Genomic DNA, 252,069 nt, shown 5'->3' with positions numbered 1-252,069 from the left:
CTGGAGACGCTGCTCGACCTACATTGGTACCAGAGCTAGAGCTTGATTCCGGACTCATTTATGGCACTTTTTTTGGCACAGGATTTGGTAATTTAAATGAATAAAACGAAGATTGAGGCCATGCATCTAGTACAGGATTTCTGTCCATTATATTTGGGGGTCATGGCCTGGTTGAGGTCACGATGACGGCGAGTTGCCAAGAGACCCTTACAATGGCAGCGGTCCCAGGGTTTTGATAACCCCTAGTCCCCTAACATACTCTATTTAATTCGCTCTGAGATTTTACATACAATTGGGCAAGAGAGTGATTTAAGACGGATATTTCCATCATTGGTGCTTAGGAGAAAGTTATAGCCTTGTCGCGACACCACCTACGTAATGGGACCTGAAAGTCACCTGTTCTCGCATTCAGTATGCTGTCATTCGGGACCATGACTTTGTTTCCCTAAATGCCTGAAATAATCCCGTATTATAATTTCTAGCTACAGGCCAGCCTTGCATTTGCAGTTACCAAGTCGACTACGTTGGTCACGGGGAATCACAGACTATGGACAATTTACCAGATACTCAATGGGCACAAGTTGCCCAAGGGCCCGGTGACGGTAGGCACTACCTCTTGTTATCTCTTCCTGTTTCTCGACATGATCTTTCCTCATCTCATGTCAATGAAAGGCAGTCACTAAACTGTCCCAGAGTTCGAATACAAAAAGGTCCCTGTCCCTATTCCCGGCCCAGATGAAGTCCTAGTTAATATAAAATTCTCCGGGGTTTGCCATACGTGCGTCTCTTTTACTCATATTGCATATTAAAGCACTGACAGAATAGCGACCTACATGTTCTGGCCGGAGACTGGCCTCTCAAAACCAAATGGCCCCTAATCGGAGGTCATGAAGGTGCGGGCGTCGTAGTCGAGCGTGGAGAACTCATCAGCGATGTCAAAATCGGAGACCATGTCGGTGTAAAATGGCTGAACGGTTCCTGTCTCTCTTGTTCCTTCTGCCAGGCTTCAGATGAGCCGTTGTGCCCAAAGGCGATTCTGTCAGGGTACACGGTTGATGGCACCTTTCAACAGTACTGTATTGCGAAGGCCGCACATGTCGCACATATCCCACCAGATGTTGACTTGGCGTCTGTGGCACCCATTCTCTGTGCTGGGATCACGGTTTATAAGGCACTGAAAGAATCGAATGCCCGTCCTGGACAGACCGTTGCCATTGTCGGAGCAGGAGGTGGGCTCGGAACGCTTGCAATTCAATATGCGAAAGCGATGGGCCTCGAGGTGCTGGCGATTGACGGTGGCTCCGAAAAGGGAGAACTATGCAAGAAACTCGGCGCAAAGTCTTATATCAATTTCAAGACCACAAAAGATATCGTAGCGGATGTCAAAGCAGAAACCGACGAGCGCGCAGGCCCCAACGCCGTGTTACTGATTGCGCCGTTCGAGAAGCCGTTCCAGCAAGCCAGCGAGTATATACGACCACGTGGGACGATTGTCGCGATAGGAATGCCCGCGGATGCGATCCTTCGGGCGCCTGTGTTTGAAACGGTCGTCAAGATGATCACGATTAAAGGGAGCTATGTTGGGAACAGGCGCGACACGGCGGAGGCGATCCAGTTCTTTGCGCGGGGGTTGATTAGTGCCCCGCTTGAGGTGATGGGACTCAGTCAGTTGCAGGAGATATTCGAGAGATTACGCGCGGGGAAGGTAGCGGGGAGGATAGTAGTTGACACGAGCAAGTAGAATATTGGGGGAGGATGAGCGGTTTGATCGACGAAGCGCGCGCGAGATGGCGGGAGCTAGAGTCGGGGGGCGTTGTTGTATGAGACAGGTATCATATTTTCTGTCAGTTCGTGGGGGTGAGGGGGGGGGGATTTGAACACAACGGAGGAAGTAGTGACAATAGTATCTCGAAGTTTGCGAATAGCTGATATAACTTATTGTCACTCTAAGTTTTCACAGCAACTATGAATAAACCAAGGCTTTTGAGCACTTGGTGCTGTAATTATCACGGTTGGTTGCTCAGAGATGAAATTAACATGTGAAGTCTTAGCAACTCTAAATGCAGTATCGGTTTCTATCGGACTTTGAGCAACATAGTAGAGTGCCCCTTTGATTCTTTAATCGCGCCATGTCTGTTGGATGTTGGCATCGACATGGAAATTCACTCATGAGGGGTTTGGCCGGCGGCCAACGGTTCCGAGCTAAGCGCTGCGCCTGCCCACCACCAACACCATAGCCGCCCAACATCTTCAAAACCAACATATGAAAGAAGGGAAAAACGATCATGAGATCTGTCAAGGTCGCAACCTTTTGCGACCCTTATCAGGGGATGGGGACCATTGTTGGCCGTGTGAGGCAGTTCTGAGGGATACATGGAATGGGAAACCCGTCCTATTGTCCCTTCACATCGACCCCGTGGGTTGACGCCCTCCAAGATGACGCGGCGATATTCTGATATTCAGTGTAAGTTGGCGCTTCAAAAGAGCGCTTGCCATGATGTTGGTCTGTCTTCGGTCTTTGCCAGACTTCGAAGGTGAGCGCCTACGATGGGCAGATTCAATCCACAGCCTCCGTCCGTTGGAGGTTTCATTTCAACCCTTATCTGTTGGAGGTGGTGTCATGCACACACATGTATATATATCACGACCTGCATCTGCATGATTAGGATCATTCTTCTGTAACACTCAACTGCATCTTCTATTGGCATCTCCCCAAGGCAACGCTGCAAGCCTCCGCATTCGGCCAACATCACCCCCACAAACCACTCACAAACCACTCACAAACCACCTACACACACCCATCATCGTCATGTCTCTGCCATACATTCTCTCTACCCCAACTACCCCACCACCACTCAATATGAAGGGCCACAAGTCCATTGAAGGCAAAGCCTTCCGCTTCAAGGCTCGCATCGACTGGCCCGCCGCCGCACGCAGCGAGCTCGGCTTCTGCGACTCCTTCTTCCTGCACCCCGTCTTCGTGGTGCGCAAACTAGGCCACGACCGCGCCGAAGTGGTCTCCCTGACCTCGACCCGGGACGATTCCGTCGACCCGCGAAACTACCTCCAGATCGCGACGCCGAACTGGATGAAGAAGCAGACTGGCCCCAAGCTCAACCTCGTCAATACCCCAGGATGCGTGACGCAGCTTCCAAAGACCAGCTGGGTGCGCTTGGACAAGTGTCGCGAGGTGCCGCTTGATATCTTGCAGCAGTGGATGAGGGATGATGGCGTGCAGTATATGCTGCGCAAGGAGTCGAGGGAGAAGTTGTATCGGTTCGTGAGACGCGCCGAGTCAGGGTGGATTGATGACAGGGAGGAGGAACAGTTCGGCTCGCCACAGTTCAGTTTGCTGGAGTTTGGTCCGTCCCCGTTCTCTTCGCCGCAATTCACGTTGCCGCGCACTCCACCACGCACCCCGTCGCCGTTCCCGATCTATGAGATGCCAGGAGACAGCTTTCCTGAGGTTGGAAACCGATTCCCAGGATGGGGCGGCCTGAATGTTGTGGAGGGCGACCCTTTCCTTGACCCTTGTCACTGCAAGCGACCGGGTGCACCGATGCCGATGCCGACGCCGAAGGAGAGGAAGAGCTTGGATGTCGACGAGTTAGTAAAGGCCTTGAGAGACCTGGAAGGAAGGGTGGATCAGCTGCACAACGCGCTGAGCCTCTTGCAGATCGTCTCTCAGTCTGGCAGTCGACAGAATCAGAGGACCGAAGCGTGGGATATCCTTTGAAGAAGGAGAGAGAGCCTTTGAAGGGGGAGAGAGCCTTTGGCGAGAGAGGAGCCTTTGAAGAAGGTGGGAGTCTGTGAAGAAGGAGCATTGTATCAACACTGGACCATATTTCTTTCTCTTATATCATTAGCGAAGGCCGAGGCAACATTTGATAGAGGACAGTCGTTTCTAGAATTGGCGCTCGGTAACAGGGATCTGGCGTTTTGATTACTTAGTTAGCTAGATCTTAGTTGAATATTATAGCCATATACTTGTACACATTCTGTGTTTATTCACCCACTGTGCACCACAATCACAATAACATCCTGATATCCTTTTATAACCTGTCTATTATAGGACAACCGAGTAAAAAATACACATTATTCGCCGGGCACTGGTGTCCCAACATTTGAGCCAGACTCGGTACCATTAACAATCCTCCTCTTCTTCTTCTTTTTCCTCGGCACGACCGCTGGTTTTGCGCCGTAGTTGCCGAGGGCGAGATGTGTTCCGCATGTAAGGCAAATCGCACCTTCCGGGGGCGAGCAGAATACTACATATGTTAGCGGTGCCAGATATGTATGAGGGGAAGGACGTACTGCTTAGGCAAATGCTGCATACAAACCCGACGTCAACCACATTCCTGTGGCAGAAACAAGCCGCTCTGAAGTCAACCACCTCTTGTGTTGGAGATATTAGATGTGTCCGCGCGCTCTGATCGGGGAGAAAACCGAGCATAAGAGATTGAAGGAGGCCTTGGGGGTTGCGTAGTTGCATGTAGGTTCCATTCGTGGCGTCGGAAGCCTGTTGCAGGAACACGGTATCTCCTGATAACTTGAGAATATCGATTGGGATCCGCAGTCGTTGGGCCGCGAATGTGGTGTTCATGATAGGGATGTATTGATGTGCTAAGTCTCCTGATACGGAGATGACGAGGATGCGGCACAGGAGCCCTCGGGGGGCATCATCTGTGGGGTTCTCACTTCCGTCGGGGTGGGACTTGCCGCTGGGAGAGACACCGGACTCGTTGTAGGTCACTGTGGCCTTGTTCGAGTATGAAAGTGCGAGGGTCAGCGCCCCAGCCATTTGGGTGGTGGTTGTGGAGGCGACGTCTTCTGTAGTCGTCGAGTCGATGAGCTCTCGTAAGGAAGTGAGAAGGTCGTACTCGATAAGAGAGAATGGGCGGTACTTGTTCGCGTCGTTTGGGGCCTTGGTCGTGCGATCATGCCCATCGGTCATCGCTGTATCTTCTCCAGCCCCGCGCGCACTGGGAGGGCGGGGATAGAGCCATGCCGCACGATGGCTGTGGCTTGCGACAACTGCCACCTGGTTGGAATTGTTGAAGGCTAGATGGGCATTTATGAATACCATAAGATTGGCGACGGCTTTGGAAAGAGGTAGGGTATCATGGAGGAGCGCCCAGGCATGGGGATTCGTGTCGAGGACGATTGTTAGAAGTGACGGGGACTCCTCTGGAGAAGGGTTAGCGCTGGCATCCACCCAGGAAAGAATATAGTACCCGTTATTGTGCGCTCATAGTGATCAGACCCATCAACGGCGTTCATGGTGACGTTATTGAAGCCTTGAGGCCTGTCCTGTGGGAGCACTCGTAGACTGATTCCAAGTCGACTTCAGGCTGTCCACGAGGGTTGCCGTGGCTCAGACCCGTTTCGTCGACCACTTTTTAGTTTCTTTCATATGGCATCCGGAGCCTGTAGGTGGATTATAGATCACAGAAACGTTATATCGTCAAAATGGGTTCCGTCGCCTGCGACAGCCATGCAATGTCTTGATTTACATGCGTCGAGCGCGACTTTTTGGACTCTTTAGAGAGGCGACCGCGAATTTCCATTTCCGGACCCCAGTCAGCCGTCGCCTTGATGACGCCCTGCCATGTGACTTGACTAAAACCCAGAGAGCTTGGCTTATCAGTCCACATAGAGCTACGATAAGAGCGGCAGAAAGTGCCCCGCCATATTCGCTCATCATCATAATCTATCTCTCTCTTTCCTTTGTATCCCTTCATATCAACTATGGACCTTATATAAAGCAGCAATCAGAATATGTCTGATGAAGCTAATCCCCCGCTGCGGCAACCCACCGTCAAAGCTGGGCCAAATGTCGACTTCAGCAGATCCGAGTCAGTTAGTGATGAGGTTCTGGTTGTGCTCGCCGGCCTCGTCGAGGGCGGGCAGGATGACGACGAGACATGCCTTACTCTCGATGCGTTAACACGTCTCTTGAGCAGAGACGATAAGAGTAATCCCCCGGTGGGAGAAGAGCTGGCGCCTCTCATCGATGCCGACTGTTTCGACACCCTTGCCGCCTATCTGGATATGAGACAAGGAGATTCCATACGGGGACACGCAACCATGACACTCTCAGCATATCTTAAAGCTTCTGGCGAGCAGGGTCTCCATTTCCTAACTCGATTTTTTAAGGACAAAGTGCAGAAGGGTACATATGATGACTTCATCATCGCATTCTCAGTTGCGGCTTGTACATTTCCAGTCATACCAGATGTGTCTGCTGAGCTCTTCCTCAGCCCAGGGTTTGTCTATGGCCTGGGTCCTTTAATGAAGAGAAAGTGGAAGAGCAAGAAAGTGGAACAGGCATGTCTTGATATGCTAAATGTCGCTTGCATGCATGGTGCTTGCCGCGAGGCAATCCAGAAGTACTGCACGGAATGGCTGGAGGAGATCGTGGTTGAGGCGCCCAAGGCTATAGACGACTTGCATAAGTCGGAAAGATATGCTGTCGTCGAGGATGGGCCTCTTCAGCAGCGCCTACATACACCTGCCGTCAGGAATTTGGCTGCTGTTATATTGGCCAAGCTACAGGTAAGCTACCTGCAATACTGTATCCAAACATGGCAAGTAGATAAGCTAACTAGGTCTCCAGGCCGTCCCGTCAGCTCCAGCTGATTCGAAAGAAAAAATACAGCCAGCAGTGACAAACGTCGACGAACTGACAGATATCTTCAATCAATACCTTTCCACCAGCGACGAGTCGCTCCACAAAGGGTCAATAGAAGGCCTTGCATACGCCTCTTTGCAGCCAGTGGTAAAGGAGAAGATTGCCAATGACCCAGCTTTCCTTAAGAGCATACTTCATGTTCTCGAGACCAACCCTCCAAAGTCTTCTACGACGTACGGAGGTCTTTCCATTCTCGTCAATCTCACCACTTACCTTCCTTCGCTCACAGAAGAGCAAAAACGCATAACTCAACTGAAAGCCTACGCCAATGCCTCCCGCCCATCTCATGAGGCAGACCCTCTAAATAGTGATGCTCACGTCGCCGCCAGGTGCACCGCCGTTTTCAAAGCAGAGGCTATACCCGTCCTTGTATCTCACTCTGTACAAGGCTCTCTGGCATCCCTAAAACTCATTGTCCAGATTCTCCTGTCCATATCCCGCTCTTCCGAATTGCGCGGGCGTATTGCACAGCAAGGCGGAGTGAAGCTGCTCCTGCACGCATACAATCAATTTCCTGAGACGGACCAAAACGCTAAGAGGACAACAGCCCATGCACTTGCGAGAATTCTCATATCCACGAATCCAATCCATATCTTTGGTGGCTCAAATCCGCATCCGCTGAACCAAGCGATCCGGCCACTCATATCTCTCCTATCTGATGACCCAACGGCAGAGATACGGGATTTACTACCTGCATTTGAAGCGCTCCTTGCGCTCACGAATCTCGCGTCTGTTGACAACGATGCGCGAGATCCCATTATCCGTGATGGTTGGTCTAGTATCGACGAGCTCCTCTTGTCGAACAACACTCTGGTTACACGAGCCTCAGTGGAATTGGTCTGCAATCTGATGGAGAGCCCCACTGGTGTCGCTAAGTTTGCGGACGGGAGCAAACAGGCTAGCAATAGACTACACATTCTACTTGCTCTGGCTGATTCGGAGGACCTCGCAACCCGGCGAGCTGCAGGCGGTGCGCTAGCAAGCTTGACGCAGTGGGATACCGCCGTTACTGCGATTCTTGGACGCGAGCGGGGTGTAGCTATATTGCTTAAGTTGTGCAAGGAGGATGAAGAAGATTTGAGGCACCGGGGAGTCGTGTGTGTGTCGAATATGCTGAATGCACCAGGGGATGGAGGCGAGAAGGCCACCACAAAAGTGAAAGAGGCGGATGGCATAGAGGCGCTCAAGGAGTGCGCGAGGAAGAGTCGGAGCCAAGAGGTTTTGGAAATAATAGTAGAAGCGTTGCAAAGGCTCCTGGGGGATAGTGGTACGAAGTCTCTTCAACTAGCGGCGGCTGCGTAACCTGGGTCCGGAGCCTGAAAATTTGATCAAGCGTAAAGGGGTGGTAGGCATGTTATCATAATAGGTAGTTATTGACATTGTTGATCTTGTTCATTTGTCTATATACGGAGTTATACATCAATGAGACATTTATGCATCGCTTGTTGGCTTCACGCCCTCAACTGCGCCGGTTGCAATGATCCCCTCTGCATCGGCCACGTCTGCGCCTAGCTTATCTTCCACTCCCTCCATTACATCCGTAGCAATGATTTCTGGTAAAGGCTCATCAATCCTCGATAACACGGCAACACCCTCTACGTGCCCAGTTTGGGGGAAGAAGTCGAACCCTCTGATGCTCTCAATCTTATACCTCCTGCCCAACCCTCCATGTCCATCCTTTCCATTAACGTACCCGTGTACCATCACACCCACATCACGAGCTTGCGTGTGGACATTACAGCTCACATAAACCACTCTCCTTGGTCCGAAGCTGAGTAGTTGCCTAAGGAAACTATCGTCGCAGCCCTTTCTCGGCGGGTCAATCACTACTACCGTTTCATCTGCTGGGTATGTAACGGACTTGAAGAGTTCAGGGGCGTCAGCGGCGAGGAAAGAGGCTTTGGACTCGGGGATGTTGTTGAGAGCTGCGTTCTTGGAGGCGAAATCGATGGAGGCGGAGGAAATGTCGATGCCGGTGCTAGATTCGAAGAGGGAGGAGAGGGTGATAGTGAAGAGGCCAGAGCCGGAATAGGCGTCGATTAGATACTTGACTGGCAGCTCGCTCGAGGAAACGGGAGGGATGATATTTTCGCGGATGTACTGGGTAAATGGTGGGAGGATAGAGTTGTTGTTCTGGAAGAAAGCGCCAGCTGGGTTGGTGAAAGTGAAGTCCTCAATGTATTCGGTTGAGGTGGCGTTGTTGTCTGTGATGCACGTTTTGAGATCTGTAGTCTCAGTGCCTTCGACTGGGACAGCGATTGTGTTCTCCGGGATTGGTGATGGGAGTTCCGAGTTTGGCACTCGCTGAGTGGACTCGCGGAGCAGAATCGTAGCACCACGTTTGTACTTGTCCAACTCCACGGCCACGCGGGCGCGCTCACTCTTCATGCCCTTACGAACGGCGTCGGTGCCGATGGGACAGTCCTCAATGTCTAGAGTTATGCGGCGATTCTTCTGCATGAAGCCAATTTCTGGAGTCTTCTCAAAGGCCTTCTTTATGCCTTGCCTGGCGTCGGCGCGACTCCTATATCCTGGCGGTCCGTCAAAATGGGGTGTGAGCTTCGTGCGGTAGTTGTATTGTAATGGACTGCCCATGGTATTCAGAACAGCGGGCACCAGCTCAGTTGGAATATGTGAGAAGTTCTTGTATGCCTTTTCGACGATGGACTTCTTGTGGTCAAGTTGAGTGGAATAGTCGAGCATCTGGAATTGGCAGCCCGAGCACTTGGAGAAATACTGGCAGCCAATTCGACTATCATCTCGGAGTGGTGATGGTTCGACGACACTGAGGAAATCGGCGAGAGAGTAGTGGTGTTTCTCAAAATGCTTGATGACTTTGACTCGCGCAATGTCGCCTGGTGCCGTGAATGGGACGACGTAAATCTGGTCTGAGCCAGGGGCTACAGCCAACCCATCGCCCGTAGATGATATCTCCAACACTTTGACATCGAGTTCTGTGAATGGTGCTGGTAGGGTGGTCTTCGATTCTGACTCGCCCTCTGCGATGCTGCTGACTTCGCCATTCTTGGGGTCTTCGAGTCGCTGCCTCGAAAAGAGATCCGTCACATCTGCTAATAACACCTCTTCTGTTGACCCTTCCTTCACTGGTTTTTGTTTTTGTGTCTTCTGCCTCTTATTTCCACGGCCGCCTTGGTTCCCGCGCCCACCTTGGTGGTCTCTCTTGCGATTCTCGGCGCCCGCCGGCGCAATCTTTCGTTCTGTCTCCATTGGCCGGTAATTAAACTGTCTTACCGTTCTCAATGGTACGAACAGATTTCTAGAAATTGCCCTAGAAAGTTTGAACATTGAGGTTCGAATACCGAATCAGAGTGCATCTATTTCAAAATAATTTCGAGGCCAATTCGGCACCGGATAAATATTGTTGCGGCAACTTAAATTTATCGCCAAAGGTACGGTTGCACCAACCTCATACTCAGGGAGGAAGCCGAGAAAAAAAGCCGCCTCATACCGCGGTGTTCAAGATGAGCGTCTCACGCCCAGCACGATGTGTGTTCTCCTCCGCATCATCAATTGCGAGGGCGCGCCCAATGGTCCAATGCCGAGATTTCTCAACAACCCAGTCTCTTCCGGCACGACGCCGTCCTCGGTTTGCCAGTGTCAAGGCCGAGGATATGGGATTGGTATCTCAGGCTCCCACAGGCCCGGTGCTGAAGAGCTACACCAAGAAAGATGAGAAGAACTTGTCGAAAAGATACACCCCCGATCAAATGCGTGTCATCGCCGCCGGCGAGGAGGCAATCGATATCGAAGACATCCGCAGCCAAGGTGTCATCCGCAACGACCCCTACGCATTCAAATATCTCGACGACTTCTCTGTGCTTCGCCCCACTCTAGACAAAATACCGAAGGCCGCGAGCACTGTTCCTAAAGACGCGCGCTGGTTAAATGAGACGGAGCGGTTCGACCAGGTCAACGAATGGCTAGGAAAGATGACGGAGGAAAAAGAATTACAGGGGCTGACCGAGCCTAACGCTGTGCCCATAACAAGGCTAGACCTACAGAAGTTCATCGACGAAACCCCATCGATGACAGGCGGCGGCAAGTTTGGGTCCGACGTCCTTGCGCCTGCCCTACCAAAGGTTCCAAGCATGGTAGGGATGTACCAAAACTCGACTTTTGTCGACAAGCGCGACCCCACCGGTACCTTCGACAGATTGAGGAGGCAGACTGGAATGAGCCTTGAGCAAGTCATGGATCTGGACGTCAAGAAGATCGTCTCTCATAGGGTTGTAAATATGACACGTTTAGGCCGAATTCAGAGCTTCTATACGTTGTCTATTGCTGGCAATGGGAATGGCATGCTTGGATTGGGAGAGGGGAAGGCTGCAGAAATGTCAGATTCATTGAATCAATCTCGCATGGCTGCTATCAAAAACATGAAGCCGGTTCCGCGCTACGAAGATAGGACGATATTTGGCGACGTAGAAGCGAAAGTTTCTGCTGTGAGGGTTCAGTTGATGTCGAGGCCACCTGGTAAGTCCCCCTATGACAACCTTTATGTCTCGCCTTTTCCAATGCGGTACTAATTTTGTTTCCAGGATTTGGACTCCGCTGCCAATACCTTATCTTCGAAATGTGTCGCGCTGCCGGTATCACCGACATAGCTGCGCGTGTCCCGTTCGCGAGGAACAAAATGAACACGGCCAAAGCCACATACGAAGCGTTGATGAACCAGAGGATCCCGGATGAGGTTGCTCGTGGGTTAGGCAAGAAGTTGGTCGATGTGCGCAAGGTTTACTATGGAGGAGACCAGCAACTTCCCAAAAGGCAGAGGACGGATGATGCTGAAGCGTAAAGAAAGGGACTTGGGGTCTGGGATAGTGTACTGATACGTTTAGAGGTGGTACTGTATAGCGAATTTGTAGTATATATAAGATAAGAAGCCACTGCTGCCCGGTCATTTATTTTGTGCCTTTATTCATTCTCACACCAGCAATCCTGGGTATCCTTAACGCCATAACTCCCATTCCCTCAGCCCACGCCTTCCCAGGAGCCAATCTCCAGAATTAGCCCTTAGTGATCCTGTCCAGCACCTTGATCGCCAGAGTAAATCTCCTGCTGTAGCACAATACTGTACACGCTCGCCTTCAGGAGTGTAAACACCAAGCTTGTTTTGCGTTCCAACTGTAGCAGTCCATCCAGAATTTCAGCGGTCGGTGCGCCTGCCAACCCGTCAAGGAGGGATGCGAGCTGCATATTATATTAGCACGAGTAGACAGATAATGGACGGTATAATACATGCCTTCTTCATATTGTCAGCCAGGCGCTCATACTCCTCCAAGACGTCCTGTTCGAGAGGGGAGAGGTCGTCTGGTCCCGGGGGACTTGTGAGGGAGAGAGACGCAGTCGCGTCATTGAGGTCGGTGGTCATCGTTTGTGAGAGGACTGGATTGTCTCTACTGAGCGGTTGGAGAGTTTCGCAGTGTGCACAGAGGTGAATCTAACTGTCGTTGCGCATATGTGGGGTCGTGGTCGCGTATGTTGACGTGTGGGGGATCTGACAACGCGAGGCTTCAGCCTCGTGAACTTCAGACCATGACGAGATATTCGACCACTTTGACTCTATCAACATTCCCATATTTCCTATTCTTTAATCATATACAAGGTAGCAAACTATATCCCAGCTGAATCACTCCTTTTCTACAGCACTATATCATAACTCATAGTTGCTGATTATATTACCAACCAATCGCTTTTAATTCATCTTGTCCCCGTCAGTTCGCATCAGACCACCACACTGCACGAGAGCTACAAATTACTGTATCAACGAACTCCACCACAGCTAGCTCAAAAGATCCTTATATTTTCCCATCATCTTCTCTCCCAACATTTAACCTAGGTGCGACTACTTCTGGCCGCCCATCCTGGGGACATGGCACCCATCGACCGCAAAGCTACTCTCGCTTTGGAGGAAGACATCATCAGGCTTGGAGAGGCAGCACACGACCCCGAGCTATCGAAAGAAGAAGCCGAAGCAGGGATCCAGGAATTTGATACTTTTCTCGAAAGGTTTGAAGATTGAACTCGCTCTGCCCCGGTACCAACAGCTAACCATTCATAGAACGGCTGCGTATGTTCTCCTCCCGGCTCTCGTCTCACTTGTCAAACCTGACAGGGTGAAGCCATGGCTTCATCCTCATATTTCTCGTGCGCTATCGTTTCTCCCACTCCGACCAAGAGGTGTCCGTAGCACAATCGAATTTGTACTCTCTGTGCATCCAACCACCGCTGCCACCGCTCAGGCGCAAGGACAGGAGGCAAGATCCAAAGGTCCTCAAATTTCACCAGAAGCACTCACCTCTGCTACGCAGTTGATATGCTCTCCGCCACAAGGCGTGACGCCATACTACTGGTTTGAGCACCTTGCTCCCCAACTGTTCTCATTGCTAGATGGTAATGGAGGGCTCGACATGGTTAAAGTGGCAGCCTACGTAATTGGATATGGTATTCTCGGGAGGCCTCAGTTTGGCGCACCCCCAGGTAAGTAGCAATTTGAATGCTTGGTAGAGGTAGACTCTAAATTTTAGTGCAGACGCTCCAGGATGGCAGCTCCTTGCGGAGCCCATTCTAAGAAGTATTGATCCCAGTCAGGGTCGGTCTCTCGCCAAGATCGACAGTGAAACAACAGTAGGACCGAGTATTCTTTCTTCTCCAGCTGAGCTGGCAGATGGGCTCCGAAGACTTGCTTCATTAATAAGCTCACATCCGAACCCGGGTCTGTCAAGACGACTTCTACGAAACATTGTGCTTCCACTGTGGTCTCTCGCGTCATGGTCAGCAAAGGACAACGAACTGGAAGAGTATCGTGCGCCGGCTGGATTTCTATTGCATATTATTCTCCAACTTTCAGTTGACGGAGCCCAGCTGATCCGCATAGCTGATAATTTGATGTCCACAAAAACCCACGGCGGGAGGCTAATGCGATGGAAATATACTAAGTCTCCACAAGGGGGTATTCGCATTGAGAAAGCTACTCCGGTGGAAGATGAACATATGGGAAGACTCCTCCATCTTAACACAGTTGTCGATTACAAGTCGATTGACTTCAAAGTTAATGCATTCTTGGATGTTGTCAAGTTGGCTTCTACGAGCGATGCATTCGGCATATCAAACCTTTTTATTGCAATATGTAGACGCTGGCTAGTTGAAGAGGATGGTCTCGCCGCATCAGAACTCGTAATGTCGACCCCTGGATCTCGCCCACCACGAAATTACGAGGAAAAGATAATAGATGCGAAACTGCTCCAAGGCCTCATTGAAACTGTGCCAGACAGGCTCGTTGAGGAATCCGGGCAAGTTCTGGAACTGAGCTGCAATATTCTCCTCCGAGCCAATCGGAAAGAAGACATGAAAAACGATGATACCGTCGCCATAGCGCTGAGCCTACTGAATATGGTGTTCACTTCTCCATCCTTCAAAGCGTCATCCATGAACCCAAGTTTCATCATTTCAATAAAAGAAGCGCTCGCCGACACGGCGAAAGCACAAAACGAGTCGTCGACAACAGCCCAGAATCTGTTAATGTTGTTAGATTTCAAATTGATAGAGCCAGACGCATTCGATGTTCCACCTCCAACGGTCTCCGAGCGGGTATTAGAGGACAGGCGTGCTTACAAGCTAGCTACTGGCTATATTACGTCCCCAGACTCGCCGGCGCCTGTACGAGCGGAAGGGGTAGATCTCTTGACAACATTGATAACGGGAAGGAGTCCTATTCTCGATGTCCCCGCGGCGATGATCCTGCTATCATCCCTTATCCAGGACGAAGAAGAATACATCTACCTCCGAGTCATCAAGTCTTTCATTCAGCTATCTATATCGCACCCAAAATCCGTTTTGAACGGCATCCTCGAGCGATACTTCGACGCCAACGAAGATCTGAGCCTTGACACACGCCTGAGGTTTGGTGAAGCCCTTTCGCAGGTTATCGAAAAGGCAGGCGAGACATTCACCGGAGACGTGGCCCGTCACGTATGTGAGGGCCTCCTCGCACTCGCAGGTCGTCGGGGCTATCGCCCTAAATCACAAGAAGCGAAGGCTAAGCGTCGTGCGGCCGAGCAGCGCAAAAACAAGGCTGCTGAAGATGCCTGGGGAGGCCCAGTGCCACAACTTGATGATATAGCCGAGGATCATGATCCTAACGTGGATGCGATTATGAACCAGATTGTTGAGGGCTGGGAGGGTACGCGTGACGAAGAAGATGTCCGTATTCGTGCCTCTGCGCTGTCTGTCTTTGCCTCGGCCATTGACTCGAATGTCGCTGGAATTGGTGCTGCTATTGTTGGTGGTGGTGTGGATCTCGCAATCAACATGCTACCCCTTGAGCCGGATCCTGAAAAGGCTATTCTGCGACGTTCGGCAATTACGGTCGTTAATGCGCTTGTTAACGCTATTAGCTCGGCGAGGGAGGCCGGCAAGGATATTGGTATTGGATTCGCAGGCCAGAGTCTGGCTGATGTGATGAGGATATTCCAGTATATATCCGGGACGGATAATGATGGGTTGGTGAGGCAACAAGCCAGAGAGACGCTGGAGCAGTTGAATGATTGGCAAATGAATGAGTTTTCTGGAGCCAATATTGACGGAAATACAGGCCTCAACTTGGGGCTGCGGTTGGGGACACTAGGGGGTTTGTCTTTAACCCCGCGAAGTGCGGCTCCTAGCCCAAGCCCAGGCCCTGGCCCAAGGATTGAGGAGATAGAGTAGTTTATGGTGGTGGGTGGTGGTATTGACGAAATTATGCAGCCTACGTATGATAGCTGGAGTTCCATGAAAGGAATTACTACAACGATTAGAGCATGTCTACTCACGTATGCCTAATAAATATTGTCGTTGAAGTCTATTGGTGGCTGTGATAAAGACCCATCGAGATAGGTTCTAACATGTGCCTGTCAACAGGGGATAGAGTCCGATCGACAACTAGATCGACAAGAGCTTGGACCGATGTCTCAAACGAAGAAACATCTTAAAACAACCCCCTCCGCCCCTACAACGGCGCCACCTTAATCAACACAGCCTTATCCTCCATAAAGCTCTCCACACCTCCAATATAACTCTCCCTCCCAATCCCACTCCCCTTCCACCCCCCAAACGGCATATCATTCCCCTTCGTCGGGCTCGAGCAGTTCACCCCCACTGTCCCCGCCTCCAACTGCTTGCTAACCCTCATCGCGCGATCGATGTCCTTAGTGAACACCGACGCATAGAGTCCGTACTCTGTATCGTTCGCCTTGGCGATCGCCTCCGCCTCGCCCTCGAAGGTGTTGATGTGCACCACCGGTCCAAAGATTTCTTCTTTCATGATCTGTGCGTCTTCGGGGGTGTCGGTGAAGATGGTGGGGGAGATGTAGAGGCCGGAGACGTTGGGGAGGTCTTCGGTGATTTTGGTGCCGGATTTTTCGGCGAGGGCGAGGTAGCGCTTGACTGTCTCGTGTTGGACTTTGTCGGCCTGGGGGCCTTGGGTTGTGCCTGCCTGGGTTGGGTCGCCGAGCTTGGCGCTCATGAATTTGGTTTTGAATCCTTCGATGAAGGTCTGGGCGATGGATTTGTGGACGTAGATTCTTGAGTTCGCAAAGCATCTATGGATTCTGTTAGTTACCATGGCAGTGGCCCATGGAGGGCTCTAAGAATAGGTAGACAACTCACGTCTGCCCACTGTTCCATCCAATACTCGGCACAGTCGCCTGAATCGCCTGCTCGATATCTGCATCCTCGAATACTAATGCCGGTGATTTTCCACCGAGCTCGAAAATGCAGTTTTTCAAGTTCGAATCCGCAGCAGCCTTTTGGATAGCGCGCCCTGTGCGCGTGCTACCTGTGAACGAGATGATGCGGATGTCCATGTGCGACGACATCACAGCTCCCGCTGCGCCATGTCCCGAGAGAATGTTGAACACTCCCGGCGGGAAGCCGGCTTTGGCCACAAGCTCAGCAGCTTTTGCGCACTATGTAAATTATTTAGCTAGTCCTGGCTTCTCAGGGGAGCAACTTACGGTCAAGGGTGCTTTCTCACTGCTCTTTAGAACCACGGTATTACCAGCTGCCAGTGCAGCAGCTCCTTTCTTTGAGAAAAATATCAGCGGTGCGTTCCATGGGATGATGATCCCGCAGACGCCGTAAGGCTGCTTCACGCCCATGTTGACGAAACCGGGGGTGTTAAGACTAGAGGTTCCCATGGGGTAGGCAGCTTCGGAGAAGTAACGAAAGTAGTCAGAAGCAGCGCCAGCATCGAAGAACGAGGTGACTGGACGACCCATCGACTTCGCCTCGAGCTGTGCAAGCTCAGCGGAGTGCTCGGCGAAGAGGACACCGAGACGGGCTAGATAGACGCTGCGCTCTTTGGGGGACAGGGCGGACCAAGCTGGGAAGGCAGCCTTGGCCGCGGCGACGGCGGCGTCTACATCTTTGGCGGTTGCTTCGGGAACTGTGGTCAATTAGTATGGGCCAAGATACGTAAATGGGTATGAGGAGTGCGGAAGCCGGGGCTTAGCTTATGATACACCGTACCTTTAGCTATGAATTCGCCAGTGGAAGGCGAGTGCAAATCAAAAGTTTGAGACTCATCAATGGCTTGAAACTGGAAGAGAGGATAAGACGGTTAGCTACGGATGGGATTGGGAGTTCGAACTGAAGGTTTAAATGGAATCTATGTCGCACCTTGCCGTTGATGAACAGCCTGGTTTCGATAGGGGAGGCAGACATGATAGTGTATGTATGGTTTATGGAAATATATATGAGATATTCGGGGAATATATATATCGAATATATGTCAACGATATTCGGTAAGACGGAAACCAACACATTTGGAGAAGTTGGCGTCAATTAATCTATATAGGAAGGAGAATGTTGTAGGATTGACACTAAGGTTACATATGCGGGGTCCGCCCTCTCGATTTCTACCCCACAGCGGTCCGGTCGGGTTCCGCCACGGACTTAAAGTTATCCGTCCCGTCGTACGTCATATTTATCAAAGTGCTATGTGATAACTCGATCTTAGAGAAACGTCAGTATCTTATGATTTTCCCATGACGTCTGCCATGGTACCAAATTGATATAAATAAATTATATAGATTATTTAGATAATACAATTTATACACACATCTCACATCAAGCCCAAAATGTCACAGGGAGCATCTCAAATGAATACTAATCAGCAGCTTCTCTATGAGGATGGCCTGACACGAACCCTTTCTGAGACTACCCAAGATCGGAAGAGAAAACAGGAAGGCGACAAATATATCCCATTAACATTGCAATCAACTATCTTGCTGGAGTTACTGATTTGCTCCTCACCTCGCTCAATGTACCCTTCCTCACTCTGAAGTTCTTGGTCAACACCATCAGATTAAACATCCTCTCTTTCACAACGCGATATTATCATCCCCAGGTAAAAACAGTCACCTGTAGTTCATACTAACAACAGCTAACTTTCAAAGATTTTGCTTTGAGGATCTGTACTGCAGATGACACTTCAACCCAGGCTATAAGCAGGCTTTCAAACTCCTTTTAAATTAAAATTCAAGAAAGAGCTTTACGCACTCGCCATCGCAGATCTCAGACTTCCATCGCCCAAATCATGCCATCAGCAACTCAGGCTCCCGCCACTCAAACTATGGCGTCAACATCTATCCTCAGTTTGCCCTTCGAAATTCTCTGCAGCATTACAAACCATCTCACCTACAGTTCCCATCTCGCCCTTTCACTCACCTGTCGCGAGCTGTACCACAGAGTCGATACCCCTCGTCAGCCATACACTCGACCACCACGTTCCAAGGCGAAAGTCAAAACATACACCATGTTCGATCTCCTTGAGATAGAGAACTGGCCAGAGTACGGCGTCTCATGGGACACCTATTTCGGTTTTCCGAACCCTAAACCAGCCGACCGGTTCGCATGCCGCATCTGCCTCCGACTCCGCCTAACTGCCATGTTCATCAACCCACAGAAGGGCTACAGATCCTGGTACAAGCATAGGGGTAGGGCATCCCTTGACCTCACAGTGCACAGAGAATGGCGGTTCTGTATACCGTGTGGGATCAAGTGTGGGTGGTATCACCACAGATCGACATTTAAGTCGATGGGGCGGCCAGAGGAACACCTGAATGTTTGCAGGGAGTGTGGTGATTACGAGGTGGTTCAGGTTGGATCAAAAGGGCTGTGGCTTTGTGCTGCGTGCTGCAGAGGATAGGCAGGAGACAATAGTATAGTAATGTGCGGTTAGTAAACGATTTAGACAGAAAGCGATGGAACAGGGCAGCACCGGGCATTTATTCACTCTCAGGATCTTTGTTAGACTTTTAGTGTTTGTTTATTAAATAAATTCCCGCCCTGCTATTGCATCTCTTTTCTAAGGAATCATCCTGAATTCTGATACAAGGTCGCTCTATCAAAGACACCACACTGCCTCACATTCATCAACCTCACATCTCACAAACCATGGCGACAACAGCGACCCTACCAAACTTGCCAGTCGAACTGCTCCATCAAATATCACAGCAGCTCAGTTACAGCTCACATATTGCCCTCTCATTCACTTGCCGAGAGCTCTATACCAAAGTCGATACCCGTCGCCGACCACCCTACTCCTCAGTTAACGGAAAGGCCTATAACATGGAAGACCTTCTCGAAATATAGAAGTGGCCAGAGTACACTCCCCAAACGCCCAACCTTACACTTGAGGAGCTTTGGAAAGTGAATTTCCTCGCTTGCAGCATTTGTTTGAGAATCCGCTGCTCCGTCAAGTTTTGCTGCCGACATAAATTCGATGATGCCTTTTCCATTTCCAGAGACTCGGAAGACTACGATGCGTACGTCATGAAACGGAGGCTGTATCAACGATGTGTACCATATGCCAGAGACTCGGAACACTACCATGCGTACATCATAAAATGGAGGCTGTTTCAACTGTGCGTACCATGTGCGATCGCTAACTAGTTGTATTTCTGCGACGAGAATCACGAAAATGGGGTTTTCCAATGCAGAAGCACTTTGTTGTTCAGCATTTCCTTGGGTGGAAGAACTGGGCTTGTGAGAAGTGCGTAGGCGAGTTGAAGGCTGCAGGGCGTCTCTTAATTCATATATGTTGCCTTGCATCGTTATTCATGCTCTGAACACATCAACCCGTCATCTCAGAAACCATGGCGACATCATCAACAACCTTGCTGAACTTGCCAACCGAAATCCTCCGCCAAATAACAAGCTATATCGACTATCCATCCCACCTCGCCCTCTCATTCACCTGTCGCGAGCTCCATGCCAGGGTGGAAGACCCCAATTCACGACCACGACGCACCATTTCCACCGGCAACGACAGACCCTACACCATACAAGACCTCCTCGCCATAGAGTTATGGCCCGAATTTGCACCGTCCCTCGGCGGCGACCGTGTCTCACGTCAGATGCCCAGCAAAAACGACTTCTTCGCCTGCCGTTACTGCTGCAAGATCCTCTCCGCCATCAACTTCACTAACAGGCATCTTAACCGCGCTTACTGGAAACGCGATAGGGATGAGGAGGAGACTAGGAGGAGAGATCGGAGCGCCTGGCGCATTTGTATCCCGTGTGGGGCTGCGGGGAGGATGCATCCTAGAGATAAGAGTTATCCTTTTGGTGGGATGTCGGGTGGATATGGGTTTACGTGCGTTGGGTGCGAAGGGTTTGTGCTGGAGCGGACGGGGTTTGAGGGTGAGAAGGTTAATTTTACTTGTGATACTTGTCGGGAAAGCAATAGTGAGAAAAAAGAGCCGTTTTCTACTTAGATATAGTGGATATTTAAATGATTTACTCACATGAAGCATCACCAGAGACTGCTGCTCGGAGTACAAGATCTCTCCTCAAATAGTAAATCCTTAGACACTCAAATAAATAATCCCGAATTCCCGTCTCTCTTAGATCATCTAGTGATGACAGAAAATATAGAGACAGAAAGCTAACAAGATTTTATAAGTCTTCTCGGGGTTTATAGAGACGACAGGGCGTTTATTCACTCCTATTCTCTTTACTCTCTTTTTAGCTTTTTAGCGTTTGTTTATCACATACCCTCATACTCCTGTTATCAAACGTCCTTTTTCATACTCTCAACAACATCACTAATCTCACAAACCATGGCAACTACAACGACCTTGCTCAGCTTGCCACTCGAATTGCTCGATCAAATAACAAACGACCTCAGCTATGGCTCTCACCTAGCCCTATCATTCACCTGTCGTGAGCTCTATGCCAGACTTGATCCCAATCAAACTGCCAAACCCCCAAAACTCAAAAGGGTATTCAAGATGGAAGACCTCCTCGAAATCGAACTTTGGCCTGAATTCGCATCCTCGCATCGCAAACCTCTCGAAAAGCGGCAGCCAGACAGAGATGACTTCTTCGCTTGCTGCTTCTGTGTGCGGATTCGCCCCGGCTGGGATTTTGAGACCGCAAAGATGAAAGGCAGATACGGGAAACGTGGTGAAGCCAACAAGGATGCGAGAATGGGGCGCTACTGTATACCTTGCGGAATCAAATGGGGAAAATATTCGCGGAGGGCACAATTTCATGTCGGGGGGTGGAAGGGGTGCTTCGCGTTTTTCTGCACTGCCTGTGGTGGGTTCCAGCGCGAGAAGTATAGATTCGAAACTTATGGGGTTACGGAAAAAAGATGTGAATACTGCCGCCAGGAATCTGACTACAAGATATACCTAGGAGCTGTATGATCCTCTTTAAATCTTCTCTTTCATTGCAGATATTACTCGCATAAAGCATTACTAATTCCTCATCCTAGCCCCTTCCCATGTCTCAGCCGACTTCGTAGATGGCTAGATCGCCTTCTCCAGATAGTGAGTAGCGCACCCAGAATCTAAATGCAACGCTACTAACATTATTTTGAGGCCTACAGCAAACACATTCTGCCTTCTTCGGAAAGTTGTCGACGGGAGATAAAGGGGCCGGGAAACTGCATGTCGTTTCATCACTCTTCTCAGTTTACAGAAGCTTCGGGGCATTTCTTTACTCTCAACTTCTTCATGACCATTCTCGGCGTTTTTAGAGACAATATGGCGATTCTTCACTCTTCGCTGCTTGTTCCCTCGTGCCAGCTTCAGTCTTTGTGCGTTAATGAAATAAATTCACCATGCTGTTTCCATCCTGAGTCCCATCATCAATGATCTATGCCTACCAGCTTCCCACCACACCAACAATGGCACCAATAGTCCTCCTGGACTTGCCCACAGAGCTCCTGCTCCAAATACCAAGCTACCTCCGCTATCCCGACCACCTCGCCCTCGTCGTGACTTGTCAAACGCTATATTCCATTCTCCCAAGACCCAAAACCCGCCCCTCCCAACCCAACGGAGCCATATACCGGCCATTCGACAAGACCCATCTCCAATACTCACCCAATATCCTAATGTACGACATGTACGACATGTTCGACCTCCTACGCATTGAGCGATGGCCATGCTACACACCCTCGCGTCACCACCAACTGCCCGGCCGGGGCGACTTCTTTGCCTGCAGCTACTGTCTCAAGATCCGGCCCGCGCTCTTCTTCGCAACCGATATGATGAAGTGGTGGCGTAGAAAGGTCATACACGTGTCGGAGTTCCCCCCGTATCAGGGTTCGACACCTATGGATATCGCATTGAAGGCGGGGCGTTTCTGTATTCCATGCGGGATTGGGGGAGGGAAGTACCGAGGGGGGAAGCAGATAAACTTTGGGGGCCGGGAGTGGGGGGTGGGATACGTGTGTACCGGGTGTCTAGTGTTTTTTAGTAAGACATGGGGAGAGGTGGAGAAGCCTGGGTGTTGGTGTAATGCCTGCTATGCCAATGGAGGGAGGAGAGATAGGGTTCCAGAGGATAAGTGGGGGATAGTTCAGGCCAGACCTTGTCGCAGATGACGCCTTGAGGACTCCTTGGTGCTTCTCATACGCAACCACGATTACAGAGATCAACAGTACGATGCACCGATCGCAGAAATCAACACTAGCATAGCAATAAACCACTCACTCAATGAAGAAAATATGGCAGCCAAAATCCTGAATTCGCTACCTACCTACTATTACCTCCCCCTCCCCCACCTCCCTTTCCCCTCCCTCATCCCATGTCAAACTTTTAAAGTCCCACGGTATTATATCATTTTCATTTTCATAACCCCTCCTCCCTTCTTTTTTTTTTGCTATAACGCCCTTCTGCGTAACTACTCCCTTACACGGCTCGAAACAGCGTCTCTCTCTCCATTGTTTGATCCTCTCCAACTTAGTGGAGTTAAGACGGATGGGAAAGCATTTATTTCGTTCCGAGACCCTCGCCAGCCTCGAGCTTAGCCTGGCCGTATTTCTTGAGGCGGATAGCGTTGATGTTGATGAATCCGGCTAGATGGCGTGTTAGTATGCGGTGTAATCGGGCCTTGGTGGGGGTGCGGGCCAAAGTGGAGTTGGGAATAGGGGTGCAGGGGACATACTGGTATCAACAGGGCTGAAGTCAACCAAGCTGTCCATGGAGGACTCCTCCTCCGAGTAGAGCTTCTCGGTCTCCGAGGAGCGGCCGAGGATGAAGACGTTACCGCGGTAGCAGCGCATCCTGACCTCACCGTTCTATTGTCCCATGTTAGCACATTCCTTATTTTTCTCCATCACAATGGAACAAGCGGGGTCGAGGAAGACATACGACGCTCTTCTGGGAGAAGACGAGGGAGTTCTGGACGAACTCGCGCTCGGGGGAGAAGTAGAGACCGTTGTAGAGGATCTCAGACCAGGCGTGGGTGACGAACTGGTCGCGGAGGGCGCGGACCTTGCCGTCCATGACGAGACCCTCAATATCGAGATGAGCGTCGCGGAGCTGGTGGGGGTTAGCTTTGGTACGTAGACGCTGGGGAGAGTCCCAGATTCCGAGGATGGGGTGGCAGGATGAGACGTACGATAGTCATAGCTGGGGAATCGTAGCAGCCGCGGGACTTGATGCCGACGTAACGGTTCTATCACAAAATCAGTTAGAAATCGTCACATAACAGGGGTAGACAAGCTACGAACCTCGACGATGTCGATACGGCCGATACCGTGGAGCTTGCCAATAGCGTTAAGAGCGATGAAAAGCTCAAGGCTGTCGGTGATCTCCTTGCCCTCAGTGGTGAGCTTGACGGGGATACCCTTCTCGAAGTGGATCTGGATATCTTGTGGGGTGGCAGGTGCCGTCATCGGGTCATCAGTGCTACAAAAGTTAGCAATTGTATTTTTTTCGCGGGGTATTGCCCCGTCGAGTTTTCGCAAGGGTGTACGCACCGAGTCCACATATCAGTTGGTGGTGGCTTGGATGGGTCCTCGAGCTGACCGCTCTCGTAGGAGCAGTGAGCAATGTTGTCGTCCATGCTGTATGGCTTGGCCTTGGTGGAGGTGACTGGGATGCCGGTGGAGGCGGCGTAGTCGAGGAGGTCGTTGCGGCCCTGGAAGCGCTCGAAGAACTCGGGCATGCGCCATGGGGCAATGATCTTGATCTTGGGGTCGATGGTGAGGAAGGCAAGCTCGAAGCGGACTTGGTCGTTGCCCTTTCCGGTGCAGCTGGGTGGTGGTTAGTTGGTAGTTCTGTGTAACGCATTTGCGGGGTAATTGGGGAAAGATTGATGGCTCAATGGATGGCAATCTAATAACTTATGAGAAGAAGCACATCCACCACACCATCGTACCCCTCTCAGTAACCAACTCATGGAATCACTAACCCGTGGCTAACAAATTGACCTAAAAACAAAAAGTCAGTAAAACACCTCTTTTCAAGATTACCCCTCACCCAAGAATGGAAATACTCACATCCTTCCTCAGCGGCAACCTTCATCTGAGCCCTGGCAATGACGGGCCTGGCCAAGCTGGTGCCGAGCAGGTACCTTCCCTCGTATATGGCGTTGCACTGGATGGCGGGGAAGCAGAGCTCCTCGACGAACTCGCGGCGCAGGTCGGTGATGACCATCTTCGTGGCGCCGATGGCGGCGGCCTTGGAGCGGACTTGGTCCCAGTCCTCCTCCTAGGTGGGGTGTTAGATTGCGTATCCATTGATAAGGTATATGCCTGCAATTGGGGGTGTTGCTGGTGAAAATGGAGGTGGTAGGGGATTGGAGATGTTGTACATACCTGGCCGACGTCGGCGAGGAAGCAGACGACCTCATAGTTCTGGTCGAGCAGCCATTTGAGAATGGTGGAGGTGTCGAGACCACCGGAGTAGGCGAGGCAGACCTTTCCCTTGGAAGCCATGATGTTGGTTATGTGTAAGGGGCGTTGTTGGAGTTTTGTGGTGGAATTGAGTATATAAACAAAAGGTGGTTTGAGGTATGAGTCGGAGGGGAAGGGTGAGAAGGGATCGGGTGGGATGGGATTGTGGGGGAGTCAGTCGAAATTTGTTGTGGGCAGCGATAAGATAAGGTCGGGTCGGCTTATCGAAAGGCGGTCAGGGGATGCAGGATGGGAAATGCAGGAGGGCGGTAAGCCGAACGCCCCCTCGTTGTACAAATATGCAAAGGGGATCAATAGTTTCAAAATTGGGAATAAATCTGAATAATGTGAATCATGGGAAGGGTAGAATCGGAGTTACAGAATAGGGGGGATTTTATGTGGTGAGACATTAATGGTGACACTGGAGAACGGTATAGGCATAGTATTCTTGAGTAACACTACAAGTAACTCTACACATGGTTGTGATCAAAGTGATAATACGGCATTTAAATATGATAAGATATATACATATACAGAGGGAATTGATTATACTTATACATTTATATTCATGGCTATGCGAGTCATGCCTCATTATGGAGGTTATACTCGAGCATGGCGGTCTAGATCTCTCACAGGATGGCTTACAGCTCACAAACATGCATCTGTCTTAAAGCAGTCTAGAAGCACGTGAGTTGAGAAAAGTATCAACACGTGAGCTTAAGTAGAGAAATCTATTACGTTCTATTACGTCGATATTGATATTGAAGAATGGAGAGAAACTCTGTGGTCACATGACGGAATTGCAGTTGCTGGCTTCGGCTGCTCACCTTATAGAAACTCAGTGCTCACCTGAGGGATACTACCTTTCATCCTCTTTATCCTCCTTATCCATGACCAGAAACAGTAAAATCCCACTCAGGTACCACGCTATCACCTGAAAAGATAACCAAAAACTAGCCAAAGTCACGAGAATCTACGGATCAGGGATAATCCGGGTTGAAGTTCCACGCTATCACCTGAGAATTACCTGACGCTAACACCTGATAGCCTTCTCTCCCGTTCCAATTGACCAGTCGCTGGCGCCGAAAGTCACGGGTTTGTCGTCGTACCTTCGAAATTGCAGGGCCGACGAGAGAGAGACAGCGACTCAGGGGAAGGTCAGTTTTGTCATGTGCGATGGGCGAATTGTCTGTTGCCGTCGCCCGTGGGGTGATGGTGTATATAAGGAGGGCATATCTGCCGCCTTGAAAAGGGGTTGTAGGAGAATAATACAGACACGGAGAGAAGATTGGGACGATTATAACGAATTTACCTGCTATTTTACAATATATACCCATATCCATACCCAACATGTCTGGCCCACGCCCATATGAAGTTGAGAGGGTGGCTGCCACCTCCGTCCCGGCTGAGAAGATCAATGAGACCCTCAAGGCGGGTAACATCGGTGTGTTTTGATTGTCTTACTACCCCGCGCTCTTACTTCATCGTTCCTTCCCCCCGTTCCCCAATCCCTCTTCGCCTTCGTTCCTTCCCGGTCTGTTACGATGGTTCGATGAGGGAAAGAGCGAATGGCAGGCACGACTAGTGTTTTCTAGTTCTTTCCTACCTTATAATCCTCAGGGCCAAAGGAAATAGCAGATGGCAGGCACGACTAGTGATTTCTGCTTCGTTCCTGCCTTATAGGCTGCAGACCAAAAGAAATATCAGGTGGCAGGCACGGCTGCCTGCTTTCTGCTTCGTTCCTGCCTTATAACCCGCAGCCCGAAGGCTTCCATGGCGGGGTGATTGGGCTGCGTGGGAGGAGGGGCTATAGTTAGCTGCTTGCTCTAGCTACGGCTGCCCATCCATGGCTAGAGACTCGTTTCTAGATATGAGAACTCCATGGCTACAGACTCACTTATGAGAACTCCCGACCATGTACACTCATTTCTGGCTTATGAGACTCGATCATGACAATGGAGACACTCAATCCCACCCCTCACTTTGCTACACACCCAACCCTCACACCTGCTCAAAACTAACATCCCAGACCTCATTTCCTCCACCCTCGGCGGCAAAATCCTCGCCTGCTCCGATGAATACTTCGCCCCCTCCACCAACCTCCTCAACCCCCAAACCCCCATCCACGAAGCCGGCAAAATGGTCTACACCGGCGCCTGGTTCGACGGCTGGGAAACGCGGCGCCACAACCCCTCCCCCTTCGACTGGGCCATCATCCGTCTCGGCGTCGCCTCCGGCACAATCACCGGCATCGAAATCGACACCGCCTTCTTCACCGGCAACAACGCGCCCGAGATCTCCGTCGAAGGCGTATTCTCCCCCTCCGACGAGGAAGTCGTTTCCTGGGCCGGCGGGCGGGGGGAGTGGGAGCCTATTCTCGGGATCGAGGAGTGCGGACCCTCTGCGCGGTTTGGGTGGGAGATCGCTGAGTCGACGGGGAAGGCGTATACGCATGTTCGGCTTAACATGTACCCCGATGGCGGCATCGCGCGATTCCGGCTGTTCGGGCAAGCGGTGCCGATTTTCCCGATGGATGCAAAGGAAGTGTTTGATCTCGCTGCGGCGCAGAATGGGGGCGTGGCGTTGTCGTGTAGTGATGAGCATTTTGGGGTGATTTCGAACCTTTTGTTGCCGGGACGGGGGATGGATATGGGTGATGGGTGGGAGACGAGGAGGACGAGGGGGGAGCATGTTGATTGGGCGATTGTTAAACTTGGTGCTAGGGGGACAATTGAGAGGGTTGTGGTTGATACGGCGCATTTTAGGGGGAACTTCCCGCAGAAGGTGAGGGTGGAGGGGCTGAATTGGGAGAGGGATGGGGAGCCGGGAAATGAAGAGGGGGGGTGGGTCGAGCTTGTTGCGGAGAGTAAGACAGGGCCGGATGCGCTGCATGAGTTTGTGGCGATGGAGCAGGGGAAGGTGTTTACACATGTTAAGCTGGTTATGATCCCTGATGGAGGTGTTAAGAGACTCCAGATCTGGGGTGCCAGAGCGGCGAGCTGAGAAGTTTATATCTGGGAGAGAAAGAAGGGGATAGAATAGGTTGAAAAAGAGATCCTATCTTGGACTTTGTAACTAGATTAAAAAAGACTCTCATATAGGGATATTTAAAACAAAAAATAAAATCTGACACCAATAAATTATGAGGCAGTTATCACAAAATATTTAATTTTGAAGTATTATAATTGAGCCCTGAAATAATAACCATAAATTTATAGTCCCCAAATTAAGTTCGAACTCTAGTGTTACAGTACATTCCTTCAAATAAACAATCAAACTTTATAAATCGAAAGTAGCAACACACATCCCCATATTAAGATTCAAGACCTGAGAGATCACCATCACAGCAAAGTCATCCAAAATACTACACAAGTTTTAATTCAGAGTAATCAATTCACTTCAACCCCCTTATGGAAAACCCCCCACAACACCATCGCTTCCCTAAAGTAAAATAAAAAGTGAAAAAGAAGTTTCATCATCAAACACCCAATCAATCCCGTCCCATTCCCCCCAGCCGAATTCCAAACACCCTTCCCCGTCGCCAAACCCAAGAACACTCAGATAGTGGCTTCCATTTTCGCTCTCGCTCAAAGACAACAGACAAACAAAAGCAAAACACAAGCAAAACAGACAATATCCCGACAACTAAGCAGGCTGCTCATACATCACCACTCCCCTCCCCTCGGCCCCCACCGCGGACTCGTCGTCGTCGTCATAATAGCTCCCCTCTTCTGACTCGCTATACTCGGTCCCCTCGTCAATGCTCCCACTAACATCCGTCCCCGTCATCGTGCTCACCGTTCCACCACTCTTCCTCCTCAACGTCCCACTATCACTAACCTCCCCATCATCCTCACGGGCACTCTCCTCATCACTCTCCTTCAGCGCCAAGTTCTCCTTATTCAAGTCCCCGTAGCCGTGACGGGGCATACTACCACCCCAGCTCGTCTTCCTCAGTGCCCCGCTGCCACTCGAGTTCTTGACGCTGTGGCTGCGCTTGACGCCGCCAGTGGGGACGTTATTTGTGATCTGGTTGAGGGAGAAATTGCGTCGCGAGGCGCCGGCGGGGTTGGAGATCGGGTGGCTGACGATAGCGCGCGGGGGAGCATTCATGGCCATGCCCACCGCGCTGTGCATCGTGCCTGCGGAGCGGTTCCGTGACGAGCTGGCGCCGCTCGTTGCCGAGCCGGTTGTGGATGCTGCGTGACTGGGGACACGCTTAAGGTTCATCAGGTCGCGGCCTTTGGTCTTGCCGATTAGGAAGGCACGGGAGTGGTCGATGACACCTTCGAGGATGCGGCGCTCGAGCCCTTCAGCGCGGGCTTCCATGTTGTGAAGTTCTTCACGGCGGATGCGGAGGGCTGTCTCGAGGCTTGAGACGTCGGCTGAAAGACGCATCTTTTGCTGGAAGAGACCGTCTTGCTCTGCCTTGAGCGAGGCTACAGAGTCTTTCAGCTGCTGCTCCTCAGCGCGTTGCCTGGCAACGTCTGCTTCGACACGTTCCTGTTCTGCCAGTCTCTTCTCGAGCGTAATTGCTGCCTCATCGGCCTCCTTGACCTTGTCCTCGTGATCGTTGGAGATGCGCTGCGTTTGGATAGACACAAATTCGGAAACCTCGGCGGCTGTTTGCATTACCTTACGATGGATCTCGTCAAGCATATCCAGTTGGGCAAACGACTTGCCCGCAGAGTGCATATGATCGACGAGCTTGTTCAACTTCTCTTGAACCTCTCCGTCATCATATTTGTTTGATGGCGTATTTTGCAGCAGCCCTTGAACAGAGGACAATGAGGCGACGTCACGCTCCTTGATCTTTTCTTGGATGGTATCGGTTGATGTCTTGGAGTGTTCGTAATGCTGACCGACAATTAATAGCACATCCTTTATGGAATCGAGGATCTTCGGGTTGTAATCGTTGACGTTGGAATGCACATCTTCAACTGCGCAAAGGGTTTTCATGACTTGATCACGAGTGAGCTGGTTCTCGGTCCTAACCTCAGTATGGGTCTCTTCGAGTTTCGAATAGGTATCCTCAACACGATTGAAGACTGTCTTTGAAGCCTCTTCCATCTTATCAACCGAGTCAGTCAAGGTGGAGCCGAGCGTGTTGATGAGCAACTTTAGCTCTTCCGCAATCGCCTTCGTATCCTGGAGTGCGGCATCAGACTCGACCCTCCTCTCTTCGCCCGATTTCTCTTTGGACTCTGCCGCTAGCTGGGCATCGTCATATTTTAGCATCAAGTCCTCGAATTTCTCGTCAATCTTTTCCCAGGTCTTTTCGAACTTCTCGTCGGATTCTAGCTTCGCGCCTACAACCCCAGCATTGGATTGTTCGAACTCAACTTTAATGGTTTCCAAGACCTCCTTGACATCTTCGGTGATGTTGGCATTGGAACTGATAACAGGCCCCAGACCTTCCAGGAGCTTGCTGATCGAGTCTACTCCTGCAGTGCCTTCTTCGACTTTCGACTTAACTGCGTCTCTGAATTCCTCGAGGAGTGTTTTGACTTCACTGACTCGCTCGCCGACACCGACGATTTCTGCCTGGCGTTCCTCGAAGGCGGTATTGTTTGCATCCTTCATGTCTTTGACTATGTCACCGAGGGTATTAACATCCTCCTTGCTAGCAAGTCCGGCAAGATCGTCGGTGATCATCTTGTCAATTTGATCTTTGACGCCGAGTACAATGATTCCAACGTTACCATCATTTTCTGAGACATCTTTGACATCCTGAAGCATGACCATAACGTCTTTTACCAGAGCCTCCACAATGCTAACATCCTCTCGCTTTGCCGTTTCTGGAATTTGAGCTAAGATATCGCTGATTGAGTCTCGAGTCTCTCTGATAATATCCTCGACGGCGTCAAGATGATCCTTCTTGACAAGGTGTTCCGGGTCCAAATCATCGATTTTTGCTTTGGTGTTCCGAAGGAGTGTCTCAATGGCCTCAAAATCCTCCTTGTGTACGCTCTCCTCGCTGACCTGGGAAGGCTGTCGGCCTGACATTTCCACAACAGATTCCTGCACATGACGTAAGGTCTCCTCCATATGAATAATATCCTCTCTGCACACCGAATCCGCTGGGGGTACCGTTGACTGGGGAGGCATATTTTCGAGTGACTCAACCTTAGCTCCCAACTGAGAGATTAACACTTCGAGGTTCTCAATGTCGTTCCGTTTGAGACCCTCGGTAGCAATTACCGCACCGCTAGTAATTGCGGCAATGTCCCTGTCGCCGTTGCTGCTATGGTTGTCGTGTAATCCACTGTCACGAAGACGGTCGATATCAAGCCTCAAGCCCTCCATGCCAGCCTTGAGGGTGTCCAGAATCTCGTAGTTCACTGTCATATCAACAGGCTTGCTACCAATCCTCTCAACTTCGACCCTCAAGCTATTGAGTCCGTCATGAAGAGCGTCTAGAATCTCCCCTGTTCCAGATAAGATGCTCTCACCACTATCCCTCGGCCTGTCCATATCTGCTCGGAGACCATCTAGACCATCTCTCAAGGTAGAAAGGATCTCGTCCCTATCAACACTCGATCCCGTTGGGACGACAGAGGTGGCTATTGCTTCACGGAAGCTGTTCAGTTCGTGCCTGACAGATTCCATTGAAACATCCGAGCCTTGAGCCATGGTGTGTGCTAACTCTTCACGGAAGCTGTTCAGTTCGTGCCTGACAGATTCCATTGAAACATCCGAGCCATGAGCCATGGTGTGCGCTAACTCTTCACGTAGCCCATCGAAGTTGTCCCTTATGCAATCAATAATTTCGTCCTTTCCGGTAACGTCAGCAGCACGGTCAACGTAGGTCTCGATGTCGATTCGGAGCTTCTCGAAACCATCCTTGGTCGCATCAAGAACTTGTTCGGTGTCCCGCCCATGAGCTGCCACATTCTGCTTAGCTTCGTCAGAAACAGCCCTAAATTCACTGTGCATAGCGTCAAGAACTTCTTGGAGACGTTCATGAATTTGCTCGCCGTAGGCATCGGAAGTTTGTGGTATATCCTCTAGACCCGCCTTGACGGCATCGAAAACATCATTCTTCGTCAGAGAATCTCCTCCAATATCGCGGCTAAGTTCGTTGCCTTGCATAGTTTGGATTGGAAAATCGAAGCGACTCAAACCCTCTGTAACAGCATCGAGCATGTCCTCTCTCATGGTATCGATATCTCTGGGTTCTGGTGGAGGGGCAGATGGGAATTCAAACTCCTCCAGGCATTCCCTCACTGCGTCAAGGATTTCATCCCGCGAGAGGCTTGCCTCTGTCTCAACTTGAGGTGGCGTAAAGTGTTTCAGGCCTTCGACAACAGCTACAAACACCTCTTCTCGTGTGGCGCCAACTTCGCGACCAGTGTCTTGAGGCATATACTCTTGGATGCCTTCCTTGAGGCATGTTAGCATCTCTTCACGCTCTAATCCGAAGTGCTGCAGCTCGATATCTGGCTTGTAGTTCTCCCATGCTTCTCGGACTGCATCTATGACATCTTCCTTTGCAACTCCGGCGGGCTGGGTGTCGGTGAGAGCACTTCTGACGGCGTGGTATACCTCTTGGCCATCAACATTGCTTCGAGATATGGCTGATGACGATGATTGCCGACGAGCTTCTCGCATTACGTGATCCAGATGCTGTTTGAGATCCAGAAGCCCCTCGTTTATAATCTGAGCTACCTGTTCGTTCGAGGCGGCTGCGTCTTGGGATGAAGCGCTGGGGTCGCTCCTTGCCTGTTCGAGTTTCCTCCCAATATCACGGCCCATTCCAAGAACTTCACCCCGAAGCTCACGCACGAGGGCCTTGACTTCAGCTGTAAGTCCGCCGCCTTGTGCCACACTATCTTTAATGCTTTTGATTAACTTCAACACGTCTTCATTGATGATGTCGGACGCGCGAGACTTCCCACTCTCCTTCAACCCACCGCCAAGAAGATTCTCCACACGACTAACCATAGGTCCTGAACGGAGTCCATCGTAATCTACTTCTGATTTTGGAGGCTGTTCGAAGCTGAAGTCACGAGGCCTGGAATTGTTGCCGCCACTTTTGTTGACAACCAGCGCACGGTGACCAGAACCTTCTTTGATTAAATCCAGAACCTCGTCCATCTTCTTCGCTGTCTCCATCCCGTCATGGGAGAGCAGGTTGGAGACTTCAGTTAAGCGGGACACGAGCAGGTCTTGGCCTTCTTTGGTCCCCATTTCTCTCAAAACCTTCTCCAGGAGGGCGATGGATGCAGAACCGTCGGGGTTGTAAGAGGTCGGGGCCGGGGTCCCCGTTAGTCCGCGATCGATTGATGCCGAAAATGAGGTTGGGCTTGGTATCCGTGGCAGCGAAATAGACTTCACGCTCCTTGATTGCGGGGTATGGGGTTTATCGTCGAGCATATAGTTCTCGCTTGAGCGTAGCATGTAGGGTGATTGATTTGTAGGCGTAGTCAGATTTGTAGAAAGGTCGCGAAGGCTTTTCCTGATATCTTCGTCTCGCGCATTTGTTGCCTCTTTCAGGCTCACCAAGTCTGTGGCGTTATCTTTGCTTCGGCGATTCAGCTGGGCCATCTCACGTTGAAGGCTCGTCGCAATGCTCGTGAGGCTGAGAATCTGGTTTGATATAGCGTCAAAACTTTGCGGGACGCGCACCATCGCAGTAGAGTTATTAGTGGTCGCCGGAGGTGGCGGGCTTGCACTCTCCCTACTTTCCCGACTTTCTCGGCTCTCTCTGTTGGACATAGATTGTAAGGCCAGCATCGTGGCAGACTGTGGGGAACTGCTGTCGCTCAGAATGCTCGATTGTGGTCGGCGTAGTGATGGCCGCACGTTGAAGTTTTCTCGTAGTGTAGGAGCCGCTGTAGGTGTAGCTGAGCGGCTGTTTTCTTTCTCTGGTGATCTCGCCATATCGTTGTTTTCTTCGTCGTCCTTCTTATCTGGTGATGGAGGACGTTGAGGCGTCCTCTCCGACGATCTCTCGGGTGACTTCGTCGGCGACAAGCCCCCACCATCTATGAAGTTGCTTAGGTCTCGTACATGGCCTGTCTGTAATGACTGCATGCGCTTGTGTGCAGCGCCCTTGATAAGAGATCTCTCTGGAGTTTCCATGCGCTTTACTGCACTATTCGCGGCGAGTGGACCTTCTCGGCCCCTCTCTGTGAGGGCTGCGTGTGCTGATTGTATAGCAGTCGACGTATTCGGCCGCGAGGTGACACTTGGTGATGAGGGGTTTAATGGAAGTGGAGGAGGTGCTCTGTCCGGATCAGAGCTATCCCACCTAGCAGTTATTGTCAGCGACGTTTGAGCATGTTGCGTAACATGGAGCACTCTTACATGGGGATCATGGCCTTGCCAAAATCGATGGAGCCGGAATTCTGGTGCCTCAATCGCCTCTCGTTCTCCCTCGAGCTGTCCATCTCATTGAGTGGCATCGTTACTATCGCAAGGCGAGAATTGTCACTTAGGATGTTGACATCCGGCTGTAGTATGCAATGGTTTATATTTGTGAGGTTCGAGTAATTTGAGACAGCTTGTATAGTGTGTTGTATGGTATATGGGGTAGCAAAGCAGGGTCAGTGGGGTACTCGGGGAGTATATTGCCAGCGATGCGACGAGAAGAGACGAGATAATCGATGTTGCCGCTTTGGGCATATACAATTGAACCCTCGCACCTCTGACGTGGTTGGCCCTTGCAAGTTTTGTTTACTATCAGTTCGTTACTCGGCAACCACTATACGCTAGTCCGTATCAGAGTAGCGCGTTTGATGCGGTAACGGACCAATCGGAAATTTTGGGTCGCCAAGACTTTCCGCCCTCCTCCGCCACTCCGCCCCTCCGCCCCTCCGCTCCTTCCGCACATCTATCTACCTCTAGGGTTTGCGAGCCCTTGCGGCTCTTTCCAAGCAAGCGAAACTTTCGAAATTGGGTAGTGTGCATTTCGACGAGGGACTCTACGAATCGACCCAACAACTCAACGCCAAACGAAAGCCGACATGAAGTGTAAGTAGCTATACTGGTCACAAAACGAATACTCCAGAACCTGTCGCTGATTATGGTTTTAAATAGTCCTCAAGGTTGGCCGTGTTGCCATCATCACCCGGGGCAGATTTGCCGGAAAGAAGGTGAGACGAAATTGCTCTTCCGCCCCTCCACTCCCAGATACGAAATCCAATACTGCGACGGCTTGATATAAATCGATTATGCGATGCGACTGAAAAATATTGAGCGCGAATTGGGCATTGGCAGAGCGTGGACATGGAGTGCGAACATGAGCAAATGGCTAATACAGGTCCAATAGGTTGTGATCATCCAACCCCAGGATTCCGGCAACAAGTCGCACCCATACCCTCACGCACTGGTCGCCGGTATTGAGCGCTACCCGTCTCAGATCACCCGCCGCATGTCCAAGGCCCGCCAGACCAAGCGCTCCAAGGTCAAGCCTTTCATCAAGGTCATCAACTACAACCACTTGATGCCAACACGCTACACGCTCGAGCTGGAGGGACTCAAGGGTGTTGTCACTGCCGATACCTTCAAGGAGGTTTCGCAGCGTGAGGAGGCAAAGAAGACTGTCAAGAAGGCACTGGAGGAGCGTTATACCTCGGGCAAGAACAGATGGTTCTTCACTCCTCTCAGTACGTACCAAGCGAGATGCATACCAATTACTGTATGCGACGAGATTGAAAAGGCAGCCACTAACATCAATTGCAGGATTTTGAACGGTTTATTGTCGGTTGGGGTTCGGCATGGGGTTCGCATAGCATTTCTGTCCGGAATACGGGCTAAGGATTGTTGCATTTAACAAATGAAAATGCTGATGAACCTTCCATTTCAGAACTGCGTGCAAACACTGTGTGAAGTGATCACATAATTTAGTAGATGCAGTTCTGTAAACCTTTTGTGTCCCTTTGAAACAGTTCTAAGTAAAACCACACCTTTTATTTGCCTTCACATCCCATCAAATTCCTTATAGTTGCTGTTCCCAGCGGAAAGACTCTGGCAAGTAAGCCACGAGCCCACGGTCGAAATCCAACCCGTCATTACATCCACACTGCTTTGTATTCATTGCTTGTTTTATTCTTAAGTAAGAAGAGCTTCTGGCATGTAGTTCTGCCAATGCAGTTGCTGTTCTTAGCAAGGGGTCTCTGGCATGTGGTTCTGATATACTGAGCCGCCTCATAAGCCAGCCCTTTTTTATCATATTCAAACCGCCTCGAAATTATTACAGTTACTACTCCACGCAGGAAGAAAGAGAGCCTCTTGTCCTGTGGTCTTGTTATTCTCAGTCGTTTGAAAATTATCTCTTCTGCTTGTCTTCACAGGCCTTTGAGGGGATTCCAATTCAATGCAGTTGCCATTATCACCAGCTAGAGTCTGTGGCACGTGGTCTGGCTGTTAAGCATGGTCACCCACAAACCAACTCTATTACTTACCTTCACTTAATGTTTTGAATTCACTTCAGTTGCTGTTTTGGTTCTGAGCGAGTTACTTCCTCGGATTTGTTCCAGTTGCTCCTTTCATCAAACACCTATCACACCCATCATACCACTCATCCGCTTTCATCTATTCAAGTCATACTCGGCCTTCCGTATTCTATCCATGCATTAAACCCCCTCGATCTTTGAACTGGATTAGATCTCCGTCAATATGGCTCCTAATTCGGGTGACGGGTCGCCATTCAATGGTCGTGAGGCCATCAAAGGGTTTCCGCACAATAGCGAAGGTATTCTCCACTACGCTGACGACTCGACTATTCAGCAACCTGCTTCGGTCACAAAGAGCAGCAGGAATATCTTCAAGAATCTCTTCAAGGGGTCGGGTAAGCCAGACAAAACTGGCAAATCAGTTAATGCCGACGTCAAGAAGCCAGGCTTCTGGACGTTTCCTGACCACCTCCCGCCACCGACGCCGGAGCAGATTTTTCAAATCATGCATGCCTCACCAGAGCACCTTGCTAAAGTAGCTGCTGAAAAAGAGAAACAAGATGCTAAGAAGGCGAAAGAACAGGCGGCTGCACTCAAACAGCAAGGGAAGGTATCAAATCCGGGCAACCGGGAAGACAACAACCACTCAACTGATTCGGTGATCATCTCACCGCCTACTAATATGAAATGGTCATTCGACGGAAAGTCCATTATAACTTACAAGGAGCCTGGCAATAATCACTTTAACCCCGAACAAACTGCCATCCCACATGGGGCCTACCAAAGAGAAATGGTGCCCGGAACGTGGAACGAATCTTCTGGGTCTATCAGCGGACCAGCAGTTTGGACGGATGTGCAAGAGGTTGGCGACTTTAGGTCGTCCTTCTCCGATGACTATCCACTCCAGCATGTTCACGAGCCTCGATCTGGACCACCGCAATCGCGTCCGATTGATATGCGGCTTCTTCGGACTGTATACGAGATTGCAGAGGCGGCATACCTACCAGACCTCAGAAACAAGCATGAATGGATCTCGTATTTAGAACAACTCCGCGCGGTAAGAGTTATTCTGGAATCCGTATATCCAACTATTAACTAATATGCTGGCAATGTAGGGTCTAATTAGTAACTCGAACCCTCCCAAGCCTCCCGTCATGGACGAGCAATTTTCATTTTGCCCAGCTATGGATCCTGTGAACGAGGAAGGAAGGATAGCTTCATTGTTCACCATCGAACGTGTTTGGAGCCCTCTTCAAGAAAGCAGGGCGAAAGATCTTGTGCAAGCCTCGAAGGAAGAATTCGCAGTCACGGGGGTATCTATCAGCCTAATCGACAACAGCAATGAGATTCTCAAGGCCGAATCTACCTATAATTGCCGAATGATAAAGCGATCGGTGAGCATTGCAGCTCATGCTCTCTTGACCGCCGAAGTCTTGGTAATCCTTGACACCACAAAGGTATTTCAGTTTATCCAATGATTCCTACCGAGACTGACTGTTTTAGGACTGGAGATTTGCCAAAAATCCGCTGGTTGTAAATGAGCCATACATCAGATTCTTTGCTGGAGCACCCATTCTTTCCAAGAACGGTGAAGCTGTTGGAGTCTTCGCCATCTTCGGGCGCGCGCCGAGAGATTCTTTCCCGGCGCTGCAGCGACACAACCTGGCCGAATATGCGGCCGTGTGTGCAGTCGAGCTCAATACAGTTCTGGAGAAATCGTTTTCTGAGCAAAGCCTCCACTCACGTCAATCGGAAGCTATTACTGAGGTATGGGATCCGACTTGCCTCGAGGGTGAACCACCAGCTAGACCTAGAAGTCTCTGGATGCACGAAGAGACCCATCGCTTGCTCTGTGGAGAGCCAAGAGAGGATGAAGAAGAGATTAAATACCCTGCTACTTTCGAAGAGCTTATGGCGGGATTTGCTACTGAATCAGAGGACGACGACACGGCACGTGACTCTGAAGAACAGCTCCTCGCGCCGTACATGAATGGAGCCCATGCCAATGTCACATATTATTCTGTTGATGTGAACTCGAGTACTCCAGCAAAGGAGATAGATGCTGTGAAATCGGATTATGCGCTTCTTGGAAGCGATAACGAGGGGCCAGACTCCCCCCTTGGAGGACGATCCGCTAGGGGTTCAGATTCTCCCCCTTCAGAGGGTTTCGTTTGGAGACCAGACTCTCCCACCTCGCGGGGTCTCACTCGGGAACTAAAGTCTCCTCTCCTGGCTGGTTATCCGGCGAGGCCATATTCTCCAATAATGAGGACCTGCACGCCGAGACCGTACTCTGGCTCTGATCTAACTTCTGCGGCAGGGGAACCCCACCCGAATACACCAGAGCGCGGATTTGATGAAACCCGCCCGAATACACCACAGCGCGAATTCGATGAGCAACGGGCTCCACCGCTCAGTGTGCAAGAGGTCCTTGACGGTGCATTTTCAGCTCTGCGAATCGAATATCCCGATGCACCTATCCGTAGGCAGAGAAAGAAGTCAATCCGCAGCATTTCGCAGCATGAGGCGGAAATCAAGAGGCTTCAGATCGAGAGTGATATTCGTGCAGCTCACATTCAAGCGACAAAGATTGATAGCTCCAGTTCAACCGTCGCTACTGGAAGCTTCAATACCTCCGGGGGATCATCGACCCAAGCAACAACTCCTCCTACTTCGTTCAACACTCGGATGTCTACTCTGGAGTTTGTGGATACCCACCGGCGCCCACAAGCTGATGCTGCTGCAAAGTCTGTTGCTCTTAACCTGAAATTCGACAGAGTATACGTCGCTGAGCTTTTTCCCACCAGCGATTTCATGACGCTAGGCGGAGTGGCTATTACTGGTATGGGTGTGAGGATACTAGCATCTCACAATTGTCCGCCTGATATGATCCTCGATACGGACTTTCATCTGCAGGTCGTCCGCAGCCCGCTCGGTGCCATGAGATGGCACGATAAGGATGCCCTTCCTGGAGCTACAGACAAAGGTCTTTTAATCCGTCTTCATTCCAAGGGTCCTTATGGTAGTCAATCAGGCGTCCACACTGGGGGCATTGTATATGGTGCAGTCCATCTGGCGCAGTCGCAGGGTGGGGATGATGCTGGGATCACCCACGAGGAGCAGGCTACAATCTTTGGCGGGGCCAGTGCAATGAGTGCAATCTTATTCGATAAAAACGATAAGAGAGGGCGCAAGGACAGCCCATGTGTCAATTGCAACACTCATTCCCATGCGGGCACTCATACTACGCCTGTTGCAGCGGCCAAGGCCGGAGGGGCTGGACCTGAGCGCTCCATTTTTTCTTCAGCAATTGAGGCTCCAAAGGCTAAAGACGCTGGACCTGAGCAGCCCGATCCTGTCTCGGCATTCGAAGCTGAATACGAACAGTCTAAATACGCTATAAGTAAGGAGAGTATGAAAGAGGCTTCCAAGGCTGTGGCGGAGATTATGAAATTCGATATAGAGGAGATCTTGTCCCCTCAATGGTAATATTCGATGTCGGCGTATATATACCTCCCAGAATCAATGGGGGTATTTCGTTTCGAGCGACTATACCGACTTATACCACCGGAATTCGCATTGTGTTCAACTGGACATACTTTCATTGGCAGTTTGTCAAGATGCAAACTTGCTGGGGGTTTTACTTGTTTGGCTACTTCGGTGTAATGGGCCGAGAATCATGCTGCTATGTTTGCTACCGGACAGCAGCAACTGGGTGCAAGTTTACTGCGCCGCCAATGACCCATTCATACATCGCCGGAAATTCACTTGTACAGATTACAACTTTGCTTTCACTTTCTCATTCTTCATCGGCGGAAATTCACTTGTACAGATCACAACTTTGCTTTCATTTTCTCAGTCTTTCTTTACTTTACATGGTTTATGATTCATGGCTCACGGTTCATGGTTCACGGTTTATGCTTCATGGTTTATGCTTCATGGTTTATGCTTCATGGTTTATGGCTTGTGGCCTACGGCTTATGGTTTATGGTTTGCGGTGCATGGTTCTTGATTCATCTTTTGTTCTTTCGTTCAAGGAAATGCCTTTATTATGATGTCGGGGAGGTGCTATAGGAGTTATATGCGGGGAGTTATCTGGAGAGTGTACTGGAGGGGTTCTATATGGATGGTTCTGGGAGTTCCTACACGACGGATAGACGTACAATGGGGTACTGGCGGTATATATTGCAGTGGGGGGTTATTTGATGGGTTACATTGCAGTGTCTCGTCTGAAGGTCAGGAGTCACTAGGTTCATTTGCTTTTGCATTATACCCGAGATTTGAGAAGATGGCGGAGAAGAGATATGGGACAGTTTGATCGGATGATTATGGAGATGGATGAATATTCGCGGAGGAGAGGAATGTACGATATGAAATTGACAATGGGAGGAATATGGGAGAATAGGAGAATGGGGTTCATAAAAGCATCTACGGACTAGCCACTCTTTTAGTGAATAGACACCAAATGACGCATTAAAAAAGACAGTTCTTGAGAAGGCTCGATATTTGGAGTGAAAATGAATAAATAAATTGTCACAATATGAGCTGAAACCAAACTGCTGGTAGCATCTCCATGAGGCCAACCACTGTCCCTTGGTTAAACCTCACAAGAACCTGGATGAAAGAACCCCCCCAGGTAGAATACACTACGAAGTAGAATCGGCTTTCGAATATCCACTCATCAAAAATACAACAGGGGCCCAGAAGAAGAATCCTGAAGAGTAGAACACTGTGAAATCAGAATCGAGTATCAAGTTCCAGATCTGCCAAGTACGCCAAAAAGACAACTTGACACAAGACCTCCGCCATTGTTCTTGATATATAGCTCCCGCTGGCAATTTTTGCAGAGGTTATATCGTACTGGCCAGCCAGCTTCATAAACTTGACCAGTGTAGATGGCACTATACGGACAAACAAAGTCAGAGACGGCAAGCACGATGGCCACACGCTTACCTGAAGCACACAAACGAAGAAAATCCAAGGAACATCCAAAACCAATCAATCATAGGATCACGCATAGGACTGCGGACAGCTTCACAAACTATTTCAATTTAAGGTAACAATATCAGATCACACACTCCAGTTTCTAAGGTAGATGTTTCTATTTTACAGCTAATGCATTACCCCCCCTCGTACGCGACAGCTCGCAACCGGCCGCCTCGCCGCCAACTAAAGAGATAGATACATAGCGCGGAAGTGAGGGGATCTAACAAACACAGGAAATCAAGGCGCAGGTGTTGGTCCTTTATGCGATGAAGGACTTGGTGAAGGAGACGATGGACTCCTTGAGGCGGGCCTCGAGGTCCTTGCTCAAGGCACCCTCCTTGTCGAGAGTGTCGAGCAGGCTCTGCTCGTTGGTCTTGAGGTGGGCGAGGAAATCGGCTTCCCAGACAAGGATCTTCTCGACGGGGACGGAGTCGAGGTGACCGTTGACACCGGCGTAGATGAGAGGAACCATCTCGTTGACGGCCATGGGGGAGTACTGCTTCTGCTTGAGGAGCTCGGTCAACTGGATGAGAAATTAGCTTCTGTACATTTTGATGGGGTGCTATGCGGGGATACTTACACGCTCACCACGGGCGAGGGTCTGCTTGGTGGCGGCATCCAAATCGGAACCGAATTGAGCGAAAGCGGCAACTTCACGGTATTGGGCCAAGAAGAGCTTGAGCGAACCGGCAACTTGCTTCATGGCCTTAAGCTGGGCAGCGGATCCGACACGGGAGACGGAAAGACCGACGTTAATGGCTGGGCGGATACCCTTGTAGAAGAGCTCGGCCTCCAAGAAAATCTGTCCATCAGTGATGGAAATGACGTTGGTAGGAATGTAAGCGGACACATCACCACCCTGGGTCTCAATGATGGGCAGAGCAGTGAGGGATCCACCACCGTGCTTGTCGGACATCTTGGCAGCACGCTCCAGAAGACGCGAGTGCAGGTAGAAAACGTCACCGGGGTAAGCCTCACGTCCGGGAGGACGACGGAGGAGGAGCGACATTTGACGGTAGGCAACAGCCTGCTTGGACAGATCGTCGAAGATGATAACGGCGTGCTTGCCGTTGTCACGGAACCACTCACCCATGGAGGTGGCAGTGAAAGGAGCGATGTACTGGAGAGGAGCGGCCTCAGAGGCAGTGGCGGCAACAACGATGGAGTACTTCATGGCGTCGTTCTCCTCAAGGGTCTTGACGAGCTGAGCGACGGTGGAGCGCTTCTGTCCAACGGCGACGTAGACACAGTAGAGCTTCTTGGACTCATCGGTGCCGTTGTTCCAACGCTTCTGGTTAAGCATGGTGTCGAGAGCGACAGCGGTCTTTCCGGTTTGACGATCACCAATGATCAACTCACGCTGACCACGTCCGATGGGAACCATGGCGTCGACGGACTTCATGCCGGTCTGGACGGGCTGGTTGACGGAGTGACGGGGAAGAATGCCGGGGGCCTTAACCTGGGCACGACGCTTCTCCTTGGTGTTGATTGGTCCCTTTCCATCAATTGGGTTTCCGAGGGCATCAACGACACGGCCGAGAAGCTCTGGTCCAACGGGAACATCGACCTGTGATGGATTAGATGGAGTTAAGGGTTCTGAAGTATGGGACTACTTACAATCTCTCCGGTACGCTTGACGGTCTCACCCTCCTTGACGAGACGATCGGAACCGAAAAGCACAACACCGACCTGGCCGGCCTCCAAGTTCATGCACATACCCTTGACACCGGAGGCGAACCTATTGTTGTTGTTAGCATCGAGTCGTCACACCATGAATCGTGAAAAACTTACTCAACCAGCTCCTCGGCCTGGACATTGCTCATGCCATGGACACGGGCGATACCATCACTATATTCCAACTATTGTCAGCCATCGATTCCCATTGATATCACGATATAGATGTCGGGCTTGACATCGAATCGTGATGTCGCATTGTTGTTGACATACCCGACGGAGAGGACACGTCCGGTCTCGGCAAGGCCAGCCTCTTCTTGGACACCACGGATCTTCTGCTCGAGGATGGAAGAAACCTCAGTCGGGGCAGCCTTAGCCTCAGCGTAAGTACGAGCCTGGATGGCGGAAGCGTTGAAGGCAGCAGGTGCAGCAATTCTTCCCTACGCGGTTGACATCAAAGTTAGCCGAAAGCCCGAAAAAATGCAGACGAAGCTGTTGGAGCTCCCAACAAAGCTGTCAACCATCATAATCTATCACTCAGCAAACTCAATTGAGTTCACCGAGTATATATCGATGCATTAAGATGACTTCGAGCTCCGTTGGACCCCGTTGGATATTTCGTGGTGGACTTACTGCAGCGACTCTGCCGGAAGCAGAGATTGCGCCCACCGTCCGGCTGGACTGTCGGAGAGCGTTCCTGAACATTGTGACCGTCGTCTATGCTACAAAGACACAAAAAAGAATCAATTGCTTCAGCAATTGAGGAGAGGAGATTGTGAAGGGAGGTGTTTTGGAGATTGGATCAATCGTAAGAAGGGAGTCTTGAAGAACACAGAAGATCGATGCGAGAGAGCCCGAGCCAGAGTCTTGGCATCTCGCTTGTGAGTGGTTGGCCTGAAATTCAGTGCACCCACTCCGAAAGAAACGAGGTATCCGTAGCGATGAGCCGTGGAAAAAAAATCATGTGCCGTCGACGGTATAAATTCTAAATATTGATAGATATATGGTATATTATTTATAGTGAATGGGAATTTATATTTTGATTTTTCCTGATTTTATTAACTGCTGTGGTCGACGGTAATGCCGCTCACGATGCAGAGATTAATTGCTGGTCTCAGCTTTGTTGGCCGCTCATTACATATTTCTCTCCTCGGATCGGACCACACCGGAAGGAGATAAAAAATAGGAGAACAGGCAAAATAATGCTGCACAAACAGCAGCAACAGCACTAATTGAGCGCTTTTATTATAGAAATCATTAATACTTTTCAAAGGCAGACAGGTTTATAATGGTTTTATTTTATCCATATTTAATCTACAGATTTCTATCGACCTCACACGCTCGGTAGCACATGACCGGCAATCAGTCTCCTTCCGGCCGGGTAAGCCGCCATCATCAATCACCCTTGACACTGAGATGCTAGAACTGCAACCTCCGCCCTTATGGCAGCTAAAACCCGTCTGCAGTACCATCTACTCTCTCTCCGTTGCATTTCATCGTTTTCAAGATGGCGCCTCCTTTGTCATAAATCACGTGACATACACAAGCTTGAGGGCTTTAGGCCATCATGTCTTACTTCAACGGTCCCTCGGCCATCTACTATCGAGGCAGGGTATTTTCTCATTTCTCCTTTACTCCATCACTGGTATCATCAACCCCATGGCCCCAAGGTCCAGCTTGACTGCTCTGCAGCCGCAGCTCTCAACCCGGCCGGACCCATGCTCTGCCTCGCCTTCGCTGCCGGGATAACTTCCTTCGCTTTGGAAGCACCAGCGGCACCATACTGCAGCCACTGGTCTTTCTCGACTATCGATACGGAAGGCAGTCGTAATTGGGATATAAGACTGGCACCGCTCCAAGCACCCATCGAGTCCACCGCACTAAGGGTTCCATAATTTGGCGGAGGCGCGAGCTTATCTCGTTCTCTCCTGATCTGACTCTCAATAGGGTCAGGTTGTTGGTTTTGAAAAGCTGCTGGCCTGTGATGCTCATCCGTTTCCGGATGTGCATGTCCATCGATTTTGATCGCAACGGGTGCCTGGTTCCTTTGTTGGGACCTAAGCTTCTGGTTTGCACGCAGTTGATCAAAGGCTTTCCCTTGAACCGGTTCCCAGCCCCTGGAGTCGATGAGAGACTGGACATCACCCAAGATGCGACTCTTAAGACCGGGAATATTAGACCCGCCACCAACAAGTATCAGTCGTGACATGCAAAATGACCGCACATCAACTGGGAGAAGTAGAAGACTTCGATAAACCAACAGATGTAATGGTAGTTCTTCGTCGTCTAGGTCGCAGGGATTGATATCCTTCACGAAGAATGCTTTCTCGCAAGGCTCGGCCAATTCATTAAATGGTATCTTCAACGTCATAGGCGGCTGTGTTGATGATACAGGTATTGATACAACGTCTTGTTGGTCATTAAATCGTAGACTCTCCATCGCAGCTGACAAGGCTTCCGATGTCTCGGTCTCAGGAGTGGGCTGCGATGGTTTGCACCAGGCCATGCGTGTGACGACCTCCTCGCATTCTTCAAAGCTGATCAACTTGCTGTCTCTCTCATCGTCTTCTTCGTCGTCGTCTTGAGACAGCCGAGATTTTATGGCACGCCCAAGGACCTTTCGCATTTTTAGGCCCAGTAACCTGCTTGCTCTAACAGTCCGGCGGCAAGAAATCTCTCGGTATTCGTACACTCCAGTGACAGTTGTCTCAGCCCAGCCAATATCTATAACAAGAGCCGATCGAAGCCCAGCGGCTACTGCCGATAGCACAGGCGCGGAAAGAAGCGAGATAGTCGGAGGCTGGAAGCTCGTGAAAAGGGTATCGAGTACCGTTGAGAGAAGGGGTAGAGGAAAGTCGGGCTGTAATACCAGGGATATGCGTCGAGACCCAGAGCCAGTTACTAGATATCTTGGAAATTGTCAGTTACTGTAACAAACAAACAAACGGAGGAATATATGGGAATGTACTTCGTAATAGCCTCTCGCATAGCCCGTTCGATCCTGTCGCCGACAAGCCCCAGGTCCACATGCCTCAGATCTGGCCTCCACAGCTCATGTTCCTCTCCCCAGGCCTTGCCCGACGCCCTTTGTCGCCAATCAGCTCCATAGCCAAGCTGCCATTGCCTGTAATCGCCAGCTCTCCTCTGCGTATCAGGTCCGAAACCAATGACTGCCCTGGGCAGTGCGTCTCCTGCTAGACCTGCTCGGAGATAACGACTGCCAAATTCGAGAATGATACAGTCTTCTTCCGCGCGCAAAGCTGACGGAGAGCTAAAGTTTGAGATCGAGACGGGGCGGACTGGAGTGCGGGGGCTGGCTAATGGAGCTCCTGGGGAGCGGATCTCAGAAACAGGCCGAATGTTGGCGACGCTGCGGTGGGCAGGCGTTGCCATTGCTTAGCATTGTCTGGGGCCCAAGATATAAATCAGATTTGTGCCATGTTTTTGCGTCGTTGGTGTAGTGTACGAGGCAACAGCTTGATTCTAATGATATTTCTGAGATATCAAAGTCGGGATATCTGCAAGGTACCTGCGTGGGGACCCGGTTGGAATATCCACACTATTGCGGCCTTGATTTGAAGGCTGTAATCTACGAAATTGCAGTAGTAGTCATGTTTAGGAAGGTACGACTGAGGGATGTCACTTGGCGTTTAGAAATATCTACAAGATTCTACTATTTCCTTTGGAGTTTATAGAAACTGTAAATAAAATAAAATGACCTTCATCACTCTGAGTCTATGTTTCAAGTACAGCATCCACGCTTCAGCCAGGTCCCCTGCGTCGCTGGGACGACTTTGAAGCTAGTCCTAAAATAAACAAAATAGAGGCTTAATCAACAACGCCCTTTCCGTCACAATGGATCGAGTAGGCAGCCCTCGTCGATAATACCCTGGGACTCCCGGAAATAGCTTTGCCTCCCAGTCTGGTATCATCATTTGCTACTTCGCATTGCTCATTTGAGGTTATCGCTCGTAGGAATTATATTCCGGCTGCTATTATTTTTTGCCCCACATTATTATTATAATATAAGAATGAAAACATGGGCATTCCCGGGTGCGTTAGGACCTATGACCTCTAACTAAAGACACAATTACTAACATAAATAATAATAGAATATACAATGAGATAGGCCCAGGTCAAAGGGTGTCTCTGACAAAGCTTGCGGTAGAGAAATTCGAGCAAACTGGGAGGCCGTTCAGAATAGCGATCGACATCTCCATATGGAATTTTGAAGTCCAAGGAGGCAAAGGTGAGTTTTAGTTTCTGTTCCTGCAGTTTTGGAATACAGTTCTTATGAATTAAGGTGGCCCCAATCCGGCGCTGCGAACTCTATTTTATAGGCTCGTAAGACTTGCCGGAACATCCGTTCAGGCAATATTTGTCTTTGATGGGCCCGACAGGCCTCTCCTGAAACGCAATAAAACGAGACGCAAAGGAGGTTCCGCATATCAGGCCGATGTGCGTAGAACTAAGCTTTTGCTGCAACTATTTGGCTTTGAGTCCCACGATGCTCCGGGAGAAGCAGAGGCCGAATGCGCGCTGTTGCAACAGCGGGGTTTGGTTGATGCCGTCCTCAGTGAGGACGTGGACACTCTGATGTTTGGGAGCGGCCTGACAATTAGAGACTGGTCGTGTGAGGGATCTGGAAAAACTCCCCCCACTCACGTGTCCTTATACGACGCCAAAGTCACCAAGGAGGGGAAATCTGGCCTAGACCGAGAAGGGATGATCTTGGTCGCCCTGATGAGTGGTGGCGACTACGATACCGCTGGTGTAGCTCGTTGCGGAGCAAAGATTGCGTGCGAAGCTGCAAGAGCAGGTTATGGAAAATCACTGTGTGACCTCGCTCCTGATGACAGTTCCGGGTTGTTGGCCTGGCGCGAAAATCTCGCACACGAGCTTCATACGAATGAGGCTGGATATTTCAGACAGAAGAACAAGGCTATCACTGTACCGGATGACTTTCCGAAGAAGGAAATTCTACAGTACTATATGCATCCTATAGTCTCTTCGGAAGCCGCCTTGTTGAATTTGAGGTCGCGGCTACAGTGGGATAGAGAAATCGATTCGAAAAGACTGAGAATATTTGTCGAGGAATGCTTCGAATGGACTGGCAAATTGAACGCAAAGAGGCTTATTCGCCTCCTTGCGCCGCCTATGCTAATCTACAAGCTACGAGAAAGACCAAAGAGTGTCGATTCAGGGCATGGAAACTTGGTTTTGATAGAAGCTCAAGAACGAGAGATTGTACAAGACATCACAGGCGAGAGACAGCACTTTTCAACAGATGGAATCCCTGAATTGCGCTTGACTTTTGAGCCGTTTGGTATAGTCGGGCTAGACGTTGATGCGGAGATTGATGATGAGAGCAACCTGGACCAACAGGACGAATATCTGGCTGTGGATGAAGAGAATTTGGAAGTCTATCAATCAGATAACGAACCGACTGGAAAGAGCAGATCCATGAGCCCTATGAAAAATAGACTGGCTGCTTATGACCCTACCAAACCCTGCAAGACGTGGGTTTCTCGGAGCATTGCGAGAGTTGGTGTTCCTCTCAAGGTAGAGGATTATGAAGAGTCATTAATGCTGAAGCAATCGCGGGCAAACGCGCCGAAACGGAAAGCTGCCCCGAAAGCAACCTCAACAAAACATGGCATGAAGCAAGGAGCATTAGATCGATATTTTGTTACAAGCAAACCGGTCGCCACCAGTGCAGCCTTGTCTTCGGAGTCTCCAAATAAGAAGTCTGACCATAAACCACAGCTGCCTCCAGTATACCTGGCTCCTTCTCTCGACAAGCCGCCATTGCAGCCAAAAGGGGCAAGCAAGGAACCTCTTCGGCCACGTCGCGAGTACCGCAAAGCTCCTTCTGGAGACCGCTACTGCCAAGTCTCGCCCAAGCCGAGCAACCCTTGGGCAGCCACACAGTCTCGCTCATCTCAACTAGTGAGCGCCAATGTGTCAAAGGCTGGAATAAGTCAGTCCCACAAAGAGGGGTCATCGCAAGCAAGTTCAAGCTCAGCTTCTCAAATGATATCATCTTATGATACTTCTTCATCCCGCAACTTGTTTCCAAAGAAGCATTCGAGAAATGGCTCACCGCCCCTTTATGTCTCGTCTATTTCCGACGCTGAAATACCTACCGGTTCTGTACAGTTACCTTCAGTTAAAAAACGGACAGCAGTGACTGGCGACCAAGGAAACAGTGTTGGGTCATCAAGAAATACCCAATCAGATGCGCCTACATCAAGCATGCAAATTAACCGCAAGCCTGATATAGCTCTGGATGACGAATATCAGCCCACTCTCTCAGACGAAGAGTATGGTGCCCTGCCACCTCTTGACTATCCACTTTCGCCACTCTACACGAACACCTACTCAACTGAAGATAGCAAAGGGACACAGAATGCCATCGACCTCATGTCATCTTCTCCTCCGCCACATTACACCACAGCAAAACAAGCCGAATCGCCGCTGGCCAAGGGCCGACCTTCTCCTCCTATGGACATCCTTCCATTTGCCGACAGCAAAATCCCCCAAAAGAGATTCCTTGCACCCCGAGAAAGTTTGCCTGGTGCTTGGAAGACATATACAGAGAAGGAAGTACAAGACATGGAGCGGAAGGGCAGAGGCAGGCAGAAGTGGAGGGTGAGCCAAGTTGAGGCCTTAGATTTGACGCAGGATTAGCTTGTTATTGAAGATGAAAGGAATAATGATGAAATGATTTGATGTTCAAAGGAATATATAACAACACGAAATCCATTGATGTCACACGTCGCATGTTATAATTGTCTTGAAAGCATGCTGAGTGTTGGCTTTAAAATCATTCTGAGAGATATTGTACCGTATGCGTCTACTTATCTGAGTGGTTTGGTTCCTATTGGCCTTGTATTGGCACAACCTCGCCCGGTATTATCTGTATTGATCTTGAAGATAGCCAAATACCCCAGTATTCCAGCTCCACATGATCGTGTCGAGTAGTGGTGCGACGCAACCAACTCTAAAAGCTTTCCATATCCCTCTCCGACGCGTGCACTCGCACGTGGTATTGGGTATAACTATGTCGTTCACGGCGGTGGCACACTGTTGTAGTAGTTTAGTACAAATATTCACGGGGAGGGAACTGAACCAGACTGACCCGAGGTAGTCCTCCTTGATGCTACCAATCGCGTACATGGACCCGACATCAGAACGCAGACCGATCAACTTGACTCGGACTTGCGCGCCCTTCTCGATCACTTGATCCTCATTGTCGGTCCACTGCCACGGCGTCGCGTTCGGGTCGAACTTGATGTCTTTGGAGATAAGCTGTGGTGGGGTGCGATTAGCATCTTGGGAACTTGGCCTGGGTCAAAGTCCTTACTTCTCTGGAGACGAAGAACTCGAGAGGTCCAGCCATGCAGTGGAAGCCAGCTGGGTTCACGGCCGTGACGATGGCATCAACCTGTGCATTGCAAATCAGCTCTACTGTGAGGTACAAAAGCACTGGCGTGCCTTACAGTCTCATTCTTGAATGGACGCCAGACGACCGCTCTGTATCGAACAGTGAACTCCGCGAGGCCGCTGCCAGGGATAATGCGACCTTCAGAAACGTTGAATGTGTCCATCACAGAGATAATGTAGTATTGTCCGGTACAGGTTCCCTCCACATCGCTGAGGAGCTTCGAAGTGACCAACTCGTGCATGTTCTTGCCAAAGTACGACGGGTGCAGGGTGACCTGACGCTCAAGGTTGTGTAGGAAAAACATGGTGCTGGTTTATATGTAGGTATCGACTGAAGCGCTTCGACCTGAGGGGATCTTGGACGAGTGGTGCAATGTCGTTTGAGAAGGCACCGATCTCAAAGATCTACGAAGCTGCCGTGCTAGACTTTCCACAGACACCCCTGAGGCAATTTAGCACATAGAGCACTAGTCGTGGCAATTTTGGCCTGGTATTTCCGTAGAATATGCGCTGGCTTGAGGTTGCGTGCCTCTTGGAATCCGATGGACGCGCAGTGAAGCGCTTCTCTTGTCCAGGCGCAAGCAAATTCCTTTTATAAACAACGGCCAAACACTCTGGCAGCTCTCTGATCTGGATCGCGGAGCGTGCACAAAGGTTGTCGATGTTTGAACAAGGCAATAAATGAGTGTTGCGGCTCTCGTCGAGGTCGTTGGTAGACGCCGATCGCAGTAAACGCGCCTCCAATCGGTCGCGGCGCATTTTTGTGAGGCTCAAACAGAGCATCGCACGTGACAAATGTACCACGTGATACGTTACGGAAACGGTGGGTCTATGCACGGTCCGAGGTCCGCGTTGTGAACGTGAACGTGAGCTGTATCTTACGTGCGGAGCGTCTCAGATATCATAAACCCCTCAACGTAACAAATATATTTCTCTGTCCGTCGTCGCTATTAATGGTTTTGCGCACTTCCGGCCGTGGCTGACCTTTGATATTCTACATACCTGATATTATTCCCTTTCTCCTCTCCGCCTAAAGATGGGTGGTACTCTTGACCTGGAGAAGCAGCTATGCTTCGTGAGTATCTCCTGCTGTGAGACCACAACCTTTGGCTGATGTGTTCTTGCTCCAGTATAGCTCTTATCACCAGAATCCAGTCAATGTGGGGATACATATGCTATGCATCCCAATGATCCTTTTCTCATTCATCCTCCTTGTACGTCAAATACGTTGAGTCCGAAGTTTCCGCGGCCCAAGCTCACATCTCCTACGTAGCTCACCAACTCCCCCACGATCATTCCCTTGCCAGAATGGGCCACGATCACGAACCTCGACCTTAATTTGGGCACCATAATGGCTCTCTATTACTCCATCTTCTACATCCTCCTCGAACCAGTGGCCGGTTCCATGATAACGCCTATCCTTCTTGCCGGAACCGCATACTCCAAGCACCTTACAACCGTGGCTGCGTACCCAGCAAACCAGATTGCCTTTGGCGTTTTCATCTTCTCCTGGATCGCTCAGTTTGTCGGCCATGGCGCATTTGAAGGTCGCGCTCCGGCCCTCTTTGAGAACCTCCATATGGCACTTGTCACAGCCCCATTTTTCGAATGGATCGAACTCCTTTTCAAGCTTGGATACAGGCCCGAGCTGGAGGCAAGAATGAGAAAGAGTGTCGCTGAAGAAACTGCGAAAGTCAAGGCGGCTAAGGCTGCTGGGAAGAACGGGAAGGCACAGTAGTGAAACACGGTTGTGAGACTCTGAATAGCGGTTAGCGGGAGGTCGATCTGGGCTGTACAAAGTTTCACGGGTGGAAAGAAAGGCTGCGGACAGTACTGTCGTCGCATGAATGAGGGTGACGGACGGAAGTGAAACAAGTGCTGGGAAGAAATTGAGAATACCATGCTGGAGGAGAGCGACTGAAACAGATTCGCTCGGGGATTTCCCTAATATGGCAAAGAGGAAGGCCAAGAATGACTGAAGGGTCGGACACGTTTCTTTGTATATTCTTTTCGTCAGTAATGATCCGATATGAATTACGATTTTACATTGACAACGGGGTCTCACATATCACTAATTGTTCCCAGAGACTATAAATTGTGCATGATAGCTTGATTGCTACCAAAGGCTAACCTAATATTATGTCAGAATACTTAAATATATTTCTAAGAATGGGTATGGAAAGAATCGGAAACGACAGAAACAATCGAGCATACTTGCTAGCACTGGCTGCGACAAGGGCGTCCCCTATATTTTGAGTTAGCGACAACAAAGTAACTGCGAAGGGGTTAACAAAGGGGGATTAGGCATATCTACCCTCTCTCTGGCTGCGATGGCGGCGTGGAGCGGTCAACGAACCCATGGATTGGCGGTCAACAGGTTGCTGCTGAGAAGTCCTCCTTCCCGCATTGATCCATGCACTCTCAACAGTCTCGATCTCCGTGCTCATCCGATTCAGCTCTCTGTCGGTCGGCCTCCCGCGATGATACGATGGGCCCTGTGGGTGGCTCTGCGGTACGTATATTCCGAGACCTACCTGCTGGTTGGATGACTGGGTTGGACGTTGTATTGAAGAGCGCCAAAGCTCTAGCTGCCGCTCGTCGTTGGGTGGCTGGGGAGGACGCTGCGGAGAAGAGCGCCTGGAGTCTGGCTGCCGCTCGCTGGATGACTGGGCGTAGCGTTGCGATGCAGAGCGACTAGGGGCAGGCGGTGGCCTGGATGTGGACGTCGGGTTCGTCGCCGCTCTGTGGGGCCTGAGAGGGGAAGGCGGCAACGGCTTGTTTATGTATTCAAAGGAACCATTGTCGTGCGGGTGTGACGTGTTTGGCCAGTGCCGGCGGCTATCAGAACGGCCCCGAGGGCGTTGCCTGCGATCTGCTGACGAGTATATCGGCGATTCCTCGAAGGCAGTAATGTCAGGGTCCTCAAATGGGACACCCGAAGAACCAAGGTACTGGCGAAGCGTGTCAGGGCGGAGGTTCTGAGGCTCGCGATATATGGCTGTGGCTCTGACGTTGGGCAGCCGAGGAGCCTCGCCGTGGAACTGGACGGCGTTGCTCCTCTCTAGGCCCTGCGGTCTTCGGTCAGCAGGCCGGCGCCTGGTATTACTCCTCTGAGGATTCGGGGGATAAATGGGATTATCAATGTCGAGGTCTGTCTGGTGTCGATAGACTGGGCGCGGCGGTCTTCGCTGGGCGCTGTCGCGGTCTTTCCTGAGTTGCTCATAAGTAATACCGCGACGAGAACACTTAGGACATACCTGGACCTTGTTGTAGCTTCGTGTCTGCTGTGGCCGCCTGCAGTTCCTGGGAGGCGAACAGAACATCTTCGAGAAGAAGCCTTTTCGCTCGAACCTCAGCTGTCTAGCTAGGAGATCGGAACACTTCTGTATCTCAGCATGCTCATGTTCACAATGAACATTGAAAATGATGACGGTGCGACACATCTTGACGGATGCGCCTCAGGGCCTGGGTGGTTGTATACCGCTGCCTGAGCGGCCTGGAGTTGGAGTATTGGAGAGCCTTGTATGAGAATCTATCCTATCATTTGCTCTTGGTAATGCTTCTCGAGTGGTCTGAAGAGGGAAAAAGAAGGTTGTGAAGAGACATTCGAGGCCATATTTATATAAAATCTTGTCGTGGCGAAGGCCGCGCCTAAAGTTGAGTGTTCGTGGATAGTTCTGCAGTTTAGAGACAAATATGAAACTAACAAATGAAGCTATTCAGACCGAAACGAGTGTTTCTTTGTGTTCGTTGATGTTGAACAATGCATTGTTGTCTTATCATAAAACATAATGAATGTTTTCCTTTAACCTTTCCTTTGACATGCATCGTGTGTTTATTCTGAAGTTTCAGGCACAATTTGGATGATAGGCTGCTTCCGCTACAGAATATTGTATGAACTGTATAACTTACTCTGTAACCTTCAATGCCCGTCTTCATGAGTCAGAGTTGCTACGAGCCGTTCCGTTCCTGTTTATCCCATGTTTGCTAGGTTATTCATTATACCAGGCTTAAAACCATGCCGTTGTACGACGACGAGCCTAAACAATTATCGCGCCTTCCAAAAGTCTAGAGCATGACTATGCGCCCTAAAGATTGGTACTGGAAGCATAAGCTAATAGAATGCATGTCTTCAGCTGCATTCATAGGTCAACTCTCTTGTTGATTATCTGCAAATTGTCACACGTGTGGATATAAAACCCCTTCCCACTGGGGATGGTAGCCGTAAAAATGAATTTCATTGAGAATGACAAGCTCTAGTCTAAAGAAAGTGTCCCATCTCGGCCACTCAGTCAAGCTAGCAGCATATGCAGGCAGACAAGCCTCCCAAACGCCAAATGCCCCTCTGATTGTCCTCTAGTGTAGGCTCAAACCAGACACAACCCATCCCGCCATAATCAGCAGTGCGCCCCAGTCCCAACCCAGTCCGTGTCCAAACTCCCCATCGTGGTATTATGCACCTCGGCAACCATCTTACCGGTAGAACTCTCCCCTCTTAACATTAACCCCGTACTCTCCAACCGCCATCCCCAAATCCTCCATCGTCAGCACAGTCCTCCCCTGCCCACCACCCTGTCCGCCACCTCCGTATCCCGGCCGCTGAACACCCAACGCGCCTCCACCGGCTCTCTGTGTCTTCCCCTCCGCCGCGCCCACAGGTGCTGCGCTGGCGCCTCCAGCAGCACCGACGAGGTTGCCCATCGGGTTATTGGCTGAGGAGCTGTTCGACGAGCGGATCCGCGAGTATTGGTATGCGTCGGCGGCGATGTCAGCGACGAACTTTTGGGTCGCGAGAGCGAGGAGGCGAGAGAGGCGGGGATCGGTTGTGGGTGGTGGGGGGAGCCCGGCGCGTGTGAGGTAGTAGTTTGTGACTGCGTCTGGGATCTGTCGGCGCCAGTTAGAATTTGCACAGATCATGACACTTCAGAAAGGGGAGTTAGGCATGGAAGGCGATATAGAAGGGTGCCGAGGAGGATGAAAGGCGATTCAAGATAGAAGTGAGACTGGGGATCCGCTGTGGCGAAAGACAAGGGAGGCATATGGAAAAGCAAAACATACAATGGGAGCATAATCATCCATCTTCCCCAGGAACTCCTTCAAGCTGGCATCCTTGCGGCTCGGTAACTTTGGCTCAGGAGCCGGCGCAATTGCCTCTGGGGCTTCTGATACTGGCTCGGCAGGGCGTGCCGCGCCAGTGGCTTGAGGTGAATCCGGCATAATTGAAGTGATGTATGAGATAGAGGTCTGATTTCTTTTGCTTCAGATAGAATTCACCTCAGAATGTCATTGATCATTGATGGAGTGATTGATCGTGACGAGAGTTGATTATGAGACCCGCGCGGTCGGTAGTTGACTGGTGACGCTAAAGGGTGCAACAGTGGCGCTAGAGGCGGTTATTTATTCCGCGCGCGCGTGAATGAAGTCTCGATAAGAGATAAGTCGGAACAATATAGAGCGAGCTGCGAATTGATGCCTCCAGTTGAAGCAAACAAAGTTGCACACTTTGACTTAGTTTTGAGCATTTGATCTATTGAAAGATTGTGATATAAGAATTATATCTATAGATAATAAAAAGTCCTTATTATATTTATTACTAGTATCTTCTAAAAGTATCGCTGGTAGTGTTTGTTGGCTTTTCCTTGCCTTTACGTGACTGATACGTAGACTTTTCCGCAGACGCACGAGCAGCATCTTGTACATATTACAGTAATTCTACAAATAACCCCCATCCAGTTACACACCGAGCGCCAGTTCCCATTCCCAACTATATTCACGGCGACGTCGCCTCCTGCTCTTGTTCCTTCGCCTGATCCAAGCTTATAAAAAATGCCAACGCACGCTCATATGTCCACATCGTCACCGCGCTCGCCGGCGCTGCTTTGACCAAACTAACCGTCAATCCCCTGTACAGCCCTCTCCACCCCTCTCTCCTCACAATCGCCTTCATGCTCCCCCCAACGCCTCTATACGCCAACCCACCAACGACATACTGCCGCCTCGTCGGACCCTGAACCTGCAGCCGCTTCCTGACCAGATCAAGCGGGAACACGGCAGTCTTGGCAAACACGCTGGCCGCTACACCAGCCACCGCATCGCCAGATCCAAACGGTAGTGTCAGCGTCGCGCTGTAGGGGCGCAGTGTCTCGTAGACGGAGAAGAAAAGGCCCATGTATGGCACGATTTGGATTATGCCTGCGGACAGGCCGCGGAAGAAGCCCGCGGGACCTTCGTTGGTAGCGATGGAACGGATGCCATACCAGAGGCTGGGGTAGACTTTCTGGGTGCCTTGGGCGGCAAACCGGGTGCGCAGTAGGTCGAGTGGGTATGTAACCGTAGTAGAGACAGCACCGGCGGTGGCACCGGCGACAAACGATTCCGTGGGCGGGGAGAGGGGATGCGTTGAGAAGAGGGACTGTAGGCCTAGTGTTGTGAGGCGATAGGTTGTGAATTGCACGGCGGAGTAGGTGATGTACAGGGCTTCGGCGGGGATGTTGCCTTTCCAGAGAGCAGTGAGGCCTTCCTCGCGAAAGATTCGGACGAGGGTCTGGAGGGTGCCTTTGTAGAGGGGCGGTTGCGTAGAGGGAGGATGGGGTTGGATGATCGTGCGACCGGGATGGGTTTGGAGTTGAAGGCGGATTTTAACGACATCGAGAGGGGCAATGACAAAGCTGAGGGAAATTAGCTTCTGTGATTTGTATCATAATCGGATCTGAAAGCCATTGAGGATGGTAGGAAGAAAGGGCTGCTTGTTGAGGATAAAGACTGGGCAACGTGCTTACCGTGCAATTAACCCGGCCGTGGCTCCAGCGAGGACGACTTGCGTCTTGGAGCCCTCATCCTTCAGGCGATGGTCTGCGCTTCTTGACATACATCTGGATAGTCCCGTACGGGGGACGTTGCCGAAAGACTGTTTGATTGTTGAAAGTTGGAGATTTAGGTATATTTATTTCCGTTGAATTTGGAGATTTGGCCGCTTAGATACGGGAGGCGTCATAGCGACAGGGGTGATGGCGGGAGAAGTTCGGGACTTCCCTCCCCTCCCCGCCATAATCGGTGACCCGCTACTCCAGAAGCAGCTGCACGAGATCGATGCTTGTGAGCCGAGGCTGCGATTCTTTCAAATGTTTACTTGCTTCACTTCTTCCAATTCCTGTATATATTTCTATATTTGAGAAGCGCTTCCTTATATCCTTATATAAGTTTCAACAGCACGTTTTACGTCCATTGATCGCTGCAATATACTACATATTCTCGGCTGCCGGTTACCCCTCCACCCACGGCTTTCCTCACCGCTGTGGGAAATATCGGCGACGATGTCGCTTTTAAGGAATACAGCACTGGCAAGCCCAATTCGAACCGCTGTTCGCAGGAGTTTTGCTAGGCCTGTAGTGCATATCCGCGCTCAGCAAGCATATGCGCCGGTGCAGTCCCGGAGAGCAGTATCCACAACGACACGTAAGTTTCTAACAATGCAGCCAGGCATAGGAGGAGAGCTTCTTTGCGCTATACTGCTGCGGATATCTGATGTATTGAACTTGTGCTGACAAAACCAGAGAAGCAAGCAATAGTTCTCACCGGCACAAAACCCGCGTCGACATACAAAGCCCAAGGAGCATCTCCCTTAGCAGCCCACCAGACAACAGATGGCTACCGACTCTGGCTCCGCGACGCCTGCTCCTGCCCCCTCTGCGTCGACCCATCAACACGGCAGAAAGTCTTCGAAACCCCCAAGATTCCCGCCAACATCTCCTACAAAAGCGTAACAGAGAGCAAAGACGGCAAATCCATCTCCGTGACCTGGAACAATGACATCCCCGGCTACGGACCCGAACACACTTCCACGTACGAAAAGAAGGAGCTGGAGCGATACGACAATAACCCCGTAGCGGTTGAGAGCCTGCAGGCGAATGAGGGGGATACATATAAGATCTGGAATCGCGACCAGGTCTCTGAAAAGATCCAATTCATCGATTACAACAAGTCCATGGAAGACGACAAGACCCTCTTCGAAGTCCTGAAGCAGCTGCGACTCTACGGTCTGGTGTTCATCAAGAACGTCCCCGGCGAGAACGGGCCCGCTGCGATGGGGAAACGAATCGGGAGACTAAGAGATACATTCTACGGCGAGACCTGGGACGTTAAGTCCGTCCCCCAAGCCAAGAACGTGGCATACACCCACCAATTCCTCGGTTTCCACATGGACCTCCTTTACATGGCCGACCCGCCCGGATTCCAGCTGTTGCACTGTATCAAGAACAGCTGCGAGGGCGGGGAATCAATGTTCACCGATGCCTTCTATGCTGTTAACCAGCTGCAATCGAGTCATCCCGCCGAAACAAGCGTATTAGCAGAGTTCCCCGTCAACTATCATTACAAGAACGCCGGGGAACACTACCGGCACTCCCACCCCACCATCGAGTACGACACCACTGCGCACTCCACTAGCCCTCCGCGCCCCCTAAAATACGTGAACTACTCCCCCCCCTTCCAAGGCCCCTTCAACCTCGCCAACGGGACCGCGGACACGACCTCCCTGGCTCAGTTGAGCAAGTACCATGGGATGGCGGGGAAGTTCCAGGAGATCACGGAGAGGGAGGAGAATATATATAAGTATAAGATGAAGGAGGGGGAGATGGTGATTTTTAATAATCGCAGGGTGCTGCATGCGAGGACGGCGTTTGATGTTAGTTCCGGGGAGAGGTGGCTGAAGGGGGGGTATATTGATACGGATGTTGTGTTGAGTAGGCATAGGGTTTTGAGGGAGGAGTTTGAGGGGTAGATGTTGGATGGGGTTTATAGATGAGACTGGGGCTATATAACTCGTATATAGATAGCCAATATATCCAAATATTGCATAGTTCATTGCCTCTCTGATATCGCCTCTTCAAGAGTTTCTAGACAGCACTAGTATCATAAGAGACACCCAAGGTGGAGGCATAAGAGTAGAATATAATCATCAATGACTCAATAGAATACGCAAAACGCTACGAGACACCATAAATCTTACAAGTACATCCCCCCCTCATCAGATATGTTTTCTCCAACATCCACCCACCCCCCTCAAAATCCCATCCAAGCTTTTTCACTTTTCCTCTTACCCACCCACTCACTCTCTCCTTCCCCTATATATTTTTTCTCATCCTCCCCTCTATTTCGCAAAATGCAAATCATACCCCAACCACTTCCTCGCCATAACCTCCTCCACACTCAACGGAAACCCATAAGTCAACGGCACGAAAAACCACCATCCCCCCACAACCGCAACCATAATCACGCCCGCCGCCGCCCAGCTCGCCAGCAGACTCTGTCCCCCCAATCTCTCTCTCGCAGGCAACGATCGCGCGCTCATAGGTGATCCGTGCTTAGTTCCCGACTCGGCGACGGTGAAGCCGGCCTCCTCGAGAGCGACGGGCTCGATGGTGAAGATGAATTCGAGGAGGGCGCCGGTGACAAGGCAGGAGGCGAGGTGCGCGGGGAGGTAGTGGTGTAGGAAGAGTTGGCGGCCCATCAGATAGAAGGGGAGGTAGTGGAGGGCCCAGGCGATGAAGAAGAAGCCTGTGGAGTTGTAGAGGCGGGAGCGGGTGCCTGTGGGGTGTTAGTTCGTGCAAAAAAGTGATGATGGGAGATGGTGAAGGGGAAGGGGACTTACGGATATCAAGTGCATCAGCACCACGACGAAGAGAAAGCTGATCCGCAGCAATAATCCCAACATACACCGCCAACAGCGACGAAGCAAGCCACCACCCAACCGGGTTCCCGAGGAAGTAAATCTGCGACCTCGTATCATTGTGCGTCCAGAAGCTAACACCACGCAGGAGGAACGGCCAATGGAACGGCTGGCTCGCATACGGATGGCTGCTCGTCAGGGCGTTATTATGGTGGAACATCGCGCGCTGGACTTCGAACCACTTCTTCAGGAACGGCATCGTCTTCACCTGTCTCGCCTCGCGCTGGAGTCTCGGACTATCGGCTGGGATGGACGGGATCTCGTCAACGAACCAGACGTTGGAGGATTGCGCGACGTTCTTGTTCCCGTTGATTTCCTGCTGCTTGTAGGCCCAGTCTGGGAGCGGCGTGGTGTGGGTCCACATGGCGACTTTGGAGGGGTTGTGGATGAGTTTGAATTGTGCGGCGAGGGACTTGAATTCCTGGTTCGGCTTGCCGTTCTCGATGCGGATCTCGAAGAGGGTGTCGTTGTGGCGGGAGCCGTGGGCGTCTTCGAGAGGGACGGTGGAGAATTCCTGGTTCGTGGGGTAGTAGGGGGATGCGACGTCGTGGGAGAGGAGGATGGTGTTGGTGACGACGTGGCGCAGCTTGACGAGCTCGTGGTTGCGGACGATGCGGTTGGGGGTGTCGGCGCCGTCGGCGGGGAGAATCTCCCAGTGGTTGTTGGTGTCGTTGAAGGGGTAGCCGGTTACTTGCTGGCCTTGGCTGGAGACACGTCCGTCGTCGTAGCGGAGGGGGTACTTGTCCGGGTGGCTGTGGAGGTAGGTCTTGGTCTCCTTGTGTCTGAGGACGATGTTGTCGAAGTAGTTGATCGTCACAGCATTGGTCGTCATGAGGTTATCACTCAGCGTCTCCTGGAACTGGGGCGTCATGAAGTCATCACCCGGACCCGACTTGGTGAGGATGGAGAAGTGAACCTGGAACCAGAAGAGGTAGAACAGGAAGGGGACGAAGATGAGACCGAATGCGCGGGCGGCGAAGTGCTTGCCGAAGTCGATCAGAGAGAGCGCGCCCTGGCGACGGTTGACATCGAGGAGATCCCACAGGTCAATGGCGACAGCAGCTCCGACGGTGAGGAAGGCGAAGGTACCGACATACTTGGTCGAGATAACGCAGCTGAGCGCAAAGCCAGTGAGAAGGAGCCACTTCCACCACTTCCTGCCAAACGGCTGGTGTCTCAGCTTATAGAATCGGATATAGCAGAGCAGACTGCACGCCATCGCAAAGACGAGCGTCGCATCCAGAAGAATCAATCTCGTCTGTCCAATATGCGCGTTATCGAACAGAACAAGGCCAGCGGCAACAATGCACGCAGGGAGGGTGTATCCCGATTCCCACATGATATCAAACACGACCGGAACGGTGAGAGCGCCGAGAAGAGCCGGCATGGCGCGGAACGCAACGTAGGGGACTTTGTTGGTGATATACGAGTCCCCAATGTTCTCGAAGTGGAAGTGTCCATCATACCCCACGAACCATCCCATCAGCGCAAACAGCAGCTTCCCAAACGGCGGGTGGACATCGAAGAAGTACGTGCGCTCGAGGTAATACGACGCGAACTATCCATTCCAGCACTCGTCAGCTTACTTCTCCCCCACTCCTCACATCATCATCATTCCCCAGATCTAGAGTTTACTCACCTTCCCAAAATGCACCTCATCAAACACCACCTCATTCGGATGGCTAATCCCCCAAAACCTCGTAGCAAAAGCCAACACCGTGATAATCACAAGCGCAAGCTTATAATCCCACTCCGACGCAGGCGCTGCCTTGCCTTTATTCGCCTTGACCAGCCCCTTGTCGGCGGGGACGGCGAGCGTGGCCCCGGAGGGGGATTTCTCTTTCTTCGAGGCCGCAGCGGGACCGCGGTGCCGGACTGAACCTGCCGGCGAGGGAGACGCCATGATGGGTTGGAGCTATGGAGATGTCTGTGATGGTAATGGGTCAGCGCGTGTACTTCGCAGCGGTGGATGAGTTTGTTCGTCGATCCAAGGAGAGAAAAGACAGCCTCTCACTCAGCCTCGCTCGAAAACGGGGGTTGAGTGAGTGAGTAAGGGGCCGCCACGGGGTTCGCGCTTACTTACTCAAAGATAAATAAAAGTTAAACCCCAATACAAGTTGAGGCTCGAATCGTAAAAGAAAAGAAAATAGATAAAGGAGTGTCGTTGTCGTCGCAGCTCGTGAGGACAGATTCGTTGAATTGCCCCTTCGCTGCTTGCAGGTGGGTGATTCGTTCCGTCTCGTCTCAATGCGAGCGAGGCCCTTTGGAAGCCAAAGAAGTGGTCGAGGTGTTCTTTCGCTTATCAGCTTGGGTGGAGCTTATGTGGCCGGGCCGGGGTAAACGCGCGAGCGGCGAGGGGGGGATGTAGGGGCTATCGTTTCTTGGCATGAGCACATGGCATGTGGGATATAAATATATCTGACGGGTGTTTAACTTTTTGTAATAATTCGATTGTTAAACAATTCGATGTTCGGAGTGCACAGCGTTGCACAAAATTATCGGAGAAATAGATGTTTGTTTTGGTTTTGGTTACTTTGTCTTGGTTACTGTCCTCTATATTTCTCGTACTAATGTAACCCTCCTTTCAAGCCTCATCGCCATGGCTTCTCCACCGAACCTATATACGCTCAATGCTCTAATACCGAAACAATAAACACCCTCTCAAGAACTCCCCAAAAAATTCTCTTTCTGTTGCTCTTTCTTCATTCACTTACTCATCTCACTCAATCACATCACATCACATCCCACCCCACCAACCAACTCTACGACGTCGTAACACTAGCAGCCCTCTTATCATGATCCTCCAAACTCTCCATCAGCCTCGCCCCCAACGCATCCTCAAAATCCAACTGCGACACCTCCTGTCCTCCCGCCTGCTGCTGTCCCTGTGCACCAATCTGCCCCTGCCCTCTCGGCGACTGATTCACCTCCCCCTGCTGTCCAAGCTGTCCATGCTGCTGGTGCTGTCCATCAAACTGCTGCTGCTGCTCATCCCCCCTCTGTTGTTGTTGTTGCTGCTGCTGTTGCAACCCATCCATCTGCTGCTGCAAATGATGTCCCCCATGCATCTCCCCCTGCCCTCCCATCCCCAGCCCCCCCTCCTGCATCCCCCCCGCCAGCGCCATAATCCCATTAAACCGCGCCTGCTCCTCATCACTCGCCAGCCTCGCGCGTTCCTCCGCCTCCTTCCTCGCCGCCTGGCTCGGTGCGCGGGTCTTCAGCTCGCCAGTCACGCATTGGAGGTAGTATGGTACTTCGATATTACTCTTCAAGAAAAACAGCTTGAGGTTCCGCGCTTTGTCTTTGAGTTGTACTTGGTTCCTGTCTTTGAGGATCTCGCTGACTTGCCCTTTGGCGCCGTATAAGGCGAGGATCTGCGACCAGTGCGGGCCCTTGACTTGGTCGAGGCCGGCCATTAAGGCGTTTTCCTCTTCGGTCGACCACGGGCGCCGTTGGCTGGGGAGGCCGGGACGGCGACTGTGCGGGGATGCTTTGGCGACGGCGGCTTGGCGGGCTTGTTCGTATAGGACTTGTGTCGGTGCCGTCTGTGTGTGGTACGGTACTGCACCCGCGGGGTATTCCTGGGCATAGCTTGTCATTTGCTGGGCGTGTTGCTGGTGTTGTTGTTGGAGGTGTTGTTGCTGGGGTTGGGTTTGTTGCTGACGGTCGTATTGCGAGTATCCTATGCTCTGGAGAGCGTGTTGGGTTGCGGCGCGGGTGGCTTGCTCGATGTCGAGGTCGCCGAGGTCGAGTTCGGGTTCGGGGTGTTGTTGGGGCGGTTGTTGGGGGTCGTGGGGGGGTTTGGGTGAGGTTTGCTGCTCGGCGGTGGGGTTGGGGTGCTGGTGTTGCTGGGTGTGGAGGGATGGAGGGGGGGCGGTTAAGGCGTGTCGCCTCATGTAGGGAGCTATTAATGGCTCATATGCCTTCTTGAGATGGTCGCTGAGGTTCTTGAGGAAATCCTCCCAGGCGTATTGTTCCGAGAGGATAGCTATAAAATTAGAAAGTGCTTCGTGCGGTGGTGAGGGTTGACTTACATATAGAATCCGGATCACCAGAATCATTCTGTAGATACTCCCTCCTCGCATTCGCCTCCTTAACAAATTCAATCTCACTCTGCGTAAGATCTGACCCCGGATGCCTCGCCCTCAGCGTATCCCCAAGACTAACAGGAAACAGATCATCCAAGACCTCATCCTTCGTCCTCTCCTGCTCCTCCTGCGACACCGCAGAGAGATACATCTGCGTCTTAAGATTCAAATACAACAGTCCCGGCTCCGTCTGCAACTCCGCCCCATCCGCCACAAACGTCTCAATAAAATGATCATTCAACTCATAGAACCCCACATCCTGCCCCCCCACCACCGACGACACAAACGTCGCCAGATTCGTCGTCCGTATCGTCCCGCGGTGCTCCGGCTCGCGGATATTCAGCTCATCAGCCGAGAGGAACGGTTTCTGCTGCGAGTAAATCTTCTTGGTCTGGTCAAACAGCGATTTCAGCGTCGCGTACGCCTGTCCCAGCTCCGACTCGGGCTGCGTCACGATCTTGATCGTCTCCGAGTACGGGCCCTGCGCCAGCGTGGAGAGGATCTGCGTAGACAAGCTCTCCAGGATAGGTAAACTCAAGATTCGCATATACAGATGCGGATCCGCTGAAAACCCATTACTGATCTCCGCCGCCGCCTCCCTGCTTCCCCCAAACTCCTGCCCTGCCTGGTACCCTTCCACTGACGGCAACGGTTCCTGCGGCGCAAAACTATGTTGCTGGTGCTGCTGCATCTGGTGTTGCTGTTGCGGCGGCGCGGGCCCAGCCTCTTCCGAAGCCGTAGCAGCGGCAGCAGCGATCATAGCCGCGAAATCCATGTCATCCCCACCCAGCGCCGGGGGAGAAACCTCAATGCGCTGGCGCTTTTCATCTGAGGCTGGGGCGTGGGGTGTTGAGGGGGAGAAGCGGCGTTTGAGGGGGGAGTGCTGGTGTGGGTCGTACGGGGGAGGGTCGGCGCTGTAGGGGGATTCGTATTTGATCTGGGGTTCTGCGAGGGAAGGGGTGGTTAGTTACTGGTGGTTAGAAGATGGGCAAGGCGAGGGGGGTGGTGGTTGAAGGGGGTGGACGGGGGAGTCGCGTGGAGGCATGGTGGTGATGGATGGGAATGCGCGGGTGAGAACTCACGTTCGATAGGCATGGTGGCGGTGATTGATTCCATATCGGTGGTGGCCGGCCCTATGCTGTCTCGTGAGGGGGATCGGTAGACGTAGACGTTGGTGTTGAGAGCGAGATCGAGAGCGAGCAAAAGCGGGTGAGAAGTTCTTTTGGTAAGGAACTGCCGACTCCTCTCTCCTCACTTACTTCTTTCCCGCCGGCGCGCAAAACGCCGGCCCGTCCATTAGCTCATAGCCCCAATCAGCGAGACCTGTCGCTTTTGCCCGTGCCCTCGCATTGGAGATACACCAACGAACAATCAGGGAAGGGGAAAAAATAATATTTATTTGGAGAAAATTAATTGGTAAGTTTGTACAGTTGGACGTAGAATGTTTTATAAAATATATATGGAGGCTCTGAAATTTACTTGGGTGTTTACGGTCTCTATAGATCTCTTTGCCCAGTACAGTGCGATTATAACAGTTAGGCAGGTAGAGAGACCGTTGGAACCACGTGATTAGACTGATACAAGGCACGTGATAAACTTAATTAAAATTCACGTGATAATTATGACATAAATACACGTGATCAACTCGATCGAAATTCACGTGATAAAAGTGTAAACATACACGTGACCATTAATTGACTCTTGATATCGGACTCCCTCCTCCTCCTCTCTATCAAGTGCAAGTGCGACTCGCACGTGGCTGATACTAGTAGAGTGGGTTACAAAGCAAGTTCATGATGTATTGGAGTCTTGGAGTCGGAGCCCCATCGAGCCAGACCCATTGATATTGGATCCATCTGACCCGCACCTGTTCATGCAAACGTATGTATAGTAATCAGCGGTCTGTTAGGAGTGTGCGGTGTATACGGTGTGTAATACTAGACATGCTATAGTTTGGAAGGAGTGTATGTATAGTATACTCATGAAACTCGTAGGAGTATATATAGAACTTATAGAACCTATAGACCTATAGACCTATAGAACGGATATAAACAGAACATACTGTAGTAGAGAACGCCTATATCAACCGTCTTGGCTGTGTTTTCCTACTCCTAGCTCGGCCCTTGAGCGGACATATAGTTTTCCCATTTATCCCCAACTTGCCGTATTATCGTAGGTGTAATGCTGCAGTATACTCGAGATAGAAGTACAATACAAAGCACTACAATAATACAATAATACAATCCAGTGCGACTCGCACTTGTCTGTCTCTCTCTCTCGCCCTGGCCGACTCGTACCGAATCGTACCGCATCGCTCCTTCCCTCCGTGGACCCTTGCCGCGTTGGTTACCGCGTTGGTTGCAGCGATGACACTCAGATCCCGAATCGTTCGTTGTATGTACATACCATACAGTGACATGCAGTACTATCGAACTCATCGACCTTACTAGCTACTAGCTACTAGCTACTAAGCTTAGCCCGTAACACTCCATATACACTCCCATATACAACCCCATATAGACCCCATCTACACTCCATACCACCCCTCAATATTCATACGTACGTATGAATATACTCCGCATGGGAATTGTCGCCGCTGTATCCTGCTTACTGCTGCAGCTCGATCCCGAACCAATGAATGCCATCCATAAATGCCGAGGACCAACGGGGTCTGGGGTAAGTAGTTAGTAGTCAACCTTGTAAACTGCAGTAACCAGTAACCAGTAACCAGTAACTTCTTGTCTGTTTCACGGATGCGGAAAGAGGGGTCGCAGAGCATTTCTAATTGTACACCCGACCATAGCCCGCATCCGATAATAGACGCCGACCGATGAAACTTGTACCTGTAGGAGAACCTGTAGGAGTGTCAATGGAGACAATTTATTATTATCGTACGTCTAGGTGTACGCTCGTCGCAAATAACCCGAATTTATATGGAGATTCTATACTAGGAATTAGACGGAATCAAATATTCTCGCTCTTAGAGAGTTTAGTCTCCATCGTCTCTATAGAGGGGTTCATACCCGGCGACATTTATACCGGTAGACCGAATGCCTCTACAGCACCTGTAGTCTACAGATGTCATCGGTACTTTGTCGACCACCGGACTAAGGGGAAGCTCCTGCTCAGATGGCTCATATGACCCCGCCTTTAACGTACAATGCGGTACAAACCAAACCTCTAACCACCTCTAACCTCCTCCAACACACATACCCACCTATCCACCTATATCGCCCCCCCCCCCTTCTCTACCTCAACCCCTCCCCCTCTTCTAACCCATTGAGTGAAACCGTACTTCTCCCGAACGAAATCTACTACTACTCTCCTCTTCCTCCTCTCTCATCTTTCTTCCTTTATTAAACAACTAAATACCCCCAAAACAAAACTTCTTTTCCATTTCATACCAAGCTATCCTACGAACTTCACGATATCAACGACGTAATGGCTACCATCGAGCTTGAGACCCCGTCCAACGGCAAGTACCAACAGCCAACTGGACTGTACGTTTACTCCCCCCCCTCCGTCCCTCCCGAAACACCACAAACAGTCAACTAACTAACCCCCTCTTCACAGCTTCATCAACAATGAGTTCATCGAGGGCGTAGACAAGAAGTCCTTCGAGGTCATCAACCCCGCCACCGAGAAGGTCATCTGCTCCGTCGCCGAGGCCACCGAGAAGGATGTCGACGTCGCCGTTGCCGCCGCCAGGGCAGCATTCAATGGCGAGTGGAGCAAGGTCACACCCGAGGCCCGTGGCAAGCTGCTCGTCAAGCTGTCCGAGCTGATGGAGGCGAACCTCGACCAGCTGGCTGCCATCGAGTCGCTCGACAACGGAAAGGCCATCTCCATGGCCAAGGGTGATGTCGCCGCTGCGGTCGGCTGCTTGAGGTACTACGGCGGCTGGTCCGACAAGATCGAGGGCAAGACCATCGACACCAACACAGATACCTTCACATACACACGCCAGGAGGCTGTAAGTAGTCCCGAGCAACTCTGTTCCCTCTCCTCCAACATACTAACACCAACCAGATCGGTGTCTGTGGACAAATCATCCCATGGAACTTCCCAATCCTCATGTGGTCGTGGAAGATCGGCCCAGCCATCGCCACCGGTAACACCGTCGTCCTCAAGACCGCCGAGCAGACCCCTCTCTCCGCCCTGTTCGCCGCCAAGCTGATCAAGGAGGCTGGCTTCCCTCCCGGAGTCATCAACATCATCTCCGGTTTCGGCAAGACCGCCGGCGCCGCCCTCTCCTCGCACATGGACGTCGACAAGGTCGCCTTCACCGGCTCCACCATCGTCGGCCGCATGATCCTCAAGGCCGCCGCGGACTCCAACCTCAAGAAGGTCACCCTCGAGCTTGGAGGCAAGTCCCCCAACATCGTCTTCGACGACGCCGACATCGACAACGCCATCTCTTGGGTCAACTTTGGCATCTTCTTCAATCACGGCCAGTGCTGCTGCGCCGGATCCCGCATCTACGTCCAGGAGGGCATCTACGACAAGTTCATCGCTCGCTTCAAGGAGCGCGCAGAGGCGAACAAGGTCGGTGACCCATTCCACCCGGAGACCTTCCAGGGACCCCAGGTCTCGCAGCTCCAGTTCGACCGTATCATGGGATACATTGATGAGGGCAAGAAGGCTGGCGCTACCGTCACCACTGGTGGTGGTCGCCACGGCGATGTCGGATACTTCATCCAGCCTACCATCTTCTCGGATGTCACTGAGGACATGAAGATTGTCCAGGAGGAGATCTTTGGCCCTGTCTGCACTATCTCCAAGTTCAAGACTGAGGAGGAGGCTATTGCCAAGAGCAACGGCTCCAACTACGGTCTTGCGTCTGCGGTGCACACTACCAACCTCAACACTGCGCTGCGCGTGGCGAACTCTATCCGTGCGGGTACCGTGTGGGTCAACTCGTACAACATGATTCACCACCAGGCGCCGTTTGGAGGGTACAAGGAGTCGGGTATGGGACGTGAGCTTGGTGAGGCGGCGTTGGCGAACTACACCCAGACGAAGACGGTGTCGATTCGTCTTGGGGATGCGCTTTTCGGTTAAGTGTGTTTGGGAATGGGAAAAAGGAAATGGGATGGGGGAATAAGGGTTTACGTGGGATTAAATGAGTACGATAGCTTACTGGTAGTAGCAAAATTGAATCAATGATTTCTATGAGATAGAGGGGTTATGTGGGTGACTGAGTGACTGAGTGACTGAGTGACTGTTGTTATGATAAGTGTAAAGTTCTCACTCCCGCGATCCTTCAGCAGTGAGCGTCTCAACCTTATTGTCGCGCTAGCGGGTGCTTACCCGCGTGTGGGCGGTGCAACGCTAACTGTAGTGCGTGAGATGGGTGTTGGGACTTCATCACACCACCACGAGCTTTTTGGGAACTGAACATTGGTGGGAGGGGAGGTGAGTTACTGATGCGGTAGGGTAGGGAGTACAGGTCCTCAGGTTTTGATGGTTTGTTATGGGCTCTGAGGGTCTGGAATGGTGATGGTGGGGGTTGGGAGGCTGGATACTGGGAGGGAGGAGAGGGATGATAGGGACTGACAGGGAGTTGGCTGATGACAGGAACCAAGACATGATATGGAGAATACAGGTCCTCGTATCTGGATATTCAGTCCTGAACTCTATCCCGCCGATCTCGCATTTCAAACACTCAAAGCCAGTCGCCTGATCCCAGGCACCAAGAGGGGATGGGACGAGAATAAGCATCTCTCACTACCACTAACTAACATCACCGGCGTGGGGATAGCTTCACGCCATTTACGGTTTTTACCAAGGTATGTGATGGTCTAACATGGCCTCTTTATGGGGAGGTGTGTTACGATTATTAAGGTCTGGTCTGTTATTTTCATTGCGTCTAGGTGTTCCCCGTTTATGGTCTTCTTGTTGGCTTTCTCTTTCCTCCTTTTCTCTCAGTCACTTCTCATTATCATTTCTATCACCACTACAGACACTCGTTCAAAAGCACATACACTCGCTCAACTGCCACCATCATGGCATCCTACATAACCCACCTCCTCTGCATCCTCCTCCTCCTCCTCTCTACCACCCTCTCCCAGCACTCACCGCCACAATCCCAATTCCCCCCCAACCGGCCCCTCACAGCCTGGACCTCCCTAATCCTCGCCCACCACGGCGAGCGGCGCCCCCTCCTCACCCACCCCACCAACCCCTCCCTCAACCCCCTCGGCGCCCTACAAGCCCACTCCTCCGGCTCCCTAATGCGGCGTCGCTACCTCACTGGTCCTTCGGCGCACAATACCTCTTTTGTCCCTTTACACGGGTTTCACAGAAATTACATCGATAACCAACGCGTCCATGTCCTTTCTGCGCCAGAACAACCAGTCGTCGCGAGCGCGTGGGCGTTTCTGCAGGGCTTGTATCCCCCCGTCGACGCGCCGGCCGCAGTGGGCGGGAGTCCCAAAGCGGGGGGTGGAGGGTGGCTGGCGCCGTTGGGGGGGTATCAGTATGGCCGCGTCGAGACGGCGGGGGGTGGGGATTGGAATCACATCTGGGTTGCTGGGTCTGATCGGTGCGGTTTACACGCCCTCAGCACCGCAGCCCAAATCAACAGCAGCGAGTACATCAACACCACCCAGACCAGCGAGGGGTTTTTCAAGTCCTTGGTCCCGGGGGTGTTTGCGGGGGTGGTACCGGAGATGATGGTTAGTTACCATAATGCGCCGCAACTGTATGAGTATGCCGCGTATGCGACGCTGCATAATTCCTCTGTTGCTGCGACGTTGCCTGCGGCTGCGCTGGCGAGGTTGAGGGCGCTGGCGGGGATGAGGGGGTGGGGTGTTCATGGGGTTAGGAGGGGTAGTGGGGGGGATAGCGAGGAGGATGGGGTTTTGAAACCTATTGCTGGGCGGACGTTTGCGGAGCGCGTTCTTTATCTTTTGAGTCGCGCGACGACGTCGGAGAGGCCGGGGGAGCTGAATTTGTTGTTTAGTTCGTCCGCCCCGTTCGTGGGGTTCTCAGCTATCTCCGGGCTCGCAGACCACGATGCGCGCTTCAAAGGCGTCGTGGAGCCGGGGAGTATGATGGTCTTCGAAGTCTTCTCCCACACTGACCCTGAGGCTGGGAGACCGGGGAAGGAAGATCTGTGGGTTAGGTTTTTGTACCGCAATGGCACGGCGGAGGGGGCGAGGTTGGTGGGGTACCCGCTTTTTGGGAGGGGGAGGGGGAAGGGGGATATGCAGTTTGAGGAGTTTGAGAAGGAGATGCGGGAGGTGGGGAAGGGGGTCGGGGAGTGGTGTGAGGTTTGTGGGGGGGGCCAAGTCTTCTGTCCTACGTTTTTGGAGGGGTTGGAGAGGGGGAGGAAGGAGGAGGGGAAGGGGAAGAATGGGAAGAATGGGGGTGGAGATGGGGGAGGGGGGAAGAAGAAGAAGAAGGGAACGACGGCTTTGGAGCTGGGGCTTGGGCTGGGGGCGGCGGGGTTTGTGGTTTTGTTAGGGGTTGCGGTGATGGTTTTTTGTTCGAGGAGGCAGAGGAGGCAGAGGAGGAGGGAGGTGAAGGATAAGGTGGACGGGTGGGAGATGGGGGATAGGGGGGCGAAGGAGGAGGTGGGGGAGAGGAGTGAGGCGGATTATGGGGATGGTGGGGTGAGGGATGGGGATGAGGATGAGGAGGGGGTTGAACCGATGAGGGAGCCTGTGAGGGTTGAGGATCGGGTATAAATGATTAGTTACTAGTTAATAAATAGGGAATATATAAATATATCAAAATAATATAAATAATAACAGTAATCCCATAATTCGAGACGACCTAGAGTTGTTCAGCCCCTAATCACAACCCCCTGTCCTGGCCTGGCCTCGCCGCCCCCTCCCGTTCTCCATTGCCGCTCCCCCCTCCCCGGCGCCTTTCGCCAAGCAAAACGCACGGACCATGTAGCACTTCCGCTCATCCATTCCGAACCCACCCCTGCGACCGCCCACCCACGAATCACCGCGCCGGCATTACGTCACCTGACAGGGTCCAACAAGGCTGAAGCGCAGCCTGGTTCTCGTTTATCGTTCGGGTGAAGGGAGGGAGAGTGGATGGAGTGATTTTGGGACGCTTGTGATCCGAGTAGAAGGGTGTTTCTTGTCCGACTAAACGATATCTCCTGATTTGTTCTTTTTGCTGAAGGGTTTGACAAGAAGACATTGGACGACAGGAAATCAAGGACGAGACTGAGACACGACGAGACAAGTAAAGGGGGAGAGAAAATCCTGGACGCAGCTACAAGGTGCTACCACGATCACAAGTCAACTGCAGCTCAAGCAATAAAAGACGATCCAACTTCCACGAAAACACACCACGAAACAACTACACCCACACTCTCGAATAAAAATCCTACCTCACCCAGCATCATCACAACTTTTCAACCTCCAACAACCCTCCGCGCCCAGCGCACCACCACACAACCACAACGATGCCATCAGCAATCCCCCTCCCCCTCTCCCCCCCCTCTCCCCCCACCCTCCTCCAACCCCTCCTCACCGCCCTCCCCACCGGCTCCCTCCCCCACGCCCCCTCCCCTCTCCTCCCGCACCTCTCCCCCATCCTCCGGCAACGCGTCAAGCTCCTCGCCTCGCCCACCACCCCCTGGCTCCCCCTCCTCACTTACGCCAGCGACGACACGGGGGAGAAGTTGATTGCGCTCGCGCATGGGGAGAAGTTCGAGCCGCACCCTGTGAGCGGGGAGGTGGAGGTCGATGTTGATTGGGAGGATGGGAGGGAGGTGGGGGTTAGGTATAGGAGGGTGGATGCGGAGACGATGTGGGCGAGGATTGAGATTGGGGGGGTCGGGTTGTGGGTTAGGTGTGTGTATTGTGTTGGGGATAGTGAGGGGCCGGTGGATGGGTGGAGGATTGGGGAGGTGGGGGTGCTGAAAAATGAGGGGGAGAGTGAGGGTGAGTGGTTTGAAAGCCTAGAGGCGGCAGAACAGGCGTTTAAGGCAGGGAAGACGAATGGGGATGCGGCGGTGGTGATTCCTACGGTTGCGGAGCCGGTACAGGATGATGGCGATGAAGATGATGATGCGGCGTATTGGGCTCAATATGACGCTACGCCCGCTGCGACACCAGGGCCGGATAACAGATCTCCTGCGCCTGCGAGCGTGCGCCAGGCACCCGTGAGTGGGAATACCCAAGTTGACGGTGGAGCCGAGGACGCATACTTCGCACAGTACGCTGATGTGCAGCCCGCGCTGGACGCACATGATCCCGACGAGGCGGGCGCAAATGGGGAAGTGGAATCGAGTCTTGGTGCACAGCATGAGCGGGAGTTTGTGAGTCCTGCGGTGCATAGCAACGGGAACGGGAATGGTATTACGGAAGTAGAACGGGCAGGGAGAGAGAGAGACGCGCAGCTTGAGCAGCCGCGGCCGCGCTCGGCGGAATCGAGTACGAGTGGACGGTCTGCGGCGGTGGAGGTGTTAGAGGATAAGGTGGAGAGAGAGGGGAGACATGATACTGCTGTGAGGCAGCATATCGGGGCTAGTGTGAAGAGTTTGTATCGTCTGGCACGGGCGGCGGGGATGGGGAGGGCGGAGTTTAGGGCGTTGGTTGAGACGGAGTTGGCGGTTGTGGGGGTGGAGGAGGACGATGATGAGGAGTATGGGGGTGAGTAGCTGAAGGGAGGGGGATGGGTGTGAGGGTCTCTCGATGGGAGGGCGGTGATTAGTTACTGTGGCTGGAGGGGGAGGGTAGAGGAACTGAGAAGGGGGAAGGGGGGGATGGGAGCTTCATTTAGCATTTTTCGTAGGTTGGCTTCGAGCGTTGCATCTGGTATATATCAGGAGGTAGCATTGGGTTGGACTTGTTTGAGAATATATATTACTGTACTGTACAAAAGTAGTTATCTTTCTCTGTGAAATCGTTCTTGTTTGTGAATATTGTCCTCGCGTCGCCTGGGATTCTGACGAGGTATCTCTTTGGCTGAGGATCGATACTAGCGATTCGAGCTGATAGAGTTTATCTCTCTCGTTCTAATTATGAGTAACTGGATTTTTGATTACAGTTCCGAGTGCCTATAAATCCTTATTTTAACCATAGTCTCTGTGAACGTATGTGCTGTGCACAGTTCTTCTCCATACTTTTAGGCAGGACGAGTAGTGAAATGTTACCAAGGTAGGTGCTACTAACGAATTATAAGATGGGCTGATGTCAGTAACTAGCTTCGTTAGTGAGGGACGGAGATGATTAGCCTTTCACTATATAAAGCCTATTTTAGTTAACCAGACGAAGCATTTAGCTCCTAGCCAGAGAGGTAAGTGCCAAAAAGGTACGATTAGGTGGAATTATCATCCTACTGTCTCATGTCCCATGTATGCTCCCATATATGCTTCGGTCTTCCACACACCATTTTTATTATCTGCCATCTAAAACTACAACTAAGAGTCACTGAAATTAAGAAGACAGACGACAGGCAAGATGGTTGAATTATACGCAGCTTTTACGGTACTGTCTATGGACAATGGCACTAGAGACGCAGTTATTATCACTTTAGCAGGAATTCTTTCGCACCTCGTCTGGTATGTGGTGAAGCACAGCTGGAAGGCGTGCTTTGGGAATTCAGAAACTCAGAATCCGAATTCTGATGTTAGGAACTCGAAGACCGATAATGGTGAGCGAGAGTCTGAAGCGACAGCGTCGAAGCTTAAGCATAGTGAGCCTTCAAAGGCAGTTCCGAACACTAGCCCCCGAGAGAAACTCCACAGCGCACTGCGTGAGTTTATTAACGGGCGCCCTGAACTGGAACGGTCAGAGCTGCGTATTGTGGGACAAGAGAACAAGCGGCAATTAGAGGAGCTTCTCAAGGAAAGAGATGATGCTCTTAAGCAACGAGATCAGTATTCGAAGAATTGCGATGATGCTTGCAAGGACCGAGATGATGCTCGCAAGCAACGGGATGAGGATTATAGGGACCGGGACAGTGCTCTTCAGCAACTAGATGGGGCACATAAAATACAAGATGACCTCCGCGAGTCGAAACTTGAAGCTGCCGAGAATTATAAGGCAATGAGCGATAATCTCTGGGATAAAACCGAAAGGAAGATTTACCAAAGTAAACAACGATACGACGAGCGACTTCGAAAAGCCATGGACCAGACTGCAGCTATAAAGGCAGCCTCGTTAGAAGGGAAGTGCGCGAATTGCAGTGGTATCCGCATAGGAGATAGATCTATAACAACAGGAGGTAGTTACTTAACAGCTGCTCTCTACAAGGTGATGAATACAGCCGAGATTGGCCAGGATGAGGAAGTATATGAGAATTTACAGCAGCTTAGGGATAAAGCGAGGCAAGAAATAGGCGTTGTGGTTGACAGATCTTATGGGCTGTATAGCTTGATGTTAACGTTAGACGGTAATGTCGAACGAAATAACACTCTAGGGGTTAAAGGCTTTCAAGGCCTCACAGAGTTCACAGATTATATAGGTGCAGCACTTGATCATTTAGTAGAAAGGTAGGAGGATGAGCGACGGGCAGGCGAATAAAGAGGGCTTTTCGTGTATGTAAGGATGAACAACTTGTTACTAGCTATTTATATTATTTTAATTGCATTTACTCTTATTACTCTAATTATGTACAGTAACTATTAAGGCTTTAGGGCCGCACGAGTACTACGTTCTAGAATTAGCTTCTTAGCCGGGACGCTGAGCGGAAGGAAACCGTGGACAGGATGGAGGTGACTGGCCTTCCACTATGTCGAAGCCCATTTTAGTAATTTGCGGACGAACCAGTAGCTCCATGGCTAGAGATGTCCATCGTACGAGTAGGTTAGATTCTCATTAGTGCCGTTTCCTATATATTCATCCCCTCTCCCACCACTTCCCTTGCCCTGCATCTAAAACTACACAACCAGCCACAGCCTTTACAAAAATACAAGACACAATAATTATCACCTTAGTAGCAGTTTTTGCTTAATTACTCTGTTATAAACATGGCAAAACGCAACTGGAGAGCGTACTTTAGACGCCAAGAGGAGACAGCAGCGCTTCTAGAGCAACCTTATACAGATGACGAGCAACTACCCAGATACTCAGAAATCCAGAATCAAGAGAATGCCTATGGGACTATGGACCAGTCTCCTAGTAACGTAGAGAAGTCGAAGGCCGATCAAAGGACCGAGGCCGAGACGTGGGAGGTTGACGAAAGGACTGAGGCCGAAAAGTGGGAGGTTGACATAATTGAGAAGTGGAACTCCGAGACCGAAGCTGAGAAGAAAGAAAGCCGACGATTGTACAGAGGTGCCAAAAATCGACTTAGCTCCGCATCAAACGAGTCTCTAGAGAAACTTATGAAGTCAGACCTTATAGAGCTTCTTGACATAGTACGAGAAGAGGCTTTGGAGCCCCCGAGGCCAAGTCTCGCGGAGGAACTCGACATAGTACGGGGTAAATCCTTTACTACCCCGTCTGTTAAGGCACAGAATATGCCCTTTGAGAAACTTTCCAAACTGGGCCTTATGGAGTTGCTTCGCGTAGCACGAGCCACTCCTTTCTATAGGATCCCTAAATCAGTGTTTGTGAAGGTTCCCAACTCGGATCTCGTGGACCTACTTCGCGAGGCACGAAAGGAGGACTTGAAGAAGTATAAGGTAGCCGATTCTAGGGATCAAGTCTCACGTCATGTGGAAAGAGAGAAGGCTAATAACGTGCACGAGGCTAAACTACAAGAGGACGATCAAGTTTGCAAGCCTGAAGATACGTTTCATAAGCTGCCTTCTCAGACTTCTAAGACAGAACTCGAGTTAAAGGGACTCAAGGAGATGCCTGGCAAGATAGAACTCGAGTCTGATGATTGGCTTGATAAAGTTGAAGGGCAGGTGGAAACAACGACGACAAACTTCGTTGAGGGGGGAGCCAAAACTAAGAAGGGAACGATGGACCAGCATACTAAAACCGAGAAGTCTGGAATATACGATACGAAGGAGAGCTTCCTTGATACACGCGCCTTAAAGGACAAGGTACGTCTTAATATAAATCTCGTGTACCAAGCGAGGTGCGAGACAGACGAGAACCTCGAGAAACTTAAAAAGTCGGACCTCGTAGAAATTGTTGATATAGCACGAGACGATGTTTTCAAGCCCTACGAGCCACCCAACCTTGAGAAGTTGCTCGATATAGCACGGAGAGAATCTTTCATGAGGCTTCCTGTACCACCCATCGAACTTTCACAATGCGTACCTCTTAGTATGCCTATTGAAGAGCTTTCCCAATTAGACCAAACAGAGCTGCTTCGCATAGCACGGATCATGCCTTATCAAAAGATCCCTAAGTCGGAGTTTATGAGGCTTTCGAACATAGATCTTGTGTGCCTATTTCGCGAGGCACAAAAAGAGCACGATAAAAGGTATAGCCAACCAGACGGAGAGCAACCAACCCGATCTAAAGAACAAAAGATGCCTCACGAGGAGCCTGATGAAGCCAAATTACAAAAGGATGACCAGCTTTACAAGATGGGAAAATGCGTAGGCTGCGGGAATATCACCCCAGAAAGTGATAGTGACACATGCAGTTCTACAGACTCAGACTCAACTACGAAACGTAACACCCAAGTCGACAACAAAAATGAGCCTCTCAGAAAGGCTAGGATCAATGCAAGACGAAAGACAGAAACTGCGATTGAAAAAACCCGTGAGCTACACCATTTGTTAGTCCGGTTGGAAACGGAAATGGAGCAGCGGAATAAGACTTTCGAGATTAAGGACTTCGACGGTGTTAAGGTGAAGGCGGTAGAGGTAGGCCGAGATCTTGACGATTCAATTTTGAGGATGGAAGAGATGCTCGCGTTATTGTAGGGCCGATTGTTACTTGCTTTGTGGTGGAGCGCATGTTGTTAGTATTGACTTTGCGAGACAATGGGTAAGGGCAACATCAGTGCAATGCGGGCTCAGTCCTGTATGTACCACGTTAGTTTATTATGGGTACTTTTATTTTGTGAGAGGTTATCGTTAGGTTATTCGTTATAATGCTAGGTTGCAATTGACAGTTTATAGCTATCAACAGAGTCACATATGCGGCATGGTTTGTGACAGGTGCATATACCATGTGAGTTCACTAGGTGTTCGTATATTTCACGAGAATATATCATTCAAACTCGTCATAATAATGACTAGATCGCATTCAGGGCTAGTAGCAGAGCAATATAATCACGCCCCCCAACACCCAAGCCAGCAGACAACCCACCCAGTCATACATCATAGCCAACCCCCTTTCAGGGTCAAACAAGCAAATGGGTATCGCTATTCTCCGGTCCAAAAAAAACGCCTCTCAAATCTCTCTCCTCACTTCCTGATAATCTTCAGCAACGGCGCAATGCGATTCCTCTTACTCAGTCCAACCCTATACGGCACCTTCCCACTCTGCAGAGGACTATGCGGAGTGCATGGCTTGCTCGGTGTCTGCATCTCCTTCGTTGGTTTCGGCGGTGGAGTTGACTGGGGCGGCGCAAGAATAGTGGGTTTCGTGGGACGGTTGCGACTTGGTGCATGGTCCGTGTCGGCATCACCAGAATCTTCATCTTCTTCCTCATCGCTCCCTGCTATTTCCGTCGATTTAGATTTAGATTTCTGTGCTTTTTTACCCGCAGGCTTTTGAGTGGCTTCAATTTCCTTCGATTTAGATTGGGCTTTCTGTGCTGTCTTGCCCACAGGCTTTTGAGTGGCTTCAATCTCATCGTCGTCCATGTCTGAATCTTCGATTATTGGCGCCGATTTCTCCACAGGAGTCTTTGAATGTCGTCCCCGGCGCTTATGGGACACAACCTTTTCAACCTCAATAACTTCATCGGGTGACTCTGCTGCAGACTTGGGCGTATCGGGGAGGGCATGTGCTGCTTTGCTCCTCTTTTCTGGTCTTTCAGCTTCCTCCGCCTGGGTCTGTGCTGATTCGTCCGAAGGGCCGATCTCATCAGCCGAAGGCTCATCCACGATCTCCTTCGTCTTAGTAATTTTCCTCCTCTTTCTCTTCATAGGCAGCCCCTTGGCAAACTCTTCATTTGCAATAATGTCTGCTTTGGCGCTCAAGGTCTTCGATCTCCTGGCACTGAGACGCGGTTGGTACATTTCCGTTACCTGGCCAAAATCCTGCGAGCTTTGAAGATCTGCATCGTTCGCTTTCTGCTTTGAGGGCGGATTGACGGAGGTCGTAATGTCAACAGTTTTAATTTCCTGGTCATTCAGAGACTCAATCGACACGGTATGAGCGGCACGAATGGGCGAAATTTGGTGTCGCGGCTGCGAAAGCGCGAGTTCATCGACAGAAACTTCCCTATCGGAATAGCCCATAGACTTGTGACGAGATAGTTTCTGCTGATTCGGCTTACTTGCCGAGGATGAAAGCCCAGTCTTTGACCTCTTGACCTTTCGACCCGAATTGACGACAGGAGATGATGAAAGTGGAAAGGTTACTCCTGTTGAGTCTATAGCGGAAGAAACGGCCGAACGGTCTGGACGAGGAGTATCGTTTGGAACGGTGCTGGATGCATCTGTGAGTTTTAATGCTCTGGCTGGTTCCATCATATCCGGCAATGAGTAGATGTGATTGTTATCGCTTGAGGCCGCACCATAGTGCATGTACTCCTTATTTTGGCTGCTTGTTAACATATTTGCCATAACCATCGTGGTAAGTCCTCTATCAAATGAAGGTAACTCGGAAGACTCATGTCCAGGATTATTGTCTGGGATGATAAAGACATCCTGTGAAGTATCCCGAGGGCTGTTTGGAACAGTTTCTGTTGGCGTTTTGTGTGCCATGAGATCTGAACCCACCTTGTCGAAATTTGTTGCTTTCACGATTGAGACTTGCTCGGTGGAGCCTTCACTGATGCCGACTTCATTTGAAACATATTGTGATAAGGACGTTGGCAAGGCGCTAAGCCGTGGAAGCTGTGGCTCCTCAACTACGGCGACGCTCGCATTGTAGAGAGACTCGTCGTTGGCAGGCTGGGCTCGTTTATTCCGCTTAGGTTTTGGTAGCATGGGAAATAGTTCTCCTTCAACCCCTTGCCTAGTTTTCCTCTTTTTGTTTTCGATGACCGTTTCGCTGTCATCCTTTGTTCTTCGTCGTGGCTCCACGTATGGCGACGAACTCGGCACTTGGTCGCCCATTGTCTTCGTCCTCCTCGACTTTCCATAAGTTATTAACCCACTACCCCCGGACTCTGTGCCCATATCATTTATTTCCGAGGGCCTAGCGGAGGGAATGCTCCCCAGGAGCTCCAACTCGTCTGTTCTTTCAGCCATTGTTTTCTCAAGCCGCGTATTCCTCAGAATTGCAGCTGAAGTACCCGGAGCACTGCTGCCTGGGAAGTCCCACTCATCTCTTTCTCTTTCTTCTCCGCCTCTGTTCTCATGTCGAAGCTCTTTGGATTGGTCGGGGCTTGTAACCTGTGTCGTCCCTTCCCATGCCTTCATACTTTTCGAGCGCTTTGCCTTCTTATTGGAGGTAGTCGGCTCCGAAATAGAGGTAAACGATGAGCCATGCATCGTATTGCTCCGTTTGAGTTTTTTGACGCTTTCTTGGGATATTGAAGAAGACATTCTCTGGTTTATGATCCGTTCGTCCAGCCCTGGCGGACGTGGGGAGAGTTGTGGTGCCGACTCGTTTGTAGATGTGATGTCAAGAGCACCGCAATAATCACTGCGGATTCGTTCAAAGAGTACAGAATCTGTATAGATTGTCAGCGGCACTGCGTACTGGTACCACGGGGTATTGGAGGCAAACCTGTCGAGCCTGTTCCTAGCCGTAGCGCTGGCTCCAAAACTGATGGTGGGGTGGCTTCTGTTATAGTGCCATTGGGGATGGCGACTGGGGCGACTGGCCTGTCTTTTTGAGGGGAACTCTCGGCACTTATTGACGAGCAATCATCGTCTGAGTCGGCAATGACCCGACGCGATTCCATCGTATTTCATTAGAATGTATGTTTATGTGCACAATGAGTTATGCGACAGACGCGTCAATGCAAGGGCGGTACGCGTGGTCACATGATGTGAATATTAATTTGTGGAAGGACGGACGCACGGACTTATAAATTATACACCTACTCCCAAAAGTTAGATAGATGACGGACAAAGTATACCTTTAGATTTATATCAGCAATTTAAACTCATAGAAAATATCACTTTGATTCCACTTGTGAGTACTGAGTGATTGGACGCCTTTACTTCAACTATAGTTGCTATAGACACTACTCCTATGTATAGGCCCTCTTCAGGCCTTCGGCCTTGGAAGTTTCTCACAATTCTCGATATCACATCCTCTCACTGAATGAAAATTATTTTCAGTTCAGACTGCGGACAGGGCTTTATAGAGAGTAATTTCGGATTCCTGGGCTGTATGCGATGTACTGGTGGGCTGCTTCCTTCCCTTTCCCAACAATACTGTCCTTGGGAAGCTGTAATCTCATGGATACATCTTGCCCCTCTCCAACGTCATCTTATTGGGACTCCTGTAGATCCACTTGGCCGGCAACAGTTTGCTCCTCCCTTATTCGGCTGCACCGAGCCATCCTCCTCTTATCTTTTACTGACCCTGATTGCACAGCTCTCCCAACTCGGAGAACTGTAGGAACAGAAGTCCGATGTGGAGATATTTGAGAGCTGTTTTGCCCAAGGCAGTCGTCGAAATCTGTCTGCGTCGAAGCATCCTCTTGGTTATTATTCGATCGCCTTGGAGGAACCTCTGCTGAAACTGCAACACTAGGCGTTGGCAGACAGCCTGTGATTGCTGTTGAACCAAGTCTGACGCCCCAAGCAAGTGTCGATCTCGCTGGCCGAGATGCAGGATCCGTATCAAGTCCAGGAATGACTCCGGCACCCGAGACAGGATTTAACCAGTCATTATCGTTTTGTCTGTCCGTGGTATTCGCTTCCGTGGTTTCATCCGCTGGAAGATACAGACAGCAAATGACGCGGACAATATCTCTCACGCTGATTCTCATGTTTGAACTGGGTCAGTACGTTGAAGATGGAAGACTTTGGTCGAGTGCACTCAATGAGCTCAATGCCGAATAGCAAGCGAGTTGTTTCAGGCACTTCATTTTTCCGTCACCTCTTGCCTCCGACTCGGGGATGCCTGGCCATCAGTCTCCAAGCACGATACATTGATTGATACGCTTGCACTTGCAAACCTGAGTTAACAGGCGCTGTTCTGCCATGATAATCGCCAGTCCCCAGGCAGGATGCATTGCTGGACAGACGCTTCAATAACAACCAGTCTGCAGACAAGCAAACATTGTTGCTGTGTCTGCTGCTCTGGACTTCGTTTAACAGCGCTATCGTTTGAATATCGTTGGTGGAATCACATCTCGACAATGCTCCTTTGTCCGTCCAAACAAAGTAAACTGCGCCGCTAATCGCCAATCCCAATGACATAAAGGATAGTGTCTCTCACTGACACATCGGATCAATGGACCTATATGTTCTCTTTCAATGCGTCACAAAGCACTCAATGAGTGGCATTGGATCATTGGATCCATTGGAGTCACGAAGCGCTGCATATTCATTGTGCTAAATTGATAACAAGGTCCTGAAACAATGAATTCAAAACAGGTGGCGAGATGATGAGAGGTGAAAGAACGCGTTTGTAGATATAAGGTCGACCTTTCTCCCGAAAAAACAACCCCACAGGCATCAAGCCAGCCCTCACAGATATTAACAGAAAAGGGCAGAGAGAGAAGTGAAGAACTCCTTACTATTGTGTTTTGCTAACAGTTCCACAGACTTACCCAGATACCTCTGCGAGGAGAAGAACAGATCGGAGTGAGATATGACGTTGGCTTTAGCACTCGCCTGTGAGTTTCCACCCACTGTGACCCATATGCTGACGGAATACAGGGAGTACTACAAAGTGCACTTGCATCCAAATACAGACCCGGAGGGAACAGTCACCCATCTCTGAGTTGCCACCAAAAGCAAATTGGGATCTAAAATTACTCTATCCGGTCAGTGCCCCCCCCTCGCTTGAAAGCTAACACATGGCAGACATTGGCAATAATAAACCCTGCGGGACGCTAGGGGATCGGTGGATCTCTGTCGCCCCTCAAGCAGGGTCCAGCTAACTTCCCAATTGACGGATGCAAGGGCCATGTAAGTCTGTAATCCCCATCTGCAAACAGAACGTTGACGCAGCAATAGGTTTTTACTTACGGATTCTCACATGATTACATCCTGCCTGGACTTGCGGTTTTCCAGGCGGGTCATGAAGAGAAAGGGAAGCCTGCGCATTCTGCCAATTGGAGAATGATGAAGGGCAAAGGGGGCTGTTGCCGAGAGGCTTGGTTCTTGTGTGGTTTGGAGTTTGGTGCTCAGAGGCTATTTCTTTATTGACGGCAACTCTTGTTCTGGGCTTGGGCATGAGCGGCCTTTCTTTTTCTTGGGGAGGACAGTGCCCAGGTGCCCAAGGTGCCCAGAGCTATTTTCTTTAGTAAAGGCAGGAATGGTCTGGGGCTCGGACATGAGCAGCCTTTCTTTTCTCATTGACGAGATAGGTTGGTTCTCTTTCATCAGAAACCGGATACAAATAGAAATATACTCAATCTTCACAGGGAATAAAGGACAATCCGCATTTCAACTGTCTGTCTTTGAAAGAATCTCCCACTCGTGATTCGCTTGTTTTGACGCGTCGTTCCGTGCTAGAATATACCCCGGAAAATCTAAAACATTAGCACATGGCCCCTGGTGCCTGTAACACGTGTACTAACGCGAATTTTGGCTCGTTGCTAGGCGTTGCTAGGCGTTTTGACAATCCGTTGCTAGGCCACTTCGAGACGTGATAAGGGTTGCCAATTTTGGAATCGCAAAAAGAGACGAAACGATCCAGGCCAAGCTAGACTCTCCCCTTGAAACACTTTCTTCGAATTAGCCCCCTGTACATTGTAAACAATAAATACTGTTTGATCTCCTCCTTCTTTGCCCTCACTGCGGTGGATAAATATTATAGTTGATATATTAACCGCGGTTATAGCCACTAAGGAAGTCGCGTCCCAAAAGAATAACACGTCTCCCCCCCCATCCCACAAACAACCCACCACTGTTTCTCCCATTCCGTCAAAGAAGAAAGCGATCACCACTCTGTCTCTGCTCGACGCGACTCTTCCAATTACATCGCGTAACCAACGGGATACTCTTTCTCTTCTGAGGTCCTTTCCACACCGCGGACAAGATGGCGCTTCAAGCTGCCTACCAGCAGTACTTGGCGACGCCAAACTCCAGCTTTCTGGCTGAGAATGCCTCGCTCCACTACATTACGACGCTCACGACCTTCCATGGCCCAGCCGAGATCATCAAGCATTTGAACACTCAATCGAAAAAGATCAAGAAGAAGTCTGAGAAGATCATCGACGTTGTTGATGGATCAAGCTCTCTGGCTGTTGAGACCGAGTTGACGCTTGAATTCCTCACGGGAGGAGGAGGATACCTTCCCGGGATTGACGACAACTTCCTCGCCGATCGCGAGGTCACATTTCTAGTTGTATGTTGCTCAATTGGTTCCACTTGGGGTTGTATGTGCGCTAATGACTTGGCTGTTTAGATTCACATTGTCTCCTTCGATGCGAACGGCAAAATCACCCAAATCCGACTGAACTGGGACCAGGGCTCGCTCCTGAAGTTGATCGATGTGATTGGAAAGACTGGACGAAACTGGCCTATACGCGATGGAAAGGACCAGGTCAAGCTTATCCAATCCAGCGTCGTTGCAGCCGCGAAGCCTGCTGCGCCATCAGCTGCTCCATATCAGAAAGAGGGCGAAGTCCTCCGCAGGTCCCGCGAAAACTCAACGAACGTTACTCGCGACCCGCATTCTTCATTATCCCTATTCGCGCCCCGTGAGGCGGACGAGGAGCCAGAGCTATTGCCAACAGTGATTGCCCCACGCGCATCAGCGAAGCCCCCGCCACGCGACTACCATGATCTATTTGTTGGTCAAGACTCAGAGAATTCGAGTGCGCCAGCGAATGAGAATCGCTCAGAGTCTCCATTCAAGCACTCGGCTGTAGGCGCCATTGCGCCCAAAGCCGGGGCCGGAAAGAACTACATGCCATCAAGAATCTTCGACAATGGTGATGACGAGGAGGAGGATAACTCAGCTGCATCGAGGAATAGCCGCCCGGAATCCCACAGGCACTCTGCTATCGGCGCCATTGCCCCTAAGATTGGAGCGGGAAAGAACTACCACCCTTCGAGAATCTTTGAGACCGATGAGAATACTCCTATCAAGCAATCGACCGGACACAAGTCTACCATCAGCCTTACCAAACCGAACCCCACGAAATATAATCACTTTGACATTGGTTCGGGAATTGCATCTGGCGATACCACAACCGCAGCAAAACCAAATGAGACCCAACAGGCCAAGAGCAGGCACGGATCATCATGGGGTTTTGATGACTTCAATACACCTGCAAAGTCCGTGCCAACAAAGGGGCTCGCAATCCGGGCGCAAGATGCCGTGCAGTGGGGCAACGAAGACGATGAGGTTCCAGACTCCCCAATCCGCAAGCCAAAGCAGGATCAGCCACGCAAAGATGCGGAGACCCACTTCGAGTTCCAGGATGACGGAATCCCAGAGGGTCAGCCTAGACTGATCGGTCGTCCTCGTGGGGCAGGCTCCAACAACGGCCTAGGCCTGTATAAGAACAACTTGTTCACTGAGGATGGCGCATCGCCGGAAGTCACCAACCAGCGCGGAGTCGGAAACTTGGCCAACGTGAAGGATCGCAGCAAGGACTTCGACCCGCACTTCACCATGACTGACGAAAACACACCAATAAAGCCACAGGCCCAACGTCCTCTCGGTAACATTGCGAACGTTAAGGACCGCCACAAGGACTTCGATCCTCATTTCGCGATGACCGATGACTCTCCTGTCCCCAAGGTCTCTGCGGCTAACCAGAAGGAGAACATCCCCATCTCCAAGCCTAGCACGCTGAACGAGGAGATCACGCCTTTGGGCTCGCGCGGTGGTCAACAGAAGCAAAAGGGCATTGTCATCGGCGGTGACGGAATGGGCGGCAAGAAGGGCGCAGGCCGCAGCTGGGGTTTCGGTGATGACTCGGATGGCGAGCAGGAGGGAGGCATTAACGGCGCCGGCACCGCATTCAGCAAGGGCGTTGCGCCGAAGAAGGCCGGCTCGGCAGCACAGACTGGAGGCGGCGACTTCTGGGACTTTTAAGCAGCTGGGTGGTGATGCGGGTGTTTAGCGGTATATCAGGGGGCTGTAGGAAGGAGCACGAGACGGAGATTATGATATTTTATGAGCCTACGGCTGCTTTGTTTTTTCTTTTGTGGCTATGATATGGTTGGGTGGGTTGGCACGGTGTTCCCGATGCCACTGCGTTTAGTACGGTGGAGACGAAGTGAAGGGGGTTATGGGAATGCTGTGTATGAGACTCGCTTCAGATTGTTCTCTTCGTGTGTGTGCTCGTTGTTCGATTCGTTGTTTGGCCTCTCGGGGCATTGATGGGAACATTGTCTGAGGACGTTTGGCAAGGGGAGCCGATCTGTGTGTCGATAGAGTAGTAAAAAATTGAGATTATTGAGAATGAATCTTTTGAGAGTTTACGCCGCCCAAAAGATTGAAGAGTGACTATTCGCAATAGCACGTGCACAGCAACTATAAGAACATCAATCCTCTCAATCACTCAGACTATATTGTCCAAGTTGGTTACTCGGAATAATTTATATCGACTCGGGTTTGGCATGGCTTTTGGGCATCATCAGTATTGTACTACCATAAGCTGAGCCGCTGCTGATAGGCAGACAATGTGACCGCACGCACGGTGGCGCTATTGTGTTTTAATGGTATCACAGATGTGCAAAGAGTTCTCGGGTGCTTGGTTGTAGATTCTATTCTGTGTATTCTTTTCTCTTCTTACAAGCTCCTAGTGTACCATATCGTACAAAACGCTATCATACAGCGACCACCCAAACGCCATCAAAATTCCCATGTATACACCATCTATTTATTCTTACTCTGCTTATACGTAAACCGCTTCCTCGTCCTATAGCCACAGTTAGTCGAGATCTTCAGTTCACTCGGTCCTATCTCAGCGTCTTCGTCCAGCTGCTCATATCCAGCCCAACCATCTGCATGCGCCACTGCCATTCCACTGAAGTAAGAGAAAACTTACGTGCTGAATTCGCCCAGCTTATGTCCCACCATATCCTCCGTGATCGTGACATCGTGGTACACCTTTCCATTATGCACCTGGAACTTCAGCCCCACGAAGTTCGGCAGGATCGTCGCCGAGCGCTGCTGCGTCCTGATGGGGACGACCTTCTCTCCCTGTCCATAGCGCACGATTGGAAGCCTGGATTGTTAGTCTTGGTCTGCGTTGGAGATGCGTGGGATCGGTCGCTGTGAGAGGCTTACGGGACGATGTGTGGTCCTGCGAGCGAGCGAGTTAGTGAGGGTTCAATTGGGGTGGATGTATGGAATGACGAAGGGCATACCTTTCCAGACTGACCGCGCCAGTAGAACTCGTGTCGGGAGCATGGTTGCGAGTGGTGATTGACTCGTGAGTTGGATGTCGTCGTCGCAAAGGAGCTGTCTCGCGATAAATTTCGGAAGGGGTGGAAAGGTTGACAGGGATTATCTGCGCTAGTGTTCGGAGGTCGCGTTTCCCCAGATTTAGACGCTCCAGGCAGAGAGAGAGCCTGAGAATTTATATAGCTTTTATACATTTCGTCTCCGAATTCCTCCAACAAATAGTATTGAGAACTGTGCTGGTGTGGAATTTAAAGAGTTTTTTTGCCCATGGAGATTTGAAGCAAAATTTGCGCAGACGTGGGCATTGAGTGCCTGCGACTAGGCAGGCGGCAGGATGTCTGAACTTGGAGGTAATACTCCTCCTTTGCTCCGTAGATTCCAGTGAACAAACCTAACATCATGGCAGACGCCGATACTATACGAATCCTAGTTGCAACAGACAGCCATGTTGGCTACGAGGAAAGAGATCCGATCCGCAAGGACGACAGCTGGAAGAGCTTCCATGAAGTTCTGACCCTTGCGAAGACACAAGATGTTGGCACCACCTTCGGTCACAGAGAGTCATAAGCTGATAAGTGCAGGTCGACATGGTTCTCCTGGCGGGCGATCTTTTCCACGATAACAAGCCCTCCAGAAAGGCTATGTACCAAGTCATGCGCTCTCTTCGGATGACCTGCCTGGGCGATAAACCATGTGAGCTCGAGATGCTGAGCGATGCAAACGAAGTCTTTGATGGGGCATTTAACCACGTCAACTACGAAGATCCCGATATCAATGTCGCCATACCAGTCTTTTCTATACATGGAAACCACGATGATCCGTCCGGAGATGGACACTTTTGCTCGCTCGATCTTCTGCAAGTCTCAGGGCTTCTGAACTACTTTGGGAGGACGCCGGAGTCGGATAATATTGCTATAAAACCGGTTCTACTGCAAAAAGGACAAACAAAACTGGCATTATATGGCATGAGCAATGTCAGAGATGAGCGGCTGTTCAGAACTTTCAGGGACGGGAAAGTGACGTTCTTTAAGCCTGGAGTGCAACAGGATGATTGGTTTAACATCATGGCCGTCCACCAAAACCACCATGCTCACAGCGAGACGGGATATCTGCCGGAAAACTTCTTGCCCGAATTTATGGACCTGGTCGTTTGGGGACATGAGCACGAGTGCCTCATTGATCCAAAGTATAACCCTGAAACCTCATTCCATGTCATGCAGCCCGGTTCGTCAGTTGCTACGTCCCTGGTTCCAGGAGAAGCTGTACCAAAACATGTGGCAATCTTGAACGTAACTGGCCGAGAATTTACCGTCGAAAAGCACCGTATCAAAACAGTACGGCCGTTCATTACGAAAGAGATCGTTCTCGCTGATGACAGGCGTTTCAAAGGCCTGGACAAGAAGAAGGAAAATAAGCAGGAGCTCACGCGGCGACTGATGGAGGTTGTCGAAGACCTAATTGAAGAGGCAAAACGTGACTGGCTGGAAATCCAAGACGCGGACAGCGACGAGCCAATCGAGGTTCCCCTTCCTCTCGTGCGCCTCAAAGTCGAATACACGGCCCCCGAGGGCGGACGTTACGATTGCGAAAACCCACAGCGCTTTTCCAACCGTTTTGTTGGCAAGGTTGCCAACGTAAATGATGTTATCCAGTTCTGGCGGCGCAAGAGCAGAGGTGGCGCGAACAGCAAGAAGGATGGCGCGGCCGACATGCCTGAGGAGTCCGTCATAGCCAATCTGTCCATCGATAATGTCAAGGTCAGCAAGCTCGTTCGAGAGTTTCTCAACGCGCAGAGCCTCAAGATCCTTCCTCAGGCGCCTTTCGGCGATGCCGTCAGCCAGTTCGTGGACAAGGACGATAAGCATGCCATGCAAGTCTTTGTGGATCAGTCTCTCGAGGGGCAGGTGCAGACACTGCTCTCCCTCGAAGACGACGAAGAAGACCTTGACTCCGCTATGGCACGCTACGCTGCCCAGATTGACAAGCAGTTCCACGAAGGGACGCTTGCGCGTCGCGGCCGCTCATCCAGGAAACTCAAGCCGAGGCCGGTCAACTGGGATTCGGATATGGACGGCGAGTGGGAGGACCAGCCTGGCGCCTGGGAGAAGGATGATGAGGACGATACCCCTGCGCCTGCCCCAGCTGCAGCGGCGAGGCGGAGAGGAAGGGTCGCGAGCCCAATTGTGGAGGATGACGATGATCCATTTAATACCCCAGCCCCTGCGCCTGCTCCCGCAAAGCGAGCCCCAGCTAAGCGCGCCGCGCCTGCTGCTCGTAAACCTGCAGCGCCAAAGAAGACGCCTGCGCCGAAGAAGGCACCTGCGAAGTCGAAGGTCAACACAGGGATGTTCGTTGACGATGATGACGATGAAGATATAGTAATGCTCGACGAGGCGCCAGTTCCGAAAAGTCAACCAAAGAGGGCTGCTTCGACGAGAGCTAAACCCTCGACGCAGTCACAGCTGAATTTCAGCCAAATGGGAAGCCAGGTTGGTGGGAGGGGAAAGGGGAAGGCAAAGGCAGAGTTGAGTGATGATGAGATTAGCGATGATGATGATGCTTTCGAGCCGGTTGCTAGCACGCGGTCGTCAAGGCGGAGATAGAGACGACTTAACGAATTTATGGGGGGCGTTTTTTAGTGGGATCAGGGAAGCTGATAGGAAATCTGGCTACGTAGGCGTCGATAGGGCTCATTAGATCACATACCAATCAATACCCGAATTTTATTCGATGTCCTATATTTTTATGGCACTACTGAGTTACTCTGCTCTCTAGGTCTCATTATAACACCTAAAGACCGAACATTCATTGTCAGGGCCTAATCCGACGACTTCCTGCGATAGAACCTATCGGGCGCGGAGTCACTAATTGTTACCCCTAAGGCTTGTCTTCAAAGGAACCGGTTTTCCGTCCACATCACGAGGTTCAAAATCCAGCGCCATGTATCCAAACTCCGCAACGTCCTGACCGCACTTCTCAGTGACCCAGTGCGCAAACATATCCATCCCAGCAACTGCCCCGCCTGCCGTCCAGAATTTCCCGTCCACAACCCACTGCTTCGATGACCAGTTAACGTCCGGCTTCAGCTCCTTGGCCTTTGCCAGATACTGATGATTCATTGTCGCCGTTCGGCCATCGAGAATACCAACCGTGGCGGCAACCATTCCACCAGTGCATGTTGTGAACAGGCCCTGGAGTCCATCTACTCGTTCTCGAATGAAGTTTGCAAAGACGTCCGGTACGTTAAGGAAGAATTCGGGATGCGGTCCGCCAATGAGGAGGTAATCGAGCTTGGGACATGTCGCGCAGGTGGTGGTTGGCTTAATTGTACAATTTGCCGTTCCAGCTAGCCCATCCATAGTGTCCCCGATATAATGGAATTCAATATCAAGGCCACGGTCGGCGAATTCCAGTGTCTCCCCAATGGCCTCTCCGCTTCCCTTGAGGTAGGGGATTGAGGAAGATGAGAGAATATCGACTGGTCCAATGACGTCTAGAATCTGGAAAGGAATCAAAAGAATCCCGAATTGGATGGGCGCCATTTTGGATAAATCGGAATCGAAAGTGTTAATCGTAAGAATGGGGTTTCTTCGTCAACGAAGTGATTATAGAGTAGGATATGGCATGATAAATTGTGAGTTCTTATAGGAATGTGAGCGCGGGTCCCACGGAAGGTCTCTGATACTGCAAGTGATAAATCGCGGAACCCAGATCGCGGATCGCGGAGGAATCTCACTGCCAAATCGCGGGGTCGCGGGTTGTGGGTCGAGCGCCACAGCCGGCGCGGAAGAAACTCAACTTCTCTAGCTTATTGATAGGCTATAATACGAAAATTATAGCCCTGGGTGATCGAGAGCCTTCATTTTAGTCATAGTTACTATAATCGCTGGCGGTCATCACCGTCCCTGCTCCGACCTTCGGCACGTGGAGGTTTAATAGAAAGCATGTACACCAATGCCAACAAGATATCAAGTAGTCGTGATCCCCAAAACCATATATATATATTTAGGTTCTAACGGATACACTGAGATTATTAAGTTATGTGGCCCAGTGTAGTTATCTTTAGGCCCAATCTATGCCCGCCGTGGTGCGTCGGGCCTTAGCAGCGTCATAGAGATTCTGAATATCCGTCTTCCACTGCTTGACGTCTGTCCTAAGGATTCTACGATCATATGTCAAGAGCCCATTAACCTCGCCTTCAACATCAGTAGTCTGCGTCCATACTCCACCGTTGCATGAAAACATCTTGGTCTGATCCAGAAGCTCGCTGAGAAGGAGATGGCTACGGTAATTCCAAGCCTCAAGCGACTCGTTGATCTCGTAGGTTTGGTTGATGGCATTGATCGCATTTTGGTCATTCCAGAGACTAGAGAGGAGAGTACCGTTAGAAGCTGCAGGAATTACCTGATGGGTAAACTTACTGGTCGATTGTAGTGTTCAGTCCAACTCCTCCAAATTCTCCCTGGAAACCGATCCGGGTGGGGTCAAATGGGGTGGATGCAATGGAATAGAAAGGAGTGCCGCACTGGGGATTGGCGTAGTGGTGGTTGTCCTGATCGATCCCGTTAGTAACAAACAAATCCAATACGTTGCTATTCTACTCACGCTGAAGTCTCCAGCCCCATGGTCGTGCCATCCACTGGTGGCGTCAATCAGTCGTGTTGGGTCGAGCGACCTGACAAGATCGGTGAGGCCATATTCAGGATACCCATCGATCAACTGGCCCCAGCCTTCGTTATAAATAACCTAAGAATATCTCAGTAATGGTCGGGGAGAAGGATTGACTGGTGTTGTACTCACCCATGTTACAATACTTGGGTAGCTCTTGTGGTGATTGATCAAAATCTCAAGCTGACGAGTGAACTCTTCTTGCTGCTCTGCATTTGGTTGCCTCGTGCCGAGAGATGGCATGTCTTGAATGAGCATAATGCCCATTTGGTCACAGGCTTGATAGAACAAGTCAGATTCGACTTTGATCTTTCAGGGCGAATACAGTTAGCTTCTTGGCTCGTTATTTGGATAGTAATTGCTTACATGTTTTCGGAGCATGTTGAAACCGAGACTCTTCAGGGTTTCCAGATCAAATACCATCGCCTCTCTGTTTGGAGGGGTGTATAATCCATCGGGCCAATAACCTTGGTCTAAGGTTCCAAACATGAAAATAGATTCTCCGTTCAGAATGGGTCGAACGACTCCGTTAACTTCACCTTTGGCAATAGTCCTGAATCCAGTATAGCTAGTAATTTTATCCTTGCCCATTTTGACGGCGACGTTGTAAAGAGTCGGGGAGTCAGGGGACCACAGCTTGGGCGAGGAGACGGTAAACTGGAATGGAGAATCTGAGAAACCTTTGTAAGAGGCTACCTGTTTATTTGTCTTACTGTCAGAGACAGTAACTGTAACGGCCGTCCTCTTTCCACTGGAGCTGTGAACTGTGGCATTAACTATTTTAATATTGATGTTAGCTCATATAGCAGATATATTCACTGGCTATCTCACCTTGGCCGTGCATATTAGCATCAAGATCAAGCTGAGTAATGTAGTTTGCCGCGGCGGCAGGCTCAATCCAGACGCTTTGCCAGATTCCACTGCAGGGAGTGTAGAAGATGTGACTGGGACGGAGGGTCTGTTTTCCAATTGGAATCACAACACCGTCACTATCCGTCGGGTCGTGCACAAAAATGAGCCTATTGACATTTCAGATGCGTCAGCCACCAAATATTTTGTATAGAAATAGGTAATTACGTACAGCTCGTTCTCTCCATCTTGTGATACGAATTTCGTCACGTCCACGGTGAAGCGAGCGTAACCTCCGCGGTTGAAACCAGCTTTTTGGCCATTGACGAATACAGTTGCCTCATAGTCCACTGCGCCAAAGTTGAGTAGGAGCTGCTGTCCAGACCAATACGATGGAACTTTGAAAGAGGTAGAGAACCACGAAAATATCGTGTTAGTGCCTAGGATTCCAGAAAGGCCACTCTCGAGGCAAGAAGGGATTAAGACCTCTTGAGCCAACTCCTGACCAAAGGGAGGGGTATTGAGGGCATCTAAGCTGCCGGCATCTTGGTATTTCCAGATTCCATTCAGGTTTTGCCATTCAGCGCGCTGAAGCTGAGGCCGGGGATATTCGGGCCATGGGTTTGTGCCAACCTTGTAGGTCCAGTCCGTTGTCAACGGTGGTTCCTTCACAGCATACGAAACGGCTCGGTTGACATTGGGCTTCTGGTAATCCCCTACGAGACTGCGTGCTAGGACAGCATCTGCCAACAGCGGCAAAAGAAGGCTGGCTTTGAAATGCATCTTGCCCGTAGCAAGTATAAGAAAACGATAGCAACTTCAAAACAAAGGGCTGTGAATCTTGTCGGAGCGACGGAGGCGATAAGAAGTGAGAAAGAAAAAAAAATACTTAGGCGTCCAGGACCAACCTTTTAAGAAGGGTAGCTCTCACTTGAATCCGCAGGGAATGTCTCTGTCATCCTGCTCACAGCAAGCAGCCAAGGCTAGCCATCTCACTGACATGGCGAGTGACACCAGCTCACCAGGATGATAATGCAGATCACAAAATGAGAGAGGCAGGTCAGAGTGCTCGGAAGTATGGCGAGTTCCCGGACACACGCGGTGGCCCTCGTCCTTCGATTATATGTCTTAGGAAGACGCGGACTAAGACAGGGCTCCCCACTCTGCAGGCTCATCCAGAGACACTTTAACCCACCAACCCACGGCCAAAGCTTTGCATCGAAATACATGCAAAGTTGGTTTCTAGCTCGGTAGTGCCAGCTGACAAGGTGGAACCGGAGAGTCTAACGTTATACTGAATCTGCAGTCAAAGGGTAGATTCTCGGGGACCAAATTTCTACAATTTGGCCTCCGAGGAACTGCGTTTTGACCCCGCACCCTCTCTCATATTGCAGCTTCAATGCAGCTCCAACGGTTATGGCGCAACGTTGTACGACTATCCATGAACGAATCGCGGGGTCGCCAGCAGCGGTCATCCTCGAAGGATTCGGGATCAGCAACTATTCCCAGTGGCATCTGGGGTTGCCCCTCATTCCCCAGGTCTCCGGCTATGTCATTTCTGCAAGAGTTGTAAAAGAAGGAAGATCGCCGTGGCAGTTTGTATGCCTGTGCGGAGGTATATTCACAAATGCAGGTATTCCTTCCGGGTCGTCTACTGATAGTAGGAGCTATATGTTATTTAGACTCGTTGTGTTCGGCCCTATCATTAGATGCCAAGCCATATATCCGGCCTAGATTACCCCGAGCCTAATTAAGCCAGGACCAGGTCCTCAGCGCCTGATTTTTTAGAGCAGGCGCTGACGGCGAGAAATTAAGCGACAATTTCGAATGCCGCGTCGACCTCGGAGAGAGCCCAGAAGAGCCTCTCACATGGTCGTTTTACCTACAAAATGCAATAATTGATGAATTGTTCAATGCACAACCTTATTTCTTGGCTGGCACCATGGATAACTGCCCAAGTAAGCCCAGGAAGACCGAACGTGCGTGCAAGCCTTGTCGTGACCTGAAAGTTAGGTGCCTGCCTTCTTCAGACGGCGGGAATATCTGCCAGAAATGCCAGAGGTCAGGTGCATGCTGTGTATTTGAGGAGCTAAAGCAGCGGAAGAAGCGGAAGGCACCTGATGACCCCACTACTGTCGAAGCCTTGGAGGCAAAGCTATCAGAATTGGCTAGGCAGCTAGAGGCGAGCAACGCCCAGCTCCAGTCACTTCAGGGTTCGACTTGTGAGAATCTCAGTCCGGATAATCCGAGTTTAAGCAGCTATACTGCGCCAATCGCATCAAGTTCCTCGAGCACCCAGGTAGCGGACAGTGGTTCTGTTGATCAGGACGAGCACGTTATTGAGCAGCTCTTCGGGTGTGGTATTCTTACCACATGCACCGCCGGTGCGTACTTATTAAAGTACCGAGAAATGTGCCAATACTCCCCATTTGTTGTGGTACCAGAAGGGGCCACAATTGAGTCACTGAGGCAAGACCATCCGTTTCTCTTACACGCGGTGCTTGCTGCAGCATCCCGTGAGAACCCAGATTTGCAGAGTACGCTTGAGAGAAGCCTCCGGGAACGGCTGCTGAGAACAGTCATGATTGAAGGAGACAAAAGTATTGATCTGCTACAAGCCATTCTTATCTATCTCACCTGGGAACACTTTTTCCACTTCCCGAAGAAACGACTCTTCAATCAGCTTCTTCATGTTGCTATTAGCATCTGCATCGATATGGGACTTGATCTCGGGCCTTGTGAGGCCAGTGCTAGAAAGGCTGGCCTGCAGTTAGATCATCATTCCTCAGCTGGCGGGGCACCAGATGATATATTCTTTAGCAGAGCAGCCAGAAGAGCGTATATCGGGTGCTACTACCTCTCCTCGGCCTCGGCGTGGGTATGGCGAAAACCAAACAATATTCACTATACCGAATACATGATGCAATGCGCCCAATCTCTATCAAAAGACCCAGAATACGAGACAGATGCTCTTATACTGCCGCTTCTTCAAACCCAGCTTCTCGGCGACGAATTTCATGATCTACTCTTACCCACCAATATTGATTACTCATGCTCATCCAGCTCAGAACAAGTCCAAACACATCTGAAAACGTTCCGAGCAAAGCTAGACGAATTACTGCCCAACGAACCTTCAGATTGCTTGCCGACAACCCTTGCATCTTGTCTTGCGACCTTGCATGCCTATGAAATGGACATGCTAAGTAAAGGTATGGTAAACAAGGAGAGTCTAGGTGGCTTGAATGCGGCCCCCACGTCCAGTCAACTCGACGTGATAATGGCCTGCCTCGACTCCGCGCGATGCTACGTAGAGACATTCCTTTCATTCTCCCTCTCCGAGTATCCAAAGCTTGCCGTGCCTCAATGGTGGGGTTTGATAGGCAGTGTCTATATTCTCTACGTTTTATCAATAGGCACCCCGCAGCTCCCTCTCTGGGACGTGTGCGTTGCAAGAGATAAAGTCAAACTAGAAATCTACCTCGACCTGCTTTGCTACCGTATGCAAAGCATTACTGGTTCGACTGCAGAAGCTCCCGCTGGACGGGATCTGTTTTCGCTGATGGGGCCTATATTCGCGAATGTCAAGACGTCTTATGAACGGCTTAAGAAACTGCCTCAGAGTGCCAGCTCGGTTGATGGGGAACCTGTCCATGGGACGGCGTTTGAGAGCGAAGCTAAGCCTTGTAATAAACGGATAAAACCCGGTCGGTGTCCAGTATTTCCGTTCTGGTCAAGGACGCAAAGCGTCGCCAGCCCCCCTATCGAAGCACCAAACGATCTTTTCGCAGCGTTTGAATCGACAGATCCCAATACGGATTGCTTTCAGGATTGTTCATGGCTCGAAGACATGACCAGCGTGGACGCGAACCTGGGCTGTAACTCAAGTAACTGGAATTTCGACGGGTCATGATAGGACTTCTGCGTACGAGGTAGTTAACGTAGCTCCTCAGGCAGCGGAGTCAGAGCAAATATCAAGAAAACCAGTAAAAATCTGAACAAAAACTGTAAATGCTAAAAAACGCGTCGAGCTATCTACATTCAAACTCTCCCAGGCTCAGCACCTAGCCCTCAATATAAACATAACCCTCAATATAAACATAACCGTCTCCATCTACTTCAACTCCACCCCCGCCTTAACAGCCGCAACAATAGCATCACAGCTCGTCTTCGCATCCCCAAACAACATGCGATTATTCGGCTTATAAAACATCGGATTCGGCACATCCGCATACCCACTCCCCATCCCCCTCTTCATCACAATCGTATTCCGACTCTTCCACGCATGCAGCACCGGCATCCCCGCAATCGGACTATCCTTCTCCAGCGCGATCGGATTCACCGTGTCGTTCGCCCCAATCACGATAGTCAGATCCGTGTCGTTGAAATCGTCGTTGATCTCGTCCATCTCCAGCACCACGTCGTAGGGCACGCTCGCCTCGGCGAGAAGGACGTTGCATTGTCCCGGCATGCGGCCCGCGACGGGGTGGATAGCAAAGCGGACCTTAGCGCCGCGGGCGCGCAGCAGGGCCGTGAACTCCGCGATCGCGTATTGCGCTTTGGCGACCGCCATGCCGTAGCCTACGACGATGATGACGCTTTCGGCTTCGAGGAGCTTCGTGGCGACTTCGTCGACGGAGGTGGTGGTTAGCTCGCCCTCGAGTTTGTAGTCTGTGCGTGCGGGCGCGGAGGAGATGCCGCCGAAGAGGACATTGGTGAGGGAGCGGTTCATGGCTTTGCACATGATGTAGGAGAGGATGCTGCCGGAGACGCCGATGAGGGAGCCGACGCTGGTGAGGAGGGGGTTGCCGAGCATGAAACCTTCGGCTACGAGGGCGAAGCCGGAGTAGGCGTTGAGGACCGTGATGACGACGGGCATGTCGGCGCCGCCGATGGCGGCGGTGGTTGTGTATCCTTTGGCGAAAGAGAGGATGGCGCTGCCGGTGAGGCACATAGCGGCAACGGCTGGAGCGCCGGGGGCCATTGTGACGAAGGCACCCATTGTTGCGGCGTTCAGGGCGAGCATGCCGCCGTTGATGAGGTGTCTGCCGGGGAGGATTGTGGGCTTGGAAGACATGCGACCTGCGAGCTTGAGGAAAGCCACGATAGACCCGGTGAAGGTCACTCCACCGATCAGGACACCGAGGTACCCAGTCACCATGTGAAGCATCGAAATGTGATCACCACCCACACTAGCCATAACGGAGCCGATGGAGGTGAGGACAGCGGCAAGACCTACGACAGAGTGGAGTGCGGCTACTGTCTGGGGGAGCTCCGTCGCGGTGATGCGTCGTCCGATTACTCCTCCGATTCCGGAACCTAGACCAGCGACGGCGAGAACTTGGATTAGCTGTGGGGTGGTGAAACCGCAGGCTGCGAGAGAGGCGAGGATTCCGGACCCTACACCGAGTATACCAAGGAGGTTACCCGTGCGAGCAGTTGCTTGCGACGCAAGTCCAGAGAGGGATCCAATACAGAGCATAGAACTAACCAGGTACCCAGCCTGGACGAGCCCAGCCATACCAGTCGAAGCAGCAGCGATATAACCACCACCAAAGAGTATACCCGGGATGGCGTAAAGCCACGGGTATTCCTGGGGATCAGTCTTGCGACGGAACATATCGAGCATGCGCTTCGTAATGACGAAGCCACCGGTAACATTGACAAACGCAAGGAGCACAGAAGCCGCGCCGAGGAATTGCGGGATCGTTTCGGGTAGGTAGTTGCCGCCCATGATGAAGAAGCCACCGACACCGACCATTCCAGAGATGGCGTTGGTGACGCTCATGAGCGGGGAGTGCAGGGCGGGCGCGACGCCCCAGACGACGCGGTAGCCGATCAGACCAGCGAGAGAGAAGGTGAAGAGGTTACCCATGAAGAGGGGCCCCGTTAGCTTTCCAAGAGCGAGGACGGCGCCCATGCCGCCGGTGACAGTCATGACTTCCCGGGAAGCTTTCTGCCATGGGGTCACAGCCAGGACTTCTTCCTTGACCTCGGCTGCCTTTGGTGCGGGTGCGGGAGGCGGTGCGAGGGGAGGCAGAGCGGGGAGGAATTCGCCGTTGTAGGTGACGATGGAGCGTCGGACCACTTCGTCGTTTAAGTCGATACCGAAGTGCTTCTCCTTGGGTGACATAGATAAGAGAAATTTAGTGATGTTGTTGGAGTACAATGTGGACGACTGTGTCGGGAGACGTGATGGGAAGTCCGTATAACCTTTCATACGTTAGTGTCTATGCAGTGAATCAATATATGAGAGCGTACCAATCACAGTCACGCCTTTGTGAGTAACCAGTTCGCCTGGTACAGTGATTTCGCAGTTACCACCAGCCTCAGCAGCCAAATCAACAACGACAGAGCCAGGCTTCATTGCCGATACCATCTACAAATTGTCAGCTGTAAGCCACAAAAATCACAATGCAGGAATAACAAACCTCTTCAGTAATCAGGGTAGGAGCCAGTTTGCCAGGAATCAGTGCAGTCGTGATGACAATGTCAACCTCCTTGCACTGTTCGAGGAAGAGCTTCATCTCTGCCGCGATAAACTCCTTCGACATGACTTTGGCATAACCGCCACCTCCAGAGCCGTCTTCTTCCATATCGACCTCGATAAACTCTGCTCCGAGCGACTGGACCTGCTCGCGTGCAGCACTTCGTGTATCGAAACCACGGACGATAGCGCCCATGCGGCGAGCCTATATATGTCAGAATTGTCCCCTTATCGAACTGCAGCTAACTGCTTACCGTAACAATAGCACTGAGTCCAGCAACACCAGCTCCAATAACCAACACCTTACAAGGCGGGATCTTCCCCGCCGCAGTCGTCTGCCCAGTCATAAATCGGCCAAAGTGATTCGAAGCCTCCAAAACAGCCTTATATCCGGCGATATTCGCCATGGAGCTCAACGCATCGAATGTCTGCGCCCTCGAGATTCGTGGAATCATATCCATGGCAAACGAGGTCAACCCCTTCTTGGCCATCATATCCACGACCGGCCTATTGCGGTCCAAACTCGGCTGCAGCATCGATATAATAACCGAACCCGGCTTGAAACCGTCCACGAAGTTGTTCACATGGCTAGTAAACTGCGGTTCTTCATTCGCCCACGTCGGGTTCCCGGCCGTCAAGCGAGGGGGGCGCACTTTAAGCACGATATCGCTCTCGGTCCAGACGTTGCGGGAGTTGGCGATAGTGGCGCCAGCGGCCTCGTAATCGTGGATGGGGAACTGGGCCGCGAAGCCGGCGCCGTGCTCGACCATGACGCGCTTGAATCCCTTCTTGAGGAGGAGGGCGGCGTTGGCGGGGGTCATGGCGACGCGGCGCTCGCCGGGGAAGACTTCGGTGGGGACACCGATGGTGAGCTCGGAGTAGGGGATTGATTTGACGGGGGCTTCGGCTTCGGGCTCGGCCTCAGAGGGTTTCTTCTCTTCATAGAGGCGTGTTGTGGAGTGGTAGAGGCGGAGTTTGGAGCGGTTGAGGGTTGTTACTGTGGGCTGGGAGAGCCATGCTGTGTGGTTGGCCAAGGCCCCACAGAGCCTTGTGGATTGGGTTATCATGGTTAAAACAGAGGATGTGAGCTTCTATATTCAAGCTGTAAGAGAAAATTTGGTCGTAGTCCTTGGTGGAAGGCGGATAGTCTATGGGCGGGGTGCCTGTGTATTCTTGGTCATGTAGAAAACGACTTATTGGGCTGAGTGGAGATTTGAGAGTTTCTGAGCGTATCTACTACTGCTGAAAGTTAGAACAAGCCCAGTCGCAATTTCTCCATATGCTTACCTTCTTATCTGAGCTGTGTTAGAGTGGAGAGTCGTGTATCCGGCGGCGTGGCCAACAGGGTATCAAGCTCTCTCTCAGCAGCTCACTCGCATGGCAGTCTAGCTAAACCGGCGTCTCAGAGCAACAATCCCGCGGCAGCACTCAGGTATATCAAACTCTCCTCTTCGCAATCGGAGCTATCATCTCAGATTTCGCAGCTCAGTCTCGTCGTTATCCTCGTTGTCGTCGTCGCCAACACGTCGCTCGTGTGGGGGAGAAGGAGCAAATAGCCTCGCGGGCCGATAGCTACCGTATTTAACCAGGTGGGCGCGTAAAGTCCGTTATGCACAGCTGCACGAGAGGATCAATGTCTTGCCTCTTGCTGCTTATGGAAATGTCTCTTATGTCTCTTATGTATGTACAGTTACAGAACAGAAAGTGTTTGATACCGGGAAAAAGAAAGCAGGTACTTAGTGTCGCGTGTGGTGGTTGGTAGCCGGTGAGGTACCGCTCCGAGTACCGCGCCGAGTACCCCGCATAGTCCCGAGGTGAGGGACCCTGAAATGCTGGAAACTGGCTGCGCGACGGAGACACCTGGGCCGAGGCTGTGTGGGATGTTGATTGGACGGAGGAGGGACAGAAGGATCCGCTATACGACAACAAAGAGCAACCAAGGCGGCCTGGTGTTGGTCCGTTCACTTGGATGTAGTGTGGGGATGCGGGGAGAAGCTGGGAGCCTGTAAGACTGTAACATCACATACCAACATCAGGACCTGTACAGTAACATTACGAAGAAACATCAGAGCATGAGAACCGTAACATAACATAGCAACATCAGGACACTCGGTCAGCTAACTAACTCATGGTATCAAATTCTCGGCATAGCTACTACACTACATAAACTCGGGGTCCGTATACGAGACTACAAGTCTTGAGGCCTGATGATCTTCTGTCCCTTGAACATCAACCAACCCATGAACCCCCCACCGCATGGCTTCTCAACCTTCGTGCTGGTGCTGCTCTTGCCTCCGCTCTTACTTCCCTTACTGCTCTTAACACTCTCACCCTTATACTCCTGAATCAACACATCCGGCTTCACAACCGACGACTCCACCAACTTCTCCCCCTCCGCCCCCAGCGCCACAACCTGCACACTCCTAATCCCCGTCCTTTCAACCGTCAACACAGTCTCAAAGCTCTCCCTCTTCGCCGTCCCCAGCAACTCACGCTTGCCATTCGCATAAATCTCGTAAAAGCGCCAGTGCTTCGTCTCCGTGTCGCCGTTCCAAGAAACATAGATGCTGGTCTCTCCCTCGTCGTCATCGTTGAGCGCTACAACTGCTGGTGCCTCGTGCGGGATGCCGGTCCAGTTGTATCGGAAGCCGCGGTAGTTCTCGACGCCCTCGCCTAGGCTGCCGGAGTCCATGTAGAAGTGGAAGATTGGCTCGCCATTTGGTTTGTACTCTGTGATGGCACCCTCAGAGCCCCAGTTCACCAACACGTTACCGTTGGGCAGGACCTGCGTCGAGCCTTGCGATTTGGACAGCAGGTCATCAGGTGGGTAGAAACCCTGCACCAGCGTAGCGGTCCAGTTCTCGGTATCGACCTCGATGATCTTCCCCGCCGACGTAGCGTTGAAATGCACCTCTCCACCACGTCCATTCTCAGTCCCATGAGCCGAGTTATCATAAATAGAAATAACCTCCTTCTTCCCATCCTCCGATCGACTCAAATACCTCGCATGATGCTGGAACGCGAACTCCACGCCCTCCCCAAGCTCAAAGTCAGTCGACTTCCCGCTAAGCTGCCAGAGGATCTCGCTAGTTCGGCCATCAATCTTGTAGGCTGCGTTGGCGTCGCGGGCCGAGATGAGGTAGTTCCCTTGGTCGTCCTTGTCGACGCTGTTGATGTGGAAGTAGTCCCAGGCGTCGGAGGAGTTGTAGCCGCTGCCGGCTTGGCCGGGGTTGAGGGGGAGGAAGGCTTCGGAGGGGGAGACGTGCTCGAGACTGCTCCATTCGAAGAGGACTTCGCCGGATTCAATGTCGAGTTCTGGGGTTGTTAGTTTAAGTTCTTGATACATGTGACTGGAGTGGGGTCTTACCTTGGAATCTTGCGTCGACGATCCACTGTTGCTCTGGGGATCCGCCGTATGGTGAAAGATCATACGGAACAGGGTGGTAGATCTGGATCAGAGCGGTCTTCTCGTTGATGATGATGAACTCGTGCTTATCAGTCAACCTGTGGTTACCCGCGCGTAGCTCGCGGATGGTGTTGTAATTCTGGTCCAAGAAAGTAGTGTGACCATGTCCATGTCCGTACGCCGCATTATGACTTCCCTCGAAACTGAACAGGACATCCTTTCCCTTGTACCGTCCGGCTTGGAAGTTGGTGGCCCAGATGGAGAAATATGTAAAGCCAGACCAGACGAGGTCGCCGGTGTCTGTGAAGATGTAAGGGGCGGCTTGGAGCGGTCCGTGGCGCGTGCCTTCTGGGAAACCGGCGAATGGTGCAATGAAGATGTAGCCGCTCTCAACATCTGCGGTGGCGGGGATGGTGATGTTGAGCTTTGGCGGGGCAAGATCTGGACGGGATTTGAATTGCCAGTCTGCAGCGACGAGTGGAACGGCTGCTAAGCCTAGAGCAAGCTTCATGAGGCTTCCGAGCCCTGTCTTCGTGGGACTCATGCTGTAGGTTCTTGATCAGCTGCTGAACTTTTGGGGGCGGGGTAAAGCTTATAGATACTAACATTGATATTGAGAAGGATTTATGGGGGGAATGGGAGCTTCGATTTTTTTAAATCAATGACAAGAACAGTCACGAAAGTACGCTCACCTTGAAGATATTTGAGAGCATCAGCGAATAGCTAAATACCTTCATTTGCCAACATACTACCCCTCCAAAAAAAACCCCACTAACCCACATCTCTGAAGCTCATCGATCACCACATCGCTGACTTGTCAAAATGAGCTGCTTTGACGTGATAGCTTCAAGGACTTCGCCTCCGCAAACCGGGACGCGGGGTTCATCGCCGGGTCCTGCATGATTGGCCTCACCAAACGGACTTGGACTCCGTGCCTCACAACACATGCATATCCAATATAATTCAAAAAAGTCAACATGCCAATTATACCATCTTAAGCATTCTGACGCAATTCATGGGGGTGGAGTTCGACTCCGTTAGCACGATCTGTGATCAAGACGATATCGGCGCTTGTGGACTTCGTGTCCGCTTCTCTCCACTTTCGCCTCGTGCGTCTGTCCGCGACACGATCAGAGCACGAGGGCTAATGCATGCAACACGTTTTACACGCTGGCATGGCAGGATTAATTACCGGGGTGGTTGATTGACGTAGGTTTGTTTCTTATCTTTCTCGGATTTTTGTAAAATCTATTTTTCTACTTGTCGCGTTTAATACTCGTTGTGTTGGCGACTCTCCCCTCGGCGTTCTCCAAACAACTTTTTCGGATCTATATTTCGTTTCTTTGGCTTCTATTCAAATAATCAGGACGGGGATATGTTGAGAGGCTGGACCGCAGGAACAAATGGACCGCCGTCATGATACCTACGAAACTTTAAATGGGGAGCAAGAACCGCTGCTCAGCAATGTTGCAATCGCCAGCCCTACAAAGTCAACCTGGAAACCCCCAGCAGGGTTCATCTGGATCGAAATCGGTATTACTTAACACAGACCTTCAGATGCCACTCGCCAGAGGCTAACTATTTACAGCAATATTTTCAAACGTCTTCCTCTCCGGCTTCGATGGAACGATCACGGCATCAACCTACGCAGTAATCGGCTCGGAATTCAACGCCGCCAACACGATCTCATGGCTCACCACCTCCTACCTAGTCACCTCTACTGCCTTCCAACCCCTCTACGGGCGATTCAGCGATATCCTAGGACGCCGAGTATGTTTCTTCACCGCCACACTGACCTTTCTCGTTGGCTGCCTCGGCTGCGCCCTCGCGCCTGACCTCGTGTCTTTGAATCTGATGCGCGCCTTGACCGGGCTCGGCGGCGGCGGGCTCATGACAATGGCTACGATCATTAACTCGGATATGATCCCATTTCGGGAGCGAGGAATGTACCAGGCTTGCCAGAACGTGCTACACGGCTTCGGGTCTATATGCGGTGCCAGTCTTGGGGGGGTCATCGCAGATACTATCGGATGGAGGTGGTGTTTTATGTGTCAAGTGCCTGTCTCAGCTTTTGCGTGTGTGGTTGGGTATTTCGTCGTCAAGGACCTTCACTCGAGTACATTTGTGGAGAATGATCAGGAGGGGCTGGTTAAGCCGAAGACTTCGACATGGAAACAGATCGATTTGAGCGGTGCTTTCTTGCTGGTCTTGGGGCTGTCGGCGCAGCTTGCGGCATTGAGTATGGGTGGTAATAATTATCCATGGTCAGATATTAGAGTCATTGCTTCTCTAGCTATCAGTGTGGTGCTTCTTGCAGCCTTTGTCGTTGTCGAGTCGCGCACGGAAGCAATTCCGGTAATGCCAATGAGTATGCTCCGGGGAACACTTGCCATCTCGAATCAGATCAGCAATGTGTGCGTTGGGATGGCCGCGTATGCTGTAAGTAACAAGTCTCGCTCGGAAACCTCATCACTGACGCCTTCTTAGTTTCTTTTCATACTACCGCTATTTTTCCAAGTTGTACTCCTCGACACCCCCTCCGAAGCTGGGATGCGCCTCGTTATCCCATCCCTAGGCACCCCAGTTGGAGGTGTAGTTGCTGGCTACATCATGTCGCGTTATGGACGACTGAGTGAATTAGTGAGAACTGGCTGCTTCTTCATGATACTTGGGAATGCTTTAGTTGCATCTTTCGAATTCCATGATTCGAAGTGGAAGTATCTGGTATATCTATTCCCAGCCAATTTTGGCCAAGGGATTGCATATCCCAGCATATTATTCACGTTTCTAGCTGCATTTGAGCACAAAGATCAAGCTGTAGCGACATCAATGGTGTATCTCTTCCGCTCCGTGGGCACAGTCTGGGGAGTTGCCGCCTCGTCGACTCTGATTCAGAATATTCTGTCGACACGGCTGCCAATAGCGCTAGAAGGGATACCCAACAAAGACAAGGTATGTGTCTGGAACTGAAGGCGAAGCTCTAAATGTCCCAATGGCTGACAACTGTATCCTAGATACTGGACGAGATCCGACACAGCGTCACAGTGATCAAAGATCTGCCTCCTGACGTCCAAGCAATCGCCAGACAAGTGTATTATGAAGCACTGAAATACACTTTTATTGCGACCACTGTGGTGACGGTGATTGCTCTTATCTCGGCATTCTTCGCACGGGGAAGGAGTCTCAATCGTTCTTGATAAGATCTTATAGGGGGATGCTTGTTTGGACTATGATTCGCAATAGAGGCTGTTCTATGAGTACATATTATGGGAGCATACGACCGCTATGAATGAAAATATTTTAGAATTTAAATAATTTTCTAAAATATATCGCATTGGAATAAAAGAGGGGCCTAGTTATAAAAGAGTCCGAGTGAATAGTCCCTTGATATTACTACAGTAATTACAAGAATTGTAATGGAAAAATACTTTTAATTACTAGAGGATATAATTATTCTATCAATTACTCAAAAATAGAGTGTGAGAGAGAAATACTATTAGCTCAAAGTTATTATACCTGGACTCTGGCCGAGTGATGTTGGGGTTAACATGTGAACTCGTGGGGTTTTCATGGCCGGACGCCGGCACACGAAGCACTGAGCCCTACATGATGATCTCAAAAACGTGCTCAACAAACACTGTGGAGAAACCTCTAGGGTTCACTTACTGACAAGGTTTCCGCCAAGTCCAATTAACTCGATAACTCGGGGTTTAACATGGGGGGAGTTTTAAACTTTCCACGCTAATGGACTTCAACTCCGCGCCTAAGATAGGAGTCCAAGTCCGCCAACGCGGGACCAAGCACTTGGATGATCCACACTGGCGTGATAGCCAAATTTTCCAACAACTCTTACATTGATAACCCGATTTATCGAAACACGAGACAGTGAAGGTCGCAGCGGATTGCGAATATGGGAGGGTTGATTGCGACTTGATGTCCCATTGATGCTGGCGTCAGTGGTGAGTGCGCGTTCAGCGCTGTGAAGATAAGCATGGCGCTTCAAGGGGCGTTGGGGTTGACGGGGGGTTGGATACGACGGCGTGTATAAACATTTGAAGTCCATGTATTTGATATAATAATATTGTTGAGATTACGATCCTCTGGTCATTAAGTGATAGAAGCCAAACCAACGCGGCAATTAAACATGGCAGTGAATAGTTACCCAGACGAGAAATCTACTAAGCCAACTCATACTGAGGTTGATAACTCGAACCCGAGCTCGATATCTGCTTCCATTACCGACGACGAGATTGACAGCGGCGCTAAGGAGCATAAGAATGCAAACTACGGCTCGACAGAGCAGCACATCTTCTCGGATTCTGGAAACTTAGGCTATTGGACCGGTGTCTATGAGGCTGCAAAGTATGAAGGGCGTCATAGATTCGATGCCTTGCTTCAATGGGACTCGACTGAGGAGAAGAGGCTAGTCCGCAAAGTATGTTCTCCTTATATTGTTGAAAACATGTTATTGATATTTTGTAGCTTGATCTTCGAATCATGCTCTGGGTCTGGATAGTGTTTTCAAGTCTTGATCTAAATAGAAGAAACATCAATCGTGCTCTTTCTGATAATCTGGTTTGTCCCCACAATTGAGCTATCTGGTTAAGCTTTCTCTAACAGCTCTATGCAGCTCGGTGATCTTGGCATGAACACTAATGACTTCAACAATGGCCAAACAATCTACTTCTTCACTTTCCTAGCCGCAGAGCTACCCGGAGGGTTACTATCAAAGAAAATCGGTCCGGATATAATGACTCCATTTGCTGTCATTACCTGGGGAACCATCAGTGCCTGCCAGTGCCTCATCAAGAACCGAACAGGGTATTATATCACACGCGCCGTCCTCGGCTTCTCACAAGGCGGCTTCATTCCCGAGATGATTCTATACCTATCCTATTTCTACAAATCCAATGAGCTCCCTGTTCGCATCTCATTCTTCTACACAGCTATCCCGTTGACACAGATTATCGGATCGTTATTGGCCGGCGGATTTCTGGCCATGAGAGGTATTGCGGGGTTGGCAGGCTGGCGCTGGCTCTTCCTTATCGAAGGTCTTATGAGTATTGTTGTGGGGCTTATAACATTCATTGTTATGCCTGCCAGTATTACGGAGACGAGCAATATATTACGCGGAAAGGCGTCCTTTCTGAACGGGAAGAATGGCTGGTTCACTCCCCGTGAGGAAGGCATTCTGGTGAATCGAATTCTGCGAGACGATCCAACAAAGGGGGATATGAACAACAGGCAGCATGTCGACCTCAAGGGTCTGTGGAAGGCGCTGAAGGATGTTGACCTTTGGCCTATTTATACTGTTAGTATTGCCTGTTGCTGACTGTTGTAGTGTGATATGGTGTGCTAACAGTTCCTAGCTCGGCGTTCTTGCATTCTTGCCTTACCAGCCCACTGCGAGCTATCTATCTCTAACTTTGAAGAATCTGGGATACTCAGTTTTCGAAGCCAACGTCCTTGCGATTCCTGGATTTATTCTCTTCTTTATCAATGTAAGTATCTCGCGTCAATGTTCCAGGAGAGATTTCTGACCCCTTCATTCAGGTCTTGGTGGTTGTTTGGGTCAGTGAGAAATTTAATGAGAGGATGTTGATCAGTGCTTGGAGTAACATCTGGATGTTCCCATTCTTCGTCGGTCTTGTTACTATTCCGGTGTCTGCAAGCCCTTGGGTACGATACGCTCTGTTGACAGGAGTCAATGGAATACCATATAGTAAGTCCCTCAGAACAACATTAACATTAGTGTCACCTCTGACTTTAATAGCCCATGCAATCTTAGTTGGCATGATTTCTCGAAATGCAAACAGCGTCGCAACTCGAGCCGTCTCGACTGCACTTTACAACATGAGCTACCAATTCGGCTCCATCGCTGCCGCAAACATTTACCGCGACAATGATAAACCATACTGTGCGTACCCGGCTTTTCCTTCTATGGTTATTACATAGTGCTAATTCCTGCCCAGATTACACCGGAAACAAGGTGCTCCTTGGCCTCTGTTCCGCCAACATTGCAATCTTTGTTCTTGCGAAGTTATACTACGTCAAACGTAACCAGGCGAAAGAGAGGAGCTGGAATAAGTTGAGTGACTCGGAAAAGTCGACGTATATGGAGACTACAACGGATACTGGTTCTCGACGACTCAATGTCCGATTTGTTCATTAGATATCTCGTTTGGAACTTTGGGAACCAAGAATATATTCTCAGGCGTAGTGTTATTATTATTCAGCCGGTGTTACTTGGATTATACGTTAGATTTTAGCGATAATTTTTATCACAGTTTCTGGGCCTCAAATATGGCAGTTTGAGCAACTCGCCTTGATATGATAAAATCATTTCCTGGTATCATCAAAGGAATAATGTGAGATTATTGGTGATAACCTGGCCAAAAATCAACGCTGTATAGTTGCGATGAAAAATGCTTGCAATTAATAAAAATGCCATGATAGAAACAGTCCAACACGAACCAGTATCCTTACCATACTTGGAAGTATTTGAACTGTTTATTGACTGATTATTTTCAAAATTCTGGTTGGCTGGCTGTGCTTTATGTAGCTTACTAAGTTGATTGATGGCTCCTTGTTATCTGTCTGTTATCAGTGAGGGGTGTGCACTGATATAGATTGCGTGCTGGGCAATTGATATGGCGATTGGATCAGCTTTGCCAAGCCTGTTTTGGGGCAGCCACCGCCGTGGATACTTTACTTCTCCTTCATACTTTCCTTTGGCCATTTTTCGTTGTACATGCAAGGCGTTATATCTGAAGTATAACAGATAACAATGAATAAACAACAGGTTGACCAAAGGCGGCGAGTCTCGTAAGTTTACAAATTATCTCTGGTAGTAGTCGAAGTATCTATCACTCACTGACTCTGGAATTCCAGGTGCAAGCGGTGTCAAGATCGTAAAGTGAGTCTCACCATCCACAAACTTCCCTACATGCGCCCATACCTCTACCTATGTGATATTTTTCTAAGATTTTGCAGATAAAATGCTCAAGAACTTCTCCATGTCAACGCTGTACCGCGGCAGGAGTGCGGTGTGAGTTTCGAGGCGATGGAATGAAGCGTGCCCCAATCTCGCGCGAGTATGTGAATGCTTTGGAGGATAGAGTTGGCGCATTAGAGAGTCTCTTGCATGAGATAAACCCAGCTGGGAACTCCGATCATGGTGCCACCAATGATTCCGTCAATTTCGGATTTGAATCTCCAAACCCAGTGTATCAGGATGCAGGCTCTGTTGCTTCGCCAAGTTCTGACGGCAGTCACTGGGGTGGGGTAGTTGCTCCCAGTCAAGACAGTAAGGCAAACACCCATTCTCGACCGGTTGATTCGGAACTATCTAACGATTTAACTTGCAGGACAAACAAACTACCCTGGACCCAGTAGCCTTCGAAACTCGAAAGTTCTGAAATCAGCTGCCGAACATCCGTCCATACATTTCTCTACACCGTATAAACCAGCCCATGTCGATGTCCAAACTGAAGTTGGTGGTCATGTTATCGCCGAGTGTGTGGCGCTTTTCTTCCGATGGCACTACCCGCAGTGTATGTTTGTTGATCGCGACAAGTTCTTGCTGGGCTTCTTGAACCATTCGTATACCAGCAAGAATTCCTCTAGAAGTCTAGAATTCAGTATCTGTGCACTTGGGGCTTTGCTATCTCCGGAAAAGACGATTAGAGACCTTGCTGGATGCTTCTACGATGCCGCTGTCCGAAGCCTCGAGTCAGGAGGATTACTAGAACCTCAAGAGTCTTCTATTCAGACTCTCACCCTATGCTCCTTCTACCAAATCGGCCAAGGCAACTTCACGCAGGCGTGGATGCTCTCTGGTATGACAGCCCAGGTTCTGATTTAACAACTTGCAAAGCTGACGAGTTCAAGGTATCGCATTTAGGATGTGTGAAGAACTAAACGATAGTAGTCACGGAAACCCGAGTACCCCGCGAGATATTGACTCTCGACGGCGTACGTTTGCAAACTGTTATAAATCCGATAAGTTGCCCCTGTTTGCGCATTTTGCAGTCGTGCAAGACTAACCATCCACCAGAATGATAAGTCAAGTGTTAGGCAGGTTGCCTGTAATTGCCAAGCAGGCCCAATCGACGGGGTGTAAAGAGGTTGAAAGGTAAAATTTCTTGGTTTCGAGAAATAATGATAACCCACTAACTCAATATACAGAACACACTCTATATGGTACCATTGGCTGGAACAAAACGGCTTGTCGGACCTAGAAGAACCCGAAACACTCACAGATCCAACTTCGCCAGCAGAAAAACAAATGGAGCTGTTTAAAATAATACATGACATTCTACTTCCGAGAGATTTCTCATCTAAAGGATCGGCCCAGCAACCAACGACTCGTCGCTGGACAGAAGTGGCTATCAGCGAGTTGAACACTAGACTTTGGGGTTGGCACAGCACTCTTCCTGGGGAACTCCGTTGGAATCGCTGGGGTTCATGCTCTGACGCCGTAATTCCAAGTATTGCTGCTCTACAGTAAGTTTATCGCTTTATATCGCTGTATAGGCCAAGACTAACGCAAATAATAGCATGGTCTATCACATCTCCCAAATTTCTCTGAATCTTCCTTTTCTCCTTAATCCCCAACCGCTGTGGGAACAGTCACAACCAAACCAACCAAAGCTAGTCTCAGATGCCGTTGATATCTGTGGGGCATCGGTTGATATAGTTCTCTCTATATTGCGACGTTTCCGGTCACAGTACACCCTCACCAAAGTCCCCCTCAACTTGGTTCACGGTGGTATCACTGCAGCCGACGCGATTCTCGCCATGATGGACTTTTGTGACGGGGAGAGACGAGGATCGCTAGTAAAAGATCTGTACGTCTTGGATGATGCACTCCTGGAGATGTCATATTCGTGGAATATTGCAACCACAGCGAGGACCGGCCTTAAAAATCTACTTGTTGAGAAGACATCAAGCCAAACGGTAACCGGAGGCCTCTCTGTACCGCTGAAGCAGTCGACATTTGATCTCGAAGCTTTTGCATATCAACCTTTCACTCCATTATCACTCGATAGTGAGGACGGAATACAGCTCTCGGGGTTAGCTTTTCCGGATATGTTCTCGGCTGCCGTCAGCGATACTTCCAGCTCTGACATGTGGGATTTGAATTACCCGGAAAGAGGCTACTCATTTGACGATTTAACTTCCCTGCGATATTGATTTATGCTCGTATATGGAACTGGGCGGGCCAAAATGCTTTTTATGTAGAGGTAGATGCGACAGTAAGTTCAATAAAATCTGACTTAGGCTAAATACTTGCCTCGGGTTCATGAAGTAACTAGCGACCATTTGCCGCATGCCATTGTGAACCCACAAAAGCTTAAATTACTACTATGGCGATTGCCTTTCTAACTAATCAATGGAAGCCCTGTGAATGGGCGGAAAGATGGAGGATCTAGGCTTGTGATAATTTACCGTGAAGACGGGCAATTTGGAGTGTGAATATGAGACCGCGTTCCAGCTTATTACCCAGCAATTCCACGCCTTATTTACTAATCTAAACCCTGCAATTGCAATAGAAGAGTGTGGTCGGATATTATAACTCCGCAAGATTTAAGCGGCCAACTACATATGCCCCTGGGCTTAAACCTTGGATATAGCAAATGATGCTTGCTTGTTGTTGGGGAACCAGTGCGGGGTTTGGCGCGGTGACGGCGGACCGACGTTAGCTCCGGTGGGGTGTGTTCTTGCCGCTGGATGGAACGTTGACACCCGCATGATCATTTGTTTTTATATTGCAACCACGAATAATGATACTTGTTTTGTCTTGCATGCTGTTTAGACCATTTTGATCCGAAGGAAGCGGATAGTGCAGACTAGATACGTTGATGTGATGTGCTACTCGGCCCTTTTTTCGTAGCTACACTGCACTGCATTCAGGGATTTGTGAAGGAAGCGTAAGCTTTAGCTTCAATGCCCCGCATTTGTGCTGATCATTCCGCATTGAGATTTCACCGAATGTGGTTCGGAGTGCACCCCGAACCTCTGCTAAATTGCTCGTTCAAGGGTTCCCAAGATGCAGTGTAATCCCTGGGAGTCCGGTTCCTGGAGTCTAGCTGGAATATCTCCTACCGAGCTTGAGTTATATTCCTTGTTTCCCCTCTTCAGTTTGTTTTTCTTTCCAACTCCGCGTCCTGCTGTTTTCGAATCTTCTCAATTTGCATTGAAGATGCTGTCTAAAAATCTACTCTTTCTTGCCTCTCTGCTGGCTCCAGCTGCTGCAACAGGGCTTGGGCCAGACTCGGATGGAAAATACACGATTTCCTCAAAGGGTCTCCGAGCTCAATTTGTAGCCTACGGAGCTAGTATCTCGAACTTATTCGTCAAAGATGCAGATGGCCGTGAGCGTGATGTTGTCCTAGGCTTCGACAATGCCACTTACTACGCGGAAGACCCCATACATGCGCATTGGGGTTCCGTGCCTGGCCGATATGCCAATCGTATCAAGAACTCTACTTTTGATATCGACGGTGTTACCTACAACATCCTGCCAAATGAACACCCTACCCCTGAGCACCCAGATGGAGTTAATACTCTTCACGGAGGACCAAACGGCTGGGATCACCGTGTATTCAATGTTACTGCACAGACGAGCAACTCTATTACCTTCACCATCACTGATGAGGATGGAAACCAAGGCTTTCCTGGAGAAGTTATCAGCTATATTACTTACACGCTAAATGATCTGACTTGGGATATCACCATGGTTGCCCACGCCACCACGAAGAAGACCCCGATCATGCTGAGTAGCCACACTTACTGGAACCTTGACGGTTTCCAGAACCCCGGGACAGGAACAATCCTGAACCATTCGCTGTGGCTGCCACACTCTGGCCAGCGAGTTGGTGTTGATTCTATCCTGATTCCAGACGGAACGATACTCCCAAACCAACCGGGGTCAGTGAACGATTTCTGGTCCGCACCAAAGCAGCTCGGTGCCAATCTCACGGCCCCTGATCTCGTTGGTAACTGTGGCGAAGGCTGCACCGGATATGGTGAGTAGGTGCCTTATAGTCGCTGACACGTTAATAACCCTTGATAGATACCTGCTACCTCGTGAACCGAGAACAGGATGGTCCATACGACTGGCACTCTAAGCCAGTGGCCGTGCTCAGCAGCCCATGGAGCGGCATCCAAATTGACATTTTCAGCGAGCAGGAGGCATTCCAGATCTACACCTGCAACAACTACGATAGTATGAGGCCCCTGAACAGTGACTGTTTACGAAACTCAAGCTAATATAATCTATCTAGGCACTCTACCCGTAAAGTCGACTCAGGGTACCGATGTCAGACGCACTGTACCAGCGTACGGATGCATCGTCATGGAGGTCGAGGACTGGGTTGATGCCATCAACCAGCCGGAGTGGCAGCGAAGCAAGAAGCAGATTTACGGGCCTTCGGATGATCCATATGTTCTGCGCGCGCAATACGTCTTCTCGGCGAATAAGAAGCAGCAGCACCATTAGTTATGCGAGTAGAGGTTAATATTCGAGAGATAAATTTTAACTTTCACAAGATTAAAGTGAGCCGCCCCGAGCTGGCATAATCACTAATTTACCAAATATAAATTCATCACAAACATCATGCGTCATTGTTGAAGTAGTAGCGGTGAGATGGCGACGACCTTTTGGCAACTAGCTGATAAGAAAGCTCTGTTACTGAGTTATTAAGATCCCCTATTTTATTTACAGTTGCTATGAACAATTAAAGCTATAACAAGGTTTATAAGACGCTATAAGCCTCTAGGTTGCTGTCATGCGTGGCTTCTCGTTCATACTTTTAGGCGGCAGGAGTGCTTATGAGAAACTAACTTATTAATTGTCGGTTTGGGCGATCGTACTTCTTCATTTCAATCATAGTTCCAGTAACCATTATTTTTGTGCACAGTCACCCTCCTGACTGTTAGGTGGCACGAGTACTGTTCGTTAGAATCTTACTGCGAATCACCATGCATGCGCTGCAGATCCGACGCTTGCCGCATTTGCTGACAGCATCCATGACACATCGCAAACACGAACAAATATAATTACATCCAACAACCATCCCTTGATTCCCGGTCACAGATCTCTAGCCAATTCGATGAAATCCGTGTGTATCATCGGTGCTGGACCTGGCGGGCTCGTCGCAGCCAAGACATTCCTCCAAAATGGGTTCAGAGTCACAGTTTACGAGAAAGATGACAAGGTCGGAGGAATATGGGCCTTTCCCAAGCAGTCAGAGTCTGATGGATATCTAAGCCCTCGCACACCAACAAACCTCAGCAAGTTCACGGTTGGCTTCTCAGACTTGTCATGGCAATCTTTGGGGACTGGGGACCACGTGCCGATGTTCCCCGCTGCTGCGCAAGTCGGACAATACCTCGAGCTCTATAGGGATAGATACGTGCCGAGTAGCACGTTTAAATTCAGACACCGCGTTATCAGCGCCGATCGCGTAGAACAGGATGGTGGTCATCAGTGGAAGGTTGTGGCAGAAACCAAGGTCGGCGGTCCAGAGCCAGGAGATTCGGCTGGAGCAAACACGAAGCAGGAGACGGCATACTTCGACTACGTGATCAACGCTGCTGGATTTTTCTCTAAGCCTAGCATCCCAAGCCGTTTGATCCCGCCATCGAAAACGGTGAAAGAGGTGCATACGTCCCAGTTTCGAGAACTAGATGACCTCTTCACCGATCAAAGCTTTCATACCGGCAAGCACATCTTGGTTTACGGCGGGGGGAACTCAGCCGGCGAGGTTGCTAGCAATATAGCTTTCCAGCTCTCCTCGTCGCAGTACAGCCCAAATCCATCTACCCACAGAAATAGGTTCGAAGGCATGAAAGTATACCACGTAACACCACGACCCCTCTACGCCATCCCTCCCTACATCCCCGGCGGCATCCTCAACACTTTCAAGCCACTCGATCTCAGTTTCTACGACCTAAAGTGGCGTCAACCAGGCCCAATAGTATCCAGCTCCGGGCCTCTAGACCCAGAAGCCACAGCAACGCGGTATTATGCCGTCTACGGCATGGTTGGAGAGCAGAAGGATCTCGGTGCGGAGGCGCTGGTTACCAAAGAGAAGACGACCCCATATGCGACGCTGAGCGAGAGCTACGCTGAGTTCGTGCGCTCTGGTCTTATTATCCCCGTCGCTGGGCGAGTTAGTGGGTATAAAGAGCAGGATGCAAGCACAGTGTCTGCAATTGTAGCTACCAACGACGGAGCTGAAGCACTCATTCCCAAAATCGGCGCCTCCGTCATCGCCAACGGCTACACTCCCACAGCAGCCCTCTCTTTCCTCAGCCCAGAAATCAAGGAAGCCCTTGAGTACGACGAAACCTCCGCCCGCCTCCCCATCCTCCTACAGAACTATCAGACGCTCAACCCCGCCGTTCCCGATCTGGGTTTCATAGGTTTCTACGAAGGCCCGTACTGGGGCGTAATGGAGATGCAAGCGCGTCTCCTCGCCGCCCGATGGTCCGAGAGAGTAGAAATCCCAATCCACCCCGATGAATCGCTCGAACGGCTCCGCTCACTACGCCAGGCGATGAGGGATCGTAGACCTGACATCCCACAATACTGGTTCAGCGATTACATCGGCTATCTCTCCGAAATCTCCTCCTCGCTCGGACTCACACGCAACGACTCCCCCTTTCCCGACGCAGGGACAGGGCCTATAAGTCCAGCACGCTACCTAGCCAGCACAGACGCCCACGAAGAAGCCATAGCGACGATGCAAGACCTAAAGACAACCATCGACGCCTGCGTGAATGGCAAATTCAGAGCCCGTGCCGCATTCCGCGCTTTACAGGGGCTGTGGGACATCGAGCGCAGGGTGCATAGTAGTCTTACGCCTCCTACGCTATCCGGCTCCTTCGAAGGGACTGCGACTTTCCACCCTCGCGCGCCGACGATGGAGGGCGTGGATCTGGAGTACCTGTATATCGAGGACGGCGACTTGACCTCCGCCGCCGACGGCCAAGTGTCACCAGAGTCGCGGCGCTCGGTGTATCGCTACGTCGAGAAGACGGATAGGATAAGTGTGTGGGCTGTCAATCCTAGTGACGGGGTGGCGCTGTTTCGCGCCCATGAGATCGAGTTCTCTCCAGTAGGGTGTGAAGAGGAACCTTGCACGGCGCGGGCGACGGGGTTGCGTGTTGAGGACGATTATAGGACGGGGTATTGGTTTGAGTTTGGTGCGGTGGGGCTGAGGGAGGTGGATGTTGCGCACGAGGTGCGGGGGGCGGAGGAGTTTTACGAAGTGACGACGTTTACGAGGCCTAGGGAAGGTATATAGATAGATGCTCTAGATTGATTGATTGATTGATTCTAGCGATTTGAAGTAATAGATTCGATCGTATTACTCGGTAATCGGTATAACAGAAGCCCAGGTGGCAGGTCATATTGTTGTGTTCCATTCACTAACTACAGACAATACAGCATTCCGTAAAGTGTCTATGTGGGACTGTACTGTCTGTGGACTTCTATAAACTAATCCAGAACACTTTAATCACTTATTTACAGATGTAAAACAAAGGTAATTGCTCGTAGGCGCAATATGTAGTATTCTTCTCTGATACACAAAAATATAGAACCATGGCGCTCCCCATCCTCCCCCCCCCCCTCACCCACCTCCCATTACCCATCCCACCCCTTTTCTCGACCTCCTCCCCCCCCATCCTTTCTGGAAGTCCACCTAAGAACCACCGCGAAATTGTCGACGTAAGTCCTTATCACGCCCTCGAGGCTGTAGCGGAAGCGGGTCGTGACGCGGAAGGAAGAGGAGGCATCACGGCAACGGGCAATGATTACCTCTAATCTATAGCCTAGACTGAAGTTAGGGTGCACGATGGGAGACACACGCGCGTTGCAGGGCGGGATACTCGTCTTTGCCAAGGGAGGATTGTCCTAGCGCCGCAGGATGATCCAACCTTCATAATACTCACCACCATAGCGAAGAAGCCGTGGTAATGGCTTCTTCAGCCAACAATGACAAGACCTTACGTCTTGGGCAGCACGAGTCTCATCGACAGCTTGCACATCACACCCCTCCCCACACAATCACTCACATCCAAAAGGCACAGGCACAAGCACAGTTAACGATCAAGAAACGAAGATTCTTCATTCATCCTATCTCCCCCCACTCTCTCCACCCCCAAAAAAACTAAGAAACCATAAATGTAACAAAAAAAAAAAAACTAAAGATCCCCCACCCCCTGCTCCGAAGCCAGATAGATATATTTCGCATCGCGCATCGACCAACAGAGCGTGAAATAGATAAAAGACGATCCACAATTTCGCAGATGAAAAAACAAAAGGTGTATACATAAACGCGTACATCCATACAACCCCCCCCACTCCCATCCCCGGGTCATTAGAAGAAACAGAAAAAGGGGGGGTATCAGAAGGAAGTCAGAAGATCGACATGAAAGGGAGGGAAGAGGGAAGTCAGAAGGAAAGAAAGAAGAAGACTAGAAGCAATTCAAGCTCCCCTTCTTCTTCTTACTCGCCACCTTCCCCATCCTCTCCTCCAACTGCTTCGTCACCCGTTCCGCCTCGCCCCTCTTCCTCCTCTCCGCCTCCCCTCTCTGAATACTCCACCTCGCCTCCCCCCCGCCCGCATCGCTCTTCACCCTCTCCAACTCCCTAACCTTCGCCTCAGCAACCTGCTCCTCCAACTTCCGACTCTGCTCCTCCAGTCTCCTCTTCGCCTCCTCCCCCCCGCGTTTCGCAGCCTCAGCCTCCATAGCGCGCCTCCTCCACGCCTCCGCCTCAGCCTTAACCTTATTACTCTGCCTCTCCAGATCCGTGAGCGCCTCCTCCAGCGTAGCCGTAAGCTGCTTCTCAGCGCTAAGATGCTTCTCAATACTCCTAATCTTCGCCTCCTGATCCTCCTGCATCTGCGCCAGCGCGAGCGTCGCGTCCTTCGGGCTCAGCGGCGCTGACAGAGACAGGGAGTTCGGCGGGATCGAAATATGCGGGATCGGCGGCAAGGGCCCAGCGGGAGGCGGCGACGGGATGAGCGATTGCACGCTCGACGTCTTGCGGATGGTCGAGCTGCTGCTGTTGGATGTGCGCGCCCCGGCCGTGTTGTCAGAGAGGGCGATCTCATCCAGCTTCGCCTGTGAGACGGCATCAGCGCCCGTCCAGCTTCCGGCGCCCTGCGCGCGAGAGCTGCGGGGACTACTCACCTGGAGTGCTGTGTACTCCTCCCTGACGGCGTTGAGCTCCTGCTCGACGCGCGCTCTGGCGGCATTCGCCTCGTCGAGCTGGGAATTGCGCTCGCTTTGGAGGGTGCTGAGGCGGTTGTGGGCGGCTTGGTGCTGGTCGAAGTTCGCGGCGAGTTGGTCCTCGAGTTCTTCTACCAGGCGGGAGTTTTTCTTGTTCTTGGTCTCGAGGGCCGACATCTCGGCGCGGAGGACTTCGAGTTGCTCCTTGACGGTTGTGTGAGCGGCGGTGGGGACGGCGGCGAAGGCGGTGGTGGTGGAGAGGAGGGTGGCGAGCTCGGACTTGACGGTCTCGAGCTCCTTCATTACCTTGTCGTTTATGGATGACAAGTCGAGGACGTGGCTTTCCATCTCTGCTGCGCGGGTCTTCTCGCCGGCTAACGCAGCATGGGCGGTCGCCAACTCGGCGATGCGGTCTTCCAGCGCGTCGACGCTAGCTTCAACCCCAAGAGCAGCAGCGACCTTCTCAGCAGCGCTGATGAGCCCCTCACGGGCATCCATGAGCTCCTTATTCATAGCCTCAAGACTCACCTGATGCTCCGCCGCCAGATTCGACAGCACAACCTCCTGCTCCGCCTTCCCGCTCTCCCTAACCTCCTCCACCTCCCTCGCATGGCTAGCGTGCAGTTCAGCCAACCCATCCTGGTGAGCCTTCACCACACCCTCATGCGCGGAAATCTGCTCCGAAAGCCTTGACACGAGGGACTTGTGCTCCTCTGCCTCGGCGGCAGTGAGATCACGCGCCTTCGCCGTATCAGCGAGCTGCGACTTTGTCAGCGCGTGCGCCTCTTCCAGCTGGGCGATCTGAGATGCGCTCGCTTGGACAGCAGAGCGGTGCTCGTCGATCTCCTTCTGCAGGCTCGACACGCGCTCTTCGTGCTGTGCTTGTTGGGCCTCGAATTCCTCGACGGGGATACCGCGTTCAACTTCCTTCTCTGGCTCGGGCTCGCGGGTTGAGACGACGACGGCTGCTCCGGCTGCTGCAACGGCTGTAGCTGCTGCGGCGGCCGCGGCGGCGGTGGCAATCTCGTTGTCGCGCTGGACGGCCTTGATTTGGTTCTCGAGCTTGGTGATGGTGTCTTGTAGCTGCCTCTCGCTTCCTTGCATCGACTGGAGGGCCTCCTGGTGTCTGCCCTCCCAGTTCTTCAGCTCGTCTTCTAGCTCTGCAATCCTGCTCTCGCGCTCAGCGTTGGCTCCATCTTGCTCCGCCTTAGCACTCTCCTGCTCCTCCGTCGGCACCGAGCGCTCAGTCGACTCAGCCTCGACATCCTTCGCCGCAACACTCGCAGCAGCAGCAGAAACAGCAGCAGCAGGCGCAGGCTTAACACCCGCCTCCTTAATCGCCCTCCTCAATCCCTCCACCTCCTCACCCAACTCCGCCTCCCTCTTAGCATGCACCTCCTGCTGCACCCTCAACTCATTCTCACTCCTCATTATCTGTTCCTGCATGCGACTAAGCGCCGACATATCAATCGGGGCCTGACTAATACTACTCCTCTCCCTCGTCAACCCCGAGATAATCGACATCTTACTCTCCATCTCCTTCTTCACTCCCAACATATCCGCCTCGAGCTCCTGCACCCGCTCCGAGCGCGTATGCAGCTCATGCATCGCAGCGTTGAGGTTAAGTTCGAAATTCTGCATCACATCCGGCTGCGCCTCGAAGTGCTCGGAGGCGATGTTGCGGAGGGACGCGAAGGAGCGGTGCGCGCGGTCGATGATCATCATGCCCTGGCTCGACTTGCGGCGGATGACGGGGCTGACGGTTTTGGGTGACTTGGGGACCATGTCCATCTTCGCCTTGTGCACCTCCGTCTTGAGTTCCTCGACCACATCCAGCGTCTCTGCATGCTGTTCCTCAAGCTGCGCGTATTTCTCCGCCAGCTCGAGCTGTGCGGCTTCCCGCTCAGCGGCGAGGGCGCGAAGACTCTCGACTTCAGCAGCAATAGCTTCATCTTGTACACTGACGCTCCTCAGCTGCTGCTGCTGCTCCTCCTCAACCGCACGCTCCTCCTCAGCGTGGGGAACAGGAACAACCGCACCCTCCCCGCCCTCAGACGCATGCGCAATCAACGAGGGCGACTCCCCAACCAAGAACAACTCCGACGAGAGCGATCTCGACTGCGCCTCTCCCGCGGAATCTCCAACGGCTAAAAAAGAAGTCGGGCGCGTCTGCGCCGGCGTCGCGGCAGATAACATGCTATCCCTCTTCGCGTTCCCGTATGGCTGGCGACCCTCCTCGACGACGTCTTGGAGCTCGGCGAGCGCGCGGAGCGCTTCTTCGTATTTAGCTGCTAGGTTCTCGTATTCGCTCACTGTGGACTCGTGAGTCATGCGGAGGTCGAGAAGCTCGGCTGTCACGACGTCGATGGTGGGTTTGCGGCTTAAAGTGGGGGTGCGCGCGCGTGTGTCGGAGGGGGTGGATGCCTCGTCCGCGTCGAGGGGCTCGCCGTTGTCGACGGGGCCGTCGGTTTCAGAGTGCGTGCTGCCATCTGGGCTGAGTGCTGGGACGTCATTGGGGGTGCGGCGTCCCTCCTCCTCCTCCTCCTCTTCATCGTCGAGAGAGCGGGGTTCAGAGCCTTCAATCTCGTCGCGCTCGTGGATGACCTCGGATTGGCCGTGTCTGCTAGCGTAGCTCATGTTGCGGGAATGCGGGATCTTGCCGTTGGTGGTGGCGGGGGCGGGTGTCTCGGCGGTGGCCTCACCTTGACGCACGCTATCGAGTTCGTACAGGAGTTTGTCGAGTTTGCCTAAGCTGCGTTGGCGCTCGACGACGTGCTCGAGACGCTCGATCTCGCGGCGCATGACCTCGGCATCGGAGTCGGACTCAGCGAGACGCTCTTCGAGAGTAGAGATGTAATCCTCGCAGCTGGCCTCATTCTCCCTAACCCTCGCGATCTCCTTCCTCAGCTCAGCCACGATGGCCGAGTTCTTCTCCTCTCCGCTCGTGTGGCCATCAAGCTTAATCTCGAGATCATGGAGGTAATTCTCCGTGCTCGCCTCGCGGTCCATAAGCTTTTGTAGGCGGGCTTGGAGCTGCGAGTTCACCGTCTCGATGTACGCGCACTTAGTCTCGCGCTCGAGAAGAGTAGTCTCCGTATTCGACAGCGACGCGCGCGTGCTAGACAGCGATTGCTCAAGGCTACGGATCGTCTCCTCGTACTCCAGCACAACCTGCTCAACAGCCTCCGCAAACGCATTCGAGCGCTGCAGCCTCTCCGTCGCGCGATCGCCAAGGTTCTCCTCCTTCGTCGCATTCTCCGCTATCTCCGTATCGCGCGCCTTGGTCATCTCAGAGATGAGCTTGGCGTGGCGCGAGCTAAGCGCATTGTAGCTCTCCTGGCTATCCAAGAGCTGGTTCTGGAGATCAATCTCCGCGTCATTACGGCGATCAGAGCGTGCGCTTGTAGTTCCTCCATGTGATGCAGGGTTGTCGTTACGGTCTGAGCTGCGGATTTGCTCGCGCAGGAAGGCGACCTCAGCCTTGAGGCGGTCGATGAGGGCTTGCTTGTCTGTCTCGTCTGAGACCTGCTGGATGCGGGGTTTGCTCTGGATAGCGCGGGCGCGCTGGGCGTACTGGACTGTGTTGAGGGTCTCGCTGAGATGGAACTCGGCTGGCGTAACGCAGGCAACCATGTAGGTGATTGCGTTGCCTCCCAGCGAGTCCTGGAGCATGCGCGTGAGCTTCGAATCACGATATGAGACGTGCGATCCTGCTTGGCGGGAGGAGAGTTGCGAGATGACTTTGCCTAAACTGGCGAGTCCGGCGTTGATGGAGATTCCCTCCTTAGCTCGCTCGCCCTGCGCACCAGTATTCTTGAGACGTTCGCTACCAGCCAGATCGACGAAGTGGAACTTGCTATCAATTGTAACCCAGCTCTCCGATCCAGTCATAGCCTCAAGCGGGACCGAGAATCGCTTCTCAGACTTCGGCGTCGGGCCACCAGTGCTACTCTTGCGCTGCACGAGATTCAAACTGAAAACCGCATGCGAGCGAGACGACTTAGCGTTTATGGCCGTAGAATCCGTCTGCCTAATCATGGACCCGAAATTCAACGCATTAAGCAGATCCTCCACCGAATTAACATCCACGGCATGCAGTCCCGTCAGCAAAATATGCCCCTTCGTATCCTCGCGAATCGAGACCTGTCCCCGCTCCGCCATGGGCACATGCTCCGGCACCAGCAGATCGCGCAGCTGCTCATTATAAATCTCGACATACGTCGCCTTCAGCGTCCAGTTCTTCTCGGCGGGCTTCCCGGCATACGCGCCGGGTTGCGCGGAATACCTCTTCGGCGCGCGCAGGGCGGACATGGAGTCGCGGTTGCTCGCTGGTTTCGGGCCTTCGAGTTTCTCAAACAGCGCAGCGGCAGCGCGTGGGATCACACCTAGGGTACGTGTCAGCATGTAAGGCCAGCGGGGTCGACTTGCGCCATGAAAATAGGGTGTGAGAGAATAGCACCTGTCGACTCACCCATGACATCCATGTCGCCCTGGTCGTCGGGGCCGGATGTTCCCATGGTGTATGATTTCCCAGCTCCTGACTGGCCGTAGGCGAGCATGGAGACGTTGTAGCCCTGGACGAAGGCGTTGACGCTCTCGGTGAGGTATTCCCAGACGCCTTCTTGGTTGACGTCCTCGCCGAAGACGCGGTCGAAGACGAAGAGCTTGCGGCCTTGGGGGGAGTCGATTGTAACGCTTGTTGGGGAGGTGACTTGCACCATTGATCGCTGGAATCGTTGCGGCACAAGTTCGTATCCTGGGTCCTCTGGTCGGAGCGGCGGCCTGACGCGGATAGCTGGAATCTGTTAGCATACGTAGACTCCCAATTCCCGTTCCAAACAATAATAATAATCCCACACGACAGTCCCACTGCAATTATAAAATCCCCTGGGATGTAGGCGACTCACCAACTCTCACACTCGTCTTCCCATCCTCATCCGACGCTCTACTCCCTCCTGCCCCTTGTCCCCCAAGCTTCCCCGTCATGCTCAACCGGCTCGTACTCCTCGTCGACGGGCGCACCAACACGCTCATCGGCCGTTGCGCAGGCACATCCGGCGACCCCGGCGGAGAGGTAGCCATCGCGGCGAACAAAACGCGCGGTGGTGTATGTGGTATTATTTTTGGTAATCTGGTTGCTCGTCTCCGAGAGGTCGTGGTCGTTAGGTCGACGGCATAGGGTGCGCGGATTCGCTTGGGTATGGTATGAGGGTTTTGATGTCGTGAGAGAAATTCGGGGTTCGGGGGTATTATTATCTGGGGTGGTGGTGTCGGAAGAAGGGGGTGGTTGTCGTCGACGCGTTCGCTAAATTAAAATAAAAGGGACGTGTGTACTGCGCGTGTGTTTATCTGTTCTGTTTTCCCCTGAGGTTTCTATAATGGATCTTTTGTTTCGTTTGCAGTCGTGGCGATATGGAATCGATGTGTTTGTTTTTGCTTGTATGATTGCAAGACTTTTGTGTGTGTGTGTGTGTGTGTGTAAAGTGAAAATGTTCTGGATATGGGTGTTTGGGGATAGGTAAAATTGGCTCTCAGACAATGTCAGTCACGAAAAAGAAGGGGAGGGCAGGATAAGAAAGATGGGTGTGACACGGGCGGGAAGGGGTGTGAAGGGTGTGGATGTGGAGTGCAGTGGGAAGGGGGATGGCAGGGGTGGAAGGGGTGACAGGGGGGTGGGTGTAGGGGGGCAGGGGGTTGGATGTGTGGTGGGAGTGGGAGTGGGCGAAGGAGGGATGGATATGGATTGGATATGAATGGAGCTAAGATTATTATTCAGATTGTGTTATTTATTGCCCTGTGCTTGTGATTGTGCCTGTGCCTGTCCTGGGAATTAATTAGTATAGTAGCTAGGAATTAGTAGTAGTGCTAGCCAGTAGTATAGTAGTAGTAGGAGTATAGTAGCTGGTAGTAGTATAGTAGTAGCTAGTAGTGTAGTAGTAGAAAATGGGAGGAAGTAAGAAAATGGGAGGAAGCAACCCTGTAGGTTAGAGTGGGAGAAGTACCAGTACATGCATAAGTGTGCATTAAGGGAATTGACTGTAGATGGAGACAGACAAAACCTCTAATTCCCTACTAATTGCCTACAACTCCCTACAAATCTAACTCTACTCTCTCTAGTAAACACACCCCTCTGACAACCGAGATGTACCTCTACCTGTCCCTCTATACCGTCCCAACTGTGACATACACCCAGCCGATGCGATATGTATGCTGTCCATCTGTCTCCATATCACAAAAAACCAACCCGGGTACACACATGTACCCCTAATCACTCCTCCCCCCATCCATCCACACAAATCACTCTAAAGATACATACGTACCCAGCCTCTACTCCCCACTAGACCACCGTTTAGTAGCAACCAAGCAACCAAGCAACCAAGAAACCAAGCAAAAAGCACAACAGACACCCTGCTGTCCCTCCCTATCCCTCTCTGTCGTCCCAGCACCAGGTGTGCTTTGCGCGGAGCATGTCATCATCCGGCGGGTATCCACATGTATTCTTAGTCAGGATTCGCTCCTTTCGCCTACCAGAGTTTTGCTAAATGTACATACCGTCTACCTAGATGGTATAACAGACACTGTTGTCCCCCTTCTGCTCTGTCCCAGCAGGAAGCAGTAAGCACCACCAGGTGGGCTTTTTTGTTTATGCTACAGGAGCAGACGGACGGGTAGACGCATGTATTCGTAATCACTAGTTGAGCGTATTTAGCTATTGATTTTCTCTAAAGATACCGTGGTCTACATACGCCCTTTACCTACCTACCACCAACAACTAAACTAAATACTACATATAACAAACTCGTAACATCACCAACCCGCCCTTTAATGACAGAAGTTACACCCCCGTTACAGCCGCCCATCCATTCCATCCATTCCAGCACGCACGCACCGTCATAGTATCACCAATCCAGTCCAGTCCACGTAACCTATCCCCCATATCACATAACCCCCATCATACCGCATAACCCCCCTCCCCCCCATCCCTCCTCCGCGGACTCCAACCCCCCATACCCGCCAATCCATCACTTCTCACCTTCTTCTCTTCTCTCTCCTCCCGCAAAAAAAAGCAACACTAAAATAGTGCATCCACACGGGAGGAGTTATGCATCTCCCCCCCTGGCGCTAACGAGTCCATAGCGCGGCGGGCGTATGCAACAACTACTTATCCGCGGTCCCGATCTGGTTGTCTGGCTGGGTGGGTGTGGGTGGTGGGTGGCTTCTTGCATGCATTCGTGGGTTGGGAGGACGGTTGGTTGGTGGTACGTGGTGGTCGTCTGGTGTAAGCGATGCGGGAACGGGATCCGTGGGGAAGGAAGGAAGGGTCTCTGTGCGTTGTTGGTAATGGTAGCAAGCAGCATCAGTGGTGTTGGTATGGTAATACAGTGTTAGTAGGCGTCAGTAGCATCAACACCGGCAGCTACGGAAGCACAACAGCGCCGCGCCAGAAGTACAACCCCATTCTACGCCTCTCAGGGATACAGCAGTAGCACCAGCACCAGCAGCGAGCGGACCCCCCCAATCCACCGCATCCACCACCACCACCGCCGCCGCCGCGGATGGGATCGACCACCTATCCCGCCATCACCCCCAATCCAGCCCATCGTGCCGCCCTTTCGTAGTCTAACACCATATCGAGCGACGCACGTATGCCTAGAGAGGTTATAGGGGCGGGATACACGCTTCTTCTTGGTCTACGCCGAGGCTTCGTCTCTCCTTGAAGGTCTTGGTCCTCTTCCCGAAGCGGACGGGGCGGGTGGTAGTGTATGTAGGTGGGTGGAAGTGTGTATGTATGGATGTATGGAAGTAGGTATGTATGGAAGTGAGGCGTACTTTGGCGAGTAAGGGCGGTCTGAGACATGGCTAAGATCAGATGAGGTTGGTGAGACAGGTGTCATGACATTGTGGCGAGGGAGGTGAGGGGGTGTGAGATAGGTCGTTTTTTTGGTACTGTGCGTAAGATGGAGGGGTGAGTTGGGTGAGTGCGCGAGTTCGGTGAGTGCGCGAGTTGGGTGAGTGGGTGAGGGGAGGAGGGAAAGGGAGAGTGGGAGAAGGCGAGGAGAGGGAGAGGAGGGAGAGGAGGGAGAGGAGGGAGAGGAAGGGGGAGAATAAGAAAATAGGGGGGTGGCAAGTGAGTGGGCGATACGCTGAGCTGACGAAAGATATCTTTCACCACCACATCATCCTCACAGCTGGGTAGGGAATTCTAGCCGCCGCCACCAGATGTCGGAAATCGACACCTCATCCCATCCATCCCCCCTCGCATCGCCATTCCAGGCTTTCTTACCAATCCCTTACCACACACACACACGACCAACTAAAAACATGTCTAATCTGTCTAATTTCCCAATCCAGCACCCCCCCCAAAGGGGCTCCTCACGTGACCCCCCATCTTCCCGATCCCAAATGTTTCGAAACACCGAATCGGGAGATTAGATTGTTGGGAGGAAGGAAGAAACGAAGGGAAAGTGGGGTCACATGCTGGGCTGGGCGTTTTCCACGTGGGTTGCCTTGCCCGCCCGCCGTTGAGCTAGTAGGGGACTAATCTTAGTGGGTTATAGCTATATCGGAGGGGAGGGAGGAGTTTTTTTTACGAGGGATGAGGGACGGAAGAGGAAGAGGAAAGTGTAGGTTGTAATCTCCGCTGTGGGCTATGGAAGGTTAGAAGTCGCGGAAGTTGTTCGAGATGGGAAGGGGCGGGAGGTGGCAGTTGGTAGATGGGTGGGGTGTGTGGGTTTGTAAAGGTTGTTGGGTTTGTTTGATGGACATACTGCACGCACGGCGTTGTCGTTTTCTTACAGAGTTATACAGATGGCATAGTTGTCATCTTCTTAGAGAATTATACAGACGACATACTTATACACACATCGCACACGCAATCCAGTTATACAATCCAATGCAGCAGTGAGATGAAGGAAGGCGGGCGCTTCACAAAGCCACGCCGTTGGATATCACTCATCACACATCCCAATCCATAACCCATCCCCCCAACCCTTCCCCATCCGTACCCCCAGCACCAAACCAAGTGAGCCCAGGAAGTAAGCCCATCCATCCATCCACCCGCCGCCGTTGTCCCCGCTAAATAAAAAGCGCCGATATGGACAGGCATCGCGATGAGCGGTGGTCCACAGACACAACTCTAGACACCCATCTATCAACCCAGGCACCCAGACACCCAGCCAGACACACGGCAGCAGTCAACTTACCCAGCCGCCCAACTTTGGGTGATGACCAGACAGACAGCCAGGCACACAGTAGCCCACCCACCCGCTCGCGCCCGGCTCTCGGACATCAGTCCGGGGTTGAGGCCTGGAGATGCATGTGATATGGGGATCTCTTATACCCCCCGTCCCTCCTCTCGGTCACATATATGGTGTGTGTTCGTCCGAGAGTCTGGATGGGAGGTAGGGGGATGGGATGGGATGGGGAGGGATGGGGTGCAGAGAGGTAGGGACAGGGTAGGAAGGGCTGCTGGTTTTTTGGAGGGGGTTCCGATGTTTGTCCGGGGGAACTGGGTACTGGGGAGAAACGGCTGGCTGACTTGATGACCGACCGCGAGCTGGGGATGGGGATGGGGACGTTGAAGCTTTGGTGGAATGGTGGTGAGTGGTGAGTGGTGTGGCCGGTGGTGGGTGTCGGAGACGGAGACGGAGTGGGTATCCCCGGCAACCCCTCCTCTCCTCTATCTCTTACCACTACTACTATCACTACTATCACTCTCAAGCCCTCCCTCCTGCTCTTCGTACTAACAAACAACAAGCACCACCGCCGCCACCACCACATCCCCATGTATCCGTCCGTTTATTACCCCATACTATCACAAGCCAAATGCGCCATATAGCTGGTATCACAGTCGCTAGGCACGCCAGCACCGAAAAGTATACCCGAGTCTGGGGGGGTAGCCGGCGAACGGACCTACAGTACAGTACCCCCACTATGCAGGTTGACGAGGGGTCTGAGGTTAGTGATGTGATGGGTAGAGCGTAAGGCTCGCTGGGTGAAAATTTTGCTGGGTTATTTGTTTGCGAGGAGGAATTGGGTTTTGTTTCTTGGATCAGAATCTGCCTTATTCCCTCAATCGTGTTCCTATACACTCACTCCAGGAAGGGCCTCTGGTCACCAACCCCCACCACACCCTCTCCCTCCCACCCAGTCCTCCATCCTCGGCCGTTTCCCCATTCCCCCTCTCATCTCCCCTCTCTGCCTCACTACACCCCCTCACTCACCTTCTTCCCGTCCTCTCTATCCCTAATCTCCCTCATCTCCCTCATCTCCTTCCTAAATCCCATCAGTCCCATCCCATCCACCAGTACCCCAGATCTGCACAACCCCTCCTCATCTCCCACTTCCCCATAACCTCCCACACCACACAACACCCCCCAAGGATCAAGACCCAAGGTCCAAACGGCCCGCCCCCCGCTCTCTCGCGCACGCACCCCGCGTTTTCCCCCGCGTTAAGGCCCGTTATCTATCATCTCACCTACCCACACACGCTTCATCGCATCGTATCGCGCGGTAGTGGGTGGGCGTCCACGTGGTGTGGTGTGTAGCGAGGGGGAGATCGGGGCTATGGGTTGGCTAGGGGCGGAGGGGGGGCTGGGCGATGGAGTGGTGTGATGGGGAGGAGGGGTGGGAGGTGTCAATGCCGAGGGGGAGATCTTGTGCTGACGACTGGAATGGTGTGGAGGGGTTGGATGGCGGGAGTGTTTATGGTTGAGGTGAAGGAGTTCATTTAGGGGTTCAATTGATAAATGAGCTGCTTAGAGATCGGGTTAAAGAGATATATTCTAAGAGTATAAGTATTATAAGAGCTTAAATCTCTAGTATTAATTCCCAATGATACACAATCACTTTCACTAGCCATTCGTATACGATATATCGTAGAGCAGGGCAACGAGGATTATCATTAGAAATAGCACACCATAACACCATAACACCACCTCAATCCCATCCAATACCCCCTAATACCCGCACAAATCCGTCCTTCATTTCACCGGCATATCCCATCCTATACCCCCTCTACCGCCCTCCATCCCCATCCAATACCCACCCCCTCCTCCCTCCTTCCTCCTTCTATCTACCAGCAGCGCACGCTCCCCGCCACCTCACCGCCCCTCCGCGCATCACTACGAACGCTACTAACACTACTAAGCTGAATCGACATCCATCTCCGTCCCGACCCGCCGCGATGCGGTGAGGACTACAATGCATGAATGACAGATGCACTGATGACGTGCACTGGTGCGCCTTGCCACGCGACAGGCGAAAAAGGAGGAGAGGCGTGATCAATTGCCTATCATTCGAGCTTGGGCCTCCTGTTCTTGGGGGCTGGGAAACTGGATTGGGCTAGGGGTGATAGAGAGGAGAGGAGGGTAGCAGGGGGGAGAAGAAAGATCGGATGAAAAAAGCGGGTGGAACAGGGCTGGGCTGGGCTGCGATTTCTTAGCTGATGTGCTAGGGAAGGGTGGCGATGCTAGTAGCTCTGGTGTTGGCGAGGAAAGATATGGAGGGGTGAGAGTGGGTGTGGTCGCGTGGGGAGGGGCAGGGAAGGGGATTAGTGGCGGGGAAGGGGGGAGGGGAGGCTCGTGGCGAGGTGTGTAGGTGATGGGTGGTGATGGGGGAGGAGCGGGTATGCGGTTTTGGATTGAGTGCGAAGTGGGACGGGAGGGGGGGACTTGGGTCCTTGGGTTTCTGGGGAGGTTGGGACTCTGAGGGTGATTGTGACGGGGAGGCCACGAGGGGTGTCATGGGGGCCGAAGAAGGGGGTTGCAGAGGAAAGGCACCCCGAGGAGTGACGTGGCGACGGCGATGTTGATGGTGATGCAGATCAACATAGGTCTAGGCATAGGTCTGAGTGCCGAGAATGGATGAGGTTGGGAAGTAGATGGATAGTTGTTCTTCGGTACTGGGTCGGTAGTTGAGGTGAAGAGTTGTCGAGAGGAGGGGGGCGTTTTTATTGCTCGTCATCTGATGTCTTTCTATATGCCTATCAGCTTTATAGTCCAAGTCTAGTGGTAGTAGTAGGAAAAGGGGCTCTTTCTTGCCACTCGTCTGGTATGGGCAACGCCCCTTTGTGATTCTCTGTCAACAGCCCCTGAATGTTGATTACTAAGGTCGAGTTGAGCTTTTGCTGACTTTCGTGGTAGTCGATGGCCCCTTTATGTTCATAAATATGATAACTACTCAGAATTGTACTATATCCGATGACAATGACAAAGTCTAATTCAAATATGGTAGAGTCCTACATTGTTAAAGCCTTGATAGTGTGGGCTATATTACGGTGGCTTCGTCATTTTATTACGTATAATTTATTGAGTCTTGAGTAACTGAACGCATTTACTTGAACTACAGTTGCTGCAAAGCGTGATTGTTGTAGCCTCGAGTGATTAACCATACCTACTTGAACTACAGTTGCTGTAAACGGCGCTTGTAACCTCAGGTAATTTAGAAAACCTATCTGAATTACAGCTACTATAGACAGTGCTGTTATTCACATTCCCTCTCTAGACTTTTAGAGAGGACGAGTCCAATTAATAGAATAGCATAGGCATCATACTCGACCACTGATTGAGTCATACGATCAGGTTGCCAATCGCACCAGTTGGGCTAACCTCCCATCCAAAATTATCATCATAATCTGAGTATTCTATGCCATCGAAAGCGATTGCCATAATTCCTATTCGTAGTGACAAAAAAGCGAGGTTACGAGGTTGTGAGACGACTTCTGACGATTCACCCTTTCTTAGTCCCCCCTAGTCTAGTCAATCTCCGCCATTTTCACTTGGTGGCTCAGCCTCCTTCTCTTACACTCTCCATTACATAGGCTTCGCAGCCATTAAGTATCGTGCCATCTAGGATATATACAAAGCCACTCCCCTACTCAACTCTTCTAGATACTATATGACTTATGTCCCCACCCAACAACCCCCAACGCATCTCCGAACCCGCCCCCGTTGGACCAACCCACACATCAAAAACGAGATGATTAATCCCAGGTCCAAATCCCTTCACCATCGCCACACTCCTAACCTCAACATTTATCCCCCCCTTTTCTTCTCCTCCTTCTTTCCCTTCCTCTTCCTCTCTTTCCGCCTCCCCCCTTCCACCACCGCCAACAACCCCCTCAACAACCTCCACAATCTCTTCTCCCCTCACCATCTCCTTTCGACCCGTTTCTTTAACATTCTCATGCACATGCATCCAACCCCCCTGACCCCCTCCCAAAAACATTCCTCCAACCTCCCACCCCAGCCTCGACGACGGCAATAAGCCTAGATTAACATGTCTCACCCTCCACCTCCCCTCCACCCCTCCCGCCATCCCCTCTTTTCCCAGCTCCTGCAACCCCTCCTGAAACCTCGTCCACGCAAACTGATTATCCTCTGCAAAAACAACCACACCCCTCTTCTCCACCGTCTCCCTAACCGCCTCCCAATCCACTGCCCCTTTCACCACAAGCACTTCAAACCCATTACCCACCGCACCGCGCCGTAGTCCTTCAATCGAAAACGGATTAATCTCCCACGCCAACACCGCGTACCCCCGCGAGAGGTAAGACAGTGTGAAATACCCGATCCCGGCGTATAAATCCACCGCTATTTGCACATCATCTTCCCCATCTCGCCCATCACTGCCACCAGAGGCATTGCCACCACCAGCACTAATAGCCTTCGACCACCACGACGCATCGCCGAAGCGGAGGACCCTCGCCTTCTCGGTCACATTCCCACGACTAAACATCGTCCAGCGCGGGGCCCAGGACTGGAAAATCCCGTTCTGTCTCGTCCGCACCCAGAACGCGTTTTCAAAATCTTCTTCCCCAATCGGCTCTCCCTCCCCAGCCCCTGCCGTTAACCCAGGACCAAGCGCCCATCTCTCGGCGGAAATGGCGGGGCCGAAGTCGCCGAAGAGAGTGTGTAGGTGCGAGGGGGCGCGGATGATATTCTCATCTTCGTCAGAACCGGGGATGGGGTGGTTGATAGCTAGATGCGTCACTTTCTCTCCCCCAAGTCGCATGATGGCGGCCAAGACGCCGGTCCATAGCTCATCTACCACTGCAGGAGGAGCTTTATCCAGCACGGCCTTCCAGGCGTCTGAGGATAGGCTGCCGGTGGGTAGGAGGGCCAATGGGGTGTAGACGGTGTATCGTTTAGGGAGGTTAGAGAGGAGAGACTCTTGAGTTTGTGAGTCAACTAGTGAGCTGACAGCGGGGTGAGAGAGAAAAGTGAGAAAGGGTTCGGAGAGGTGGTGTGAAGCTTTTGATACTGTTCCCGGTTCTCCTAGCGCGTTGCTCGCAGGCGAAACAGCCAGTAGCACAACAGAAATCCTTTCCATGAGGCCTGGTTCTGGGGGTGGTGAGGGAAGAACCGCGCGCGCCTCAGCTGGGGATGAAGATAGGGGGAGTAAGATGGTAGTCGGTATGCGTAGGTGTGGCGCGGAAACGGAAGAGGAGGGTGTTGAAGGGGTGTGAAAGATTTTCTCGAAGCGGTGGAAGTGGGAGGTGGATTCGAGCCATGATTTCACGTCCTTTGCGGATTGAGAAGGACAGTCTAGGTATAACCTCGCAATCTCCTCTCCCATGCCTGTTTCATCCGTGCCCGCTTCATCGAGCTGCTGTTTTATTTCTTCTACTCCTTGCGGCGGCGCATTGGTTGTTTCCATCGCCCACCTGGCTGTCCGTCCCGTGACGTTGAAGAAAGTCACGTACGGCAGTACAATCTCTATAGTACAGCTAGCGAGAGGTATTTTGTGGTATAAGGGCGGCGTTATGCTTGCGTATCGTGTGATGGCGGGGTATATAGTGGGGTATTGATACTGATGCCAAAAAAATATATAAGCGCGACCCTGGCGCGATTGGTGGTGCGGATACTCCCGTCCGTCACCGCGCCAAGCAATGGCATCCTTCCGCGGGGCTCATCGCAAGACGCCAGCCTTGGGCTGAAATGGGAGAACATACTCCCCACCGGACGAGGCCGTTCACGACAGAGGTTCCCAGTTACTGAAGTTGCTTTGCTGCCCTGTTACTTTGATAGCCGTTAGAGAAACCCTGAATTCGAACACCCAATATGGATCCACTCAGTATCACCGCAAGCATTATTGCTGTCGTACAGCTCACCAGCGTTATTATCGGATGTCTAAACGATTTGAAAGACACATCTAAGGATCGTGCGCAATGTGCAATTGAAATATCAAACGTCTCTAATCTACTCGTGACGCTAATGTACCGCCTCGATGAAGTGTCATCTAATGACGGCTGGTATGGGGAGGTGCAAGCTCTTGCTGCTGCCAACGGACCTATTGATCAGTATAGGTCTGCCCTTGAGCAACTGAAGTCAAAATTTACGTCGTCCGCTTCTAGTAGAACAAATATTGGCGGTGTGCTCAGCTGGAAATTTAGCAAAGAAGAGGTTGCCAACATACTAATGAGAATTGAACGGCTTAAATCGCTCACCCAAATCGCACTGGAGATGGATCATTTGTAAGGATATTTGCCCTAGATAGAAACTGAATGACTGACTAGAACAGCAAATTATCTCAAGCATTGAAGATCGATACCACTGTTATCACAAATACAGTCAGGTCACTACAGGAGAGTCAGGTCAGCGAACAATATCGCGTTATTACGGACTGGCTATCATCAACCGATTTCCCGGCTCAACAATCCGACTTTATTGGCAGAAGACAGGAAGGGACAGGCCAATGGTTCGTTGTATCTCCTGAGTTCACCAACTGGCTTCAAGGAACGAAGGAGGACCTATTCTGCCCTGGCATTCCTGGAGCTGGGAAGACAATGATCGCAGCGATCGCCGTTGATCATATATGGAAAGCCTTTCAAGGTGACAACGTCGGTGTTGCCTACGTATACTGCAATTACAAAAGACGAGAAACGCAGACCACTACAGATCTACTGGCTGCTATTCTCAAACAGTTGGTGCAGGAGCGTCCATTATATGGAAAACCAGTTACAGCTCTTCATATGCTTCATACTGGCCGGAGGACACGTCCATCGCTTGATGAGATCTGCACTGCACTCGACTCTGTTCTTAGCAATTACTCTAAAGCGTATATCGTTATCGATGCTTTAGATGAGTGCTCGGACAGCGACGGTACTCGCAGCGAACTTCTTGCTATACTCCGCGGACTACAGGCCAAGACCGACACAAGGTTAATGGTAACATCTCGTTTTGTCTCTAGGATTGAGCAATTATTTGAAGGATCCCCAATGTTGGAGATTCGAGCTAGTGAGGCAGATGTGAAGCGATTCGTTGCCGGCCAGTTGCATCGATTGCCAATGTGCGTCCAGCGCGATCCTGAATTACAGGCAGAAACACAAGACGGGATCGTTCTAGCAGTAGATGGCATGTGAGTATTTCGACCTATTCCAAATACGGTAGCTTACTATAATAAGGTTTCTTCTTGCTCGCCTCCACGTAGATTCTCTACGGGGTAAAACGACGAAAAAGGCAGTTAGAGCAACTCTCAAAAAGCTGCCTAGAGGCTCGACAGCACTGAACGAAGCATACGATGAAGCGATTGAGAGGATCGAAAGTCAACTACCTGAGGAATCTGAGCTAGCAAAAACCGTGCTTTCTTGGATTACCTACGCAATGAGACAACTTACAACCAAGGAGCTTGCTCATGCCCTTGCTGTCGAGGCAGGCGAGTCAGAACTCGACGAAGACAATATTCCAGATATTGAAGACGTAATCTCCGTTTGTGCAGGCCTAGTTACAGTTGACGAGGAAAGCGACGTCATTCGATTAGTCCATTACACTACTCAGGAGTACTTTGAGCGGGTGCGAGAAGTTTGGAATCCTAAAGCCCAGGAAGAAATCGCATCAACATGTTTAACCTACCTATCCTTCCAGACTTTCAGCACTGGCCGTTGCACTAACGACGAAGACTTTGCGAGCAGGATTAGGCAGAACCCCTTCGTAGACTACGCCGCTCGATACTGGGGAACCCACGCCCTTACCGTCCAGCAAACAATTAAAGAGCAAGCCCTACCATTTCTCTCCAACATGAATCAACTTGCATGCTCAGTCCAGTTTATGTTTCTTCCAAAGAATAGGTATAAGGACTATAGTCAAGACATGGCAATATATCTCACAGGTGTACACGTTGCTGCAGTCTTTGGAATGACATACTTGTTAAAAGAGCTAGTGCATGGCGATGGAGATAAAAAATGCGGGTGTGTAGATGCACCAGACTCGCGTCGTCGGACGCCGCTATGGCGGGCAGCAGAGAGTGGACAGGATGCAGTCGTGGCGCTACTCGTTAAGAGGGGCGACGTCGTGACCGACTCAAGGGATGTTCTGGGCCAGACACCGTTATCAGCGGCAGCAGGGGCAGGGCAAGCAGCAATTGTGGAGCTGCTTGCCGGACGAGATGATGTTGTAGCTGACTCAAGGGACATTAACGGTTGGACGCCGCTGACGTGGGCAGCGGAACGTGGGCACGAGGCGGCCGTGAAGGTGCTTATCGAGCGGGACGACGTTGTGGCTGACATATGTGGCAACGGCAATATGACGCCGCTATTGTGGGCAGCAGACCGAGGGCATGAGGCAGTTGTGAAACTGCTCGTTGAAAGGCATGACGTCGTAGCTGACTCTAAAGACAGAGACGGCCGGACACCGCTAATAATGGCAGTGCGAGGCAATCACGAGGCGGTTGTGAAGGTACTACTCGAGCGGGACGACGTTGCAGCTAACATGAAGGATAACTTTGGCCAGACGCCGCTATCTTGGGCAGCGGCGTACGGGTACGAGACAATCATAGAGCTGCTCTTAAAGAAGGGTGACGTTGTAGTTGACTCGAAGGATGATGAAGGTCGGACGCCGCTATTAAGGGCGGCGTGGAGAGGGCGTGAGGCAACTGTAAAGCTACTCCTTATGAGACACGATATTGTAGCGGACTCAAAGGATGATGAAGGTCGGACGCCGCTGTCAATGGCAGCAAGTAGTGGGCACGAGGCAGTTGTGAAGCTGCTCCTCGAGCGGGACGATGTCGCAGTTAACTCAAAGGACAGCTACGGTGAGACGCCGCTATTAAAGGCAGCGGCGATGGGGCACGAGGCAGTCGTACAGCTACTTATAGATCAGGACAATATTGTAGCCGACCTAAAGGACCTTAGGGGCCAGACGCCACTATCATGGGCAGCAGAAAATGGGCACGAGGCAGTTGTAAAGCTGCTCGTTGAACGGGACGACGTTGACCCCAACTCGAGGGATAATAACGGCTACACGCCACTATGGTTAGCAGCTAGGAATGTTGTGCCATCAGTTGCGAACAACCACGAAGCAGTTGTAAAGCTGCTCCTTACGAGGAAAGACATTGACCCTAACTCAAAGGATAACGACGGCCGAACGCCACTATCAATAGCAGTAGAAAAAGGACACAGGGAGGTTGTACAGTTGTTCCTTGAGAGGAACGACGTTGACCCCAACTCGGAGGATGAAGACGGCCATGCGCCATTATGGTGGGCGGGAACAGCGGTGGCAGTGAGGGGAACGTGGGAAAAGAAAGAGAGAGATAGGCTCGACGCAGTCGTGGAGCTACTCCTTAAAAGGGACGATGTTATAGTCGATTCGAAAAACAACGAGGGTCGAACGCTATTATCAATAGCAGCAGAGCAAGGGTTCGAGGCAGGAGTAAAGCTGCTCCTTGAGAGGGACAACGTCGACCCAAACTCGGAGGATAACGACGGCCACACGCCGTTATGGTGGGCAGGGAAGGAGAACGACGATGACAAATTGTTGCGAACGGCGGAGGAGAATCGCGAAACTGTCGCAAATCGCGAAGCAATCGTAAAGCTGCTCAGCGACCGAATAGCGGATGATAGGAAGAAGGCACGAACGGAGGATCACATCGAGATTACTTCCTAGACAAGGACAAATCACCAATATATAGTCCAGCCAAGCTAGCTCTAGGAGCAATAAATATGACTGAAACTACGTATGGCAGTCAACCGCTACTAACAAACAGAGATAGCCCTAATATCTTTATAAACTTCCTCCTTCATGAAGGCTTCTTTTTACACTCCTCATCCCCCCCCCCCCNNAGGTAGATCACTGCATCCCCCCCCTCCCCCCCCCCCCATCCCCCGCCCCAGCCCCCCCTTCCCCCCTTCCCCCCTCCACACCTCCCCCCCCCCCGCCCCCCCCCCGCCCCCGCCCCCACCCCCCCCCCCCCGCCCACTTTTTCTAATATCAAGTCAGCGAGAATGGACCCCCTCGTTAACCTGTCTCTCTCTGTCACCACCCCCCCCCCCACCCCTAATCTCCAAAATAAAATAAACCAGCCGAATCTCACCCCGCTTTGTTTTGTCGCGTGTAGCAGCCCATTTTGAGCAGGTTATCAGACCAGATTTCCCCGTCAGGAGGTCGGTGTGTGTACCAGTAGCTAGGGGAGAACATGGGATGAGAGTATCTAGGGATGTATGATAATGATTATAGATGTTATAGGGAAAAGATATCAAACAACATTGCTGAGGAATAAAATGAGGTGTTACATTAAGACTACTCCCTAGACAAGTCAAATTACCAATCCCTAACGTTTGCCTCCTACCACCTATTAAAACCACCACGATACTAAATCTCACAACAAGTCACTCACTCCCAAGAAACGAAAGAAGAACAAACCTCAAAACCTCGACAAAAAAAATCATACCCTCTAAACCCAAAACTTAAAAGATTATTCTACGCCCCACTCCCTACCGCCTATCAAAACTCCCATCACAATACTCTTAATGGCAAAACAACAGTCACTCTGCAGCAGTCACCACCACCAAGACGCGGGCAATATTAGTGATCTTTCGTCCGGGGAGAACGCAATGCTGGCGGTTATGGTTACCGATTGCTTATTGTTGGTATGGGGGCTTATTGTTGGTATGGGGGGTAGTGATGGCGGGGTTGTTTAGAGCGAAGTAGAGGAGGGATCATGAGAGGAAAAGAGGAGTAGAATAAAACGTAAGAAAGCAATCATCATTAGTTCAAACATCTGCCATGACCCTAGGATGCAACACCGTACTGCAATAGAGGGGTACAGTACTACTTCTGGCCGAGGCGGCTGTATTGATACAGCGAGCATTTGATGGACCCAGCATCTTGTCTTTTGAAAGTGAGTTGCCGCTCTGCAGCACAATTTATGTTCGAAAAACCTGGCTAATCTTAGGATCGACATAACATGTGCACTTGTTAACAGTTAATGAACAGTGGAATGGCGAATTGAGTCTGTAGAGGAGAAGACTATACTAAGGGGAATCCCAGAGTTGTTAAAAATCGAATCTGCTGGAAGCTTATCACAAAGCTTGGCTAAAGTCCTTATCTATAATGTCAACTATACTGCCTCAGCGCAGTCCCAACCTTTGCTTTCGATTATAGTAGGAGCCCACTTGACTGCAAAGTCGAAGCAACACTGTTCTAACAGACATTGGGTCGTTCCTAGAATAAGATGCTGTACGTTGTATAGAATGGACGCAGGACGCAGTAAAGGCACTTTTGATTCCACTTGTACAGGAGTTTTGAGCATTATTAAGTTAAGTAGCGTCTGCTTAGGCACTGTAGGCAATTAGTACAGGTAGATAATTTCAGCAGTAATAACATACACTCTTCTACACCCGTATCTCTGTTATACCCATTTATTCTGCCTCCTAATACTAGCTCTTCTAGAGCCTCTGCTTTAGAACGTGCTGCCTTATTTTCGAATGTAGCCTACTGCACACTTTAGGATAGAGTAGTTTAAAAGAGCTCTAGGAACGCAATCTTTTCTTAAATATCTGATTCGAAAGTACAAATTTCTAGGAGTCCCTTAAGTATATCTACGGTCTTGCAAGATCCAAAATCCTTAATGAGTGCTTTAAACAAACTTAAATGTTTTTTTACTAGCTTCTAGATCTTCTTAGCCTACTGAAGATTGGCATTATCGCCTGAAAACAAGCTGTAATATGCAAGAAAGACACAATGCTTTTTAGCAGTAGAGTGCGATATTATCACAGTTTCGATTACAGCTAAGAACATACATAGTAGTTCTCTTTACTAAAGTATTACTTATATACCTTAAGTATATAAGTAATACTATACAAAATAGCCTCTGCAGATTCGAAGAACAGGTTTTATCCAACTATTAAACTATTGATTTTGTATTAAAGTTAGGTGAAACATTAGTTAAAAAAGTGTAAAGAGTATACAGCTATGCATGTTTAATAGACAGCGAATCTCATTTGCGAAGATGATCTTCGACAATATCGAGGTATGACAGTTTACTATGTATGATGATTTCTAATAACTGTACATGGTCGTCGTTACTGAGAAGATTTGCTATTACATGCAGGTGTCATTTCAGCTCAAAGTCTCCCCATCGATGTTCCGGGAAATGTAATACAAGACCAATAGTAGAGTGAAAGCACTTGTGTAAAGCATGCATACTGATTCACAATCAAGAGCCAAATACTACCCCGACTAAACAGAATTCCTTCACCGGTCGAGTTACCCGTCAGACAAATGCCGCAATAGTGAGACCAAGCAGAAGAAGATATGTCTGTGAACCACAAATACCATTCGTATACGTAATACTCAAAGACGTGATACAAGTCAGTAGGTTGAATTCTACCCCACTAAAGGAGAATCCATTCACCGGCTGAGCTGCTGCTCGAACAAATATCGCAATAGTGAGGCCTAACAGCCGGATTTCTCGGCCCTAAACGTAATTGCATCTATATGCAAGCATGCCAATGAATTGCTCAATGTTGGATACTCTTCAAAAGGTTGCCTTACTCCACAATGGAATAGACCTCGTAATCTTTATTAATATATTTTGACTTAGCAATAACCGCAGCAATGAGCACTCTGAAATCGTAGAAGCTCTAAAGATGACGCTGCATAAGAACATCACGTGCCACGGATTGCTTCTTGTGGCAGAAGGAACCACTCTACATTACTCTCACTTCTAAAGCCATAATGTAAGTTTGGAATATAGGGTCTCAGTTAGCGGGAAACACTACATGCTAGCACGAGCAGCTGTTACAGCTACTGCTGCTGCTATAATAATGGTAAAACGACGGCTGCTGCTACTACTTCTGCGTCTCCTCCTGCTTTCCTAGTAGAGCCGGAACATTATCCAAGTCCTGAGAGATATTACCACTTAATTCCGTATTCCCAAGCTCCTCTGATAAGCTGGCAGCAGATTTAGCAAGTTTCTCGGCTTCCTCAGAATCGCTATCCCTCATCACGGAGAGTAGGCTAACGTGCATAGTCGTAAGGGGATGCTGAGGACCAAGGAGCTGAGTGAAGTCTTCTACAAGTTCCTGCACTAGCGGCACCACATCTCGGAAACGACCGCTCGCCTTGTAGATTTCAATGAGTGCCATGATAGGTTGAATGGTGGACAGGTCAGGTCGTTTGCGGAAGCGGACACTTAGCTCAAGCCCTTCGGTCTTCATTCGTAGACCCAACAAAACGCAACTGAGGGATGCCACGCGTGGTTTGAAAACTTCCCAGTTATCGGATATCTGACTTGGTTGTGATTTTAAGATCCTCGTGCAGGCATCTGGAACGTTTTTCGGGTCTATAATAACGCCAAAGGAGCTGGCGAGGGTAACTAGAGCATCAAGTACGGGTCTCATGTTGAGGTCCGAGAGCTGTGTGAGCGCCTGCAGCGTTTCCCACAGCATATCCTGCTGTTCTGTGATCCTTCCCGCAAGGCCGAGAGCCGTGGCTAGGTTCGCCGTTAGATTGTAGGTTGTTAGATCCCGCGTTGGTAGAAGTTTGTCTCGAACGGAAAGGCTTGCTCTGTACAACTTTATTGCTTCGTCGTATCTTTCTTGTTGTAGAAGTGTTCCAGCTAGCTCAGCCTCAAGGTTGGCCATCAACAGAGTTGGTTCTGATGAGAATCCCGCGCCACAACGCTGTGCATCACGGAGGACGTCCTCCGCGTCTGAAAATTGCATTTTCTTGCACAGAATGCCCGCCAGAATCTTCGCTGATCTCATCCTCTCCGGATGACCTTCTGGAAGTACGTTCCCTTCCATATCGATTAGGTTCCTGATCTCGACTTCTGCTTCCTTAAAGTCTTCTCGTAATACTAGGATACTTGCTAGGCCCCTCCGGCTTTCGAAGGTAAACGTGTTTCCTGGACCGAGACCCGCTGTCTGCTTTGCCACAACGTCACGGCTAACTGCTTCTGCCTCTTCCAGCTGACCAGCTGTTGCGAGGCTTTGCGCAACTGCGTTCATACTAATCCAGAGGTCTCTATTCTCAGTGCCTGGCTTCACCCTCCTCTCTTTCAGCACGTATTCGTCGATAGAATAAGCTTCGGCATACTTTCCCTGGCGATGAAGCGACCGGGCTAAATTCGCATGAACTAGCACAGAGAGACTGTGCAATCCGTCATCCTGGGCATCTGGAAGTGTATTCGAAAGAGTTCGTAGGATTTCGCGCTCAATGGCCTCAGCTTCGGCTGGTTTGCCTTGCTCCGAGAGGGTCTGTGCCACATTGCTATAGTGCATAAGTGTGTCTTTATGTTCGGGACCACAGAACTTTGCCATGATTTCGTAGGCACGACGATGCTGGCACAGGGCGTCTTCGAAAAGGCCCTGTGTGTCCAAATAATTTCCTACATAATTGAGGAGCCTCGTTGTATGGAACACCGCTTTTGTCTTCATGTCGATATCACTCTCTTCAATTTTCGTAGTCAAAATATTTGACAGTAAAAGTGCGTGGGTATGAGGAAGATATTGGGAACATTCGAGCCAATTGGTGGGGGTGAAAAAAGCATCCTTAGGAAAGGCTTCATATAGGATTTCAATTCCTTTGCAGATCCATTTCGTTGTTTCCGAACGGTCATCCAGCCATGCACGTAAAGAGAGCTGCACGAGATGATGCATCTCGAACGTCTTATTTCCCTTTTCGGCTTTAATGAGGCAAAAAGCCAGGAGTCGTGACAGTGCTTCCCTGGTCTTTGCAGAATTGTCGTCGAGGCTGAGAAGGGACTTTGGAATGCCTTGGCGATCCAGAACACCTATGAGAGAAAGTATATCAGCGGCTAATGGATCTTCTCTTTTGATCTGTTCAAACGAGATTTGCCATGTCGTGACAACTGAACTTGGTAGCTCGGTGTCTCGTCGCGCGTCGCTTCTATCCGTCTTCAGAAGATATAGCTGGGTACTCTTCGTCTCAAGAAAAAGTGCTTCATATTCTGCAATTGTCATGGGCGTCGACTCATCGAATGCCGAGTGCTCGAGGTACGCGCATGCTTGGGTGATTGCTAGTGGTATGTGCCCCAACATTTCAATGAATGTAGTTAGGTTGGCCCCGTCCATTTGTTCTGCAGAAAGCCTTTTCTTGACTAGACTTTGTGCTGTTTCCTCGTCCATAGGCTCTATCATTGTGATGTTTCTGCTTCGATTAAAAACCATCTCCATTGCCGTCAATCTATCCCGTGAAGTCACAAGAATACAGCCATGTCGACTCTGAGGCAAATACGCCGACAAGGCTTCGGATGGCTCCATTCCCTCCCGTTCTTGAGGACTGCACTCGGTCTTCGGAAAATAAAGGTGTTCATTGTCGGCATTGTCAAGAATCATTACCCATTTACCATTCTTTTCGTTCCTAAGCCACTGGACAACAAGTTCGACTACGTTGACTTGTGGGTTGTCGCGCCCTGGCAATTCCAAGCTATTGGCGATCTCTCGATAGGACTGTTTGAATCGTCTGGAGTTCGCTCCATGTACCCAGAAGATCCATGTCGACGGCTGGAGCCTGTTGAGTTGAACTGCGTACTCGATTGCAATGCTGGACTTTCTATGCGATATGGTAAGCATGACATGTGTTGATAATAAGGAATAGTGAAGCGTACCCAACGCCCCCTAGGCCGTACAAAGCATGGCGGCTATGAATATTTGACAGAGACACCTTCTGATGTAGCTCCCGAAGCACAGGTTCGCGGCCAACGAATTCGGGATCAGGTGAAAAGGGAATCTGGAGACGTGGAAGGCGGTCCTGTGAGGCTGATAGCCCCCAAACCATTAGATATTGTTACAACCACGACATCGACGTGTCATGTACTCACATACCATCACGTGAAGTAGCTAGAAGTTCAATAGCATTCCTAACCTTCCGGTACTCGAGGCTATCTCCACCCGTGAATTTGCAGACAAGATGGTGGTCTGCGTCCATAATACTAAAGACGATTTCTCGGTCTCCGAGATTCAACCTGGCGGAAGGTTGAGGCACAATCTACTTTCATCAGCTGGGCCCATCGAACGGCATCCTTAACTTGCCATGATTTGAGTCCTCATGTACGGTATCCGCGTGGTATTCGATTCGACGATAGTCACAATCTTCAGGCGTTGTGCAAGGAACCCAAACGACCTCGCAATTTCGGTAAGAGGTTCCGAATCACGCCGTAAAAGCTCCAGATTGACTGTATTGATACTTGTCACGGAATTTGCTATGTTAGCTATAGTCAGAGCTAGTTTGGCGGCATCTGCTCCGTCATGAGGTGTTCCCATGAACATAACACCTCGTGTTGATTCAACGATATTTTTGTACCGCTGTTCCTCACTAGCCATTACTAGAGCCTGATATGCATCAACTAGAAGGTCTCACACCTATAGGAAGACTCATACCTTCTTTACAACAATCCCACCCATGCTATGGCCAACGAAGACAATCGCGCGGCTGCGATTCTGTGAAGGGATCAGTATGTGCAAATTGGTTTGCTTGCGCAGGGTCGTTTACTTGGTCAGTCTTCCGGGTATTTAAAATTGAAAACAAAAGGTTTTCTGCATTGTCGAGGATGCGCAAGGTGCCTTTATTCTTATACACTTCAGCATCATATCCATACGTCATAATGCGACTATTCGTCATTGTCAAAGGAAGGAGATCGCGAAGCCACATATTCTTTGTTTTTGGATGCGTCCAAGTGTCGAAAGGCCTCCCTCCAAGTCCATGAATTGCAATGATGCTATAAACCGTCTAGGTTAGCAATGTGCAATATCTTGCCTGAGAGGAAACTAAGACGAGTTGTGATAGAGAACAGCTTGAAAGAAAATCAAATAGACATACTCAACTTCCTCATAGCATATATCAGTATCTGGGCTAAGGTGACTTGGCAGAGGTTGTTCGTTTGCTTTTGTAGAATCATACAATATGTGCAAGCCAAATCCATTCTTGTCTGCAGCAGATCCGGAATCAACAGATCCAGAGGCAACGCATTCAGAAGCAACAGGTCTGGAGGCTTTATAGTGTTTTGAAGATTCTCTTGACTTTGTCGTAAAGCGGGGCTTTATCCAACCGAAAGGCATCTTGACCAAGATAAGGGCTCTAAGATTGGTGAGACACGCAGGATCTCAAGATTGTATGTTTATGTGACGTTGAAGAGCTACTTAGTTGAATTTCTCTAAGTAAAGGATATAGTACCGAGAATGGCGACAACAACTAAAGAATAGCGTCGGACAAGATGTTGGTGATCACAAAGGTGCTCGGTGCGGCTGAAATGTGGTGGCTGAAATGGTGCGGCTGAAATGGTCACGCGGTTTGTGTTATAAATCAGACTTGGTGAGATGTTAAGGCTATATAGAGTGATGCTACGCTCGACTAGAGAAACAGACGCCGAAGAGCAGCAAGAACATCTAGAATAACCAGAAAAGCTAGAATAGTTGAAAGGGCAATTCGTTCGACTTGCTCGACGAATCTAACAGTAATAACTTAATTACAGTTCAAACTACAAGCACCTAGGGCCGCCCTCTAAAGTGCATCTAGCCCTTTAAACCTAATTTACCACCCTATACAAAGTAGGCCAACTCTATAAAGGCTACAACATCTTAGACAGTACTAACGCTAGTATATATTAACTAGTAGACATAAGTTAAAAGCCTCCTTATATATATTAAGTCTGCTTATCTCTACTACTATAAGCAGCCTTAAGTCTATCAGCCTTGGTAAGGATGATTCGTATAAGTAATTGAAGCCTCTTTTGATCCCTATCTGACAAACAATCTATAAAGGTCAGATGCGAATAATGTGCCAGACCTTGTTAGGCGGTTCCAGGTCAGCAACCTCCAGGAAGTAGGATGCGGTTACCTGGTCGACAGCAGGGAGGCTGTTGCCAATCTCGTCGACTCTCTGCTTGATCTTCCGGCAAGCCCTCTGTCTATCTATATCGATATTAAAGGGGTAAATCTATACAGATTTGGCTCTATCTCAATTCTGCAAATTCTCGTCCTACTGCCTAACAAGACTTATCTAGTCAACTTCCACGTACTCAAAGGTAATGCCTTTACTATAGCAGGGGAGGCAGGACAGACACTAAAGGATGTTTTAGAATCCGTGACTATCCCCAAGGTCTTCTTTAATGTACAGAATGATTCAGATGCGCTGTTCAGCCACTTCGGCATCAAATTGCGTTGTTCAGGATATTCAGCTCATGGAACTTGCAACTCAGATGTACAACAGAAAATATGTTAAAGGGCTATCGAAGTACATTGAGAACGACCTAACTATAACGGCATCTGAGAAGCGTACCGCTAACAGCACCGAAACCATTGCTGTACTGTAAGAAGTTTGGTACTGTAGAAGTTACGCCACCGAGTCCCACTCACCCTGCTCACCCCCTAGCTCACCCTGCTCACCTTGCTCACCCCTCGCCTCACCCTTCAGGCGGCAAGGGGCCGCGATTCCACGCTATGCCTATTGGCACGATTGAGACTATTATCCAGAGGATACGCAAGCTTGTGTATGGCAGAGCGGACGGGATGCCCAATTCTCTTGAATCTATGGTCGTATGTGGGAGATGAAGGGGGTATGTATGCTTTTGAGGTGCGGTGGGTGGGTGAGATAAGGGGGGTGGGGGGGATGGATGGGTTTACTTTCTACACACCCTTGCCACATCACAGGCCCGCCTAGCTTCTGACACACCGAAAGGCAGCGATTTACTTCTACTTTGAGGGGTTGTTGTCTTTTTGATATATATATATATGTGTGTGTGGGTGGAAATCTCTCTTCATGCACAGCAGAGCATAGCACACACAGCAGACAGGAGACATATGGTTCACTTAAGAAAGTCTAACAAAAAGGCATCAGCAAGCGGTAGAAGCAGGCAAATGTCACGTAAGATGGTAAAGACCGTAGGGTAAGTTGGTAAAAACTAATAAACATTGCCTAAGAATTTCGAAATGGGGATATAAAGAAGCACTACAACTAAAAAACTAGCCAGCTAAAATAAGATGTGAGATATCAAAACAAACACAACAATACAGTATCGAAAAAACGACAACAGCAACAGGAACAAGGAGATCAGAAATACAGCAGACATGCCACCACCACCCCCTTCTCTCTCGGCGCTAAAAGAACTGAAATAAACAGCTCGCACGACACAACCCGTAGGCATCTCTCGAGCAGAAGAAAAACAAAGAAATACAAAAGTTGCGTAGACGCCGCGGACGCCCATTTTCTCCCCCTCTCCCTCTCCCTCTCCCCTCAACACTCAGAAACTCAGACAAGGAAAACAGTACACTCTCAAAGGATCGACACCCCCATCACATACAGAGGCAGAAAGATCTACATCTTCTTCAACTCCTCCATAGCATCCCTCCACCTCCTCGCCCTCACCTCATGCGTCCCCAGACTCAACGGCCTCAACCCGCCCTTCTTCTCGATGTGATTCTTACTCGAGTTCGGCACGGGCGGCGGACTCGACGCCGTCTCCGTACCACTACTACTCTCCCCCTCCTTAACACTCACCACGCTCTCGCGTCTAGAAGAGCGGCGCGAGGAAACACTAACCCCGCTCTCTCGCCGAGACGGCGCGGAGGAGGAAATGCTCAAGTTGCTCTGCCGGCGTTCACGGCGCTCTCTCGCAGACTCGCGCATTTCCCTCACCGACTCCCGACGAAACGTAGCAAGCGTCGGACTATCCCCCCACACCTCCCTCTCACCCCCCTCTCTAACCCCAATCTCCCTCACAACAACACCCGCACCACCAACCACCTCCGCCACCCTAGCATGTTCAAACCGCCCCCCACCACTAACACCCACCTCACCCCCTCCACCAGCCCTACCAAAAATAGGGCTATCAGGCCGTCCCCCCCCGCTCCCCGGCCTCTGCGGTTTAAACCCAACGAGTCAATGTCCACCCAGCGCACTGATCCTCGCTCCACTCGGGCGGTGGAGTAAGGACTCGTGCAGACGCCCCTTGGTGGGCATCTCCTCCACCTGCTGCGGTGTGGAGGTGGAACTCTCCTCCCCCTCGTCGGAGTCCTCCACGATCTTGGTGGGGAGGTCGGAGTACTGCGCTGATCCGCGCTCAGGGGTGGTAGTCACCGAAGCAATGGACATCGCTGTGCTGGAACGATTGTGGATAAGATCCGGTGTAGGCGGGATACTCGACGCGCGCCCCGGGTGCAGCAGGGACGACTCATCCACCTCGCTCCCCGCCTCGCCATCCTCACTCTGCCCACTCACACTGGCCACACTGGCCACTGACGCCGTAGAATGCCTACTCTGCGCGGCTAGCCTACGCTGCTGTCTCGCGATCGCCTCCGCCTCCGCATCGGCGTCATGAGCAAGCTGCAGCCCCTCGACGGCCGCGGCGCACTGCTCGCTGATGTTGCGGATGATATGCGCGATGGCGTCGGTCTTGTCGCGGAGATGGCGGTCCGCCACATCGATGATGGACATGTTGCTCAGGCGCTTGGAGTTGCGCGCGCTGGCGGAGGGGGAGTTGTAGAGGCGGGTCTCCATTTCGGGGCTGACGTCGGCGCCGCGGGAGAGGGCGCGCGAGGAGGCGCGGGAGTCGGGTTCGGCGGGGGCGGAGGATTCGCCGGCAGCGGCGTCACGGGGAGCAGCGCCCTCTTCGGCGATGTCCTCGAGGTCCTCGTCGTCGTAGCCGTTCTCGATGTACTCGGCTAGCTCGTCCTTGCCGAGAGTGCGGACGATATGCTCCATGTGGTGAGTTTGGCCGCTGATGAGCGAGCGGAGGTGAAGAACCACACGCTGTGCCTCGTCACGTTGGCGGAGGATAGTGGTGTTAGTGTGCTGCAGCTGAGACAGTTCCTTCTTGTTACGCTTGCGCTCGCGCTCGAGCTCCTCGGCGATCTCCTGCTGCAAGACCAGCGCCTCGAGAGCGTCGTCACGCTGCTTCTCCGTGCCGGAGAGGCGGACGGTGATGCGCGCGCTGTCGTCCTTGTGCTGCTCGATGAGGGAGGTGAGGCGGCGAGCTTCGCGCTTGTGAGATTCGATCTTGGCTTTGAGGTCTGTGGTCTCCTTGGTGAGCTGTTCGGCGAAGGCCTGGAACTTGAGGAACTGCTGTTTCCAGCTCTCGAGCTCCTCGACGAGGAAGTTGTTGCGCTTGGTGACCTTGCCGAGCTCGGTGTCCATTCTGCCCTTGAGGTTGATGAAATCTTGCCATGCCTCCAGCGCGTCGCGGGAGTACTGGTTGCGCTCCCTGACGATCTCGTTGAGGTGGCGCATCGACACCTTGGTCATGAGGGGCTTCTTGACGGCGCCGCCGAAGACGGCCTTGATGCCGGTGTTCCTGCCCATCTTCTCGCAGACGTGGTCCATGACCGCCATGATGGAATCCTGGTTCCACCACTCGGGGTCCTGGATCGACTCGACCTCACCGCGCATGACGATGATCTGGCCAGCTGGGACGAGCTTGCCGCCTCCGTATGCGGATCTGAGGTGCTGGGGAACACCAGACGGGGTGATATCGCCGTTAAGAGCCTGAGTCATGCGGTTAACCATCTTGGTGCGCTGGCCGGCATTGAGGGCGGTAGGTGGGCTGGAAGTAAGGACAAAGTTGCGGTCCAAGTCGACAACAAGCGCGTCGGTGGGCGCAGTGAAGAGAGTCCTGCACTCAGCGGTGATACCGAGGATATATGGGCCCGGCTCCTGGACGAGCTCAGTGGCATGTCTAGCATGCACAACCGGGACGTAGAGACCGCTCCACTCGTAGACGCGAACGCAGTAGCGGATCGTCTCAGCAGCCACAGTCAGCATAGCAGCGTAGTGACTAACGAAGATGATGCGGCGGGTTGGCGACAAGGCGGCCTCTATGACACCCACAATGTTTGGGATGGAGAGACAGGAGAAGAGGGGCCACATGGCGAAGTTCTGGAAGCCGGTGGGGGAGGAGGGGAACTGGTAGCAGAGCGCGTAATCCTTCATGTCGATGCGGACGAGGTCGTTGAGGCGCGGGGCGGGGAAGCTGAGGATGCGCGAGACCTCCTCGGCGTGGAAGAGGTTGGTGGCCTTGTTCCAGTGGATCCACATGCCGCGCAGGTAGTCGCCGAGCAGGTCGTAGAGGGGGTATCTCGAGAGGAAGGAGAGACAGTATGGGATCCAGTATGTCTCGTCGGCGGAGTCGTAAAAGTCGGATTCCGTCCTCTTGCGGAGGTCTCTGATGGTCTCGGCGCGCTTCTCGTCAGCCCTCGACCAGACGCGGAGGGCAATACCGTAGAGGGTGTGGGAGGAGTCCTGCTGGAGGACGAAAGAGTGGTGCACGCAATGCGGCTGGCTTCTACCAGTGCAAATCTCGACATCATGAGGGAAGCAAGCCTGTAATCACAACATTAGCATTCCATCTCCAATTCCCACCCAACGATACAAAAACATACCCTCATAGCCGAATGCAACGCCCTAGCATTCTCATTATCCTGCTCCAACCTTGGACTACTCCCCAGAATCTCCGGCAGCCAAAACTGCCCCACAGCCCCCTTCATATGTCCAATCTTGCCCTGCGCCGGCGCGGGCGCCTTCACCCACTGTGCCGGCTCGCGCCCAACACCACACACCATGTAGGCATGCGTGAGCGTCTTGGGAGCGCGCTGCTGCGGCTTCACGTTCAGGGTCGAGGGGATGGGCTGGGTGATGCGCGAGTGCAGCGAGGAGGTCCGGCTGGGGATCACGAGGGATTGGTCGTTTTGGTCGCGGGTGCCGGGGCGGCCGTCGCGGTCGCCGGTGCGCGGGCGCACGAAGGAGGTGTGTGTGCTGAGGGAGGGAGCCATTGTGAGGGTTTGCGTGTGGATTTGGGAGGTGCTGGTGAGGGTGAGAGACGCTGGGTCGGATCTCTGGTTCGCGAGCTTGGTCGGAACGGTGGTGGGGGATTGATTGAAGTCGATGGCTGTAGATAGCTTCAAAGCTGAAATTGTTGATGAGGGCGACGAACAGGATCAACTGCGCTGGATGGAAGGCGAAAGAAGTCTACTCTTTTTAAACTCGTCGAAGAAGGTGCCGGCGAGTAGGCAAAGACAATCGGGGGTAGCAAACGCAGTTCACTCTTTCTCGTACACAACACACTACTACACACACCAAGTCGGCGGATTGAATTCCTGCTCTCACTGGGTGAGTGAGTGAGGATTCGTTTGCTTCTCTCTCTTGCGGCGGTGAGGAGGGAGGGATGGGGGAGAGGAGGAGAGGAGATGAGGCTTTCTGTAACGGGTTTCTTCTTGCTTTGCCCAGGTACGGGCGTGTGCACAGGAGAGAGGGAGGGAGGGACCGGGGGGGGGGGGGGGTGGAGATGGATGTGGATGTGGGTTGGAGAGATTATTAGAGTGCATGTACCTGAATGTACCGGGGTATGTGGCTCGTATGGGAAAGGTACGGTGGGTGGGAGGGGGTGGGATAGGTGTGGGAGATGGATTGGGGGGGTGTGATTGGCTGTGGGGGGTTGGGTGGGTTAGAGGGAGGGAAGCTTGGAGCTGGTGGCTGTTGGTGGGTTGGGTGTACAAGAGAGGAGGGAGGATAGCTTGTCACACAGGAGTGAATGGATAGAGATTTAGCTAGGGAGTTAGGTATGTTAATAGGTGGCTGTATAAGAGAGGAGAGAGGGAGAGAGTTAGATAGGAGCAGCTAGATGGATGGATGTATGTATTTACTTAGAGGGTTAGGTATGTTAGTAGGTGGGTGTACAAGAGAGGAGGGAGCAAGATAGTAAAATAGCTCGTCACACACAACAATGAGCCATCTAGAGACAGCTAGAGTAGAGAGACACATGTATCCTACCTACTCCCCTAAGTACCCCTCCGTACCTCCCTCTAGCCTAGTCAACCATTGCGTGAAGCGGACATGGGTGGATTACGCGTGGTAGGCGTGGATATGCGGTGGCTGGGAGCAGTGGGTACGTGGAGATACTTGGATAGTTAGAGAAAGTACTATATGTTTAGGAGAGGATGGATTGGATTGTAGGGGAGTAGAGGATTGTAGGGGAGTAGAGGGCTGTAGGGGAGTAGAGGATTGTAGGGGAGGTGGTCTAGTGGTTGACTGACAACCCCGTGTTGTGTGGTGGTACAGCTAATACTTGTCCTGTTAGTACGGCTGTAAGGTACACGACAGGTTTAGCAGAGCAGCAGTGGGCTAGAAATGTGTACCTGTAGTGCTACTACACGGACATTTTGTACTGTATGCTGTATGCCCCCTTTGCTTGTTTGTTGTTGCTGCTGTGGTGCCATTGTTATGAGGAGTTATTTATTGTATACGCATTCTATTTACTCTACTCAACTATTCTACTATCTATCTACTATGTTCCATACTATCCCACAATAAACAATCCCGCCGTCCCTCTCCCGCAGCATCTCAGACATCATCGCCATCACCGACTCCCGTTTGCCACTCCGTTTGTCTCTCCCAGTGCCTCCACCCAAAAAATTGCTTTTCCCCCAGCACTGCTCCCCTACAACCACCCCCTACAAACCCATCAACCGTCTCCCAACTAAAAGAAACGGGCGTCGCAGCACACCCACCCCACCACACCAAACACCCTCCCATCCATCCGCTCCCCCCGCGCCCCATCCCCAATCCCGCCTAGCCCCGCTGCAACCCACCCCACCTGCTGCCCGTTCCTGAGCCGGCCGTGGTGGGATCCCTGTTACATCCCTGTTGCATCCCCTAAGATTGCAGTGGGGCTAGGCTGGATTAGGTATAGGATGAGGGGGGAGGAAGTAAACGGGGACTTGGGAACGACTTTCCACTACAGTACGACGCTGGTTTATAATACGGGTAAAAAGAGGAGGAGGAGGAGGAGGGCGGGTCACGTGTTTTTGTAATGCTTTTTGCGAGGATGGGTATATGCCGCTGTAGAGCATAAACCAGTGCACAGTGCACAGTTCGCATAGCAGCACAATTCAATCCCCGTGTTCCTCTCCTTATCGTCTCAGCTCCCCCCAGCTCCCCTCAAAAATCCTTCGCCCATCCCTCATCCTTCCCCTCGGGCTCCTACCGAGCACCACCACGACCAGTCGGTCTCTTCCCATCACACCCATCGCACCCATCACACCCTATCCCCATCCCCATCACACCCCATCACCCGTCCCCCATCCCCTATCACACCACTCATCACACCCCATCTCACCACACTCACTCACATCCCCCTACCCTCTCAATCACCGTTCCTATCACCATCATCGCACTGTTCCCTCCACACGTGCACCCCCATCCCCATCCATCCACTCACTCCCAGCGCAACTCACCACGTTTGATCGTCCACCCAGCAGCACGCACTACCCTGCCGATCCGTCTACTCGTGTACTCACCACAAAAATGGCGAAATCTCAGGGTCTACGGGGACCGAGGAAACCGAGATTACTGTCTATCACGGCACTTACCACCGCCGACGCTCGCTACGCTGGGAGGGGGAGGTGATTGACATACAGCGCCACTCGCGCACGGTCGACGCGGTGGGTGGGGGAGGGTGAAACGGATGAACAGTTATGGATGGGGCGAGACTACAGGACGTACCGGTTGGTATCGCGGTATCGTGGTATTCTGGGTATCGCAGTAAAGTATCGTAGCAGCGTGGTATTGTGCAGTGTGCTAATGTAATGCGATATAGAAACGACTGCAGGTGTTGTTGATGCTGGTGGTGCTGAAGAACTGCATATGCTATGCTATGCCGGTATACGCACTCACTCGCTCACTCAGTTGTAGGAAATAAACTTGGATATGCAGGTGATGGATGTCGGGGTCCTGACTCTGACGGACGGGAGAGAGGGTGATAACTGACGACCACCACCACCGCCATCACCTTCAGTATCTCCCCGGATACTACAGCGGGGAGGAAGTGCAGATACCCCAAGGGTCCCGTCAGACCAGCCAAAGACAGCGGATATCAGACAAGACATCTCGGAGCATCAGTCAGTCATTATGACAGAACCTTCCCCCTCACCACGCCATGGGAGATATCCAAAACAGCACACACATTCCCATATCATAACTCACTGTATTATACATGACCACCGCCACGAATTCAGTTCCCCAGCCCATCTGTTGGTGTCCTAGACACTGTGCAAGACACCAACAAGGCCCGTCTGTCTCGTCTCTACCACGTCCCTGGGATCGACGACCGGCTTGACGAGTCGGGTGGGAGATGCGAGGTGAGCTGAGGATTCTTCATCAACCAGCCCGGCAGTCGTAGCCTAGGGCCTAAGGTAGGCCGCTAACTTCCAGTCTCCAGTAATTGGTAAGTGCTTGCATCCACCCCAAATCCGCCTCATCCTCCAGCTCCCTCCACCTCCAGCTGCGTACTAGCAAAGAAAACACCCCTTCGCCGCGCCGATCCCCAATCCATCATTTTCCAGCCATGATTTCCCACTCTTCCTCCCACTTCCTCCCCCGTACGCCCCGTAGCCCATAAACCAACCTCCCCCCGATTGGCCAATCGCCTCCACCCGAGACAACGACCAACGAACGGACGGGGCAGCCCGTCCGCCGTCGTCGCAGTATCCGAGACGCGTGTGGGCGCGCTTTGTGTGCTGGTTCTCGTTCGGGGGTGGATCCACCAGCGTGGACGGCGGCCGGGAGTTGATGGATGGCCGCCAGACAGGAAAAGTTGAGGGAAGGTACGTACCGAAGGGTGGTTGTTTGCGGTGTTTGAGAGGTTGTGTCACGTGATGAGTGGATTAGGGCGATAAGAAATTAGACTGGAAGGTTGTTTTCTTATCGGGGACTTTTTTTGGAGAGGCGCAGGATTAGAGATCCACGACGACGTAGATACAACGAGACGAGTGCTTTGTTCAAGAGGGATATTTTGTGAATTGGAGGCGCAAGAGGAAGAGCACGTTATTTGGGGTTTATATTCTACATTCCGAGAAAGAAGGTTTCTTGAAGAAAGTTCTGCGAATACCATCATCATCGTTTTGGCAGTTGCGACGACACAACAACACAGCTAGACAGACGACGACGGCAAAAGATACCCATTGAGCGATCTGTACAGCTCAAGACCCTCTCATCGAACAGCGACAGTCTTCATCTCACGCGAGGCAGAGAACGAATATAATTGAGGAAAGAGCCATTGAGCTAGAGCTACACGCGCGATCCTACAAAGCTACGAGTCGAAGCACCGACAGACACGACGATACAGTTTATACACACAACCAGCACACACAATACCCCCACACAAACACCACCTAAACAATACCCAGACGTACGCCCACCACCTCACAACCCCCAAACACACGCACGCCCACACAACGGCACGCTCATACACAATGGACGACCCCCCCCTCCACACCCTCTGCCAAACCTGCCACCTCCTCCCCCCCCTCTACACCTGCCCCCGCTGCTCCCTCCGCTCCTGCAGCCTAACCTGCGTGCAAACCCACAAGCGCCGCGCAGACTGTTCCGGTCTCCGGGATCCAACAGTTTACAAGCCTATGCGCGACCTCGCTACGCCGGCCGGGATAGACCATGATTTCAACTTCTTGAGTAAAATTGAGAGGGGTGTGGAGAGGAGTGATAAGGTGGCTGTTGAGGGGGGGTTGGTTGGTAGTGGGGATGTTAGGGGGGGTCCGGGGTTTGGGAGGGAGGAGAGGAGAGGGGGGGGGAGGGGGGGAAGGGGAGGAGGAGGAGGAGGGGGGAGGGGGGGATATGGGGGGGAGGGAGGGGAGGCGGAGAGGAAGGTTGGGAGGGAGATAAGCCAGAAGGGGGTTAGGTGGGAGAGGTTGCCGATGGGGATGGGGAGGAGGAAGGCGAATGGGACGAGTTGGAGTAAGAAACGGGGATGTCTGGTGTGGCAGGTTGAGTGGGTGGCTCCCGCCGACGCCTCCAGCACGTCTAACACTTCTACCGTACCCACTGCAACCACACCGACTGTACCGGGGATGCTAGGCCCCCTAAGCAAAATCCTCGCCACCACCCCGCTCGACGAGGCATACACCGCTTTCCTGGAGGAAACACGTCGCGCAGCCTTGACGCCGGAGGAGAAGGCGGGGGAGAAGAAGAGGAGGGCTGTTGAAGTTGCTGAGAGAGGGTTAAGACGTCACCTTCGGCTTCGCCTGGTGTTGAGGCGGCTCCACGGGCGGAGGCAGGAACGGGTACGGATGAGGCGTCGACGGTGGAGGGAGAGGTGCAGGCGGATATTACCACCGCCGATGCTGGAGTGGAATCTCAAAATCCCACACCTGCACCCGCACCCACACAACCACAAACCCAACCCCAAAGCCCCTACACATTCTACCTCCACCGACCCCTAACCCTCTCCTCCGGCCCCACGGTCCTCATACCCCTCCGTAGCGACGAAGGGTTAGACACACAATTAGGGGGGAGAGTGATATTGGAGTTCCCGAGGGTCTATGTTTTTCCTGCTGGTGCCTCTTTACCTGGGTGTTTCGAGATCGAAGGAGGGAACGGGGTGGAGGATAGGGAGGGGGAGGAGGGAGGGGAGGAGGAGGAGGGAGAGGAGGTGGTGGTGAGTGATACTAGTTCTAGTGGGAGTAGTTCTGAGGATGAGGAGAGTGAGGAGGAGGAGAGTGGGAGCGAGGGTGAGGATGAGGAGAGTGGAGATGGGGGAGAAGGATTTGGTCCAGAAGTGGGAGAGGGAGCGGGGAGTGGTGAGGCGGTGGTGGGTGAAGGGGTAGTGGGTGAGGATGGTATTGAGTCTAGTTGAGGTTGTATAAGGTTGTATAAGGCTGTTGTATGAAGTTCTATGGGAGGATAGTGTGTAAATATTGTACTATTTGTACTTAATAATGATCCTCAAACACACCTCCCAATCCCCCAAAAAAATCCAATCCCAAACACACAACCATACAAAAAAAATATAAACCCCCCCAAACCGCCGATCTAATCCTCAAGCCTCCTATCTGGGACAATGCTCCATAACAGATGGAAGAACAAGGGTGCGGACAGAGCTGTGTCTCTTCCGTGTCAGAGCGCCAGAGCGCCAGAGCACTTCAGTTGACCTTTTCCACGCCGAGGTTATGGGATGGGCGGCGAGGCGGGAGGGGTGTGGTGGTGACGCGGGTGGGTGGTGGTGGGATTGGATGGTGACAAGAGTTTTTAGCGGTGAGAATTAGGATGGAATTGTAGATTGACACTGTGCGGGCGGATACGTCGTCCACCGAGAATTCGGGCGTCGTGGAAATGGGCTTCATCCTCCTCACTTTTCTTGAGGCTTTCTTTATGGCAGCCGTCAGGGTATCTGTTCTCTCAATGCCTGCCGCTTCGGTATCAGTTGCATTACTGCCACTCTGTTGAAGTTTCTTCGATTTCGTATATATAACACCCCTCCTTACGTAGCAAGAGCGACAACCCAACCATGAGCTTCCTATCAATCAAGAGACGTGCTACCCGAGCGATAAATCATTAGTTCCGCAGGATTGAGAGGTGTGGAGGGTGAGGAGAGAATCCTCTCTGGGTTCGCGGATTACTCCCTATTCTACGTGAGTCAAGCAAAACAGGCATTTGGGACAAATCTCGTGATTATGGAGGCGAAGAAGACGGGATGCCGTGAGTTGGGCGTGAGGTGGTGGGTTTGCGGTGACGGGGGTGTAGCGGTGGTGGGGGGGTGAGGAGGTGAGATGGTGGGTGGTGACAGGATCATATCGACAAGTGTTTCGCATACAACACCACACACCTCTCAATATCAATGCTGGTGGTCGAAAGAAGCGCACTCGTATCTCTCAAGGCGATCCCGCTGTGGGTGGTCTGTTAGGGTTTTTTTGTCATATCTTGATAGGGGAAAGAAGCCAGGATGTATGTGGTTTAAATAGATATATATTTTTTAATTTATCAAATCGAATATAGTTGAGAACAATGAATGGGTGTTGGCATTTTTTCCCCCTCAAGAATAATAAATCCACCTAAATCACACCCCGAGCGACAAGAGAAGACAAGATAACACAGGGATGACAAAGATACACCTTCCAAACACACTCGCAGGAGGTCTTGTAGATATCGGATTCTCAGGTGACAGCGCAGCAAGGATCATTTGGCATTTCAACCACAGCCGTCTCTAGTGCTAACTTTATGACTCTAAATTCCAACCTACGCTATTGCAGCTGTGACATATAAAGTACATACTGTACTTGGAAACATCCGAGCGAACATCAGAGCACACGACCGACACCTTTGATATGGCTTAAATACACATCAGAAATGGAGTCCGTGATATCCGCAAGAAAACGCCGAACAGCAACTGGTTTGATGGCACGTTTTATACAGACACGCATTCGCACCCTACGCCACGGGATCCTACGTCCTCTATACCACGACGCCATGCCTAACGTCTGTGCCTCATATCTTACGGTTGGGTGCAGTGACAGGATTATACCAGTGGGTGCGAGAAGTGGTGACAGGAACGTAGAGTAGCGGTTGCATACCCGTAACAACAGCATTCTCAGGTAGCGGTAAAATAAAAGGAGGTGTTCTCCTCCGACGATGATGGACTCGCTGGATCGAGCTCATCGAGGCGGGTGGTGTGGCTTCTCTTGCTGGAAGCTTGAAATATTGTTTTTTCTTGGTTGGTTTAAGTGAAGTTAATGTTGAGGGGGTGGATATATATAGACTCCGAGGTTTGTAAAGGGGGTGAGGGAGGGATGATCGGTTGTGGGATTTGTAGTTAGTACTGGGACTTTTCGCTGCGTTTCTCTAGATCTCGTATAATTCCGACTTTGTCACCATATCTAAAGTTCTCTCTTCTCGATTTCCCCCCTTTTTCTCCATGTTCTCGTCATACTCCCGCATTCCTGTCTCCCTTCCCACCAGCTCTACCGCCACCGATTCCCATACCCATATATAACCTAAAAAAAGATGCCCCTGTTATGTCGAAGGTCCAACATTACCAAACTACAGATGAATGTGCTCTCTCAAGTGCTTCTAAATGAAGTTCACACTACGAGAGAACCATCGTTGATTCTGCAGGCTCTCGAGCCACTTTTCCGTCTGAATCATCCACGTCCAATGTATGCCCAGAAGATGTCGCCAATTGACCAACACACTCAGACACGCGATATTCCTGATCAGCGGTTGCTTATTTAGTTTTTGATTTCGGGTATACACCTTTTCTCCGCCCTGTTTATTCTACTTTATCTCCGCCTCGTTATAGTTTCTCTTCTCCCTTCCCCTCTTTCCCCCATCTCTTATTTTTGTCTTCACCCCCTTCTCTTCCCATCTCGCCTACCCATTGTCCCCTGATTCCTACAACATATAGCGGTGGAGAAGGACTACCCTGGTAACGGCGCGATGGAGCTGCTGTTAGAGGCACTACGGACCCAGCGGCATGTGGTGGTGCTGTATAAGGCGAAGCTGTTCAAAGGGCTAAAGGGTCGGTATGAGCCTAGAGAGTAACTATGAGAAATGCATTCGAGCCACTCTTATGGAAGATGATTGAGTGCACAAAGGTTGATAACGAGAGAATCGATGCATTTGATGTTCGTATCTCAATTCCAAGTTTAATGAAGGGAAAGAGTTAGAGAATAAGACCTGTGTCGCAGACTTCTGCGTATCTAAGGCAGTCCAGACAATCGTGATTGTGGGTAGTAGCCGGCCATTACCCTGAAATGTCTTGTGAGGGTAGGCACGCTACGGGGCTGGCTCGGTGCGGGGCTGGCTCGCGGTGACAAGATCCCACTGGTGGGTATGGGGTGGTGAGAGACCAGTGCACAGTGACAAGATTACAGTGACGGTATGCCATCATTACCCGTAACAAGTGGAAGGGCTGTAGGACCGAGATATGTCCCTTATACGTGATGCAAGTTAAACACCATGCCTCCAGAATCGCCGCCACTCCCAAAGGGTTGGCCACCAAATACAGGATTTACCTGGGTCTCTTGTGACTGCATCCCATACCGAGGAGGCTTCGTAGGTCATATAAATAAACGTATGAGTCACGTACGTATATCATCACCACCCCCCATGGCTACAGACGTCAAGAAATGAGCGTAGGTATATAAAATAATAGATTTTATCTTTCCCGCAACACTCGCAAAAAAGGAAATAGATATAAGGCTCCCCCCGCACTCTCTCGCAACAAATCTAACCACTCGCCGTGCAAACCTGATCCTCAACAATCACCGGATCGCTCGTCGCGCTCCCCCAATTCGCCGCATCCAGCGCCTTCCCGGCCGCCGTCTCGATATCCGACTGGATGAAGTCACGCTTCTCGACGAACTTCCACCAGTCCTGGCCACGGAAAGCGTTCTCAGTAGACTGAGAGATGGCATCGTTCCACCCCGTGTTGCGGTCGTGGTAGTGCGCATGCTTCGACCACGAGACGTACGCCTTGGGGTGGTCCAGGCCACGCAGGCCGTTGGGCTCGGGACCCTTGCCAGCCTCGGCGTCTGCAGTGCTGTGAGGTGTTAGTGGGATTGGCTGATAGGGGGAGGGGGAGAGTTTACGTCAAGGTGTTCTGGATGTCGTTCCAGTTGTGGGAGCTGTATCCGCTGTGGGCGGAGTACAGAGCACGGGTGGGCATCCAGGTAGAGCTGGCATCACGGGTGTGGATGACGATAACGCGCTCCCAGTCATGCTCGTGTCCAGTGTCGACGAATAGGACCTTTGCGCCGTCCTTCTGGTAGTACAGATTGTACACGACGCGAACCTCGGTGTCACTGCATTTCTTCGTGGTGAAGTAAACCGGGAAGCGTGGACCCTGGTTGCCAATCGGCACGCCCGGGTTGCGGCTGTTGCACCCAACGTTCGGGTACTGGCATTGCGGCGCTGGGATGGTCTGGTGCGCGAGGTCGTAGATGTCGGGCGTGTCGGGCGAGCCGCGGAAGGCCCAGGTGGGGTACGTGGGGACCTGCTTTTGGGATTGGGAGAAGAAGAAGACACTGTGGGGCGTGAGATGCGGTAGGAGGGGCAGAGGAGGAACCCTTACGGTGCGTAAGCGTAGGCCAGGTCAGTGCCTCCCGAGCTGAGATAGGCATTCATCTGCGCGTCGGTGAAGGTGGTGACGGCTTGGGCCCCGGTAAGGAGGGCGGCAACGCCGAGGCATCTCGCGGTAAACGAGTTGGCGACCATCTTGGCTCTGGTATTTTTCAGAGTCTTCCAGCTTATCTTGACAATTCGGTTTCCCTGCCGCTGGGTTCCTTCGTCAGATATATACTGCCCAGTCGTCTCCACGTGTAACGTTAACAGGCCCGAGGGACGCTGTCAACGTTCCCTTATAGTATATAATAGCCCGCCATTATCAATACCACGTGGATAGGTAACAGGGCCGAAAGGACAGTCGCGAGGCTATATTAGCTCTAAGATCCTCTCACGACATCGCAGGGCAGTCTCACAACGGCTCAAGATGGCAGGAGGGGAAGTCACATGTGAAGCGTATTGTGCTATCTCGTAGCACCGTGCACACCCTAATCCATGAAAGATGCGTCGGCGACATCCATTCCTGGGGCATGATCACCGATGTTTAACCCCACGTGGTGGGGATGGCGACGTCCGGAGGCATTCTCGGACCGTATTTGACAGGCACGAATGGGCAAGATAACGAGAGGATTCGAGATGTGGCGATCGTTCTTTGCAGCGCGGAATCGTGGGATCTGTTGGATCTCCATAATCTTAAACTTTCTTTCGTAGAAGCCGTAAGGAATGTCTTTTCACTTCGGATGAAAGGGGGTCTTCAACTGCCGATGCCGCTGTCAATGTCTCGTTTATCTCCCCCCCCAATACCCACATCCGGGCCGTGTCAAGCCTTGGTACTGACAGCCAACATATTTTAAGACATCGCCCACATCCGTCGAAATGCACGACAACTCTGTTGCTCAAGCTTAAGTCTGTGGTTACAACGGCTGAGAGGGCGTGAGTACCATATTAAAAGTCAGAGTGGCCCAGTGAACCACATTAAGGTCCATGGGTCCTGTGTGGACCAAGACTATTTTGAAGCTTCGAAATATATATTAAAAGCATCGAAACATCCAATCCGATGAAACGCTGTGCGTAAGCAAAATCGATGACGGGAAGATAAACCCTGGTTGCAATTTTTACCGTCAAATTTGTTTCCCCTCGCGCTTTCAAAGCCTAGATATCCATCTGTTAGGAGAGAACAACATTAGTTTCCGCTCCAAACTCGGGGAAATGCCTGGTTACCATGCAGATAGTCACGACAGATGCAAAATCTCCCGAAATCTAGATCTAAAATACTGGGAGGTACAGTATAATAGCACGGCGTCGCTGATGTGGTGCTCAGTGGCTTGACGCCCCCCGTGCCACCATCACATGTAGAATGCATGCGTTCCTCGCTTCACACAGCTTAGAACCATGCGACTATAGGGTTGTGACCAATTCTATAGTTTGACAAGGTATTGTTAAAATGAGCAAAGATGAGGATGGGATATAGACGGTAGAGCTGATGGTTTTCTATCATGCAGAGTTAGTAACAGAGTGTTGTTGTAATCAGGGTACTGTACTCGTATGTATGACCTGTGCTATGTATCACATAAGACCCTTATCGTGTAAGCTGCAGATAAATACACGAGTTGAAGCGCGCGATTACTGGCAAATAGCAAGCCATAAATGGTGTAAGCCTTTCAAGGAGGACAAATAGCACACGGGGTTGGGTGCTGGGCTTCGTGTGGGTTGTAATAGCGAGGGGATGTAATTGCAAAGAACCAGAATGATGGCACCACCCATCCATCACATATCACGCCTAAAATTGTCGGGTCCTAGTCCGTCCCTGGGACTTGATCAAAACAACAGAAAAATGTTGCGTGCCGTTCCTTCCGTGAGACCATATTATTATACTGGATTTGTTTACACGTACAGCTGCGATCTGCGGGTTATATTTAGGGTCAATATGTGTCTAGGAAGGAGCAGTGGTCGTTCCCAATTAACATGGTCGCTTCGCCAGCTACGTCAGCAAAAATACACCGTCTCACAGAGTACAACTGTGCCTGGATACAATATGGAAAATAAACTGTTGGTCTCTATCTTGTTCGGACCATTTCCGCTGTCGACGCACGCACTCTATAGTACCCTATGCACAATGATATCTCGGCGCTGCCAAAAGCGCGGGGAACCAAGCGGATAACTGCACTTCTCACACAAGAGTTGCCACCCGAGCCTTGGAAGCGTGGCATTCTTTACAATTGACTCCACCCCGAGGAAGACGGAAAGAAATATTAAGATTGCAGTCTTGGAGCCTCTTAAGTCCATAAAGATTGTCCATATCAACTACCACGGAGTCGAGAATCCGTGGCCCCGCCCCCGCTTTTGGCAATGACGGAGGAAATCTTCGGCTGTGGGAGACAGTGGCGTATGGGGTAAGCATGGCCCGACCACAACCAAATCCAGGCACCGGATCTCGTATTTCGCTTCTAGAAACCGCCCAGCTGTTGGATTTCTACTTCAAGTTGGAAAATGGCTGGTTAGGATCGAATACCTTACTTAATACCAAGCCGCCAGCAGTGTTGATGTGATGTGGGCGTCGGAATAATATCTGGACCACTAATTTCGCTCCAATCAGACGCCCGGTGGGGAACGACGGAGGGTGAACAAAGCTTCGTAGCCTCAACCACGGCAGTCATATTTACGCCGGCCTAGGCAAAATCTTACTTACCCCAAGGCGGAGATTGGCATAAACTGTGGAGTACTCTAGGAGGTTCACCGTGGCGTCTGCTTAGACTACCTCAATACAGTGCAGTGCCCAGACGACATACTTGGTAAGTGGTAGTTTCTCGATTGATATTACGACGGCTTGTGACTCCCAGCAAGGCGCGTTTCCAGTTGAGTACTTTCTACTGCGTTCTTTCACTCGCGTCTCTCTCCAATTTGTTTATCACTGGCGGTATGCACGCGTTTGCATCAAGCCATCTGCTTTTGTCATCCCCGGCGTGCTCCTGGCTTCCGTGTGGTCCTTCCCCGCATGCCAATAACGAGCCGCAGGGGTAAGGTTAGACATGGCGATCTTATCTCGCTTTTACCCCAACTCCCCAACTTCTCGCGGCATGGCAATATAGGCGGCATATCCACCGATAGGTGGACATTCTCATCATTCCATCTCCGATATGGCTTGGCTGGGAAGAACCGAATTACTGCTCTCTTCATTACCCATCTTGGCAGGTCCTTATAGCCTCGCCATGCGTCACTTTTTGCTATTTCAGCCTCGCAGTCCACTGAGCCAGCTTTCCTCCTCATCGGCATCATGTTTTTCAAACTTCCCGCCCTAGGCCTTGTTGCCTCTCTCCTTGCCATCACCGAGGCAGCCCATATGGATGCGAGCTATCTCGGCCCTCGCACCGTAGACGAATACCGCCGCTTCTACCCGTACACCCACCCGGGCCCAGATAAGCGCAAGAAGGTCTACATCCCAGAGTCCCACAGCGACACTGATGACAGGTCTTGCGAGTTCCTCCAGGGACTGAAGGAAGCCAACCACGGTGGAACTCTTGTTCTCCCCGCGGGCAAGAAGTTCGTCATTGGCAGGAAGCTCGATTTGACCTTCTTGGATGACGTCCAGGTGCAGCTTGATGGAGAGATCAAGTTCACAGACGACATTGAGTACTGGCAAAACAACTACTTTGCTCATCCATTCCAGAAGAGTATCTCTTTCTGGCAATGGGGAGGCAAGGACATCAGAATCTTCGGCACCGGAACTCTCAATGGTAACGGACAGAAGTGGTACGATGGATTTGCTGGACTCGAAGTCCTTGTAAGTTATTGCAGAAAGTCTTAATTCCTGAATGATAACTAATAAAAAGCAGGACCCCGATAACACCTACCTCAGACCCATCCTCTTCTATGCACAGAACGCCACCAACCTCTTCATTGAGGGTATCAAATTCACCGGCTCTCCTATCTGGACTAACTTCGTCGTGACCTCCAAGAATGTTGTTTACGACAACGTCATCATTGAGAACTTGTCCACCAACGAGAACCTGCCCAAGAACACCGACGGCTGGGATTCCTACAATGTGGACGGCCTGACCGTTCGCAATGCCTGGGTTAACATTGGTGACGACTGCTTCTCCCCCAAGCCCAACACCTCCAACATCTTCGTCTCCAACATCTACTGCAACGGCACCCACGGTATCTCTATGGGCAGCATTGGCCAGTATGAAGGCGTCAAGGATTACATAGAGAACGCTTACATCGAGAACGTGATCATGTTGAACGCTGAGGTTTGTCACCAGCCCAAAATCCACCAAGTGCAAATAACTGACAATCTTCTAGAACGGTGCCCGCCTTAAGGCATGGGCTGGCCCAACCGCCGGCTATGGATACATCAAGAATGTCACCTTCAAGAACTTCTACGTTGACAACACCGACTGGCCCATCGTTCTCGATGCTTGCTACTTCAACGTCAAGCCGGAGATCTGCTCCCAGTACCCATCCAGGGTCGACATCCACGACATCGTCTTCAAGAACTTCACCGGCATGTCGAGCGGCAAGAATGGACGCCAGGTCGCCAAGCTTACTTGTAGCCCTAACGCTGTCTGTGACAACATCAACCTGAGCGAGATCGACCTTCACAGCCCGAAGGGCGAGGCTGAGATCATTTGCGATGGTATCTCCGACGTCGGAGTTCCCTGCGTGCCCTTGACTGAGGCCAGGAAGAGAGGCCTCGTGTTGTAATTGCAGAAGACTGGTCATTAATCATGGCATGAAAGATGTATATTGCGCAAGTAAAGAAAACGGACTACAAGTTTCGCAGTCTATAATAATATAGTAACAACAGAATTTTGCCCTTCCGTACTCTGATCCCTATCATGCAGGCAAAGTCATAACAAAACTTGTGACTGAAAATGCATGCAGTTGGCGACTCATCTGGCCTAGAACCAGTTCCGTTCCTTTCCAGCTTGCCGTGTGATCTAGAGGTGCTAGCTGCGAAAGACAAAAAACAAAAACAAAATAAATTAACAAGCAGATGCATCTAAATTATCAGTTTCAAACGATGCCGTCAACACCGATCCACTTCCATGTGATTTTACTGATCGATGATCCACTAGGGGGTATATTGAGGCGAACCCCTTTGACGCCCCGTTTTCTATTCTTATTGGCCCATTTTTCTTCGTCGGCCGCAACCTCAGCCACTTCCAGCATCTCCTCTTCTTCCTTATCCCTCGCCATCTCAATGGCCTCATTGGCTAGCTGTTCCTCCCACTCCTTGTCATCTTGAACAATTTTATCCCTGCGATTTTGTTCCCACTGCTTCTCCATCTCGAGCAGCTCCGCCTGGCGATCCTCTTTGTCCCTCTGGCGCTGAGCCTTGCGCTCTGCTCTCTCTCTCGCCCCATCCTCCTTCAACTCCATAAGCCGGTCCTGTCTCCACTCCTCAAACTGAATCTTCATATCCTTCTTGCGCTGCGCCTTTCGAGCATCCCAAGCAGCCTTGCGATGTTTCCCACGCAGCATCTCTTTGCGTTCCTTCTGCTTCTCATCTAGCTTGTCTTGCTTCTTCCTCTCCTTCTGCTCCTTCTCCCATTGCTTCAACCTCTCTTTCTGAAGCTGCTTCTCTAACTTCCTCTCCATCTTTCCCTCCTCCTTTTGGATTTTGCGCTCCTTGTCAACAGCTTCCCATCTAGTCTTCTCAATATCCGCCTTAGCCCTCTCCCTCTCCTTCCTCAACCTCCCATTCCTCCGTTTCTCCTCCTTCTGCTCCTCCGTCTCTAGGTATTTGCACCCTTCCCAGACCATGAAGCTGTCGAAGCCTCCTTCACGGGCGGGGTTCCAAAAGCCATCCTCGATATCAGTACACGCCCAGTTCTTGCCCTTCCGAATCGACGCCTCTTTCCCGACGCCCCTGCAGTCAGTCGTCTCATACAAGCGCGCATATGGGCGGTCAGGCCTCTCGCCGATGATGATAGGACCTGCAAGACTGAGCTCGATGCTCTGTCCGCGGACGCCCCCGGGGAGGTTCATGCAGCGCGCAGAGCAGTATTCGATCGTCAGAAGCCCCGGTGGTGTATCGGTGTCGTTTCCTGGAACGTAGAGCTGCTGGGCACCGAGGCGACGGGGACAGTTTGGTTCGGTATATATGACGGCGATCTGGCCGGGGCCGTTGATGCGGTAGTGAATATAGCCGGAGGAAGCAGGGAGGTCGTCGCCTGTGGTAATATTACCGGATTCAGAGTTGCCTACGTCTTCGGCTGCTGGGTAGGGTTGCGCGATGGCGTCGTGGGCGGCTTTGGTCGCTGAGGCAAGTGCGAGGGCGAGGAGAGGCACGCTACGGCAGAGAGTTGAGACTCGCATTTTTGCTGGTGTTTATGAGACCTTTGATATGAGAAAATCGGTTTCCGTTTGACAGCCAAACGATATAATACGAAAAATGTGCGGTAATAAGAAGAACATAGGAAGAAGAAAATAAAGGTGAGAAATATGATAGTATCTACTCTTAATAAGTGCCATCTTGACATAAGGCCGGCGCCTGTGGGCGTGGAGGCTAACATCGACTAAATGTGATAAGTGAGGTTTCGGCGACGAACTAGAGTTTAGCCCCTGACTAAAGGCTCACTACTTTCGATATATGCTTCACGCGCTCGGCTCATTGCGGGGATATGACTCAAAGAATTGCAATAAAATAGAATCGGAAGATAATAAGAGTGGTACGAATGGTGAACCTACTATAATAGTCGTGTATTAGTCTCGCTAGATTTTCTCATTCATGAAGCTCGACAGAATTGAAAGGTGAGCGCTGTGGACCTTGGTATTAATGATTTATTAACACACCTTTGCCAATTTCTGGTTCTGACAAGCCAAATCGTATCAGTACCGTTACTCTAAGTCGTATCCATATCATCCGCCCCAGCCTCTGCCCTCTCGATCCTTTCTATTTTCTCTAATATCCCGTCTTTCCAGATCTGATATTCTTCTCTCTTCCTGGTGCTCAGGTAATCCACGCGTTCCTGCATCATAGTTCCTAGCCCCATAATCGAATCCTCTTCTCCATTATCGTCTCCATCGGCGTCCTCGTCTTCCGCATCATCCATCGGCTCATCACGTGCTTCTGGTCCTTCGATGCCAGAGCCGCTCTCGATATTCTCAAACCAGTCCAATCCCACCCACCCCTTCGAGCTTAACTGCATAAGCCAAGCATCCACATCCTTCCCCACAATATCTGTCCACCCCTCCCATCCTTTCTCGCCCGGTTCTTCCTTCTCAACCTTCCCCACCACCTCTTCATCTGCCCTCAAAGCCTTCAACGTAGCAAGAATACCTCGCCGTAGAGCCACATACTCCTTCCCATTAACCTCTTTCCCAGTCAACCTAGTATGCACCAAGACATATACCGCCGCCACCAGTGCCGGAACCTTCTCCTTCTCCTTCGCTTCCCCTTTTTCTGGCTTCGGCGTCGGCAGCGTCAACACACTCCCCACACCCGCAAGCACATGCGCAATCGCGCCCCTCGCTTCCATCTTCGCGCACAACCCCCTCACCACAGGCCGTATCCACGCCGCTATCTCGCGACCACGCCCTCCATGTGACAGCTCCGACTTGCGACTCTTGTTCTGCGGGCGAAACGCGGCTAGCGAGCGCTCTTTTGAGGGCGTTGGGCGGCTGGGCAGCGGGAGGCCTGCCGGGGTCGTCGAGGTGGGGTTGGACTTCCGTCGCGTGGGTGTTTTGGTATTGGAGGGTGGTAGTTGCGCATCTTCGAGGCGCTGGACTTTCTTGGGTGTTCGCTGGGGGCGCGCCACGAGGGCGGAGGAGAGGTAGGTGTAGAGCTTTGTGTAGACGCGTGGGGGGACGGGAGGGCGTGGCTCGATTAGAGGAAGGTTGAGAGTGGATTTGAGGCGCTCGCAGGCAATGTGAGCGCAGACGTAGGCGCGGCCTATTTCTTCATCTTGCTTGAGGTTGCTGGCTACACTTCGGGATTGCGCGACGAGGGAGGAGGCAAGGTTGATAAGGTCTGAGGGGAGGTCGGTTGTGAGGCGGGGGAGGAGAGATGTGAGGGATTGTTCGATGGAGCGGTTCATTTCAGATTGGTATTTGTGATCTAGTGGGCGAAGGATAGAGTATTATGGGTAATAATTAACTAAATATCAAAGGAATTGCTGTGGAAATGGTGAGGCTGGTGGTGATACCAAACCGCGATCCACGTCGATCCCGCAAGGCTAGCCTAGTCTACATTAGGGGTTCAACGGCGGGCCGAGACCGATCCAGGAACAACCTGAAAGGACAGCGCGATTCTAGAATAAGCCGTATTTTGTTATTGATATGAAGATGCTCTGTTGAGGTGTACATAAGACCCGTTGATCAACAAAGAATAACGAATATACGAACTAGAGTCAATCAATTGCATCAGTTGCTTCATCGCACTGCTTTCAAAGGACACCGTTTCGTCATAACGACACTTCTCAGATTCGCCTCAGGGTTTCTAGGCCATGGCTCCAGGACGCTTTCTCCTCTCCCTGTTGGGGCCTTTACTTCTTCTCTCACAAAGTGCCTACGCACATGGCGCGCACGATGAGCAGCAGGCCGATTGGGCGACGCAGCATTTGGCTGGTAAGTTCCCTTGCGCCCGGACTCCCCCCACTACAGCCTCCCGCCCCCAGCACCCATTCTACAGCCCATACTTACACCTCTTCCAGATGAGCATCATATCTCCAACTTCGACGGCGGCGCCTTCTTCCAACTACACGATTTCGACGACAACGGGTACTGGGACTTCGACGAGATATACACGACGTATGGGCTCAAGCACGAGAGCACCAACCACATCGAGAAAGACCGCAAGGACGGCGTGATCCGCCAGGTGTTAAGCCTTCTGGACCGAAACCAGGACGGGCAAGTGACGAAAGAGGAGTGGATGGCGTTTGTCGCAGGTGGGGGGAAGCTTCCCGATTTTGGGATGGGGCCGGGACACCATGGGGATGATGAGTACGAGTATGAGATACATCATTGGGAGAAGTAAGTTTATACCATTTTTGGGAGCGACGCAGCTAGATGGTGGGAAAAGAGACTGACGAGTACAGATATCATGACGAGAATACTAGGGAAGAAGACCTGACGCATCCGGAGGATATTGCGCATTTCAAGAAGCATGACGAGATGGATGCAGAGGCTGATCGGATAGCGAAGTTGGATAGCCAATCCATTGTGCTGGAGAATATACCACAGAAATTCAGGATAGCTAACTGATGCTGGCCTGGGAGATGGAAGGAACTGTATAATTTATGCGACGTACTTGTAATTATGATGTCTAATGTCCAAAGAGAATCCTACATGTTTCAATGACAATGAAGTGAGAACAAATGGACAGCAACCGATTATTCTACAATTTGGTAGCCATCCAATGAATGGCTAATCTACATTTAAATTTCACGTTAGAGAGAGTTATAACCTGGATTGGCCATCTTGGATTAAAAAACGTAAAAAACTATATTCCTTTATGATCATATATGCATACATTTCATATCCGTTTCCAGCATGAACCTTATTGGGTTCTCTTCTCGATATGTCTGAAAAGTCTGGAACACTAACGCCATTTATACTCATACAGGGTATTTCTCAACCACATGCCATATGCCAAGCCCAAACGCCAGTATGCAGGGACAAACTCCAAAAACTAAGGGTTTGATCGTCGACCAGAACGCTCCTGGTGACGTAAATAACAGTTGTAGTTTAGAGGAAGTATTCGCCAGCGCCGCGGCGACCTGCAGGGACAGCTCGTTGGTCCTCAGGGACGGCCGAGAAGATGGAAAACTTGGGATCGAGGTCCTCTCCCACATTCATGATGGAGGCGACATTACCGCAGCGGTAGCAGTAATTTGGAGCAGACCAGACGGTAACAACAGACTTCTGCGGGAAATGGTACTGCACGCCGTTAGAATTTCGTTCACGTTCCTGTTAAAGACTGTCTTATCATACCTTATAGCCCTCGTTTACAAGCTGATGGGCACGGGCAATGAGCTTAAGTCCATTGACCTGGTTGAACTCGGTTGCGACCTTGTCTCCAAATAGCCATCCAGCTCCACGGGGAGAAATGGCCCAGGTTTCCACATCTTCTGGATCACTCCATACTAGGTCACAGAACGCACCCTCGTGAGGGATTTCCTGGGCACGGGCGACGACGCGGATTTGATCGAGAGTGCGGATTTCTGGACTTAGACCTCCGTGAACACACAGAACGGCTCCGTCGACGATAGCCGCAAGGATAAGGAAGTCAAAAACTTGACAGCAAGCCTTCCAGACGGACGCATTGCCATACTTTTGTTGGCACTCCTCATAGAAACCGTAGACTTGTGTAATTTGACGAGACTCGTGGTTGCCGCGGACAAGGGTAATGCGGTCGGGGTATCTGTGATAATCAGCATTGCGTCAGTTCAGGGCTCCCGCGAAGTACTTACTTGGCTTTCAAGCACATAAGGAGAGTAAGGGTCTCCAAAGAGAAATAACCACGGTCAACAAAGTCGCCAAGGAACACAAAGTTCTGCTTTCCTGTGCCGGTAACTTCGTTGGTGTTGGCCGAATGAGCAGCTGAACTTGCTCCAGAACGAGTGCTTCCGGCGGTACGGGGTCGACCCCTTGGCTGCTCCTCAACATCATCCTCTGCACCACTTCCAACGCTGCTCCCAATACCGCTGTCACTGCCAATTTTATCGCCGCCGATAGTGGTCGGAGGTTCAATATCGTCAGAGGTGATAATAGTTGTGGGGGCTTGTACATTTGTCTCCCCTGGCATACCACCAGCGACTCGGAAGAGCTCGAGAAGGTCGTAAAACTGTCCGTGGATATCGCCACAGATTGTGACAGGCGTACGAACGGGTTGGATGTTAGATTCTGCGTGAAATTGTCAGCGACCAAATAGCCATATATCTGAATCAAACATACCCTCCATAAGGCACTCCTTCACCATCTCACAGAGCTGCTTCATGGCACCCTCTGGGAGGTATCGACATAGCTTGGCTTGCTCCAGCCACTCATCCAGTCCAGCACGGGGGCCAAGTTTGGCCGGGCCTGGCTTTGGAACTCCAGGCGCCATGTTGAGAGTAATTGTAAGTGTGTCAGGGATTTGCTGAGCGTGAACTCGTGGAGTGATATCAACAAGCTCACAGAGGTGCTGTTGATGTGGATCTGCACGCGCGCAATCCGAGAGCGCTACTCGCGCTTCGTCGCTTACAATTCCTTGGTCGATGTACCACAATCACCACCCCACCACAGCGAAACGGAGTGGAGTTACTGATTGTGGTGCTGCACAGACCACCGGCGATAACACACGCCTTTGGACGAAATCCGAATCCGCAACACTGAACAATCACAATAAGTGTACGCACTCAAACAACTTCGAGATGGCTTCTTCTCGGGCTCAGACAAACGGCGTACTGCCCATACCAGCTTCACAGACAGCACCAAAAATGTCGAAAGCCTCACAGAACAGGGCAGGCCCGTCGTTGAAAGTAGTTGTGAGACGACTTGCGCCTGCCCTCACCGAGGCAGAGTTCATAAAGATAATTGGCGATGAGTGGAAGGTTGGAGCAGGGAGAGTGGATTGGTTCTCTTACAAGCCTGGGAAGGTTTCAACAGAGTATGCGCCCTACTATTGAGGCTGATATGTAATGAAATCCCCATACTAACGACCACAGCCCTTCCAAAGCATCTCGTCCGTCCCGCGCCTACCTGCATCTCGTCAACGAGCCATACCTGACTCAACTGTCGAACCATGTTCGCCAGCTCACCTTCGAAGACGCGGCAAAAACTTTCACGAACCCATGCCTCCTTGGCCCCGCCTCCCTCGAATATACACCCTACGCCCGCATCCCAAGTGGAAAACGCCGCACCGATGCACGTCAAGGCACGATTGACCTCGATCCAGAATTCATGGACTTTCTCGAGAGCCTGGCCAACCCAACATCCACCAAGGAAGAGGATACCGAGCCATCTACGAAGGGAGAGAAAGTAACCACAACCCCCCTGGTACAATACCTCAAAGATAAGAAGGCGAATAAGAGCAAAGAAGCAGCCGCCGCCAAAGCCGCAAAGCAGAGCCGTCTGGAATCCCAGGCTGCCTCTGCGTCCGGCAAATCAAAATCAAAAGAAGGTGCTGCCGATGAACCTCACAAGAAGACCCCCAAAGATGGGAAGAGAGAGAGACTCGTTGAGAAGGCCGCCCGAGAGGCAGTCAGGGTCCTCAACAGGGAAGCATCAAAGACTACAGGGGTGCAAGCTCAACCAGCCAACGCAGCACCAACCGAGGCGCTAAAGAACCCCCGCGCAGCGACTCGCGAAAGAGGAAGCATCGCCGCAGCAGCACGCATATTACAGCGTGACCTCGGTCTAAGCCCAGTGAACGCACATCGCCGCGCCAAGGTCGAAGCCGGGGCAGCCGCAAAGAGCGAAGCAGCAGCCGCATCCGCGCCACAAGGACCAAAGGCCGGACCATCAAATGCCGGCGGAGGCGGCAAGGGTAAAGGACGCGCGGAGAATAACAAGGCGAAGGAGGCACCTCCAGCGATCACACTCTTGAAGAAGCCAGTCGAGCCCGTAGCCGCAGCACCAGCACCTTCAGCTTCACCAAAACCGACAGCTGGTACATCGGCACCCGCATCAACATCTCGCCAACCCGCCTCAGCATCACAAGCTAAACCCCCCAGCGCCCCCTCAGGCCGCAAACCAGCGCCCTCCCCCGTCCCGACCGCAGGCGCCACCCGCGCCTTCGTCAAGCACGCCAACCCCTCGCAAGGGGTCACAGAGCCGCTCCTCCGCGAAGCCATGACCGTTTTCGGGGCAGTGACGAACGTCGAGATCGATAAGCGGAAGGGGTTTGCGTATGTGGATTTTGCGGATACGGAGGGGTTGCGGAAGGCGGTCGCGGCGAACCCGACCAAGATTGCGCAGGGGACGGTGGTGGTGCTCGAGAGGAAGGATACGAAACCTGCGAGGGAGGCGCCGGCGGCGGGGGCGAGGGGTGGGTTTGGTGGTGGTGGTGGTGGAGGTGGGAGGGGTGGAGGTGCGGGTGGCGGGAGGAGTGTGAGGAGAGGACGGGGAGGGAGGGGGGGTGGTGGTGGTGGTGGAGGAGGAGGGGGTGGGGGTGGGTCAGCGGCGGAGGGTTCGGCGGCGGCGAGTGCCTCTGCTGCTCCTGCGGCTCCTACGGGACCTGCGGCGGCGAAGTGATATACAGGGCATTCAGGGCTGGATGCGTTGGGTTGAGGTGACAGGACTTCGGGACTCATCGTAGCTACTGATATCTCTCCAAGGCTTGTTTAATAATGATAGAACTATAATAGCCCTTCCTCATTGAAGCACAGTATAACCAGAATAGAACAGCTATCGGCAGTTTAAGTTCTTCAGAGCCATGGGACCCAATCAACCAGCTACACTTTCCACCCAGGGTGGCTCCGATATAAACCTCTAATACTCTTACTGATTTCCAGCTTCCGATTATATCCCTATATAAGCGTCTACTACCACCCCAACCAGTTCCCAACTCCATCCACCAAACTTTTTCTACTCCGTAGACACGGTCCTGGACCAACGTATAGTGAGGGCCTGAAGAGGCGGGGGGGTGGGGTGTTGGGTTGGGGGTTAGCTCGCATTACAAGGAGTTCGGTCACTGTCGGTTTACATTCTCACGACTGTGGACTTCTCGTCACCGCATCGTTCTTGCTGTCGCTTGTTCCTGCTACCGCTCGCTGCTGCTGCCGTTCAACCAATGAATAGTAGTATCGCAACTTATCGGCATCAATTTTCCGTCTCCGAGGGTGGAAATATTGGACCAATATAGTCCATGCCTACAAAGAAAGGGGATCATCCCAAAGATGGGATTGATGCCTGTGGATAATGGGCACCACCACCAGCGCCGAGGAAGCTTATAATGGCTGTAATAAGCGGATCTGTGGTCCATGACACGTTATCGTAGTAAGACCCTTGTTTGACATCGTAAGTCTGTTTTATATAGTAGAAAATGCACTCGTTAGCAGATGCAAACACCATTCACCAGAAGAAACCCCAGCCAGGAAGGAGTCTATCAACATAGGTTGAGCCAACAACCGCACCCCTGACAGATACACATCATAAACCATCGCATACAGAGTCAAATCATATCTATTCATTCTTCATCTGACAACCCTCAACCTAGCTAACTCCCTCTCCGATCGTTCTCATCATAACGCATCCACATTCACATCTCTCATCCCACCTCTCATCCCCTCCCCTTCCCTTTCTCTCTCAACTTTTCACCCCCCAACTTCCCCCTCACCCGCCTATCTACTCAGACAAGCCACCCCCCACCCCCCACCCACCAAGCACCACCAAAAAACCACGCGCAAGAAAACCGCACAGCGCAAACAAACCCCCCCAATCCTCAACGAAAAAAACCACCAAAGCCACGCCCCCTCAAAAAAACAAATACAAAAAAAACGCCATAATGCAACAAGACACAAAAAAAAAAGAAATCACCAAACCAAGCCCGGGCCTTTGCGCGCCAAAATACAAATTGTAAGGGAGTGAGAAGGAGTGAGAGGGAGAGAAATGACCGACGCGATGTCTAATTCCATTGAGAGACGCCGGTCCGGGTGATAAAATCGAATGATGCCAAATGACGCGAGAAAGGAGTGAATGTAGGGGGTGCTGGTGCCCTGGGTGGTGGTGGTGAGGGGGCAGGCATTGGAAATGTGCTCCTGTGTCATCCGGAAGGGCTCCCAGGGCGTGCGGCAACCCCCAGAAGGTCGGTGGATAATCGTAGTAGTAGTAGCAGGGTCCAAGGGCCCTACAACTGCAATCTAGTCGAAGCAGACAAAAGATGCGAGTTTCTAGTCCCTCCCATCATATCTCCCGTTATTCAAATCTACATGCTGCCCAACCTCCTCATCATGATGCAGCGTAACGCTATTAAACTCCTCAAACGGATCCACGACATCCTTGCCCGGCGTCGACAGTCCGGAATCAAGGGGCACGCCCTTCGGCAGCCCATTCGCGCCCAGCGCATCCTGATTGCGTCCTGTGATATCGACGCTCTCGGATTCCTTGACGTTGCGGAAGTTGACGGTGTCGATCGCGCGCCCTTGGTGCGGGATCATGGGGGGCTTCATGTGACGGATAAGAGCCCATTGCGTGGTGCGGAAGAAGGGGTGGGTTTTGACGTCTGAGGCGCCGGCGCGGGCGCCGAGACGGCGGTTCTCGTCTTTGATGAGGAGCTTGCGGATGAGGGATTTGCAGAGGCTGGGGTGGGGGGTTAGTTGGATTGTTGTAGAAGGTAGGAAGGGGTGGATTAGGGACTTACTTGGAAATTTGGGGGTTTCCGGACCCTTCAGGGAAGGGGACGTCGTCGCGCAGGATGTTGGCGAAGGTTGCGTTGCGGTTCTTGCCCTTGAAGGGCGTGGTGCCGTATAACATCTCGTAAACGAGGATGCCGAGGGTCCACCAGTCGACGGCGCTGGTGTGGCCGCATCCCTTGATGACTTCGGGGGCTATGTACTCTTCGGTGCCGACAAAGGAGTTAGTTCGGAAATTCGCGATGCAGGATTTCGTGTCGATGGTCGGTAGGGAGTTCGTGTTGGTTCCGTTACGGCCAATAATCATAGTCGGTTTTCCTCCTGGGTCCGACTGTTTTGATAGATCGAAATCTGACAACATAATGTGGCCTGACTGATGCAGCAAGATGTCTGTAATTGGTTAATATAGCTCTCGCGTTTAACTGTAGATGAAATGCTTACTTTCTGGCTTCAGATCTCTGTAGATGAAGCCCATCAGATGTAGGTACTCCAACGCAGCTGTAACTTCTGCAGCATAAAACCTGGCATCATCTTCTGGTATACACTTTCCAGGGCGGGTCTGTAATGCTCTAAAGAACTCTCCACCACTGCAATATTCCATGCACAAGTATAAGTGATCCTCGGACTGGAAAGAATGGTATAGCGTGACGATAAACGGATGGTTGCTCGTTGCAAGAATCTCTTGCTCGGCAAGAGCTCTCTTGATCTTATTCCTCTTGATCATTTCCTTCTTGCTCAAGACTGCCAGGTGTTAGAAGTGTATCAGATCGATCATATAGAGGCACATACCCTTCATCGCATAGAGTCTCGAGCTCTTCTTCTCCCTCACCAGGTAAACCTTCCCCACATCTCCTTTCCCAATCAATTTGATTTTATCGAAACTGCTCGGTGAAACCTCCACATCCCGCACCTTGATCGAGTTGGAACTATACGTCCTCCTGAAAGCAGCCGGAGCCCTTGGTGGCTGCAACTCCCCCAGCTCATCGGCACCCGGTACGGCAAGATTGACAGCCGATTTACCCTCAATTCCCAGTCCGTGAATCGGCTCCTTGCCCAACTCCGCTGTATTCGGCCTCTCTGCACTCCCCTTGCCTTTTGAGAACAGTCCCTGCGCATTCGGCGCACTGGCAACCCTCCTCAATTTCCTCGCCAACTCCTCTTTCCCCGCAGCTGTGGCCTGATCGTTCGCTCCCGATGCAGCACTTATGTGTAACGCAGGCGTGCCAGTCGGACTACTCGGTACGGATCCCTCATTGTGATGTCTGAAGTTTGGCATGCCCTGGTGTTGAAAGTAAGGGTTCGCATGGGCTGTGGGGCTGACGCCATCGTCCAGCGGGTGGCCCTCGCTCGCAACGGTCGCTGATCGATTGCGTCCGCTGAAGAACTTGGACTGGCGGAAACTCTTGCCTTCCTGCTTCGGGGCATCTTTGACGCCTTCGGTCTTGTCAGACCCCAGCGAATTGATGCGAAAGAAGTTCTTGAGTTTAGTCGGAAAGTGGCTGTTGCCGTTGACGTTCTTGTCGGCCGTCTTGTCGCTCTTGCTTGAGGACATGGGGAGGCCAGAGAAGGTCCGCTTCTCGTTCGGTGGAGACCCCGGTGTCGACGTGTTGAAGTGTAGGAGGGCGGTCATCACCAAAGAGTATCTGCAGCTGAGTTGAATGCTGCGTTACTCTATGGTGGTGGTGAGGTTGGAGAGGGGATTTTCGGTGGGTTGGTCGTCGTTCGTTATGTTTCAATGGGGAGGATGGTTGGTTGATAATCAGGCCCCGGCTTCTTGGTCCCGGCGCTGGGGAAGGCGGGTGGGGCGGATATGTATTCCAAGGTGGCGCAGAGGAGATGGATTGGGGGGGAGAAATACGGAGGACAGCGCTGACATTTCCCAGCCAGTTAACTGTGTCGCTATTTTGAGATTATGGTACAATATGTATCATTACGAGTCCAGTGGCAATGGGTAATACAGGTACGATAGGTCGGAGTTTGGAGTTTGGAGTTTTGGTGATAAATTTGTACGGAGTATGGGGTCTCTGCAGAGATACATACATAGACATACGTACAATACGTACGAATAGGGTGAATTCGATAGTGTGGAGTAGGAAGAATCTAGGAATCTACGTACCAGCCACGCCATCCTACGGCTCTATAACGGTATATCTCTACAAACACTACAAACACTCTACAAACAATAAATGGAACCTGTTCAATACGATATTTGGGTATGCTGAGTAATCGCGGCTGACCGTCAACTAACATCCAACGATATTCAGCCAGTATCTGCTAAATGAATCAGGTAGTTTCCATCACCGAATAAGCACAACTTAGATGACTCTCTACTCGCTGATCTCTATGAGTAGTTGTGATGAGAACGCAAAAAGAACAGTAACTAAGCGTCTATGTCATATGAATAGTCCCTAAACCCATAAACCCAGCCAAAATGTCAACGAGGGTCCTCCATTGGCTAGACCACCTCCTCGTGTCTCAACCGCACGCATCAAGTGATAGATAGTGGCAGAACAAAGCACAACCTTAAAAACAAATCCCTAACGACGCTTTAAAACCGAACCTCCGATGAAAACACCCTCAAAAACTAAAGTATCACTGTCCATCCGTCCGTCTCACAAAACCCAATCCAGCAGGTCCTTTCGGTCCCTCATCAACGACGCAGCAGCACTAGTCGACGCCCCAATCGCCCCATCCAAGCTCCCCGTCGCGAACTCAGTCTCAATGTTCTGACCAAAGGCATCGCTGTTATTATGCACTACCAGTAACCCGTCTTCCAGTTCCTCTCCAGGTTCATACCGGCCCTTTGGACCCCTAAACAGCTTCGCCTTCGGTAACACAATAACGTGGCGCTGAGTCCGTAGTGCCTCTTTCAGCAGCTCAATCGCACCGTTATCAGAGTAGTCGTTGAACGCAAAGCACTTCATATTGACAAACTTCTCATACTTGCTCGTAGATGCCAGATGCTTGAGAGCGGCGAACTGGAGTCTATTAACGATCTTTGCCCCTCCGAGGGCCTGGACGAAGATAGATGGCGGGTCAGAGGTGTAAATATAGCCTTGAGGGCAGGCGACTTCTAGGGCGGATAACTCATTTCGGAGCTGGTGCACAGCCGTATTGTAGAGAAACTCCAGCGAAACGACAGTCTTCTTCGGAGACCCAACCACTGCAAACACATTGTGGAAATCCACTGGCGACGAATACCCATCTCGAATATGGCGCTCGAGGAACTCAATCGTTGCCGCATCGCTGAGAGCCTTATCCTTAACCACCTTATAAGGGGGTAGCTTCTTCGAAGTCACCAGGTTAGCCACCAAGTGGCTCTTAAGCCCATCCTCGTACTTCTCCAACCCCCTCCTCTCCCACTTATCCTGATCTCCCAAAATCCTCCAGTCAGGCCCCAACTCCCGCCCTACGACCTCCCCAACCTCCACCCGACAGGCCTCCATCATCACACTATTAAACTCAAAATCCATCTGCACCGCCGCACTAACCACCACCCTCCTCGCCGACTGTCTTCCATCCACCAACGGGAACTCCTCCACATAGTGACCGCCCAGGTAGCGATAATCCCCATGCATCAACGCCACCACAAGCGGCGTGACGAAAGTGTGCAGCACCCCCTCCATATTGGTGATTACGCCCTTCCGGCCGGGGGCGAACTTGATAGCGAGTGCGCTATCGTTCTTGCGACGCATGAGGTGGGCGATTAGAGAGTGCGGAACGAAGGGTGAGGCGCTGATGATGGGCGCGGGGCTGGTGAGAGGCGTGTTGAGATAGTACGCTCGGGGGTCGCTGCCGAGGAGGGGGAGGACGCGGGTGAGGTGGAGGGGGTAGGAAGAGCCTGTGAAGCGCAGGAAGGCGAGGGGGGGCTGTTTGAGATTTGAGGGCGTGAGGGATGGGGGTGGGTGTTTGGAACTCATGTTGGCTTTGGGAGTGACTGGGTTGGATGGGACGAGTGTGAGCGACTGGGCTGGATGTGATGAATGTGAGTAACTGGGTTAGGTGTGATGGTTATAAGTGACTGGGCTAGATGCAATGATTGTGAGTGACTAATGATCGTGAGTGACTGCGTCAGAAACCTTCATCAGCCTCACTCATGAGGGATGTCAGAGTAGGAGCCTAGCCCCGCTGTAAGACCGCATGGGAATGCTGCACATAAGTAACGGCCACAGGATTCAACAAAGGGTATGCCACAAACTAGTTATTGAATGCTTCATTTGTCCTGTATGTTATTTAGAAATCGAAAATAATCAAACGACTTACCGTATTCAATAGATGGGCGAGAGTTGCTGATATCCGAACATCGCGTTCTGAGCAATTACAATCCTACTATATTACCCCGCACAAACACCATGTCAACGACAACACGAACACCACAAGCTTGCAACATCCAAACGAGCTCTGGATTGGCAGAAAGCTTGTCCGAAGAACATCCGATGACCTCCGTGCAATTAAACGCTCGGAATAAATGACAAAAAAAAATATAAAAAATACGACACCTGAGTGATTCGAACACTCGCTCCCGAAGGAAATGCCTGACTTCCACGTGATGTAGATAGCAGGGCATCGCGTTAACCACTCCGCCAAAGTGCCTATTTTGATTATTGGAGAACTAGACCGGTATATATACATATAACAAGATCCATACATGTCATACTTGCGGGCTTAACCTCATATTCTGAAGGACGAGACGAACAGTGAGACACTATTAACATTACCTTTTACATTCGAAAACTCAGTATATTTTTTGGTTTAATACTTGCTATGTCTGCTCCCTTCCAGTTCTACATCGTTATCCAATCGCTATCGCCAATAGGGACATAACAGCCAGGGCGTTGTGGGAGTTAAAATGTGAATATCGAGCATGACCCATGTCTTCGACAGTTACCAAACCAGCCATAGGAAGCCTTAGAGTCGAGAAAAGCCATCTTGCTTTGGCACACCCAGTTGAGCCCTCCCGTGGTTTGTACATACGAGACCCAAGGCTTCATTTTCATCTACTATAAATATAAACACTCTGCTGAAAAAAGACTGGAATGTCAACAATCATAAATAACTGACGCGACCGCCTAGTTTCTGTGGCACAAAGTGATAAAGATCGCTAGCTTGCATGGTCTCTCCCAACGGCAGATAACTAAGTAGCAAAACCACTGGGCTGGGTTGCTCGGCGACAATATCAGTTGTTGACAGGACCAGTCGACGACAGGATCACTCAACAGTAACAACACTGAACGGCGATGACAGCGGCATTCGGCCGTCCTAGAAGCTTTGCCAGAGGCTCCTTGTTCATTTTTGTATGCAGAATCAAATGCAACAGGCCGATGAGGAGGGATTGTTTGGTCTTCCCAAACCCTACTTTGTCGGCTGGAATGCATCCATGAAGTTTGAGGTCCTTAAGTAGAACATCTAAGCCCGTTTCACAGCATATCTAAGGTTGTCAGAATATCCCAGCATTTTTTCCCATACTCAAAGAGCAATGTCTAGTCTATCATATCCTATACAAATCTACATGTTGACTGCACAGCAACAGTAAAGGCATCACGCCTGCCAGCGACAACCTATGAAGATACCACACCATACCAAACCATCCCCATAACTCCTCCTAAGATAATAGCCACTGGAGGCGACACATTAAACCACCTACCCCCCACAAAAGACGTCGCCGTCACAACCACCCACCACGGATCCAACCCCAGCGACGACCCCGACGTAAACTTCTCGCTCAAAAACCCCTGCTCCCACAACCTATAAACCGCCGTATAGACGAGTCCCACCGCCACGGCATTCACGCCCCTCAGCCCCGACGTGAACCATCGATAGCCACGGAGCACCTTCCATAATCCCATGGTGCCCGTATGCAACACGATTCCCGGGGTAAATATCGCCACGTACCCGAGGACGGCGCCCGCAGCGGGGTTCATATGCGCCGCCACGGCGAGCGCACCGAGATAGACGGCGAAGTTGAAGTTTGGCCCCGGGAAGGCCTGGCAGATGGCAAGGCCAAGGAGGAAGTCGCGGGGGGAAACCCAGCCCTCGGCGACAACGTATTCGCGTAGGAGAGGAATGACGACGGGTCCGCCGCCGAAGATGATGGTGCCGGCGAGGTAGAGGTTGGAGAAGAGGCTGAAACCGATGGGAGGAGAAGTGAGGGTGCCGCGGAGGACCATGATGGCGATGAAAGTGGTGAAGAAGAGGGCGGTGATGAGTGCACCGAGTTTCCAGGAGAAGACGCGAAATTCTAGGTTTGCGGGGACGGTGCGCGCGGTATCGTCTTCTGTGGGTTGGTCTTGTATGTTCTCTGGAGAGGATTCCGCCAGTGACGTTCTTCCTGGCGCTCTGCGCAATGTCGAGGAGTCCTTGATTGAATCATGGCGGGACTGCGAAATGTCCTGTAGCTCCACCTGGTCGCTAACTTGCTGTTCCTCGTTGTCAACATTTGACTGATCCCGTGGTCCAAAGACACCTGCTTTGACAGCCTTGACAGCTGTGTGTCCCCATCTATAATCCCAGAAAATAGTCGCGCATCCCCCCAGAATCATCAAGACGGGGAAGTACCAGAGCGCATTATATAGCATTCCCGCGCTGCCGCCCAGGAATACCAATATCCTCGTTAACTTGTCAGTGATGGCTTTCTGGGAGAGCTGCACAGCTGCGAGAGCGATAATCCCAACAGTGGCAGCGTTCAAACCGGAGAGGAGGGCGTATACTGGCGCTGGCAGTGTATCATTAATCTTGCTCACACCTATTGCGAGACCGTATGCAGCAATGGCACCGGGAAGACTGGAGCTTGTCAGCCTTGCTCTTTGGCAACCGCATTCAATATGTATCCATACCTCCAGACGAAGAATGAGAGAATGCCGGCTATAAACCCACCATGTATGAGATTTATGGCATAGATCATCTTCGTGCTCCCCGGTCCTGGCAGAGCCTGACACAACGAAAACATCTCCTTATACTATGAGAGCGTTAGGTCAGCTGATAAATAGGGGCGTTTGCGACGAGACTCCTCACCATCTGATCATCGATCCATTGATACTTGTCCACGAATAAATCCCGAAACTACACTCGCATCAGCTCGGCTCATATGAATTACAGATTGACAGTAGAATTCTCACGATTTGAAAATGAACTGCCGGTCCTCCAAAACACGTGAACCCCAGGTACCAGTTCCGGTAAAGCATCTCTCGCACCGGGCCTGCCATCTTGGATGGGTCAACACCGAGATGCTGACCGGCCTTCCGCAGCGTCAGCAATATGGAGGACGACATATTGAGACAATCGCTGTAGGCAAAGAATTTTGCCTAACAAAGCGTTGAGAGACTGAGTTTTACCAGTCACATAGCCAGTCGTTATCGTTCCGTTCCTTCGTCTTGGCTTGGCTCCTGGTGGAGATTAGCCACAGCACCCCACCCCACGTGCCTCTATCACGACATCTGTGAGGCGGTTGCGGTAACGGAAACTAACAATCAATTTTTTATGATGTTTATGAAGCTTCTAGATATGCTTATCGAAATAACATATAGCTAGCTTTAGTTCTCAACCTGATTATATACTTTTCTGGCCTTGCCTTGTAAATTTCGGTGGGGGTTAGAGTAGCAAGGTATCAACTACCAAAGGGCCGTTCAACCCTTCGAAGACATCATATCACACTAACAACACAACAGTTCACAAAAAAACGCCTCAAATTAGCAACTAATCACACTACGCTACTATACTCCCCCATTCCTACCAAAATAAATCCCATCATCCACCAGCAAAGAAAAGCCCCAACTGTAAACACCCCCCAGAAGAAGTCTTCTTTGCCGTGAGGCAGTCCCCTGTAACGATATATAAATTCCCCCATTTCCCTTCGCCTCCTATCCAATCCCAATGACTCTGACTCTGCCTTGCCTCGTCCTTGAACTTGTGCGTGCTTTTGTCCATCGATTTCACTCCTGTCGCTCAAAAAAAAAAAGGTACAATCACCAACCCACCCGCTCTATAAACTCTCCATCTCCAAGAAGGTATATGTCATAAATGTCGTTCGTCACCCCTGTGCTCAAAGGCTGGGGTGAGTGAAGAAAAAAGGTATCAAAAATAACCCGTCGCTCGCTGAGAAGAAGTATGTACGAATGATCCGATCGATCGAGCTATGCGGCGCGGATAAAATTGAGGGACTGGTTGGCGGACCGACGGAGATTCGGTCGATGCGTGGCGGCTCATTTGTGCCTTGCACCTAAATCATTCCCCCCTCCATCATACTCGACGCCACCTCCCTCGGGTGCCTCTCCACCCGCCTCTCCCCCTGTATCCCACCATCGCTCATCTTCCTCTCTCCACCCGGCGTGCCCAAACCCATCATCCTCTCTCCTCCCTGCGCACCCAAACTCATCTTTCTCCCCTGTCCACCTCCCGGCCCCTCCCACGCCTGGGGCGCCAAGCTCTCATACGGACTCACCTCCATCGGTGGACTCATTGTCCTCCCATTCTTTTCATTCTGCCCATTCCTGCCACGGGACGCGCTGCGCATGCGCTCGGTGGCACTGCGGATGCGGCCACTGAGGGAGTTATCATTTCCCGATCTACCGCGGTTGTGGCCCCGCGCAGGTCCATCGAGGGACTGAGCTACGGAGTGGCGCATCATGGACACCGGTGGGCCCCCTGGCTGGGGCACTTGCTGCATCGCTGCCGCCGGTGCTGGAGGAGCAGGAGGTGGCGGTGGTGGAGGCGGGTGCTGGTGGGAGTGAGGGATATGCTTCGGCGAGTGCTTCGGAGAGTGCTTCGGCGAGTGCTCTGGTGAGGCATCCTCATCGTCCATCACGATCTCAATAACTCCGCTCCCCGAACTCGTTAGGCTTACCCCCGAAACGAGGGAATTCGTGTCCGCCGCTGCGCCGTAGCGGTAAAGTGGCGCTGGCGGTGGAGGAGGGGGTTGCGCAAGATGCATCAACTCCCTGAGGATCGGTGGCGCGGGAGGTGGTGGAGGCGGAGGGGGGATCATGTTGTTAGACCCCGGGCCAGAGTGCAATGCGGCGTCGATCCCGCCCATACCGTAAGTGCCGTACCCGAGAGTCCCTGGGGTGGCGTCGGTGCTAGGGTTTACCTTGCGGGCTGCCGGGGCATTGGAAGCGCGATAGTCTTGTAAGGGGTTGTTGAGGCGGCGTGCGGAGGGGGGTAGGGCGGCGTGGAAAGCCGGGTGAGTAGGGAGTGCGGAGGGGAGAGCGCGCGGGGAGATTGGTTCCTCGGGGATGGGGGCGGACATGCTGCGCGGGGGGATGTGGCGGGGGCCAGCTTGGTAGGTAGTTTTTGGGAGAGGGGCAAATGTAGTTTGTGGGAGTGGCGCATAGTCCTCAACCGGAGCGTAGGCCATGGCGTTGAGACTGCCCATTGAGAGTTGTGGGATGGGCGAGTAGCTCTCTGGAATCTGTGGGACGTCCGGAACGTCCTTGCCTTCTGGGTCGAATTTCGGGTGCTGCATCGCCTTTGGCGTGGCTGGTAGCCCAATCGCGACGGATGTCGGCGACTGGTGCACAGTAGACTGCGAGCGGTTGTGGCCATACATGTACGGAGACCCACGGGGTGACCCGCGCTGCATCTCGGGATCGACTGTTTGACTGCGCGGTGGCAGGTCACGGGGTGACGGGTACGTCGAGCTGCGCAGGAACTCGGAGCGCGAGTTTGGTCGCGGCAAAGGCGGGGATAGCTGCTCTGGGTGAAGGATGGGTGGTGCGGAGGGCCGGCGAGCTAGGGAGCGGCGTCGCTCTTCAAGTTCTCGCGCTGCGGCCTCCTTCTTGAGCTGGCGCTCCGTCTTAATTTGCGACAAGTCACCGACCTTCAAATCCGACGAGGCGCGTGCGTGCGATACGCTGCGGAGTCTACGACGCTGTTGGTCCTCCGGCTTCGTGCTGCTACGCCCATTCGTATGGCGGCTCGTCGATCTATCCCTACGTTCCCTTCTTGGCGATGGTTGACGACTCGACGCCCGCTCACGTTGGCGCGAAGCACTACGCTGGCGAGAGCGTTGGCGCTCTCTATTCGAGAACGCTGACCTGGTATCATCCATATCGTCTTCATCGCGGCGGTATTTCGCAGCCTCCGACGACATCGGCAGCGGCGACGATGGAGACCTCATCAGAGACCCATCGCGGGCCTTGCTCCTTCCCCGACCATCCCGCCCATTCAGGCTGGCGTCGGGGCTCGCGCGGCGGCTTGCCTGTCTGTTTGCAAGTCTGCTTCCCGGGCGACTGTCAGTGAACTTGAGGGGTTCGGGAGACATTCTACGGATGCGGCTTGAGGATTTTGATCCTGGGCGTGCGGTGGCTTGGCTCCCATCGCGGCCTTTCTGCCTGCTGGACGTTACGGAGTACGAGTCTGGCTCATCACCGAAACCGATAGCGCCTAGATCGCGCAAATCCTCAGGTGACATGGGAACTGGCGAGGTCGGCGAGCGCTTGGCGGGCTTGATGTAACGCACTCCACTCCTTCCGCGCTCGAGCGAAGCATCGCGCCCCTTGCCCGTGGCACTGCTGCTACGACCGCGAGACTTCTTGTCACGGCTCGCCTGGCGCTCCTGCTTGGCCTTCTGCTTGGCGTAGTGAGTGGCGGAATCTAAGCTGCTGATATAAGGGTCCAAACTGCGTCCTGTCATAGGGCTCGCATCCCCAGCCCTGCCATGGCTCTTATAGCTGCGTGCCGATGCTCCCGCCGAGCTCACCGACCCTGTAACCGACCTCGCTGAGGGCGTCGCGCGTCTACTTGGCCCCGACAACTCAGGCGTCGTCATATAATCCCCTGTGATAATCGACTCCATCGGTGGCCACTGAATCTGCAATCCATCGGGTTTGCGTCCCCTCGACCCGTTCCGCGCGCGGCTCTCTTTCTTGATCTCCGTGAAGTTGTCCGGGGAGGGCGATGGCAGCGGATTCGCGGTGCGTACCATGCGCTGCATCATGGGGCTCGCGGTGGCAGCGCGCGAGGTAGGCTGGTACGTCGTGGCACTGAGCTGGATGGTCTCGGGTTGGGAAGACTTGCGTGCGTGCGCGTAGGCGATGGCGTCGTTGGCGGTTTGGTCGCGGGGTGTGGGCATGGTGACCGTTGGCATCTTGATGATGGGCGTTACGTCGGTAGGCATCTCACCGATGGAGGGCAATCGGTTTCTCTGGTATCCACCGGGTGTAGCTGTTCGTGCTGACGCCGGGGTGTTCAGGGTGCTCTGCTGTCTAGGACGGAGAAATGCAGTTGATGCGTCGCCGCTGGGCGATAGTGCTGACTCTGCGATCGGAGTCCCAACATTACCCATTGGCGTCCTCTCGTCCTCCCCGCCAAAGAACTTGGACTTGGTTGAACCTTTCTCCCCGAATGTTGTTACGAGCTTCAGCGCCGCAGTCTTGGCCATATTGCGCTGCGGGCCGCGCGGAACTACACCTGGTGGTGATAGTGGTGGGCTCAGCATCTCAGGAATACTCGAGTTGAGCGGTGAGAATGTGAGGGATTGCGCGTTGGGCGACCCATACGACGACTCAGCCGGCGACTCTTCCGTACACGAGAAACACCTGATGGCGAGCTGCTGCTGGCTATGCTGGACGGCCCACTCTCCCCATTTACGGAGTAACTGAGTCTGGCGACCCCAATCAGCCGGGTACACCATGCACGTAAGAATGAGCGCCTCCATATAGCACTTGTGCGAGACGTAGATCTCGATGGCATCGTTCTGGTCGCCCATTCCAATCATGATCGTTGCTGCCGTGTGCACATCACCCTTTTCTAGTAGCCGCTGAACGTATGCTCGCGCTACCTTCTGCTGCGACGTTTGCCCACCAATCCCACTGAGCGCAAGCAACATCCAATCACTGGCAGTCATAGACTCCGAGCTCGTGGCCATGATATCCGTATCAATGTCGCCCAGCCACTTTGTCAGCAGCAGCCGATTCGGGGAGCCCATCGGATGGCGACTCAGCTCATCGCGAACGAGATCATCCGCCTCACCATTCCACCCAAAGATCGTATTGAGCATCTGGCGGCGCAGCTCGTGGTGAGACATTCCCTTGTTCTGGGGCACCTGTGGGTGTGCGTAGGGGATGTCGCTGAGACGGCTCTTGGTGAACTTGAAAAGGTCGACGACGATCTTGTCTTCGGGGCTACGGAGGACCTCCTGGCGTAGGCGAGAGGCGCGAGGGCGAGACCGGCCGGACATCTGCGAGGAGCTCACGCTGCTGACAGAGTAGCTGTCGCGGCTGGAGAGGATGGAGGGCTCGCGGGAGTGGAGGGAGGACCCTGGCGACATGAGGGTGTGGTCGCTATAGCCCTTGGATAAGACGGAGCCGCCGTGTCGACGGGCTGGTCGAGACCCTGCCGAGGACCGTGACGTCGACGATGCGGCGCTCGACGCGGGGCTCAGGGTTCCACTCCGGTCAGGGCCGTACTGCTGTCGCTCCTCCAGCTTGTCCATCTCCCTCGCTATCCTTGCCAGCGGAGACATGTGATCCTCGTCGCTCTCTGAGACATCAACATTGATTGGAATCTCCGACAGGGAGCTTGAGCTCGCCACTATGCCCTTCTGCTGCTCCTCGATGGAGACAGGCGGAGAGGGGGGTAAGAGATTTGCCGGGTGCTGGACATTGGCTACTAGCACAGGGGGCGACTTGAGATCGAACTGCTGCGCCGTGTTACTCCGTCCAAGGGTGAAAAGGGTAGCCCCTGGTCCGTAGATAGCGATACCTTTCACATGTTCCAGAGTAGGTACAGTCTCATATGTGACATTCTTCGTCCGAACATCCCATGATGATGTCTCTCTATTGTTTCATAAGTCAGCAAACTTGTTTTTTAGCGCGCGCATACAGGTGCGTGATTAAAAAAAAAGGGTTTCTTACCCCTCGGAATACTGGATAATGCGACCGTTTTTCGACCAGGCGAGCCAGTTCGGACCCGGTATAGAATTCTCACTCCTCCTGAGAACTCGTACGACCTTGGCCGCGTCATTACTCGAAGGCGACTTCGCGATGCTCCAGACGCGCAGGTCACCATCGTGGGTCTGAGTTGCCAGCATGTCCGATTTTTGCCGCGAGGAGGATGCGTGCCACGCAAGGGTGACAATTGGAGACGGTGCTCTTGAGGTAGTTAAGTTATGTAGTATGGTAAATCGCGGTTGTAGTGAAGCAATCAATAAGCTTCCATTTTGATAACTGTGAAAAAGTTAGCCATTGCCCTCCGAACCGATCCGGGTTACAAACCCAATGGCATATGTCCGACAATCCGCCGATGGTGCAAGCGCAGTAATTGGAACCTGGTCTATCGTCCTCGCCGAGATATGTTCTGACGTCGACGGTTCGAATAGTATCACATTTCCTTGCGCATTTCCTGCCCTAGAATTAGCACAATCTTCCCAAAGACAAAAGACAGATAAAACCCACCAAACGCCACATTCCCATTCCTCATCCACGCAGCCACAGATAGCGAATTGTACGACGCAAATCTCGCCACCTCATCGCCCGTCATCAAATCCCACACAATGGCCGTCTGCCCAGCATCATAGCTCAGAACCAGCCTCCCTGCTCCCCTCTCAGACACATTATCCACGGCCAATATCAGAACCTCCTCTTTATGCCTCGAGAAGCGGCGCTCAATAGTCAGCGTATCGTGGTGAGCGCAAACCACCGTGTTCCCTTGCGCATACAGGAACATGGAGGCGGTGGCGTCGCTGGGCTCAAAATCGCGCGCCAGCTTGGAGTCCGGCATGCTGAAGTCGGCCATGGAGGCCGCGCGACCGCCTTTGGAGGAGCGCCCCGATCCGAGCGACAGCGCGCGGTTGCGCGCGAGCTGCCCGCCGGAGGACATGGCGACGGTGGAAGCGTGCGGGCGGGTCTGCGACGGCGGGTTAGCCGGTGCGGGGTGGTGAGGGCCGACACTGGGAGGTTTGCAGAGGTCGCTGTCGCTGGGGATGGCGAGGGAGCGGCGAGGAGGAGGAGGGAACTCACGGTGGTGCCCGGTCTTCTGGCCGCCTCGCTTGTTGTGCGACTTGTCCTGCAGTGACAGGGCTTTGGATGTGGTCGCCCGCCTCTGTCAGTCGTCACATGGAGTTATTGCCAGGCGTCGAACTCATGCGCTGGCTGCAGATAGAGGTAGTTGGTAAATTAAAGCGTTGCAGAGAGTCGTCTGCGTTGTAAAGGTGGTGTTTGGAGGGTGGTGAGAAGTTGTTGCTTCTGTGCTGGTGAGTCTTGCGAGAATCGCAGAACGTTGAAGAGCCCGAGGATGAGAAAGCCGTCGCCGCAGTAGCCACTAAGAGCCAACGGCGGACCACGACCAGTGTGCGGCCGGGATGGGCCTTCCACTTCGGTGGCTGGTTAGATTGCAGTCGCCCAAAGCAGGGCGCTTCTCGCGAGTCGGAGCAAAGCGTAGATCTCGTATGGTACGGTACTGGCTGGAGCACTGTACGTTATGCCTTGCTGGGGGATATTGGGACGCCGGTCGCTGACGACGGAGCGAGTGGCTCGTCGCAACGGGTGCTCTCGACATCGCGGTCTGAGCAGAGCGGCTACAGCAGTGTGCTCTGTGTTGTTAGTGGCAAGCTCTTCGATGCGATTGACAGGCATACAGGGAGCACGCACCCGTAGCGGGCTGCTACTCGTCGATAGAGATGAGCCGGACCGCATCCGCATAGGTGACAAGGGTGGGGGGAGCATGGGGGCGATGTGTGGGCGTGTACCTCCAAGTACCTAACCCCCTCCCCTCAATATTTCTCCCAGTATGGCCAGCTATGCCCTGGACTGTGCATATTATGGCATATTGAGGCGTCAATACTTGTGTGATGATGGAGCCAGACCAGGGCAAGAAGAAGAATCTGCTCAGGCCCTCAATCCGCAATCTTTTGGAGTTGCACGAGAGGAATAAGGGGGGCGTTGTGTTCCTGGACGTGAGTGACGCTCCGCACAGCACCTCAGACACTGTGTACGGCCAGTCCCTGTGGACGATGACCAGTGTATTCCTGCCACCCCACGGACTATTCCTCACATAGATTACCACCTGTGCTTGTACGACCCAGTGAAGAGTCGAGTAAGCATTATACTCGACCACAGTATAGAGTGCACAGATACCTACAGTAGCCACAGTTGGTATTGTCCCCGTCTCACGCACGGTAAATAGAGCCGGAGCTTGCCACTTGAGGCAACGCAGGCAATATGACCTCGCAGCGTGATGCTCTAAATAAAGATCAGAGGGCATATGGCGATCACCACTGGCTGTGGTGGCCAGCATCGGTAATTCGACATTCTCATGGGGGCTTCGCACTGTTGGGACGGCCTCCTGTGGTGGCTTTGGCTGGTTCAGAAAGTTTGGTAGGTTTGGTCTGGTCTAGGTGGTCTGGCTGGTCTGAGTACACTTGGACTACTTCGTTGGGTAGCCAGTGAGGGTGAATATCAGGGTTCAGACGAAGCAAGGTGAGGCTGGGTGTGAATTGGCCTATAGGCACCCTGATTGGGTATAAGATGAAAGGTGACGTTCATCTCGACTCTACAACCAGCCATTCCCAGCCATATCAAGCCATAACGTCTTTAGCGCATCTCTATGCACAGGTCCTTCAGCGTCTTCATTCGCCAACAACCTCTTAACCAGGCGTTTCTTGGTTGTCTTGGCGCACACACGACAGGCTCACACCCCAGCAACGCCTGCAGGGGACGGAGAGCGCAGCGGGGGTGCAGCGGGGGGCGGGAACTGCAGCTCCCGCCCCGCTCTGAGGTTCCCATCGCTAAAGCACCTCTGTAGAGAAATAGCACACTTGTCAGCCAATAAGATAATTCCTTTTTAGCATTTTTGCATTTTCCGTTGTGATTTAAGCAGAGGACCCTATAGGGATGGGCAGCGATAGCAAGGGGGGGCTGGTAAGGCGCCAACAGCTGTGCGCTGGTTGGTGATGGGTGCGGGGAGTGGGGTACGGGAGGGGACGAGGGAGGGGATGCGACGGGGATGGAGGGAGATGTACTTCGATGTACGCCGGTGCATGGCGTGGAACTGGTGTACTTTCTCCATCTCATCCCTTCCCTTCACATCCCATCACACTCGACCGAGTCCTCTCATCACATACCGTCACACTTTGTCGTCACGCAGCACAATGAGGCGCATCACATCGCCGTCACCGCCAACTCAGGCGATGCTACTCGAGTATTGATGAGGAACTGATGTGGAGACAACTGTCACAGACTGAGACGGTGACGGTGACGGGGTGATTTGAGGCGGTGACCGAGGCGCTATCATCGTAGAGAGCTCGTTATCATTTGTCGCTCGCCCTTGCCACGAGGAAACAACGACGTTTCTCCTCCTCCCTCCTTCCATATCGCTTCCTTGCTTATTCCATTCCTCGCGTGGAGTGCGGTTCCTTGCCGTGCCGTCCTCCTCGGAGGCCGCGGGGGTGTTTGGGGGTTTCTCAAGGGCGCTCTGCACTTCCACTGTGATAGCGGACTGTGCTCGAAGATCAACGCAGGGTGAGCCCCGGCGAAGGATCGCAGTCCCGGTCGGTAACTCATTGTGCTGGTGCGGTGCTTTGTTGTCAATGACACCACACCCTCCCAATTTTCCCGCTTTCACGTCCACTTGGAAATGCTGTGAATGTGGTGTGCTCCGACGGTCTGTCATCTATCCTCGTACTTTCCTCGTACAGCACATCCAAGGCACAAGTAGAGTTGCCGCTTATATTAGTTGTACTCAACTGCCCTGAGCACAAAGTAGGGTCTGCCTCTTCCCATCTCCGATATGCCGTGCTCGGCCATTGTCTCCCTGGCCCCATCTATACATCCCGCGGCCCACCACATCGCTGCTGTACCGCTCCCGCTCCTGTACCGGATCACGTACATTTACCTACCCATGCCGCCCGAGCGTCCGAGAAGAAAATGCCCGTGCATAATAGGCGGTATAACACTCAGTCCCCGGAAGCAAGGTATGGCCTGGAAGCAAACACCGTCGCTTGTTTGGGGGTTAACAGCCGGCGGCTATAAATAAATAAAATGATAGTTTGCAAGCAGGGGAACTGGAAGATGCAGTGATCATATGAGAGAGAAATCTTTGACAAAACAGCAAGATGAAGAACTTTCCCCGGCTCCCAGTCATGAGAGAGGGACTTTTCACAAGACGGCTAGGTGAAGACCTCCCCCCCCCCCCGGCTGTCACAGCCATTGCGCATCAAAATCAGCAAGATGAGAGACAAAACATCCCGTGACTCCCTTCCAGGAGTACCCCCATTCCTCCACCCATCCTCCAATTTTTCCCACCCCCCATCCATTTCATCCCTCCTCCAACCGCCCTCCCAACCGCGCGCCCACATCCATGTTAGCCCGACCACCCATCACCCATCAATCACCCGCTGCTCACGGCGCCAATCTCCTGCCGATGCGTATCACTCCTTCGCTCCAACGGCATGCACCGCGCCGCTCAACATAAGGATCTGCAACATTGTGGGCTAATAGTATGGTTTGCGCGTCATTCCCCGCGTTGAGTGATGGATGCCCCGTCGATGATGCGAGGTGATATGTGAGACGGACGGGTGGGATGACATAGTGTTCGAAGCGATAGGCCACTGACGATGAGATGCGACACGAGCCGCCCGCGCACCCGCGCGATCGCAGATAGTGCACGGGCGGGCTGGCGCGTGGGGTGTGTGTATCTGTCGATCTAGGGGATTAGATCTTAGGGGGGTTGAGATCGGGCTCCGGGAACTGGATCCCGGGGTCGTATCGGGCGGCTGGAGGAACGGCGAGATCGGGGGGCGATAAGATGGCGCGAGGTGTACCGCGGGATCGTGGATAATGATAAGATGTGGTATCGGGGTTATTTTTGGATCGCTCTTGCTCGAGGTGTTGGGGGTTGGTTTGGATAGGATGTTGGGCTCGGTGTTGTGCCTCGATTGGGACGTCGCGGCAAGAAGGTGCGGTTGGGTTGATGCATCGTCTTACCATGGTACTCTCACAGCCCATGCCGAATCCCCTTTCTCCTCCGTCGACTACCGAACACTGCCTTGGCTGAGAATTGATATCAACGATTTACGCTAGTAGAATTTATCTCTTGGGCTCTATTTATGGGTAACAATCATGTTAGTTGCAGCTCTTAGTGACTGAGCACCTTCATTTCAATCATTGCCCCTGCAAACACAGGCGGCTGTTGTGACAGTATTTCTTCGGTCTTTTGGGCAGCACAAGTACCACAGCACCCTTCACACTTCCTTTTATTCCCTGTACTTCACCCCCTACACTCCCTGTCCTTTCTCCTTTTTCAATCCCTACCCTTTCCCCTTTTTCTCCCATCCCGCATTCTTCATCCCATTCCCCTATCTATCCCTCCCTCCTCTCCTCCTTTGATGGACGCCTTTAGCCTTCGCTACTCCCACAGAACTCCATCTCCCCTCCGGCTCCCGTTCCACCAACACCATTCTACACCCATCATGCATGCTTCGGCCCCTTGCGTCGCAGCGGCAGCCGCTCCCTTGCCGCTTTGTTGGATGGGGAGACAAACACATAGCGCAGGCGCCACCCACGCACAAATTCGCAATACTTACCATATGTGCTGCACATTCCCTGATCGGTGCTGGGTTGTGAGGACACCCTCAGCTTGCTGGCGGGTTGGGTGCATTCCTATTGAATACCACCTGTCATAGAGCCGGTTTGCTGTACTATAAGTAGGATTGTGGCGGCTAGTGACCGTGTCCTAGGGATGGTGATGTGTAATACAGGTGCAGACGCACAGCTTTGGGGTTGGTTTTAGTGTAGGTGAGTGGGAGTACTCGACTCCCAGATCCTGCGCTCCCTAGCTGGCTGGAGATAGGATATCGGTCAACACCCGCATGCTCGGAGGCGGAGGCAGAGATGCAGTTGGAGACATGGCCTCGGAGTAAATCCCAAATCCCAGCTGTAAACTCGCATTCTCATATTCTGCTCTTCGGTCCGGAAATATATCATCTAGCTACTAGTGTCTGCATGATCGGGCCCAAGATATACTCACACTCATGCACATAGCCTCTTGCTAAATCCTAAGTCTATACTTGTACCCGCCAGCTTGCCCTAGATCAGACACCGAATTTCGGATACCGAATATTCAACACTCACACATCAGCCGAGTATGAAGCAGTCAAACCTACCCCTTTTTCCTTTCAGCTTCCCTTGGATCGAGCAGCGAGTTCCGGATGCCGAAAATCCAAAACTCACATATCAGCCTGGTATGAAGACATGCAATCCCAACTACCCCTTTCAGATCGGTGGATTTAAGTAGTTGGGTGGGTGACTACCAGCGAATACCCAGTGTTGTGTGTTTTTTTATTTTGCCATTTTGCCATTTTTGCTTTTGACTGCTGCAAGTTACAGCGTTTCCGTCCTGAGAATAAAACACGTGCGACAGACATATATGCCTTGCATCGCTGATTAACTTCATCTCGTCTCTAAGGGTGCGAAGACGAGCAGATTACCAGTCTTTATAGTTAGAACAAAATATGCCGTTTGTAGAAAGCTCTTAGCACATATTTGAATGAGAAACAGTATGGAATGAGAGTCTGCTTAAACGTACAGGGTGTAACGTCCCTTCCGTTGTAGCGAGAATCCTGAGTGGCCATGGGACACAGCTGATGTAGAATATAACAGATATCGATGCGTGCACAGGTTTTGATATGCTTAACGCCAAAGTACGGATTGGCTAATGAGGGTGCCAAGTCCGTTGCTTTCCGCCCTGATTGCAAGAGATGGGTCTAGCTAGCCGCTATTCAAATAACTACAAACAATGAGCATTACTTCGTTGTGATCTAAATTGCCAATAATGTCTACAGATTTAGAATAGCCTTGCTGCATACAGCTCACACCCCCTCTCAAAGTCATGCCACGCCTTTAATTGACTCGGCTAGACAGGTATCAACCTCTTCCACACTTGGCGTGAAAGATCTACGCCTCAAAAAGATTGGTCTAACTTGGTGGTTGGGGCCAGAGGCCAATTCTGCATATCCTAGAGGCAGGTGGTCTCGTCTGGAAGAAGATTTTGTTGTCAATCGTTGCCATACGTTGCGAAATTTTCTCCGCTTTCCATCAACTCTCGTCCTTTCTTCCTTGAACTGATCTTTGTTGGCCCATATGACGATGCACATTGCTGCTCTAGAATCAGTCAGCGGGATTTTAACTATGCAGGGCTCTTCTTACCTTTCGTTCTTCTAGGCTATATTCCGCAGTTTTGTTTGTTTTGTTCAGTTTTGACGGTACTTTTCGTTTGTGATGTCTCTGGAAGAATAATGTATTTGATTCATCCGTTGACATATTTTTAGATCTGTTCTGTTCGATCCTTGAAGATATTACATCTAGCACAAAATGCTATTTCAATTCTGCTAGAAGAAGTCTTAGATCTCTGTAACCTTGAAGTAAGTCAATTAATAGTTTAATCGAACGCACAAATGACGTTTTGTAGGTAATTTTAATATATTCTCTAGTCTCTCAACATCACGTTGAATAAACTAAAGTACCTTCCTCTCTTCTTGTACCTAATGAACAATCTCACTAGCATCTATACGCACGACAATCCTTTCGCTCATACCTCGCTCCAAGTTTAGCAACACGAAAGGCCGCACACTAGGATAATAGTACTTAAGAAAGAGTAACTAAGCAGCTGCAAGATATTATTGACCGTCAATTCTTAACTAATGGCAATAAAAATAAAATCCTCTAACGACATAGACGACAGTACTGACTATATGTACGCCTATACATCCACGAGGTTATTGTAATTAGTACATGGCTTTATACCTCAGATGTTTGTCTGCGCTATGATGAACGAGTCTATGACCTTACTCAACTATAATGCCATCTTACGCCCTCCTTCTACACTTAACTCTACTCTAGCTATGTAATTAGCTTCGCATTTCCTATTAAGAGACTTAAAAAGAGCACACGGAACTACGAGCACTCCTAGAATCTAGATCTGCTATGATGCAAGCTTATATATTGCACTAATAGCCGTCTGTAGTTAGCTAGGAAATTAGTTATATCCTATTAACTTTAGTAGTAAGTCTACCTAGCTCTCCTATTTAGATGCATTTGTTTTAAAGGGGTAATATATCATATAGATAATAATAGCTTAAGGTTTGTTCTTCTTAATAAGCCTAGAAACATACGATTTAACTTTAGATTTAAACATCCTTATAAAATAGTTAAGATATTACACTATGCTACCCTCTAATTAAAGGATTAGGCTTGTGTTAGTTGTGGCATTGTGAACTATTGATGGTTTGACGCGTTTTGGTGTTTTAGTAGGCGACACGCCCCTGAACTACGTTATGCATAACGATTCATTAGTTTCTAAGGCAAATGTAAAAGGAAGATATTAAGAGGTGATTTAATAAATGTTCAAATTAGAAATTTGCATTTGCATTAGGCTACACTTTGACGTGAGCCTTTGAACTCATGACAGAGAAGAAAGTTGTCCTTGTCTATTGTAAGTCAAATGTTTTTATATTCTTGTACAAAGTCAACTGTCGCATTACGTTATGCTGTCTCAATATACCGTTTTAGTTCCCTAGATGATAATGTCAGTGTCACCATCACAATATGTCGTGAAAGAAACATTTAACTTACCAGTCCGTTATCGCTTCTCTCCAGAGCCTCAGTTCATGCTCGCTCGATGCTGCGTAAAATTCCACGAATGTATCACCAAAAATCTCTCTTGCCACGCTCCCCGGAGCCTTGAATCGCCTTGTCGCTTCGTCAAGCGTGTTAGGTAACAGAGCCGCCTCCTCATTGCTCCTCGCCGATGCGGGAGGCACCGAAATGTCCAGCTTCTTCTCTACACCGCGCATTCCCGCCTTAAGCAAGGCAGACAGGGCATAGTGCGGGTGCAGGTCGGCGCCGGGGATTCGAATCTCCATGCGCGTAGCCGCTGCCTTGCACACGGGGGGCGCAATGAGACGCACAGATACAAGGCGGTCCTCGAGGCCCCAGTTCAACCTAACTGGGACCCAACAGTTCTCGACGAAGCGTTTGTACGAGTTTATGTTGGGTGCGAGGAGGGGCATGATATCTGGGAGAGCATCGAGGATACCAGCCAGGAAGTGACGTCCCATATCGGAGAAGCTGGCGATATCTCTCCAGCGCGCCGAGTCATCACGCGTCTCCCTGGCAAATAGGTTTTTACCGTCTGCATCGGTAAGCGACATGTGGATATGCCCCGAGCTTCCGGGCCATCCATATAAGGGCTTAGCCATGAAGCAGGGCGTGATGTTGTGGTCCATGGCAATTGATTTGGTTGTAAGCCTTTTTCAATTAGCCAGGTTCTCTCTGAGCTGGAAGACGGCCACTTACTTAAACAAACTGACACGATCAGCCATTTCTGAGACTTCCTTCACAGCTAAAGCCTATGGTCGTTGTCAGCCCCAGCCTCACGAGTATTAAAGGCTGGGGGAGGGAGGGAGAAGGGGGGGGTCACAAACCGCCTCATAGACGCCGGGCCCACTCTCCGTGTGCTGAATCTCTAGATCGCAGCCAACCGACACGCATGTGTTGAAGATGTCATAAAAGTACTTCTTGGACGCAGTTGGACGGGTCATGCTGTAACCGAACATGCCTTGGGTGATTGGCCGTAGAGCTCCTGGAGCATTCTTTGCTAGGAATCCCGCAACATCCGGCCTGCTACCGCCTACACCGTATCCATCCTCGGTTGGGGTCTGAAAGTTGAAGAATTCCAGTTCCACTGTATGGCTGTCAGCACTTACTCTTACAAGTAGTCCTTCCATGCCCTATAATTAGTCATGCGGAATCGGGAATCATACCGCCTGCTAGCGCTTTAATATTATTCTGCGCGAGCTTCTGCGTGATGCCCGCAAGCATACTTCGCGGACAGGCAACCACCGGCTTATCGTTGACAGTGAAGCGCAACAAAAAGAACGGGATGTTTTCCTCCCAGGGCAACCTTCGAAATGACGACAAGTCTGCAACAGCAATAAAATCGGAATAACCTCCATTCTCCGATGCCATGGCCGAGCTTGCGGGATCGGCGTATAGGGCGTCGTGCATGTCCCAGCCAAAGACGGCAGAGCTGAACCCAAAGCCGGATTCGACGGTTGAGAGGAATTTGTCTTTTGACATTACTTTGCCACGGAGGATACCTGACGAGTCGACGCCGGCGACTTTGACTTTGAGGTCATTTTTCAAGGAGTCGGCGATGTTGTCCAGCGTTAGGAGTGTCATGGTGGATAACCTGTATTTTGGCGCTGGGAGACGCAGTATGGCCAGAGACAAAAAAAGAGATATGTAGCTATCTTTTAAGAGAAAGGTGGAAGATTAGAAACAGTTGCGGATACAGTCATTATATTTCAACCCGGAATCTGCATTATAAACTACGTTGTGCTTATTGGAATCCTCTTACATGGAGCCGTTTCGACCTAGCTGAAGGCCCACCCGGAGCTGCGCCAGAACTGGGACCCATCGAGACGCGGTCCGCGCGGTCTTACGATCATGGAGCCGCCCTCCACTTACAGCGGCTAATTTTTTTATAATTTTACCAATCAGGGTGTTTGCCGCCAAATCATCTGCTGCTTGCCCTTTGAATGAGCGACACTGGAACATTATTGGGAATGAATGGTGGATAGGAGGGTGGGCGGTTAATTGAATACTAAAACGCTCTACAGATATGACTGCCCTGGTCAAGAAATGAAAACTTTTAATAAATCTATTGAACGTCAAAATCAATCATCAAAATGGGCGTATACCACATTGCTGTTCTGGAGTGCGACACCCCAGTCGACACAGTCGTTACCTCTCGCGGCACGTATGGCGACATCTTCAAGGAGCTGCTCACCAAGGGACTGGAAAGAGGTGGCCCAGCGGCCGGCGACATCCAGCTCCGTGTCTCAAAGTGGGATGTCGTTGGGTCCAGCTCGTTTCCAGATATTCGTGAAGTAGACGCGATATTGCTGTCGGGAAGCAGTGAGTACTTAGTGAACAGTCGAAGGAGGAAATGACGTTCGACATGGCTCTGACCACATGGCGGAACAGAGCACACAGCTTTCGAGGACGACGCGTGGATCGTCCGGCTAGTTGACCGCGTCAAAGACATTCTCACCACGCACCAGAAGCCACTCGTCGGCATCTGTTTTGGGCACCAGATAATCGGACGTGCGATGGGCGCCGCGGTCGGCGTGAGCCACGGAGGATGGGAGGTATCGGTAAACACGATTGATCTGAACAGCCATGGCCGCCAGCTCTTCGGAACTTCAAGCCTGGTACTGAAGTGTTACCTTTGGAACATGTTTGAAAAATGCTAATTTTAAAATTAGTCACTGCATCAAATGCACAAGGACGCCGTTCTAGAGGTACCAAAGGGGTTGGTTAATCTCGGGAGCAGCCCGAGCTGTCCGATTCAAGGACTTTACAAAAAGGGAAGCATTCTGTCGCTCCAGGCGCACCCAGAGTTTGATGAATTTACTATGAGACAAATAATTCAGACGAGACATGTGCAGAACGTTTTTGATGATGCCATGTTCAACGACGGCATGGCGAAGGTTGGAAAGCCACATGGGGGGGACTTGGTGGCGTCTGCTATTTGGCAGTTTCTACTTGATGGATGAATATTTATAACTAAAGGGAATGGATTATTTAGGATGAAAACTATGGATCTTGATATGTATCACCATTGTGAAAGCCAGTATATTCCGCTTCGTAATCTGCAGACCCAAACCTCGTAACCGAAAATATAGTTTGACAAGTGAACCGCCAGTACGGTCTATTGGATAACCTGGACAAATCGGGAAAGAGGCAGACAGTCTCGAAAGGAGTGCATAAACTACATGATATTTGAGAGATCCACGTGTCACATCGAGCCGCGCAACTGAGCCTGGATGCCGACGTCAAGTATAAGTACCTCCCACACCTCTCCACCACCCTTTCATAGTGCGCCGTAAACGAACTCATAACAACACTATAACACCTCTCTCTTATAATCTACAAATTCAAGTTTCACGGCAACGTGATATTCCGCAAATCATGTCAGACAAGATCCGGACTGTATCGCCCTCGACCGGCCACCTCATCTTCGAACACGATGGCACCACCGTTGAGCAAGCCCGGTTAGTGGCCGGCCGTGCCCGGGCGGCTTTCAAGACTTACCAGAAAACTTCCCTTGATCAGCGCAAATCCATAGTCGTCAAGGCGTTGGACTATGTTGCCACCCAGCAAGAAAGGCTCTCCCAAGAGCTATCCCAACAGATGGGCAGACCGATCACTTTTGCCAACGTCGAAATTGACACAATGCGCAAGCGTGCTGAGTATCTTCTCGATATCGCATCTGAAGCGCTAGAGGACTTGCCTGGCCGTCAAGAAGATGGATTCCAGAGGTGGATTAGTAAAGAGGCCGTTGGACCTGTCCTAATCGTTTCGGCGTGGAATGTAAGTACCCCAGACCAAAGTCTAAGCATAGAATTCACCAACATCATCTCGCAGTATCCCTGGATCATCACAGTAAACACACTAATCCCTGCCCTGCTGGCTGGCAACTCAGTGATTCTAAAGCCCTCTCCACAAACACCGCTCGTGGCAGACGCCTTCCAAGAGGCCTTCAATACAGCTGGTCTCCCACCTGACGTTCTCCAAGTTCTTCACTCTGGTAGCCTTGAGACGCTGAAACAGGTTGTTCGACTACCGGAAATCAAGCAGATTTCCTTCACGGGCTCTACGGTCGGTGGACTGGAGCTCCGGCAAGCAACGGCAAATCGTATCGTCCCCCTGAACCTTGAACTCGGCGGAAACGATCCCGCCTATGTGCGCGCCGACTCCGACTTGAAGTGGACAGCATCAAATATCGTGGACGCCGCGGTGTTTAACTCTGGACAGAGCTGCTGCGCTGTGGAGAGGGTGTATGTGCATGCTGATGTCCACGACGAGTTTGTGCGAGAGCTCCAACGTGAACTTAAGGGGTATGTTTATCTTCCTACTGTGCAATATACCTACCTCATGCTGACTGAAGTAACACAGCTACATACTTGGTGACCCCGCAGACAAGTCCACGACCGTGGGTCCCGTCATTTCTCACGCAGCCGTCAAGGCCATCCTGGCCCAAGTTGAGGATGCTCTCCTAAAAGGAGCTGTCGATGCTACTCCAACCAACACCTCATTCATGTCCCTGCCTCAGACGGGCAGCTACGTCGCACCCAAAATCCTGGTCAACGTCACTCACGACATGGAAGTCATGAAGAAGGAGACATTCGGTCCAATTATCCCAGTGATGAAGGTCCAGAGTGATGAAGAGGCTGTAGACCTCATGAACGACAGTAACTACGGACTTACGGCGAGCGTCTGGACTCAAGACGTTGCACGCGGAAGGGAGCTTGGGAATGAAGTGGAAGCTGGAACAGTTTTCGTTAACCGTGCCGACTGTCCTAACCCGGTAAGCAGCCAGCCCGCTCTGTGTCGTACCAGTGTATCGATCGCTTAACATGCTTCTTCTAAATACTGACACGAGTGCTACTAGGACCTTACTTGGATTGGTTGGAAGGACTCGGGTCTCGGCAGCACGCTAGGACCGCGCGCATTTGATGCCTTTGTCAATATGAAGAGTCATCACATCAGAAACATCCAATGCTAGATAGAATATTGTAGGAACAAAATGTATATTGGCTTCATACTTGGTACTTTGATCTGTAAAGACTCTCCATGCAGCGGCTGGACGCGTTGACCGTGACTTCTTGGAAACAAGATAGCGTGTAAGCTGCTACGACAGTGGCGTCGACTAGAAAACCCAGAATGTGAGGAGCCCCGCATCAACTACTTGTGGCGCTCACGCCTAAGTCCATCGCGCACCGCGGGGAGTTGCCATGATCTAACTAGAGTTGAATTGGAACCGCGCTACACGACGCCATCACAGCAACGCGGCAACCGTTCCAGCCGCAGTGTGTGGTTCTAATTTCACTGTAGTTGGAGCATAGTATGTGGATCGCTTTGCGCAACGGACCTCAGCTGTGCGCGCTACATGGAGTTGTAGCACCGCGGTCTACATCTCCTGGAGCCCTAAGTACTTAGGCAACATCCAAACTAATAACACCCAAAGCGCAGATAACCACGATGTCGATCAACTAGAAACCTCAGAAGTGAGGAGGTCCGCTACAAGTCCATGTGGCGCATATTTGATGCCCATCGCGCACCGCGGGCGAGTTGCCACGCCCCAACTGGAATCGAACTGAAACCGCGCTACACGACGCTATCGCGGCAACCTTTCTAAGCCGCAGTGTGTAAGTGCATAGGCGTCTAGATTACCTCATCGTCCTACAGTTACAGTGATTCAATAGAGTCGTGGGCAAGACAGCGTGGAGGAATGGGACGTTGTTTTGTCAAAAGCGCGCCCTGATGCCGCGCTCACTACATATAAAGCCAGGACGTGGATGGACTTGTTCCCTTGCAATAACTGCATCAGTCCTACTACTACTCTGCATATTTCTTCTCTATCATTCTCCCTCACTTTCTAGTGATCCTGTACCTTATCAAACATGACAGTTACACTTGACAGAGATATCGCAACCACGGCTGGTAGGCTTGCTGGGAAAAACGCCATTGTAACCGGCGCCGCCGGGTATGTCCCATTTCAACAGTCCACGTCAACAAAAAAATTAACTAGTCGCATGGTCTTCTAACGGTCTTGTTCCAGTGGCATTGGACTCGAGACAGCCATCCAGATGAGCAAAGAGGGAGCTTCCGTCCTCTTAACCGACGTCGCCCAACCGGCACTGGAAAGGGCCCTGCTGAAAGTCAAGGAGATCGTCCCCGACCGCTCCGGTAAGCTTGAAGCCCGAGTGGTCGACGTGTCCAAGGAGAGTGAAGTCGAAGCTGCCGTAGCGCACCTTGACTCCTGGGGCGGACTGGACGTCATATTCAACAATGCCGGCATCATGCACCCCAAGGATGGAGATGCCGACGAGTGCTCCGATGCTATATGGGACTTGACCCAGAACATCAACGTCAAGGGTGTCTGGTACGGGTCCAAACATGCTGTCCGCTCGCTGCGGAAACACGGCAAGAAAAAGGGCAGCATTATCAACACGGCTAGCATGGTGGCTCTCGTGGGAGCGGCGACACCTCAACTTGCGTATACAGCTAGCAAGGGAGCTGTTTTAGCCTTGACACGCGAGCTGGCCATTGTGCATGCTAGGGAGGGTAAGTATCACAATCCGCTCGCTCCTCTCCTGTCCTTTCTAATCTGATAACTCGTTCGCAGGGTATCGCTTCAACTCGCTCTGTCCTGCACCCCTCAAGTAAGCACCGCTGCCTTTTACCTCTTTCATCTGACGCATCGAGCTGACATTACGGCAGCACACCTCTGTTGCAGGATTGGCTTGGAGACGATCAAGCCAAGAGGCTTCGACGGGAAGTTCATTTCCCGAGTGGTCGATTTGGCGAGGCGATTGAGCAGGCCTATGCCGTAGTCTTCCTAGCCAGCGACGAGAGCAGCTTCGTCAATGCTACCGACTTTGTGGTAGACGGAGGCTTGACAAAGGCATACGTAACCCCGGAAGGACCAGCAACGCAGGGGCCCAAGAACTTAGGTAGTGCTTAGGGTTTGACTAGAAGGTCTTCAGAGTTAAGCTAGCACATGGCGTTTTGTTTCTTTGCCAGTGGTTTGGGAGGGTAGCTGTTCTAGTATGTTACGCGAATGATATCAAAATCTGATGCTCCTGCATCGTTTTGCAAAGTGCCCAAGGGTTCCTGTCCTCTAGTGGCTGTGCCCAAACATGCTCTAGTACTGAAAGTGTTTCTCGCATATTGCCAAGAGCAATAGTGTCGAGCATTATTTGTAGGCGACATCGTAAAACCTGTTGTGCATCCGGGTCCGAAAGGCAGCAACCAATGACTACGAGCGGCCAGCAGAGACTGGTATTGATACGGCTTGAATCTCGGATTTGACCAAGGAGACACAAGGCTTCCGCGACAGCGCTCTGAATAAGGTTATACAGCATGGCGTTGTTGTCACTTTTATGGTGAGGGCTGGCTAAGATGGTCCATAGATACAAGAGGACGGCCTGTTTAAATACTAAGCCTGCAAGTGTCGTATCTAGGTTTGCAGATGGATGCGGGGAAAAGGCGAGTATCTGTGACTGGAGAAAGCCATAGTTGGTGATGTCATCTGGTGAAAGACAGTAAGGCTGGCCATCCGACTTGGATGCCATCTTCTTCTGCCCAAGGATAAATATCTTGGGGATCAACACAAGCAACTCCAACCAGCAACCGCAGAGCTGGCCGATGTAGTGTTTTTCAATAAGACCAGTAGCCAGGCGCTCCATGTCGGGGTCGGGAAGGGGCTGTGCGGTGTGGTGGGCGCCCATGGAGATCATACTCAGTGACGACATATGCGTATAGTATTCAACGAGGAATCCCCTAAGATCGTCGCTCAGATCCCGTCTAGGCGAAGTAAGAAGCCTAGGAAGTAGAGATTTTGCGGCGCTAATATGGTCGAACGTGCTTCCATGACTGTCTCCTCTGGCCACCTGGGTAGTGATTGTCAAAGACGTAAATTGGGGCATGTGGATGGATTCAGACAACGTACCTCTGTGAGCGAAAGAATGAGGCTGCCGACAGTAAGGACAAGTGCATTTTCCTCCCTCCCGGAGACATATCCGTCAACTACGGTTCTGAAATAGCGAAGCGAGTCACTGTAGGACCTTATAGCCACCTCGTCACTAGGGTGTCGGTCCTTGGACATTTGTCTGTGGACGGCGCTCTGGGCCATTATCAGCTGCAGAAGCAGTGAGTGTGAAAAGGCGAGAGGGATGAGTTTGGTGATGAAGGGGTTGGAGTCGGTCGAGCCGTTACCCATGCAGTTAGCAGTACGGTCGAGATAGAAGCCGAGGAGGTCTGGGGAATGTTCGCCATGATTCGGAAATAAAGACAAGGGTTTAGTCAAACAGAGTTGCAAGTCCTGTAGCGAGTGTGTATGATCGGGGCTGGGATCAAAAGGACTGTCGTCGAGATTTGTGATGGCGCTGACTCCGCTTCCGACGACACCGTTGGGTGGAATGACGACGGTTGGTGGTGGTGAGGATGACGAGGATGGCGAGGATGACGAACCCTGGGACGTCGAGGATGGAGACAGCTCTGAATAATATTTCGAGGGCGCTGGGGATGATGGGGCAACCTCTTGGGTATCCGTGGCGGTCGAAAAGCGCGAGTAGCTTTCGGCGCCATTTGCTTCGACTATTATGGTATCCAATATCGGCATAGGATCGGCAATATCAAAGAAGTGATCTGTCGGGCGCAGAGCCGAGAATGAATAACCACGCTGTGTATAAGGGGTAGCTGGAGCTGCCTCTCCTGTTGCTACTGCTGCTATCCCGTTCTCTTTAGGGGAGGGCACGAAGTGGCTAAAGCTCGCCGGCCGTGGGCGAAGAATGACAGCTCCAGACGCAGAGGCGGTAAGCGTCTTGGAAGGCCCAGGCTGGAAGGCGGCGGTAGTCGGTTTAATGTGGCCCTCCTTGGGACGCTTCGCAGAAGACAGTGGTGCAGGCCAGCGACATTCAAGATCATTGCGCCGACAGCCGCTGCAGATGGGCCTCGCCTCATTGCATTTCTTTTTACGGCTGCGGCAGGTGAAACAGCCGGTTCTGCTTCGGCGGATGAGGGCCATGTTGTGCTGATGGGTAGAGTCGAATGCTCGCAGACCTCTTTCACAAGGTATGCTGGAACTAGAGTATCGTCCGGTGAGTCTAGGTCATAATCCTTGCGACAAACCACGGCATCTAAAGTCAGACAAAGAGACAAAAATGCAGTTGGGCCATCGGCAACCGCCGAAGGAGACGGGGGCCGAAGAACAAGAGATCCAAGCGTGTGGTGGATTCGAATGCGGGGGAGGTAGGCTTGTTGGAGAGTGATGGTGTGGAGTTGACTGACTCAAGGGCATGGATGGCGATAGCGTCTGTCCGATGGTCAGAGAATCTTACATAATCCCAAGCGCTTGCGATACAGCATGGGCAAGCGGGGTTACTGATTTATGAGATCTACAGTATGGAGGCTTCTCTATCAAAGGTGGACACCCACGCCCTCGATACCACGCTCGTTCCCGTTTTACGAGGGGCTAAGGGGCCCCATTAGTGGCTGGCTTGAGCCAATTGCAACTCTTGCCGCGCTCGACACCAGACCATATGCAGAATAGCAGCGAGCGCGCACCGCAATCCCTGTCATATTATAATCCCAAACAGTGGCACCTGCTGGTTTCGTAGTAGTGGATTGATTGGCAACCGGTGCGTTGGGACTCTGGGGGGTTTCGACGGTGCTACATAACACCACCTATTACTTTGTAACGAGTACTTTGTACTTTGTACTTCTTACCCCGCACCCCGGACCCCGCATCCCGTACCCCATACTCTACACCCCTATACCCCTTACCTCGTACGGCGTACACCAAGATACAGTACGGGCGACAAAAGTATGTGTACGGGCCTGTGCTCAGACGAAGTAAATGAATGCTGCTTTAGTTGTCGCGGCCGTATCGTTTGTTTTGTGAACACCTTCAACAATGCCTAGGGGTCTTGAATTAAGTGTTGAAACACGAGCTCGAATACTTGAGCGGAGCGAACAGTTGGTTCCGACGATTACAAGGAGATCCATTATGTCGAATTATAAACGCATGGCTACATGAGCATAGAATTGATGTTATTAATTGGCTACCTTATAGTCTTGATTTAAATCCAATTGAAAGCTTATAGGCGCATTTAAAAGTTGAAGTATATAAGCAACACCTTAACTTAATTAACGCTCCTAATACTAACTATACCCCCCGTTAGCTAGAATGGTATATAGTTACATGGGAGATTACTTGATAGCTAAAAGCGACGCTGTAATTGGAGCAAATGTGTAGTACAAAGTATTAGATAAGATAAAGCAGCATCGTGGATCGAGCACGGGCCGATACACATACTCCTATCGCCAGCAACTGACGTAGATACATGCAATTACTCCACTATAAGTATAAGTATCCGTTCCCAATCCGTTCCCATTTCCAGTTCCATTTCTATTTCCATTTCCATTCCCATTCCCTCCTTGTTGGCTTACGAGATGCAAGGCCGTGACTATTCGTTTCTCGGTCTCTCATCCATCAACAACTTGCTACCACCTCCTAAACTACCCCAACATAGTTCTTGAATCAGCTCCAAACCCATCGACGCAACGGCACACGACAACACCATGGAGACGACGCGCGATGGCAAAAACTCTCTCAGCCAGATGGGCTACAAGTCCGAGCTCCCTCGCAGCCTCAGCATGTTGAGCATTCTCGGCCTGTCCTTTGCCATCATGGCTGTTCCCTTTGGTCTGTCTACTACAATGTACATCACCTTGACTAATGGCCAGTTTGTTGCCGTTCTCTGGGGCTGGGTCGTCGTCTCCCTTATTTCCCTCTGCATTGCTGCGTCGCTTGCTGAGATATGTGCCGTCTACCCAACTGCGGGCGGTACCTACTATTGGTCTGCCATGCTCAGCACTCCTCACTGGGCACCTGTTGTGAGCTTCATTGCTGGCTGGCTCACCCTTGTTGGCAACTGGACTGTTACACTCTCTATCAACTTCTCTGGTGCGCAATTGATATTGAGCGCGATATCAATTTGGGATGAGGAGTTTACGCCTAATCAGTGGCAGACAGTGCTTTGCTTCTGGGCTGTCATGCTTATCTGCACGCTTGTCAATGCCTTTGGGTCGCGCTATCTTGACCAGATCAACAAAGTATGCATCTACTGGACGGGCATTAGCATCCTCATTTTATTGGTTACACTGCTTTCCATGTGTGATCATAAGAGGTCCGCGAAAACGGTCTTTACCCACTACGATCCATCTGCTAGTGGCTGGCCAGCGGGCTGGTCCTTTTTTGTTGGGCTTTTGCAAGGTACGGGATGCTCCTCTTATATCGTACAACTGCCATTATGGATAGTGACGCTAACGAACTGCAGGCGCCTACGTCCTAACAGGATATGGCATGGTTGCCTCCATGTGTGAAGAAGTCCAGAACCCAGAGCGCGAAGTTCCGAAAGCCATCATCCTCTCAGTTGCTGCAGCCGGCCTTACTGGCGTTGTATATCTGATTCCCATCCTCTTCGTACTACCAGACGTGAAACTGCTCCTCGATGTGGCCAATGGGCAGCCTATCGGTCTTATTTTAACAAGGGCCACAGGTTCAAAGACTGCTGGCTTCTGCTTGCTACTGCTGATTCTGGGGATCCTCTTCTTTGCCGGAGTTGGCGCCTTGACTGCTTCCTCTCGATGCACATACGCTTTTGCTAGAGACGGCGCAATTCCTGGATACAAGCTGTGGAAAAAGGTCAACAAGACACTCAACGTCCCGCTATCAGCCTTGCTTCTTTCCGCGTTTGTTGACTGCGCCCTTGGTTGTCTGTATTTTGGCTCCTCTGCAGCATTCAACTCGTTTACTGGAGTGGCCACCATCTGCCTGAACGCCTCCTACTGCACCCCTATCCTTGTCAACCTTCTTCGTGGCCGGGAAGCTGTCAAACACTCGCTCTTCCCTCTCAAACGCGCGGGTTACATTGTGAACGGCATTAGCGTGGCATGGATCTTCTTCTCAGTGATCATCTTCAGCATGCCCGTCTCCATCCCCGTTACCGCATCATCCATGAACTACGCTAGCGTCGTGTTTGCCGGGTTCGCCGCTATCAGCGGAGCCTGGTATCTCGTCCATGCACGCAAGAATTTCAAAGGGCCGGTTGCTGCGCAATGGCAAGGCTCGGACTGGGATGACAATAGAGTCGTTACAGATAAGTCTCTTGGCCGACCAGAGACCGAGCCAACGAAAATTGACACCAGTTCGGAAGGTGGTGAGAAGGAAACAGTTAATCAAGAAGAAGATATATCCGAGAGGGTTAGATATATTAACTAAGTTCTTATTATAAGGTAGCAGGTAACTGGGGTTCTCTCGCCTAATGCAGGGCTTAGCTCGAATAATGAGCTATCAAAGCTGCCACTACATTGTGAAACACATGGGTCAACCAGATGGATGCACTCGTAGGAAATGCGGGTCTTAGAGGCTAGGCCTACGAAGAACGAGCAAGATAAGGTTGTAGGCTGCGAGGCCTCTGCTCGATGAGCGAGAACTGGGGGCAGTTGTTCGAGAGCAGTTAGGGTAAGTTGAGGTGGAAACAGCATTAGATTTATATTCGACGTCACCTTAGCATGGGCGGGTACTATTCGTTCGAACAGCGAGGGCGCTATAGCGGCGCTTTCCCTATCACAGACCCCCTAATTTCCCAATGCAGAATCGCCGACATGTATATAGCTACTCTAAGAGGGTTAAGTAAGGCGTATTCTAAGTAGAACATCTCCTAGAGTTTAGATAGAAATATATATTATTAGGGTAATCTTACTAGCACGCTTATCCTTTCCCTACGCTTATTTATTACTCACGGTGGCTTCTTTAACATCTACGGTAGAAATGGAGAAAGAGTGTCGGGACTGCTCTAGTAGCTGCGTGACATTTGCATCCATGAGTCTGTGGAGCCAGTTCTTATCTCTAAGTGCATTATACTAAGGACTACTACGATCGAATCCTCGTCTTCTAGGACGGATCGGGAAGCACTGCCCTAAGAGTAGTATTGAGCGATTTTCTAACTCCTCTTTCCCTTCCGTGGCTTCTTATGAGGGAGTTAATTAGTAGGCTTCGAGGGGATAGCGCCGTAGACTATTACTAGACAGTCTGTTCCTCTATTAGCAAGACACGACGCCGTAATGTGGTATCACTTACCTCTAGGGTCAATCATATTTCAATCCTTCTTCACCTGAAAACGTGCACTGTCGCTATGTTTTACTAAGTAAGAATTAGTAGCTAACATTGTCAAGAAGGTCCTAGAAATAGGATGTTGTTATTAAGGGAAGTTAGAAGTGAGGTAGGCTGAAGAGTAGAAGCGATGTTCTTATAACAACGAGCGGGTGGTGGCGTAGCTGGAAAAGCCCTCCCAAGACTAGCGGCTTGAAATTACTTTAGCTGTCATTAGATGCTTCCTAGCCCCTTTTATGTTTAGTTGGAAAGGAGTTTGTACTGCCGTTATTCTCGATCTTAGCGCTGTCGAAGTGTATGAGGTAGAGACTCCACACCCTTGAACCGCTCGTATCTCATTAAAAATGGTAAAGCTAGATTTCTTAAGATAATAATTAAGTACTCTTACTAGATGACAAGGCTAAGATAGCTCCGCATATCATCGGCCCTGTAGATATGGCTAGGTCGGAGCACTGCCACAAGACGGCTGGCGTAGATTATGTAACTGGAAACGCAAGTTATGATGTATGGAGGAGCATATAAGAAGGCGGTCTCCTACTTATAAAGAGCAATATCCCTCCAACTTCTGTATCAGTCTAGAAATTGCTCCTTCACCCATCGTTTAGATCTGTTACTCAATTAACATGGCCCCGTCAACACCAACATTAGAGGATAGGCAAAGCCGAATCATTGCAGAAGATTGATCTACAGACAGCACCGATTCCGACTTTGACGGGCTATTTTCGCAAAACACCATGCACATAGCAGCATCGGGGACCAGCCACTGGCGTGCTGCGGACTGGCAAAGTTTTGGCGATCTCTAACTAACATAACTTAGGCTTAATTACTTAGTTAGGATCTGCGTTAAGAGTAGGAATTTGACCTAAGGGTAGGTGATAATTTATAGGGGGACCACCGGATGCACAGTTTATGTTTAGGATGCGGATGACAGTAGGGGGCCAAATAATGCAGCCAAGTTGTAGAACAAAGCTAAGCATGGGGCAGGTGGCCATTATTTAGTAGTTCCGCGATTATGTAAGTAAAGGAGACAACGTGAGAGCGCTTAAGCCCTTCGATAGCGGCTACCACAACGGCAGTCGGGCTTCGTTATTTTTGCAACTGCGTTGATATCCTTATAGGCCCATGCCGCCTGCTCTAGATCTCCGCTATAGCGTGATACGTCAGGTACAAATGCCAAGTTTGGTCTGCTTCCCTCGTCATTCAGTTTTATAGATCTGCTTTAGCTTCCTCTCCAGCCCACGCCCTTCGAATAAGTTCTCGGACTGAATGTCTCTCAACTGGTCGTGGATTGTAATAAGGGTGGCTAACCGCAATATCTGCAGCCTTGTCAATATCTTCCTCCTTAAATCCGAAGTCTTTCAGTCCCCGTTTGACCTCGAGCTTTGTTAGGAGAACGTTGAGACCATGGACGGCATCGCCGTTGCTCTCGGGGAACACGTCGGCTAGCTTTTTCATTACGTCGGGGATCATTGGGGAATTATATGCTAGAACGTGAGGCAGCATGATCGTGTGGGTTTCCGCATGGGGCATATTAAATGATCCTCCAATGGTGTGGCAGATTTTATGGTGGAGGGCCATTCCAACTGATCCGAGACACATGCCACAGAGCCAAGCTCCATATTGGGCTGTTGTGCGGGCAGCAACATCCGAGGGCAACTTTGCGATAATGGGGAGGGACTCCGCGAGAGCCTTAATGCCCTCAAGGGCAAGAAGGTTGATAATGGGGTTGGTATTCTGAGCATAAAGCGCTTCCACTAAAATCTGTTAGCAAGACTATACATGGACAGGCACTACAGGAGCTTACCTGAGTGCGCAATTGCATTCACACCACTCGTGGCACTCAGTGCTACCGGCAGAGTCATGGTGAAGTCGACATCGTAGATGACAGTGCCTGGGAGAATTTTAGGATCGTTCCTAGTCTTCTTCTGTCCATCTGCCGTCTCGCCCAAAATCGGAGTCATTTCTGACCCAGCATACGTTGTCGGTATACAGATATGAGGCAAACCAGTACGAATACTGATAGCCTTTCCAAGTCCGATTGTACTTCCACCTCCGATCGACACAACAGCGTCTGCCTTTACGGACTTTGCAAATTCAACCGCCTTGTCGGTGACGTTTGTCGGCGTGTGCATCGTCGCCTCAGTGAAGATGCCGGCGATCTTGCCATCAAGATTTGTCTTCAAGGTTTCTGCTTCATTGACTTGTCCTGGAGTCGAGACAAGCAGAGGTGCAGTCAGCTTCTGACGGGAGATTTCCGCAGAGAGCTGCTTGACAGTACCGCTACCAAAGACAACCCGGACAGGGGAGGCATTGTAGGTGAAGTTTTGCATGACACTCATGATGCCGAGGAGACTATTCTCATTTCAAAATAAGGATAAAGGAAAAGAAGAAAAGAAGAAAAGAAAAGAAGAAACTAGAAGAAGATAAAAGAAGATAAATCGTGCTTCTAACAAATGAAGACTGGTTAGTCTTGTGATCTTCTACCAGAGTTTACAGAGTAACCCTATGCATTGGCCGGGAAGATTTCCAAGATGCCGGGACCGGCCCCTTCCGGCCGGAAGGCAGCTACTCCAACACTGAACCCCGCCCGGAAGGCATTCGCTACCACTCCGCAGCAATGGCAATTCCACCCAGACCTTCCGAAACAAAGTGATCCGTCATTCCGGCATCACAACGTCATCGGCAACAATTGGATAGTCACAAAGCCACCGCTGCACCGAGACGGCCTATATCTATAATAACTTATTGTTATGCATTCGTATGACTTTGCTAAACCTACACACACATAGGGCGCTACCAACAAACTTGTTGCCATGCTTGCGATTCTATTGTATCGCATGATACTACTACATTTATCGAACTTCTTTCATCAAAGGATGACAATGAGGGGCCGCTATCCGGTTCCCACTCAAGTACCTATAAGTAGTGAACTTTGCGCAAAGACGGATTCGCCTCTGAAAATGAGAAACCGCTGCGTGATGGGTGAGTTCTTGAGCAATAAAATCAGACGATTGTAGTCGCAGTGCCTCGTAACAGTTGGAGTTGTGGGAGTCGAGGGGAGCACGCTGGTTGTTTCGATTGCTGGTGAGGAAGGTCAGAGACGATATATAACTGCTAGGGACTCGTTGATAATATTATCAGGCAGGGTGGGTGCGTACCAAAGGGGAATGCCTCCGTGTGAACTCGGAAATTTGATTCAATTTTCCAAAGCTAGGTTTCCAGTAGATCATAAATCAGACTACTTATTTGTGTCACTTGGCCGACAGCGAACGGGAAAGGAACGACTAGTACTCTCTGCCTTGCTCCAATTGCCTATTGCATCACATCACATCGCCCCAAACCAAGAGTTATCATACACCATCCCCTCAATCGGTTCGTCGCCGACTACAAAGCCCTCCAGAGCTATGGGATCCATCATGCTCGCCCATATCCCGCTCATCGAAGGATTCATCGCCCAAGTAGCACCATCCATATTCGATTGCGCGGGACTTAAGAACCCCTGATTCGCCTCTACACTTCTGTCCATCTCAAATCTAGGCACAGGATCCTGCATGGAAAGCGGATATTGCGCATGACGGGTATCCTGGCGCTCAAGCCGCTGGCGCTGCCGAACGTGGCTCTGTGTAAATTCCAGCAGTTCCTGGATGAGGTCGAAGCAGCGGCGTGCAACGCGTGCCTCGTCCATAGAGGCTAGGATGTCGAGGGATTTCTGGACGTCAGCGAGCAGGTCTTCAGTGGAGACGACACTGTAGTCGAGCAGGATCAGGTATAGGATGATTGTGGCGGCGTAGATCGTGTAGGTGGTGTTGTAGCGCCACGAACGGAAGTAGTGGCGGTGGAGGTAGGACTCATAGAGAAGGCTGATTGTGCGACGGGCGGCGGTGAGGCAGGCTTCGACGTTGGCGCCGAAGCCAAGGGACTGTTGAACGTCAGATGCAGCTACGAATGGCCGATGCAGCAGTATTTTGGCATTTTGATATCCTGCGAGATACGTTAATTTACTACCATTTACTGTGCATAGATGAGGGGCTTACGGAGTTCTAAGACAAGCTTTTGTTTGCCAACCCATTCAGGCTCTTTTAGAGCATTCGAACCAGGACCGAGCCATGAAGGAAGGTTGTTTCTCCATTCTGTAAAGCATGAATCCAGGTCAAACGCAATCTTCGATTTTTCTAGCATGGATAGATGCTTTGCCTCATGATATATCTCTTTCGATGCTCTTAACAGAAGCGCTGCAAATTTAACCATTTCTGGAATGATGGCGACGTGGTTTGCTTCAGTGTCGGTTTTAGCGGAGTTTGATGTGCCCTTAAACTCGCCCACATGGTCAGTTTATGCGATATTCAGATAGAGCTGAATTGGAATAGCATACACTGATCTCAGGGAAGGAAATATCATAGCTTGATGGATCCAACAGACTGCTCATTCGTCCAGAGGAACAACACATATCACTTTGAACATACTTGTCAGCTGTGAAAAAAAAACCCCCCATTACACACACGGCATAACCTTACACTTCTTGAGAATAGATTGCCCTACACGAGAGGTAAACTTGTCAGTACTGCTTGACGCAGGGAGGTTTGGCATTCGGACAATGTTGTTAGGATCATAATTAACTCACCACCAAGTTTTTCTCGCGGAGTTTCGCCATTCAACCGATTGAGGCATCGATGCATCCGGTAATCCTATGGCAAGAGCCGTACGTACAGCCATCCCACTATACATATAACAAGCATGAGGCTTCAAGGCATTCTGCCAATACAGTGACTGCCACAGCGAAACTCGAATCAGTAACTTCTCGTTCGAGATAGCTGAGCTCTAAGTGATGACTTACCATTAACATCAGTGTTTGGGCGCTTTCTAAAGAGCAGACTTCAAAGCAATCCCCAAGTAACCTTTTTGATCTATCCAGAAAGATCCTCGAAAGCTGGATAGACGAGGTAGCGGTTGACATATCACTATGACTAGCACCGAGATCATGATCTAGCTGCTTCCTATGGCCCATAAATGTGTCCTGACTTCCTATGAGTGAACCAACAGCCAGAATAACGTTGTAGAGTGCGACGAAATGTAAGTCGCCTCGGGCTATTTCCGTCAAAGGCCATCGTGACCAGATCGTTGTTTCGCAACGTGCCTCAAACTGCGTTTGAGAAAGAAAAGGATGAATATAATACAAATTGGTGAAGAAGATTCTCAAGTATTCCTTCTCTATTGCCAACTCGGTACGACTTCGTCCGTAATTATCGCTTGCTTGATTAGTTGGGAAAGTCCCTCTCCTGTAAGGGTGAACAGGGGCGACTCGTTCTGTCTTGTTTGCCAACCTGGCAGTGTGAAAATCATCCGTAGTTGCGAATTCATTTGAATCTGTATCTCTATTTTGGGGGTGACTGTGTACATAAGCAGCAGTGTCTGGTCGAACGTTTGCTTTATGCGTAGCAACGAGGAGCTTTGAATTTGGTTCACTGACAGATGTTTCATCATCGTAGAGTAGGTTGACGATAGACAACCTATCAGCTCCCAGTGGACTTTTGTTGGTCGTCTGACTCTCTCCTGCCGGACGATGGGGATCGAGTCCAGAGTTACGGATAGGTCCTTCTGAGGTAGCCGCAGTTGCTAACAATTCTGACTGTTGACACGGCACGGAATTCCTACTGGCAGACAACTTTGAGCGCGCATGGGCAAACAGTTGTCCGAGAAGGGCGAAGTTTGACGAGCGCCCATAGTATTCTCTACCCGTCGTGTGCTGATTGACATCGCGTAAAGGCTCGCTCTCTTGCGAATTTTCGCCGGAGACAGTTTCAAGATCTTCTACACTAGAGTTAGATTCGTCACGACATCCCCCACCACAGCGCAGACTAACCCCCTAAACTTGAGAGTGCCTTACCGTCTCGCTCTTTTTCTCTGTCTCGGAGTGAGGTATACGATACAGGTGGCGTGTTGTCTTCATAGAATATACTTTCTCCCGATTCTGCAGTGCTGAAGGTTGCTGATTTAGATAAAAGACTCTGGGCTCTTGGAGCTCCTGATACTTCTTGTAAAACTGCTAGATCTGGAGTTTCTGAGTCCGTTGCAAGCGCGGCCTTCTGACCCTGGCTTCGCTTCGTACCATGCGCTGATAGACTGCCTCGATTCTTCTTCTCGTAGATACAAGTCCAGCCATGGGCTACGCATCTCTTAGCACAACACTTGAAATCTTAACAAAAGAGAATTTCGAATGCGAATACACGACCCGACGACCTTACCGTGGTCGCTGAGCCGGCGTAGAAGCTGTAAAGAACTCTCTGCATACATTCACAGTTTTTACAGGGTACAGTCTGACCACACTATACGTAATGAGCTGATCAGCCCACAATCTTGATTCATGAAGGGATTCGCATCATATAGACCGGTTGAGCGTGCCTTTGTTTTTTTTATTTTGCACATTTGGCATGCTTGCGGCACACGTGCCTGGGACCTACGATTCTGCGGAGGAGCTATTTAACCCGTCAGCCTGATGAACTGCTGAGAAATGGCAAAGAAACGAGTGATTATTACAGGCAGAGGTGGTCTCCATTGTGCTCAGGAGCCAGATGCAGGGCAGTGTCGTAGATTCTGATAGGGTGGCACGTCACATGAAGTCGTTTCGCTGGTGAGTGATAGGCATCGATAGCAAAAGGATAGCTAAAGTATGATTAGTAGGTTAATGAACAGGCGAGTTTTAACCCTTGATGAAACGATTAATGAGGAAATTGTCATGCTTGAACGGGTGGGACTGAACTGTGGAGGTAGCAGGTCACAGCGAAACGCCAATTGTAAGCACTGACAGAGCACGCAAAATTTCAGTCGCCCCGCTGAGGTCACGTGAGCATATGACCAGTGTACTCCTGTGACTAGTAATTCACACTTCGGCAGTCGGATCGGCGGCTCTACAACGGTCACGGTATATAGCACCGTAGAGTATATAAAACGAATCAATTAGATTACTATACGATCTAATGGGCCTACGTATTATTTCAGGAGTTCTAGGGGCCTACCCAAAACCCCTGGGAATTTCGTCAGTCTAGCTGGCGGACCGCCAGCTGGTGGGATACCATTGAATTCCCTACACAATTTGTGTTGGAAACCGCTGCGGAGCCAGGCTGTTAATACAAACCGACAGCTTTCACGTCAATGCTGAGTTAATCGAAAAATATGTATTATTCGCCTATCCAATCGCAATGCTAACTAATCAGTGATACAGTCATGCGCTTTGTTCCCTTATGCACTCGCATTTGTCTTTTCCACGCGCACAAGACAGTCATCCAGGTAACTCGTAAGCCCCTCACCATCCTCGATTGCGCATATAGTTCCCACATAGCCATCTGGCCTAACCACAACTACGGCTCCCCTTGTCGTGTCTACGCCGTACTTGTTATACACCTCCTCATTGGCACCAAAAGTTCTCATTTCTGCATCTCGTTTCACGCACTTGGGAAGGTCAACCCATTCGAATCGATTCTCGCGCGGAGGATACAGGATGAGAAGCTCTAATACTCCTGCAGGGTATTGATGCATGATGGAGTCGCATAATTGAACGAGGCAATCTGCTGATGAGCTTCCAGTACATGCGAGGTCTCGCGCTGTGAAGACAAGGATGCGGTATCGTCCGATCGATGAAAGTTCTAGCGTTTCGTTAGTTGCTATGAAAGGAAACATAATGGAATTGATATATTTGCACTCACCATCTTGGAGATGCCGGGGATTTGCATCCGCAAATCTCGTCACTATGCTGTCGTTGACTCGTCTTCCAGCCTTCAATGTGCCTCCTAGGAAATCTGTGCCTGCTATCAAAGTTTTCCCCGCCTCAGTCATGCAGGGGCTCCTCACCAGTCGGCTTTCTTGGTACTCAATACCGCAGCCACTTGTGAAGCCACTTCCATCCAGGAATATCTTAAGAAAGTCATCGTGTGTCAGGCCTCCAGCCACTGTAGCCTCCCCCACTTCAGAAATCTGGCCAGAGAACATAGAGGAAAACTTGGTGTCAAAATCAATGAGATGTCTGGCTGTAGTCAAGCGTTCTTCGCCAAATGTGGAGAGAACTGGATCGGACTGATTCACCGTCTTTGGTGAGAGCCCGTTGATGCTGTGTACGAGCTTCCATGACAGATTGTAGGAGTCCATCATAGAGACATTCATGCCTTGGCCAGCTTTTGGACTGTGTGTGTGGCAAGCTTGCAAATTATTAGCCGAATGGGTATGATGTAGATTTATGGCAACTGCAGCTTACCATCACCGACAATGAATACCCGCTCAATACCCTCGGCATCTTTCATGGTAAATTCTGGTGTCATTCGCTGACCAATTTGGTACGCAGCAAACCAATCTGGTTCAGTACCAGCCTTCACGCCAATCTTGTATGGGTACATGACTTTCTCGGCCTGCGACAGAATAGACTGATAGGTTATAGCAGAACGACGTTGTTTCGCGCTGGCCCTGTGAGCTTCTTCGGCTTCCACATTCTCATTGACGTCTGTCGGTATCTGTTCCTTGATTTGTACATAAAGCCGAGTGAGATACTCGCCAGTGGCTATTCTTTCCCGCGGGATGATCATAATGGATCCTGCATCAGAATGGATCGCGCAACGTTTTCGAACGTCGGGGAAGTCTGTGTCGCAGACGAAGTCTAATACTCCCCAAATATGGTCTGTTGTCTCCCCTTCAAGTTTCAAGCCCATGCATTTACGGACGCGCGAATGTGCACCATCTGCTCCCACCAGATACTTGGATCGGACAGTCCGGCCCGCTGCGTTGGAACCTTTATTTGCTCCATCTATCGGGGAACTAAGCGTGATCTTGACGGGGTACTCTGGATCAGAAGCTGCGTCAATTTCAAAATGCTCGAAGTCGGTAGAGCGAATAATTCCCCGTTTCGAGTATCGGTGAAGGTTCTCATCCAATATCCGCTCAATGCGCCCTTGGTGAATGGTTATTTCATGCTTGAATCTTGCATCAACCACAACGTCTGGTACAAACGAGGTCCGCTCAATGCCTCTACTGCCAGATTCGGTTGCTTTGGCACCGTTGGATCCATTTGTCGGAGCGTCGGCTGAATTGCTTTTGGGGTTCCAGAAAGCTACCTCTGTCATATGACAGCTCTCTGTTAATATTTCGGTTGCGAGATTGAGACTTTGAAAGACCTCGAGTGTGCGCGGTTGGAGACCATCAGCTTGACCAGCTTTCAAGGTTCCAGGTTTGGAATCGAAGCAGATCATAGACTCGTCAGACAGTCCATAACGGGCGAGTAAAGTAGTGAGAAATAGGCCTGCTGGTCCTGCCTAGGGGTTGGTTGCGTCAGTCCAGCTGCCACGACACATCGTCAGCTTTTGACTTACTCCGATCACAACAACTTCGTATCTTTCTGCTTCCTCGACTACATTTCTTACTAACGGCGGGGTCAGCCGAGGAAGGGGAGGTGCAAAGGATGGCAAAATGCGAAGATCGCGCCATGAGCTTGATGTCTCAGTGAAGACTGGCATTGTAGGATTTTGCAGAGTTTAATAGAAGGGTTACAATATGAGAACAGCAAGGCCAGCAAAAGGAAGGTTGATTCGTCAAAAAATAAATAAGATTAGTTGTTGGCGAGATCTTTAACAGCTCCTATGCGCGACGCGCTTTGTCATGGCTGACCTGTGAATTTGAGACCCCCACAGTTCCCCGGAAAGTTGCAAAGCAGACATCCGGGAAACTGAGGGGTCGATGACCCATGGCCCGTCGTGTATATGCTCTTTCCGGATGTGCAGGTAGATGTTGCGGTCAGGCCTTCCTTCTCGACGCTGTCTCCTCCGTCAATCGGCAGTTTACACCGTTGCGATCCCGGCCCAGCCATCAGTCCTTCTAGTCAAGCCTTTCCTATGCATTCGTACTCCGTGGTTACCTCTTCGGCGTCTCCATCTTTCGCATTTTGTGGCTCATTTGTCCGGTTGGCTAGTGGCTGCGAGTTTTGACGATTTTGGAGACGGGGCTTCAATCGGCCGGCAGGGGTGTCTAGCGCTGCCGGTAGTGATCCCCGCAACAGTTAGACAATGGATGCCTTCCGGACAGACAGGCACAACTCTAGGTAATGATGTAAGTACCCAGATCAAACAGATGACTAATAAACTCTATACGGGCACGCTCTCGAACCATGCTATGCAAGCAACTTCGACACACAGCGGCACAATTGATTTAGAATTCATTCTACTTTGGTATACGTACAAACTTACTTTACACGACAGGTGACCTAAATGCAAGGAAAGGAGGCGTTGGAGCAAAGAGATACATCGAATCCGTTAACGGACCTTCCTACAATACTCTTACACGGATCGATTATTATTAACCCACTAACTTACATGTAATTCTCATTTGATAAACTATGATATAGCCTGCAGCGTCAATTAGTGCGCACTTCTCCTCCACACTTGCGGGGTAACCATGTGCTTCGAGACAAGCTACGTAAATATCTCAAGCTAGCCGGGTCCCCCGCATTAACTATCAGAAGTGTAGTGTGGGGCCCCATGCCTTCCGGATCTCTAAAATATGAGATCCATTCCTCCTCGCTCTTCGACTCATTCTTCCAAACGCATCTGAGGAAACCCCAGAAAGTCATCAACATTCTTCCCCTTTTCCCTTTAAGCATCTGTGCTTTAATCTTGTCCAATTTCCCCCCTCGTCCTTCATCGACGCAGCGCATCCAATTTCTAGAAACGAGAGACGATCCCATATCACCGCTATGTCCTACAACGGAAAGGACTTTGGTCATAGTGTAGATGAGAAATTGACCAACCATGTTGAAACTGTCGTCGACCTAGATAAGCTCGGTGAGCTTGAGGGCTACGTTCTCAACCCTGAGCTCGGCCACGTTGACACCGGGCATCTCAAAACCAGCTCTGATGGCCGTACAACCCTCGTCCCCCAACCTAGCGATGACCCCAATGATCCATTAAACTGGAGTCAGACAAAGAAGAACGTTATTCTCTTTGTGATATCTTGTACTGGTATGACCAGTATTCGCTAGTGAGGTTTTAGTTCACGGTACTGACTTTGTGTAGCTTTCCTGCCAGATTTTGGATCTGCCGTTGGTGCTGTCACTCTCTTGCCGCAAGCTGCGTAAGCAATTGCCATCCTGTTTTGACAGTTACTTGTCCACATGCTGATCCTAACGGTATGCTCAGAGCCTGGGGTATGACTCCAGACGAGATCAACCACTCTCAAGTAGGCAACGTGTTCATGCTCGGCGCTGGTGGCGTGGTAGCAGTTGCTCTCTCTGCATACTTTGGAAGATATCCGGTTCTCTTCTACTTTATCGCCTTGGCTGTAGGAACTGCAGCCTGGTGTGCAGCAGCAACGACCTTTCCTTCCTTCATGGCCGCTCGTATCCTCAATGGCTTCTTCTCAACAGTAGCGCAAGGTGGTGGGCTCATGTTCATTAAGGACATGTACTTCTTCCATGAGCACGCCCGAAAAATCAACATCTGGTCCGCATTCATCATTCTCTCGCCTTACTTCGGACCCATGTTCACAGCGTTCATAATTGATACCGTCAAATGGCAATGGGCATTCGGTCTTTATACTATAATGACTGGCCTCTGCCTCATTTTGATCATGATATTCGCGGACGAAACATACTACGATCGCCGAATTCCTATAGACGCGCAACCGGCGCGCGGCTCTCACGTCAGCCGCATGCTCGGCATCGCTCAATGGAAGGGTCGTAGGCATCGCAACACCATCACCCAAGCTCTCCTACGACCTTTCATTGCCATCAGCAAGCTGCCGGTATTTTTGACCGTCGTTTACTACATGCTTACATTTGCCTGGGTTGTCGGAATTAACACCACGCTCTCAATCTTCTTGACTCCATTGTACAGCTTTGGACCTAAGCAGATTGGTAAGCGCAGTCTTGGGTTCCTTCCGTCTGCATTGCTGATCACCACAGGTTTTTTTTACTTCACTCCCGTTGTCGCCGCTCTTCTCGGGGAATTGGCCGGGCATTGGCTTCATGATTTCGTCGCTCGCCTGTCGATGAAACGCAACCATGGTATTTTTGAGCCCGAGGCTCGCCTCAATGTTATCTGGGTTAGCACGCCATTCATTATTGCGGGTTTGGTCCTTCTCGGATTTTGCTTGGAAGAGAAATATCACTATATGGTGACCTCTGTTGGATGGGGACTGTATGTTTTTGGCGTTATGATCGCCACTGTCGGTGTCAATGCTTACAACCTAGACTCGTATCCCGAGGTGAGACGGCAAACCATTCCTACAATTCCTTTTCAGGCGCTAACATCTCTTTCCAGGCCTCGGGAGAAGTCGCATCATGGGTCAACTTTGCACGTACTGCGGGTGGCTTTATTATTTCATACTTCCAGGTACGTATGACGCGAATTCTCGCTTTCAGTTCCAAAAACTAATTGTAAAAAAGGTCACCTGGGCCAACGAACAAGGCACCAGGAAATCTTTCGGCACTCAAGCCGGTATCTGCGCTGCGGGATTCATCATCATATTAATCCTGCAACGATATGGAAAGGAGCTGCGGGCTTGGGCTGGGCAACCACACTTTAAGACGAGTTAGAGGAATATTTGAGTGTATTATTGATGAGGCTACTTAGGTTGTTGAATTTACATCTTTTCCCGAGACTTGACATATAGTGTGAGCGGATTTAATGGTGGATAATAGCCACCAAACAGAAAGTGTCTTTATTTGTTAGAGATTCAGAGCATGTGTATAATTGGAAATTTTATTAATCATCTCAACAAAATGACAGAGATTTATAATCAGACTTATAATCCGGAATTTATGGGCTGAAGGGAGACATTCGCTCGCTGTTACATTCCCTTATCCCTCACTCTCCTCTAGGGTGTGAGTACTTGCGATGCCGCCACCTATCACAAGTACCATGGTTGATTTGAGTAAGAAATACGCGATACAAATAATGTATAGGCTATAGTGCAATTATTGTCGTCGTGTCGTACAAGTCCGTTAAAAGAAAGGAGGCTCTGATAAAAAAGGCTTGCATCCCGCGGTAACAGCGATGGTGTCTCTAAACATATTCAACAGTGGTACATCGCCCATACTTCTCCGCCACAGAGCCATGCGGCGATTAGCGACGAGGCGCAGATAGCAAGCCGTAGGCAAGCAGCAGAGCACTCTTGCTCCATGGCGTAACTCCCAGACTCGTACACCATAGCCGTATCATTACACAGTGAACTTCCTCCGGTACTAGCATGCCCGCCCTCCCCACAACTAGACGGCGTTTTTTTGCTTAGTCCTAGCATATAGCATCCATCAGCCATCCCCGCACTCATTGCGGAGTGGAATTAACGACCTATCGCATCAGCCATGCCAGCGCCGGGATTGAGCTCCAAAGTCGGAGTCCGGACATATGGCACGGTCCTGTCAGGAGCACGTCCGGCGTCAATAAATGCTGGGATGCTGCCTGAATGCTTCCGGGCACCCCGCGAAACCGGGTGGCTGAACGCGCCGTGGCTGAACGCCCACGGGCAGAGAAGCGGGGTTGCTAGCACGCGCTATGGGATGGGTGTGAGGGAGATGTCAAGAGGGGGGTAGTATGGCCGTTGAGGAAATGTCTTGCGTGGATGTGTTTGTGGATGGGGGGTGGCGAGGTGAGTGTTCATGATTTACGTAGATTTGGATGACAACGCGCTCGATCTACGGATGATATATGGGCAGTTATCACATTGATTATGGACAGTTGCTTAGAGTTATCTTGATAGGATGTTTATGAGCGTAACGCCGACAAAGATGATACGGCTCAATCGAGATCAGGCACAGGTAAATGATCAAGCAACTTGATCTTCTTACCTGGAAACAAATCCGCCATCGCCGCTAGTGCATTGCTATCCCTCAACCGCTGCGTCTCGTCGTCCGACACCAGTACGAAATCACGCGATATCAGCGCCGTGCCTTCTCGAACTCCGTACGCCTTTGCCTGCTCCGCGGAGACACTTCCAAGACTTTCGATCAGGGAGTCCTTCACCCCGAAGACGGCGTCCGATGTGAGATAGGGGTCTGGGTGGATATATAATGCCCTACATATATAGAAGATCAGCCCACGCTATAATTGAGAATTCTCGCGTCCGTCTCTCAGCGACAACGTGAAGGAGTGATAGAAAGCGGACCAGACTCACGTAATCAAATGATCCCAACCCTCCTTTTCGAACATAAAATGCATGTGCGCCGGCCTCCACGGATGTCTTTTCAGGAGCTTGAGCAACTTTCCTACTGGCCCATCATGCGGAATCGGATAGCTGACCGGCACGATCGCGTTGAACCAGAATCTGCCTTCCTCATCGCTCGTCATGACACAGCGCCCATCGGGGCGATCGTGCTCCGCATACTGTACATCGTAGTGCCCGCTGCTGTCCGTCTCCCAGATGTCGATTTTGACGCCCTCGATCGGCGCCCCGGACGGGTCTTTGATGGTGCAGAGCACAAGGCAGGGCCTGCCTTTGGGGTCAGACGAGATGTCGCTGCCGGAGGGGACGACCTCGGCTTTATGGCTGTGGAATGGCCCGAGGACGGAACCTTCAGTGCTGGAGGGGGGCTTAGGGTGGTCGATTGCGTCAACGAGGAGAGAGAGGCCGAGGATGTCGGAGAGAAGGATGAATTCCTGAGTTGCTGTGTTAGGTTGCATTCTGCCAAAGAAAACGAAGATTGGGAAAAGGATTTACATGTCGGTCATCGCTGCTGATCTGCCCGACGGTAACGAGGAAGTCGAGGGCGGCTTTCCATTCTTGTGTACTAAGCCTAGTCTCGCGGGCAAAGTCGTGGAGATGCGTGACGAGGCGCTCGAAGAGATATTTGACTCGCTCGCTTTCGCATTGGGAGTTTATGAGGATGGTGTTTTGGGTGATGTTATCGATATTCATGTCCTTGACATCTGGGACGTTTACCTCTGTAGGATCCATAATTGATTGCTAAGGAGGGGTTTTTTTCGTGTTGATTACTGTTGCTTAGTATAACTACTTATGTTAATAAAAAATTTAATTGAAAGACCCAAAGACATAGTTTGGATTAACTGGGCCTATGAGATTTCTTATTAATGATTTTTGAGAAATGACTTTTGGTTCGGGTGGTACCAGGTACGGTGCCTCCACGTCTGCGTTTCTGGATACCTCAGCGCCGGAAGGCAACGACGTTCCGGCGGCTGTGTAGGGTACTTACAGTACGGCGCCATAAGTATACGTACGGGTCTGTGCTTTTTCCCATACAAAAAGACACTCGTTTACTGAAATTTGAGCACAGACCCATACGAACTACTTTTGGCCCTGACTCCGTTGTACTGTAGGTTCAGTCATCACCGTTTGGCATTATGTAAGGTGGGGCAGACGGAAAGAGGCTGACTGATGATGTGCAATCCACGATATATAATCTTGTAATCACTTACAAAGGACCTAACGCACAACTCATTATACGATACTGGAGCGGCAAGCACCTCAGTGGGTTGAACTTAGGTATACTCGTTTTTGTTGTTTTTGTTGTCGTGCCCCACATTATCCCATGGAGGGGGAATTAGTATATAATGCCGTCGCATCCCACCTTCCTATGCATATCCTCCACTATACCATCATCCCGCCTAGTCAACAATAAATAAAAACACACAACGATCCCCATCTCCACCACAACCGATATCAAAATGGCGCCTAAAGTAGCAATTGTCTTCGTACGTTCCCACCGCCGCCTCCCAGTTCTGATATGACGACATGAATTGACATCTTCCTCGTTTCTAGTACTCTATGTATGGGCACGTCCACACGCTGGCGGTTGCCGAGCAGGAAGGTCTCAAGAAAGCTGGCATTGTTGCCGATTTATATCAGTAAGGACAAAGTCATATCCCTGGTACAGTACCACATGCTTACCGCATCTTCCCCATAGAGTTCCAGAGACCCTGCCACAAGAGGTGCTTACGAAGATGTACGCTCCTGCTAAACCAAATGTCCCAATTATCACCCCCGAAATTCTCGCGACTTATGATGCGTTCTTGATTGGTATCCCAACTCGTTACGGAAACTTCCCGGGGCAGTGGAAGAGCTTCTGGGATGCCACCGGCGGACTATGGGCATCCGGAGCTCTGTGGGGCAAGTATGCGGGTGTCTTCGTCTCTACTGCCGGACCTGGCGGTGGGCAGGAGAGCACTGTGATTTCCGCCATGTCTACGCTTGCACACCACGGCATCGTCTACGTCCCTCTCGGATACAAGACTGCCTTTGAGCAGATCTCGAGACTGACCGAGGTTCACGGAGGCTCTCCTTGGGGAGCTGGAACTTTCGCGGTAAGGAACTATGCTATCTGCGCCATGATGAGGATTAAACTGACATGTGTGGCGCTTACCAGGCATCCGATGGATCCAGACAGCCAACGCCCCTGGAATTAGAAATCGCAACTATCCAGGGGGAGAGCTTTGGAAACACGCTCAACAAGGTTAACTTCGCGTGACTAGCTGCACCACCGAGTAGAACTGTTGCCACTGGAGACAGCTCGAACGCGGTGGAATCGAACAACAGAGGTCAGAATGTGAGGGCAGCAGGCGATGACGCCCACAAAAGAGCTACGGTCCAACGGAAAGGTGAAGAGACTACAGATGGCCCCTGTGGCCTGCCGATGAAATGTTCCATTCAGTGAAGGTAGCGGGATTGTAATTTTACTCGTTACTAGAAAGTACTTGTTATATAGATATATACAAAACAAATATCGAAGACACCTCAGTGAAACAAGAATATAATTGAAGACAGAAAATGTCCCTTGTAGTACGCTTGTACGTCATCCAGCGCATCCTAAGCACCCTATTGCCGCAGCCAATACTGCTGGCACATCATTAAGTTGCTAGTAACCGCCAGCGTTAAGTGATTTTATTTTTTAAGGAACGCCTCGTCTGCTACTTGAGTGTACGTGCTGTCGTCATCATTACTCTTCATCTCCTTTTTCTTCCACTACACAATATGGTTCTGTGCCGACTCCTGCAGCTTATTATTTCGCAGCAGGATCCGCAATCAACAGCCTTGATGTGAATCTAAAGCGGCAATTTACAGAATTGGCAAGGGCCAAGGTCGAAATTCGCTGGGCCTCACCGGTCTAGGTGTGACTTTGGATCCGGACCAGCGGCCACGGGCCACCCCGGTTCCACTATAGTGACCATCTGATTCCTTAACTCAACGACATTTCTCCAATGTGATAACTTAACTTAATCTTGCCCCATTACCTGATACAAATACAAAAGTACTTACATGTTTCCTCCGTGTTAACTATCATTGATCGTCTGCATCGTTCGGCAATTTCCTGTCTATATAACATCTGAGTCTCGAGTTCAATTTACGGCTGCCAGCATTCGAAATTTCCCAGTCTTGCTGGACTGTCTTAAATAATTACGTTGTTTTAGCCGATTACGGGCTATTATGGGATGGTGTAGGTTTGAATTAGTCTAGGGGGGGGTTAGGTGTGTCTAGGGGATTTGTTAGTCTAAGAGTCGGGCGGGTAGATTTGGTTTCTTAGAGCCGATCTTGAGGTGTCGATCTCATAGTCTCGAAGCCCCTCACTTGATCTTGAGGCGTCCCTAGCTTTCGTGTCTACGTACTAGGGATAATAACCATGATAATAAGCCGATATATACAGTATGTTCCTCCATGTCGTCTCCGATAGCTCCAGATATTATGGAAGCACAGTACCGTAGTCCTGTATATAAGGGTTTACAATGCAGACCCGAAGGCTTTTCTTACAACGAGGCTCTACTGCATTACCAAGACCTGTTGTCAACACCAGTCCCGTTGAATAGCAACTTCGGCGGAACACTACATCGTTTTGTTGCTATTCCACGTATTAAACTCGGCGTACTGAATATAACTCACTCACATCCGCCGCGAAGTATGCGAAACCCCGCCCCATATCTATGTTTCTGTTATATATCTCTCACTTTTGCCTCATCTTTTCGCCATCTTCTGCGGCGGGTCTCCTTTCCACTGTGACAAGCTCTTTCATACTTAAGAGGCTACGCCATGAATACCAGTAATGTAAGAGCGCAGCCAAGTCGCAGTGTTTACTACATAAGTTCAACGTCTCCAGCTGAGGGATATCTCATAATGCAAAGCCATAACATCGAAATAATGCGAATGATGCGCCCTATCCATGGTGTGTATTTGTCTGGGCACTCTTGGTGTTATTTTGGGGTAGAAGTGACTAAGCGTTGAACAATGAGCGTGGTAGGTCTAAGAATGTTAGGAGAGAGGAGCGATGGTAGAGAGAGGCATAGTTAAAGGGGAGAGTGGTCGTCCATCACCGGTAAATTATCAGAGGCAAGGCACATTTCTTGAATCCGAAAAGTAAGCCTTGTCGTCCTGTATGATTAGTCATAAGAAGGTATGTATCCCTGCATCGTCATGTGAGGCTCATTCGATGGATGGGCAAGCCTGATCAACACCTCAATTTAATCGACGTAACTTGAACACCATAACCCTTAACGACTCTTTGCAGAGGTCTTTTAGAAGCCATGATATGGAAGTGACACTAACAGTGCTTTAATATTGATAGAGAGCGATAGTAAAGGCATAAAGTCTGTCGCAAGGCTGTCGCAGGCTTGCGCCCTGTAATGACCAGAGTCCACCATGTCCTCCCATCTCTCCCATCTCTCTCAATTCGACCACACGAAGATCAACGCACAAGTTATCCGGGAAGCAAACCTTGTTGTAGAGACACATTTGGTATCCGACCTGGTATCTGGTCAGAGACGTGTCCCGAAACAAAAAGTATGGAGGGTTGAGCGAATCATTGGGAAGGGCGCGTTTGGCGAAATTCGTTTGGAGGTTCTCATGGAGGGGAGCGAGCAGAGGGCAGTGAAGCGTCTGTGGACAAGCGGATCGACACTGAAAAGGGAATATCAAAGGGAGCTTGAGGCTCTAGTGGAGTTCTCGAAATTGAAATACAAAGAGGCGGCCGTGTTTGTGGAATTCTTAGGCTGGTTCGAGGATTCTGACAGCGTATACTTGGCTATGGAATACATTCCCCTAGGTGACCTTGAGCACAATGTGCCCTCTAGGCCTGGACAATTAGTGGAACCAGAAATCAGGCTCATCACCTTTCAAATCTTAGAAGGTCTGAAGATCATGCACTCGGAATCTTTCGTTCACCGAGATCTAAAGCCCAAGGTAACCGACTAGCTAACATTCTCATGATACACGTGCTGATATCTCCCTAGAATGTTTTAGTATGTAGAACGGGTCCCCAGTGGTGGGTCAAGCTTGCCGATTTTGGATTAACTAAAAGACGCACCGAGGAAACCGCATACCGGACACAAACAGGCACGGAATCATACATGGCGCCTGAGATATTAGATTACGTGCCTCGAGAAGACCCTCACAAGTCTGCATATACAACTGCCGTAGATCTATGGGCACTGGGATGCATCGTCTATCGGCTGGGAAGTGGAGTTGTCCCGTTTCCACCTGGCCCTTCCTTGTATAAATTCTGTGAAAACCCATCGGGATTCCTGTATCAGTCTCTTCAATTGGACCAATCTGGCATAGAGTTTATTCAAAGTCTACTTGCGCCAATTCCGCGGGATAGACTGAATGCCCAGCAAGCTTTAGACCATCCTTGGATGCAGATTGGTAAGTGAGGAATGGATTTGTTGGTATATTTGTTAACTGGCTTCTAGGCTTAAATCTAAATTCCACGTCTGGTCTAGTTCCTTTTAGTGACTACGGGCAACGAACTACTTGGGAATCTACTCTTAACACTGAGGGATACGATACTGTGACCCATGCTGGCTTGCAAAGCATATCAGCAACCCAAAGTATTAGCAGCCATGGCTCGCCCTCCAGTCTTAGGCCCATCCCACTACATACTACAAAGGAAACAAGTCAACCATCTCTGGCTGCAGGCATAGCTACCTCGAATCATTTAGATGGCACAAATATCGACGAGAGCCTCGACAACTCTACTCAGAGGATAGTTGCGGACTTAGCTCCGCCCTTGTATGCGGATGGCTATGTGCAATCTGACAAGTCTACATTCAAGACGTTCACTAGAGATATGCCAGTGAAGGAAGGACAAGTGGACGAACATATATCCTCGCCTAAATTCGCAGAAAGTATTGAGAAAGTGTGGAAGGAAAGTGAGAGATTTTTACAAGAAAATTCTCCTAGGCAAACATGGGCTAATGTAGCCGCAACCGGACTCACTCCTCCGCAAATGTCCGAAAGGCCAAACTCCAACCTAGGCCAGCCCCGAACTCCTTCAATCCCAGCGTCCGTAATTCACCAAACTCCCCAGGCAAAGGCTGTGGCTCCCCGTAGCCCTTTCCAACGCACAACCCCTAGGAGCGCAGCAATTATCATCAGGAATCCAGAAGGTGACATTGTTAAGCTGCCATCGGCAAAGCCACTAGGCGATGCCGGCCATGGACTAAATCGTCCGGATATTTATCGCTCAGCCACCTCTACCCATGCCTCAGAAGCTCCAGTCAATACTGTTTCCGGTGGTCTAATTGTCAAACCGAGCGCTTTAATCGCACCTACAGTTTCTCAAGTGACCTCTCACGGAAGGTCTAACAGCTACGGGGCTCCGGAGAAATCAAATGCAGGCATAGAGGATGCTCCGCTAAGCAAGTCTGCTAAACGAAAGGCAAAGAAAGCGAAAGAGCTGTACGAGAATTCTACTGCGAAACTTCCGGTTGTAGAAGTGAATCCTTTTACGGTTCTCGGGCCAGTGAGTGATCTGCCGACTAAGGATACCCCCGAGAGAAACGAAAATCCGTTAGGTACAGCAGACACCGGAGCAAAAACAAAGGCGTCTCTTACTGCTTTTGAAAAATTTAAGCTGCATATCAAACAGGAAGCTGAAGCCACCAGATTAGAGAAAGCTAGGAAAGCTCGAGAAGTAAAGCTCGGCGACTTGATAGCATTCTCTAAGAGTTTCAACCTTCACGCCCCGATTCCAGGGGATCTACTTCCGATCCTTACAAAGGACCCGGCGAAACAGCGGCAAATTCAGGCTAAGGCATTGAAGGATACCAAACCATTGTTGGCATCTTATGAACCGACACTAGAGGATGCAAAACGAAGCGTTGGGTAACTAAGGAGTTAAGAGAAGTAACACAATGTATTAAACGCAATCATTAATGACGAAAGACTGCAGTTACTCCTCCATTGTTATTACGCAAAATTAAAGCTATAAATCACATATTCGTAGAACATCTACTCCTCCCTCTCTTAATCCTCTATTCTCTCTCTCTCTCCCTGCCTCGCGCTCAATCTCTATACGTATCCCTTAATTTCTTAGCATCTCAGCCTCTCTCTCAATTTCTTAGACCCTCTGCCTCTCAGTCCGTCCCTCGGTCTCTTAATTCCTCCGTCCCTCTCTTTTAGTATCTTGGCTTCTCAGTTCCTCTCTCTCCCCCTCGATGTCTGAGTCTCTCTGCCTCTCCCTGTGTCTCCCCGCGTCTATGCTTCTCTCGTAATCTCCTAGCCTCTCTGCTATGAAATCAGTATCTCGGTGTCTTAGTGTCTCTACCTCTCGCTCGATCTCTCAGCAAATCAAAGAGAAATCCCATGTATTAATTCTAACACTGTTTCAACGAAACTTACGCCAATTCCTATTCCATCTTTATCCACGCCGCCCGGAATACCAGTCTCTAGGTTATCTAGAGACCGCAGACATAGCAATACCATATCAGTATACTTTCTCCCAAGTCTATGAGGCAGTTCACGCTCAGCGAGATTTTCTAACATCTCTTTATCTCGAAATGCTCGCAGGCGAGGATCTTTCTCTTTGCCTGGCGACACGAGGTTAACATATTCCGAAGCGACCGGAATGTTACCTTCCGTGTTCGGACTTGAGATTTGAGGGTAAGTGACAAGTGAAGTCCAAAGACCAATCTCCAAAAGCACTACGCCAATGCTATATACATCATGCTGCATCTTATACTGCTCTTCGGGCAAAATACCTTGGCGTGTTGGATGGCGGTCTATAGATTCTGTCAGTACTTGCCGTACGATATTAAAGGATGCTTAGAACATACAGAGATTCTTCTCCCAACTCTCATCTCCAATCAAATAAGTGTGTCCATCCGCAGGGCGAAACTTCTCGAATCCAACCAAGAACGGCGCGCCAATACTCGACGTCTCATTCTCAAACACAAGAATCGTTTCTGGCCGAATGCTCTTGTGGACGAAGCGGGCACTGTGGATATACAGAACTGAATAGGTGAGCTGGCGTGCGAGGTCGAGTCGCTCATTTAATGGGAAAGGAGCAGCTTCTTGTAAAATGCCACGGAGAGTTCGCGGGTTCCGAAAGTCTTTGGGAATTTCAAACACGAATGAAAAGGTTGGAAGAGCTTTAGGATGTCCGAACTGATCTGTGACAGTCTCTGATTCTTTAATGATTCCTTGGCATTTGAGTAGGCCGAAGTTTGGGGAGTTGATCTTGTGCAGGATTTGGGCAAGATCACGAGCATCCTTCGTGGTCCTGTCAATATCGGATCTGATGTTGCAGCGCATTGTCTCTATCATAAGACTATTCCCAGTCGACTTTGAGAGATGAATTGAGATGGGAGAGAACTCAATTACATCGTTAGATGAATGGTAAGAGTCCGCATCCAGCCAAATCGGAACTTCGACTGCAGGGTTTTCCACTAAAGTCGCATGAACAGCATCGCGCATCTCCTTTGCTGCCATAATGAACGGAATCTGCTGAGCCGGGGGTTTTTGTGTTTCCCGAGACAGCTCGTTGTCGATGCTTCGGGATTCAATTCGCATTATCAGCATCCAGCAAGGATCGAATCTTCCCTGCCACTTTTCAAGACCATTGACTAGGTCCTGTAGTGTGCCCTTTTCGAAAGCATATTTGATCTTCTGGCCAGGTGTCATCACTACGAGACTCTTCATGCGATCGATGATATTAGACTCTGTGCGCGACTTCCCGCGCTTGCTTTTCTCAATCAGCTGGTCTAAAGTGAGCGTCGCTGTCTTTAGCTGGCCTTCTAGCTCAGATAACAGGATCGATTGCATCTCGAGATAGTCTTCGTCTAAAGTGGTAGCGATTGATTTAAGGAACTTGATTTGGGATTCGGTCTTCCGCCAGTTGTGCTCGATTGTGACCAAAAAGGCCCTCGCCTCGTCCACTGCATGGCGATAACTTTTGCATCGTTTCACTAGTTTGGTTCCGTATCTGTACAGGAGGGTTAGAACAGTAATTTATATAATCAACGTGATGAGGGGAAGTATAAATAGGTTAGGAAGGATCTTTAGTAGCTACATGTAACTGACTTGATACATTGATCAGCAAAGGCTACTAGTGCCAATCCTGTTCCAAGTTCCATTTCAGGCCATCTAAAGAGTTACTGAACGGATACGGATAGTATGATAAATTGGACACCAAGTGACTTTTTAACCAAAAAATCTGAAAAAGACCCTTTGAAAATAGGACTGTAGGGAAGCTGGGTATAGTCATTTACTTATGAACATATTATTCGGTGCTACTGTGGCTGGCGAGTCTGCCTCGCCTTGCTCAGCCCACATACACATACCGCCTCGTTACTTCACAATGCTCAGCCTCTTCGATGAAGGCTCTTGACTATATCGACGAATTAAATATATCCACACTGCAAATTTTAGCGACGAAAGTATGCAGCTTTAATAGTACCTTGCGAATAAGTAACTTTACATAGAAATTACAGTGATAGTTACTTTGAATTGACGATTAGACCAGAACAGATGTACTACCGGGTAGGCTAGGAGCGGGGTAAATCCAGTAACGGGACGCAAGATGGGGAAGGGTCCTACATGATGATATTGGTTGTTCAGCATAATGATTTTACGTCTCTATCAAGTAGTATTACTTAAAAACTATGTCAGACTCCGATTTCCCTACATCGTTGAATAACGCTGAAAGCAAATCAACAAAGCAAAAGAGCTTGCATCGCAACACCTTGGAATCAAAGCAATATCGGCTCAGCTCACGACTACCCAGGGATGTTTTAGTAAGACACTAGAGGTCTTTCTCCAGGATGGTCGGAATGTCATAATCCAATTCAGAATCGAAGCTCTAGACGTAGAGCCGTTCTTCCATGCTCGCAATCTTCTCGGCGATATAGTGCCCATGATTGAAGCTACTCATGACCTGGAACTGGTCGAAGCTGGAGTATGGCCATTTTATATGACCCGTATTCCTGGAAAGCCTTGGATGGAGTATGAAGATATATGGAACGAAACCCAGCGAGCTACTTGTTCCGAATCTCTAGGTCGTGTCTTCGCTCGATGTTTTGTTGAAGGCAACGCAGGCGAGGTAGTCGACTCCGATATCATCCCCAATCTACACAAGATTCGCGCTCTCGCCCTCGAAAGAGATGATGTCAAGCCATTCTCCGCATTTATTTCCAAGTTGATCGAGGAGGCTCCGGCTTTGAAAAAACTCCCTCTATTCTTTGGGCACCTCGATTTAAATGAGATGAATGTTCTTGTTGGAGAAAACGCTGAAGTTACTGGTGTTATCGACTGGGAACTATCACCTCCTCCTCAGCCATTTGGTGTTGCGTGTTACTGTATTCAGTTCCTGGCTGGAGAGATAATCGACATAGTCTTCCGCCAGCGCCCCGAATTTGAGGCTATTGATTGGGGGTTTTGGGATGGGCTTCTTGAAGACACGCCGGCTGAAATTCGTGATTCTTTGGAAGCGAATTGGGAGGCAGTACAGACTGCTGTGATGATTGGAACAATATTCAAGGTTATGTCCATCGAGGGCGATGAAGTTTTTGTTTCGAAGATTAGACTCGATGCATTGCCGATGTTGATGCGATATCGCATTCCTGCTCTGAGAGGGGCGAGTAGGGCGTATTCTGATTAGAACATCTTTGGGGGCTTAGGTAGTAGGGAGTGAAAAGGGGCATAGTTTAAGAAACACAAGGGAGAAGATCGAGGGGGTAAAAATATACCAAGATAGGAGATTAAGGTGGCAAAACTGAGAATATGAAATAATAAACAGAAGGGATAGGGCATCGCACGGATTTTTCAACATTCTGCTCCTCCGAGCTTCTTCCCTATAAGACTTGCCTCGATTCCTCTCCCTCGATTCGTCTCCCTCAATTCCTCTCCCCGAAATCCTCTCTCCTAAATCCTCTCCCTCGATTCCTTTCCCTTAATCCCCCTCCCTTAATACCTTTCCCTTAATTCCTCTCCCTAACATCTCCCTCGATTCCTCTCCCTAAAATTCTCTTCCTTAATTCCCAAGAAACTCGCCAACCCCCCCCCTAACTCTCCCCATATCACGACAGTCACTGCAAACTGCAAACAAAACCAGAAGTATATATAAAAATATATCGGGGTATCATATTAACTATCCTATCCTAACTATGCTATACTACCTACATCCACAGCGATATCATTGGTATCCAGCTGTCTCTCCCTCCCTCGCTCCCACCTCCAAAGATGCTTTTCTTCCGTCCCTCCCAACCTAGTAGACTCAAAGGTCCCCATCCAATGCCGCTTCGCTCGCTGATAAAAGCAAATATTATGATGACAAAGAAAAAAATTAAGATGTATGCCTCCCAAGCCATGCTGTGTGCGTACTGTGAAGTACTCCCTCCTCTGTTGCTGCCGACCTCCATCGTCGAAAAAAAAGGGTATAATAAAAAAAAAGATCGCTCCCATCAAAGCCAAAGAGAAGTAAACCACCCCAAACCATCCCCAAGGTAGACAAACGGCATCTACCCAACATAACTCCCCTCAACAATCGTACTCAACTTCACCCTCCTCTCCCCGCGTTCACTCCCACCACTCCCCCTCCTCCCCGCCACCTTAACCTTCCTCGCCTTCTTCCTCGCTCCCTCCTCCACCAACGCCTCCCTAATCGCCCTCGTATCCACCAACGCCCTCATCGGCATCGCTCTTTGCAACGCAAGCAGCTCCTCCTCCTCCTCATCCAACGGACTCAGATCGTCGTCGGACAGGTAACTCGACGCGGCTGTGTGTGCGAAGGGTGCGTTTTCATGGCGCGATGAGGATTGGAGGGACGGGCGCGTGGGCCAGGATGGGTAGGCGCAGGGTGAGGAGATGGAGATGGGGGAGGTGGATGTGGTGCTGGATTGGTAGGGGGAGGTGGCGTGGTAGGATGTTGGGTGTGAGCGGGGCGTCGACGGCGCTGAAGATGTGGGTGAGGAGGCGGCTGAGGAGGATGCTGATGATGTTGCCGAGGAGGAGGTGAAGAACTGGGGATATGGGAAGTACATTTTCGACTATCCTTGTTGTGTGTGGTGATGGTGGTGGTGGGTGGATATCGTAAATCGCCTATCTGACTGCTTCAACCAAGCGATGTGGGTGAGCAGGGCGATTTATATCACACTGTGCGGTGTCCGTCTGATCGATGACAGCACTGACACTGCGATCCAGATATGGCCCGATTAACAACCCGCGGCGCTGGGAAGGTGGTCGCACGCGTCCGATCGATTACCGGTTGGTGTTTTTTTGTCTCAGATGTGTGGGTTACCGTTGCTGTCTGGCGGCTGCAAACGAATGGGTGCGTTGCTGTTGCTATGGTGGTGCGGTGAGTGAGTCGGAGGGGTCTGGATGTCTTGATGGTTTTCTTGGTTTTTTTGTGGGTTGTGGAATGATGTCTAGCGGTGTGTCTGTGGGAGGTTGCAGACGGGTTGGTGCGTTGCTTTGGGTATAAGACGTGAAGTTGGTGAGATGGCGGTGGGTGATAAAATGGCCGAGAGTTGAGGATGGTTGAAAGCGGCGAGGTACCGAGCGGGTGAGAAGTAGTAGTCGTTGGTAGGAAGTTGGAAGTTGGTATTATAGTTGGTATGGTATCGTAGTGTCTGATATGGAAGCTGATATGGTATTGTCTCTGTCTTTCGAAGGTAAGCCGTCTTTGTCTCTTTAACAAGAATCACCGCGAACAGACTGAGCAAGATGGGCCTGGGGGAGTATGTATACGAAAATTCCACCTCACCTCCCCCGTGTACTGTAGTCTATTTCCTCCCTCCCCCACCGCCCCCCCATGTCACCCATCATCTCCTGGCACTCACTTTCGCTCGCCCCATATCCCGCCCCCCCCCCCTACAGTACATTATGCTCAGATCTCCCTTTTTCATGGCGCCTTAACTGTACCTAGTCGATTTTTGCTTTTCCAAACAACGACGCCAGCTCCGTGGGTACAAACACGGATGTACCGCCGGCAGAGCAGCCGTGGGCCGTGAACGGGCGTGGCGTTCGGCGGTCTAAGACGCGCTAGGTTGGATGGGGGAGGGGGACGAGACCCGACGACGCGGTGTGTGTGTGGGGATTGGCGATGGGGGTGACGACAGGGGGGGTGGTAGGGGGGGGGCGGGGGGGTGTTTGACGGGGGGAGATGGGGGATGTGATGGGGGAGTTTAGTGACGGGGGGCGTGGGATTTAGTGGGATTTGTTCCTCTTGCGGGTGTGATGGCGGAGGGATGGCTGTTGATGGGTGGTGATGGGGGGTGATGGGGGGTGAGTGGCATCTTGACGGTCGATGAGTGGTAGCTGCGTGGTGGTGATGGGATGGTGTGATAGGGCGTGATTGGGCGTGGGGGCTGTGGTGGTGGTGGTGGTGGGAGGAGACGGTCGACCTGTCACTGTGATGAGGGTGATGGATGGGAGTGATGGGTATGCTGAGTGGCGGTGATGGGAGAGGAGGAGTCACCCATATCACACCCGTATCACACCCATAACCCGTATCACTCATATCACTCCTGCCACTCCTATCAAAGTCGTGTTAGGCGTTCTTGGTGGTGTTGTTGGGTGTATTGTGTGTATTGGATGTATTAGATGTGTTTGTGTGTGCGCTGTCTGTGTCCTGTGTATGGCCAGCTGTATTGAATTGTATGGGAGTCACTCATTCATTGCATAGCCAGTCAGTCGTACCTTCCACTCACCTCCTGCCCACACCCCAAGTACCTTCCCACTCATCACCGCCTCTCATCACCGCTCAATCCGATAAGTCAATACTTCCAACCTAACGAACCAGTACATCCCCATCATCGTGACGGTTAGAGCAACACCAGAGCAACACCCCCGAACAGCGTCCGATAGGGCACCGACCAGCGAATCCGACGCCCAAAGCGCGCTGTCACTTATGATGATACCCTATACTTACATACCAGGCGCCAGAGACCAGACACACAGTTCACCACCCATACCATAGCAGACAAGCAAGTTCATACACACACATACCACACATACCATATCACACACACACGCCTCACCGCACAAACAGTACACCCCTCCCAAGTCACCGCCTCTTCCCTCGCGACACCTCACACCCATACACCACCCTACACCAGCGAACCTACGATGCACTTAGAGTCAGACGTGCGCATTTACGGTGAGGAGAGTACAGGACAACAGGCAAGACGCGACAACAGGACAACGAACGATAAGAAACACCCCTCAGCTCCTATTGTCGTCATATCCACCGTCCCTACATCCCCGCTCCATCCATCAACAGCTGAACAATCTCACAAACTTGACTCACTCGAGTCATTCCCCTCCATCTCATCATCTCGCTGCGTCTTGACTTGCATCCCCATCCTCCATCCCGTCTCCGCGCCTACATTCCCATCTTTCAACTCCAATATCCCATCCTCCCATCCCCCATCCGGGTCCCTCCCCCCGCGCGCCCACATCCCGTCTCCGTTTCCGTCGCCCTCGACTCCACCCACACCACACACCACACCAGCGAGTACAGTACGTACCCTAATCTCCGCTGCACCCAGATCGCTGGACCATCTCGAGCTGCAGTAGTCTTAGCGGGCGGTGAACAGACCGCCTCTCCCCCACCTCCCACCCTTCCCATTGGTCCGCGGCGCTCGCCTAGATGCCGCGAGCTGTCCGAGTTGAGACAGGAATACCGGTGCTCGGATTAATTCTGAGCTGTAGCTTGCTTTTCGATACGTGTGGAACACGGACGCAGACGGTTCGATAGTTGGACTCCTCGGAGCGGAGACGACTGGATGCGGAGAGTGGACAGCGGGATGTATCAGTTCAGGTGAAACGGGTGGGTAGCGGGGAGGAGGGAGAACAGGATCTGGGGAAGCAACGGGGGGAGAGTGACAGGTGGGCGTTGAAGGATGGGCTGAGACTGAGGGGTGGCGATGTTTGAGGGGGGAGCGGAGCTGTAGCGGAAGCATACAGACGTACATGTATGTGCAGAGGTTCTTCGGTCTGGAGCTGGCTTTGGGAACTGTGGCAGCTGGGAAGCTGAATTGTTGCATCATATCACATTGGATCGTACGAGGCGCGAGTCGCGAGGCGCGTACTGTAAACAAACACCTCCCTCCTCCATCCCCGAGACGTGACTGACGAGACGGACGGGAATTGCTTAATCCATACTGTACTATACTATACTGGATGTATGAGCAGCCCGGGGACTTGGGTCATTGCACATCCCTCCACCACCTCCAGCATTACCCATCCATCCATCCATCCCTCCATCCTCCAGCCACCACCACTACCACCACCCACCACCCATCCATCCATCCATCCCCCCTCGTCCAAAAATACACTCCTTCCACCACTTCCTTCCACCCACTCCTCCCCCTTCCCCGTTCCGCCCCCCCACACACACCCCTACCACACGGACGGTACGTCCCTCTTCCTCCCTCCCGCCCGCGCAATCCCACCAATCACCTCTCTCCCTTCCCCCCCAGACCTATTTAGAACCCCATACGACCCACCCGCGGAGGTCGGAAAGCAGGGGAGATGCAGGGGGGTGTAAAGCTAAACCAAACTTTGGAGAGTGGTGAATCTCGGATCATCTCATCTCCCCCCTGAAAATACGGAAGGAGATGGATGGACGAAGGGGGAGGATGGAAGGAGGAACGGAGACCGAGGGATTGGAAACGCTGCCTGTGCGTACCCCACTCTCCGGGTCCGCGCCCGTCAAGGCGGCGCCGAGGGGATGGATGGAAGATTGGGATTGGGATTAGCTTTACCGGACTCTGACCGAGGTAGATAGAATTGGCCGTCACGTCGGCGGCGGCGGGCAGGGTAGGAGGGGGATTATGAATGATACTATAATGCTCTAATGCCAGGGCAGAAGTATACTTTATGCATCATACCAGCAGCCGGGGATAATTGCCCGCCCCCCGCCCACTTCACAATAGTACAGGAAATTCCACCGCACCGGGTCCTATCCTAATCCACCGAACCCCTAACAAACGCAATTTTAAGGGGACCCCCTCCCTTGTCAGTGAAAAATTTCCCATTACCTCGGGTTCGGGGTGGAGTCAGTCCTCCCTGGTTTATGACTCCACCCCGCCCGCCCACTACGGAGTACTACTATGGGTAAACTCGTGCTGGTGGGTGTGGGTGTGCTCCGTAGTGTGTGAAAATCTCTAGGAACGGGGGATGGGAGGGAGGGAGGGAGCGGGAGAAGGAGTGGGAATTGGGACTTGGGACGGGGTTACTCCCAGACGGTTTTTTTGAGGGGTCCACTTGGTGCTAAGTTGACTTTTGGGAATTGGGGCGAGAGTGCTTTGGGAAGGAGGAGGAGAACGGGTGGCTGGGTTTGGTTTGGTCGGTCCCCTTTCGTTCCCGCCGCCGAGGTCCACTTGGGATTGGGATTGGGGATTTGAGGAGTGAATACCGAGGAGGAGCGTGGAGAGATCGTTGGGTCTGCTTCCTCCCTCCTTCCGCGGGGGGGGCTCCACATGTAACTTTTGATCAAGTGCCTGAGCGACACTACAGTGCCTCGGAGGAGAGAGAAAAACTAGATGTAGGGGATGTGTTAAACGGGTCGTTGGGTTTTCGCTCCCCTGAGTTGCCGCGGCTGCTCCACCTCGTACTCTACGCTGCGTGCTTGGGGAAGTGAAGAGATTTGAGTAACAAGAGAGGGGGGACAGGACAGATCGTTGGGTTTGCTATCGTATCGTCCCTCCCTCCCTTCCTCCCGAGGTCCCGCGGGTGCTCCACTCATCTTCTACGCTTCTCTGCTTTGGAAAATGAAGAGATTTGAGTAACTAGCAGAGCCGAAGAGACAGATCGCTGGGTTTGCTATCGTCCCTCCCTCCCGAGCTGCCGCGGGTGGTAGGTCCACATCATGTATGTATGTACTATAACTTGCGAATTTGAGTTATCGTACCTGACATGACAAGACATGACAAGACAAACAGCGCGTATACGATTCATGCCGGCGCGCAGCCGCCTTCCCGCCATGCATAACGGCCCCGTACCGTACCTACATCTCCCTCTCATCGCATCGCATCACACAAGCCAAATAAATCTCAAAGGGGAATCTCGGTAAATTGCATCACCGACCAACCAACCGCGGCGCACCGCTCCATCTCCCCGCCCTCCCAAACCGACAAACAACCCTGCCAAGGATCTCCCGTACACTCACCTACCCAAGCACTGGAGTACAGCGGTGGTGTGATGTTACTCCCCCTTCCGTCCCGACGCAGCGGGAGGGCGCTCTTGGATGCGACGTCGCGGGCTTTGTGTGTGCTGAGATGAGACGGGGGGAGCTGTCACTTTTTTTTGGATTCCGCTGTTGTACTGAGATCGCGATGGGGTTGTTGTGCGTCGATCGAGGGGCGGGGAGAAGGCGGGTGTGAGCCGGTGGTGCTGTATGGTACGGACGACTTTGGGAGGAGGCAAGGGGTGGTGAGAGGAGGGGGAGGGGTAACGTGATGAGATAGTGGTGTGTGATAGTGGTGTGATGGGTGATGGGATCTCGATCCTGTGCAGTTCTTGGGAATTACCCTTTCCTTTCGTGGGGGCTATGTTTGTTGGTTTCTTTGTTCCTTTGTTTTGTCTGTCTGTCACTCTCATCTCGCTGTCTTGTCATATTTCCTTTCCGTCGACAGACAATATTGAAACTCCTGAGTGAGTATCGTCGCGAAAAGGAAGTATAACCATAAAATACACCCGCGACGCGACGATCGCGATATGAGAGTTGGGACGCGCGTAGCCAGAGGATTAAGCACGCGTGAGCCTGCCTCTGGGTGTTTATCCCACGCCCCCACACGCCTGATCCAAGCCTCCTCCTCCTTCCCCTCTTCCTACCTCCCACCACCTTCCCTCTCCCTCCCTCCAAGCCACATCCTCCCACCACCACCACCACCACCACGATCCCAAAAATACCACAACCACAACAACAACCCCCACACCCCACGCCCCCACCCCTTCCATCCCACACCACCCAAAAAAACGTGATGAACACCCTCATTCGCGTGCGTCGTCCATCACGTTTCTGGCACAGTAGTTCATAGGCAGACTAGAGAGGGTCATCACACCCCCATCACACCTTGGCACGCGTTCGTATGCCAGGAACGGGAATGCGGGAGCGAGAGAGGATCTGGCGATCGTGCGGTATCGGGGGTGGGAGTTAGGCGCCCTGGGCTTGGTGATGGGTTTGGTGAGGGGGGCGTGGGATGATGCGGTGGTGGGTGCCTGGTGGTGGTGGCTCGTGAGGGGATGGGGGGAGTTGGGCGTTGGGGGTGAGGCTGGTGGTGGTGACGTGGGCTGGGCTGGGCTGGGTTGTGGACGTGACCTTGGGAGGTGACGAGGCTTGGGGGGTGAGGCGGTTGGGGATGGGGTCACGGGGTTGTGTTGCCTTGGGGATGTGTTGTTAGACAGACAGGTCATTGTGAGTCGAATGTGCTGAGGGTTTAGGGATTGGGAGATGAGAGATGGGAGGTAGGTAGGTGGTAGGTTGGTTTGCTAGAGGTAGTTTGTGAGTGTAGGTTTAGTAGGCTTTTATATGTTGTGTTTCACGTGATGGGGGGGGGGGGTGAGTTCTCATTTTGATAAGGGGTTGATATTGGGATGAGAAGGAGATCGTGCTGGATAGAGGAGGAGGGGGGACTGTGAATAGCTGGGGATTCATATCTAGGACTTGATATCTGAGTACTAGCCTCATTGAAAGGCTGTGATATGTAACTTACAGCGTGAGGTGATTAATGGCCAAAATAGTAAATATAAATATAAATATGAACTTAAAAAAATAACACCTTCATTCTCGTTTCAAATTTCATAACAGCGCACCGATTTATATCCCATAAACGTAGACCATAGGATGTTACTCGTAAGGTCCTCTTGAGAGCGGACCATAGTAGAGTCTCTCTTCCTCTTCTATCAACATACAGATACGATGCTACGCTGCTTCCTCATAAATGGGGTTATCGCTTCGCCCGTCTCTATATCTCAGTTTGTAACCATCTCCTCCCTCCTCTACGGTGCTATCATTATTCCGCTCAGCTTCCCAACCGTAATTACTCTCCTCTCCCCCTCTCTCTTACTCTCTTATTACCCCTCGCTCCTATTCTTCTCCCATTTCGTCTCCTCCCGGACCGTTGCCGCTCTATCTCCTACACAATCATCTCTCTCGACACGGAATCGACCTTAACGCCAGGTACAAACTTTTACGCCCTCCTCCACATAGCAGCAAATAAAACCTTGCCAGAGTCTAGCGAGAGTACTACCAGGACCGAAAAGCTAAAGCAGATTCAGGAACTTGCGGAGAAAAAGCTTCAAGAGATTCCGGCGGCGCGACTTTCCTCCTCGATGGGCGACGATGAAATCGTAGTCCGAGAGGTTCTCCGGAAGGCCATTAGCAGGAGGAGCAGCAATTAAGTGGCAGCGGTCATTCTCCATTTTGTTAGGTGGCCACGGCCCTTTTTACATATGCAGAGAAAGAAAACGAAATGGCTTTGGGATACTATCGGACAACCCCTTTATCTTGAATTCTCCGGCCTAATATCTGAGTTGATAGGTAGTATAAGTCGATTTGGGGCTTCCTAGTACCTATAGCACGACTTACACCAACCAGAATCTCACAGTTCAAAGAATGCGGACTGGATCTTTCTGTTCATAGTCCGGTCTGGCGTCCATAACCCCGATCCTAATCGACAGTTTCTACCCACCTCATCTCCCAATTTAGACTTGCACGACTCCTTCATCTCACACCAGTCACTCAAAGCACAATCCTCCTCAAAATCTCCTCCACACACTCCTCCGTACTCCCACTCGAGTCCACAACAATAGCACCACTACCCGGACGCACCGGATTCTCCAACTTCCTCCTCAGCACCTCGCGATGATCCACACTCCCCTCCCCCACCCCCTCCGCATCCACCGGCGGCGCATCAATCCCCGTCCTCTGACTCCTCATCGCTACTCTCCCCTTTAATCTCCTATCCAACACCTCCACATCCTGCACCCTACACTCCACAAAGCGATACTCGCAGCCGAACTTCTCCGCTAATTCTACACCTTTCTCGATCAGCGTGGTGTAGTTGCACACGCTGTCGATGATGACGCTGCGGCCTTGCTTGAGGAGGTCCTCGGCGAGGATCCAGTCGAGCGTGTAGGCGAGCTTGGCGGCTTGGTCGAGGCTGGTGGCGGTGGAGGTAGAGGTGGATGCGGAGGTGTCGAGGAAGAAGGATTTGAGGAGGTCGTGGTTTATTACTATGCCGTCTATGGAGCGGGCGAGGCGGTGGGCGATGGTGCTTTTGCCGGAGCCGGGGAGGCCGGATAGTTGGATTATGTATTGGCGTGGTTGTTCCATGGTGGGTGGATGGGTGAATTTAGTTTAGGGAGGGCTGTGGTGAGGTGAGGTGGGGTGGGGTGAGGTGGATTATATAGGTTGTGAGTGAGGCGGTGCTGCATGCTTCTGCCTTGAGGATTGTCAGAACTTCAAAAATAGTGCCCAGAAAATAAACCCAACCATTCTATAATAGTGTCCGTTTCCTGTTTCGACCGCTCAAAAGAACCACTATATCACAATGTCATGTAATAGTACAAGTGAGAGTATCTGGGAGATGAGGCATTGGACAGGTAGTCGTGGGAGACGAAACACTGTTGCGTGTAAGAACAAAGAAGATGGATGTTGAGAAGGACTGAGGACTGATGAGTGGAGTCACCGCCCTGTATTCTCCAGCAAGGAATATATGGAAATTCGCGAAGGACCACGGCCGGTATTTGGACTCCTAGCGCCTCGTTCGGTTCAAAAGTAAGCAAGTGACAATCACACCGTCAGTCAAATAACACGTGAAACCCAGTCCGATATGTAGTGGAAATATTCAACAAGAAAATGCTATTTTAGTTTCCTCTGCCAAATAACCCTTTCTTGATACTCCCCAACCTAGGCCCACGTCACAGACACAGGCGGTCTATCGACACCCCATACGCGCTTAGTTGATCTCCTCAATCTTGTCGGAGGACTTTGCCTTGTCACCTCCCTCCTGCTCCTCGAGCGCGGGGAGCTCATCATCATCCTCTCCCTCATCATCCATATCGCCCATTCCACCCATTCCTCCCATTCCGCCCATCGCACCGAGCTTGGAGAAATCAATGCCGCCAAAGTCGCCGCCTGCACCGCCCATGCCGCCCATCATGGAGGCCATGTCCATACCACCCATTCCTCCTGCACCGCCCATGCCGCCCATTCCTCCTATGACTTGTTAGATATGATACTATATGACGAGCGTTATTGCTTACCTGGTGGCATGCCGCCCATTCCACCGAGGTCCTCCTCTGGTGCCTCCTCTTGCTCATCCTCATCAACCCACTGCTAATATCAGTATCTAGTTCACCGCCCATTGCTGTAAGGCAAACGTACCTTGTCAAAGTCAGTCTTCAGGTAGTGGACCTTCTTCGAGTCCTTGAGGAGTCTTGGCCAGAACTCCTCCTTGGCCTCCTTCTTCCTGAGAACCAGCTCGATGTTCTTGGAGGTGTGGTTGATCTTGCTGTTATCGACATCGATCTCGGCGAAGAGCTCGAGCTCAACGTGGTACGACTTCTTCAGGCTGTCGGACTTGCCGCTGAAGGTGAGGCCGGTGGGCTTGAGATCAAGCTTGAGGTCCTCCTTCTTGCAGTCGGGCACGGAGATGGTGAGGTAGATGTAGTTCTTCTCTGGCTCGGTTGCGTTTGAGCGCTGGGCCCAGAGGACTGTGAATTATTAGTCATTGCTCTTGATGTGACATCAATCTGTGATGGGATTGTGGCACGACCGCGGCTTGATAGAGGCGCATCGTCGATGTAGCCTTGAGGTCTTCAACCAGCCATTGGAGGGGGGTGAACTCACCCTCTGGGGTAACTGTAGTGGCAGACATAATATAATAAGTAGAATTGAAGTCAAAAATATGAGCTTCTTGTATTCAGCTTATGTGTCGTTGAGATGGAATTCAGATGCTTCGTCTGTTTGTAGAGAGTCCAGACCAGAAAGTCGCTTCCGAGACGATTTGAGGTTGTGCGGCGCTTGACGCCAGACGAGGCTGTGGTGGAGAAATAAAGAAGGCCAACGAATCTTGGAGAATTGCCCACAAGGCTCCCCAGGTTTGGAAATCAGGTTACAACAACAGGTTGTCCATTGGTCATTCACAATTAAATAATCATTTCTATATTCATGTTTAATTTATCTAATCCGTACCGCGATATATTGTCTTCAATTTATTTACGATTTATTTAAGTTGTGCCTGTAGGACTGATTCAACTTTAATCATGACCCCACCCAGTTCGCTATTAAAAGCTACCACACGTCACTGATTGGCGATGGTTGAGCCTCAAGTGACCTCGAACACTGTCAATCAAGGCAACTCACCAAAGTCGCCGCCGCAATCATTCACACAACCGCGCATGAACAAGCTCTATCAACAATTAGAGTAATAGCTGGCGACAGCTCATAGCCTCTATCTCGAACCCAGCGGCCTTTCCTCACGATGGAGTCCATCAGGTCTGTCTTCTTCAAGCCGGACCCGCAGGCCCAGGTAGGTACCACCCCGCCATCATCGGCCCAAATGACAGGACTGTCTGACACCTTGCAGGTCCGGAAATGCAACCAGCTCATCCGCGCGAACACACGCAAACTCGATCGCGACATTGCGCAACTCAAGACTGTCGAGAATAAGACGAAAGACCTCATCCGCCAAGCGTCGCGGCGGGCGCAGCGCAACCCCGCACAGGCGAAGCAGGCGAGCGCGGAGACGAGAGTCTTTGCGCGGGAACTGATACGGGCGAGGAAAACTACGAGTCGGCTGATTACGAGCAAGGCGCAACTACAGAGTGTGTCGATGCAGGTATCGGAGGCTTTTGCGACAAAGAAGATCGAGGGGAGTTTACGTGCTAGCACTGGGATCATGAAAGATGTGAATCATCTTATCAGGCTACCTGAACTTATGGGCACCATGCAAGAGCTTAGCCGGGAGCTAGTGAAGGCAGGAGTCATCGAGGAGATGAGCGCGGATATGCTACCGGAGCTTAGCCTGGACGAAGAAGACGAGGAGGAGGCGGAGAGCGAAGTAGACAAGGTACTGGGCGAGATCTTGAAGGACAAAATGGGAAAGGTTGGTGCCACGCCAGTGGAGGCGGCGCCGAGCGTACCTGCAGAAGAAGAAGAGGAGGAGGAAGATGCAGAGGAGATGCTCAGTCAAATGAGGGGCCGGCTGGAGGCACTGAAGAGTTAATACTAGAACTCTGGCCGATGTTATATGTTAGAGCGGGCTTCATGGCGTTTATCTTGGAGCTGGGTGCATCTATTTCAGTTTATTTGTCTCCAGTGCTGCCTTCAAAATTTGACAGCGTGATATTTGCTGTGCTGCCATATCAGATTGCGCTACCCGAAATAGCTCGACGCCGGCGAAGTCAAGTTGGAGGCTAGCTGGCACCGTTCTAACTTCGACCTTCTAGTGAAGCTTCTAGCGGTAGGTGAATACTCATAGGGGTTCATTTTCATATGGTCTGGAAAGGGTGTATGTATTCGTCTCTTCTTCCCTCTTTCCTCCCTTTCCTTCTCTCTCTCCCCAAAAATTATCACATCGTCATCTTGGTTCATACTTTTGGAATCCTCGGCTTTCAACACTCCTCCTATCATATTCTCTTAGATATAGTAGTCTCAATACCGCAAGCCTAGCTTCCAGCTTATACCGACGGTTTTGTAACCATGCGTTCCAAGCTCATTGCAGCGGTGCTCATCGCACCTGCTCTGATCGGTGCTCTTCCGGTTGCGAACCCAGATGCCAAAATCGTTCTCAATCTGGATACTTTCTCTCCTCCGCAGCTCGTTGGCACTCCCATGCCAGCCAAGCATACTTCACCCCACCACTTCGCCGACGGGGTGACTGACGAAGGCTTGAAAAGAATGATGGGAGCCCGCGACAACAAAATAGCTACCCCCAAGGAAGAAATCATTGTTCATCCCTATCGCCCATTTGCCGATCCCACTAATGGGAAAGAGCGTGAGCACGTCGAACTCTTTGACGGTGACCGGAAGGTCCATTCGAGAGGTTTCCGTCAGGAAGTGAGAAACGCCGACAACACGGAAAGACCCAACCCGAATGACCATTACTTGGGCCCGAAGATCGGCACTCCCATTAATGCAAGAGCCATCGACAACACTGGAAGTCTTCCGCACCCGAATGGGCATCTTCTCCCTCCGAAGATCGGCACTCCTATTGATGCAAGATACATCGACAACACCGAAAATCGTCTCCATCCAGATGACCATCATCCGGGCCTGGCTCCGAAGATTGGCACTCCCATCGATGCGAGAGCCATCGATTACACCGAAATTCTTCCGCGCCCGAATGGCCACCTCCTCACCCCGAAGATTGGCACTCCCATCGATGTGAGGGCCATCGGCAACACCGAACGGCCTTATTCCCATGATCATCACCTGGCTCCGAAGATTGGAACTCCCATCAATGCGAGAGCTATCGATTACGCCGAAAATCGTCCGCGCCCGGATGGACATCTCCTACCCCCGAAGATTGGCACTCCCATCAGTGCGAGAGCCATCGACAACGCTGATAGACTGCCTCACCCAGATGATCATCACTTGGGTCCTAAGATCGGCACTCCCATCGATGCGAAGTCTGAAGAACCAAAAGAGTCTGAAGGTCTAGAAATTCCAGTTGATCTTCCGCTCCCCTCGAATTATGATTATGAAGAGTTTGATGACCAAGAGGAAATTCCGGTGGAGCTTCCTATCTCTTCGGATCATTATCCTGATAAGTCTGATGAAGTCGAGGAAATTCCAGTGGAGCTTCCTATTCCCTCGGATTATTATCCTGGGAAGTCTGATGACGTTGAGGAAATGCCAGTGGAGCTTCCTATTCCCTCGGATTATGATTATGAAGAGTTCGATGACCAAGAAGAAATGCCGGTTGATCTTCCTATTCTCTCGGATTACAATCCTGAGTCTTCGGATTACGAGGATTCTAGGTATATTCCTGCAACGCCTGGTGACAGAAATAGCCGCCGTCCGGGTCGTCTTGCGGGACCTCCTTTTCCTTGTGCCGGGCCGCTACAATTCAATGGAACTGGCTTTAACACCACCATCAATGGGACTACATTTAACAACACCACCAACGGGACTGCGGTAAATATCACCAGATGCTTTGAGGAGGATACCAGCGACTTCAACGAGGATAACAGCAACTTCAAAGAGGATACCAGCGACTTCGAAGAGGCTACCAGCGACCTTGAGGAACCTTCCGAGCCAACTTTAAGACGCAGAGAATCTAAGGATGCTGCTATGCCTGAACTCGTGCAAGCTTTTGAAACACGTAGAAAAGAAAATGCCGAGAAAAAAGCTGCCAAGGATAAGGCTTCCAAGGAAAAGGCCGACAAGGAGAGAGCAAAAGAAGCCGCCAAGGTAGAAGCCGCGAAGGCCAGACAGGCCGAGGAAAAGGCGTCCAGGGAAGAATTTGAGAAACAGAAGGCAGAGGGTCGGTATACAAAGGATTTCGAGGCCTGGAAGAAGCAGATATGGGAGAGAAAGTCCAAAGAGGCAGATGCCAAAGCGAAGAATCCCCACGTTCCCGTCTTCGCCAACCCCAAAGCCAAATCCAAAGCCGTTTCTAATATCGAGGAATACGCCCCCGAGTTTTTCGATTACTTGAAAGATCCGTTCAAGACTCCGTCTCCCTTTGAGCAAGATAAGGCGTGGTCCGAAGACCTGATCAAAAAGATCGGCAAACCGAGACACCCGCTTTACTGGGCCCAGCGTGGCGTTGAAAACATCGAACCCCCCAAGCGGGAGCCCGGTCACGAATGGCCCGAAGCTCGCCATCCGGTGGACGTTATCGACAAAGACAAACCAGAGACAGGGTTTAGCCAGGGTGATGGCTGGAAGACCGATTACTTTCAGAACGGCGTCTGGGGCCAGCCAAGAGTGCCGAAGGAGCGCAAGCCGTACTGGACCGCCGACGGAAATCCAGTGTATTAGGGGACTACAGATTGGATAGCAAGATATGATTTGGGTTTTGGATTTTTTGTGTTTTGGATTTTGGATTTTTATTTGGGACTTGCTTCTACACAAGGAATATTGGCACTTCAGTGCCCAGCGATTATATTTTACTACACAATGCTCAAGATTTGATTTTTTGGAATTGTTGCGTTTTGAATTTTCATTTGGGACTTAAATTCTACACAAGGAATATTGGCACTTCAGTGCCCAGCGATTATATTGTACTGCGCAATGCTTTTCAGTGTTCGGCACGGATACCAATATACCCGTGGTATCCGGGTATATCCTCGAGTATATACCTACCCGGCAATATTTGAAGAGTATCCGGCGTATCCGGATACTCTCGAGTATATATCCGGATACATGCCAAGAGTAGCCAAGCATAGCTAAGGCTTCTTTTACAGACGTCGTCTTAACGT

At 51.2% G+C, this 252,069-nt stretch overlaps 88 protein-coding genes across 88 annotated transcripts in view; 42 read left to right on the top strand and 46 right to left on the bottom strand.

Moving 5' to 3' along the window:
* Positions 1-58, bottom strand: part of VE01_03758 (uncharacterized protein) — a gene marked incomplete at both ends in the record, with an annotated part of 1,194 nt that extends 1,136 nt beyond the window's left edge. The window contains one exon of the mRNA XM_018273242.1: positions 1-58. This exon is cut by the window's left edge and continues 1,136 nt beyond it. Within this exon, the coding sequence (XP_018131879.1) occupies positions 1-58 (58 nt within the window).
* Positions 59-222: 164 nt separating this feature from the next.
* On the top strand, positions 223-1,797 carry ADH1_2 (Alcohol dehydrogenase). Its single transcript, XM_018273241.2, has 3 exons — positions 223-602; positions 694-778; positions 826-1,797. Exons 1-3 carry the CDS (start codon positions 548-550, stop codon positions 1,739-1,741), a joined length of 1,056 nt encoding a protein of 351 aa, XP_018131808.1. The 5' UTR covers positions 223-547; the 3' UTR covers positions 1,742-1,797.
* Positions 1,798-2,243: 446 nt separating this feature from the next.
* VE01_03756 (uncharacterized protein) lies at positions 2,244-3,991 on the top strand. Its single transcript, XM_018273240.2, has one exon. It carries the CDS (start codon positions 2,810-2,812, stop codon positions 3,734-3,736), a length of 927 nt encoding a protein of 308 aa, XP_018131807.2. The 5' UTR covers positions 2,244-2,809; the 3' UTR covers positions 3,737-3,991.
* On the bottom strand, positions 3,919-5,550 carry TFB4 (RNA polymerase II transcription factor B subunit 4). Its single transcript, XM_018273239.2, has 3 exons — positions 5,235-5,550; positions 4,315-5,187; positions 3,919-4,268 (listed from the first exon to the last, which is right to left on the bottom strand). Exons 1-3 carry the CDS (start codon positions 5,278-5,280, stop codon positions 4,096-4,098), a joined length of 1,092 nt encoding a protein of 363 aa, XP_018131882.1. The 5' UTR covers positions 5,281-5,550; the 3' UTR covers positions 3,919-4,095.
* Positions 5,551-5,682: 132 nt separating this feature from the next.
* Positions 5,683-8,134, top strand: VE01_03754 (uncharacterized protein). Its single transcript, XM_018273238.2, has 2 exons — positions 5,683-6,555; positions 6,617-8,134. The coding sequence occupies exons 1-2, from the start codon at positions 5,779-5,781 to the stop codon at positions 7,991-7,993; spliced, it is 2,154 nt and encodes a 717-aa protein (XP_018131881.1). The 5' UTR covers positions 5,683-5,778; the 3' UTR covers positions 7,994-8,134.
* TRM2 (tRNA(m5U54)methyltransferase) lies at positions 8,021-10,002 on the bottom strand. Its single transcript, XM_018273237.2, has one exon. The coding sequence runs from the start codon at positions 9,995-9,997 to the stop codon at positions 8,123-8,125; it is 1,875 nt and encodes a 624-aa protein (XP_018131886.2). The 5' UTR covers positions 9,998-10,002; the 3' UTR covers positions 8,021-8,122.
* Positions 10,003-10,130: 128 nt separating this feature from the next.
* Positions 10,131-11,597, top strand: MRPS5 (mitochondrial 37S ribosomal protein mrps5). Its single transcript, XM_018273236.2, has 2 exons — positions 10,131-11,185; positions 11,251-11,597. Exons 1-2 carry the CDS (start codon positions 10,174-10,176, stop codon positions 11,505-11,507), a joined length of 1,269 nt encoding a protein of 422 aa, XP_018131885.1. The 5' UTR covers positions 10,131-10,173; the 3' UTR covers positions 11,508-11,597.
* VE01_03751 (uncharacterized protein) lies at positions 11,538-12,162 on the bottom strand. Its single transcript, XM_059463563.1, has 2 exons — positions 11,955-12,162; positions 11,538-11,902 (listed from the first exon to the last, which is right to left on the bottom strand). The coding sequence occupies exons 1-2, from the start codon at positions 12,081-12,083 to the stop codon at positions 11,726-11,728; spliced, it is 306 nt and encodes a 101-aa protein (XP_059319829.1). The 5' UTR covers positions 12,084-12,162; the 3' UTR covers positions 11,538-11,725.
* Positions 12,163-12,283: 121 nt separating this feature from the next.
* Positions 12,284-15,523, top strand: VE01_03750 (uncharacterized protein). Its single transcript, XM_018273234.2, has 3 exons — positions 12,284-12,721; positions 12,774-13,192; positions 13,245-15,523. Exons 1-3 carry the CDS (start codon positions 12,585-12,587, stop codon positions 15,416-15,418), a joined length of 2,730 nt encoding a protein of 909 aa, XP_018131883.1. The 5' UTR covers positions 12,284-12,584; the 3' UTR covers positions 15,419-15,523.
* VE01_03749 (uncharacterized protein) lies at positions 15,458-17,557 on the bottom strand. Its single transcript, XM_018273233.2, has 5 exons — positions 17,369-17,557; positions 17,219-17,288; positions 16,705-17,135; positions 16,358-16,656; positions 15,458-16,290 (listed from the first exon to the last, which is right to left on the bottom strand). The coding sequence occupies exons 1-5, from the start codon at positions 17,411-17,413 to the stop codon at positions 15,699-15,701; spliced, it is 1,437 nt and encodes a 478-aa protein (XP_018131795.1). The 5' UTR covers positions 17,414-17,557; the 3' UTR covers positions 15,458-15,698.
* A 2,253-nt stretch (positions 17,558-19,810) lies between these two features.
* On the top strand, positions 19,811-20,516 carry VE01_03748 (uncharacterized protein). Its single transcript, XM_018273232.2, has one exon. The coding sequence runs from the start codon at positions 19,849-19,851 to the stop codon at positions 20,467-20,469; it is 621 nt and encodes a 206-aa protein (XP_018131796.1). The 5' UTR covers positions 19,811-19,848; the 3' UTR covers positions 20,470-20,516.
* Positions 20,517-20,960: 444 nt separating this feature from the next.
* VE01_03747 (uncharacterized protein) lies at positions 20,961-21,503 on the top strand (the record flags this gene model as incomplete). The annotated part of the gene is made up of 2 exons (XM_018273231.2): positions 20,961-21,399; positions 21,474-21,503. Exons 1-2 carry the CDS (start codon positions 20,986-20,988, stop codon positions 21,501-21,503), a joined length of 444 nt encoding a protein of 147 aa, XP_018131816.1. The 5' UTR covers positions 20,961-20,985.
* A 1,223-nt stretch (positions 21,504-22,726) lies between these two features.
* On the bottom strand, positions 22,727-25,068 carry ASS1 (Adenylosuccinate synthetase). The gene is made up of 9 exons (XM_018273230.2): positions 24,810-25,068; positions 24,492-24,702; positions 24,404-24,422; positions 23,970-24,245; positions 23,721-23,898; positions 23,609-23,665; positions 23,359-23,529; positions 23,153-23,285; positions 22,727-23,063 (listed from the first exon to the last, which is right to left on the bottom strand). The coding sequence occupies exons 1-9, from the start codon at positions 24,927-24,929 to the stop codon at positions 22,978-22,980; spliced, it is 1,251 nt and encodes a 416-aa protein (XP_018131817.1). The 5' UTR covers positions 24,930-25,068; the 3' UTR covers positions 22,727-22,977.
* A 581-nt stretch (positions 25,069-25,649) lies between these two features.
* DAL2 (allantoicase) lies at positions 25,650-28,034 on the top strand. Its single transcript, XM_018273229.2, has 2 exons — positions 25,650-26,331; positions 26,917-28,034. Exons 1-2 carry the CDS (start codon positions 26,238-26,240, stop codon positions 27,888-27,890), a joined length of 1,068 nt encoding a protein of 355 aa, XP_018131836.1. The 5' UTR covers positions 25,650-26,237; the 3' UTR covers positions 27,891-28,034.
* Positions 28,035-28,269: 235 nt separating this feature from the next.
* VE01_03744 (uncharacterized protein) lies at positions 28,270-34,526 on the bottom strand. Its single transcript, XM_018273228.2, has 2 exons — positions 34,197-34,526; positions 28,270-34,140 (listed from the first exon to the last, which is right to left on the bottom strand). Exons 1-2 carry the CDS (start codon positions 34,292-34,294, stop codon positions 28,533-28,535), a joined length of 5,706 nt encoding a protein of 1,901 aa, XP_018131940.1. The 5' UTR covers positions 34,295-34,526; the 3' UTR covers positions 28,270-28,532.
* Positions 34,527-34,839: 313 nt separating this feature from the next.
* On the top strand, positions 34,840-35,661 carry VE01_03743 (uncharacterized protein). Its single transcript, XM_018273227.2, has 4 exons — positions 34,840-34,862; positions 34,929-34,984; positions 35,161-35,497; positions 35,574-35,661. Exons 1-4 carry the CDS (start codon positions 34,856-34,858, stop codon positions 35,579-35,581), a joined length of 408 nt encoding a protein of 135 aa, XP_018131939.1. The 5' UTR covers positions 34,840-34,855; the 3' UTR covers positions 35,582-35,661.
* A 67-nt stretch (positions 35,662-35,728) lies between these two features.
* On the top strand, positions 35,729-40,704 carry VE01_03742 (uncharacterized protein). The gene is made up of 3 exons (XM_018273226.2): positions 35,729-37,343; positions 37,402-37,743; positions 37,790-40,704. Exons 1-3 carry the CDS (start codon positions 36,510-36,512, stop codon positions 39,773-39,775), a joined length of 3,162 nt encoding a protein of 1,053 aa, XP_018131814.1. The 5' UTR covers positions 35,729-36,509; the 3' UTR covers positions 39,776-40,704.
* A 617-nt stretch (positions 40,705-41,321) lies between these two features.
* Positions 41,322-43,758, bottom strand: ATP1 (Alpha subunit of the F1 sector of mitochondrial F1F0 ATP synthase). Its single transcript, XM_018273225.2, has 6 exons — positions 43,580-43,758; positions 43,220-43,386; positions 43,064-43,120; positions 42,890-43,010; positions 41,853-42,839; positions 41,322-41,795 (listed from the first exon to the last, which is right to left on the bottom strand). Exons 1-6 carry the CDS (start codon positions 43,649-43,651, stop codon positions 41,532-41,534), a joined length of 1,668 nt encoding a protein of 555 aa, XP_018131815.1. The 5' UTR covers positions 43,652-43,758; the 3' UTR covers positions 41,322-41,531.
* Positions 43,759-44,226: 468 nt separating this feature from the next.
* On the bottom strand, positions 44,227-46,460 carry VE01_03740 (uncharacterized protein). The gene is made up of 2 exons (XM_018273224.2): positions 45,915-46,460; positions 44,227-45,855 (listed from the first exon to the last, which is right to left on the bottom strand). Exons 1-2 carry the CDS (start codon positions 46,337-46,339, stop codon positions 44,598-44,600), a joined length of 1,683 nt encoding a protein of 560 aa, XP_018131794.1. The 5' UTR covers positions 46,340-46,460; the 3' UTR covers positions 44,227-44,597.
* Positions 46,461-46,619: 159 nt separating this feature from the next.
* On the top strand, positions 46,620-49,688 carry VE01_03739 (uncharacterized protein). The gene is made up of 3 exons (XM_018273223.2): positions 46,620-46,999; positions 47,059-47,195; positions 47,250-49,688. Exons 1-3 carry the CDS (start codon positions 46,986-46,988, stop codon positions 49,634-49,636), a joined length of 2,538 nt encoding a protein of 845 aa, XP_018131904.1. The 5' UTR covers positions 46,620-46,985; the 3' UTR covers positions 49,637-49,688.
* Positions 49,689-50,016: 328 nt separating this feature from the next.
* Positions 50,017-50,697, bottom strand: RPB7 (DNA-directed RNA polymerase II subunit; the record flags this gene model as incomplete). The annotated part of the gene is made up of 4 exons (XM_018273222.1): positions 50,017-50,032; positions 50,088-50,257; positions 50,313-50,393; positions 50,449-50,697. The coding sequence occupies 4 exons, from the start codon at positions 50,695-50,697 to the stop codon at positions 50,017-50,019; spliced, it is 516 nt and encodes a 171-aa protein (XP_018131903.1).
* Positions 50,698-51,428: 731 nt separating this feature from the next.
* VE01_03737 (uncharacterized protein) lies at positions 51,429-52,130 on the top strand (the record flags this gene model as incomplete). The annotated part of the gene is made up of 3 exons (XM_018273221.1): positions 51,429-51,467; positions 51,523-51,606; positions 51,666-52,130. The coding sequence occupies 3 exons, from the start codon at positions 51,429-51,431 to the stop codon at positions 52,128-52,130; spliced, it is 588 nt and encodes a 195-aa protein (XP_018131897.1).
* A 350-nt stretch (positions 52,131-52,480) lies between these two features.
* On the bottom strand, positions 52,481-53,835 carry VE01_03736 (uncharacterized protein; the record flags this gene model as incomplete). The annotated part of the gene is made up of 3 exons (XM_059463562.1): positions 52,481-52,523; positions 52,607-52,637; positions 52,707-53,835. 3 exons carry the CDS (start codon positions 53,833-53,835, stop codon positions 52,481-52,483), a joined length of 1,203 nt encoding a protein of 400 aa, XP_059319830.1.
* Positions 53,836-54,612: 777 nt separating this feature from the next.
* Positions 54,613-55,744, bottom strand: VE01_03735 (uncharacterized protein). The gene is made up of 2 exons (XM_018273219.2): positions 55,451-55,744; positions 54,613-55,276 (listed from the first exon to the last, which is right to left on the bottom strand). The coding sequence occupies exons 1-2, from the start codon at positions 55,607-55,609 to the stop codon at positions 54,866-54,868; spliced, it is 570 nt and encodes a 189-aa protein (XP_018131835.1). The 5' UTR covers positions 55,610-55,744; the 3' UTR covers positions 54,613-54,865.
* A 208-nt stretch (positions 55,745-55,952) lies between these two features.
* TPC1 (mitochondrial thiamine pyrophosphate transporter) lies at positions 55,953-57,344 on the bottom strand. The gene is made up of 2 exons (XM_018273218.2): positions 57,172-57,344; positions 55,953-57,060 (listed from the first exon to the last, which is right to left on the bottom strand). Exons 1-2 carry the CDS (start codon positions 57,258-57,260, stop codon positions 56,163-56,165), a joined length of 987 nt encoding a protein of 328 aa, XP_018131898.1. The 5' UTR covers positions 57,261-57,344; the 3' UTR covers positions 55,953-56,162.
* Positions 57,345-57,473: 129 nt separating this feature from the next.
* On the top strand, positions 57,474-59,247 carry VE01_03733 (uncharacterized protein). Its single transcript, XM_018273217.2, has 2 exons — positions 57,474-57,847; positions 57,946-59,247. Exons 1-2 carry the CDS (start codon positions 57,706-57,708, stop codon positions 59,169-59,171), a joined length of 1,368 nt encoding a protein of 455 aa, XP_018131900.1. The 5' UTR covers positions 57,474-57,705; the 3' UTR covers positions 59,172-59,247.
* Positions 59,248-59,382: 135 nt separating this feature from the next.
* VE01_03732 (uncharacterized protein) lies at positions 59,383-62,490 on the bottom strand. Its single transcript, XM_018273216.2, has 4 exons — positions 62,203-62,490; positions 61,759-62,046; positions 60,042-61,677; positions 59,383-59,977 (listed from the first exon to the last, which is right to left on the bottom strand). The coding sequence occupies exons 2-4, from the start codon at positions 62,020-62,022 to the stop codon at positions 59,541-59,543; spliced, it is 2,337 nt and encodes a 778-aa protein (XP_018131899.1). The 5' UTR covers positions 62,023-62,046; positions 62,203-62,490; the 3' UTR covers positions 59,383-59,540.
* Positions 62,491-62,641: 151 nt separating this feature from the next.
* TBF1 (TTAGGG repeat binding factor) lies at positions 62,642-65,723 on the bottom strand. Its single transcript, XM_018273215.2, has 3 exons — positions 65,290-65,723; positions 64,154-65,152; positions 62,642-64,107 (listed from the first exon to the last, which is right to left on the bottom strand). Exons 1-3 carry the CDS (start codon positions 65,321-65,323, stop codon positions 62,882-62,884), a joined length of 2,259 nt encoding a protein of 752 aa, XP_018131902.2. The 5' UTR covers positions 65,324-65,723; the 3' UTR covers positions 62,642-62,881.
* Positions 65,724-67,303: 1,580 nt separating this feature from the next.
* ALD5_2 (aldehyde dehydrogenase (NAD(P)(+)) ald5) lies at positions 67,304-69,367 on the top strand. The gene is made up of 3 exons (XM_018273214.2): positions 67,304-67,707; positions 67,781-68,180; positions 68,237-69,367. The coding sequence occupies exons 1-3, from the start codon at positions 67,649-67,651 to the stop codon at positions 69,266-69,268; spliced, it is 1,491 nt and encodes a 496-aa protein (XP_018131901.1). The 5' UTR covers positions 67,304-67,648; the 3' UTR covers positions 69,269-69,367.
* Positions 69,368-69,741: 374 nt separating this feature from the next.
* Positions 69,742-71,898, top strand: VE01_03729 (uncharacterized protein; the record flags this gene model as incomplete). Its single annotated transcript, XM_018273213.2, has 1 exon — positions 69,742-71,898. Exon 1 carries the CDS (start codon positions 70,213-70,215, stop codon positions 71,896-71,898), a length of 1,686 nt encoding a protein of 561 aa, XP_018131805.1. The 5' UTR covers positions 69,742-70,212.
* A 365-nt stretch (positions 71,899-72,263) lies between these two features.
* VE01_03728 (uncharacterized protein) lies at positions 72,264-73,835 on the top strand (the record flags this gene model as incomplete). The annotated part of the gene is made up of 1 exon (XM_018273212.2): positions 72,264-73,835. Exon 1 carries the CDS (start codon positions 72,636-72,638, stop codon positions 73,833-73,835), a length of 1,200 nt encoding a protein of 399 aa, XP_018131806.1. The 5' UTR covers positions 72,264-72,635.
* An 802-nt stretch (positions 73,836-74,637) lies between these two features.
* Positions 74,638-75,675, top strand: VE01_03727 (uncharacterized protein; the record flags this gene model as incomplete). The annotated part of the gene is made up of 1 exon (XM_018273211.1): positions 74,638-75,675. One exon carries the CDS (start codon positions 74,638-74,640, stop codon positions 75,673-75,675), a length of 1,038 nt encoding a protein of 345 aa, XP_018131799.1.
* A 473-nt stretch (positions 75,676-76,148) lies between these two features.
* Positions 76,149-78,166, top strand: VE01_03726 (uncharacterized protein; the record flags this gene model as incomplete). Its single annotated transcript, XM_018273210.2, has 1 exon — positions 76,149-78,166. The coding sequence occupies one exon, from the start codon at positions 76,149-76,151 to the stop codon at positions 78,006-78,008; it is 1,860 nt and encodes a 619-aa protein (XP_018131800.1). The 3' UTR covers positions 78,009-78,166.
* Positions 78,167-78,271: 105 nt separating this feature from the next.
* Positions 78,272-81,135, bottom strand: VE01_03725 (uncharacterized protein). Its single transcript, XM_018273209.2, has 2 exons — positions 80,935-81,135; positions 78,272-80,878 (listed from the first exon to the last, which is right to left on the bottom strand). Exons 1-2 carry the CDS (start codon positions 81,110-81,112, stop codon positions 78,495-78,497), a joined length of 2,562 nt encoding a protein of 853 aa, XP_018131797.1. The 5' UTR covers positions 81,113-81,135; the 3' UTR covers positions 78,272-78,494.
* Positions 81,136-81,579: 444 nt separating this feature from the next.
* Positions 81,580-82,531, bottom strand: VE01_03724 (uncharacterized protein). The gene has a single exon (XM_018273208.2). It carries the CDS (start codon positions 82,148-82,150, stop codon positions 81,647-81,649), a length of 504 nt encoding a protein of 167 aa, XP_018131798.1. The 5' UTR covers positions 82,151-82,531; the 3' UTR covers positions 81,580-81,646.
* Positions 82,532-83,966: 1,435 nt separating this feature from the next.
* Positions 83,967-86,750, top strand: VE01_03723 (uncharacterized protein). Its single transcript, XM_018273207.2, has 3 exons — positions 83,967-84,085; positions 84,175-84,681; positions 84,742-86,750. The coding sequence occupies exons 2-3, from the start codon at positions 84,373-84,375 to the stop codon at positions 86,380-86,382; spliced, it is 1,950 nt and encodes a 649-aa protein (XP_018131803.1). The 5' UTR covers positions 83,967-84,085; positions 84,175-84,372; the 3' UTR covers positions 86,383-86,750.
* A 292-nt stretch (positions 86,751-87,042) lies between these two features.
* RSM19 (mitochondrial ribosomal small subunit component) lies at positions 87,043-87,824 on the bottom strand. The gene is made up of 4 exons (XM_018273206.2): positions 87,663-87,824; positions 87,583-87,598; positions 87,341-87,520; positions 87,043-87,211 (listed from the first exon to the last, which is right to left on the bottom strand). Exons 1-4 carry the CDS (start codon positions 87,703-87,705, stop codon positions 87,169-87,171), a joined length of 282 nt encoding a protein of 93 aa, XP_018131804.1. The 5' UTR covers positions 87,706-87,824; the 3' UTR covers positions 87,043-87,168.
* A 49-nt stretch (positions 87,825-87,873) lies between these two features.
* MRE11 (meiotic recombination) lies at positions 87,874-91,642 on the top strand. The gene is made up of 4 exons (XM_018273205.2): positions 87,874-88,049; positions 88,106-88,233; positions 88,281-91,333; positions 91,391-91,642. The coding sequence occupies exons 1-3, from the start codon at positions 88,034-88,036 to the stop codon at positions 90,300-90,302; spliced, it is 2,166 nt and encodes a 721-aa protein (XP_018131801.1). The 5' UTR covers positions 87,874-88,033; the 3' UTR covers positions 90,303-91,333; positions 91,391-91,642.
* On the bottom strand, positions 90,406-91,379 carry VE01_03720 (uncharacterized protein). The gene has a single exon (XM_018273204.2). The coding sequence runs from the start codon at positions 91,239-91,241 to the stop codon at positions 90,564-90,566; it is 678 nt and encodes a 225-aa protein (XP_018131802.1). The 5' UTR covers positions 91,242-91,379; the 3' UTR covers positions 90,406-90,563.
* A 41-nt stretch (positions 91,643-91,683) lies between the features above and the next one.
* On the bottom strand, positions 91,684-94,283 carry VE01_03719 (uncharacterized protein). Its single transcript, XM_018273203.2, has 7 exons — positions 93,449-94,283; positions 93,199-93,386; positions 92,734-93,143; positions 92,500-92,676; positions 92,305-92,445; positions 92,121-92,251; positions 91,684-92,065 (listed from the first exon to the last, which is right to left on the bottom strand). Exons 1-7 carry the CDS (start codon positions 93,997-93,999, stop codon positions 91,762-91,764), a joined length of 1,902 nt encoding a protein of 633 aa, XP_018131907.1. The 5' UTR covers positions 94,000-94,283; the 3' UTR covers positions 91,684-91,761.
* A 766-nt stretch (positions 94,284-95,049) lies between these two features.
* VE01_03718 (uncharacterized protein) lies at positions 95,050-97,717 on the top strand. Its single transcript, XM_018273202.2, has one exon. The coding sequence runs from the start codon at positions 95,159-95,161 to the stop codon at positions 97,124-97,126; it is 1,968 nt and encodes a 655-aa protein (XP_018131906.1). The 5' UTR covers positions 95,050-95,158; the 3' UTR covers positions 97,127-97,717.
* Positions 97,166-101,495, bottom strand: VE01_03717 (uncharacterized protein). Its single transcript, XM_018273201.2, has 5 exons — positions 100,988-101,495; positions 99,955-100,939; positions 99,645-99,905; positions 99,475-99,592; positions 97,166-99,426 (listed from the first exon to the last, which is right to left on the bottom strand). Exons 2-5 carry the CDS (start codon positions 100,765-100,767, stop codon positions 97,328-97,330), a joined length of 3,291 nt encoding a protein of 1,096 aa, XP_018131936.1. The 5' UTR covers positions 100,768-100,939; positions 100,988-101,495; the 3' UTR covers positions 97,166-97,327.
* Positions 101,496-101,828: 333 nt separating this feature from the next.
* On the bottom strand, positions 101,829-104,158 carry VE01_03716 (uncharacterized protein). The gene is made up of 3 exons (XM_018273200.2): positions 103,713-104,158; positions 103,068-103,651; positions 101,829-103,015 (listed from the first exon to the last, which is right to left on the bottom strand). Exons 2-3 carry the CDS (start codon positions 103,648-103,650, stop codon positions 101,889-101,891), a joined length of 1,710 nt encoding a protein of 569 aa, XP_018131912.1. The 5' UTR covers position 103,651; positions 103,713-104,158; the 3' UTR covers positions 101,829-101,888.
* A 75-nt stretch (positions 104,159-104,233) lies between these two features.
* Positions 104,234-106,454, top strand: VE01_03715 (uncharacterized protein). The gene is made up of 4 exons (XM_018273199.2): positions 104,234-104,639; positions 104,695-105,545; positions 105,594-106,058; positions 106,121-106,454. The coding sequence occupies exons 1-4, from the start codon at positions 104,510-104,512 to the stop codon at positions 106,301-106,303; spliced, it is 1,629 nt and encodes a 542-aa protein (XP_018131911.1). The 5' UTR covers positions 104,234-104,509; the 3' UTR covers positions 106,304-106,454.
* A 796-nt stretch (positions 106,455-107,250) lies between these two features.
* Positions 107,251-109,278, top strand: VE01_03714 (uncharacterized protein; the record flags this gene model as incomplete). Its single annotated transcript, XM_018273198.1, has 7 exons — positions 107,251-107,541; positions 107,589-107,681; positions 107,737-108,417; positions 108,476-108,607; positions 108,660-108,828; positions 108,880-109,023; positions 109,079-109,278. 7 exons carry the CDS (start codon positions 107,251-107,253, stop codon positions 109,276-109,278), a joined length of 1,710 nt encoding a protein of 569 aa, XP_018131910.1.
* Positions 109,279-110,174: 896 nt separating this feature from the next.
* VE01_03713 (uncharacterized protein) lies at positions 110,175-112,301 on the top strand (the record flags this gene model as incomplete). The annotated part of the gene is made up of 6 exons (XM_018273197.1): positions 110,175-110,412; positions 110,474-110,944; positions 110,997-111,111; positions 111,163-111,240; positions 111,294-111,611; positions 111,665-112,301. 6 exons carry the CDS (start codon positions 110,175-110,177, stop codon positions 112,299-112,301), a joined length of 1,857 nt encoding a protein of 618 aa, XP_018131909.1.
* Positions 112,302-113,090: 789 nt separating this feature from the next.
* On the top strand, positions 113,091-114,719 carry VE01_03712 (uncharacterized protein). The gene is made up of 3 exons (XM_018273196.2): positions 113,091-114,136; positions 114,184-114,336; positions 114,395-114,719. The coding sequence occupies exons 1-3, from the start codon at positions 113,158-113,160 to the stop codon at positions 114,607-114,609; spliced, it is 1,347 nt and encodes a 448-aa protein (XP_018131908.2). The 5' UTR covers positions 113,091-113,157; the 3' UTR covers positions 114,610-114,719.
* Positions 114,720-115,035: 316 nt separating this feature from the next.
* VE01_03711 (uncharacterized protein) lies at positions 115,036-117,564 on the top strand. The gene has a single exon (XM_018273195.2). It carries the CDS (start codon positions 115,223-115,225, stop codon positions 117,419-117,421), a length of 2,199 nt encoding a protein of 732 aa, XP_018131935.1. The 5' UTR covers positions 115,036-115,222; the 3' UTR covers positions 117,422-117,564.
* Positions 117,565-118,271: 707 nt separating this feature from the next.
* VE01_03710 (uncharacterized protein) lies at positions 118,272-124,950 on the bottom strand. Its single transcript, XM_059463561.1, has 4 exons — positions 124,262-124,950; positions 123,826-124,149; positions 119,316-123,739; positions 118,272-119,246 (listed from the first exon to the last, which is right to left on the bottom strand). Exons 1-4 carry the CDS (start codon positions 124,434-124,436, stop codon positions 118,596-118,598), a joined length of 5,574 nt encoding a protein of 1,857 aa, XP_059319834.1. The 5' UTR covers positions 124,437-124,950; the 3' UTR covers positions 118,272-118,595.
* A 7,012-nt stretch (positions 124,951-131,962) lies between these two features.
* On the bottom strand, positions 131,963-134,155 carry VE01_03709 (uncharacterized protein). The gene has a single exon (XM_018273193.2). The coding sequence runs from the start codon at positions 134,010-134,012 to the stop codon at positions 132,228-132,230; it is 1,785 nt and encodes a 594-aa protein (XP_018131809.1). The 5' UTR covers positions 134,013-134,155; the 3' UTR covers positions 131,963-132,227.
* A 113-nt stretch (positions 134,156-134,268) lies between these two features.
* Positions 134,269-138,296, top strand: VE01_03708 (uncharacterized protein). The gene is made up of 3 exons (XM_018273192.2): positions 134,269-134,829; positions 134,877-135,713; positions 135,760-138,296. Exons 1-3 carry the CDS (start codon positions 134,417-134,419, stop codon positions 138,233-138,235), a joined length of 3,726 nt encoding a protein of 1,241 aa, XP_018131810.1. The 5' UTR covers positions 134,269-134,416; the 3' UTR covers positions 138,236-138,296.
* Positions 138,297-141,302: 3,006 nt separating this feature from the next.
* VE01_03707 (uncharacterized protein) lies at positions 141,303-145,815 on the bottom strand. Its single transcript, XM_059463560.1, has 7 exons — positions 145,415-145,815; positions 145,088-145,313; positions 144,976-145,035; positions 144,628-144,927; positions 144,421-144,583; positions 144,204-144,354; positions 141,303-144,148 (listed from the first exon to the last, which is right to left on the bottom strand). The coding sequence occupies exons 1-7, from the start codon at positions 145,651-145,653 to the stop codon at positions 141,421-141,423; spliced, it is 3,867 nt and encodes a 1,288-aa protein (XP_059319822.1). The 5' UTR covers positions 145,654-145,815; the 3' UTR covers positions 141,303-141,420.
* A 1,559-nt stretch (positions 145,816-147,374) lies between these two features.
* On the bottom strand, positions 147,375-148,269 carry VE01_03706 (uncharacterized protein). The gene has a single exon (XM_018273190.2). The coding sequence runs from the start codon at positions 148,217-148,219 to the stop codon at positions 147,908-147,910; it is 312 nt and encodes a 103-aa protein (XP_018131917.1). The 5' UTR covers positions 148,220-148,269; the 3' UTR covers positions 147,375-147,907.
* Positions 148,270-148,430: 161 nt separating this feature from the next.
* VE01_03705 (uncharacterized protein) lies at positions 148,431-151,840 on the bottom strand. The gene is made up of 2 exons (XM_018273189.2): positions 150,967-151,840; positions 148,431-150,907 (listed from the first exon to the last, which is right to left on the bottom strand). The coding sequence occupies exons 1-2, from the start codon at positions 151,354-151,356 to the stop codon at positions 148,472-148,474; spliced, it is 2,826 nt and encodes a 941-aa protein (XP_018131905.1). The 5' UTR covers positions 151,357-151,840; the 3' UTR covers positions 148,431-148,471.
* Positions 151,841-153,496: 1,656 nt separating this feature from the next.
* On the top strand, positions 153,497-157,229 carry VE01_03704 (uncharacterized protein; the record flags this gene model as incomplete). Its single annotated transcript, XM_018273188.2, has 3 exons — positions 153,497-154,123; positions 154,179-156,573; positions 156,600-157,229. The coding sequence occupies exons 2-3, from the start codon at positions 155,833-155,835 to the stop codon at positions 157,227-157,229; spliced, it is 1,371 nt and encodes a 456-aa protein (XP_018131819.1). The 5' UTR covers positions 153,497-154,123; positions 154,179-155,832.
* Positions 157,230-160,533: 3,304 nt separating this feature from the next.
* VE01_03703 (uncharacterized protein) lies at positions 160,534-162,947 on the bottom strand. The gene is made up of 5 exons (XM_018273187.2): positions 162,653-162,947; positions 162,373-162,595; positions 161,442-162,320; positions 160,960-161,394; positions 160,534-160,910 (listed from the first exon to the last, which is right to left on the bottom strand). Exons 3-5 carry the CDS (start codon positions 161,582-161,584, stop codon positions 160,598-160,600), a joined length of 891 nt encoding a protein of 296 aa, XP_018131959.1. The 5' UTR covers positions 161,585-162,320; positions 162,373-162,595; positions 162,653-162,947; the 3' UTR covers positions 160,534-160,597.
* A 451-nt stretch (positions 162,948-163,398) lies between these two features.
* Positions 163,399-166,229, top strand: VE01_03702 (uncharacterized protein). The gene is made up of 3 exons (XM_018273186.2): positions 163,399-165,212; positions 165,265-165,681; positions 165,734-166,229. The coding sequence occupies exons 1-3, from the start codon at positions 164,706-164,708 to the stop codon at positions 166,133-166,135; spliced, it is 1,326 nt and encodes a 441-aa protein (XP_018131820.1). The 5' UTR covers positions 163,399-164,705; the 3' UTR covers positions 166,136-166,229.
* On the bottom strand, positions 166,210-167,752 carry VE01_03701 (uncharacterized protein; the record flags this gene model as incomplete). The annotated part of the gene is made up of 1 exon (XM_018273185.2): positions 166,210-167,752. The coding sequence occupies one exon, from the start codon at positions 167,750-167,752 to the stop codon at positions 166,448-166,450; it is 1,305 nt and encodes a 434-aa protein (XP_018131918.1). The 3' UTR covers positions 166,210-166,447.
* Positions 167,753-168,279: 527 nt separating this feature from the next.
* VE01_03700 (uncharacterized protein) lies at positions 168,280-169,473 on the bottom strand (the record flags this gene model as incomplete). The annotated part of the gene is made up of 1 exon (XM_018273184.1): positions 168,280-169,473. One exon carries the CDS (start codon positions 169,471-169,473, stop codon positions 168,280-168,282), a length of 1,194 nt encoding a protein of 397 aa, XP_018131821.1.
* A 206-nt stretch (positions 169,474-169,679) lies between these two features.
* On the top strand, positions 169,680-170,783 carry VE01_03699 (uncharacterized protein). The gene is made up of 3 exons (XM_018273183.2): positions 169,680-170,002; positions 170,089-170,407; positions 170,473-170,783. Exons 1-3 carry the CDS (start codon positions 169,882-169,884, stop codon positions 170,636-170,638), a joined length of 606 nt encoding a protein of 201 aa, XP_018131887.1. The 5' UTR covers positions 169,680-169,881; the 3' UTR covers positions 170,639-170,783.
* Positions 170,784-170,861: 78 nt separating this feature from the next.
* Positions 170,862-172,614, bottom strand: VE01_03698 (uncharacterized protein). Its single transcript, XM_018273182.2, has 4 exons — positions 172,331-172,614; positions 171,847-172,279; positions 171,368-171,797; positions 170,862-171,313 (listed from the first exon to the last, which is right to left on the bottom strand). The coding sequence occupies exons 1-4, from the start codon at positions 172,479-172,481 to the stop codon at positions 171,122-171,124; spliced, it is 1,206 nt and encodes a 401-aa protein (XP_018131888.1). The 5' UTR covers positions 172,482-172,614; the 3' UTR covers positions 170,862-171,121.
* Positions 172,615-172,703: 89 nt separating this feature from the next.
* UPF3A (regulator of nonsense transcription) lies at positions 172,704-174,771 on the top strand. The gene is made up of 2 exons (XM_018273181.2): positions 172,704-173,024; positions 173,083-174,771. Exons 1-2 carry the CDS (start codon positions 172,789-172,791, stop codon positions 174,608-174,610), a joined length of 1,764 nt encoding a protein of 587 aa, XP_018131890.2. The 5' UTR covers positions 172,704-172,788; the 3' UTR covers positions 174,611-174,771.
* A 969-nt stretch (positions 174,772-175,740) lies between these two features.
* NRC2 (serine/threonine protein kinase, AGC) lies at positions 175,741-178,483 on the bottom strand. Its single transcript, XM_018273180.2, has 4 exons — positions 177,499-178,483; positions 177,151-177,450; positions 176,718-177,099; positions 175,741-176,656 (listed from the first exon to the last, which is right to left on the bottom strand). The coding sequence occupies exons 1-4, from the start codon at positions 178,337-178,339 to the stop codon at positions 176,248-176,250; spliced, it is 1,932 nt and encodes a 643-aa protein (XP_018131891.1). The 5' UTR covers positions 178,340-178,483; the 3' UTR covers positions 175,741-176,247.
* A 418-nt stretch (positions 178,484-178,901) lies between these two features.
* VE01_03695 (uncharacterized protein) lies at positions 178,902-181,285 on the bottom strand. The gene is made up of 2 exons (XM_018273179.2): positions 180,973-181,285; positions 178,902-180,758 (listed from the first exon to the last, which is right to left on the bottom strand). Exon 2 carries the CDS (start codon positions 180,627-180,629, stop codon positions 179,322-179,324), a length of 1,308 nt encoding a protein of 435 aa, XP_018131889.1. The 5' UTR covers positions 180,630-180,758; positions 180,973-181,285; the 3' UTR covers positions 178,902-179,321.
* Positions 181,286-182,156: 871 nt separating this feature from the next.
* VE01_03693 (uncharacterized protein) lies at positions 182,157-184,157 on the bottom strand. Its single transcript, XM_018273178.2, has 4 exons — positions 183,825-184,157; positions 183,721-183,768; positions 183,543-183,664; positions 182,157-183,489 (listed from the first exon to the last, which is right to left on the bottom strand). The coding sequence occupies exons 1-4, from the start codon at positions 183,975-183,977 to the stop codon at positions 182,268-182,270; spliced, it is 1,545 nt and encodes a 514-aa protein (XP_018131894.1). The 5' UTR covers positions 183,978-184,157; the 3' UTR covers positions 182,157-182,267.
* Positions 184,158-184,386: 229 nt separating this feature from the next.
* VE01_03692 (uncharacterized protein) lies at positions 184,387-191,807 on the bottom strand. Its single transcript, XM_018273177.2, has 5 exons — positions 190,662-191,807; positions 190,098-190,548; positions 189,918-190,044; positions 189,558-189,869; positions 184,387-189,479 (listed from the first exon to the last, which is right to left on the bottom strand). The coding sequence occupies exons 2-5, from the start codon at positions 190,519-190,521 to the stop codon at positions 184,925-184,927; spliced, it is 5,418 nt and encodes a 1,805-aa protein (XP_018131895.1). The 5' UTR covers positions 190,522-190,548; positions 190,662-191,807; the 3' UTR covers positions 184,387-184,924.
* Positions 191,808-192,556: 749 nt separating this feature from the next.
* VE01_10766 (uncharacterized protein) lies at positions 192,557-193,405 on the bottom strand. The gene has a single exon (XM_059464218.1). The coding sequence runs from the start codon at positions 193,309-193,311 to the stop codon at positions 192,823-192,825; it is 489 nt and encodes a 162-aa protein (XP_059320201.1). The 5' UTR covers positions 193,312-193,405; the 3' UTR covers positions 192,557-192,822.
* Positions 193,406-198,027: 4,622 nt separating this feature from the next.
* VE01_03691 (uncharacterized protein) lies at positions 198,028-200,066 on the bottom strand. The gene is made up of 5 exons (XM_018273176.2): positions 199,460-200,066; positions 199,121-199,380; positions 198,993-199,045; positions 198,270-198,944; positions 198,028-198,210 (listed from the first exon to the last, which is right to left on the bottom strand). The coding sequence occupies exons 1-5, from the start codon at positions 199,875-199,877 to the stop codon at positions 198,180-198,182; spliced, it is 1,437 nt and encodes a 478-aa protein (XP_018131892.1). The 5' UTR covers positions 199,878-200,066; the 3' UTR covers positions 198,028-198,179.
* Positions 199,322-201,281, top strand: VE01_03690 (uncharacterized protein). Its single transcript, XM_018273175.2, has 3 exons — positions 199,322-200,615; positions 200,685-200,911; positions 200,966-201,281. The coding sequence occupies exons 1-3, from the start codon at positions 200,387-200,389 to the stop codon at positions 201,254-201,256; spliced, it is 747 nt and encodes a 248-aa protein (XP_018131893.1). The 5' UTR covers positions 199,322-200,386; the 3' UTR covers positions 201,257-201,281.
* Positions 201,282-201,387: 106 nt separating this feature from the next.
* Positions 201,388-203,286, top strand: VE01_03689 (uncharacterized protein). Its single transcript, XM_059463559.1, has 4 exons — positions 201,388-202,073; positions 202,128-202,600; positions 202,659-203,070; positions 203,155-203,286. Exons 1-4 carry the CDS (start codon positions 201,672-201,674, stop codon positions 203,266-203,268), a joined length of 1,401 nt encoding a protein of 466 aa, XP_059319820.1. The 5' UTR covers positions 201,388-201,671; the 3' UTR covers positions 203,269-203,286.
* Positions 203,287-203,429: 143 nt separating this feature from the next.
* VE01_03688 (uncharacterized protein) lies at positions 203,430-205,334 on the top strand. The gene is made up of 4 exons (XM_018273173.2): positions 203,430-204,249; positions 204,325-204,830; positions 204,892-204,928; positions 204,987-205,334. The coding sequence occupies exons 1-4, from the start codon at positions 204,167-204,169 to the stop codon at positions 205,228-205,230; spliced, it is 870 nt and encodes a 289-aa protein (XP_018131784.1). The 5' UTR covers positions 203,430-204,166; the 3' UTR covers positions 205,231-205,334.
* Positions 203,975-207,589, bottom strand: VE01_03687 (uncharacterized protein). Its single transcript, XM_018273172.2, has 2 exons — positions 206,218-207,589; positions 203,975-206,158 (listed from the first exon to the last, which is right to left on the bottom strand). The coding sequence occupies exons 1-2, from the start codon at positions 207,292-207,294 to the stop codon at positions 205,319-205,321; spliced, it is 1,917 nt and encodes a 638-aa protein (XP_018131787.1). The 5' UTR covers positions 207,295-207,589; the 3' UTR covers positions 203,975-205,318.
* A 1,060-nt stretch (positions 207,590-208,649) lies between these two features.
* On the top strand, positions 208,650-211,027 carry VE01_03686 (uncharacterized protein). Its single transcript, XM_018273171.2, has 2 exons — positions 208,650-209,544; positions 209,609-211,027. Exons 1-2 carry the CDS (start codon positions 208,851-208,853, stop codon positions 210,550-210,552), a joined length of 1,638 nt encoding a protein of 545 aa, XP_018131786.1. The 5' UTR covers positions 208,650-208,850; the 3' UTR covers positions 210,553-211,027.
* A 1,310-nt stretch (positions 211,028-212,337) lies between these two features.
* Positions 212,338-213,921, bottom strand: VE01_03685 (uncharacterized protein). The gene is made up of 2 exons (XM_018273170.2): positions 213,251-213,921; positions 212,338-213,200 (listed from the first exon to the last, which is right to left on the bottom strand). Exons 1-2 carry the CDS (start codon positions 213,783-213,785, stop codon positions 212,653-212,655), a joined length of 1,083 nt encoding a protein of 360 aa, XP_018131789.1. The 5' UTR covers positions 213,786-213,921; the 3' UTR covers positions 212,338-212,652.
* A 281-nt stretch (positions 213,922-214,202) lies between these two features.
* Positions 214,203-218,217, bottom strand: VE01_10765 (uncharacterized protein). The gene is made up of 11 exons (XM_059464217.1): positions 217,981-218,217; positions 217,846-217,919; positions 217,736-217,769; positions 217,307-217,609; positions 216,281-217,254; positions 216,068-216,213; positions 215,961-215,981; positions 215,819-215,897; positions 215,481-215,754; positions 214,605-215,427; positions 214,203-214,527 (listed from the first exon to the last, which is right to left on the bottom strand). Exons 1-10 carry the CDS (start codon positions 217,997-217,999, stop codon positions 214,772-214,774), a joined length of 2,580 nt encoding a protein of 859 aa, XP_059320200.1. The 5' UTR covers positions 218,000-218,217; the 3' UTR covers positions 214,203-214,527; positions 214,605-214,771.
* Positions 218,218-219,627: 1,410 nt separating this feature from the next.
* VE01_03684 (uncharacterized protein) lies at positions 219,628-221,010 on the bottom strand. The gene is made up of 2 exons (XM_059463558.1): positions 220,797-221,010; positions 219,628-220,739 (listed from the first exon to the last, which is right to left on the bottom strand). Exons 1-2 carry the CDS (start codon positions 220,938-220,940, stop codon positions 219,672-219,674), a joined length of 1,212 nt encoding a protein of 403 aa, XP_059319821.1. The 5' UTR covers positions 220,941-221,010; the 3' UTR covers positions 219,628-219,671.
* A 1,059-nt stretch (positions 221,011-222,069) lies between these two features.
* VE01_03683 (uncharacterized protein) lies at positions 222,070-224,039 on the top strand. The gene is made up of 6 exons (XM_018273168.2): positions 222,070-222,437; positions 222,492-222,549; positions 222,615-223,330; positions 223,379-223,680; positions 223,737-223,808; positions 223,862-224,039. The coding sequence occupies exons 1-6, from the start codon at positions 222,173-222,175 to the stop codon at positions 224,009-224,011; spliced, it is 1,563 nt and encodes a 520-aa protein (XP_018131791.1). The 5' UTR covers positions 222,070-222,172; the 3' UTR covers positions 224,012-224,039.
* Positions 224,040-225,090: 1,051 nt separating this feature from the next.
* VE01_03682 (uncharacterized protein) lies at positions 225,091-226,527 on the bottom strand. The gene is made up of 3 exons (XM_018273167.2): positions 226,132-226,527; positions 225,589-226,070; positions 225,091-225,489 (listed from the first exon to the last, which is right to left on the bottom strand). The coding sequence occupies exons 1-3, from the start codon at positions 226,366-226,368 to the stop codon at positions 225,213-225,215; spliced, it is 996 nt and encodes a 331-aa protein (XP_018131790.1). The 5' UTR covers positions 226,369-226,527; the 3' UTR covers positions 225,091-225,212.
* A 324-nt stretch (positions 226,528-226,851) lies between these two features.
* Positions 226,852-228,158, top strand: ALTA7_1 (Minor allergen Alt a 7). Its single transcript, XM_018273166.2, has 4 exons — positions 226,852-227,123; positions 227,191-227,276; positions 227,336-227,732; positions 227,795-228,158. Exons 1-4 carry the CDS (start codon positions 227,097-227,099, stop codon positions 227,894-227,896), a joined length of 612 nt encoding a protein of 203 aa, XP_018131793.1. The 5' UTR covers positions 226,852-227,096; the 3' UTR covers positions 227,897-228,158.
* Positions 228,159-229,858: 1,700 nt separating this feature from the next.
* On the top strand, positions 229,859-232,655 carry VE01_03680 (uncharacterized protein). The gene is made up of 3 exons (XM_018273165.2): positions 229,859-230,595; positions 230,646-231,057; positions 231,105-232,655. The coding sequence occupies exons 1-3, from the start codon at positions 230,056-230,058 to the stop codon at positions 232,520-232,522; spliced, it is 2,370 nt and encodes a 789-aa protein (XP_018131792.1). The 5' UTR covers positions 229,859-230,055; the 3' UTR covers positions 232,523-232,655.
* VE01_03679 (uncharacterized protein) lies at positions 232,589-234,860 on the bottom strand. The gene is made up of 3 exons (XM_059463557.1): positions 234,715-234,860; positions 233,469-234,616; positions 232,589-233,414 (listed from the first exon to the last, which is right to left on the bottom strand). The coding sequence occupies exons 1-3, from the start codon at positions 234,765-234,767 to the stop codon at positions 232,984-232,986; spliced, it is 1,632 nt and encodes a 543-aa protein (XP_059319826.1). The 5' UTR covers positions 234,768-234,860; the 3' UTR covers positions 232,589-232,983.
* A 391-nt stretch (positions 234,861-235,251) lies between these two features.
* On the top strand, positions 235,252-236,433 carry VE01_03678 (uncharacterized protein). The gene has a single exon (XM_059463556.1). It carries the CDS (start codon positions 235,547-235,549, stop codon positions 236,288-236,290), a length of 744 nt encoding a protein of 247 aa, XP_059319827.1. The 5' UTR covers positions 235,252-235,546; the 3' UTR covers positions 236,291-236,433.
* A 327-nt stretch (positions 236,434-236,760) lies between these two features.
* VE01_03677 (uncharacterized protein) lies at positions 236,761-238,411 on the bottom strand. Its single transcript, XM_059463555.1, has one exon. The coding sequence runs from the start codon at positions 237,669-237,671 to the stop codon at positions 237,150-237,152; it is 522 nt and encodes a 173-aa protein (XP_059319825.1). The 5' UTR covers positions 237,672-238,411; the 3' UTR covers positions 236,761-237,149.
* A 962-nt stretch (positions 238,412-239,373) lies between these two features.
* Positions 239,374-240,252, top strand: VE01_10764 (uncharacterized protein). The gene has a single exon (XM_059464216.1). The coding sequence runs from the start codon at positions 239,758-239,760 to the stop codon at positions 240,205-240,207; it is 450 nt and encodes a 149-aa protein (XP_059320199.1). The 5' UTR covers positions 239,374-239,757; the 3' UTR covers positions 240,208-240,252.
* Positions 240,253-245,377: 5,125 nt separating this feature from the next.
* VE01_03676 (uncharacterized protein) lies at positions 245,378-245,971 on the bottom strand (the record flags this gene model as incomplete). Its single annotated transcript, XM_018273161.1, has 1 exon — positions 245,378-245,971. One exon carries the CDS (start codon positions 245,969-245,971, stop codon positions 245,378-245,380), a length of 594 nt encoding a protein of 197 aa, XP_018131845.1.
* A 491-nt stretch (positions 245,972-246,462) lies between these two features.
* On the bottom strand, positions 246,463-247,707 carry VE01_03675 (uncharacterized protein). The gene is made up of 4 exons (XM_018273160.2): positions 247,490-247,707; positions 247,025-247,353; positions 246,904-246,973; positions 246,463-246,856 (listed from the first exon to the last, which is right to left on the bottom strand). The coding sequence occupies exons 1-4, from the start codon at positions 247,515-247,517 to the stop codon at positions 246,597-246,599; spliced, it is 687 nt and encodes a 228-aa protein (XP_018131846.1). The 5' UTR covers positions 247,518-247,707; the 3' UTR covers positions 246,463-246,596.
* Positions 247,708-248,123: 416 nt separating this feature from the next.
* On the top strand, positions 248,124-248,867 carry VPS24 (ESCRT-III subunit protein vps24; the record flags this gene model as incomplete). Its single annotated transcript, XM_018273159.1, has 2 exons — positions 248,124-248,171; positions 248,229-248,867. The coding sequence occupies 2 exons, from the start codon at positions 248,124-248,126 to the stop codon at positions 248,865-248,867; spliced, it is 687 nt and encodes a 228-aa protein (XP_018131847.1).
* A 476-nt stretch (positions 248,868-249,343) lies between these two features.
* VE01_03673 (uncharacterized protein) lies at positions 249,344-252,054 on the top strand (the record flags this gene model as incomplete). The annotated part of the gene is made up of 1 exon (XM_018273158.2): positions 249,344-252,054. One exon carries the CDS (start codon positions 249,344-249,346, stop codon positions 251,627-251,629), a length of 2,286 nt encoding a protein of 761 aa, XP_018131843.1. The 3' UTR covers positions 251,630-252,054.
* Between the last annotated feature and the right edge of the window lie 15 nt (positions 252,055-252,069).

This window comes from Pseudogymnoascus verrucosus, assembly GCF_001662655.1.
Source record: "Pseudogymnoascus verrucosus strain UAMH 10579 unplaced genomic scaffold scaffold_13, whole genome shotgun sequence".
In the NCBI taxonomy this organism is placed as follows: domain Eukaryota; kingdom Fungi; phylum Ascomycota; class Leotiomycetes; order Thelebolales; family Thelebolaceae; genus Pseudogymnoascus; species Pseudogymnoascus verrucosus.
This window is presented reverse-complemented; position numbering and strand designations above follow the sequence as displayed.

Coding starts and splice junctions, on each gene's coding strand:
- VE01_03715 (XM_018273199.2), top strand. CDS start 104,510: ATGGACCGCCGTCATGATACCTACGAAACTTTAAATGGGGAGCAAGAA. Junction 104,640..104,694: donor GTTCATCTGGATCGAAATCG/GTATTACTTAAC, acceptor AACTATTTACAG/CAATATTTTCAAACGTCTTC. Junction 106,059..106,120: donor GGATACCCAACAAAGACAAG/GTATGTGTCTGG, acceptor ACTGTATCCTAG/ATACTGGACGAGATCCGACA.
- VE01_03682 (XM_018273167.2), bottom strand. CDS start 226,368: ATGGATCCTACAGAGGTAAACGTCCCAGATGTCAAGGACATGAATATC. Junction 226,071..226,131: donor TCAGCAGCGATGACCGACAT/GTAAATCCTTTT, acceptor ACAGCAACTCAG/GAATTCATCCTTCTCTCCGA. Junction 225,490..225,588: donor GGTTGGGATCATTTGATTAC/GTGAGTCTGGTC, acceptor CTATATATGTAG/GGCATTATATATCCACCCAG.
- VE01_03735 (XM_018273219.2), bottom strand. CDS start 55,609: ATGCCGGATTCACCTCAAGCCACTGGCGCGGCACGCCCTGCCGAGCCA. Junction 55,277..55,450: donor TGGATGATTATGCTCCCATT/GTATGTTTTGCT, acceptor TGGCGCCGACAG/ATCCCAGACGCAGTCACAAA.
- VE01_03724 (XM_018273208.2), bottom strand. CDS start 82,150: ATGAGAATCAGCGTGAGAGATATTGTCCGCGTCATTTGCTGTCTGTAT.
- VE01_03748 (XM_018273232.2), top strand. CDS start 19,849: ATGGCGACATCATCAACAACCTTGCTGAACTTGCCAACCGAAATCCTC.
- VE01_03680 (XM_018273165.2), top strand. CDS start 230,056: ATGTCCTCCCATCTCTCCCATCTCTCTCAATTCGACCACACGAAGATC. Junction 230,596..230,645: donor ACCGAGATCTAAAGCCCAAG/GTAACCGACTAG, acceptor ATATCTCCCTAG/AATGTTTTAGTATGTAGAAC. Junction 231,058..231,104: donor CCATCCTTGGATGCAGATTG/GTAAGTGAGGAA, acceptor ACTGGCTTCTAG/GCTTAAATCTAAATTCCACG.
- VE01_03711 (XM_018273195.2), top strand. CDS start 115,223: ATGAAATCCGTGTGTATCATCGGTGCTGGACCTGGCGGGCTCGTCGCA.
- VE01_03703 (XM_018273187.2), bottom strand. CDS start 161,584: ATGGTCGCCAACTCGTTTACCGCGAGATGCCTCGGCGTTGCCGCCCTC. Junction 161,395..161,441: donor CTGGCCTACGCTTACGCACC/GTAAGGGTTCCT, acceptor CACGCCCCACAG/TGTCTTCTTCTTCTCCCAAT. Junction 160,911..160,959: donor GACATCCAGAACACCTTGAC/GTAAACTCTCCC, acceptor AACACCTCACAG/CACTGCAGACGCCGAGGCTG.
- VE01_03733 (XM_018273217.2), top strand. CDS start 57,706: ATGTCGCTTTTAAGGAATACAGCACTGGCAAGCCCAATTCGAACCGCT. Junction 57,848..57,945: donor AGCAGTATCCACAACGACAC/GTAAGTTTCTAA, acceptor TGACAAAACCAG/AGAAGCAAGCAATAGTTCTC.
- TPC1 (XM_018273218.2), bottom strand. CDS start 57,260: ATGTCAAGAAGCGCAGACCATCGCCTGAAGGATGAGGGCTCCAAGACG. Junction 57,061..57,171: donor ACGGCCGGGTTAATTGCACG/GTAAGCACGTTG, acceptor AATTTCCCTCAG/CTTTGTCATTGCCCCTCTCG.
- VE01_03691 (XM_018273176.2), bottom strand. CDS start 199,877: ATGACACTCCTAACGCTGGACAACATCGCCGACTCCTTGAAAAATGAC. Junction 199,046..199,120: donor GGCCCGGCGTCTATGAGGCG/GTTTGTGACCCC, acceptor CAACGACCATAG/GCTTTAGCTGTGAAGGAAGT. Junction 198,945..198,992: donor GATCGTGTCAGTTTGTTTAA/GTAAGTGGCCGT, acceptor TAATTGAAAAAG/GCTTACAACCAAATCAATTG.
- ATP1 (XM_018273225.2), bottom strand. CDS start 43,651: ATGTTCAGGAACGCTCTCCGACAGTCCAGCCGGACGGTGGGCGCAATC. Junction 43,387..43,579: donor CTTCCGGCAGAGTCGCTGCA/GTAAGTCCACCA, acceptor TCAACCGCGTAG/GGAAGAATTGCTGCACCTGC. Junction 41,796..41,852: donor CCCTCGCCCGTGGTGAGCGT/GTAAGTATCCCC, acceptor TTTCTCATCCAG/TTGACCGAGCTCCTCAAGCA.
- VE01_03743 (XM_018273227.2), top strand. Junction 34,985..35,160: donor GCAGATTTGCCGGAAAGAAG/GTGAGACGAAAT, acceptor CAGGTCCAATAG/GTTGTGATCATCCAACCCCA.
- VE01_03692 (XM_018273177.2), bottom strand. CDS start 190,521: ATGTCCTCCGGCGGGCAGCTCGCGCGCAACCGCGCGCTGTCGCTCGGA. Junction 189,870..189,917: donor TGTCGGACATATGCCATTGG/GTTTGTAACCCG, acceptor ACTTTTTCACAG/TTATCAAAATGGAAGCTTAT. Junction 189,480..189,557: donor ATTATCCAGTATTCCGAGGG/GTAAGAAACCCT, acceptor ATGAAACAATAG/AGAGACATCATCATGGGATG.
- TRM2 (XM_018273237.2), bottom strand. CDS start 9,997: ATGTTCAAACTTTCTAGGGCAATTTCTAGAAATCTGTTCGTACCATTG.
- VE01_03751 (XM_059463563.1), bottom strand. CDS start 12,083: ATGACCACCGACCTCAATGACGCGACTGCGTCTCTCTCCCTCACAAGT. Junction 11,903..11,954: donor TGGCTGACAATATGAAGAAG/GCATGTATTATA, acceptor TATAATATGCAG/CTCGCATCCCTCCTTGACGG.
- VE01_03708 (XM_018273192.2), top strand. CDS start 134,417: ATGGATCCACTCAGTATCACCGCAAGCATTATTGCTGTCGTACAGCTC. Junction 134,830..134,876: donor GCACTGGAGATGGATCATTT/GTAAGGATATTT, acceptor TGACTAGAACAG/CAAATTATCTCAAGCATTGA. Junction 135,714..135,759: donor GTTCTAGCAGTAGATGGCAT/GTGAGTATTTCG, acceptor TACTATAATAAG/GTTTCTTCTTGCTCGCCTCC.
- VE01_10766 (XM_059464218.1), bottom strand. CDS start 193,311: ATGACAGACCGTCGGAGCACACCACATTCACAGCATTTCCAAGTGGAC.
- ADH1_2 (XM_018273241.2), top strand. CDS start 548: ATGGACAATTTACCAGATACTCAATGGGCACAAGTTGCCCAAGGGCCC. Junction 603..693: donor TGCCCAAGGGCCCGGTGACG/GTAGGCACTACC, acceptor AAACTGTCCCAG/AGTTCGAATACAAAAAGGTC. Junction 779..825: donor TTCTCCGGGGTTTGCCATAC/GTGCGTCTCTTT, acceptor CTGACAGAATAG/CGACCTACATGTTCTGGCCG.
- VE01_03740 (XM_018273224.2), bottom strand. CDS start 46,339: ATGGCAACGCCTGCCCACCGCAGCGTCGCCAACATTCGGCCTGTTTCT. Junction 45,856..45,914: donor ATGCGAGAGGCTATTACGAA/GTACATTCCCAT, acceptor ACAATTTCCAAG/ATATCTAGTAACTGGCTCTG.
- VE01_03744 (XM_018273228.2), bottom strand. CDS start 34,294: ATGCCACTCAATGAGATGGACAGCTCGAGGGAGAACGAGAGGCGATTG. Junction 34,141..34,196: donor GGCAAGGCCATGATCCCCAT/GTAAGAGTGCTC, acceptor AATAACTGCTAG/GTGGGATAGCTCTGATCCGG.
- VE01_10765 (XM_059464217.1), bottom strand. Junction 217,770..217,845: donor GCAAAATAAAAAAAACAAAG/GCACGCTCAACC, acceptor CATTACGTATAG/TGTGGTCAGACTGTACCCTG. Junction 215,982..216,067: donor TCCGCGAGAAAAACTTGGTG/GTGAGTTAATTA, acceptor CCTCTCGTGTAG/GGCAATCTATTCTCAAGAAG.
- ASS1 (XM_018273230.2), bottom strand. CDS start 24,929: ATGGCTTCCAAGGGAAAGGTCTGCCTCGCCTACTCCGGTGGTCTCGAC. Junction 23,286..23,358: donor TCTTCTCCCAGAAGAGCGTC/GTATGTCTTCCT, acceptor ATGGGACAATAG/AACGGTGAGGTCAGGATGCG. Junction 23,064..23,152: donor CTTCAGCCCTGTTGATACCA/GTATGTCCCCTG, acceptor CACGCCATCTAG/CCGGATTCATCAACATCAAC.
- NRC2 (XM_018273180.2), bottom strand. CDS start 178,339: ATGACCGCCCTCCTACACTTCAACACGTCGACACCGGGGTCTCCACCG. Junction 177,451..177,498: donor GAGACTCTATGCGATGAAGG/GTATGTGCCTCT, acceptor AACACCTGGCAG/TCTTGAGCAAGAAGGAAATG. Junction 177,100..177,150: donor CAGAGATCTGAAGCCAGAAA/GTAAGCATTTCA, acceptor AACCAATTACAG/ACATCTTGCTGCATCAGTCA.
- VE01_03705 (XM_018273189.2), bottom strand. CDS start 151,356: ATGGCTCCCTCCCTCAGCACACACACCTCCTTCGTGCGCCCGCGCACC. Junction 150,908..150,966: donor CGTTGCATTCGGCTATGAGG/GTATGTTTTTGT, acceptor TTGTGATTACAG/GCTTGCTTCCCTCATGATGT.
- VE01_03686 (XM_018273171.2), top strand. CDS start 208,851: ATGGAGACGACGCGCGATGGCAAAAACTCTCTCAGCCAGATGGGCTAC. Junction 209,545..209,608: donor TTTTGTTGGGCTTTTGCAAG/GTACGGGATGCT, acceptor AACGAACTGCAG/GCGCCTACGTCCTAACAGGA.
- VE01_03693 (XM_018273178.2), bottom strand. CDS start 183,977: ATGTCGTCCTCCATATTGCTGACGCTGCGGAAGGCCGGTCAGCATCTC. Junction 183,769..183,824: donor CGGCAGTTCATTTTCAAATC/GTGAGAATTCTA, acceptor ATGCGAGTGTAG/TTTCGGGATTTATTCGTGGA. Junction 183,665..183,720: donor AATGGATCGATGATCAGATG/GTGAGGAGTCTC, acceptor ACGCTCTCATAG/TATAAGGAGATGTTTTCGTT.
- VE01_03690 (XM_018273175.2), top strand. CDS start 200,387: ATGGGCGTATACCACATTGCTGTTCTGGAGTGCGACACCCCAGTCGAC. Junction 200,616..200,684: donor GATATTGCTGTCGGGAAGCA/GTGAGTACTTAG, acceptor ATGGCGGAACAG/AGCACACAGCTTTCGAGGAC. Junction 200,912..200,965: donor TCTTCGGAACTTCAAGCCTG/GTACTGAAGTGT, acceptor TTTTAAAATTAG/TCACTGCATCAAATGCACAA.
- VE01_03725 (XM_018273209.2), bottom strand. CDS start 81,112: ATGGAATCGCGTCGGGTCATTGCCGACTCAGACGATGATTGCTCGTCA. Junction 80,879..80,934: donor GCTAGGAACAGGCTCGACAG/GTTTGCCTCCAA, acceptor CAATCTATACAG/ATTCTGTACTCTTTGAACGA.
- VE01_10764 (XM_059464216.1), top strand. CDS start 239,758: ATGCACTTAGAGTCAGACGTGCGCATTTACGGTGAGGAGAGTACAGGA.
- VE01_03702 (XM_018273186.2), top strand. CDS start 164,706: ATGTTTTTCAAACTTCCCGCCCTAGGCCTTGTTGCCTCTCTCCTTGCC. Junction 165,213..165,264: donor TTGCTGGACTCGAAGTCCTT/GTAAGTTATTGC, acceptor AATAAAAAGCAG/GACCCCGATAACACCTACCT. Junction 165,682..165,733: donor TGATCATGTTGAACGCTGAG/GTTTGTCACCAG, acceptor ACAATCTTCTAG/AACGGTGCCCGCCTTAAGGC.
- MRPS5 (XM_018273236.2), top strand. CDS start 10,174: ATGAGCGTCTCACGCCCAGCACGATGTGTGTTCTCCTCCGCATCATCA. Junction 11,186..11,250: donor GTTGATGTCGAGGCCACCTG/GTAAGTCCCCCT, acceptor TTTTGTTTCCAG/GATTTGGACTCCGCTGCCAA.
- VE01_03688 (XM_018273173.2), top strand. CDS start 204,167: ATGACAGTTACACTTGACAGAGATATCGCAACCACGGCTGGTAGGCTT. Junction 204,250..204,324: donor ATTGTAACCGGCGCCGCCGG/GTATGTCCCATT, acceptor GTCTTGTTCCAG/TGGCATTGGACTCGAGACAG. Junction 204,929..204,986: donor CTCTGTCCTGCACCCCTCAA/GTAAGCACCGCT, acceptor ACATTACGGCAG/CACACCTCTGTTGCAGGATT.
- ALTA7_1 (XM_018273166.2), top strand. CDS start 227,097: ATGGCGCCTAAAGTAGCAATTGTCTTC. Junction 227,124..227,190: donor CTAAAGTAGCAATTGTCTTC/GTACGTTCCCAC, acceptor CCTCGTTTCTAG/TACTCTATGTATGGGCACGT. Junction 227,277..227,335: donor ATTGTTGCCGATTTATATCA/GTAAGGACAAAG, acceptor TCTTCCCCATAG/AGTTCCAGAGACCCTGCCAC.
- VE01_03739 (XM_018273223.2), top strand. Junction 47,196..47,249: donor TGAAGTCCAAGGAGGCAAAG/GTGAGTTTTAGT, acceptor TTATGAATTAAG/GTGGCCCCAATCCGGCGCTG.
- VE01_03687 (XM_018273172.2), bottom strand. CDS start 207,294: ATGGCCCTCATCCGCCGAAGCAGAACCGGCTGTTTCACCTGCCGCAGC. Junction 206,159..206,217: donor TCATTCTTTCGCTCACAGAG/GTACGTTGTCTG, acceptor ATCACTACCCAG/GTGGCCAGAGGAGACAGTCA.
- VE01_03709 (XM_018273193.2), bottom strand. CDS start 134,012: ATGGAAACAACCAATGCGCCGCCGCAAGGAGTAGAAGAAATAAAACAG.
- VE01_03706 (XM_018273190.2), bottom strand. CDS start 148,219: ATGCGCGAGTCTGCGAGAGAGCGCCGTGAACGCCGGCAGAGCAACTTG.
- VE01_03675 (XM_018273160.2), bottom strand. CDS start 247,517: ATGTCTGCCACTACAGTTACCCCAGAGG. Junction 247,354..247,489: donor CACTACAGTTACCCCAGAGG/GTGAGTTCACCC, acceptor AATAATTCACAG/TCCTCTGGGCCCAGCGCTCA. Junction 246,974..247,024: donor TGAAGACTGACTTTGACAAG/GTACGTTTGCCT, acceptor TGATATTAGCAG/TGGGTTGATGAGGATGAGCA.
- VE01_03720 (XM_018273204.2), bottom strand. CDS start 91,241: ATGGCGCCCATCCAATTCGGGATTCTTTTGATTCCTTTCCAGATTCTA.
- MRE11 (XM_018273205.2), top strand. Junction 88,234..88,280: donor CCCTTGCGAAGACACAAGAT/GTTGGCACCACC, acceptor TGATAAGTGCAG/GTCGACATGGTTCTCCTGGC.
- VE01_03717 (XM_018273201.2), bottom strand. CDS start 100,767: ATGATAACCCAATCCACAAGGCTCTGTGGGGCCTTGGCCAACCACACA. Junction 99,593..99,644: donor CTACCCTGATTACTGAAGAG/GTTTGTTATTCC, acceptor GACAATTTGTAG/ATGGTATCGGCAATGAAGCC. Junction 99,427..99,474: donor CAAAGGCGTGACTGTGATTG/GTACGCTCTCAT, acceptor AACGTATGAAAG/GTTATACGGACTTCCCATCA.
- VE01_03707 (XM_059463560.1), bottom strand. CDS start 145,653: ATGCCTTTCGGTTGGATAAAGCCCCGCTTTACGACAAAGTCAAGAGAA. Junction 144,584..144,627: donor ACATGAGGACTCAAATCATG/GCAAGTTAAGGA, acceptor TGATGAAAGTAG/ATTGTGCCTCAACCTTCCGC. Junction 144,355..144,420: donor TCTAGCTACTTCACGTGATG/GTATGTGAGTAC, acceptor GGGGGCTATCAG/CCTCACAGGACCGCCTTCCA.
- VE01_03695 (XM_018273179.2), bottom strand. CDS start 180,629: ATGAGTTCCAAACACCCACCCCCATCCCTCACGCCCTCAAATCTCAAA.
- VE01_03750 (XM_018273234.2), top strand. CDS start 12,585: ATGGCACCCATCGACCGCAAAGCTACTCTCGCTTTGGAGGAAGACATC. Junction 12,722..12,773: donor TTTGATACTTTTCTCGAAAG/GTTTGAAGATTG, acceptor AACCATTCATAG/AACGGCTGCGTATGTTCTCC. Junction 13,193..13,244: donor TCAGTTTGGCGCACCCCCAG/GTAAGTAGCAAT, acceptor ATTTTAGTGCAG/ACGCTCCAGGATGGCAGCTC.
- VE01_03678 (XM_059463556.1), top strand. CDS start 235,547: ATGATTGAAGCTACTCATGACCTGGAACTGGTCGAAGCTGGAGTATGG.
- VE01_03754 (XM_018273238.2), top strand. CDS start 5,779: ATGTCTGATGAAGCTAATCCCCCGCTGCGGCAACCCACCGTCAAAGCT. Junction 6,556..6,616: donor TTATATTGGCCAAGCTACAG/GTAAGCTACCTG, acceptor CTAGGTCTCCAG/GCCGTCCCGTCAGCTCCAGC.
- VE01_03742 (XM_018273226.2), top strand. CDS start 36,510: ATGGCTCCTAATTCGGGTGACGGGTCGCCATTCAATGGTCGTGAGGCC. Junction 37,344..37,401: donor ATTTAGAACAACTCCGCGCG/GTAAGAGTTATT, acceptor CTGGCAATGTAG/GGTCTAATTAGTAACTCGAA. Junction 37,744..37,789: donor TAATCCTTGACACCACAAAG/GTATTTCAGTTT, acceptor TGACTGTTTTAG/GACTGGAGATTTGCCAAAAA.
- VE01_03716 (XM_018273200.2), bottom strand. CDS start 103,650: ATGAGTCCCACGAAGACAGGGCTCGGAAGCCTCATGAAGCTTGCTCTA. Junction 103,016..103,067: donor CGTCGACGCAAGATTCCAAG/GTAAGACCCCAC, acceptor TAACAACCCCAG/AACTCGACATTGAATCCGGC.
- VE01_03683 (XM_018273168.2), top strand. CDS start 222,173: ATGTCCTACAACGGAAAGGACTTTGGTCATAGTGTAGATGAGAAATTG. Junction 222,550..222,614: donor ACTCTCTTGCCGCAAGCTGC/GTAAGCAATTGC, acceptor CGGTATGCTCAG/AGCCTGGGGTATGACTCCAG. Junction 223,331..223,378: donor CTTTGGACCTAAGCAGATTG/GTAAGCGCAGTC, acceptor TGATCACCACAG/GTTTTTTTTACTTCACTCCC.
- VE01_03712 (XM_018273196.2), top strand. CDS start 113,158: ATGCAGTGTAATCCCTGGGAGTCCGGTTCCTGGAGTCTAGCTGGAATA. Junction 114,137..114,183: donor CGAAGGCTGCACCGGATATG/GTGAGTAGGTGC, acceptor AACCCTTGATAG/ATACCTGCTACCTCGTGAAC. Junction 114,337..114,394: donor CACCTGCAACAACTACGATA/GTATGAGGCCCC, acceptor TAATCTATCTAG/GCACTCTACCCGTAAAGTCG.
- RSM19 (XM_018273206.2), bottom strand. CDS start 87,705: ATGCTCCCGACACGAGTTCTACTGGCGCGGTCAGTCTGGAAAG. Junction 87,212..87,340: donor AAGCTGGGCGAATTCAGCAC/GTAAGTTTTCTC, acceptor CTGTGGCTATAG/GACGAGGAAGCGGTTTACGT.
- VE01_03756 (XM_018273240.2), top strand. CDS start 2,810: ATGTCTCTGCCATACATTCTCTCTACCCCAACTACCCCACCACCACTC.
- VE01_03710 (XM_059463561.1), bottom strand. CDS start 124,436: ATGGCTACCTCTCCGCCGGGGTCGCCGGATGTGCCTGCGCAACGGCCG. Junction 124,150..124,261: donor GAAGACGAGTGTGAGAGTTG/GTGAGTCGCCTA, acceptor AACAGATTCCAG/CTATCCGCGTCAGGCCGCCG. Junction 119,247..119,315: donor AGGAGTACACAGCACTCCAG/GTGAGTAGTCCC, acceptor GCCGTCTCACAG/GCGAAGCTGGATGAGATCGC.
- TBF1 (XM_018273215.2), bottom strand. CDS start 65,323: ATGGAATCAATCACCGCCACCATGCCTATCGAAC. Junction 65,153..65,289: donor CGCCACCATGCCTATCGAAC/GTGAGTTCTCAC, acceptor CTTCCCTCGCAG/AACCCCAGATCAAATACGAA. Junction 64,108..64,153: donor TGGTGATCCGGATTCTATAT/GTAAGTCAACCC, acceptor CTAATTTTATAG/CTATCCTCTCGGAACAATAC.
- VE01_03732 (XM_018273216.2), bottom strand. CDS start 62,022: ATGGCGTCTCCCTCGCCGGCAGGTTCAGTCCGGCACCGCGGTCCCGCT. Junction 61,678..61,758: donor ATGAGGTGCATTTTGGGAAG/GTGAGTAAACTC, acceptor TGGAATGGATAG/TTCGCGTCGTATTACCTCGA. Junction 59,978..60,041: donor TGCTGATGCACTTGATATCC/GTAAGTCCCCTT, acceptor AACACCCCACAG/GCACCCGCTCCCGCCTCTAC.
- VE01_03677 (XM_059463555.1), bottom strand. CDS start 237,671: ATGTACTTCCCATATCCCCAGTTCTTCACCTCCTCCTCGGCAACATCA.
- VE01_03723 (XM_018273207.2), top strand. CDS start 84,373: ATGGCGCTTCAAGCTGCCTACCAGCAGTACTTGGCGACGCCAAACTCC. Junction 84,682..84,741: donor GCGAGGTCACATTTCTAGTT/GTATGTTGCTCA, acceptor TTGGCTGTTTAG/ATTCACATTGTCTCCTTCGA.
- VE01_03719 (XM_018273203.2), bottom strand. CDS start 93,999: ATGCATTTCAAAGCCAGCCTTCTTTTGCCGCTGTTGGCAGATGCTGTC. Junction 92,677..92,733: donor TCAACATGCTCCGAAAACAT/GTAAGCAATTAC, acceptor TCGCCCTGAAAG/ATCAAAGTCGAATCTGACTT. Junction 92,066..92,120: donor CTGAACACTACAATCGACCA/GTAAGTTTACCC, acceptor TCTCCTCTCTAG/TCTCTGGAATGACCAAAATG.
- TFB4 (XM_018273239.2), bottom strand. CDS start 5,280: ATGAACGCCGTTGATGGGTCTGATCACTATGAGCGCACAATAACGG. Junction 5,188..5,234: donor CTATGAGCGCACAATAACGG/GTACTATATTCT, acceptor ACCCTTCTCCAG/AGGAGTCCCCGTCACTTCTA. Junction 4,269..4,314: donor ATGCAGCATTTGCCTAAGCA/GTACGTCCTTCC, acceptor TAACATATGTAG/TATTCTGCTCGCCCCCGGAA.
- DAL2 (XM_018273229.2), top strand. CDS start 26,238: ATGTCTGGCCCACGCCCATATGAAGTTGAGAGGGTGGCTGCCACCTCC. Junction 26,332..26,916: donor CCTCAAGGCGGGTAACATCG/GTGTGTTTTGAT, acceptor CTAACATCCCAG/ACCTCATTTCCTCCACCCTC.
- VE01_03699 (XM_018273183.2), top strand. CDS start 169,882: ATGGCTCCAGGACGCTTTCTCCTCTCCCTGTTGGGGCCTTTACTTCTT. Junction 170,003..170,088: donor GGCGACGCAGCATTTGGCTG/GTAAGTTCCCTT, acceptor CACCTCTTCCAG/ATGAGCATCATATCTCCAAC. Junction 170,408..170,472: donor GAGATACATCATTGGGAGAA/GTAAGTTTATAC, acceptor TGACGAGTACAG/ATATCATGACGAGAATACTA.
- UPF3A (XM_018273181.2), top strand. CDS start 172,789: ATGGCTTCTTCTCGGGCTCAGACAAACGGCGTACTGCCCATACCAGCT. Junction 173,025..173,082: donor CCTGGGAAGGTTTCAACAGA/GTATGCGCCCTA, acceptor TAACGACCACAG/CCCTTCCAAAGCATCTCGTC.
- ALD5_2 (XM_018273214.2), top strand. CDS start 67,649: ATGGCTACCATCGAGCTTGAGACCCCGTCCAACGGCAAGTACCAACAG. Junction 67,708..67,780: donor TACCAACAGCCAACTGGACT/GTACGTTTACTC, acceptor CCCTCTTCACAG/CTTCATCAACAATGAGTTCA. Junction 68,181..68,236: donor CATACACACGCCAGGAGGCT/GTAAGTAGTCCC, acceptor AACACCAACCAG/ATCGGTGTCTGTGGACAAAT.
- VE01_03749 (XM_018273233.2), bottom strand. CDS start 17,413: ATGTCTGCCTCCCCTATCGAAACCAGGCTGTTCATCAACGGCAAG. Junction 17,136..17,218: donor TGGCGAATTCATAGCTAAAG/GTACGGTGTATC, acceptor AATTGACCACAG/TTCCCGAAGCAACCGCCAAA. Junction 16,657..16,704: donor GTGAGAAAGCACCCTTGACC/GTAAGTTGCTCC, acceptor TAATTTACATAG/TGCGCAAAAGCTGCTGAGCT.
- VE01_03689 (XM_059463559.1), top strand. CDS start 201,672: ATGTCAGACAAGATCCGGACTGTATCGCCCTCGACCGGCCACCTCATC. Junction 202,074..202,127: donor TAATCGTTTCGGCGTGGAAT/GTAAGTACCCCA, acceptor ATCATCTCGCAG/TATCCCTGGATCATCACAGT. Junction 202,601..202,658: donor CTCCAACGTGAACTTAAGGG/GTATGTTTATCT, acceptor GAAGTAACACAG/CTACATACTTGGTGACCCCG.
- VE01_03679 (XM_059463557.1), bottom strand. CDS start 234,767: ATGGAACTTGGAACAGGATTGGCACTAGTAGCCTTTGCTGATCAATGT. Junction 234,617..234,714: donor TTTGCTGATCAATGTATCAA/GTCAGTTACATG, acceptor CCTCCTGTACAG/ATACGGAACCAAACTAGTGA. Junction 233,415..233,468: donor GAGTTGGGAGAAGAATCTCT/GTATGTTCTAAG, acceptor CAGAATCTATAG/ACCGCCATCCAACACGCCAA.
- VE01_03684 (XM_059463558.1), bottom strand. CDS start 220,940: ATGCCAGTCTTCACTGAGACATCAAGCTCATGGCGCGATCTTCGCATT. Junction 220,740..220,796: donor ACGAAGTTGTTGTGATCGGA/GTAAGTCAAAAG, acceptor ACCAACCCCTAG/GCAGGACCAGCAGGCCTATT.
- VE01_03698 (XM_018273182.2), bottom strand. CDS start 172,481: ATGGCGCCTGGAGTTCCAAAGCCAGGCCCGGCCAAACTTGGCCCCCGT. Junction 172,280..172,330: donor GAAGGAGTGCCTTATGGAGG/GTATGTTTGATT, acceptor AATTTCACGCAG/AATCTAACATCCAACCCGTT. Junction 171,314..171,367: donor TTGTAAACGAGGGCTATAAG/GTATGATAAGAC, acceptor AACGGCGTGCAG/TACCATTTCCCGCAGAAGTC.
- VE01_03718 (XM_018273202.2), top strand. CDS start 95,159: ATGGATAACTGCCCAAGTAAGCCCAGGAAGACCGAACGTGCGTGCAAG.
- VE01_03685 (XM_018273170.2), bottom strand. CDS start 213,785: ATGAGTGTCATGCAAAACTTCACCTACAATGCCTCCCCTGTCCGGGTT. Junction 213,201..213,250: donor GAATGCAATTGCGCACTCAG/GTAAGCTCCTGT, acceptor AACAGATTTTAG/TGGAAGCGCTTTATGCTCAG.